Here is a 285000-nt window from a genome sequence, read left to right as displayed (position 1 = left end):
AATTACTGAGGAAATGATGTTCATGTTTAATAAACACGCTCAATATCTCTCAGTAAACTACTGTAACCCGTCCTGGGTTCAACTAACTGGGTTCACTTAATGAAACAATACACTGGACGGTAGACGATATAGCAGGTCCAGTAGCAACCGCTGCTCTTTTATGTTTGGCAAGCTACAACACAACAGCTCGAAAGCAGTGAAAGCGACCTTCGGACACCAGTAAAACGTTCGCCTACAAAGAGCCGTACAAAAATAAAACTATTTCTATTCTATTGTCATATTTAATGTCCGAAATGTCCTGTGTTGAACAATACAAAAATTATAAATATGCACACTATTATAACTGTTTACTTATTTGTTAAACTTTTTTTTGCCCAGCTGCTTCCCAGAGGAGCATAAAGTGAGCTATGGACATAAATGGAAGTTAGAAAAATCTTACTACTAGTAAGAATTTAAGTGTCTGTAGTACATCTACTACAGAGAGGTGAGCTGCCGTCTGTGTTACACCAGCCAAGCTTACCTGTTAGCGTCGTGTCTGAGTCGCTCCTCTCACAGAAAGGCAAAGAGGCAGCTTCAACCTGCAGCCTGCACACAAACACAGAGTGACGGCTGTTATTACACGCTGTTCATCAGCTCAATGTTACCTGGAATATTACGCTCATGTTGCGTCAGTATAGCAGTACAGGTGTTGTCATTGACATATCTGTCATTTACAGGGAACAAAATGCTAGCAGGCTAGAAAAGATTAACCGTATTTCCTGGGTTGTTAACATTTTATGACCCTTAATCAAATCCCATTTTTATAGTCCTGCCGGCAACAGCGTTGAAAGAGGACGTGACAGTGACGGCACTTAAAATGTCACTCTGAAACATGAATGACAGGATTTCAACTAGGGCTGTTAAACATTAAAATAGTTAATAAGAAATTAATCTCACATTTTTTATCTGTGCAAAATGTACCTTAAAGGGAGATTTGTCAAGTATTTAATACTCTTATCAACATGGGAGTGGACAAATATGCTGCTTTATGCAAATGTATGCATATATTTATTATTAACAACACAAAACAATGACAAATATTGTCCAGAAACCCTCACAGGTACTGCATTTAGCATAAAACAATATGCTCAAATCATAACATGGCAAACTGCAGCCCAAAAGGCAACAGCAGCTGTCAGTGTGTCATTGTGCTGACTTGACTATGACTTGCCCCAAACTGCATGTGGGAGACTCGTGGGTACCCATAGAACTCATTTACATTCACATATCTGGAGGTCAGAGGTCAAGGGACCCCTTGGCCATGCCAGTTTAGCGTAAATTCGTACCGTAATTTAGCCTCCTTCGTGACAAGCTAGCATGACATGGTTGGTACCGATGGATTCTTTAGGTTTTTCTAGTTTCATATGATAACAGTATCTTCACTCTAGCCTCAAAACTGAGCCTACTACAACCTAACAAATTGCCAGTTGTGTTAATGCAGCCCTAGTTAAAGTACATTCACATTAGTGAGGACAGGGCTTCTCTCCGTCTTTCTGCCTCTCTTAGCAGAAGGGGTCCACATGCCATCAGACAAACAAACAGTCTGCCGTCTCATAAGTGAGGAGGAAGCTGTTTGTGTGTTCACAGCGTGTTGGTGTCATCGGGGGCTCAGACGAGGATGAACAGGTGAAGGTTTGAGAGAGAGAGAGAGAAACAGGGAGGACAAACAGAAGGAGGGCAGGAGGAGGTGAGAGTGACAGCCCTGCAGCTGTCCACACATTTACACCTTACTGTGAGAAAACACACACACACACACACACACACACACACACACACACACACACACACACACACACACACACACACACACACACACACACACACACACGGTGTAATGCCAACAGCCATACGGGTAGTGCTAATGTAGCTCTAGATTATGGCTTATTAAAGTGTTGCTAAACTCTCATTAGTGCAGGCTAATGCGACATGTTGCCAGCTGTGTGTGTAGCTTTAGGTGGTGTAAGTGTTATTTCACCTGTGTTGCTTACACACACACACACACACACACACACACACTCACTCACACACACACAAACACACCTGTTCACAACTGGCATTAACATGCGTCTTGAGTGATCACAAGTGGACAGCTCTACAAATGCACTCAAGACGCACTGAGGTTCCGCAGTGCAATCCGATCGCTCAGACCACATTTAAAGGTTCTTTCAGCAGTGTGTATGCGATTGTAGGGCTGTGCAATTAATCAGATTTCAATTTCAATTACGATTTTGGCTTCCAACGATTATGAAAACAAGATAAATCGACATGAAACGATTATTGTGACACTTTCCGTTTTTCAATGACGCTCTCGTTTTGTCTTGTGTTATAAATCCAGCGCACCCCTTTCCTTATCACCGGTGCACTTTCTCCCTCCTCGGCGCATCAGGGGCGGCTGCTCCGTGTAGGAGTATCCCCTCGTGGGAATTCTCCCCGGCACTCTGACCGGCTCTAGGTCGGCTTGGAAATGCCCGGCCTCGCCGCTTAGTGCTCGCTGTGTTCTCTCTCCCTGCGGGGTGGGACGGAGCTCCCTGCTCCTGGCTCGACCCCCCACCGGGGCTGGACTGTGTGAGTGCAGTGATGTTGGCAAACCACCGTCTCGTTTATCATGCATTGCCGTCATCACCATTCATATCTATACAACCAATGTGTTCATGATTAAACTGTTTACTAGAGCAGAGAGTTCTTCATAGATCTAGCCTCTTAATTTTGCTCTCAAAGTGCACCAGATTGATGTATTTCACTTTTTAATGTAGGCTACAATAATTTCTTTCTAAATGCATCTTTCCAGAGTCAATGAGTAATCGTGTTGATATTGACCAAAATAATCGTGATTATGATTTTTGCCATAACCAAGCAGCCCTACGTGAATGTGTCCTAGGCCAGGTTCACATTGAAGGACCGCCTACTCAACTGGCGTCCTCTGCGTAAGAGGAAGTACGTACTCATTTGCGTGCCAATGGCGTCATGTTAAAGTGCGGCAACAGCGATGTCTGAAAAACTTTTGAAAGCTTCTCCTCCTCCTCCTCCACGGGAAGTTGCTGCAAACGGAAATGATGTACGTGTTTATAGAGCAGGGAAGTGAGATCCGATCACAAATCACCCCCGGGTCCAGACCTTTGAATCCGTCCACTTCACCGAGGGGCGGGACTAACGCCGTTGTTAAGCTGTAATGAAGCATTGTCAAACTGTGCACCGTAGACGGCAGGTCTTCTCAGTAGCACCCGATATTGTAGATTGTATTTACTTCACTACGCTCCTCTCCAGCAAAACCAGTGGATACGCATCAGTGTCGACTTAATGGCTGACAGATTCAGGCGGATACGTTGGTCTCTAGTGACTGGTTAAGAAATTCAGGTGTGATCTGACCTACTTAGAGGTGTCCACTTGTGATCGGATCACTAAGACGCAAGTCAATGCCAGGTGTGAACAGGCTCAGAGTGCGTTGCTAATCATAGATGTACATTCACTCACTAAAGCTACAGGTACAGGTGAGATGCAGGTCTCTCACACAGACATACAACTTATTATCTGATGGACTGATTTAGGCTCACTTACAGTATTCTCCCATCATGCAGTACAGTGGGGAAGTCAACTAAATGGACGCTAGAATCATTTAATTCTTCTTCTTTTGGGGACAAAAGTATTTCAAGTACAAATAAAACATTTGGTGTCTGAATTATACGTTGTTTTTTTTTAATCTCTGTTAAAATGGTTATTATTGAAGGAAAGAAGAAGAACATCAATATAACAGCTGATTACAAACTAATATATATTTCAACTCATCAATCATAAATGCCTGTGGTTCATAGGAAACTAAGGTTTCTGCGGGCAGCCATATTGAATCTCCTTAACCTCCTTCACAAGCCTGTTGGTAGTTGTATATGTAAACGTGTGGAACGATACCATGACAACATCACATCATCACAGAACATGACTCCACTGAAAGTTGATGAAGGATAATATTTAATTATTACTCAGCCCTAACATGTCATTAAAGTTGTTCCGGTAGTACCAGTATTGAAAATGTGTCCAATACTGCCCAAAATTCTGTATCGGCGAGTACGCCAGTCTATGCACCGATCCGATACCATCATTTATTAACCCAGAAGAAAATCAACTTCTTTGCGGCTCAAAAACTGTTTCACCGTGGATGTATCATGGTTGCCACTGGCAACTACTGATTTAGATAGGGAAGCACCGATACCGATACCAGTATCGTGTCCGATACTGTGCTCATGTACTCGTACTCACCACACGGCTCCAATACAACGGCACCGATACCACTTTAAGGCAGCTTGACGTTAACCTTTCGTCACCATCTTTCGGGTCCTATCGCATGCGCTAACGCTCCACCTCCCCAACAGTGCGAGCGAGACGGGCCAGTGGTGCGCCCGACCCCGCGGGGCCGGGATCCCACCTGAGCTGGCGCGCGCTGGCCCTCACTTTCATTGCGCCACGGGGTTTTGCTTGCACCCTCTGACTCTGACGCGTGCGTTAGACTCCTTGGTCCATGTGTCAAGACTGGTCGGGTGGGTTGCAGACATCGCCGCAGACCCTTGGCACCTTTTACTTGAGCCGAGCCCCACCCCGGGGGCACGACGCGGTTGGGGCAAGCACCTCGCCCCGAGCCTTTCCAAGCCGACCTAGAGCCGTAGAGTCGGATGCGGGACTCCCCAGCCTGCCGTGTGTCGCTCACACCCTCCAGCTGGCTGTTAACGAGGGTCTTTTGACACAGAGAAGTACTCGTATCGGTACTCGGTATCGGCGAGTACCCAAATGTAAGTACTTGTACTTTTACTCGGTCTGAAAAAAGTGGTATCGGTGCATCCCTAGTTTTAGAGCAGCGAAGAAGAACTGATTGCAGGTAGTTTGTCATATGATGATAGCAAAAAAACAGCAGTGAGGTGCTAGTGGAGAGTGTAACAGTAGTCAGAGCGAGGAAATGTCAGCCATCTGGCAATATTTCACAGTGGAAAATCCAACAAGCTGTTAAATAATAATAATAATAACAACCACTGCCATACATTCACCTTCACTGCCATCATTGGCAACCATTATATTATTAGAACACATCGGGGAGGTTTAACTCAAAATTAGCTTTGACTCTTCAAGTCAAGACTGAAACATCAACAACCACAACAACATGAAGATCAGCCTGAAAATCCAACATGTTGCTCTTTATGTTTCCCCCCGACCATCTTTATCTGTGAGGTGAAACACACACAAACAATAAGTCACACTACTTGTGCGTGTAATGTGCTTGGCAGACAAATGTGAGAGTAATTGTGTTTCATGGCTGCGAGCCTAATTATTCTTGCTGAGCACGCCGATATATCTGATGAACGCTGACAAGCAAGCTGGCGGAGACGCACACATGGAAGTATGTCGGATTCTTACACTAAAGGTCTTATATTTTTGAAGGTCTTGCGGCGACGATAGCTTATAATGTAGAGTAATATTTAGGAAGGTTATCAGTGTGAATTAGGGCTGCAACTAATTATTGTTTCCATTATCGATTAATCTGCCGAATGTTTTCTCAATGAATTGATTGTTTGGTCAATAAAATATCAGAAAATTGTGTAAAATGTTCATCACAGTTTCCCAGAGCCCACGTTAAAGTCTGAACATGAACTGCTTTTGTTCGTCCAACACTCCAATACCAAAAGATATTCAATCTTCAATCAGAGAGGACAAAAAACAACAACAAATGAATTCAACAATTGATCGATTATGGTTTGAATGCCTGATCTTTGGAAAATATACCAAACCCTAGCTCTTTGGTATCAATAATACAGTTGATTTCATGCTTTGTGACACATCAAAATGTATTAAAACCGGACACCGATTACTGTAACAAATATTTATTCATATGAGAACGCGAGTGCATGTAGAGGGCAAGCTGACGTGCTTGACTGGCCATATTTAAAATTTGCAGAGTGTGTTGGCGAGGGAGGAGGGTGTTGTTCTCGTCTCGCTGTTAAACCGGAGGTGAGAACGCAGCATGAAACACCCCCCTGGGGAAGGAACAAGATAGGAGAGAGAGACAGAGGGAATGAGAGGGATGGATTGTGGCCTGAGAGTGATAAAGCTGAGAAATAAAATCAGGACAGAGGCAGAGAGAGATTCTGGAAACAAATCTGACAAAATCAATCTCCAAGAGAGAGAGAAGAAGACACAGTGACACCAGTGACACAGAAAGAAGGAGAGAGGGAAAGAGATGAATTACAAAAAGGGTGACAGAAAATAAAATATAACATCCTTCCAGACGCAACTTTTTATTTATGATGGGATTTTTTTTTGTTAAAATTACAAACCTAAAAGTTTTTACACATATAAACATTTTTCAATTGTTTTTTATTATACGGCTGTATTGAATACTAAATTCTGATTGTTCAATCACGGCGTTCTGCGGTCTGTAATTTCTGTATAACAGACCGTTGCTATGTATAGCAGACCGTTGCTATGTATAGCAGACCGTTGCTATGTATAACAGACTGTTGCTATGTATAGCAGACCGTTGCTATGTATAACAGACCGTTGCTATATATAGCAGACTGTTGCTATGTATAACAGACTGTTGCTATGTTTAACAGACCGTTGCTATGTATAGCAGACCGTTGCTATGTATAACAGACCGTTGCTATGTTTAACAGACCGTTGCTATGTATAGCAGACTGTTGCTATGTATAACAGACCGTTGCTATGTTTAACAGACCGTTGCTATGTATAGCAGACCGTTGCTATGTATAACAGACCGTTGCGACGTCGGTGGGAAAACTAGGATCAACATCGACCGGACCTTCGATTCATGGAGGGACCTTCGTTTGGGTTTAGGTATCAAAACACCAAGCAGGCAAAATTTCCTATTGGATAGGTAAGCTAACATTACTGCCAAGCATGTTAAATATACAGTGATATTGTGGCTTTAGCTGCTAATGTTGCTAACGTTAATCAACATGATACCTGTCAATCACGTTCAGTCTCCCGTATGTCGCCTCACTGTTTTGACTAATGCTCGCTTGCGTCTACTTAGTGCGAGCACAAGCGCGAGCAACAGGACGCTGACTGTCGTTGACTTAACGGCCACAGGTGTCACTGTTAACAAGCAACTTCTGATTCTTACATAAAGCCCCTTTAAGATTCCCATGAAATCTAAACCCTGTTTTAGATGCTATTTATGGAGACTTTTTTTCTTCATATTTTACATTCTGTAATGCTCTTCTCTCTACATCATAGTTTTTATTGTTAGTGGCGGAGTCCAACATTCCCGTGCTGGATAGAGATTAACCTCATACCTAACCACACTAAGCCAACATTACCTGCTGCTGCTTCACATTAAAAGCATTCACCTAAACACCCGATACACTGTTTTAATGAAATAAGCCAACTTCATTCATTCTGAAATAGTTTCCTTGTGCTTTAAATGTGAGAAGAGATAGAAAGTGAGAGAATCCGTCTGGCTAAAATAGCAGAGAGAAGAAAATATAACTAGTAGAAGGAAGGAAGTGGATGAGAGAGGCTTCCTCTGTTTGACAGTGAGAGAAATGAAGGGGTATTTATAGATAATAATATTATAGTTGCTTCACTGGTTACGTCAGATAGAAGAGAGGAGTGAACATGGGATGAAGAGGTGAGGAATAGGATGAAAAAAGGGCCATGCAGACATGTGGGTCATGGAGGAAGGAAGGATTGAAGTATAAAAGAGAGGGATGGGGATGAAAAGGAGGAGGGAGAGAAGAGTGAAGAGGAGGAGGAGAAGGGAAGGGAGCCGGATGAAGAGTAGAAGGACAAGGAGTGACAGATGAAGAGGAGGATAGCAACAAGGAGAGAGAGAGAAGGTGCAAGGAAAGAGAGAGGGATGAAGAGGAGGCAGAAACACCAGGCTGATCTCAGGAGAGAGAGACAAAGTGTTTTGCAGTCGCTGCGTGATATCTGTAAAAATTATATCATGATGTTGGCATTTGGAAACATCGTGTGCATCATTACACCGTTGGAAGTCCCCTCCTTGCCACTGACAGAGAAATTAAACATTTATATATGTCACTGCAGAGCCAGATCATTCATCATTATTATTATTATTATTATGATTATTATTATCTGGGGCTGCAACTACTGACTATTTCCATTATTGATTAATCTGCTGATGTCAGACTATATTGCTCTGAGCAATTATGTTGTCTTCAAATTGCCAGTAGTCAAAATACAAATCATATAAAATCATGAATCATTAAATGAACTGAGACAGTTCAACAGAAAATCCTCCCGTCTGAGAAGCTTGGCTGTCATGTAACACTGTGGGGACGTCGACTAAATGGAAGTTTGTATCATTTCATTCTTTAAGGCAATTGATCTTTGTGAAGTTGTAGCGGGCTCAGTTTTAAAGCTAGAGTGAAGCATCATATTAAACTAAAAAAACCTGATGAATCCATCGGTACCAACCATGTCATACTAGCTTGTTGTGAAGGAGGTCAAATAACGCTCAAAACTTACGCTAAATATATTGATCCTGGCATTTAAAAGGAACTGTTTGTAAGAATCAGAAATGTCTTGTTAACAGCAACACCTGTGGCCGATAAGTCAACTAAAGTCAGTGTCCTGTTGCTCGGGCTCGCGCTTGTGCTCGCTCTACATAGACATGAACGAGCATCGCTCAACACAGTGAGGCGACACACGACAGCTAAAACCACAATATCACTCTATATTTCAGCTGCTTGGCAGTAATGTTAGCTGACCAGACCAAGGTCTCTCCATGAATCAATGCTGATCCTAGTGTTGGCTTTTCCTGCCTCAGCCTCCCGACCGCGGCCGGAGGGAACAGGGGAGACGCCAGAGTTTTGGTCGGAGACGATAACATTTCTCTCTGCAGAGCCCCGTCACTTCACAAGACACGGGAAACCTCTGTTGGTCTGGAGGAGCTGCAGCAGTTATTTCTGCACAAATGTCCACTGAACATTCACTAGATATTCTCAGAGCTACTAACTCTTCTGCAGTGTGTAGTGTGCGCGCATGCATGTGAGAGCGGAGCGAAAGAGCGAGAATGAGCGTGGTGTGTGAGTGAAGGCAAGCAGGCAGAGGAGCAGAGTACAGCAGAGACTGCGGCCCTGGAGACCAAAGCTATGGTCTCCACCGCGTCCTCCGACCGCGGCCAACACTGTTTTGTAAGACGGGCTTCACTAGATAGAACTTTGTGGTTTTGGTGCTTCCATTTAGTTTGTGTTGGAGTCTGAGTCTGAACAGCATAGCCACAGGCGAGCGCGTATGGGACACCAACCCACAATGATTTATACGCGTAAGAAGTTACAAACAGTCCCTTTAAAAAATCTATCTCAAAATTGTAAAAAAAATAAATAAATCGTGATACATAGTTCAACCGGTTTTTCCCCACCCCTAGTGTGAACCCATTCACCCTGACCACGTGTTTGTGTGTTGACCAAACACCGTTACGGGAGACAGGGTCACCTCTGTCATGTGGTAAAAACACACACTCGTGTGTTCATCTCCCAGCAGACACACACACTATCCAACAAAAGTATTATATCATGCACACACTATGCACGCAGTATCTCTCTATGGATGAAGGCTGCAGGGTGTGAATGCAATACTTCAACACTGAAATATTTACACACACACACACACACACACACACACACACACACACACACACGGTTGATCAGAGTATAGACTGCAGGACTGAGGTGTGACAGACAACCTTCCTCTTCCCTTCACTTCATTTATGATTCATTTTTATCTCTCACATATTCACAGTGAGTTTTAGCTGCTGGTGTGTGTGTGTGTGTGTGTGTGTGTGTGTGTGTGTGTGTGTGTGTGTGATACAGGGAAAGGGCAGATTAAAAGTAAAGAAGTGTATGTGTGTGTGTTACTGGAAGGTGTGGCTGGTCCCAATGAGTGGGTGGTTCCTCCACCATATGGTCTCTGGGCTCCACACACAAACACACACACACACACACGCACAAACACACGCACACACACGTATGATGTCAGCCCTCAAGAAGCTGAGATTTGGCTTCGACCATCTTCACCATCAGCCGACCTCACACATATTTTCATATTCAGGTTCTTTATTCAGGGCTCATCTAGGGACGCTCATTTTGAAAAATGTTCTTAGCCGATAATTGACCCTCGTTAACCGATTATTAACCGTTAACCAACAAGATTTGTGCCTCGTACCAGCTGCAGGAGTACAACAGATATTCGTTGATGGGAGTCACCAGTTCACCGTCCGGGAGCGTTAACTTAGCAGCTACGATGCTGCGTGTAGTGTCGCGGACATGCAGCCACTTTCCCAGTAAAAGTCTCCACCGCATATTTAGTTTAGTTTAGCAGGTCGTCAGCTGTGTGTCTGCCCGGCGGAACTTTAGCGAGTGGCCAACAAACAGTGTGTGTGTTTGTGCTACGTTAGCAGCTCTAGCATTACCGGATGCTTCGTGCTCGCCGCCGCACACGTAGTCTGAGTAACTTTAGTGAGTTTCCAACAGACCGTGTGTGTGTGTTGGTGGTGAGTGTGAGGTTGTTGGTGGCGTTCTAGCTGTGAACGTAGGTGTAGCAGTATGTGTACAGTTTATTTGTCGGTGAATAAATGCTAAGAAACTACAACTCCTCCGCTCCGCTCAAGCGAGCCAGAGACCGGAGCCGACTTCCTGTATCCTGCAACTCCGGCTCCGCTTCTTAAGATGGGCTGTTAAGGTGGACCAGCTTTTATATTCATATTCATATTCCAACGATGTAATCCACCAAATCACACTTCAGGATAATCTCTTACGAATTATGAAATTCGGATGACAAAAAACTGATTTATTAAAAACGGCGTATGCAAAAGTAGCCGACTGGGCTGCTGGAGAAGTAAAGAAGATATCGGATGATTAATCGACTTATCAACTTTTTCCTGCTCCAAACTATCGTTATTATTTCGGCCTTTAAAAATCCACTTTGGGTCGACCTGTATTTTGTGTGGTGTTTCTAATGTCTGTGAATGTCTGTGTTGAGCTAACCTGCAGTAAAAACGGACAGTAAACAGCTTCCGACTGCAGCAAACACACAGATCATCACTAACAATAAACAAATCAAATTACACTCATGTTATCCCTGAATGGAGCTCCACCTGTAAAAGCTTCTTCCTCTCCGGACTCCTAAATGAAACTGAAGCAGATCCAGTCAGGTGGAGTATTTTAATCCTCTCTCCAGGTCTGATTATCATAATTACACCAACAGTATTAGTGATCCTGAACCATGCTATTAACAGCTTAGAGATGCGCCTCCTTTCATCTGCCTTCACATCAATGAAGTGGATAAAATACTTAAAGAACTAGGCTCACAGCTTTCATCTGGATGTCGTCTGTTTGGTGGAGGGAAGAGGAGAGAACATGCAGTTGTGTGCTGTCGGGGTTCGTCTAGACGCCGCGTTCAGCAGCTCCAGCAGCCTTCCAGGCAGACAGACTATCCATTATTCAGCTGCTGGCAGGCTTCTGGCTGCTCCACAGCAAATATCGCTATTTCTGTTGATACTGTGGGTGAGTGTCTACACTGCAAAGAAAAATATACTAGCTACTAGCTAACTATCTAGGGCTGTCAATCAATTAAAATATTGAATCGCAAAGTATTTCTTATCTGTCTAAAATGTACCTTAAAGGGAGATTTGTCAAGTATTTATTACTCTTATCAACATGGGAGTGGGCAAATATGCTGCTTTATGCAAATGTATGGATGTATTTATTACTGCAAATCAATTAACAACACAAAACAATGACAGATATTGTCCAGAAACCCTCACAGGTACTGCATTTAGTATAAAAAATATGCTCAAATCATAACATGGCAAACTGCAGCCCAACAGGCAACAACAGCTGTCAGTGTGTCAGTGTGCTGACTTGACTATGACTTGCCCCAAACTGCATGTGATTATCATAAAGTGGGCATGTCTGTAAAGGGGAGACTCGTGGGTACCCATAGAACCCATTTACATTCACTGATCTGGAGGTCAGAGGTCAAGGGACCCCTTTGAAAATGGCTATGCCGGTTTTTCCTCGCCAGCTACAACCCAAAAACTCGTAAGTTACATTATTGCGTTAAAGAAATTAGAATGAGTCATTTACTTCATTGACTGTAGAAATCTGCCAGTGAATAGTTGCACCTGATATCTGCAGTTAATTATGTTACAGAAATCCTCCTCCTCACCACAACACTGCTGATTCTGCACAAATCTGCCAATAGTTTCCTGCTGAGGGTTAGATAGAAAGATTGAAACCACTCTTATGTCTGTTGTACCATATGAATATGAAGCTACAGTCAGCAGCCAGTTAGCTTAGCTTAGCACAAAGACTGGAAACAGGGGGAAACAGCTAGCCTGCCTCCGTCCATCTGCCTACCAACACCTCTAAAGATCATGAACAAGATATATGTTGTTTGTTTTAGAAACAAAACTACCTTCAGGTAACGTAAAAATGTGAAAGGCTCTCTTTAAAGCCAGTGTTTGGTTTGTCTGTAAAAGAACGTAAATTGCCAAGAAGTGAAAGTCAATTGTTCGTTCCACTGCGCCCAGCAGAAGAGCTACGCTTCCCCCATGTTGGACTGAAAGCGACTACCGGACGCCAGTAAAACAAAATTATTTCTATTCCATTGTAATTTCTACCGAAATGATAAAATATATATATATAATATTATAAATATAATGAACGTTTTCAGTCCAAAATGGCAACAAAAAAAAACACTGGAGTTTTGTCTCTTTGCTTCTATCCTCTGTGTGTCCGTTCTGGGCTGCATGGCGGTGCAACATGGCGGTGCAACATGGCGGACTCTATGAAGAGGAGCCGCTCCCAATGCAGGTATAAACGGCTCATTCCAAGCTAACGAAAACACAGATTCTCAGTTTCAGGTGATTATACACTAATGAAAACATAATTTGGAATATTATATTCCATTTCTACTAATAGATCCCCTGAAATGCTACACACTGGTCCTTTAACGGTGGGAAGAACGGTTTCACAAAACCACTCAAGCATGGGCTAAACACTGCAAAGGAAACAACTTTGTTCCCATCTCTTTTGCAGAATTATACAACTGGAACTAAAATAAATGACTGAATTAATATGGAAATTAGGCACCATTGTATCTTTCTCTCTGTGTGTGTGTGTGTGTGTGTGGCAGTAGCTCATATTGTAGGTCATCAGGTCAAAGTAAACTGTCTCGGGGTTAAAAATAACTTCAATGACAGGTGAGACAGAGCCCAAAGACTTGCCAAAAGGAACACATTCCCAGGATAACATACACACACACACACACACACACACACACACACACACACACACACACACACACACACACACACACACACACACACACACACACACACACACACACACACACACACACACACACACACACACACACACACACACACACACACACACACACACACACACACACACACACACACACACACACACACACACACACACACACACACACACACACACACACACACACACACACACACACACACACACACACACACACAGTCCTCTTTGCCAATCCCAAAGCCACAGGAGCCAAATGGGTCATTAACCCCTCCCGGCCTTCCTCTCCCTCCTTCATGCTGCTGAGGTGTCAAAGCGACAACTGGGTGGCCTGGTGCTTCACGTGGGGTCATAAAACACTCCTCTAGCCACGCCCAGATCTCCATGGCAACCGCTGTGCCCGCTCAGACAAACCAGGAAGTCCATTTTTGCTTTTGCAGAGTTTGAAACACTTCTGACACGAGCAGGTAATCACGTTCAGCTGTAACTGGGGTTTAATAAACAAGCAACGCTGGGGTATCAATTAGAATTGCACTATGGATCCACCGATACCGGATCAGATATCTGGCCGATACTGAGTCAAATAGCTGGATCGGGTATCGGTGACAATGGGGCCGATCTTTTCAATTCAATTCTATGTTTATATACTTTATACATTATATAATGGAATTTTAATTCCTATTTAAGTTTTGACCTATTTCTTGCTGCATTAAAAAGGTTTACACCTGAATTGTAATTGATGTAAATAATTCCTGTTTATTTTAGATTTTTGTTTTTACCAAGTTGCTGGTGTACGATTTATTATTAAATAATAACTAATAATTCAGTAAAATTATATCTATGTATTCATTTGTTACATTTAGTTTTACAAAGTTAAGAGAGCAATGTTTAAGTCCGGCCTGATGTTGCCTTACACATAACAGAATGATCCCAGTCACTTCCACACAACGAGGTATACTTATTGATTAAACCGTGGTATCGGATCGGTACTCGGTATCGGCCGATACCCAAAGCCCAGGTATCTCTATCGGTATCGGGACTGAAAAAGTCGGATCGGTGCATCCCAAAACTGCCCCAATGGATCCATCATCATTACAAAATGGAGATCCCGAAGATCCCAGTTTGTTAAAGGGACTGTTTGTAATTTCTTCCACGTATAAATCATTGCGGGTGGGTGTCCCGTTCGCGCTCGCGCGTGGCTATGCTGTTCAGACTCAGACTCCAACACAAACTACACGGAAGCACCAAAACTGCAAAGTGCTATCTAGTGAAGCCATTCTTGCAAAACAGTGTTGGCCGCGGTCGGAGGATGCGGTGGAGACCGTAGCTTTGGCCTCCAGGACCAGAGTCTCTGCTGTACTCTGCTCCTCTGCCTGCCTTCACTCACACACCGCGCTCGTTCTGGCTCTTTCGCTCCACTCTCACATGCATGCGCGCACACTACACACTGCAGAAGAGTTAGTTTAGCTCTGAGAATATGTAGTGAATGTACAGTGGACGTTTGTGCAGAAATAAATGCTGCAGCTCCTCCAGACCAACAGAGGTTTCCTGTGTCTTGTGAAGTGACGGGGCTCCGCAGAGAGAAACGTTATCGTCTCCTACCAAAACTCCGGTGTCTCCCCAGTTCCCTCCGGCCGCGGTCGGGAGGCTGAGGCAGGAAAAGCCAACAATAGGATCAGCATTGATTCATGGAGAGACCTTCGTCTGGTCAGCTAACATTACTGCCAAGCAGGTGAAATATAGAGTGATATTGTGGTTTTAGCTGACGTGTGTCGCATCACTGTTTTGATCGATGCTCGTTCATGTCTATGTAGAGCGAGCACAAGCGCGAGCAACAGGACGCTGACTTTCGTTGACTTAACGGCCACAAGTGTCGCTGTTAACAAGCAATTTCTGATTCTTACAAACAGTCCCTTTAAATGTGAAAAAAATAAATCATATTAACAATATTTACATATGATTTAATTGTGCTGTCATATAAAATGGGTTTGTGTAACTATCATAGAGCTTCAAAGTAGAGTTGGAGCCAGCAGTATAAAGACAATATACATGACATCGTTCTGTCTTTTCCTGTGACAGCAAGTTTCTTTCCCCCAAAAGGGAGTCGCCACCTCGGCGATGACGCCATGCTGGTCTGGTCTATAGCCTGGAGCCATAGAGCCCCTCTATTAGATCTGTTTTTTAAGGACACGGCAGGGGAACCGATGGAAGATCAGCGTTCCTGGATTGATTGTTGGTGCAACCAACTAGACAGCAACTCTTCAGCATAGCGTTATTACTATTACCGGTTGTAAGGTAGAAGTTTGGAGATATGTTTCACGCTGTCTATGAGGGACGTGTGGGATTGTTTTCCCCCCAAAAGGGGGCATGGTCATGCGAGCCTACTCTAGATGACGTATTGCGGGTCTGATGTACGTCACAGTCATTTAACCGACAGGCATTAATCCAGATTTAAGTGGCTGCTCACAGCTCCCCTCATACTTTTTTTACACACTTTTAACCAGCTTTCCACACTTACAGCTTTTCATTATCCAGGAAACTGGTCACTCAGATGAAGGGAGAACTCTTTTTATAACAGGGAGCAAAGGGCAACGTCAGCCCAACTCAGCCTTAGAAAGGCTGGACTGTATATGCACCGACAGAAATACAAAAAGACAAAAGAAATTGGTTTATTCATCTAGCTGTGTCAAAAAGAGGGCTGAAGGGTAAATAGGCAGTAATAGGCAGGGAACTAACTCCTAATGCTGATAAAATAAATGATATGAATAAATGAATAATGATAAATGAATATACTGGCACATGAATGAACTCTCCCAGATCAAGAGAAGTCTACAGCAATTAATGATACAGCAGGTGATGTGAATCTGCAGGAAAGCACAATGAGGTCACTGTAAAGTCACTACTGAGTACTGCAGACACGTCGGTAACCGCCCTATAGTAATATTGAGAGTAGTAGAAGAAGTATTCAGATAATTCACTCAAGTAAAAGTGGCAATACCACAGTGTAGAAATACTCTGTTATAAGAAACATCAACATCAAAATATACTTATAGTTCCAAAAATAAGAATGTCCCATTTCACAATAATGTATATTTTATTATTGGATTATAATTATGGATGCATTCATATGTTCATCACTTTAATGTTGCAGCTGGTAAAGGTGGAGCTCATTTTAATTACTTTATATAGTGCTGCTGGGTATAGTTAATTTCCTCTCCGGGATCAATAAAGTTTATATCTTACCCTATAATAAGACATTATAATTTATTTGTTGAGATTATTAATCTCAATCCACACTGAAGTCATCAAATAAATGTAGTAAAATTTTCAAAATGTATAATATTTCTCTGGGATTTAGTTGAGTAGAAGTATAAAATAGCAGAAAATGAGAATACTCAAGTAAAGCACAAATATCTCAAAATTGTACTTAAGTACAGTACTTGAGAGTTATGTACTTAGAATAGTTACTTTCCACCACTGAATATTACACAGATAATTTACAAGATATGAGTGGATTAAACACTATATATATATATATACAGTATATACTATATATAGTGTGTATATATATATATATATACACACTATATATAGTGTGTATATATATATATATATATATATACTATATATACACACACACACATACAGTATACATATACAGTATATACATATACTTTATATACATACTGTATATACTGGGTTTATATATTATTAAATTATATATTACTCTATAATAACACATCATAATTCATAATTTTGGCTATAAGAGCTTAAAAATAAACTTAAAATGAGAATAAAGTGAGAGGTCTGCAGTGCATCGGGCAGGGCATGGACTTTCTGATGAATCATGTCAGAGGAATCCTTGGAGGTGCATTTCAGAGATGGAAAAGTGGGATTTATTTCATCCATTTATTCACTCACTCATTCATGCATTCATGTGATACTGTCGTGTTATCAGTTGTCCATCAGCGGGAACTCCCATGTTATCACCAGCCAGCTGGTAAAACTGGGAGGAAACCGGTGTAATAAAATAATAATAATCATCATCATCATCCACCATGTGTAATAAACTCGTCGTGGCTGACTTCAGGTCCGCTCTGTGCGGGCTGGCGGGCCTGCGTGGACCCGGGGCGTTAATATCTGGATGCAGATAAAGAAGAAGAATAATAGTGTGGTCCTACAGGAACCGTTAACCCCTTCCTATTCAATGAGCCCCTGATCCACCACCAAACCAGCCCGGCTCAGAGCCGAGATGAACTGCTACATTAGAGGAGATGGAACGGACACATTTGGATACATTTGAGGGTTAGAAATAAGAGTCGGAATGTTCACTCACCACTTGCCTGGTTGTAAATCCCAGAAAGCAGAGTTATAATAACCGACACCGGGCTGTAACTGTGCTCTCCTCTCGGCTCAGCTCCTCTCGGCTCCGCTCTGTCGCCCTCTTGGCTGCTTTTCTTTTAACAGTAAAAAAACGTGCCGATTCCAGGCTGCTATTGTTAGAAAGCACGGAGGAAGCCTGCTGCACAGAAAACACCCGCCCACTTTAACACGGACACGCCGTTGGTTGATTTTATAGCTGCCCGTCGCTGATTGGCTGGTGCGCTCAAAGTCCGGGGTGGGTCGCAGAGAGAGAGAGAGAGAGAGAGAGAGAGCGAGAGAGAGAGAGAGAGAGAGAGAGAGAGAGAGAGAGAGAGAGAGAGAGAGAGAGAGAGAGAGAGAGAGAGAGAGAGAGAGAGAGAGAGAGAGAGAGAGAGAGAGAGAGAGAGAGAGAGAGAGAGAGAGAGAGAGAGAGAGAGAGAGAGAGAGAGAGAGAGAGAGAGCGAGAGAGAGAGAGAGAGAAAGAGAGAGAGAGCGAGAGAGAGAGAGAGAGAGCGAGAGCGCGGTGGTGCGTTCACTGCCGTTGGAGAAAAGTACAAAATTGTAGCTACCTCCAAGCTCCAGCTAAGGACGTTGCATTCAAGTGTACCTCTGCCAATGGATCATTCGTATCTTTTCCAGCTTGTATATTTAGAAATCAATACTTTATTTAACAAAAGAAAAAGTCAAATAAAGATAAGATTTAAAACAACATAAGAGTCAGTTCTCTGAGTCAGTTTTATAAGTTTAAAGATTAAGTGATTTTTTGAGACACAACCTCTGGTTAAAGGGACTATTTGTAACTTTCAGAAATGCTTGTTAACAGCGACACCTGTGGCCATTAAGTCAACGAAAGTCAGCGTCGGGCTCGCGCTTGCTCGCTCTACATAGACATGAACGAGCATCGGTCAAAACTGTGAGGAGACACACGTCAGCTAAAACCACAATATCACTCTACATTTCACCTGCTTGGCAGTAATGTTAGCTGACCAGACGAAGGTCTCTCCATGAATCAATGCTGATCCTAGTATTTGCTTTTCCTGCCAAAGCTCTGCTGCCTCAGCCTCCGGGGCTGAAGCAGCGGTGCTGAGGCAACGAATAACGTTATCGCCTCCCGACCGCAGCCGGAGTGAACAGGGAGACACCGTCACCCGGTTGGAGAAGGTAACGTAACTCGTTGCGGAGCCCCGTCACTTCACAAGACACGGGAAACCTCTGTTGGTCTGGAGGAGCTGCAGCAGTTATTTCTGCACAAACGTCCACTGTACATTCACTAGATATTCTCAGAGCTAAACTAACTCTTCTGCAGTGTGGAGTGTGCGCACATGAACGTGAGGTGGAGCGAGAACGCGCGCGTTGTGTGAGTGAAGGCAGGCAGAGGAGCGGTCTGAACAGCGTAGCCACATGCGAGCACGCATTGGATCCCGACCCTGTAGATTTATACCTGTAAAAAGTACCAAAAGTTAAAGAACTCATTATGAAGCAATCAGAATAATGTATATTATAATATTAATGGATTATAATCATTCATTAATTTATGTACGTAGCACATTAATGTTGCAGCTGATAAAGATGGAGAACATTTTAAATTAACTTTATATACTGCTATGTAGTTCAATCTATAATAATATATCATATTATATTTGTGTATAATATTTAAATAATCTGAATCAGAAAAGTAACTAGTAACCAAATTTAACAAATAAATGCAGTGGAGTGAAAAGTACAATGTTTCCCTCTTAAATGTAGTGGAGAAGAAGTATAAACTAACATCCATCCATTGTCTGTAACCGCTTATCCTATTCAGGGTCGTGGGGGGACTGGAGCCGAGAAAATGGAAATACCCAAGAACAGTAAAAGAACCTTTTACTATTTAAGTACTTGAGTACCACGGATCAAACACTAGAAATAAGTATATAAAGATTATAATTCATCAAGAGCACTATACATCACATGATGCATTCATAAGACACAGATGAAAAACATATTAAAAAACCTGGATATAAACAAGAAATTTGACAGCCTATGGAAGATCAATTTAGATATAATTTTGTTTTCCATTCAAACTAAACAATAACCAAATTAAGTTAAATCCTTGAAGACATCATGCATTGTTTCCTCAAAGCACACTGTGTATAATAATGTTCATGTTCATGATGAAGCTGCAGTACTAAATGAGGTGAAGAATAAGGAGACAGCAGCATCTAGTGGTGAGGGTGAAGAACTACATGGACTCTTCAGTGTAGGCCGAGCTGCCTCACACTGGCAGACAAAGCCAAGAAATACATAAAACACAGGTGATGGATCGTTGGACAACAAATGCAAGTACACTAATTCTCTTTAATATGTAACTGGATTTTTCCTTTTCTAAAAGGTGTAAGAAGGGTTCTCATACCCAGATCTATCAGACTGCTCCTTTAATTCAAGTTTTTAGCACAGAGGAATAAAATGCAGACATTTCAGCTCTGCCTTCTTCAGGGTGCAGAAGTCACACAGCTTCAAGATTGTGTCTTTTTTAAACTCGTCACCAACAGTTGCACCAAGTGACTACCTCTGGTAAGATAGGTGTGTTCAGAGGTGTGTTACTGCTAATTTCACAAGACCACATCCCAACATTAAAGGATAAGTTCACAGTCCATATAAACACAATACTCACATGCCTGTATGTACATTTAAAGTGTCACTGGTGGTCGTTGTAATTGTTCCTCACCTCCATACTGGCTGCCAAAATATCCCCTCTTAAAGACATTTCAATGAAAGTGATGGGGGACACAAATCATCGACCTTGTTTCATGCAAAAATTAACTCTAAAGTTAATCTGAAGCTAAAATGAGGCTTTAGTAGTTTGAGTTAGACAAATCAAGTGGGTATTCCAACTTAATTTATTTATTTATTCCAGTCTTTTTAGTACCAAATTGCCTCTTTGTGTTAGTATCTCTCTGCCACAGCTCTAAAGACATTCCCATCAGCCTCAGCTGTACTCTGTGTTAGTGCTAATGTTAACATGCTGGTGTTAGTATTTAGCTCAGAGCATCACAGTGCCTAAGTACAGCCTCACAGAGCTGCTAGCATGGCTGGAGACTCTTAGTCTTGTCTACTGGTTAACACCATAGACTGTATAAAAGGTTAACACACACTCACTGTGTATGAGAAAAACTTAAAGCTCCACTATTGTTTTATTGATTAAATAAGTACAAACAAACATGTGTCAGACGTGTCTGTTCACACGTTACAAGAAAATACTACAAACCTGCCAGTAAATGAGACTAGAGGATAATTCTTAGTGGCCATGGTGTAACAGAATGCAGCTTGTTTACGGACTTATTCAACCTCAACTCTATCCGTTAGATCACCCCCTCCTCCTCCTCTCTGTGTAGTGAACTAACTAAAGATAACACTTTGAAAGGTTAGACATATTTCGCAACAGAAATTAACTTTCATCTGAAGCTAATACGAAGATTTAGCAGTTTGAGTTGGACAAATAAAGTGTTTATTCCAAGTCAATTTATTTATTTATTCCAGTCTTTTTAGTACCAATTTCACACTTTGTGTTAGTATCTCTCTGCCACGGCTAAGACAGGAAACACTATCTGTGGAAGTGCAAAGAGGGAACTTAATACTAAAAAAATATATAACTTAATAAATACCAACTTGATATCTCAGACTGTTGATGCATCATATCAACTTAACAGTTGAACTTTGGATGTATTTTTGCACTGAACAAAGACAGTGGATTTGGTCCCCTGTCACTTACATTGGAATTGCACAGAGGTCAATTAACCAAAGCAAAAATACGTTCACAAAACTATATACAGATAATACTAGTAAACAGATATGTAAGGAATAATGTACAGCGAGCGGGTTGTTATTGTGAAATGAACCCCAACAGGGAAGCGAAGCGGAGGTCATGTTGTCATGTTGGTTGTTACAGGAAACGAGACAGGTGGACATTTTTCATTTAAGTTAACTTGAGACATGGCATTTAATACAAAAACCTAAAGAGCTTCACTCTAAAGTCGTAGTCTTTACTACCCCACTTTTTCATTTTTTAAATATTTATTATATTTATTTATGCTCTTCTCTCTCCCATCACACACACACCTCTTGCTGGTGGTTTCCCCATATCTCTCAATAATCAGTGTTTGAAGACACGACAGCCTCAGTGGTTTTAGTTACATCCAAAGGACATAGATTAGTTGATAGAGAGCCTGTTGCTTCAGAGTTTCCAATGATGATAAGATAAAGTGATGAAGAAGTCATGTTCATCCAATCACAAATAAGATGCTGCTGATGAGGGTTGACACAGAGTTTAAGAGGTGAGTTGTGTCGGTGTTTGCGCAACACTCACAAGCAGACCTCCGAGCAGAATGGCTGCAGTCACAGAGCTCTCCTTCCTGCTGTTTGCGCTCATCAACAACATTCATGCAGAGGAACTCATCATCATCCAAAAGGAAAGGGACTCTTACACCTTCAAGCTCCCCAAGGAGGCCAACTCCTCCTGCCTGATCTCCAGATTTGTTGGTGAGGAGAAGATTGTCCTGTGGAACACCTCTGACCTCTGGTCCCAGAACTCCACAGTACCTAAAGACTTGAAAGGACGACTTTCAGTTGGCAGCTGGGAGAATATTTCTAATTACACGATCTACAACCTGACCCACTCAGACTCCGGCACGTACCAAGAGGAGTGTTGTACCGAGGGCAAAGTGACATCAGAGAAAAACATCAGTACTATTATTTGTAGTTCAATAGATGTGGAAACACTTATTGAAGTGCATCCTGGAGGATCAGTGGAGCTGCCATGTGAGGGAGCGGATGACAATCTGGATATCCAGTGGCTCAAGCTTGAGTTTAGATATGAGCAAGAAATATGGACAAGAGTTTTTGGGGACAATACGACATCAGTGATGGACAATGTTAAAGGAAGATACCAAGTGGTGAGAAACACATCAACTCTTCGTGTATCTGACTTCAAAACAACAATCTACACAACGTACACCTGTCTGGTGATGAACCAACAGCAGTGTGTCAGCAGTCACCCTGTACGGTATAAATTATATTCTATAATCTACGGCTCAGTGGAGGAGACGGCTGTGCTGCCGTGCACTGCCACTGATTTCATTGATGACCAGCCCCCACATTGGGATACGAATAGTTTGTTCTTCATCACTGACAAAGGACGATTCAACTACAATTTGTCTTTAGTGGAACAACAGATGGACCAAAACTACTCACTGGTGTTTTCATCGTTAATGTTAAAATCACACAGGTTTGTACAGCTGTAAAACCTCTAAAAGAATACAAATGTATTTTCTGTTTGTGTGCCCCAAATTTGGCCCACCTGCTGTAGAGCTCTTCTCAGAGGGAGAAGAAATCACTCTCAGATGCGGAGATTTGGGAGAGAGTCTGGATCACATTTGGTTCATCAAGTCGAACCAAACAGACGGAAGAATCTTTAATACAGGAACTGATCGGAGCATGATGAGCAGAGTGAGCTGGTACCGTAATAACACATCTCTGGTTATCTCTAATGTCTCACTGGAAGACACAGGAGAGTATTGGTGTGCAGGTCTTGAGCGAGATTATCAGTGTGTGTTAACAACCAAAACTCTTCTAAAGTACAGAGAGCCCTCTGGGTTTCCCTCCACCTTCTACATAGTGAGATGCTCAGTGCTCAGTGTTCTGCTGGTGATGCTCTGTGTTGTTGTAGTCGCTGTGAACCAGAGGACCAGGAGAGGAGAGCAGCTTTCAGCTGAGACAGAGAGTTAATATGCAGATGTTCATTTCACTTCACTCATTTCTCATTGGCTTTAATACAGTGTGTTATATACTTGATTTAAAAATAATGGATGTTAGACATTCAGCCAAATAAAACATTTGAACTGGAACATAAAAAAAGAAAAAGACAGAGACAAAGAGAGATTACAGAAACAACAAACAAAAAACTACATAAACTCTGTATGTGATATTATTATTAGTATTATTATTATTATTAATTATTATTGCTAAGTGAAATAACAATAACAATGTAGTTAAAAAGTACAACATATCCCATAAAAGATGGGAAATAATATAAATAGCCAAAGATATAAATTCACCATGATAATAATAATAATAATAATAATAATAATAATAATTATTATAATAATAATAATAGTAATAATAATAACAATAGTAATTATAATAATAATAATAGTAATTATAACAATAGTAATTATAATAATAATAATAATAATAATAGTGATAATAGGAAATGTCTTTAAAAAGGTTTTGAAGATTAGAAGTCAACCATTGATCATGATCATGACAGGGTGCAGATGTTCCCTTAGTTTTTATAAAATATATAAAATATTATATATATTGTATATATAGTTATGTTTGCTTGTTTTTCTTGGTTTTGTTGTGGATACATGTGATTATAGGGATCACTGGTCTGTTTTGTGATATCATTTTTAACAGTTTGTTTAACATTTCAGTAATTAATCTGTTATTGTGCTTTCACCTGAGCTGTTTTTATTTCACTTATTTTGTATCTTGTTATTGCACTGATGTTTTATTTCAAATCAAATGATTATGTGATTTTTTACAATCATATGTCGAGGAATTTGAGTTGCCTTTTATGCATTTGTAATTTTTATATCTTGCAGTGTTGTCAGTGCTATATAATTGTTATTATACCTTGGTCTATATCAATCAATAATCAATTGTTTCTATAATAAAGGTTTCAAATAAACGATAAAACTTGGTTCCCAGTTTTTACTGTTTTGATATTGGTTTCAGATTTGAATTATTATCAGCAACATATCTCTGGTATGTGAAATGTTACTACTACTCTACTACTTTCATAGCTGCCAAAACGTAATGAAATATATAACTAAGAGTGACTGCTATCAAACGGTAATGATATTGTGTAAGGAGGATAAATGCCTGGAGAAGTAGGCCTATTCAGCCTCTCTCTCCGAGTCTCTGTGTGTCTGTGAGAGTTAGACACCGCCCCCATGTGTCTGTGTAAAAGTACCACATTTGATGATATCAACTGCATGACAACCGTTGCCAGGTGAAGACTGCGAGCATGTAAAGGCGGGGGAGCAGACCGCGAGGAGTACAGATATAGATATTCTGCAATGTCAGCAGTTGTCAACAAAGACAGATGTTGTGTTTGAGTATTTAAAGCTATTCATCTCACCCTAACTAGACGCAACTAGACCCAACAAGTTTTCTATTTGCCACAACAACAGTCAACATTAATATCCAATTGGTCAGGATCCCAAAACACAACGTAGGCCAACACACTTTAACTGTAGGTGCAACCCGGAGGAAGCAATCCACCGTTTTCCAACAGAGAACCATGGCCTCAGACTTAGAGGTACTGACTCTCATCCCGACCGCGTCACACTCGGCTGTAAAATGTCGCAGTGCGTGCTGAAGGTCACGAACTGATGGAGCCAACAGAACCACATCACCTACAAAGAGCAGAGACGCAATTCGGAGGTCCCCAAACCGGACACTCTCCTCCCAAGTATACAAACACAGCTCTCACTTTTGTTATTCAAGGACCAGATGGCTCGTAGCAACGATCCCGGTACCCCATATTCCCACATGACTCCCCTGAGAACTCCCTGACCTCCACGCGACACAGACAAGACGACCCAAAAATGTCCAGAGCCTTCAGCTTCTCAGGGTGAATCTCAACCACCACTGGCACCTTGCTGCCGAGGTTAGTAACTAAGAAAGTAGTGTGTGGAACATGGCTGGTTATAAATTGCAGGGCTGATGAGGGAAAGTGGAAACAGGTGTGTAGGTGGGAGGATGATCAGGTGACCAGGACTGGTAAGAGAGTCTGAGGGCATCTAGTGGATGGTTTGAGGATGGCAGGTCTAAGAAGTGAGAGGAGAGTACATGGACCTGTAGGGGGAAGTGAGTCTGGATGCAACTTGTGTTTATATTGAGGTTCTAATGTGAGGAGGTTTGTGGATATGATGGGGACAAATTATATTAATAACAAAATGTAAATAGACTTGAACATACACAAATATATACTCATACTTAAATAATTTTATTGCATGACAGCATCCACAGACCACTCAGTGTTTCACACACTAAGTTTCAGCTTGGACCAGTTTGAGCTGTTCTGACTTGTCTGCTGCTCAACAGTGACACTATTTAGCATTTTGGAACTATTTTTACATAATTTTGATTTCCATTCAACCTAAACAATACCCACATTAAGTTGAATCCTTGAAGACATCATGCATTGTTTCCTCAAAGCACACTGTGTATAATAATGTTCATGTTCATGATGAAGCTGCAGTACTAAATGAGGTGAAGAATAAGGAGACAGCAGCATCTAGTGGTGAGGGTGAAGAACTACATGGACTCTTCAGTGTAGGCCGAGCTGCCTCACACTGGAAGACAAAGCCAAGAAATACATAAAACACAGGTGATGTATCGTTGGACAACAAATGCAAGTACACTAATTCTCTTTAATATGTAACTGGATTTTTCCTTTTCTAAAAGGTGCAAGAAGGGTTCTCATACCCAGATCTATCAGACTGCTCCTTTAATTCAAGTTTTTAGCACAGAGGAATAAAATGCAGATATTTCAGCTCTGCCTTCTTCAGGGTGCAGAAGTCACACAGCTTCAAGATTGTGTCTTTTTAAACTCGTCACCAACAGTTGCACCAAGTGACTACCTCTGGTAAGATAGGTGTGTTCAGAGGTGTGTTACTGCTAATTTCACAAGACCACATCCCAACATTAAAGGATAAGTTCACAGTCCATATAAACACAATACTCACATGCCTGTATGTACATTTAAAGTGTCACTGGTGGTCGTTGTAATTGTTCCTCACCTCCATACTGGCTGCTAAAATATCCCCTCTTAAAGTCATTTCAATGAAAGTGATAGAGGACACAAATCATCGACCTTGTTTCATGCAAAAATTAACTCTAAAGTTAATCTGAAGCTAAAATGAGGCTTTAGCAGTTTAAGTTAGACATATGAAGTGGGTATTCCAAGTTAATTTATTTATTTATTCCAGTCATTTTAGTACCAAATTCCCTCTTTGTGTTAGTATCTCTCTGCCACAGCTCTAAAGACATTCCCATCAGCCTCAGCTGTACTCTGTGTTAGTGCTAATGTTAACATGCTGGTGTTAGTATTTAGCTCAGAGCATCACAGTGCCTAAGTACAGCCTCACAGAGCTGCTAGCATGGCTGGAGACTTAGTCTTGTCTACTGGTTAACACCATAGACTGTATAAAAGGTTAACACGCACTCACTGTGTATGAGAAAAACTTAAAGCTCCACTATTGTTTTATTGATTAATTACGTACAACAAACATGTGTCAGACGTGTCTGTTCACACGTTACAAGAAAATACTACAAACCTGCCAGTAAATGAGACTAGAGGATAATTCTTAGTGGCCATGGTGTAACAGAATGCAGCTTGTTTACGGACTTATTCAACCTCAACTCTATCCGTTAGATCACCCCCCCCTCCTCCCTGTGTAGTGAACTAACTAAAGATAACACTATAAATAGTTGAAACAAGAAAAGTCATAACACTAATATCCTTAAAGAGCTGAATATTTTGATAGTTGAACAGTTTCTCTAGCTGAAAGTATGCAGGAGTAGTTAAACTGCAAAAAACGTACGGAAGAAATAGTTGAAGTTGAATAAACCTTAGAAGAACAATACTGGGAATGCTGAATCAGCATTCCCATAATGAGAGTCAAAGTACTGCACATGGGGAACAACTGTCTCAGATAATTCAGCAACTAGGGCAGCAAATTGAGGAAACTATTGCTTCTCAGTTGATTGCTAATGGCTCCATTCAGAAAGTGAATAGCCCCACTCATGATAAAGCCCCCCAAACTCCCTCTCCTGGGTTCAGTAATGACACCACTGGTTCCAATGCACTTGATCTGTCCAAAGTGAATCTTATAGTAAAAACAAACATCAAAGAGCCTCCTACATTTAGAGGAGATCACACTGACAAATGCACAGTGTATGAGTGGATAGATGTCATGACAGCCTATCTTTGCAAGAGACATGTCGAAACGAAGCAATGTTTTGGGGAAATAATGGAAAGACTTGCAGGCAAAGCTAAGGAAATAGTCAAAGTGTCGGTGAGAAACAGTTCCTACAACCTTGAGAATAACCTATGCAATGTTCGATATTCTCAAACAGCACTTTGGTGAAGCCATCTCCTCATCAACTCCCCTAATGGACTTTTAGGCCACCTTGCCCATCCTGGTGAGAGTGCATTTGATTATTGGTTCCGGCTCAATAAAACTATGGAGCATGTTCTTGACTGTCTACATCGGAGTCGCCGCTCAGTTGATGAACTTGGACTTGAAGTTGCGATGCAGTTCATCCGTCATTGCCCTGATAAGCACCTAGCCACATTCTTCAGAAGCAAGCCTGTGGAAAAATGGTCTGTGGTGGAGGTGCAGGACATGCTTGAGAGCCGCCAGCGAGAGCTCAGAATTGCAAGTAGAAGAGAAAACACAATCCCACAGCATTGCTTGTCACAGCCAGAATATACTGTGAATAATCAGTCCATTGTGGAGGCAAGGCCTAGCCCTCAATGTGTTGACCACACCCAGCCTCAGTCCCTCTATCTAGTAGACCTGATGCCACATCACTGTCTCACTTGATAGACATGCTCTCCAAGCTCCTCCATGATCAACAGGCTCAGAGCAACACACCCAGTCCTCCCTTAAACTCTCCACTGCAGTACCCCAGGCCCCGCAACATGTGTCATGTCTGTGACAGTAGAGGTCACAGCACAAAAACACACTGTGTTCGTGACCGCCTGTGCTTCTCATGCTATTCAAAAGACCACAGTATCAAAGGTTGCCCCAGACGCCAGCACAATATCAGTGCCTCTCCCACTCCTGCACATGCCAGCCCTACTCAGACGGAAAACTAGCCAGTCCACATCCAGAGGGGGATAGTGTGGGCAATGATTATAACCCCAGCAGTTCAGATGCAGATGATCTTCAGTCAGTGTACCGTTACTTTTGTGAACAAGAAGGAGAGGAAAAAGGGATATTTCAAAGAACACAGCATTTAATGGACAGTTACAGTCTTTTTTATACAACAGTTGAGAAAGCAGGCAGACAGTTTTGTGGACTTTTAGACAGCGGCTCCATGGCCTGCATTATAAATGAGGAGACAGAGCGCATTCTCCTTGAGTGTGGTGGGTCAAACATCTCCAATACTAGAGACAACGCATTTATAGATTGTTTAAATATTTATTATACTTATTTATGCTCTTCTCTCTCCCATCACACAGAGTTTCCAATGATGAAGAAGTCAAGTTCATCCAATCACAAATAAGATGCTGCTGATGAGGGTTGACACGGAGCTTATGAGGGGAGTTGTGTCGGTGTTTGCTCAACAACACAATCTAAACAATACCCAAATTAAGTTGAATCCTTGAAGACATCATGCATTGTTTCCTCAAAGCACACTGTGTATAATAATCTCCATTTTCATGATGAAGCTGCAGTACTAAATGAGGTGAAGAATAAGGAGACAGCAGCATCTAGTGGTGAGGGTGAAGAACTACATGGACTCTTCAGTGTAGGTCGAGCTGCCTCACACTGGCAGACAAAGCCAAGAAATACATAAAACACAAGTGATGTATCGTTGGACAACAAATGCAAGTACACGAATTCTCTTTAAAATGTAACTGGATTTTTCCTTTTCTAAAAAGTGTAAGAAGGGTTCTCACACCCAGATCTATCAGACTGCTTCTTCATTTCAAGTTTTTAGCACAGAGGAATAAAATGCAGATATTTCAGCTCTGCCTTCTTCAGGGTGCAGAAGTCACACAGCTTCAAGATTGTGTCTTTTTAAACTCGTCACCAACAGTTGCACCAGGTGACTACCTCTGGTAAGATAGGTGTGTTCAGAGGTGTGTTACTGAAAATTTCACCAGGCCACTTCCCAGCATTAAAGGATAAGTTCACAGTCCATATAAACACAATACTCACATGCCTGCATGTACATTTAAAGTGTCACTGGTGGTCGTTGTAATTGTTCCTCACCTCCATACTGGCTGCTAAAATATCCCCTCTTAAAGTAATTTCAATGAAAGTGATGGGGGACACAAATCATCGACCTTGTTTCATGAAAAAATTAACTCTAAAGTTAATCTGAAGCTAAAATGAGGCTTTAGCAGTTTGAGTTAGACATATGAAGTGGGTATTCCAAGTTCATTTATTTATTTATTCCAGTCATTTTAGTACCAAATTCCCTCTTTGTGTTAGTATCTCTCTGCCACAGCTCTAAAGACATTCCCATCAGCCTCAGCTGTACTCTGTGTTAGTGCTAATGTTAACATGCTGGTGTTAGTATTTAGCTCAGAGCATCACAGTACCTAAGTACAGCCTCACAGAGCTGCTAGCATGGCTGGAGACTCTTAGTCTTGTCTACTGGTTAACACCATAGACTGTATCAAAGGTTAACACACGCTCACTGTGTATGAGAAAAACTTAAAGCTCCACTATTGTTTTATTGATTAATTACGTACAAACAAACATGTGTCAGACGTGTCTGTTCACACGTTACAAGAAAATACTACAAACCTGCCAGTAAATGAGACTAGAGGATAATTCTTAGTGGCCATGGTGTAACAGAATGCAGCTTGTTTACGGACTTATTCAACCTCAACTCTATCCGTTAGATCACCCCCCCTCCTCCCTGTGTAGTGAACTAACTAAAGATAACACTATAAATAGTTGAAACAAGAAAACTCATAGCACTAATATCCTTAAAGAGCTGAATATTTTGATAGTTGAACAGTTTCTCTAGCTGAAAGTATGCAGGAGTAGTTAAACTGCAAAAAACGTACGGAAGAAATAGTTGAAGTTGAATAAACCTTAGAAGAACAATACTGGGAATGCTGAATCAGCTGAATCAGCATTCCCATAATGAGAGTCAAAGTACTGCACATGGGGAACAACTGTCTCAGATAATTCAGCAACTAGGGCAGCAAATTGAGGAAACCATTGCTTCTCAGTTGATTGCTAATGGCTCCATTCAGAAAGTGAATAGCCCCACTCATGATAAAGCCCCCCAAACTCCCTCTCCTGGGTTCAGTAATGACACCACTGGTTCCAATGCACTTGATCTGTCCAAAGTGAATCTTATAGTAAAAACAAACATCAAAGAGCCTCCTACATTTAGAGGAGATCACACTGACAAATGCACAGTGTATGAGTGGATAGATGTCATGACAGCCTATCTTTGCAAGAGACATGTCGAAACAAAGCAATGTTTTGGGGAAATAATGGAAAGACTTGCAGGCAAAGCTAAGGAAATAGTCAAAGTGTCGGTGAGAAACAGTTCCTACAACCTTGAGAATAACCTATGCAATGTTCGATATTCTCAAACAGCACTTTGGTGAAGCCATCTCCTCATCAACTCCCCTAATGGACTTTTAGGCCACCTTGCCCAGCCTGGTGAGAGTGCATTTGATTATTGGTTCCGGCTCAATAAAACTATGGAGCATGTTCTTGACTGTCTACATCGGAGGAGTCGCTCAGTTGATGAACTTAGACTTGAAGTTGCAATGCAGTTCATCCGTCATTGCCCTGATAAGCACCTAGCCACATTCTTCAGAAGCAAGCCTGTGGAAAAATGGTCTGTGGTGGAGGTGCAGGACATGCTTGAGAGCCGCCAGCGAGAGCTCAGAATTGCAAGTAGAAGAGAAAACACAATCCCACAGCATTGCTTGTCACAGCCAGAATATACTGTGAATAATCAGTCCATTGTGGAGGCAAGGCCTAGCCCTCAATGTGTTGACTGCACCCAGCCTCAGTCCCTCTATCTAGTAGACCTGATGCCACATCACTGTCTCACTTGATAGACATGCTCTCCAGGCTCCTCCATGATCAACAGGCTCAGAGCAACAGACCCAGTCCTCCCTTAAACTCTCCACTGCAGTACCCCAGGCCCCGCAACATGTGTCATGTCTGTGACAGAAGAGGTCAAAGCACAAAAACACACTGTGTTCGTGACTGCCTGTGCTTCTCATGCTATTCAAAAGACCACAGTATCAAAGGTTGCCCCAGACGCCAGCACAATATCAGTGCCTCTCCCACTCCTGCACATGCCAGCCCTACTCAGACGGAAAACTAGCCAGTCCACATCCAGAGGGGGATAGTGTGGGCAATGATTATAACCCCAGCAGTTCAGATGCAGATGATCTTCAGTCAGTGTACCGTTACTTTTGTGAACAACGAGAGGAAAAAGGGATATTTCAAAGAACACAGCATTTAATGGACAGTTACAGTCTTTTTTATACAACAGTTGAGAAAGCAGGCAGACAGTTTTGTGGACTTTTAGACAGCGGCTCCATGGCCTGCATTATAAATGAGGAGACAGAGCGCATTCTCCTTGAGTGTGGTGAGTCAGACATCTCCAATACTAGAGACAACGCACTTATAGATTGTTTAAATATTTATTATACTTATTTATGCTCTTCTCTCTCCCATCACACAGAGTTTCCAATGATGAAGAAGTCAAGTTCATCCAATCACAAATAAGATGCTGCTGATGAGGGTTGACACGGAGCTTATGAGGGGAGTTGTGTCGGTGTTTGCTCAACACTCACAAGCAGACCTCCGAGCAGAATGGATGTATTCGCAGAGCTCTCCTTCCTGCTGTTTGCGCTCATCAACAACATTCATGCAGAGGAACTCATCATCATCGAAGAGGAAAGGGACTCTTACACCTCCGAGCTCCCCAAGGAGGCCAACTCCTCCTGCCTGATCTCCAGATTTGTTGGTGAGGAGAAGATTGTCCTGTGGAACACCTCTGACCTCTGGTCCCAGAACTCCACAGTACCTAAAGACCTGAAAGGACGACTTTCAGTTGGCAGCTGGGAGAATATTTCTAATTACACGATCTACAACCTGACCCACTCAGACTCCGGCACGTACCAAGAGGAGTGTTGGACCGAGGGCAACTTGACATATGAGAAAAACATCAGTATGATTATTTGTAGTTCAATAGATGAGGATACAAAGATTATAGAGCATCCTGGAGGATCAGTGGAGCTGCCATGTGAGGGAGCGGATGACAATCTGGATATCCAGTGGCTCAAGCATGAGTTTAGATATGAGCAAGAAATATGGACAAGAGTGTTTGGGGACAATACGACATCAGTGATGGACAATGTTAAAGGAAGATACCAAGTGGTGACAAACACATCAACTCTTCGTGTATCTGACTACAGAACAACAATCTACACAACGTACACCTGTCTGGTGATGAACCAACAGCAGTGTGTCAGCAGTCGCCCTGTACAGCATGGATCCTTTTCTATAATCTACGGCTCAGTGGAGGAGACGGCTGTGCTGCCGTGCACTGTCACTGGTTTCATTGATGACCAGCCCCCACATTGGGAGAAGGCTGATTTGTTCTTCAATGCTGACGGACAATTCAACCACAGGATAACTTTAGTGGAACAAGAGGTGGACCAAAACAACTCGCTGGTGTTTTCATCGTTAATGTTAAATCACACAGGTGTGTACTTCTTTGAAACCTCTGAAAGACAGCAAAGGTATATTCTGTTTGTGTGCCCCAAATTTGGCCCACCTGCTGTAGAGCTCTTCTCAGAGGGAGAAGAAATCACTCTCAGATGCGGAGATTTGGGAGAGAGTGTGGATCACATTTGGTTCATCAAGTCGAACCAAACAGATGGAAGAATCTTTAATACAGGAACTGATCAGATCATGATGAGCAGAGTGAGCTGGCATTCTGATAACACATCTCTGGTTATCTCTAATGTCTCACTGGAAGACACAGGAGAGTATTGGTGTGCAGGTTTTGACCGAGATTTTCAGTGTGTGTCAACAACCAAAACTCTTCTAAAGTACAGAGAGCCCTCTGGGTTTCCCTCCACCTTCTACATAGTGATATGCTCAGTGCTCAGTGTTCTGCTGGTGATGCTCTGTGTTGTTGTAGTCGCTGTGAACCAGAGGACCAGGAGAGGAGAGCAGCTTTCAGCTGAGACAGAGAGTTAATATGCAGATGTTCATTTCACTTCACTCATTTCTCATTGGCTTTAATACAGTGTGTTATATACTTGATTTTTAACACTTTTTTTTTAACATTTCAGTAATTAATCTGTTATCATTGCTTTCACCTGAGCTGTTTTGATTCACTTATTTTGTATCTTGTTATTGTACTGATGTTTTATTTTAAATCAAATGATTATGTGATTTTCAATCATATGTGAAGGAATTTGAGTTGCCTTTTATGCATTTATAATTGTTATATCTTGCAGTGTTGTCAGTGCCTTATAATTGTTATTATACCTTGGTCTATATCAATCAATAATCAATTGTCTCTATAATAAAGGTTTCAAATAAACAATAAAAGTTGGTTCCCAGTTTTTACTGTTTTGATTGTGATTTCACATTTTAATTATTATCAGCAACATGTCTCTGGTATGTGAAATGTTACTACTACTCTACTACTTTAATGCTACACTGGTTACAGAAAATGAGCCCAACAGCGGGCTGAGCACTGCCGCTGGCCACCAGCCCGCTGTTGGGCTCATTTTCTGTAACCAGTGTAGCATTAAAGTCAAGAAATTTTACATTTTAATTTCAAAGAGTTGAATTCAGAACAAATAAATTCAGATAAATGGTTTTCAAAGTTAAATAACATCAACGCTATGAATTCAGTTAAAATTCAAATACTTATGCCTCTTATTTGCTTCCATAGACAAATATAATCTGTTACTATATTTCATTACTCAGTATTACTCCATGCTGTCTTTATATTTATTTGTATACAGGATACTTGTGTAGGCTATAAGAAATACAGTTTTCTAATTTCACTAAATAAAGGTTACAGGAAAGTGTGTGCACACATACAATCCTAATATTCAGGCCAGGTGCAGATTCAGTAGAGGAAAGAGTAGAGGATATCAGTCAACTGGATTATAGCTCCCAAACTTTTATTTTATCTGAATAGTGTAATTTAATATCCATTTGGTCATGGAAACATGTTGTGGGCTTTGCATGGGCTAAATCTGCAGTGGGAGTCAAATGTAAACCAGGTGAAGATTTAGAGGACATGCAGAGAGAGATGAGACGACAAGGGAAGACAAGCGGTTTGGTAGAGAAGGACAAGAATTCAGAGAGTAGGAGGTGGGAGGAGGGGGTCTCTCTCTCTCTCTCTCTTTCTCTTTCTCTCTCTCTCTCCCTCTCTGTCTCTCTCTCTCCCTCTCTCTCTCCCTCTCTCTCTGATGTGAAAAGAGAAGAGGGTTAAAGGGAGAGGAGGAGGAAAACTGCTCACTTCCTCTCTTCCGCACCATGTGATCTACCGTGACTGCAGCTCATTTGCTCCCGGTTGAACAGCGCATCCTCCGGGATAGAGCAGCAGCAGCAGCAGCAGCAGAGGCTTCCATCGGCCAGAGGAAGAAAGATCCAGCAATAGAGAGAAAGACCAGAGACCAGAGACCAGAGACCAGAGACCAGAGACCAGAGACCAGAGACCAGAGACCAGAGATCCAGGGACCAGAGACCAGAGACCCAGAGACCAGAGACCAGAGATCCAGAGACCAGAGACCAGAAACCAGAAACCAGAAACCAGAAACCAGAAACCAGAAACCAGAGATCCAGAGACCAGAGACCAGAGACAAGAGATCCAGAGACCAGAGACCAGAGATCCAGAGACCAGAGACCAGAGATCCAGAGACCAGAGACCCAGAGACCAGAGATCCAGAGACCAGAGTCCAGAGACCAGAGACCACAGACACCAGAATCCAGAGACCAGAGTCCAGAGTCCAGAGACCAGAGACCAGAAACCAGAGTCCAGAGACCAGAGTCCAGAAACCAGAAACCAGAGTCCAGAGACCAGAGTCCAGAAACCAGAGTCCAGAAACCAGGAGCCAGAGTCCAGAAACCAGAAACCAGAGACCAGAGTCCAGAGACCAGAGACAGTCCCCGGACAGAGAGCGCAGACCAGCCGCCAACATGCCTGCAGACGTGTCGGTGTCTCTGTCGGTGCTCGCGGGGATCGTCTTGCTGAGCCACGCGACCCGCAGGGTGATGAGCAGGGCCCTCGCGGACACCGGGCTCTCTGTATACGCGGTGGAGCTCGTGTCCACCTTCCAGCTGTGCTGCTGCACGCACGAGCTCAAGCTGCTGTCCGAGGTGGGCGGGATCGAGCCTCGCCTCGCGCTCACCTTGACGTACCTGGCGTCCGTGGTGCACGCGCTCACCTTCAGCGGGGCCACCGGAAACCCCTCTTTTGCGCTCGAGCACGCGTACCACGCGAGGTTCACCTGCAGATGCGCCCTGCGGAGGATCGCGTGCCAGTTTGCTGCGGCCGCCGCTGCGCGAGCCGCGGTACAGGTAATCTGGGGTGTCGGGTTGTCGGGACTGCACGTGCGGCACAAGCTGCTCGGTTACCGGTGCATCAGCTCCATTCACGCTCCACTGCACGAGGCCGCTGCTGTGGAGCTCGCGTGCGCTTTTGCGGTTCAGACTGCTATAACGCACACGCGCTCGGTGGAGGAGAAATACCGCGTGCACCTGGTAGCTGCGGTCATCGCAACAGCTGTTTACTCAGGTATGACGCTGACTCTATTCTACTATAAAAAAAATTAGTATTATTATTTTTCCTCACCCTTTTTTTGCAACGCTACTCGTTCCACATTTTTCAACATAGAAACTCATTTCAAACATCAAAACGTGCAGCTCAATTATGAATGGTGCGCTATTACTTTTCTCATTGCTAACTTTCATATTTTCAGAATTATTAACCATAATTCATCAAAAATTCTCCATTGAAATGAATGGAAGAAAATGTAAACATTTTCAAGCATTTTCAACTCTTCACTGCTCATTCATACTTTCACCTAGAAACTCCATTCAAACTGTGAAATGTTCCACATCTTCTGTAGACTTTGGCTATTATTCAAGTTTTAATATCCCATTTGTACTTTTTTAAATATTTAACCTTGTTTGGAGCTTGGTAAAAGTGCCCTTCTCAGACTTTTACATTAGTGTGTATTGCGCTCCTTAGTGTGAGGCCATCAGAGTTAGAGTGTGGAGCAGCTTTAAAATCTCATTAAAAAAATATTTTAAACTCGCTACCATTTTCACAATTTTCTCTCTTCATACATAATTTCTTCACAGAAATGTTGGAAATGTGCTGGTCGCAGTCATGTAGCTATGGAATCAGTCGGACTTACACATTTAGCGATAAATGACTGGAAGTGACAGCAACTCCAGGCTACGCTCCCATAGGGGCCCATATTAAATTTGTCACATTTTTATGGAAGAGATTAAACGATACTGGTTTTAAGTATCTTTAAGAAACTGCCGCTGAGGCCACATTTTTAACACTACACACACAAATTTCGCACAATATCTTCATCTAAGGGTCCTTAGCCCTCTCTTAAAGAATCTAAGTTATAGGCCTCACGATTTTTGTTGGAGAGCCACTTGTTCGGTAGCTGTTTCTCTCTTTGAGTCCATGTAAAACTCTGTCTAACTGGAGATCATTTTAGCAGTAACATCAAAGCAGTTAAGAGCAAAGGTTTCCTTGGTAACCGTTGATTGCTGCTACTCAGGTGATATAGATGAAGTAATCCACACACACACACACACACACACACACACACACGTCTAGGTTTTGTAAAAGCATTAACATTGTAAGTGGTAAATTTACTGAACATGTGATTGCACATTTAGCCTTGAGTGTTTCCTACATTAATTAAGGTGATTTAGGCCTTTTGACAGACCTTTCAGTGTCCCACATCGCTGACATGACTGTCCCACATTAGAAAATCCAGATTTGTCTGAGAAAACTTGGCATTAGTGTACTGATATGTCCATCATTTCTTTTATGAGTGTGATTTCTGCATTTTATTTTTTTTTGTATTAGATTAGGACACATCCTGGGGATTTCGGAGTGGTGCTAAAATGTCCCATATTAGGATAATTCACCCTAACTCAGACAATTAAACAAAAATGACTGATAATAAATAAATGTATATGGGCACGTATAGGCCTATATGGACGGGCGCAACAAGCAATATTAAGCCACATGAATTAAATAACCTGACGCTTCTTATATAATCAACAGCAGAATTAAAGATCACCATGGCAAAAACATAGAGATGTAGACCTATAAAACAACAATATAAACTCCACAGATGATGCAGCCCACAAACACGCAAGCAAAGGAGAGACTGCAGGAAATGAGTTCAGTGAGTTTGTTGTTGTACTCACCTGTCTGCACCGCAGTCCTCCTCAATCTGCATTCTCAAAGCATAATATAACCAGTCCATTCAGCCTACTGAGTTAAGTTACAATAATGCTAACCTGTCCTTCATTTAGTTGCATTGTTGTTGATTTTTTGTTCTGACCCAGGTGCGATTCACTTCCGTCCTACTCTGCCTCTGATTGGCTTAAACCTAACCAATAAGGGAACGAGTAGGCTACTAGCCAATCAGAGGCAGAGTAGGGCGGGTCATGACCTGCACCTTCAGACAGACAGGTGAACAGACACACCAGCAGCATCTTCAAATAATACTTGTATTATTATTATTGGCATGTTTAATAATAAAACGCGATCACATATTAATAAAACTCCACTTCGGGGAACATTAACTAGGCATAGGTATGGCATATTAATTATTATTCAGCATAAAATCTTCGAAACATTAACCGGTTATCATTGTGGAAGATAGATCTGATAAACGTCGTATTTTTTCACTATAATCTATCTTTGGATAGTCTGAAATGACAATGTGTGTTTTTATGTAGACACCTGATAGTTTTACTGTAAATTCCAATATTGGCACGAGTCTGCAGAGGCAGGTATACATACAGCCTGTCTGATCTACATTTATTAATTCACAGCATTTAACTCTCTGCAGCGGCATATTCCGTTTTGTACCGACATAAGTATGATTGGCCCGAATCTCCCTGTGTCTCATAGAGGAGAGCCTGATGTGCAACACCTTGTAATGACACTGTTGAATCTCACAGATATCTATCTTCCCTCTCAGAACTCACCATCTGAAGACTAACTGATCGTTACATACAATAACTTAAACTGTATTAGATTCGTCGTATACATACAGGTACACATGACCTTTGCATTTCACCCATCTTTAGAGACGACCCGCTCTACCCACTGAGCTACAGCCGCACAAATATATAATACATAGGCCTACTAAGCATACACTTTGCACCTACTATACCATAAATTAATGTAATTTCCTGTTTTGCACTAACGGGAAACCAAATGTAGCAGCCTAAGCATGCTGACACCTTTGTGGCTTTTTCAAAGTGAACATACTTCATAAGGAAAAACCTGTACAGAATGACTATGATATTATTAATAGTAGTCTCATGTCCTCTTATTACATTTCACAGCTGTTTGAACTTGGTGAACATAAAACATTAATCTCCATCTACCAAGAATTTAAGAGCACGTTCAACTTGTTTGTTTAGGAGTTGTAAACAAATGAACAGTGGCTGCAGTTTTGGTAAAAACTCCTGAATGTGTGTTTGTGTGTGTCCAGGTGGCAGGGTGACTGGAGCAGTGTTTAACCCAGCGTTGGCCTTCTCCACACAGTTCCCCTGCAGTGGAAACTCCTTCCTGGAGTACTGCCTGGTCTACTGGCTGAGCCCGCTGCTGGGTAAGACCCACTGCCAAAATCCAAAATAAATAAATGACTCAATAAGTAAATAAATATGTCAATAAATGTATTAAAAATAAATTCAATTAATTGATAAAAATGTGACAAAAATTGATATTTCTGTTTTAATTTGCTTTTTTATTTATTTATCTTTGTCTCAATTCCCTTAGTTATTTACTCTTCTGTTTAATTTTCCCTTTTATTTATGTATTTATTTTTATTAATTTCTAAATTTGTTTATTTTTGCATTTATTTTTTATTTATCTTATAATTATTTTGCATTGTATATATGTATCTATGCATTTATTTATTTATTTATTCATGATCTTTTTTCCCTTTGCATTTCACCCATTATTTATTTCCCCAAACTTATTTATTTATGTTTTCTTTTTTTAAATACCCATTTATGTCACATTTTATCAATTAATTAATAGCTACATTTATTTTCAATATTATTTTTGCTACATTTAATGACATATTTATATATTTATCGAGTCATTTATTTATTTATTTTGGCAGATTACGTCCTCCATAACAGATATCAGGGTATCTGCAAGTCTTAAAAAGTCTTTAAAAATAATTGATTTCAGTTTCCTAAAAAAAGGCCTCTATGCTAAAAAACAATCTGATGATTTTGGAGGTAAAACACCAGAAGACAACTGACATGACATCGACTTTATGTAAGCTAATAGAAGGTTAAGCAAATGTTTAATAATGTTTAATAATACAAAACTCTAAGTTCAGACTATTCTCTTTTTAATTACATTTATAAATATAAATATTTCCCTATAATAATAAAAATAATATTTGTATTATTATTACACAAACCATGGTGTACGGTCTTAGACCTGCTCTCTATATAAAGTGTCTCGAGATAACTTCTGTTATGATTTGACGCTATATAAAAATAAATTGAATTGAATTGAATTGAACTGAATTATTTTAAGTAACATAATACTTAATACTCCACTACATATCAGAGCGACATACTGCGCGTTTTAAACCTATTTTATTGAGCAGTAAAGTTCATATACACATAACCAGTGGTGGAAGAAGTACGGACATCTTTTACTTGAGTAAAAGTAGCAATACTACAATGTAAGAACACTCTGTTACAAGTAATAGTCCTGGTTTACTTTAGCAAAAGTATAAAAGTATCAGCATCAAAATATACTTAAAGTACCAAAAGTACTCATTATGCAGAATGGCCCATTTCATAATAATATATTTTATATTATTGGATTACAATTATTGATGCATTAATGTGTTCATCACTTTATGTTGCAGCTGGGAAAGGTGGATCTCATTTTAATGACTTTATATACTGCTGGGTGGTTTAATATATAATAATACATCATAATGTATTAGGTGATTTATAGTTTGTATTAATATCTAAATCTGCAAAGTAACTAAAGCTGTGAACTAAATGTTGTGGAGTAAAAAGTGCAGTATTTCCCTCTGAGATGTAGTAGCATAAAAATGCTCAAGTACATTTCCAGTAAAGTTGGATTTAAGTACAGTACTTGAGTAAATGTACTTCCATGTATAACGTCACTCATTCACATTCTTTCACATTTATGATATCTAAAAATATTACAAATCTGAAAATTGTCTTGACTACAATGTTCTTTAAAATCTGCCAGTTTCTATAAAATCGAGTTTGTTCTTTAAAGCAAACTGAATCTTCTCTAAATATTAAAATGCACTTGTTGGTTTTCTTCATCACTTCTTTCTGTTGGTCTAGGTATGATGAGCTCAGTGCTGCTGTTTGATAAACTCGTCCCTCTGCTGTTGAGGAAATCACCGTCCCTTGATCTCCCCCTGGAGACCAAAAAGAGGACATGAGCATCGCCAGGCGGGCAGCGTTTCAGACCCAGAGCACACGTGGGGATGTCGTCACTGACAGACTGTTAACTGCTGATTTCAGTCACCACAAGTTAGAAAAAAGAAGAACAGTACTGATATGCACTTTTTTTTTTCTTTTTAAATACTTCAAGACCTCAAGAGCACATCTTAGAAGCTAAACAGGAAACTGATTTTAGTGTTTTTTCTAAGATAGATCTCATAAACAAGACAATGTGGGACCAAGTTTTTACTTTACGAGGTGGATGGTCAAGAATCATTGCTATGCTTGAGTTCCTTTCAGTTTACACTCATCTGATTTAAAACCTTTCAACACTTTAGTTGTTTTTAGAGCGAATATCACCTCTACAAACGATACATTGGAAACGTCAAATATCTGTCGCCAATGATTATAACTAACAAAAGAAGGTTTGCCTTGTACTTGCATGACTTTTAGAGCAGATGACAGCATGTCAATGTCAAGTCAAAACAAATATTGTAGTTGCAATAAGTTACCATGTTTTTTTTCTGTAATGGAACAATCTACTTAAGCTAATTCACTAATTAATCAACTGAAACATTTATAATGATGATAATAATATAATAATGACAATAAACTTTATTTGTCTAACACTTTTCTTAACAGAGAAATGATATCTGTATAATTCATGTTTCTATTTAATGTGAGATTCCAGAGCCAAGCACAGTGTAGGATTGTACTGTACACAGGTCTGTTAGTTTCTGCACAGATATAATTGGTGCCTTTGAATTCTCTGTAAAAAAAAAAACGGCAGATTAAACTGTGAAATTACTGTTTTGTTGGAGCCCATTTTAAAATAACATTGATTGGTTAACTTTTTTTTGTCTAAATGGTGCCCAGAAGGACTGAAATGATTATATATAGATAGATATATGGAGGACAGAACCTGCCAAAATCAAAAAACCATCAATAAACAAATAAATGACTCTATAAATAAATAAATAAATCTAGCAAAAATAATATTAAAATAAATCGAGCCATTAAGTAATTGATAAAATGAGACGTAAATTGATAATTCTGTATTAATTTGCTTCTTTATTTATTTATCTTTGTATTAATTCCCTTAGTTATTTACTTTTGTTTAATTTTCCATTTTATTTATGTATTTTTATTAATTTGAAAATGTATTTATTTATTTTTAATATTTATTTTTGAGTGTAATCTATTGATTTATTTTTGCATTTATATTTTATTATTTTATATTTATTTTTTAAATGTATATATGTATTTATGCATTTGTTTATATATTTATTTCTGCACAATTTTCCTTTTGCATTTTACCCCATATTTATTTCCCCAAACTTATTAAATTGTGTATTTGTTTTTTTAAAATATTAATTTACGTCACATTTTATCAATTAATTAATAGCTACATTTATTTTTAATATTATTTTTGCTACATTTAATGACACGCTTATTTATTTATTTGTGATTTTGGCAGGTTCCGTCCTCCATATTAAACCCAATACTCCTGCAGCATAAAACACCATAGAATCATAACGTGTTGAAATAAGATTTAACGCATTTGGAGCAACAAAAAAAAAGACACAAAAAACATGAAGAAGCTAAGGAGGACAAATAAAGGGGATATGTCAAACATAAGGAAATGATGGATATACATTTATTCTGTAAAAGTTTTTATAATTTTCACAGGTATTACTTCTATAAAGAAAAGGTAGTACCAAATAAAAACTGTTTTGATGATCGGGGACATGGTTTCCGACAAGAGATATTGAGTTTTTGTAATCTAATTTTTCAATACTGTGAGTGCCACAAACAAAATAGCAGTCACATTGTATTATAGTGGAGGCAGTAGTCTGAGAGGCAAACATTTGAAGACCCAGGCAAATAAAATCAAAACTATTTGCATGAAGAGTTACCATTAGAGGTGAAGAAATGTCTTCTTTGTGTGAGTTAAAATCTCCAGATGTCCTACCAGCTCACTGGTAAGGTTTTAAATGTGATTGCAGTTCAGTTTCAAAACATAAACAATGCGCTGTAAAACCAAAACTTTAGGTTTACGACCCCCCTCATATTATATTAAGATTACAAACAATGTGTAGGGGAGCTTTTAAACCTCAGTTTAATTATAAAAAAATGAAACAAAAACAAAAACTCATACAAAAACTATGCATTTATTGACAATTTCATACAAAGACATTAATTTTCGGCACCAGGAAAATCAGATATTAAATTGCTCGTTAGGTACAAAACAGAAACTTTTGTTTTTAGTCAACAATAGGATCTTGGACTGCATCTCAATAGTCTACAGTAGCTGACTTTATTCATATGACTTAAATGACAAAATTAGAAGAGATGAAGGTGAGCAGAAAAAACAACAACACAATGCAACAAGAGAACTTGTAGGAAGCTACGAAAGACTAGTGAGATGACTTACATGGGAAAAGCTTTGTTTGACAAGAGAGAGTACGAGTAAGAGCTTTGAGTCTTTAAACAAGTGCTGCTGTCCTCTCCTCCAATCCCATGATGCAACACTGGTGCTTTCATTGGCCGCTGAGATGACTTCCATCTACAGAAACAATCAGATAACACATGAATGAAACAGACTACTACTGGTCAATTTTGAGATTTTGGGCTATTTTGCTTCCATAACGTCGTCTTCTGTCAGACTAGTGGAAAGAAAACATCCAAAATACACATATAGGTGTTTATTTTACTACTTTGTCTATTTGCGTCTGTAGATTTCTCCTAAATTCACCATAAGTTACCATCAGATAAAGCCTCATTTGCATATTTAAACATAACATTTCTTAAAACGTGTAATACAAAAAATAACTGTCATAATGTAAGTAATTAACTGGGGAAGTTTCATGGTGTCAACTATAAGTTAAACTCTTTTACCCTATTCACCTGTAGTGGATTTTACAATCAATATCTTTAAAGGCCGTTTTCTCAAAATTCGTTTTTTTCTCATACTCTGAGCCAGAAATCTCCACTTCAGCAGCACTTCCATACACCAAAACTTCCAGTTTCATTCCTCTTTATATTCTGAAGGTTATTATAGAGGGGTTTGTTCATAAATCATTCATAGCCTGATTTATACAACATTTTATTCCTAAAAACATGGCGATTATTGTTTTTTTAATGGTTTTTGACATTATTTTCTGATTTATGGAGTGATAAAAAGAGATATCCTTTAACTAATACGTCAACAAAATTAAACAACAATTTGGAACCTGGCTTCATCCAATGTTCAGATTTCATTTCATAACTACAAAAAATAACTGTCCTAATGTAAGTAATGAACCGAGGAAGTTTCATGGTGATAACTACTAGTTTAAAAGTTTACCTTATTCACATGGGGTTTCTCCCCTTTATTGACAAAGATGTTTTTGAGGTTGTATCATCATTTTGAGTTTATTATGTTTCTGCTAATCAAATTGTTTTATTTCACGTTAAGTGTCACGGTTGTTGTTACCAGTGCTCGACGTCTGCGTCCTCAAACTGACCGGCCTCCATCGCTGCTGCATCCACCTCCATACCGTCTGTCAACAACGACAAACACACTCAACTTAACAACATCCCATAAACAGAACTAGAGATGCACCAATCTTTAGTTTACCAGCAGGTGATTGACTGGAGAGGAAGGATGATGCCCCCTTGTGGCTACTTATGGATATGAATATGTCTGAATAGCCCTCGTCTACATTGCTTGTAGTACAACTATCATAACTATAAGTTATAGTTTCAATGTGAGAAAATCCTTATTAATCTTCAAACTAATTAGAAATGCTCTGAGACTATATCTCTGGTAAACACAAGATTTAAAGTGGTGATTCTTTGTGGAGAAACTAAAATAAATCAACGAATTTCTTTGGTCGAGGACAGCCCTAATTATCAATATGATTTTATCTTTAGCTGCTGTGTGTGTGTGCGTGCGTGTGCGTGTTTGAATCAAACCTTCAAATTCGGGGTTGGTTTCTGCGGTTCGGACGCCGGCCATGTGGTACTGCTGAGCGACGGACTGGGCTAACATCCCCTCCAGCCTCTCCAGTGTGGCCTGGCCCTCCTGCGTGAGCGCCGACAGACCCTCATCACAGGTGTAGAAGGTCGGGATGTCAGCGTGGCCGTGCTCTGGGTGGTGGAGCAGAGAGACAGAACAGCTTTAACAGCAGCAATGTGCTTGGTATAGAAGAATACAGTGATTTAGCATTGATAAAGCACTATTATTAAGAGGCAGGTCCATTGTTTTTTTTAGGTTTTTATATCATTCTGTAGCTTCACCGTGGTGTTCCTTATGTAGTCAAATCCAAACATTCAAATTTTAGTCGACGTATGTATGTTTTAGTATCAAAATGCTATTTTCCCTTAAAGCCCTTCTAAAGGTTTTATCAATGTGAGACTGACGTAGGTTTCTGCATTACTATATTACCTCCATTATAATGTAGCATTTATTAAATGTTTATACACTGCTCATAAACATTAAATAGGCGGGTTAAAGTAAAGAGTTACAGAATATTCTATTTATATTCTACAATTTAAAATCACAGTATCAATAAAACAAAAGTAAAAAAAGCCAGATAAAGATTTTAAAAAATTAGTGATATACAGTAACTACATATAAAAGTAGACAAACTATTTTTGGGCTTTGCATCTGGCAAAATAGTAAAAGTATTTTTTTTCACCTAAAAACTAAGGATCTGAAAAAACATTCAGCGCCAACTTTCCACACTTTTGAGTGTTTTGATTCCCAACAGACACAATTTATTCTGTAAAGGTTCAACAGAAGGCGTTTAGTTGTCTATATGTGCAGTGATGAATGCTGGATGTCTTACCTGCTTCTGCAACCAAAGAATCCGGACAACCAGGGAGACAAACAAGAGACAGAAGGAAAACATTTTATATTAATTATATTCAGTCCACAGCGTGTTATATTATTCTGTCAGGTGAAAACCTGCTTCTCCAAAATGTAAAAGGGAAGAGAGAAAGAAGGAAAGAAGAGAGACACGACTCAAATATCTGTTCAGTGTTCATTTTGACAAGAATTTTAAATGTAGTTTTAGTTGCTTAGTTGGTTTAAAGTCACATTTTAGTCTTTTTATGTTTTGTTTTAATCACCATTTAGTCAGTGGAACTCAGTCTTAATAAATGTAGTCAATGTTTTAGTCATAACTTTATTATTTCTCCTGGCTGTAGAGAGAATTAAGCATACCTTGAACTATGCGTTTGGTCAGCTAGGCTGAGAATGTGTTACTGACTCAAAGATAGGGTCGACGATGTTGGAAAGCTAGCATGATTTGAAAGTAGCATCGCCTAAGGAGCTCCGTCTAAACCCCCCCCCTCCTCCCCTCGGGGCTCCTTCCAAGGCAACGCACCCCACACACACACACATGCACGAGCACCGCCGCATCGTAACTACTTCACAGACACAGAGCGGAGAGAGGACCTCAACGCAACAACGCTACCTCATGACAAGTAACCGCGGCAGTGCTACTGCAGGGCTGAGCTTTCTCTTCCATTCTCCAGGAAACGTGTGGCGGTGACGTGCTTTGAGTTCAGGCTGGTGCACGCCAAGGCTAGAGTACGAGCAGGGAGGCAGGCATCTGATTACCCGAGCCTTTCCAAGCCGTCCTAGAGCCGGTCGCGGCGCACCGCCTCGTATGCGGGACTCCCCAGCCTGCCGTGTGTCGCTCACACCCTCCAGCTGGCTGTTAACGAGGGTCTTTTGGCACAGAGAAGTACTCGTATCGATACTCGGTAACGGCGAGTACCCAAATGTAAGTACTTGTACTCGGTCTGAAAAAGGTGGTATCGGTGCATCCCTAATTTCTTTTAACACCGTTGACCAGTTGCTCGCTGTGTGTTTGTATTTGTGCTTCCTCACCGGCCTCCTCTACGTTGTACTCCTCTCCTTCGAAGTCGTTGTCGGAGTCGTCGTCCTCCGGGTCGGGGTGCAGCGCCTGGCACTCACACATCGCTGAGAACATGGAGTCCACTGCAGGAAAACACACACACACACACAAATGAGGCCTTCAGCATAAAAAATATGCACGCATCAAAGGAAACTAAAACACGTCTCATAGGTTTTGTAGTTTTTAAAGCAGAATAATATTTGTTTACTGTAAGAGAAACACTCCAGATATTTCATATTTCAGAAAGAAAAGTTAAGTTCTAACCTGGTGTCAATGTTGGACTTTAACTTTAACATTTATCTTTGTTAATATTTTAGGATCTGTGGTTTTGATAATAATGGTTAATGCTGTTTAAAATCTGTCTGACCACTCATGAGGTTTACTCGTTGAGCTGCGACCTCGTCGTTAAAATGTTATCAAAACTGATCTGATGAAAATACGACCCAGTAAAAGGACCAGAATCAGTCCGACCCTCATCCTCAGTGCGATCACTCACATGCCACCTTGTCGCTGGGAACAAACCGAATCTCTGTGATCGCTCCCTCTTCATCATCATCATCACCGCTGCCGTCACTGCTGGCGTCTTCGTCATCATCATCAGCGGCTTTCTCTGCCATTTCAGCCTCATTGTCGCCTGTGAGGATTGAGGGGGGAAAACATATGAGTGACACAAATGCAGTTAAGCATCTTTTTCGACCGCAGGAACTAGGAACCTTTTGAGGAACTCGTTGCGTTTCGACTGCATAGACCAGGGTCTCAATCAAAATCTGGGGGCATTTTATGGGGTCTTTTTTACCCCCCCAAAAAGCCCTGGTCAGGGGGTAATACTTTCTGAAAGTACAGGAACTTTTGGGGTGGAGTTTGCAGGGATGACCGTCACACAAACACACGGCGCCACTGCTTCAACTGTACCGCTTCATTCATAAACAAGGAAGTACTCTAGCATCGATTTAGCACCATTTTAGGACGAGGGGAGAGCATTTCCCTTTGTTTGATGACATTAAAAGTAGGGCTGTCAGTTCATTAAAATATATATTATCATTTATATTTATCATTTTTTATCTGTTCAAAATGTGCCGTAAAGGGAGATTTGTCAAGTATTTAATACTCTTATCAACATGGGAGTGGACAAATATGCTGCTTTATGCAAACGTATGTATATATTTATTATTGGAAATCAATTAACAACATAAAACTATGATAAATATTGTCCAGAAACCCTCACAGGTACTGCATTTAGCATAAAAAAATATGCTCAAATCATAACATGGCCAACTCAAGTCCAACACGACACAACACAATAAGATAAAAAAATAATCCAAAGTCAAGTATTCACATTCAATATAAAAACGGTCATAAATATTGGAACAAAATACGCTTGGAGTGTTGTTTTAGTAGCGTTAAGGCCTCATCTTTTAGAAACTATTTGGATAAAAGACCACCACAGCATGGTTAAAATATCTTCTTTTACTTTGCATCACGCTCACCCGAGAGTTTGCCGTTGACCATGACGTACAGGTGCTCCTGTGGGTAAGCGCTGACATCTCTGGAGATGGCGTGCAGGCCGATGGTGGGATACTCCAGACAGAAACCCATTCCCGAGCCGTCGAACCACGACAGGCGCCTGCGGAAAGAAAACACACACAAAGCTGATAGTTGTTGGTTCATAAAGGGTGCAAACACATAATGTAAGGTACGTTAGGATACATTTAGTGATCAATATTAAAATAAAGACTTCTTATTCAGTGGTGGAACAACACTCAAATGCTTCAGTGCAATTTTGAGGTACTTGTAATTGGCTAGAGTATTTTGTTTTCATGCAACTTTAAACTCCTACTCCACTACATCTCAGAGGGAAATACTGTACGTTTTACTGCACCACATTTATCTGGCAGCTTTAGTTACTTTACAAATTAATATTTTTACATACAAAACATACAAAGAGCTTGTAAAATAAGGTGAAGATTTGCTGCATTTCCTTTTAATTATTTGTAATAATTTTGAGTTTTTTTTGGGGGGAGTAGTTTACTTTTATGTTTACTTACTTTAGCCTCTTTTACCCGACTGACTCGGTACCGGGTTTGGCTGAGCTGTGTGTTAAAACACTGCCTAAAACTTAAAACTTCTCAAAATGCCGTGGTGGTCTTTTCTCCAAATAGTTTCTAAAAGACGAGGCCTTAAGGCTACTAAAAAACTCTCCAAGTGGATTTTGTCCAAACAATGTTTGTTTGGCAATGATTTCAATATTTTAGTTACAAAATCAACGCACGAGAAATTGTATTTTTTACTTTATAATATTTTTGACCGTCTTTATATTGAATGTACATACTTTACTTTTAATTCTTTTTTGTTATCATATTTACATAGTTATTGATCTTATTTGTTATTATCTAAGTTTTACTTGATAATATTTCATTATTATAATAAAATGTCTCCATTTGGAGTCAAAATTATACAATTTAGTTGTTTTTTATTGATTTTATACCGTGCACAATGGTAGTATGTGATGATGCACAATGGTAGAATGTGATGATGCACAATGGTAGTATGTGATGATGCACAATGGTAGAATGTGATGATGCACAATGGTAGAATGTGATGATGCACAATGGTAGAATGTGATGATGCACAATGGTAGTATGTGATGATGCACAATGGTAGTATGTGATGATGCACAATGGTAGAATGTGATGATGCACAATGGTAGTATGTGATGATGCACAATGGTAGTATGTGATGATGCACAATGGTAGAATGTGATGATGCACAGGGTAAATGTCATGGCCAAAGGCTCCATTGTGGTCACATAGCCTCCTGTAGTGGATATCAGTAGTATTTTAGAGCCAGATTCCCTTTCAAGAGGAAGAAACCCCATTTGGCACACTTTGGGTATCCAAGTGTGCCAAATGGAGAGTCCTCCTGGTCCTATCCTGACTAAAACCTTTGTAGAATCTATGTGCTTTGTGTTATTTATATCTGCTTTGGCACAGTTGTAGTCAATGAGTTGCTGAATGAATTCAGTGGCATCTCTGTGCAAAGCATCATTAATATAATGGTGTTATCCACTGTCTAATGTAGAAAACATTTTAAGGTGAGGATAAAAATGTACATTTTTCCTTTGGTTCATCACAATTTACTCAGGCATAGTAACAGTCACAATGTTACTGACACTGGGGATGAATTCTCTGAGGTCTTACCTATCCATAGAGACCAAAATCATGCATATAGACCCAGTAGTTGTGGAGCTATTCTTGATTTATTTTGGGTATGTCTGTCTAGGAGAACCACACCTTCCAGCGCCCTACAGGGGCTTAAGAGGTTAAGTACATTTTCCTGATTATACTTAATTAGTTTTATTGATATTTTCAGTGCAGGACTTTTACTTGTAACACAGTATTTTCTTTTACAGTACTATCTGACTATTTATTTGTTTTTCCAACCAAAAGAATGATTTTTATTTTGAAAGTGCCTGCTCCGGAAGTGGTTAGCACGAGGAGTGGTCGTGTTGTGGACGATCATGTTTTATAACACCTTCTATATATTAGTATTATTGAACACTATGTCTGTATTTAACATTAATATAACACAGGAGACAGGTGGTTTAAGGGATAATAACAGAGGCCACGTGGTTGACTCACGTCTCGGTGACGTAGAGCGTCCCGCAGCCGAGCTTCAGGCCGTCCAGCACCGCGGTGGTCTCGGCTTGTTCATGCCGGACTCCCTCGGTGGGAGGACGGAGGTCTTTCAGGAGAACCATCGGTAACGTCTGCTGACCCGCTGGATGAGAAGACGAGGAGCTGTGTGACCTGTTTGGAGCCACAGAAGCTTCCAAACAACACCAGTTATCAGGCTGTTGATGAAGCAGTGATGTGAACTCCTCCTCACGGTCGCTGTCGAGCTTTTTGCAGCTGAAATATCGCGAGAAGATGCATCGAAGCAACGCGTCAAAAAAAAAAAAAAAATCACGTGATCATTACGTACAGAGCGTGTCTACGTCACCGCGCATTACCGGAAATGTCTAACTTGACGCTGCTTGGTGCCCTCCAGTGGTCACATCGTGTAACTACACCCCCTGTCTGTTTTTAATGGGTTTACCTTAAAGTTTGACTTGCTATTATTGTGTTTACATGCATTTCCAACATTACATACATTAATAATGAAAATTAGTTTCCATTTTCCATTTTATCATTTAGTCGTGTATCACAGCTGTTACTCTGAACTATATTTACTTTTAACAGTTTTCTTCATCTCCTTGTATTTTTATATCTGGTAAATTTTTTTGTACTTTGCATTATTAACGTTTTTCCTGCCTTTTTCCCCTAACATGTTTTGCACTATGGAACTGTGATGCTGGAAACTTGAATTTCCCTCGGGATCAATAAAGTTACTATCTATCTATCTATCTATCTATCTATCTATCTATCTATCTATCTATCTATATATCTATCTATCTATCTATCTATCTATCTATCTATCTATCTATATATCTATCTATCTATCTATCTATCTATCTATCAGAAGTGTTGAATATTGTACTTTATTTAACCAGGAGTAAATAATAAACAATAAATATCTTAAATCTTGAAATACATTTTTAAAATCATTGTTTTTCTTCTTTATATGATTTATATTACATATTATAATTTAATATAATTTATATTACATTTTATATATTTTATTTAATTATATTACATATATTAAGTATTACACATTACATTATATTACATACAGGGAATGAAAATAGCACCTGCCACCTGTCAAATAAAGTAGTACAGTAAGGTATATAATAATATATATATATATATATATATACAGACGTAGGCAAAGTTGTTGGTAACGTTCCGTTAAAGAGAGAAAAACCCACAATGGTCACTGAAATAACTTGAAACTGACAAAAGTAATAATAAATAAAAATTCACTGAAAATTAACTAATGACAATCAGATATTGTTTTTGAATTATGGTTCAACAGAATCATTTAAAAAAACAAACTAATGAAACTGGCCTAGACAAAAATGATTGTTGATTGTGGGTTTTTCTCTCTTTAACGGAACGTTACCAACAACTTTGCCTACGTCTGTACATATATAGATATATTCTATATAATAATATATATATAATATATAATCTATAATATTATATATAGATTATATACATAATCTATATATAATAGATTATATATATGATTATATATAATATAATATATATATAATATAATATATATATATTATAAAATATATATATATATATAATATACATATATAATTATATATAATATATTAATAATATTATATTAATATATTATATAATATTTGAACTCACTCAAATAATATATAGAAACAAAAAGAGCCTACACAATTATAGTCGCATTTTTAAAAACATTTAGAATTTAATCTGCCTTTACTTAATCTTACTTTGGCTGCTCACCAATAATAATCATGAGTTTATGGTGGTCACACTGTGTAATGACACCCTCATGAAATGCAAGTGTAGTTGCACACTGTGGCCACAAGAGGGCAGCATATTCATGCTCTTGTTGTAGTTAAAAAAAAAGAAATTAAAACGGACAAAACTGTAACGTTTGGGGAAAGAGTACTTAAAGGAAAAATCTAAATAATAGTGACAGTTGAAATTAGGAAATTATTAAACACATGCAGATAATAAATAAGTGAACAATAACAAAAAAAATAATATAGCCAGATATATTTGATGTAATTTTAACAAGTTATAGTGAAAGACATTTAATTTATTCACATTTACATTTAAAAATTAAGATGATTAATATAAAAAAAAAATCTAATTGGACAAAAAAGTAATGTTAGGAGAAAGAGTATTTACAAGAAAAATCTAAATAATAGTGACAATTGAAATAAGGAAATTATAAAACATATGCAATACATAATACATAAATGAATAATAATAATAATAATAATAATAATAATATAGACAGATATATTTGATTTAATTTTAATTATTTATTAAGAAAAATTAATTGACAAAGACATTTAATTTATTAACATTTATATGTGAACATTAAGATGAAATTAAATGAATTGGCTAGTTTTTTTCCCTTATAGACCATGGTCAAAATGACAATATAAAACGGAGATGTATATATATAATATATAATAATATATACAATATATATATAACATAAAATCTCTAGTTTTGACTATTTTGGCAGAGGTTATGATCGGCTGGGATTCAGTTTCAGAATTTGAATAAATCCAATTCAATTCAATTCAATTTATTTTTATATAGCGTCAAATCATAACAAAAGTTATCTCGAGTCGCTTAAAAAATGAAAATGAAAATGATTTATCAACTCATCATTTCAGGAATAAAAATAAGTCAGACACAATGTTTTTTTTTGAGGAGATGCCTGGGATGTTGGTTTTTAATAACTTAGAAAACATTTATGTTACAGCAATACTACAGTAACAGTACAACAGAGAAATGGAAGGAGCCACATTCACATCCAGTGGTGCCTGTTTGAATGCAGATTAGTTGGACTGAACATTTTATAACCAACAGATTTCTGCCACAGTGCCGAACACAGATGCACACCAGGTTCAGTGGAATGATTTTAGGGCTGGTGGCGTAAACGCACATTAATCTCCCCTTACTGTTAAAAACAGGTAGGGTGGTTCATCTTGCCTTAAAGAGGTTGTAGTGGGTTTTTACTATTCTTGGTGTGTTGGATCCACCGTGATGAGAGAAAACAAATCTAGTATCCTAAAAGTATTGGTTCTGCTTCAGTAGAAAAACTTCAGCTTAATTCTTTGAGCACTGAGAGTCCAGTTGAGCCCATAAATGATATAAAATCACCGTGGTGATCAAGATGCTTCCTTTCTGCATTAAGGGGATTTTTTAAAAACAGCTTGTTTAAACAGATGTTATTAGAAGGTGAACCGGCTAATGAGTCCTTGTTTGAAGAGCATTATCTAATTGGAGTCCCACAACATCTGAACAATCGCAGGAAAGTACCTGAAAGAACATTTAATAATTTAACCGACAGTAAACTCCAGCCATCTGGAACCCATTTATGGGAGTGTGAGAGAGAGCAGGGCCAGTATGTACCAGTAATCCCAGTTATTTGATGCTTTTGGCAAAATGAGAAGTTCTTCTGCACAAATTCTGCATTTATGACCCCAAAACTAAAGCTTCTAAAAGCTGACATTTATAGGCAAAAATCAACAGATAATTTTCTCTCAATGTCTCCAAAGCTAAACGTAAATCTAATTTGAGGTACAGGCGTGATTAGTTATTTTAATCATTACGGTATGTTCTTCATAAAGTTATCATAAAGGATACAACATTTGTCATGACTAAAGTTTCAGACCGTGATCTAATAAGTTAGATGAAATGTCTCTATATGAGTTGTTGACCTTGTTACAGATTGCACATCAGCACTCGTTATAAGATCGGTACACACAGGCAACAGTAATAAAAGTGCCCGACTCACTAAAAAGTTCACGTCAATTATAAAATGGAACGAAAGTAGAAAAAATAAACTTCCATCTCATCTTTCTCTTTATGTGCATCTTCAGTTTCACGTCGACCTTTAAACATTTTTTTTTTTTTTATCCATTTTGTTTCTCTGACAAGTGACAGAAGCATTTTCCCCACATTATAATTACAGAATACACTTTTACTTGATGATTTTCTAACTGACATGTGACCATAAAACACTTCTTAAAAAGGGGAACACACCAAAATCGTCCTCCAACTCTTTACTGTATAAAAGTAGATGCTTTACAAATGAATTACTGGCTTCGTTCAGTGGTGTGTCATTACGTTGTTTTTTTTTTGACATCTTAATAGAAAGAAAGAAAAGAATCCGTGCTGGTTTAAGGAGCGTTGCCAGAATGATAACTGCATTTTGTTTTCTTAAAACGAATGTATTTCTTGCACCCGGAACAAAGTTGATAAGAAATTAAACTGTTTGTAACTTGGATGATGGTGAATTAAAAATATAATCACACTTGAAGTGTTTTTGGTGACTTCAGCTGCTTTTGTTCATTATAATAAATTCTCATGCTGTACGAGGCTGTCAAAAACAACAACGAGCGTCGGATGTGAACCTAAAGAAAGTTGGACTCTGGAGGATCTCCCGCCTCATCAGATCACAACCGGAGCTGCAGACTGATCTGAGCCCGTATTTATCAAACTGGTGAAAGTCACATTTTGGATTTCAAAGTAAAAATGCTTCACTTTTACTCATACTCACAGCCTTGAAGATAAAAAAAAAAACGTTATCACCTTTTTTTAGGACTTCTATTATTTGTATTTGATTTGTCAGGATGTTACACCACTTTGTATTTGATTATCAGGGCTTCAAATAAGGGATTATATGCATCGCTCTGTCAGGTTTATTTCACAACAATGACTGGCTCGCTGTAAATTATCTCGCTTATTACACGGCTACTTACTTAAGACATCAATTATTTCACACAAAATCAGAACTGCGCCATAGCAACGGTCTGTTATACATAGCAACCGTCTGTTATACATAGCAACCGTCTGCTATAAAGAAATAACAGACCGTAGAACACCGTGATTGACCAATCAGAATCGAGTATTCAACAAAGCCGTGTAATAAACAAGAATAAATCTCATTGTGTTTTTGTTGTCGTACCACTTTAATTTTATTGTCTGAGCGTGTCAACGTGGCACTTAATTCAACTTATCATACGTTTTCTCTGGTGTAACAACAGCAGAATGTCTTTCTTGCTTCAGTTTGGGTTTGATTTTTACTTCCATTTCAATCAATTTCAAACTATTTCATCCCTACCTACATTATATATTTATATCATAAATGTATCCCATTTTTGTTAATTGCTGGTGGAGATATTGAGGATTTCACATTTATATTTTTTTGCAGAAAAAGATATCACCAAGTAAAATGTGAGAATTTTTTTTTGGCAAACGTCGAGTAAAACGTGATTAATGATGCGATCACTTGAAATTTGCTCTTAAACTTTGCTGTAAGCAGGAGTAATGAAGTCATTTGATAAATGTGTTTTATTGCTCGCTTTGGAGCATTATGAAGTGTAAATCTTAGAAGTTTGACAAATACAGGCTCAAGAGTTTGGACGTCATCCAGTTCTGCTGCTTCTGAAAAGGAACTTTTTACTGACAGAAAGAAATAAAAGATATACAAGGCCATCAGTAACTTTAGAGTTTCTGCATTTAAAGGGGGGGAAATCATTAGAAATTCGTAGTTAGGGGGGAGTAACATGGTATCCAGGGTAAAACTCATTTAAAGCCTAAACAGTGTACGGAGTTAAAGGAATTCCACACAGTCAACCCTAAAATGAGCCTGATAAAACCGTGTAACTCACATGAGATGGTTGAGAAAGTTGTTTGAGTAGTGACCAGTAAATAAAGCTTTGTTCCTTCTTACAAACTCCTGGGCTTCCCTTCAAATGTTGTGAACCTCTAGCGATGTACGACACAGGGGTATTCGGATCTTTGTAACATTTCGGTGACATTTTCCTGGTGAACGGGCTCCACGCTGGTCTTATTTCACACAAATCAACGGCCGCAGAATCTCAAACAAAACAAGCGAAACCGCTATTGAACTCGTAGTTGAAACCACAGTTGAAACCGCAGTTGAAACCGCAGTTGAAACCGCAGTTGAAACCGCAGTTGAAACCGCAGTTGAAACCGCAGTTGAAACCGCAGTTGAAACTGTTATCGATCCACACATCACTCACAGCAGCATCTCTCCTCCTCTCCTTCATATAGAAAATATAACACTATATTTTACAAGAGGACTAAGAGAACAGAACATCTATTATCTTACAAGGAACAGCGTACAGGCACAGTATGTACAGCAAACATGGTCCCACCGAGCCAAGGTTGTGTGAACATATGGGACAAAAAGGAGTGACCAGTCTGAAACCTAACACTTTGGCTGTCAGAGAGAACGTCCCGGATGTCACTTGGATTCACAACGAGTGCCTCGTTCAGCTCTTCAAACAGATAGTTCAGGTGTTTTGAAGTGGGGGTTGTATGAGGTGCTTATTCGTAGTCAGTGTATTACCTACAGTAATAGACAGGAGTACCAGCACGGGAGCAAAGCAATGTACTGCTGTGGACGTGGGGCAGCAGCAAAACAGATTTTAGACACCTAAAAATCAGTTTAAGTGTACGCTATATTTAGAATATTTTCACCGCTTTCCCTGTTAGAAAGGGCTGTTTGACAGCGAGGTAAAGCGGTGAAAATATTCTAAATATAGCGTACACTTAAACTGATTTTTAGGTGTCTAAAATCTGTTTAGCTGCTGCCCCCGTCCACAGCAGTATAATGCTTTGCTCCCGTGCTGGTACTCCTGTCTGTTTCTCCAAACAGGGAGCGTGCTGACCGTCATCTACTGTAGGTTATACACTAACTATGGATAAATACCTCATACAACCCTACTTCAAAACACCCAAACTATCCCTTTAACATCAAATGAATAAAGATCATTCTATGTTTTTTCTTTAAATCTTTAGAACGTTTGATCTACATGGTTTACCCCAGTGTAGGAAACTGAGTTTAAATGACTGTCAAGTTTTCTAATATCCGTTCAGGTGATCCTCGTCAACTTGAATTAAGTAAAGTCACTGTATTTAGGATCCATTATTTACACCCTGCAAACTCCACCTTGTTCTGATTATTTTCTTTAATAATCGATTTATAGTTTTGTCTATAAAATGTTAGAAAACAGTGAAAAAAGCCTTTTTGGCAGACTAACACTTATATATATTCAGTTTATCATTTAAGTCAAACGTCACAATTGGTGCATGGAGTTTACCGCTGGTATTGAGCTCTTTGTCGGCTGTTTGAGAGCAAATTTTTGGACTTTACAAGTTGACAAGGGGCACCTGAACGCAGCGTTAGTGTTGCTGAACCATTTCATGTGGGGAGGAGGAGCTGGTTCAGTCTGACCCCCTTCTTGGGCCCAGTCCTTCAGTGGATCCTGCCCCTGAATTGGGACCCAACTACTGATTATTACAGTAGTTTGCATGTAAATAAGGCTGTTATTTGGGTCATGATCATGTCCAGGATTACTTACAAGAAGCGTCTCGCTGTGAGGATTGATTCGGATCTAACCGTGCAGATAGTTCTGGTTTTATATTTGCAGGTTATCTGTCTGAACATCTGTCTCAACAACATGGAGGTGAATCCTTATTTAGTTTGTGGTGCTCACTGTGCTGAAAAAAGAGCATTTAAAAAGTCTAGAGATTTACTGTTAACTAGATCACTTATCTTTTTTCAGTGTAGAGAGAGACAGGAAACATGGGGAGAGAGAGGGGGGTATGACATGCAACAAATGTCCCCCCACCCGTAAGGCTACTGGGTCATTTTTCAGTACAGCACCACGACATTTAAAACACCGTTGTGAGAACCACAAATACAACTCACTTCCATTGTTTTGGAGTGGAGGCAGATATCTGAAAACCTGGACAGATAAAACCAAAAACTCTCAGCATGGGTAGATACTCTGTGTGTCTGGTGTCTCTAACCATCAGGTCATATGATCCAAAGTGTTCGGTTTGACACTGACACTCTCCTTGGCGGCGAGCTATTAAGTGCTATGAGAATGATGAAGTGCTTTATGTTGAGGTACACTACAAACAGACTCCCAATTCAACCCTAACCCACATGGGGATGAATCCACATCACCCTGCCACTTGGATCCACCAGAGAGACGTCCGTAAATCAAGAGTTCAGAGATCACGAGAACCTCCGGCTGCGTGCGAGTGCGTCCACTGAAACAGGAAGTGCTGCCAGTCCTGGTGCGAGGATGCTTTTTGGTCCTGCTGGCTGGCGGGTTACCTTCCGCCAGAGGTGACGATGAGTGTAATCATACAGTATGTGATGGCGGAGAGCACTCTAACACAACACGACAGCGGGGAGGAAGAGCAAGACAGGAGAGTAAGAAGAGGAAGAGGCGGAGGTGGAGAGAGGTCCATTTGTGGGTGAAAGGCCTGACAGTTAAAAGAAAAAAAAACAAAGAAGCGAGCGTTATTCACACAAACACAGCCATCATGACTGCGGACTGTTCTGGACAGAGTTTAATGAGTCTGTCTGGCCCTCCTCCTCCTCCTCCTTTTCCTCCTCCTTTTCCTCCTCCTTTTCCTCCCCCTTTTCCTCCCCCTTTTCCTCCTCCTCCTCTGGATGTGAGGGGCCATTGTGCCTGCCTGACCCTTCACTGTCCCGGGGGACAGAGGGACTTCCAGCCCCGGGCTTCGCCGGGCCTCTGGAGGTCCGATGTCCGTTTGACGGAGACAGGCTGCGGCCTCTCCCCTTTTCCTGAGTGTCGCTGTCGGCCCTCCTCTCCACCGCTGAACACTTCTTCATCGTCACCTTTTGTCTTCCCTCCTCCTCATCGTCTTCCTCTTCTTCATCATCATCATCATCATTATTATCATCATCATCATCATCATCATCAGAGTCGATGCGGTTGAGTCTTTTGCGGATTGGACGATCCTCTTCCGACGACGAGTCTGATTCCTCTGAGTCTTCCTCGTCCTCGTCCTCGTCGTCCGTCGAAGGCCGCCTTTTTTTCAGCATCTGAGCGAGCCGTTTGCGCCGCTGCTGTGACAATATCTCTCTCCTCTTCCCCCTGCCCATCTTCTCCAGGTCCTCTTCTTCTCTTTCTGTCCTCTTTAACCTCCTCCGCTTGTCTTTGTCCGTCTTCTCCTTCTCTAATAGTTTCCTTTTCAGACGCCTTCCTCTCTCTCTGTCGTCATCCTCCTCTTCTTCATCGCGTTCGTACCTCCTCCGCTTTTCTCTCGTCCGGTTACTCCGGAGGTCTTCCTCCTTTCTTCTCCTCTTGTTCACTCTTCTTCTCTGGTCATCATCCTCTTGATCTTCATAATCCTCCTCCTCCTCAGAGTCTCTGGAAGAAGGCGTCACTAAAAGAAAAAGAAAGAGGAAGGATTTGTGGGGTGGAATAAATCTTTGCGATTCAGTAAAATTGCTGAGATGCACTTAAATTATTTTTCTGATCAAAGAAAACAGCAAGAAAATGTGCATAAGAAAGAAGAACTTTGATAAACAACACAAGTAGCCAGTTCTCCCGTCAGCTCCGTTCTCTTTATCCATCCAAGGTCAGCTCCATCGGGGCCGTTTGAATGCAGAGAACATAAATGTCAGTATCTGGGTGCTCTACAGTCGTAGCGTCGGCCCATTTTACCACGGAGACGAGAGCGACGGCTGGCTTGACTGCACGTTACCGCGATACGATAACGTTTCCTGTCCGTGACAGAGTTAGCATGCAGCTTTAGCTCTGCTCTGTCTAGCTCTGCTTTTCCTGTTAATGTGTGAAACCCAAAGTGTTTCCATCCTTTACTGGATGTGTAGTGTTTACCACGCTGGATTTAACATGTGAGGGTGCAGGTCGTATCCACGCGGACCCTCTGCTGGTTTCTACTTTTTTGTTTTGGCTCGCGGCGGCTGGCTGCTGTGTGTTTTGGTTGAAGGATACGGAACAGATATGACGTCACGTTACTCAGACTACAACAATAAAAGTGGTAACTTCCTCCTAGTAGGTGAATCGATTTTTTGCCCATCCCTAGCCGTTACCCTGGTCAGTTGTAAGATTTGTTTTCTTTATCCAATTCACACAAATAATCCTTGACTGGAGAGCCCGTTTCTATCTTAAACTGAATGTGTGTGAAGCAGCGTGAACTGGTACACATGCTCAGAGGGCGATCTGACTGACCATCGCTGTAGTCGCTCGAGAGGTGCTCCTTGCGTGGTCTGCCGCGGGGTCTAACTTTGACCTTCTTGGCAGAGGCCCGGGAGTTGTCTGACGACTCCGACGTCTCGCGGTAGTTGACCTGCTGGCGCTGGCCACGCCTCAGACCCCGCCTCTTTTTTTCAGCATCGCTGTCAGTCATGTCGCTGAACTGATCGGAGCCTGGAGAGGACATGGACAATTTACAGATAACTACGTTGATAATCAATTAGTTCCAGAATGGATATTCGCTGGTTCCCAAATGATTTGCTCTTTTCTCTGTTTTATATCATTGTGAACTGAATATCTTTATGTTTTAAAAAGATATTCAGTTTACAACAAGATATGACACATAAACGCAACAAATCCTCTCATTTGAGATGTTTGACATTTTTACTTATATAAAAACTGTAATATTAAAGTTGAATTACATTTTGTGTTTATGCCTAAACGCTGTTTCAGGGGATTTCCATCCTGATGAAATCAACTTACATCAGCTGCAACAACAGCAGGTCCCTTAATGAACGTGATTAAAACATCACAGCACTATTTATCTCCTCACACACAATCAATCAGCTCTGCAACTGTAACGCAAAACAATTCTATCTTGCAGCATGGCAGTTTCCCCTCACCCATTTCTTCATCAGTTTCTTCCTCCTCTTCCTCGGAGGAGCGTCTCCGCCGCCGTCTCAGCCGTTTCCGGCCCCGGCGTTGGGTCCTGCTGGGTCGGATTTTAGGTGCCCCTTTCGCCGCCCGTCTGGGGCGAGTCCCACTCTCCACGCTGCCCACGTCGCTGCCCGCATCGTCATCGTCCTCCTCGTCATCATCAGCACCTGACGCAGCAAAATCTTCATCCTCTGAGCTTTGTGGGGGAAGAGGAAGAAAAAATAAGACCGATGGAAGCAAACAAAAGACGAGGAAGAGAAATGCAGGTGTGTGTGTGTGTGTGTGTGTGTGTGTGTGTGTGTGTGTTTTACCTGTTGCTGAGCATGAACTCGTCTTCGCTCTCTGCTGCCGTGCTGTCACTCTCCAGGTCGTTCAGTCTCCGCTTCTTCCTGTTCCTGGCAGAGATAGCCTGGCTTCTGATTGGCCGCTGGCTCTCCTTCCCGTCCTCCGACAGGATAGCGGTGATGTCTCGGCCTTGCCCGGCTCCTACATACATCAGAACAGATAAGTGGGTTAAATCTATCGTTAGAGTTCGGCTTCTCAGTCGTCTTAATGTGGTGGAAACGTTAACAATATGATGCATCGCAACACGGGCAGAAACTGGGTACTCTTACTAACAAACTGCTGTTTCTGTAGCTGTGGAAGAAATGTGCAGAATGTTTGTCAGTGATTCAAAAATAATGGGGTGATTTTAAGAAGTTAATAGACACAAAGACCAGACACCATGAATTTAGAGGTGGGGAATCATAAATCTCTTTGCTGATTCAAATCATTTCATTCAGTTCAGTCCAAAGATTCACTGACTATGTAGTTCGTTCACTTTTCACCTCAAGTTAAACATCGCAGCACCGTTCATACGGCCCATATGAGCTGCCCCATCAGCCAATCCTCTAACTCTTCCTACATGGCGATATTGTTCGATTATAAACCCATTTATATATTTTGAAGAAACCTTTACAACTTCCGGTAATTGCTCTTTACCCACCTATGGCTCCTATAAGCCTTTAAGTTGGATTCACATCAAATCAGGCAAAAACGCCAGTCCTCCCATTCATTTCAATGTGCTAGTGCGTTTAGGCTGTGGCGGTAGGGACCGCAGGGGATGCCGAAAACAATAAAAAGGAAGCCGTGCGGCGAAAAGTTGAAACGCTGCAGTGGCCAATCGCGGCCATCAGACCTGAATACACCCACAGAAAGAAGAACTCTTCCAGTTGTGTCCTCGCTTGGTGTATTTCTTGTACCCAGCGTCAACGTCTGCATCTGGCTTTCAGTCTATGCTGCAAAATAGCGATACGAAGAAGCTTCCTTTGGTTTGGGTCCATTTGTTTGAGTTTGCGGACAGGAAATGGAGGAAAAGATCTGGGTCAGGGGTTAAAGTTCTTCTTCTTCTTCTCTTTTGTTCTTCAATGGGGATTGGCAAACTGCTTTTAGTAGCATTACCGCAACCCTTTAAGTGACACTCCCACACCACCGCGCAACTCTGTGCTAAACGTCGAAACACCCGATTGTGTGTGAATGCAGCCTTACTCCCAGCACATTGTGACATGCATCAGCAGGAAGTAATCTAACATGAACAATGGCTGCATTCCATTTAGGTGTGTCAGTCTCAGGGCCCTGGTATTATGCTGTCTTACTGGAGTAACTAATTAAAACTAAGCCATCATTAATGTTTTCTTTTCCTGCCAAGTCTTCTAAGGAAGGGATCTCTTTCATTGTCATCATGTTCGGAAGATATACACAATATAAACTGTGTTTCCTTCAAATACTGATATATTCATCAACCCCAACACTGAGCTGCAGACCTGCTCTGAATAGCTGCCGTCTAAGGGCAGAAATAAAATAAAGTAATGTGTAAAAAATTATATAAATAATGTATAAATGTCCGTTTCCAATGCTGTAGTTTATCACGTTATCAACAGCATGAATTCTGCTTTAACCTTTGCGTCGTTCACTCACCTCCACAGAGGTCCCTGATGTCCTCCTCTATAGCCTCGTCAATGGCATCGTCAAAGTCGTCAAACCTGCAACACAGATCAGATGCTGATAGCTCCTGTCTGGGATTTTATGTTTTTATTGCAAGACTTTTTGCAAAATTCAAATCTGTTTGCAAATATGACACAGCGTCGGGCCATTTTAACCATTTCCCCTCACATTCATGATCACTGCAGATGTACTGAAGCATATTAAGAGTCTCTCTAGCACTGTAAATGGTCAAATTGAAATATGGACCAGTACATCCATTCACGTGTTTCCATGTATCAACAGTTGGTGGCAGCAATGCACCCAGTAAAACACAAGAAAGAAGAAGCCTGCTAGATAATGTAAACATGAATGTAAACGATGGAGGTCGCACATTATTAAAAAAAAGCTAATTAGCTTTGCAAATGTTTGATCTACTTTTGTTACGCTTCAAGGATGCACACAATGTGTTTTGGTGAGAAACACTGAATGTAACATCACATACCTGTAGCTGATGTTCTTCCTGGTTCTGGTTGATCTCCTCCCCAGATTTTTGCTCTTTTTGGGATCCTTCTTCTTCGTCGACTTCTCCTCTTCCCCCTCATCGCCCTCCTAAAACAGTCAAGACAAATTATTCTAAATGTTGCACGGTAACATATGAGCATCTTTTACACCATGCTGTTTCATGCTGTGTTGCAACATTGGAAATTGCAGATTGACAACGACAAATATTGTCCAGAAACCCTCACAGGTACTGCATTTAGCATAGTGCTCCAATCATAACATGGCAAACTGCAGCCCAACAGGCAACAACAGCTGTCAGTGTGTCAGTGTGCTGACTTGACTATGACTTGCCCCAAACTGCATGTAATTATCATAAAGTGGGCATATCTGTAAAGGGGAGACTCGTGGGTACCCATAGAACCCATTTACATTCACTGATCTGGAGGTCAGAGGTCAAGGGACCCCTTTGAAAATGGCCATGACAGTTTTTTCCCCGCCAAAAAAGTTTGGAGAGTTATTTAGCCTCCTTTGCGACAAGCTAGTATGACATGGTTGGAATCAATGGATTATAAATATATCATAATGAATGGATAGCTTCATATGATATCAGTATCTTCACTCTAGCTTTAAAACTGAACCCGCTACAAACTCTGAAAGACCGATTGCGTTAAATAAATTAGTAGAGTTAAAACAAATTTGCGTTAACGTATTATCTTTGACAGGCCTAATAAAACCAGTATAGATATGCACTGTAGTAATCACATTATTCCCCATGTGTTTAAACTGACAGGGATTATTATGAAGCTGTGTGTTACAATGAAAAGACTTTTACTCACAGGGATGATGTTCTCCACACTGATTCCTACGTACACCAGCCGCTCCCTCCTGACAGACAGAGAGGAGGGTCAAAATACACATCATTTTGACCTTTAGAGTTTTTTTCAGAAAGTGGAACATAGTGTGTGTGTGTGTGTGTGTGTGTGTGTGTTTACCTCCTCTCTGCTCTCTCTTTTTTCTTCAGAGCGCTGTCCAGGTTCAGCAGTTGCTCCTCCAGTTTCTCACACAGCAGCTTCTGAAGGGAGGAAAACCAAGAAAAACACAAATCAAACGTTGGAAAACGTCTTTTAAAATGTCTTGTTTATTAAGGAACCTCAACGCTCTGCTAGTACCACTGAAATGTGTCCGAAGCTTTCAAGTACTGAAAGCTGACGTTAAATGTCTGGACAGAATTATTTGCTTATTCTTTGATCCAATAGTTCCTGATTTGTATCAAACTCTTGAACAACTTCTTGTTCAGCTGCTTGTGTTTGGGCGACATGAAACACTATCTTTTGTTAAAGTAAAGCTTCAGTAGGCAACAATAACCATAATAACCTTTCAGCATATTGTAATTCAAGTGTTCTGAGAGAAAACTAGACTTCTGCTCCTCCTCATGGCTCTGTTTTCAGGCTTTAAAAAAATCTAGCCTGTGACGGGAGACTTTGACCAATCACAGGTCATTTCATTGAGAGAACGTTCCTATTGGCTGGGCTCCAGTTGGTGGGCGGTGCTTGGTATTTCCTCAACAGATCTCAACATGGCTGCCGGGTCACAAACGTTCTCATTTTACAGCTAAACAGTACACTACAAGACGATTCTGAAAGCATCTAAGGCGAGAAATAGTCATAACAGAATACAGAATATTGATTCATATTTGATCAGCGCTGCCTAGTTTGACCGTTTGGTCGGAGTTTGCGAGTGATTGACAGCCGGCTCTCATAGACGGCAGCTGGACAGCAGACCTCAGATCAGCTCTGACTGGTTGTTTTCCTCCGGTCTGTGAAATCTTGCAGATGCCGTTAGGAGTACTGGAGGACACCGGAGGACAGAGTCACATGATTTTTTTCAGATTACCTGTCTCATGCACTACTCTCTGGATATAGCGAACGTTTTATAAAAATAACTTATTTTAAAATCATATTTGCTCCATTTCTACCTACTGCAGTTTTAAGACATTACTGACCAAATTATTTTAGAGTTTTTTTAGTTTTATATAATGACTATTTGACATCAGGTGGAGTTTTACCACCAAAACGTAAACAGGTTTACAGTTTGATAAAATGTGCTTTATATGCGTCGGTCTCTCTCTCTGTCACAAACATACAGCTTACATGTTGGCAGGGTGGACAGAACCACTCTCCATCTGGAATCAGCATGAGCGGTGGCCGCAGACAGGCAGTGTGGTATCCATTATCACAAGAGTCACACAGCAGGATCTGAAGGACACACACACACACACACATATATATATATATTTGTGCAGTAAAATAACTCTCACAGCGGCAACTCTTTGCAACAACCAAGCCTTTAAATGGCCTCAATATTTTCTATTTGCTAGTCTTCAACACCACTGCATGCTGTGGCATTAAAAATGTCCCTTAATTCAAACCATGGGGCCTTGCACAAATCATAAAAGAACAGCCCCAAACAAAAACTACCCAAATGTATGTGAACAGCCGGTGTCCAAATACTTTTCTATGTGTATAATAAAATGGAGAAACAGTGCCTCAAACAACCACACGCTCTTCTCTCTCACCAGTTCAGGGTGGTTGGGCAGGCCACAGTGACTGCAGGCATCCTCACTGGGAATCTCCTCTGATTTACAGGATTCTTCTGAGTCGCTCCCTCCTTCGCTCTCCCCCTCTCCTCGTTTCCTCCCTCTGTCCTCCACCTCTTCTCCCTCGTTCAGTTTGCGTTTCTTGGCACGAATGTTGGACCATCGGGCACGTCGATGCCTCCGTTTACCCTGAAAATGCAACAGAGAAATAGTCAAACGGACAAAAAAAAAATAGAGCAAAAGAAAACCCAAGTGTACGTGTTCACTCTCAGGACACACTTTTAGAAACTGATTACCCTCTGTTTCCTAATTTGCCCAACAGGTTCTGTTTTTATGTCTTTCTTTATAGTTGAGCTTTGCTCCTCTTCATCATCTTCCTCTTCTCCCTCCTCCTCCTCTTCTTCCCTCGTTCTGGTAGAAAGTGCCTGTTTTTTTTGCGGTTTCTTTTTCTGGCTCTCAGTCGCCTTTGAGCTCGGCCTGCAGGTTGGCAAAGCAGATCTTCAAGAAAAAAAGGTGTAGATGGGACTGAATTTATTGTCAGATTACAATGGACACACAAATACAAAATGTTTATTTTCTAAACCCCAATTTCATGAATTTTGTTATACATGTACCTGCAAATCCTTGCAGATCTCCTCAGCGTCCTCCCTTCCTCTTGCACCTCCTGCTCTTTCTCTTTCTCCTCCTCCTTTCCCCCTTTCCCCCTTAACTTGTTTCTCCGGTGAGGAGGAATCTTGATTTTCAACCTTATTCCTTCTTTCTGGAGCTCAGAGGAGGCCTCCTCCCGGGGACCCTGCTTCTCCACTGATCCAAGCCCAATGTCCTTCACCCTAACCTGGGCAGCCAACCCACCATTGACCCCATCTCCCTGGTGGTCCTTTTTATCCTGCTGGTCTACTTTTAGAGGTGGAGCGGTGCTCCCTGATTCTGCCTCCTTTCCTAAATTGCTTTCATTCTTTTCATGGTCATCTTTATTTCCTTCTTCTGCCAAAGGGCACCCAGACACCTCTCTTCTCCTCTCCTCCAGGTTCTCATCCTTCTCTTGACGACTGCTGTGTCCAGTTTTTGTCTCCCCTTCTGTGGTATTCTTATCCAGGTCTTCTGCCGTCTGTCTTTTGGGGTCCTCTGTGGGCTGAGACAGTGAGGAAAGACTAACAGAATCCACTTTTTCCTCTACAGCTTCAGGGAGTGGATCAGATTTTAAGGGTGACAACTGTAGTTTTCTGGCTGGTTGAGCTTCCATCGCGGCAGGAGGAGGAAGAGCGGCGGCGGCTGCTGCTGCTGCTGCTGCCGTCTCCCCTTCAACAGGTCCCTTCCTTACCAGCACTGACTGCCGGCTCACTTCCTTCTCTTCCTCTACAGCTCTGGATCCCCGGTGGTCTAAACTGGGCCCATTTTGTTCCTGCTGCTCAGCACCGGAGGGTCGGTGACGCTCAGATGGGCTACGAATGACCCCTACATGACCTATAACGCCGACTTGACCTATGACCCCTATGACTCCATTTTGTCCCTCTTTATGCGGCAAGGTAAGAGACGCTCTCCCGTTGCTCAGTTCTAGCCTCGATGCAGTGACCACTAGTTGCGGTTGTGAGGCAGCTGGACCACCAGGGGGCGCTAAGGAGCTCGGCAACTTCCCCTCTTTTCCATGACTCTCTTTGGTCTGGATCACAGAAGGGTTGCAAACAATAATACTGCTGCTGTTACTGTTGTTGAGGTGGTTGCTGTGATAGCTCTCAGCAATCTTAAGCTCCCTCTTCTTCAGTGGTATCTTGGCCTGCTGGTTGCTCCTGACAACAGCCCGTTCTGCTTCCTCTTCCTTGTTCATTTCCTGTTTTGCCACAGTCGCACCTGGTGCCATGACGACTGACACAGCGTTTTTGGGAGCGTCGGCGTCCCTGGATTCTGATTTGATGATGGTGGTGATCGTGCTCACGCGGTTGTCAAAAACAGGTGATGATTTGTGGTCCGTCTTCTCTTCTTTCACCTCAGCCTCAGTGTTTTCCTGCTTGGTGGGCTGCGTCTCCTCCAGCTTTACTGCAACTGCAACTGCAACTGCAAAACAAAAAAGACAAAACAGTTACACTCCTAGAAACAGCAAACAAGAGAGGGACAGAGTGCAAGGAGCACATCAGGTACAGAACTATCATTAAAACGCTGATAGTAGTGGAGACTTTGGCCAGTTACCTGTCCCCCTTTTTCAGTGATAGAAACAAAATTGAAGGGTGTCCTGGTGCTCTAGAGGTTTAAGACACTGACCATTTAAGCACAACACCCTTAGTTTGAGTCATCTCTCTACTGCACACTTTCCATTTAAGCAAAAAAAAAAGCCCCAAAATGGTGTCATTCATCTCAACACATCAAGGATGATCAGATCCATCCTTTAGATTCTACCACCTATACATCATCTTATAATATGCAACTTTTCCACATTAAAATGTCTAAAAAACAACTAGACCTGTGTGATATATTTTGTTTAATTGCGTTATCTCAACTGTTTCCAACAATTTTCAAACTAAAACTCAAAAGAGAAATTATAAATGTTTAATCAAGGTAACGGTCCGTTTCATTTGGTCGCCTGTCAATGGCGTCAAACCCCCTTGGAGTCGCATGCGTTGTGGTCGTCTGCCAGAAGCTGTTATAAATTCACCTTTTTATCCATTTTAAACCACGTTTTTAACTCTTTATTTTAACCGGATGAAGGATTTTAGTCACCGGACATATGGATCTGAAGTTATCAGAGAAACAAGCTGAGCAAACGTTAGCGGCAGCTCGGCTCGCAGCCCCGGCCTCCACTGATTTATATTTTAAAGATAATTTTTGGGGCTTTTGCCTTTATTTGACAGAGATAGTGATCGTCATGACAGGGGTAGAGGGCCCCCCCTCCAATGATTTTTCACCAAACTCTGTATTTTGTTATTGTTTTGATTAAGACACTCCTAGCGGCAGAAAATCACATATTGTGCGGTTAACAGACTTACTTAATTCAAGCGTGCCTTTCTCATGAAATAAAAGTGTAAACGTGAGATAACCTGTAGTTTCTTTGTTCTACGTACCTTGTGTTAGGGGTTCCTCTTCCTTTACAGGGTCAACCTCCTCTGTGATCTTGGAAGGTTGAGACTTGGTGCTTCCAATGGCCTCATCCCCTAAAATCGACATAACACAGACACACAAACAAACAGCGTTGTTGTGAATCTTTACTTTTGCAGTAAAAGGTGACCCCATTAACTAAACTCAGTCCTTCACAAACAATCTTGGCCTCTTGGGTATTTTAGTTTTTCACCCATTAGTATTACTACTGATGGGTGACTATCTGCACAATGTCGAATAAGTGAGAAAAAGATGTGTGATACTGGACTTTTCAATTGTTTAACTTGAGATCATTAGATCACTTTTGATATTTTGACTTTTTGTTTGGCCTGAAAAGAGAAAAATGGCTCTGAATACAGTTTGTGTAGCTTTTGATTTGATTAGATTATACTGCCTCTGATGTTTTTAGTAATTGTTTATTATGTTATTCTGTCATGTCTGATAACTTAGAGATTGCTTGGAGTGGCATCTATAGACATACAAATCTCAATAGTGTGTCGACTAACATGAAGGACAGAAGATGATGAGCTCTCAATCCAATGATGATTTTTCCATCCATAATATAACTCCTGTGTTCCAAAGCCACATCTACTCATTCGCCCAGCATACCTGCATCTTTTTCTGTAGGGCTGGCAGTCCTGGATCCAGCCTGGTTCTGGTCCTGGTTCTGGTCCTGGTCCTGGTCCTGGTCCTGGTCCGGATTCTGTTTGGGTTCAACCTGGGCCTTGAGCAGCTCCAGAGCCTCAGCCAAGTCGTTACGAGTCCTGAGAAGGCAGTTTGGATGAGTGGCTCAAACAAGATACAGAACAAGAAGGGAACAGAATATGAATAGATTTGGTGGTGAACTGACATGACACTGCAGGCTGTTCTCCAGCAGGGACACACAATTCATTTTTCAAAAGAAAATAAGTGACAAGACTACTTTAAGACAGACTTAACGGGATAGTTTGTATGTTTTGAAGTGGGGTTGTATGAGGTACTTATCCACTATATAAACCTACAGTAGATGATGGTCGGCGAGCCCACAGTTTGGAGAAACAGACAGCAGTACCAGCACAAGAGCAAAGCAATGTACTGCTGTGGTCGGGGGCAGCAGCTAAACGCATTTTAGACAGTCATTTTAAAGATACAGTATATTTAGAATATATTCACCACTTTACCTAACTGTTAGACAGCCCTTTCTGACTGGGAACTGAAGCCGTTATATCCATCTGTGTTCTCTTCAAAGCCACCAGACTCCATTGACAAAGGCATTAATTTTACCTTGCAGAACACGGGAGTTGCTGGTCTACTGCTGCCTCGATCGGTTAGTTGGTTTGCGTTATTGTGTGACTTTGATGAATCCGAACTAACCCTTTAAAATACCAAAGTCATACACTAACAAACAAACTAACCGATCGAGGCAGCGGTAGACCATCAACTCCTGAGTTCTGAGATGTAAAATAGCTGTTTTTGTCAATGGAGTCTGGTGGCTTTGAAGAGAGCATCGATAATGACTTCAGTTTCCCCTCGGAAAGGGCTTTCTGACAGCAAGGTAAAGCGGTGAAAATATTCTAAATATAGCGTACACTTAACCTGATATTGATTCTTTTAGGTGTCTAAAATCCGTTTTGCTGCTTCCCCCGTCCACAGCAGTACATTGCTTTGCTCCCGTGCTGGTACTCCTGTCTGTTTCTCCACACTGGGGGCGTGACGAACGTAATAATAGGTAATACACTGACTATCTAACTAACCCTTTAAGACAAGGTTGGCATTTTAATTTGCAATGTGAACCTAACCAAATAAAATGATGACAAACAACTTTTCTAATAAAATAAGATCCAGATTGTAAAGAACTATATATTTACAAACAATAACTATATATGTGATTGCGGCCTGAGACACTGGTGATGGAGGTGCATATCCACCAGAAGAGTAATACCTGACGATGCACTTCCAGGTGGATCCGTCCAGATCGTCCTGCTCCTCCGTGTACAGCCGGATGTTCTGCTCCTGGTCCAGCTGAAGCCAGTACATCAGGCCCTGCTTGTCCCGACCTATAGGCTGCATACGCATCTTCTCTGGTTCCTCCTCATTAATCGCCATCTTGAACTTCAGATTGTCATCGAACTGACACTCGCAGAGATACTGTAGGGTAAACAAAATAAAAGTGTGGCAAGAAAGAAAGAGGAGGGAGTTGAAGGGGGAAAGGATATGACAAAAAGATGAATGTAGTTGTCGCATTGACTGCAGATGTTTCAGTCTTTTAGATACACTTATTACATTATTAGTAAAAACAGGTCATACTTTGAGGATGCATGACTTGCACTCCATGGACATCTCCTGGTAGCCCTTCTGTTCCAGCTCCCATGCCCAGGTACTGTTCAACTCCTGGCAAACCTACAGGAAATAATGATTAGATATAGTCACTGCGTACAACTTCTCTGTCTGATGTGTGCTGATATGTCTGGTTTAATCTGTTGACCACAACAGCAGTAAGGCTCTACAGTTAGTGTTGGAAGTTCACTCTACTTAAAGCTCTACACGGTCAGAGTTTTCTTTATAAATACTACTTTGTTATCGTCCTACAGTAAATGACAAACAGGGGTCTGTAACTGCACCCCATCTCCACTAACGAACGCTTCCTGCACAATTAATTTTAGCAGCGGGGTGTGGTCACAGGTGAGAAACTTGAGATGCAGCATGCAAGCTCAGCTGGACTTATACTGATGGTTGAACCGCTTCAGCAAGCCATGTTTAACAATGTGCAGCCAAGTGGAATCTGAAGTCAAACACTTTACATGGGCTACCCCCTCTTAATCAATTAGTCTACTAATCGGTCCTTTTGGTCTTAGTCAACTGTGACGATTAGTCGTTTTTCTGCTTTTTTCATGCTGAATGACTTATTTCCAAGAAACTTATGAGCACATCTCTGATAAACACAAGATTTAAAGTGGTGCTTCTGTGTGATTCTTTGTGGAGAAACAGATCTGTCGATTAAATCAACTAATCGATTATTCAACAAAATCGTATGAATGTTAGTCAATTAAGAATTTCTTTGGTAGAGGACAGCCCTACACATTACAAACACACACATACAGGGCTCAACTATAAGGATTGCCCACTTAACCAGGGCAAGTAAAATGCCACGTCGGGCTAGTAAACCATTTTATGCTCTCAGTCTATTCTACGAGCAGAGCATTTTAAACTTCAATATATCGCATTCGATCATGTTTATTTAATTGTGGGAAGTCAAAATCGTGATCACGACTAATATTCGATTAATTGTGCAGCCCTAGCAAGTGGTAAAAGTAACACATCGTTATTTTTCTGGAGCTGATGATTGGAGTAGCTAAGGAGTGAGCTATCTCGCCTCCTTCTCATCTTTGTTGAGAGTTTCTCCTTTTGTTCCTCGTTGGGCAAGTGGGACAAATATCAACATTGAACCCTGACATAAACAGAGCCCTCACCTTAGCCAGGTATTTTTCCCAGCGGTCAGTAGTCACAGACCTCCCCAGTTTTCTGAGCAGCTTCACATGGAGCTCCACCAGGGGTTTAGGAACTGGAAAACACATGAAGATGATTAGAAACATAACACTGTTCATTTAAACTTTTCACAAGTCACTAGAAGTCCACAACAAATTCTGCTGAAGAGCACAACTTTAAAGCCAGGTGTTTAGGAGGCTAAAAGGGAAGCATTTCCCTTCTGGAGATCAATCATATCATAAAACACAGTCAACATTTCCATTATTAAGTGTTACAGTGTTAGATTGTTCTATTGGGTGATTTTTTTAAAACAACCAAGTTCATGACAATAGAGAAAGTAGAACCTCTACGATGTGATTACATCTTAAACTGGGTTCAAGACTTTACATAATACTTAATGTATAAACAAAAACAGAGGTGTTGATTAATGGCCCTTTTGTTTACCATGATAAACAGATGTGTAACAACAGATAAACAACACCTTGACAGCAACGCCTGTCAACCTAAACACTGGGATTTTTATTTCACATTTCTTCCAGCAGCTGTTGGAAAACGGCCAACCACTGGTGAGTGAATAAAAAGGAAAATTACATTTATGATTCCGGCCGTGAATGTAAAATGTGTTTGTACAGACTAAAACCGCTTGTGTAGCACTGCAATCTTTGGGGGCTTATGTTTATCACTGCAACTTAAATGCCTTGAGATAAGCAATAAAAACAATACTGCTTATAATATGCAATGTGCTTTCTGCACTGACAGTTACTTTTTTCACTATTTCTACATTGAAGGTATTATCAGATAACTGGTGATGTGCTAGCTTATGGATATTATGTTGTTTACTGAATACTGGGTAAACAGATGTTTACCATGTCAGTGGTTCTCAGAATTGAGTGCCAGCAACTTCCCGAGTGCTTGGGGTCTTACAGCAAAATATTTAATTCTCAGGAAAAACACTTTTTTCATTCTAATTTTGGCCCATTAGATCAGGAGTTCCCACTTATCTCCTATGTACAATGTAGATAGTTGTGTAAATGTAAACACATTTACACAAGTCAGGGTATCTTTGTGCTGTTTCAGAATAAAGGTTATAATGCCTTGCTTCATTGAGGTTGGTAAGTAAGCTAATGTCTTACTCTCTCTTACTTTACTAATATTTTTGGGATATTTTACCAATAAATTTGGGATATTTTATTTGTTCATCATTTTAATGTTGCAGCTGGTAAAGGTGGAGCACATTTTACACATTTTTATCTGATAATTTATATTAAAAAACATCTGACATTTTACTTGTATTTTAAGAATATTTAAAAAAAATTATATTTCACTAATAATTTGAGGGTATTTCTCTGATAGTTAAGGAATATTTCATAGGATATTTTACTGATATTATTTTGGATATTTAAAAAAATATATACTTTTATATTTTTTGAATATTTTCCTTTAATGTTGCAGCTGGTAAAGAAGGGGCTCATTTTAACTTTATTATAGACTGCATCAAAACCTTTATAATTGTCTCTACTATGTATTATTATCTTTTCATTCAAGATGTAAGACATAACTATTGTGTCAGGATTTATAATAAGACTGTTTTGCCTTCTAAACAAAATCCCATTGGCATTTTTAACTACTATGCTAATATCTAAAAAATACAACCTTGAACATAACTATACTCAAATAAACGTATAACAATGTGTGGTCTGATGTGAGACTGTTACGGAGCCCACAAATTTACAGGAAATTCCAGCCTTCTCTGCTGCCTGGCACAGTGAACTGAAATACGTTTTTTTATATCAACACAAACTCAGAATCTCAACAAAGAAAAACAAGTTAATCATGACTGAAATGTCAGAAAACTAATATAGCTAACGACAATATAAATATTAGCCTATTATGTCTAAGCTAATAAAAGCTTTGAGGGTGTTTGGCATTTTTAACTAGGCTAATAACTAAAAAATAGTCTATATATAAAAAAAATGTTTGGTCAGTGAACTGAAATGTATTTGTAGACGATTCATTGTAGACTGCATCAAAACCTTAATAATTGTCTCTATTATGTATTATTTTCTTTTTATCCAAGATGTAAGTCATAACTACTGTGTCTGGATTTATGTTAAGTCTGTCATGATACTGTTAAGACTGCAAAATAAAATCCCATTGGCATTTTTAACTACGCTAATAGATTCCAGATTCAAGAGTTTTATTTGCCATTTGCACCTAAGTACATTGGAATTCTGAGCAGTTTACAGTTTAATAACTAAATAATACATCATTAGATCATAAAAATACTCAAATAAACACATGAGTGGTCTGATGTGAGACTGTAACGGAGCCCATGAATTTACAGGAAATTCCAGCTTTCTCTGCTGCCTGGCACAGTGAACTGAAATATTTTTAATCAACACAATCTCAGAATCTCAACAAAGAAAAAACAGTTAAATCATGCCTGAAATGTCAGAAAACTTTGTCTTGTCTTTATTTTGGCAAACTCTTGTTGGCCAAACGTAAAATAAGCTTAATAAGCGTAGGTAAAAATGCCAATGGGATTTTATTTAGAAGGCAGAACAGTTTTAACATAAAATCCTGACAATAGTTATGTCTTACATCTTGAATGAAAAGATAATAATACATAGTAGAGACAATTATAAAGGTTTTGATGCAGTCTATAATGTCATTAAGTCACAATCCCCTATTCTGATAAATAGTTTTTCTGCTTGCAGAGTTTTTAACAGAGGTTTATGTTAATATCTGATATAAACACCCTCAAAGTAGGCTTTTCCTCGAGGTATCTCATCTTATTAATAAATATACAAGAGTAATGTAAAGATTTACAATTAAATCAATTTTGGCATTTTGAATAGAGACACTTCTAAAGGTTTTGATCAAGTCTATATATAAACCTGTGTGGTCTGAGGTGAGACTGTTAAGGAGCCCATACATTTACAGGAAATCCCAGCTTTCTCTGCTGCCTGGCACAGTCAACTGAAATACGATTAATTAATCAACACAAACTCAGAATCTTAACAAAGAAAAAACAAGTGCCTGAAATATCAGAAAACTAATATAGCTAACTACAACATAAACATGAGCTTATTATGTCTAAAGCGAAGAGGAGCTACAGAACTAACGGTTATTGAGAGCTAGCTAGCAAGCTAACAACACTAACGAGTCTCTACCGTCTCTTTCTGTTCAACAATAACCTTTAAAACAACAACAAGTGCACTTTATGACTCAAAAGTTGAAATGCATCGATGCTAACTAGTTAGCCAGAGTTTCTACTGCGCCTGTGCATAATATGTGACAACCAAAATAAATAACATCCTCTGTTTTTAGCAGCTAACATCAGCGGCTCAGTTTGAGATGTTGGATGGAAACAGGACACAAAGAGGGACACTGATGTCCTCTCCAGACCCGGCTCTCTGGGAGGCTAGGCCGGGGACAAATCACACCTGACGACCCTCTGGAGCTAGCTGGTAGCTGGCTGTGTGTGTGTGTGGTCACTGCTGCATCATGGCTCCAACACTACCAAGTTAACAGCATTTACAGATCAATACCAAACAGTGTTATTGACTCTAAATCAAACTAGTTTACTGCCTAACTTTAGTACAGCATGGTGCTGTGGTTTGGTGGAAGTGGACTGAGGTTTGGCTAGCTTTATGTTAGCATTTTCACTCAGAAACTTGGGACACAAAATGCTGCTTTCAGGGGCTCCAACCGGGGCCGAGATGTTGCCACTAAACTCCCCGATCTAACGCTGCTCTGCCGGGGCCATCACCATCACAATCACGGTGGTTATGGTGGTGATGGTGGTCCTTCTCCTTCAGTGTCGCAGCTTCTAACCACTTCTTCTCTACCAACCGCCACTAACCGCCACCATCGATCTCTCACCTGCCGTGGTGTCCCGCAGATACCTCTCCATCTGCGGGAAAGTCATCTCGGGCAGATCCAGCACGGCTCCGAACCGCTCCAGGAACGAGCAGACCTCGGCGAAGCTCGGGCAGAGCGGCGGCGACGGTACCGGGCCGGAGCCGGAGGGGCTGGAGGAGCCGGAGGAGCCGGAGCTCCTCACCACCACCACCACCGGAGCAGCAGCCATCTTTCTCCAGGCAGGCAGGCAGGCGGAGAGAAGCAGGAGGGAGGGCGGAGGGAGGAGGGCTGAAGGCGGAGAGCAGAGAGCTGCTGCTGCTGCTGCTGCTGAGAGGATGCGATGTAATGAATGGAGGCAGTGAAACATCTACCGGGGTCAAGGTACACGCTATGAGGAGCATTAAGCTTCCGGGTTGGAATTTCAAAATAAAACCCATGCGTTCTGTGTTCGTTGAACAAAACACTAAAGCAAAGGATGTAGAGCACCATTAAAGGTGAATTAGCCTAATCTGGGAATTATTTTTTGCATTTCAGATTAATATATATATATATATATATATGTTAATATATTAATATATATATTAATACATATTTATATTATATATTATATATATATGATATATATATCCGTATACATATATATAATAAAATATATAATATATATATAATAAAAAAAATATATATATATACTATACTATAGTATACTATATATTAATATATATATAAAGTCCAGAAATCTGAAATGCAAAAAAAAAGAAGTGATTTTGTGAAATCAGATTTCTGGACTATATTAATATACAGTATATATATAATACAATATATAATATATATATAATAAACAAATATATATATATACTATACTACTATACTATAGTATACTATATATATATATATATATATATATATATAGTATATATATATATAGTATATACATATAGTCCAGAAATCTGAAATGCAAAAAAAAATTGTGGATTGGACATTTGATATGTCATGTGATTTTGATCACTTGACACCACAGCTTGTGTTAACTAATCATTTTAATCATTTTATTGACTTGTATTTGTTTGAGGAAGACCTACACCCACTGGAGCTTAGGTATCCCACATTAGGGGAATACACCCTTTAGTTATCTATACCATCTCAAAATCATTGTATTACATTAGAGGGTGTAGTGTTGATATGTTTTCTTTTTTATTTCCCTTAAATACACATATTAGGCCTTTATTTTAGACATACAACCCTTCTGTTTCCTGTAACAGTGTGCATATTATAGGAACTTGACGCAGCTGTGAGAAGTTGGGAGGACCAGGGAGAAATGCCCAGAATTCAACGCGATAGAGCAACATAGAAAAAAACAAAAAAAACAAAAAAAACAAAAAAACATTTCAAAATGGTTTTGGTTTTTATTCCTCAAACGTTTAAAGCATAAACTAAATGGCTTCGTGTGTAATCACTTCTTCATCAAGCCTCCACAAACATTAGAAAAATAACGATTGAAACTGATGCTGCAATTTGTATTCTCGTGGTTTGTTTTTTGTACATCTTGTTTTTGCCTTTTAGAATAGATGGAGGATGAATCCGTCTCTAGTATATAACAGCTCAGCACCATGGAGGTGTATAAGAGCTCATCTACTGCATACTGCGTAGATAGTCACGCTGCACATGAGGATGCTGCCTTCATGGACTGTTGGAAATATCTCACCATCAGAGGAAGAAATCCCAATTTTCTCAAGTAAATTAAAAAGTAAAAAACAACAACCTGCAGAAATTAGAAAAAAATAACAACTCATAACTCAACTCAATTTTAACAGAGATGCAGCCACCCTCATTTATGGACTATAATTTGCACTTTACCTTAAATATCTTTAATAATGCATTAGAAGACTAAAACATCTATAAATAACCATTATTATTGCACAATTCATGCTGTCCCACATTAAGCAAATCATCTTGTTCCACTTTTCGGGAAAAACCATATTTCCTAAAGTGGAACAATGGAAAGTTTGATTGAAATAACAAATACAGAGTATATTTACACCATATTATAATATTTTTGATGAACAAACACACCATAAACAAATCCTGTTAAAAACTAGCAGGATTGTTTTATTCATAAAAAATGTATAGAAGACTAAAACAACTATAAATAACCATTATTATGGCCAGTTTACTCTAAAATTAACCAATTCAAACTAGGGTTGAGAGTTTTCACATCATGATTTTGACTGCACAAACATAAAAAACATTTATATCCATCTAAGTATAATTACAGCACTTAACATCAACTCAAGCAATCTTTCTTCTGCAGGTTCTTTTTTTTTTTTTTATCTTTAAGCCCTGATATGTACTCTGTTAATCAATTTTAAAGTCATCATCAAGACATACAGATCTCTCAACTACTGTTGAGAACATTTTCTGAAAGTATTTTTTGAGAAATATATGTGGAGTTTTACAACAACAGTGCTGAACATATGTATTTGCAACAGATGCAGAGCTCTTTGTAGGACTGTAATGATCCCTTGCAATTTAAACTAGTTGTGAGCAGTAAACAGTGTTTCCATAGATTTTTTTTTTAGATATATGAATATTCTAAAAGCCATATTAGCCTTGGCCATAGCATTTAACAATAAAGAAGTACAGATTTGAGAAAAGTCAGAAAAATAAGGTTTTGTTAAACAGAACTGCATTTTTCTTCTTCATTATTTTGTAAATCATCTTGCTGAACTTTTTTTTCTGAGCTTGGGTTTTGTTTGCATTTCACATATTTAGCTAATTTTCACATTTTGTGTCAATAATAATTTTGTGTTGCATTTATTGTTGGATGGTTTGCGATCCCACAGTTCTTTGCATTCATTCAAACAGAACTTGTTAGGTTGAATTTTAGACACTGGAAGTCGAGTGCACAATGTGTTTGCCATTAACGTAGTTTTAGTCTTACGAGCTCTGTTTTTATTGTAGCTGACATAAAAAAGATTGTGTTGCTTTGTTAATTTTTCCAAAATAGTGTTTTTTTGCATTTCAACAGTTCATGATTGGTAATGAGAAATGAGAGTAAAACAAAAGTAATAATCTTCCATGGGCAGTGGTAGAATCTAAGTACTCAAGTATTGTACTTAAGTACAATTTGGAGGTGCTTGTAGTTTTTCCATTTTATGCTACTTTATACTTATATTCCACTAAATCCAAGAGGCAAATGTACTTTAACTGCACTACATTTATTTTACAGCTTTAGCTACTAGTTACTTTGCAGTAGCCTATATAAAGTGATTAAAATGAGCTCCACCTTACCAGCTGCAACATTAAAGATATGAACACGTTAATGCATCACTAATTATAATCCAGTAATATAATATATATTATTCTAAAGTGGACCATTCTGCATCGTGACTACTTTTACTTTGGGTACTTTAAGTATATTTTGATGTTAATACTTTTGTAGATTTTAAATGCAGGAATTTTACAGCGTGATATTACTACTTGATATTGTGATATTACTACTTGCATCACTAATTATAATCCATTAATATATTATATATTACTCTAGAATGGACCATTCTGCATAGTGACTACTTTAAGTACATTTTGATGTTAATACTTTTGTAGATTTTAAATGCATGATTTGTACAGTGTGGTATTACTACTTTAACATATATAAAAGGTGAATATTTCATCCACCACAGCCCATGGGAAATAAACACAACCCTACCTAAAAAAAACTAAAAAAAACAAAACAATAGTGTGTTCTCGACTCTCCGAAACACAAATTCACGAGCTCCATTTGAAGGCAGCATTGCAACTGGAAAATCCGAGCTTTCGATGTGCACCTGAAGGCCTCCGTGTTTAAGAGGGAGGAAGAAGTTGTGTGTCTTTCAGGAAGAAGACTCAGACTCATGTCGAGCAGTTCCAGGGTGTTTCTTTATTGAATGTCTCGTCTGCAACATCATTTAAAACACATTTGCTGCAGCAGAAGTTGAGTACACTTGCAGCCATGACACTTTATTAATACGACTCATTAAAGTCTGCAGGAGCAGGTCGGTAAGTTCAAGTTCATTATCCTGTTTTTACTGTAAATTATAATGAGCTAAATCAGTGGTAATGTTATTTTATTGTGTTTTACTGAGAAGCTTTTAAAGTGAAGCTACTGAAAAGTGAAGTGTATTTATCATGCATGAGTTTTCTGATCGGTCATGCTTAAAGCTAGTTAAATAACATACTCGACCTAACTTCCACATCAAGTGATTTTATTGCTGTAAATATAATACAAAAGAGTATCAACTATAATGTTACAACTGCACGTCCAGCTGCAGCTGGTTTTTCCAGCCTGTTGATGTTGTTGGAAGAGTCACGAGGTGTTTCCATCCTCGGGTTTTATAAACACATGTTTCACCACTTTTTAAAGCAGCCACAGCTGCATCTAAGTAGTGATGACTAAAATGCTTATTCACGGTTGGAGAGCATCAGATAAGGCAAAGAACCATCAGTTTATTAAGTCTACAATTTACAGTTATTTCTGTTTTGAGCTGAGGTTACATTAGGTAAGATTCAAGCACTGTATTTTGATTTTATTTTATTATAATTGTGGTCATGCATTAATAATATGTCCAGCCCAAACAGGCTAGTTACAAGACACCATTATTTAGAAAATAAAGAAAAGACAAAGTAGCAGCATCAATTACAAATAATACTAAACAAATAAACCAATTTGTAAGCATTAAAACTAAATAACCGTATCATTTTGTCATCATCCGAGCACCAAAACATTTCTGGATTTGGAACAGACATTTCATATAAAACAGAAGTTCTTAACTCATCATAGTATGGACAATACAGAAGGAGATGGGATTCATTTCCCCCTAACTTGCATACTCTGCACATCCTGTTGTCTTCCTGGCTTCAAAGACCAGAGGAAGGATTCCTGTTCTTATCTGTGAAACTAAAGACCTTCGACTCCTCGATAAGTTTGCTAGAACATCAGATTCAGTGCCATAATTGTGCTTGATTTGAATATATGTTAGTAATTTTGGTTTTAACAATATATCTTTCAACCATTTTTTTTCTTCAAATCTAGCAAGTAACTTTCCTCTAATTGTGTTCATGCTGCACAAAAGATTATAACTATACATATATCTCAATTCAGCTTCCTCAAAAATAGCATGAAGTTCAAGATCTTTACATACTTTGAACTTCTTGACAAGTGTAGCTTCAGGTTTTACAGGAATAGGATGAAAGAAAGAAGCCGAACGAGGTTATACGAACAGACTCAACCAGATTTTCAAGAAATGTGCATCATAAATATGTCACATACATAAACATATATAATTATGGAAAAGAGATTATAAGGAAGGTATATGTCAAGTGAAAAATATAAATGTTTTCAGCAGCCTTGTTTGGACAATATACATGTTTTTATTTTGCGAGTTTTATGACATTTGAGTTGTTTTACCCTTTGGGGTGTTTATGTGTTTAGTTATTGTCTTTTAGTACATTTCTTTATCCTTGTGTTTTGTTTGTATTGTAAAGCTCTTTGTAACTGTGTTTTGAAAGGTGCTATATAAACACAGATTATTATTATTATTATTATTATTATAAGATAAATAATAAATAAGGAACAAAATTGCCCAATATGGAATTTCTAACATAACATCTTAACTATATGAATACAATCAAGATGTATTTATAGATGTCACTTTTATTTCAAGCTTATTAAGGTGGTCACAAAGTTTGAACATCATATCAGTCAAAATAATGCATTATTCATTTAGGAAGTTAGGAAGCAGAGCAAGAAAATTGGGGAAGTAACCAGCAGCCACCGGTCTGGTAGTCTTTGTCTGTGGTTGTCTGCTGTACTTTACCAGCCTCTTTGGCAAGTAACCACACACTGTTGACCTGATACCTTGCTTTGCATTCTACAAATTAAATTTGCCAGGCAAAAAGGAGCTCAAAACTGTGAGGAAGGACGAACATGTCAATATTCTACACAGAGAATTAATCTAAATGTCTGAAGTGTTTCTTGATTTTTGTGTCTTCAGGTTTTATTTATGTGCTGCAGGTAACAGACGAGCGCTAAGATGGCCATCGCCCACGTGGCTACAGAGTACGTGTTCAGCGATTTTCTGCTGAAGGACCCGAACCAGGCTCGATACCGCAACATCCGGACTGAGCTGGCTGTGGACAAGATGGTGACCTGTGTGGCAGTGGGCCTCCCCCTCCTCTTCATCTCTCTGGCCTTCGCTCAGGAAGTTTCAGTAGGTGAGTTTGGGGGGCCAGGGCTGGAGTCAAGACCACAAGAGACTAGATCCAGTCTAGTCCGGAGGGTTAACAGAAAGGCTAACTGAAGCCTAATCATGTTAGTCAGGTCAGCTGCACGCGCTCTAGATTAAACCACAGACCTGAGATGTCAAGCACAGATCACACCAAATCACTATGAGGTGGGGAATTAGAGAGAGATCTGCAATGTTAATGGAAACAGAGCAGCACACACTCAAGAGACATTATGAAGACATAAGGCCACATCCACACTAATACGTTTTCATTTTAAAATTCATAACTTTTGCTACGTTGAGCCCCTAACACGTAGACATTTGAAAACGCTGCTGACCCCGTTTTAGTTTTAAAACTCCGGGGTTGAGTTTTAGTCTGGACGGACAGAAACGGAGACCTTTTAAAAACGATGACGCAGATGTCCACGTTCACTTCTTGATTGGGTCGTATCAGTCATGACGTGTCCTTCTCGGATTCGTCATCACGTGAACCTTTTTCGGAAGACAACAAACAACATCAGCCTCGACCACCAGAGGTTAATTACAACATGGATAACCAGTTACAAGCGTTGCTGACCTTGTCGTCTCTGCTAGCAGCTGTTGTGCAGTTAAATTCTGCATTTTATTTTAATGCTACTACTGCCTACATGCGCAGGAAGGAAGCTATTATTCACGCGCTTTGCATCAATTCAAGCTGCTTCCTGTTTACATCAGCAAGCGCAAGCCCAGTGTACGTGAATGGTCATGTGATATGCGTTTTCAGGCGTGGTAGAACGGACAGAGATCAATTTTGAAATGGCCCTAAAACGCTTGTCGCAATGTCGTTTTTACTTTAAAATGCTGTTATAAAACAGAAACGTATTAGTGTGGATGTATCCTAAGATATACTGAAGAAAAAAAGCTAAATCCATCATTACATGAACTTTGAACCTTTTATATACTGTATGTGATGGAATTTCCCATCAATTCCTCTCTTATTGGTAGAAAGGTCAGAGTGTTTGTCAGAGTGTCCCTCTGTTGACATTCTTGGGTTGGAGTCCTGTCTAGAGGAGCCACCGTTATCTGTACAGCTGTGCCTGTAGTGGAGACCGTAGAGCCAGTCGCTAGGGCAACCAGGGTCAGAGATGCCAGAGGAACGAAGTAAGTCATAACATGATAAGGGGTAAGACACTGAGCACCGGGGAGGAAGGACAGAGTTGTGAGGCCTTCACGCAGAGAGCATCTATTGTGGAGACCTGACAATTCTCCTTGGCCAAGCTTCAATAAACCTTCTTTTGTAAGACATCATCAGCTCCGGACCTCTTCCTTCCAAAGATAACTTGTATATCAATTATTCCATCACACTGTATATTCAAAAGGTTCAAAAACTTCTTATAATCCTGCAGTGTCAAACCAATGAAAAGCCTGATCTGTTTTTCTTTAGAGAAGTCTGCAGATTAAAATAATAATTTCAACGTTTCACTCTTGTTCCAGTCACTTACTCTCATGTTTCTGTGTGTTGTTTTCTGCCTCTATGTTTCTCTCAGGTACTCAGATCAGCTGTTTTGCTCCTTCTAACTTCTCCTGGAGGCAAGCTGCTTACGTGGACTCGTTCTGCTGGGCGTCTGTACATACACACACTCTACCTCTGTGGCTGCACAAGGTACACACACACACACACACACACACACGCACACACATTAACACAGTTACTGAAACTATTTATATGAGTAATTGTTTATCTTTAGTTTGAGGATTAAAACATGTGCACACACGGTTTAAAACACACCTTCTACCAGAACAGTAAGACAGGTTTAGACAGACTCATTTCAATATAAGTCATCATGCCATACAGTAATAATATAGATATAATAAAAAGTGTCCCATGCTGCATGGAAATAATACAAGTTTGACAGTTTTTCTTAAAGATTAATAACAGGAATCACGTGGTTAAAATCTGAGAGTACAGGATTGTTGTTACATCATCATTAAATTGTTCTCTGTATGTTGTGGTGTTTCCTCGTATGGTGTATTTAATTGAAGGTAGTATAATAGTTAAAATTTAAATTCTGCACAGGCAGCACAGAATATTTATTATGACGATGTTGTAGGCTTAAAGGCGAAGCATAGAGTGCAATATTGGGCGTGTGACTCTTTACATTCCTAAATTGATCTTACTGTAGTGACTCTAGCAGCACCGGCGCTACAATAGCACAGCTAATAGTAGGCTACATGAAAATGTTCTGTAGTGACACACACGGTAAAGTGAAAGAGTATTTACAGCTTGATCTACTGTCCAGCTACACTGAACTTTGTCCTTTCACTTATGCTACTTTCAAATCATTGTTTCACACTCACAGATTGTTTTCTTAATAAATACACAGACGTTCAGTGCAGTTACAGAAACCTTATGAAAAACAGCTGATTTGTTCCTCTATTAACCTCCTAAACTTGATCAGACAAGTTCTGGTGGTTTGCTGCGGCACTTTATACTTTAAGTTCAACTTGGGTCATTGATAAGACACACCCACATTTGACACTGTTTAGTGAGTTTCTGTCTATACAATCGGCTTTATTGTGTTACTGAGGAGTTTGCAGTAGCTCCCATTTCTGTGCAAAATCCACTGGAGATAGCCCTAAAACAAACATATTACTGGTTTGAAAATACATCATACCTTCTCTGTTTCAGAAAGACACACAAGGACGTCATTGCTTCATCTGCTCTGCAGAACCACTACTGCACTGTTGATCAATATTATAACCAGTGAACCAAATAAAGCCTCCTAATTAACACACGCTGATAAAAATATATCTTCATACCTTTATGCAAATGAAATAGTGGTCAGTTGTCGTCAAGTGAATCATGTGTCAAGTTTTGGGCTTATTTGTAAAAACCTCCTCGCTGCAGGAATAATACTTGTGTGCATTTCAGCTAAAGATCGAACAGAGACTCCTGTGTTTTGGTGGAGAGAGAACAGCTGTTTGGTTGTTTTGTATGAGTAGGAATGTTAATGCCAATACTGATTTGTTACTTACCATCCTGCCTCTTCTCTCCAGTTCTTTCCCTACATTCTGTTGCTGGTGTCGGTGCTGATGTACACCCCGGCGTTGTTCTGGAGATTTTCTGCGGCACCCCTCCTGCAGTCGGACCTCAGCTTCATCCTGGAGGAGTTGGACCGGTGTTACAACCGTGCCGTCACCCTGGCGAAACGCATGGCCACCTCAGGACTGCTCACCCCAGACAGGTACAGGAGGAAACCTGAAATGAACTCATATATGCAGAGTAAATTGGTTGGGGTTAGGCTACGCTCGGGTTCAGGTTTGGCAGCGCAGAAGAAGACTGGTTGGTGTTTGTGCAGTGCGTGAAATATATGACAACTGGGGGTCCTTTGTTGTTGTTTAACTAATAATCACAAATTTTAAGCATCCTGGCTTTCTGCTTTCTTTTCACTGTTCTTTCTCTCTCTGCTCCTGTATTCTCCTACACCAGCGACCCCACCGAGGGCTGCTTCAACTACCCGCTGGTTGAGAAGTTTCTGATGACCAAGCGTTGCTCGCGATCGATGCTGTTTTATTACCTGCTGTGTCGCGGCCTGACTCTCGTCACCCTGCTGTGTGCCTGCGTCTACCTGGGCTACTACCTCCGCCTGGCCTCCGTCACGGACGAGTTTGGCTGCACGCTGCGTGTCGGCCTGCTCGCCGACGACCCGAGCGTCCCCGAAAAGGTGCAGTGTAAGCTCATCGCCGTGGGAGTCTTCTCTTTGCTGAGGTATTTGTCTGAGTAGTAGGCTGTTTGGTTATTTTTATTCTCTGGTTAGTTCTTGATCGCATTAATATCATAAGGTATCTGTTATTTTGTCTACCTCTATAATGGGTCATCGTCGGTAATGTCACTTTGCACAATTATCCAGAGAAGCTCCATATTTTTTATTCACTCTAAAAGTTGTGATTTAGTTTGAATCATTATGTGGATTTCTCGTCTCCTCTCTGCATGTCAAACTGTTTCTTTTACTCGGTTTCCAGCCTCGTCAACTTTGTGCTGTTCATTGCGCTGATTCCCGTGGTGATCTACGCCAGTGTCCGTCCCCTCTTCTGCCACGGATACGCCAGCTTCCTGGAAACCTACCAATCACTGCCCACCGTGAGCGTCCTGCCCACCCCCGGTAACCAATGGGACGATCTCTCTCTGTATCTGCTCTTCCTGGCGGAGAACATCAGCGAACTAAAGTCCTACAAATACATCAAGGTGTCGCTATCATGTACTGTGTGTTCGTCTGCCAGTGTCCAGGGTTGTGTCCAAAATCACTCCCGATTTCTGATGCGTGTCCAATTCCGTATGTTTTCTGACTGTAGGTGTTGGAGTTGTTAAGGAAACGAGACGAATGCCGCGGAGAAGACTTTGACTCCATGGGTCTGCTGCAGACTCTCTGCCTGGTGAAGATGGACACTGTGGATGCTAAGAAACCTACCGGTGTCGCAGGGAAACAGGATCGGGTGAAGATGAATGCAGCGGACTCTGCCGGCGACCACACAGCAGCTAAGAACAGCTGCAACCGTCCGAAGTCAGCTGCAGAAAACAACAGCAAGATGGAAACTGAGATGAAAGGTGAGTACAGAGAGTATTCTGGGAAAGGGCATGTATTCTCATTTGTCATTTCTCATTCTTCCCTCCACATTTCTTTAAAGAAAACAGTTTTAAAATTACAATGAGACACGTGATTAGTGCACGTCTCTATCTACAGTCCAACTCTAGTTATTGAAAGTGGCTCAGTTTAAAAAGGTAATAAACTAAAGATGGTAATAAACAGAATGCTGGACCATCACTCTGCACTGAGACTGATGACAGAACTATGCTGAACAACAGTAATGAATTTCTCAATTTAAAATGTGATTTTTTTTTAATTTATTTTTTTAATCCTTCGTAGAATACAAACAGTAATGTTTAACAGCACATCATATAATAAAATGAAGTTTTACTTTCAGTCTTTCACTTTGAGGTTTCAGTTCCGGTGGGGATCAGAGATGATTTGGAGATTTAGAAAAAGAAATGGGCATTATCTAATATCCTAAAAATAATTTGTTTGTTGTTGTCTTGTAAGACAATGAGCTTATTCGCTTTCTTACATGGTTAGACGAAAAGGTCAATATCACTCTCACGTTGTGCAAAATCTAAGTGTAAAAATGACTATTTGCCGTTTTATGCCAGGCTAGCTGTTTCCCTCTGTTTCCAGTCTTTATGCTAAGCTAACCGACTGTTGGCTGCAGCTACATATTTACCTAAAGATAGAGGCTACTGCTGTACAGATCGTAAAGCCCTCTGCGAAAATCTTAGCGATGAGAGAAGATTTCAGGCCACATAAATAAATTTGAATTGACACCTGTAGACAAAACCTCATAATAATTCAGCAACATGCTAAATTATTGATCTATTTTCAGAGGTCACTGCCTTGCTTCCGGAAAACAGAGATGTAACGGGCAGCAAAAGCAGCGAGGGAGAGACTCTCCGGCAGCGAGCGGTGTGATCGGCTGCCGGCGCGGCGATGGAAACCTGGACAAAGGGGTTTCTTGAGGGAAATAAATTCACCACTATCCCATGGTGCATTCACAACTCCTGACTTTCTCTCCTAAAAAAATGGGATGGGAGAGTGAAGCACCATCGCCATCAAAGTTCCACCTTCATCAAACTCAAATGTTTTTAGTCCCTTTCTTTGAATGATGTGCATGTCTTCTTTTGGTCTAACAGCGCAAAAAAAAAAGGAGTTAGTGAGCACAGGGTGATGCAAGACTAGACGCTGGAAGGTGACACTCATGTTGGTACAGATTTCAGATATCATTGACTACGTTTACATGCACACTAATATTCCACTATTATACGGGTTGTGTTATCAGCATATTCCATTTGGATATTCTGAATTAGGTCTTATTCTGAATGGAGCATGTTCCGATGTAAGACATGTGGGATAATGCAGATATTATTCAGCTTTTAGGAGCATTCCTTGGACATTCATGTATACAGCACATTCAGAATATGTGAGTTCTTTGTGAGTTATTTTACATGTTGATCACATGCCTGATGTATTTTCTGTGACTCTATAAAGTAAAAGCAGTACAGTGGCTATGCAGTAGTTGTTGCAGTACAACAGTTTGCCAGCAGTTTATTTAGGGCTTTTAAATTTGACAATATCACAATTTCAACCTTAAATTCAAGGTAGAGTTTGAAATTGTCAAAATTGCAGTTGTGTTTTTCTCTAAAAAGAAGAAGTGATGTATTTATTTTGTCATCATGGGAGAATATATATTTTATGAGATTGTCAATCGCATTTCAAGACAAAGTCAAGGTTGTTGAGGGGAACACGACAGACTTATTCTGTCTAGAAAGTGATATGACGAGGCAGCTAAAACATAAACCTGGTGTTTAGCTCTCGTCTATTTTAGAGGAGCATTCTTAGTTTTTGCATTATCCATATAAGGTGTTTTGTGGTACAGTTTAATTTAATGTGACCTCTATCTATGTTTCCAACAAAATGGTGCAAGATGTTAGCTTAATGTTTAACAAATTGCATGATTTCTCCAAAAATGTCATTAGTTTAAAAGGAAACAGCACATCACATGTAAAAACTCAAGTAATATCCAGTTCAGAGGCTTTAGGTTGAATCATTTTGTTAGTTTTATGTTTTTTTTCAGATGTTTGGATGCTTCAAACTGGAATTAATCTTGCTTGTTCGGGAATCTCAGGGATAAAAACATCTCACTACATCACATGTGATTGTCAGAGTTTACGTTTTGTATTTTTTAGTCTCTTTCACTGCCTTTTATATATGTACTGCACTACGTGGAACATTTTAACATATTGTTGTGAAATTGACGTGTAAAGTTCTCCTTTTTTACTATACATTAGTGTATGTTTAAGAACTTTTCTGCTGTTTTTTGTATTCATATGATAGCTAAATGTTATTACTGTGCAGTGGGGCACATTATTAATATAAAGTCTTGGATAGAAACTAATGCTTGTTGTTTTATTGTGATGTGAGAAAACCTTTCCAGTGTTCAATTTCATAATGTGTTGAAACTGCCGTTGATCATGTTTGAGATATAATGATGCTGTTAATTATTACACTTGTAGGATTGTCTTAGAAATAAATATAGTAGATGTTACTGTTGAGTTGGATGATTGGTCTGATTACTGTATGTGGGGTAAAGGTTGATAGTTTTACGGTGTAGGGACATGATTTTAAAAAAATCAGAGCCGAGTCCAGGCTTAGTTTGCGATGCAAGGCAACGACAGAAATTCTCAAGAACTATATTTTATGATGTTTAAAATGGAAAAGCGATATAAAAATGTGTTGTATGTGTAAATCAACGACTTAACGATATTATTAATTTGATTGCATATGGCATTTTGTTGTCACAAGTGTCTTTATTTCTCGTAATATTACGGCTTTTTTCTCGTAAAGTTATGACTTTATTCTCGTAATATTACGACTTTTTTTCCCCCTTAAATAGTATGACTTTATTCTCATTAAATTCAGACGTTTTTCTCGTAATATTATGACTTTATTCTTGAAATCTCTGATTTTTTTTCCCCCCTCAATGTGGCCCTAATACCTTTTCGTACCGTATGTAACTAACAGCACGGAGAAACAATTTAGATAATAAATTGTACACAAGTATTTGCCTTTCTTGAAAGCAGACTGGGAAACAACAAGCAGCAGAAATTATGCAAAGAGAATTCTCAATTTTAGGTAATGAGCCTAATAATCCTATAACCTATAGTGTAAAGAACTTAATCAACACCATCAAACAGGGGCAGTTTGAAGATCTACCAAGAAAAAAAAGCATGTTTTCACATTTTTCCCACTTTTCCCACATGTAGAAGGGACAGTGAACACAGCACATTTCCTTTTACAATTTCCTTGTTTCACTTCAGTCACTGGTTTGATTTATCACTGGCATATAACATGCCTCCACTATGCAGCCTCCTGCTCTTAAAACAACAACTATAGGCACTGTAGTAAAGTTTGAACACACCACATAACAAAAAAGATCATGCAATTATTGCTTAATGTAAAATGCACCCTGTTCAATAACTCTTAGAGAGTAATTCATATAATAAACTGATATTAATGCTGGAATTTATTATTTATATTAGACAGTATGAGGGGGTGCACCGTTCCTGGAGGTACTGCAATACCAGGTCGATGCGTGGAGTGGACGGAGCAAGCCCCTTTTCCATCTCCCTGATCCAAAAATCAATTTAATATATAGTCCCCGGGTAGGGGACGTATCAGATATTAAACTGATAAGAACAGATACTACACTTGATCTTAGCCAAAAGGCCGAGAAGCGATACTGTAAATGAGTCGGAGGTGAGGAACTGATCCGCTGCACAGTTACTCTCACTGACGGTGCTGCAGGGGAATGATGCGTTCAAGTGACTCTCGGGAAAACTGGAAACAAATCCACTAAACGTTCTTACCAGTGAATAAAATGCCATGCAAACGCAACAAAAATAAGTAAAATTATAAGAAATGAGGGATTTATAATAATAATCGCGTGGGAGTCGCCTTCGTCACGTGACAATATAAATCATCAGAAACTAATTTTACAGCCACATTATGAACACAGCTGCAGCGTTAAAAAGACCAACAGCACGCAAATGTTACATGAAGAAGAATATAATGTGTTTTAACGGTCCGGTGACAAACTACACAACAAAAGAGCTCCTAGAGGAGAAATAAACCCTCCAACTATGTTTAAGTCAATAATTCCATACTAACATGCTATTTAGTATGTCCTAAACTTTAGTATGACACCAATAAGTACGCGAATTACATACTATTTCCGGTGAAGTATTAAAGTATGCAACGCTGGACACTAAACGGCGGCGAAAATATCCCACAATGCATTGCGCTAGAGTGACAATAACAGACGTTGGCGGGCAGCTCAGTAACATCAATAAGGCTTCGATTTAACTGTTAAGTACGTAAGATTTCACTTTGCTTTGCGAAAAATATATATTTTAAAAATAATTCAGGAACTTTGATTCTCACAAACCGTCATTTTGGTCTCATTAAGTTAGCGGGTTACCATGGTTATCAGTCTCAAACCGGCAAGGGGGTTCACAGGAAGTGACGACATAAATGAATGCCTCCAGAAATAAATGCTAGTTTCCTAATGTTAACTCTGTACTACACAATGCATTGGTTCTTTTTTTTAACACCAGATTGTCGACCTTCAGAAGATTTCAAAACATGTTACATTACATAAATATGCAATTTAAAAAAGTGAACAATAGTCAGTTTATTCTCTGCTTCTTATTGTTCAATAGTACTGCAGCCATTATACATGTAATTCAACCACTCTCTCCAACAAGTTGTCAGCACATTTCCTTTTGCAATCTCCTTGTTTCACTTCAGTCACTGGTTTGATTCATTTTACACTGACATGCATATAACTATTGTTATCATGCATACTAATATTGTTTGCACACTGGCAATATTTGCACTATCTGTTTATATAATGTTTATTTTTGTTTATAGCTTATATTGTATATTGGTAGAATTTTTTATTTTTTTAATTCTTATTTTATTCTAACGTTTTTATCTATTCTTTGTTATTATACTGCTTATTTGCACCAACAAAACCAAAGCAAATTCCTAGTGTATACCTCTTCCACCTGGCAATAAACACCATTCTGATTCTTATTCTGATAACATGCCTCCACTATGCAGCCTCCTGCTCTTAAAACAACAACTATAGGCACTGTAGTAAAGTTTAAACATACCACAGTCCAGCCTTAGTTTGCGATGTGAGGCAACGAAAGAAATTCATGTTTAAAACAGAAAAACGATATCAAAATTTGTTGTATGTGTAAATCAACAACATAATATTATTAATTTGATTACATATGGCATTTTGTTGACAAAAGTATATTTTTTCTTGTAATATTACAACTTTTTTCTCATAAAGTTATGACTTTATTCTCGTAATATTACAACTTTGTTCTCGTAAAGTTCCACCATGCAGCCTCCTGCTCTTAAAACAACAACTATAGACACTGTGGTAAAGTTTAAACACACCACATAAAAAAGATCATGCAATTATTACTTAATGCAAAATGCACCCTGACTATTAACTCTTAGAGAGTAATCAATATAATAAACTGATATTAATGATGGAGATAATTATTTATATTAGACAGTGTGAGGGGGTGCACCGTTCCTGGAGGTACTGCAATACCAGGTCGATGCGTGGAGTGGACGGAGCAAGCCCCTTTTCCATCTCCCTGATCCAAAAATCAATTTAATATATAGTCCCCGGGTAGGGGACGTATCAGATATTAAACTGATAAGAACAGATACTACACTTGATCTTAGCCAAAAGGCCGAGAAGCGATACTGTGAATGGGTCGGAGGTGAAGAAGTGATCCGCCGAACAGTTACTCTCACTGACGGTTATGGAGGGGAATGATGCGTTCAAGTGACACTTGGGAAAACTGGAAACAATCCACTAAACGTTTTTACCAGTGAATAAAATGCCATGCAAACAAAACAAAATAAGTAAACTTATAAGAAATGAGGGATATATAATAATAATCGCGTGGGAGTCGCCTTCGTCACATGATAATATAAATCATTAGAAACTCATTTTATAGCCACATTATGAACACAGCTGCAGCGTTAAAAAGACCAACAGCACGCAAATGTTACAGTACACGAATTACATACTATTTCAGTGAAATGTTAAAAAGTATGCAACGCTGGACACGAAACGGCAGCATAAATATCCCACAATGCATTGCGCTATAGTGACATTAACAGACGTTGGCGGGCAGCTCTGTAACATCAATAAGGCTTCGATTTAACTGTTAATTTCGTAAGATTTCACTTTGCTATGTGTAGTATCTATATTTTAAAAATAATTCAGTAACTTTGATTCTCATAAACCGTCAATTTGGTCTCATTAGGTTAGTGGGTTACCATGGTTACACGACTCAAACCGGCAATGGGGGTTTCACAGGAAGTGACGACATAAATGAATGCGTCCGGAAATATAGATACTAGTTTCCTAATGTTAACTCTGTACTACACAATGATTTTTTTTACAGCAGATTTTCGACATTCAGAAGATTTCAAAATATGTATCATTATAAAACTATGCAATTTAAAAAAAGTGAACAAAAGTGTGTGAAGGAGCGCTATCGCAGGTCCTTCCTTCCTGCAGCTGTCAGACTCCACAACCAGCACTGCTCCCAGTAGACCACTTACACACCAAAAAACTGACAATAATATTTGATATTTTCAGGTGGAATTTCATTCATTCTCACTGTGCAATATCATTTTCCTCTTGTGCAATTTTGTTAATAGTCTGTTTATTATCAGTACTGTATATACTGCTCCTATTTTTATACTTCCTTCTATTTAAATGGTTCATATTTTGTTACACTTTGTTTGTTTGTTAGCTGATGCATCTTGTTTTTTGCACTATCCCCTTTGCTGCTGTAAACTGCACATTTCCCCACTGTAGGACTAATAAAGGAATATCTTATCTTATCTGATTATTCTCTGCTTCACTGAAAGTTTACTTTCACATCTGTATTAACTGGGTAGAGCTGCAGTGACTGTGATTTGGCATTCATTAAAGCATGGCTTTGAATTAACATCACGTTAATTAATTTTGCTTCGTAAATAGAGTACAATTAGTATTGTACTGCAGTTATTATCCATGTAATTCCAACCACTCTCTCCAACAACTGAGTAGTCCTGTCCCAGCTTTCTAGTTTATATTTCTTGAACATGTTTGTCGGGGGAGAGCGCGAACGCAGTCCCCCACTACCACAAATTATGCAGTCGAGATTCCCACATTTGGGGAATTCGCACGGGTCAGCAGAGACCGATTGTGCAATGGTCTAGCCTCGCCCTGGGTGAACCACCTTCATGATCATGGTATCTCCCCTGCCAGGTAAGTATGAGTTGTACAGATCAGAGACAGGCGAGTGATTCTGGGAGGAACTGATCTCTGTGACGGGTTTAACTTTAAATAAATCAGATCTAATCAGTGATCAGAAGTGAATGTGATTAAATATTAAATATCAAACAGTTTCCTCTTTTCGATGTGTTTGGTGTAAAAGCGCCGTAGAAACGTTTAAAACATTTAACGCGGGTTATAGACTGTCTTCCCGTCATGCACTGCGAATTAGATGCCTGTAGTTCTATTAAATGATAATTCAGTTAATAAAACACATCAGCAGTTGGTAGTAAACAAGTTAAACTAGCCAGAATAAAAATACAACTATCAGCGTCGTTACTGACCAGTAACCTCGTTTATACCGCAATCCGTGTTAACAAACATTAAACAAACATTAAACCAGAGAAACAACAAACATTTACAACTTCTGCATAGGAGACGGAAGTAATGAACTGCGCATGCGCCAAAAGTACAACGCTTCTGTCAGCCGAGAAAGTAAAAGATTTTTTATTTTTTTAAATCAGCTTTTATTTCCAATTTTTATTTATATGAAAACAAAATAATTATTTCCTACGTAACCATGTGTGTACTACTGTTATTTTCTTTTAGTATTATATATATATATATAATTTTTATTATAATTATATTTATTATCTTCTATTATTATTATTATTATTATTATTATTATTATTATTATTATCATCATTATCTATATCTATATCTGTTTTTCTCTGTAATGGCTGTATTAATACATCAGATGGTTATGTTCAGGTCCTTGTAGCCTGCTATACTGTAGCACCCTCTGCTGGGTAATTAACAACACAGCAGCCCTGTTAAAAAAAACTAAAAACTTTATTCAAGTTGACACAAACTAAGTTTTTCGTTGTTTTGGGCGATATATGAATTCAATTGTAACGTTTTTCTTAACAGACTAGTTCTCCATACATACATGGTTGAGGTGTAACTGGCTGGGCCCTAAACTGTGACCTACAAAACCACAGAAAACCTGGTGGGGCTTTATTGAGCCTTAATTACCGTTAAGTAGGCCAATTAAAATACAATTGAGCCAAAACACGTTAAAACGCACTGTAATAACCTGCATATTGTGGATGCGTCCAAACAGTCGATACAACTATTGAATTCCCTGAATTTGCGCAAACTTTTTTCACCCTGTTTGGTGAAAACCTCCCCAGAGACACACCTGAGGATGAAACTAGAATCATGAAGGTGACGCCATTAAGACCAAAACAAGTCAAACTTCTAAAAAAATAGACACTATTGGCATGAAGCGTCTGACATGTTAAAAAAAAGATATTAATTTGTAAACTTACTCACCAAAAGACGTCGTGAAGTAAAAAAAAAGTCTCTTTTCATGAAGATAAAACTCATCTCTGAGGGGCCCTCGATAATCCGTCGTGGTGATGGACTCAGTGGTCCTGATATGTAAATGAGCTCTACACCTCCACCTCTACCAATGGGAGCTCAGCTCGGAACTGTGTTATGCAACAGTTTATTTTTTATTTTTTATAATATGTTTATTGGGTTTTCTTATTTTCACAAACACAATAAGAATCAAAAAAATCAAAAAACAACAACAAACAAACAAACACTGATACAGCTCAGATCAAAAAATATATATAGGAGGTTATAGGAAATAGTCCATAGTGCAGGGAAGTCACAGGAAATGTGAGTTCATGTTCAAGAGACTCCTTGTGAGATAATTGAAGGGAGATCAGGTCCAATATAATTCAAATAGGGCTGCCAAATATGTGGAACTGATCTACTTTGGCATGTAGAATATTTGTGAGATATTCCAAAGGGACCATCTCAAATATGACTTTTCGCCAGCCTTGGACAGAGGGTTTCTTATCACTGATCCACTGTAGTAATAGATTTTTTCTAGCAGCAAATGTAAGAATGTTATATAACCTTTTCTTGGCTGCAGTAGTTATATTTGCACTTGGGATTCCTAAAATCAAAGGCATTGGATTCATTTCTAAATCCTTATCAAATATATTATATATATATTATAAATATATTATGCAACAGTTTACTGACTGTAAGTAAGTAACATTTATTTATATAGCACTTTTCCCAGACATACATCACAAAGTGCTTTACAAGATCATTATGCAAAACATACAATAATAACTCATAAAATGTGGTGGCTTAAGCCATGTGATTAATAAATGACTAAATAAAACACAATGCATAGAGAAAAGTACACAATAAATACATTACAAATACAAGCCTGGTACATACAAGCTACCAAAATGCCTGTCAAAACAAGTGAGTCTTTATCTGACCTTTGAAAGAAGGTCACAACATTATTATTAGACAAATTATTTTTATATATATTTTTTACTTTTTTTTAGTCTAATATCATTCATTTCTGATAACAATTTGGTCAGAACATTATTCTTCATTGTGATAAAAAAATATTGTGATATGTATCTCGATTTCCACCATTGTTGTGCTTATAACATTTGGCTAAAACTAAATGTTTTATTTCTTGTGTAAGAAATAATGAAAGATTTAAAAAAAAAAAAAAAAATGCAAAACACTTCACAAATATTAGCTGTTTTAATAGTGTTCAAGTTTTGGAGTGAAAATATTTCCCATAATATTGGAATAATAACCACAGTTGAATGGTTTCTAATTACCTATTATTTGTTTTCATATTAACAGATTAATTGTATCACAGCACTTATTGCCTGCCTTAATGCATAGACAGGACACAAAAGGTAAACAACAAAATCATTATTTAATAATTATATTATTAATATTTTTTGACCAAGACCAACATGGGATGGGATGGCAGAGAGGGGTGATCTTTTTTCTGTTTCTATTTCATGTCACGCACACTGAGTTATGTTCTACATTTGATAAGATGACCTTTGCCATGTCTGCAAAACAATAAAACAATAAAAAAAAAGTTTTGGAAGAAAAAAAAAAGAAGCCAACAAAAGCAGTAATATTCAGGTTGTATGTCAAAGTTAAAGTAGCAGAACAATATCAATATATTTCACTTTAAGTAAATTACTATAAGTAAAAGTTTAAAATTTAAAATTGTACTTGACTAAAAGTCCAGATGTAGAAATGTACTAGAATAAATTATATTATTTTATGTTTTATAAGAATATAACTTCTGATGCATCAAGGTGTAAGAATTTTAATATTGTTGCTGAACAAAGTGAAGCTCATTTTAACTACTTCGTTGGTTTTAGTAGACTGTAAACAACTGGGAGGCTTCAGAGGTTACACACATTAAGTAAATTAATTTAGGCGTGCAGAAGAATTTGGCAATGATCAAAATGAAAGCTTATAAGAGTTTGAGTTAGTTGTATTTTTTTTTTTAGCCACATGAAAAAGTGGTTTATTTTGGTTTATAGGACAGTAAAGAGGTGACACTCATTCTATTGATCAATCTAATGCTAATTATCTAAGCCACAGCAACTTGCAATGAATTAGCCTTTTATTTCCCTAGTTTCCATATATTTTAATATCAAAAACAAAGTAAACATATAGCTGAAAAAGACTTGGTGAAGTCTGTGTTTGTATGTGTGAGTGAAACTAAGCTGTGTTTCCCTTTAACTACAGCAGGAAGAAGGATTTCAGTGGGTGTGTCCAGTGTGTTGACATCCAGAAGGTAAGCAGCAGTCTGGACTTTGCTTCATTATTTCCTGTTATAGCTTCAGGAACTACTAACTTTCTTCTTGTTTTCAACCTGCTGAGGTTTGTTAATGCAACAACATGTTTTGACTCAGTTTGTTATTGGTTTGGTGGATAGACTGAGCCAGTCTGTGGCCAGTACAAAAATAGCTCCCAGTCAGCTCCTATCTCAGAACTGGCAGTGGATCATTTTGGCTTTAAAGCAGACGAAAGTTCATACTTGATTCTTGTAGAGTGGTATAGTTATGGCCAGAGCTGGTGTAGTTGTTTAATGTATCTATCTGACTCAGAATAAACAGGAATGACACAAAGCTACTTGACATTGATGAAACCAGCATCTCCCATAATGTGCTTGTGCAGTGGCCAAATTTAAGGATTATTTTTTTGTTTACTTTATTCAAAATGAATGCTATATTTTAAGTTAAAAATCCGGCCACTAAAAAAATCAAAAATAGATAAATAATAAATAAATGACTCAATGAATAAATAAATGTCATTAAATGTAGCAAAAGTAATTTAAAAAATAAATGTAGCCATTAATTAATTGATAAAATGTGACATAAATTGATATTTATGTTTTTATTTATCTATCTTTGTACTTATTCCCTTATTTATGTACTCTTGTTTAATTTTTCCTTTTATTTATTTATTTTTATTAATTTTAAAATGTATTTATTTTTGCATGTATTTTTTAGTTATTTTAAATTATTTATTTATATTTAAATGTATGTATTTATTTATGTATTTATTTCTGCATGATTTTCCCTTTGTATTTCACCCCTTATTTATTTCTGTATTCTGTTCTTTATACATTTCTTTTCACATTTCTTTATGCCTTTCTGCCTCATTATGCAACTGAGGGGACTGTCACTCAATGTTTGAAGAAATAAATGCATAAATACATTTAAAAATAATTATGAAACAAATAAATAATAAATCCAAAAAAAATAAAAATAAAAATAAATAAATAAATGCGGTTGCCCCCTCTTAGCTTAACTAATCGGTCGCTTTGGTCTTGGTTGACTATTTCTTTCGTCGATTGGTCATTTTTTATGCTTTTTTCATGCTGAATGAGTTATTTCCAAGAAACTCGTGAGCACATCTCTGGTAAACAGATTTAAAGATTTAAAGTGGTGTTTTGTGATTTTTTGTGAAGAAACTCAGTTTTAATCGATTAGTTGACAAAATCGTATGAGTGTTAGTCACTGAGAATTTCCTGGGTCGAGGAAAGCCCTAGGTGCACTTTTGATCTATACATTTTACCATTTTGTTAAGCCCATCTCACACAGCGTTAACATGCAAAGAACTAGTAAAATTTCTGTTTTTGCACTTTGGGGCCTTTAAAAGTATTGTTGGAACCCTGAAACTGTATTTACTGAGTCTTCATCGACTGTACCACTGTGTCTTCTATGTCTTCCAGCAGGTAGCCTCACATAATATGTCCTCTCCAGAGATCGCCTCTCTCTCCTGGGGCCACATGAAGGTGAAGGGATGCTCCTCCGGCTACAAGGACTGTAAGGTCTGGCCTGGAGGCAGCCGGGCCTGGGACTGGAGAGAGACTGGGACCGACGTGAGTGGAACCAGAATCAAAATACCCACAAAATACATACATACATGTATAGGACTGCATACTGACGGCAACACAATGTGAAAAAACACATTCTTCAAAAACAACTGTGGCATAGCAGGCTGGGGTTTTCCCTTCCAACAATGATGATCTTGCCTTTCCCACCCCCAGCATCACCCGGGAGTACAACCTGCGGATCTGGAGGAGGTGCTGAAGAAGGGAATAGACTTACTGGTCATCGGCAGAGGCATGAGTGAAGCTCTGCAGGTAAAACAGACCTACAAAAAGTCCACACACTTAAAAAGGATTACCAATCATCAATTTATGAATTCAAGCTCATTTTCCATTTATGGTTAGTGGAGTCAGACACGTTGGTACCAGTGCAGTTTAGAGGGGTTTATCGTCAACTTCCACCATCATCTAACTGGTTTCAGATGTTCCTTTTAATATGGATAGCCTACATGAACATGAACAATACCACAGTGTAGAAATACTTTGTTACAAGTAAAAGTTATGCATTCAAATCTTTACTTAAGTAAACGTACAAAAGTATTAAAAGTAGGGCTGTCAATCGATTAAGATAGTTAATCGTGATTAATCGCAAATTAATCACACATTTTTTCATCTATTCAAAATTGTCAAGTATTTAATACTCTTCAAATGCAAATGTATGTATATATTACTTTACTATCAATTAACAACACAAAACAATGACAGATATTGTTCAGAAACCATCACAGGTACTGCATTTAGCATACAAAATATGCTCCAATCAGAACATGGCAAACTGCAGCCCAACAGGCAACAACAGCTGTCAGTGTGTCAGTGTGCTGACTTGACTATGACTTGCCCCAAACTGCATGTGATTATCATAAAGTGTGCATGTCTGTAAAGGGGAGACTCGTGGGTACCCATAGAACCCATTTTCATTCACATCTCTTGAGGTCAGAGGTCAAGGGACCCCTGTGAAAATGGCCATGCCAGTTTTTTCTCACCAAAATTTAGCGCAAGTTTGGAGCGTTATTTAGCCTCCTTCACGACAAACTAGTATGCCCGCTACAAGCTAAAAATCTCAAGTTGTCTTAAAGATATTAGTGGTGTTAAATGAATTTGCCTTATTATTGCGTTAACTTTGACAGCCCTAATTAAAAGTAAAAGTACTCATTATGCAGAATGGCCCATTTCAGAATAATGTAATTATATTATTGGATTATAATTGATGATGCATTAATGTGTTCATCCCACAAATACAAGTACGTCAAAATTGTACATAAATACAGTGCTTGGGTTAATGTGTGAAATAGGAGCGTGTGTGTTCCCTCAAACACGCAGGACAGAAACAACTGAGGAAAAATTCTGTGGACACACGCCGTCAAGGAGTTTGTGCTGTCGTCTCTTCCCTCAGGTTCCGTCGGCCACGCTGGACTTTGTGAAGCAGAAAGGTGTCGACGTCAAAGTCTTGCAGACGGAGAAGGCTGTTGCTGAATATAACAAACTGGTTGGCCAGGGCGCCAAGGTGGGCGGGGTCTTCCACTCCACCTGCTGATGATGTCACCTTTGCCTCGCTGCACCAACTGAGATAACCTGCACAGGATGGAGGACAGCGCCATGTCCCACAGACTCTGTTTGGCCATACAGTATATATAGCTGGCCAGCTCTTCTAGCTCTCAGCTTTTCTCAGCATGATTTAGCGTTGAAACATCTCAATGTCCAACTTGTTATTATTTCAAACGTTACCTTTAGATCAAGTTGAAGATGCGATACAAGTACATTTAATTTTAGAGGCCAATTTTGTGTAACGTTAAAGTACAATGAGCAGTTTTTATTAGTCAGGTAAAAGGCAGGTCTTATTGTTGTTGGTAAAAGGTAATGAATGTATTGCTCAGTACTGCTTGTTTGCTACACAAAATAAAATTAGAAAATGAATCATCTCCATCGCATGGGTTTGTCTTTATCAGAAACTATTGTAATGTACAAAAATATTCCTCATACAAATGACACATCATGAGTAAAACACACTCTTGTGCTTCCTGCTACTTAACCATAAATTATTTTTATGCTTGCTCAAATTCTAAAGATTAATGTGTTTTAAAGAGAAAGCAAAGTGGTTTCACCTTTTCTGTACAGCTTTGAATTTAGAAGGTCAAGCAGCTAGCATCCTCTTTCAAAAAACAAGCCAAGAAACTCTTGCATGTGAAGCCTCGCCTCGCCAGCCTGCCCGTCCTTCATTCAGAGTTCTGTTAGCGTCGGGCAGGTTTGGGCATAATGTAGACTTTGACGGGCTTGCTGAACGGAATGGTTCCCTCTACGGCAGCCTCTGGCGGAGGAAGGCTGTCTATGCTGTCAGTCCATCCCAGCTTGGAAGCCAAAGAAGGGGAGGAGAGGGAGGTTGAGGAGGAACTGTAAGCCAGCAGGAGGCGCACCTCAATCTGAGACGGCTCTGAGAGAGAGGAAGACAGACAGGGTAGGAACTAAGTTAAACTGAATACACTGATGATGAAGGGAAAGTTGTCCAGAAACCCTCACATATCACTGAAATAGTGATCAAATGTGTGTGTATCATACTGACCTGTCCATGCGGTGTGTGAGAGGTAAACCTGTGTGATGAGTCTGTGTCTTTCAGGTCCAGGCTTTCTGAAGTCTCCAGGTTTAGGATGGATCACATGACTTTGGCCGTCAGGATATAGAACCTGCAGAGACAGAAGGCGTGCATGATATACAGGAAGCGGGTGATTCAGACAGTTCTTCATACCCAGGGCGAATGAGCAAGCATTTAAGGGTTTTAGAAAGGACATGTGGCTGTTAAGTAGAGGTCAGTCTCATTATTAACCTTCCTGAGCTACAGTTCAAGGTTTTCCTAATGTAGCAGGAACTACCACAGATGAAGGTTTTGTCTGTTGACAGATTTTGTCACCCCGGTAACAACCGTGCCAGAACCTGTCAAGCTCTGTTAGTTCTTAATTTCTTGCAACAAAAACAGCAGCAATGACCCATAACAACTGTTTCTGACCCAAAACTAATTATGAACAGCTAAAAATATTGAACAGCTTCTTCCTTCTACAAAGGACTGTTGAAGACTTTAATTATGAAGCTGACCAAAACCCAAAAGGTCAAGTGAGAAACTGAGGTTAGTTATTATTTGTACACCAAACTGACCTGTACTTTCACAGTGTTCTGGGGATCCTGGACGTGCTCGAGCGTTGCATCAATGTCTAGCGCCACCACCAGGCCGCTTGTGAACCTCAGCGGGTTGTCAGACTCCCCCGTCGGCTCTATGATGGTGGCTGTCGCCCGATGGATCTGTCGACCAGCGGGGAAATGTTAATGAAAACAAAACAGGACTTGGTTGATCAAACTGTACGTCACTGCTTGTTGATTACAAAAACACATTTTAACATATTCATGTGCAGAAATTCCTTCATCATACCTGTTCAGGCAGTCTGAGCTGCAGCAGGCCGCTCTGTCTCAGGGTCGTCTGGAGGATCTTCACCATCTCCACTGGTTTACAGGACGACAGCCGGGGCATCAGCTCCAAAAGCTTATCAACAAAACTGTCCTGCAGGTGGGGCAGCTCTGCCAGAAACAGCCTGAGGGTTGCAGAAAAAATGGAAATTGTGAGAGGAGAGCGTTCAAGCCTATGTATACCAACAAAAGGAGTAGGGGAATTCTACCATAAAAAAGTCTACTATGCAAATTATTCTTTAAACCCTACAGAGGGAGTGGAGAAGCACTTATGTTTTTAAGACAAGAGGCATTTTCAAGAATATACAGCACGTCATCAGGCAGCAAATTCAACCAATTTCATATTAGTTTTCCTCTTCAGTAAGACATGAATGACTATCATTCCTGAGGCTCACTGGGGGAATGAACAGGGACATTCATTCACAACCAATATGTCAAACAATTCCCAGAGAAAGATAAGTTGGAAGTGATGATTGAGGAGAAGGAAATACAATTTATCAAAGACAAAATGCAGCAGAAAAAGGACAGATATTGAAGACAGATCAATTGTGCTCAAATGTCCTGACAGAGTTTGAAAGACAGAAAGAAGACAGAAACAAACAGATAAAGATCTCACCTCTGAAACAACTCAATCTCCTGCAAAAACTTCTCACAGCTGCTGATGAGAGGATCCAACCTGAAGGGAAATGACAAACATCTGCATACAGATGTGGTCCACATGAAGTCTTAAATGAATATGGTGAATGTGTGTGTGTGTACTGACCCTTGCCTGGTGCGAGCAGTCAGGACGAGCTGCAGAGCTTTGGCCTGGAGGCGAACATGATGTATCGTGGCTACTTGTCTGCTTTCCAAACCGCTGTACAGAAACTCCAGCTTGTAGGTTTCCTCTAAGATCTACAAACACAACCACACACATTTAAAACAGACACCCCCTAAATGATCTCACAGGTGTGGTAATACCAACATGCGAGTGTGCGCTGACCTGTTGAGCTGCTGCTGTGGCCGTGACGTTTTGTTTGAGGCAGAGAGGGACAGCCATGTGCCACAGCTTCTCCTGCAGAGCCTGAGGAAACAAGGCAAAGGTAAGACATCGAGGTCTTCTCAATCAAATATTAGTCAAAGCCTAATATACAAACACACACACGCTCGTACCTTCATGAGCAGCAGCTGGCAGCGCAGGTATGTAGCACAGAATTCAGCAGCTCCAGCGAGCTCCGTCTGCAGCTCCCCGAGCCGCCGCAGGTCTCTGACAGACAGACAGGAGGAAAAACACATTAACAGTCAAAATCAATTCATGAGCTGCTCCATACATTTTTTTTACAAAGTGACATTTACTATTCAGGAAAAAAGTATGAATTAATTAATTAAAATAGCGCTTCCTGTGTGCTTGCCTACAGTATGTGTCACATTGTATGTATGTGTGTGTGTGTGTGTGTGTGTGCGTGCGTGTGCGTGTGCGTGTGTGTGTGTACCTTATGGTGAAGTTCAGCAGGTCCTGGGCTCCGGGTGCTTCCAGGTTCTGGATGGTGCTGACCCTGTTCAGACTCTGCTGAAGGAAAAGCTGAGCTGACTCCACAGAACCTGAACCACAACGCGAGTCCACCAAGTCCAGACCGTTGCCTGGCAACTAAAAGACAGGACAACAGTTACAGGAGGGTCAGTGACTGTTTCTTGTAAATATTGTGCGTGTCTCTGACCATTAGTCTGATAATACAATATATTATGAGTCGACCTTCAGTGACAATGGCCCTTTTCCACTGGAACTGTGATGTGTCAACAACAGGAACCTGGTTCCATATTTCGCCCCAAAAATCCTCAGCTCCTTAAAGGGTAACTTCTGTATTTTTTCAACCTGGACCCTATTTTCCCATATTTATTACAGTATTTCAGTTCTCACTCTTAGTGGCGGTACAAGGTGTGACAGACTGTCCCTCAGGTAGGCGTAGTGTCTGAAGGTGTGGTCGGAGAACAGCGCCGGCATGGTGGGACACGACTTGGCAGCGTTGAACACCAACACCAGCACCGCGATGTCTGAGATCAACAACCAGAGTCAAGAAAGAAAAACACAGTTCACAGGTCCAAGAGGTGAGGGATCAGTTTTCTACCTTGCATTGTTTTTAGGCCATGAGAAAATGTATGTCATGGTTTTGTTTTATTCATTTTCTGCATATTGAGATTTCCTGGCAGTTTTTGTACAGACAAAAGTCACATATCTGTACAATGACAGTTTATCTTGTGGAGAATGCAACATCTAGTGGCTGAATGTTATCAATAGCACCTTTAACTACGGGTTTAAACTAAAAATGTGGAATTAAGAAAGACCGCCCATGCAAATCACAACGGATGACTTGTGATGTTGGGCAGCTAATGTGGAGACGTTCACTGATAGTTCAGTTGCTGCAGAATGAGGTTGATGTGGCTGGCTAAGTGTGTTTTGAGGTTTTTTAGGTGTGTGTGAAGGATACAGGCTGGATCGTCCATGTCCGGCTCTGGTGTGTCGAAGTATGGGTGTGTGCTGAGCAGTTCAGGAACCAGCGGCAACACCAGCGTTGGGTGACGGGAACCCAGAAACTTCGCACACCTGATGGGAAAGAAGAAAATAAAAAAACAAAATCAGTTATCAGGTCATCGATGGACAGTTTCTATAAGAACAAAACATAACATATTCAGGGCTCTATTTTTCCTTCGTCGCTCTATCAAGTGTAGTACCACATTTTCATGACAATCTTAAACCAGCGGTTCCCTTTTAAAAAACTTCATAAAGATTTTTTCATGGCCTCCCCTCCTTTCCACTATAGGTGACTCACAAAGATGTCGATGTACTTGATTGTCAGTTTCATTATTTTGTAACTTTTGCATTCAATTTTGCACAGAAGTTCAGATGTGAAGCATCATTTCATAACGTTACAGAAGTGTCCTGTAGAATTATCAGAAGTACAGGATTCTAGGTATACAGTATATAGGCTACACACACAAACACATACACTTACTTCCAGACAGAGTTGCGGTCGGTGGGATACTTGTTGAGGTTCTTCAGCAGCTCCAGCAGAGCCAGCTGGATACACTCTTTAGTGGAGACGTTGGTGTAACAAATCAATTCATGGAGAGCTTCTCTGATGTCACGAGACGAGTCCTGGAGAGCGACAGTGACTTCATCAATGTGTGCGTATATCAGGCTTGAGTAATGAGTGTTGTGTAGAGACTTGCAGAGACAAAAACATATTTCAAGGCTTAGAGATTGATTGTTTGACCAGTATGTGTGTGTTTACCTCCAACACAGCCAGCACAGTCTCCAGCTGGTCCTCTCGCAGTGTTATATTGGTAGAGATTTCTCTCAGCACATGGATGGACTGCAGCCTCACTTCCTCGATCTCGTCGTTGAACATGTCAACCAGGAAGTCCAGACACTTTTCGGCGAAGCTGGAAGACGAGCGAGCCAGCTGGCACAAGGCCTCCACCGCTGCAATACGAACCTCTGAAATAATATTAAAGACGGATAAAACACCAGTGGAAAAAGCTCTCAAGTCAGAGAGCATTTAATATATAAAGCAACAGAGTAAAAAGAACAAAACTAATCCTGAGTAGAAGAAAGAGGGGAAGGTGAGTAAAGGCAGGAGAAGGAGAGAAAACATTCTCTGACTTTAAGATGCAACATTTTTATTTGTTATCATTTATATTTGCTGACACTGTAAAACCTGGAAGAAATAATGACAACATACCATGTGATAAAAAGCCATAAAAGCACTTTGTAAGTGGATGTAACAGATTCAGTGGGAATATTCCCTCAATTAGACAGCAAAAATAAGTTATACGGTCTCTGATACATCGATCTTGTGCTACTTATCGGACTATAAATCAACAAAATCCTTATTATGTATATCAAAATACAACACCAGTAACATCCTGAGGTTGTGTAGGCTGAACATCATTTGTACTCTTTGGGCTCTTTTTACATCTGGTTTACTGAGAAACAAAGACAAACTGCACCACGTTTCACGTACCAAACATCTCGTCCTCCAGGCCGTGAACGAAGGCACCGCAGGCCCCTGAGGCGATGAGGTAGACAGTGTTTGTGTCCAGTTTCTCCTTGGGGGCGTCGTCCGCCCACTTCCTGCCAGAGGAGAACTCTCCAGAAGCAAAGAGGTCCTTGGCTCGTTCATGGGCCGTACGCTTCCTCTGGATACAGAAAAAGGAACATGAGTGGAGGTATGCTGATTAACGTTATTAAAATATCTTATTTTGCTGACAGATTTTCTATAAAAAATCAGATATCTTGTGAACAAACTTCCATTACTCACCCTGAGATTAGACATCAGCTTCTTATCCAAAGTTTGCTCCAGAAAGTGAGGACTGACCTGCAGCATCGAACCCTGATACACAAGAAAAGATTCAACAAGTTTCACTTTTGAATGTTGTATATTGGTTTTGGTTCATTCGTAGTTTATTAAACAAATTTAGTTTTCTTTGTGCAAAGGAGACAAATAAGTTATACTGTTATAGAGTGCTCTTAAAAAGTCATGCTTTTAATATTTGTTTATGTATTTAGGTACTGCTGTAGCCTTTATGTTAATCTGATGGCATTCAATTCAGACTGGTGCCATGTTAGAAGTGTTAAATGTTACTATGTCCAACCTTGCCAGACTGCTGTAGTGACCTTTATGTTAAAGTGACTATTTACATAAAGAGGTACACGTCTTAAAGGGGCTCTAGTGACAAACTGCCTTAAAATGGATAGAAACATAGAAATGTTAGAATGTAACATACACTTTATTGTTTGTGTGTCAATTTGTATCTTTCCTATATTTTGACATGCTTCAATATGATCATAAATATATTTATAGAGATATTATGGTTACTTGTTGTCAGTGGGAGGAAGTGGACCTGCATCGTCCATCTATATATAAACAGTCTATGGTCTGATTCCTCACCAGTGTTTTGGCAGCCTGCACCCGGACCATCCAGGAGCCATCGCTGACCATGTGACTGATCTTCCCAAATGCGTCATCAACAAGTCGGATCTCCTCATTGGACGACGGGATGGGAACAATGCTGATTGGACAGATAGAACAGAGAACTACTAGTCAGGCAAGCCTACCACAAACTGGTGCAACCAATGAGTTAACGGAAATGGAAAACTAAAATGTAAAGTAACCCTTATTAATGGCTTCAACCGCGTTCAAGTAGCTGGCTAACCAAATCAAAATATCAGCAATCAACATAACAAATACTATCAAGATAATAAACTGTAGCATAAACTGAATATCAGCGTCTTCTCACCTTTCTGGGTACAGCTGGCTGAGCACCCAAACCATCTGCACCGCTGCAGAGCGGACCTGCTCATAATCATCCGACAGCAACCTGCAGGCCTGCAAACACACATAAATGCTCATGTAACACGTTAACAGCCACTGTAGCTGGGACGACTGCTGATGATTAACATCATGAACAGTACTCTGAATCCCTAAACACCTTTCTCATGGCAGACAGTCTGTTGTTATGATAATCATTTTATCATTATTCTCCCATGGGGAAATCTGTTTTGCAATAGCACAGGCAAAGGCATATATAATAACCCCAGTAAAACTCTACTTGTGAAGACACACGAGTCAAAATGTACACTGTAAGGAAGGTCTGTTTTGGCCGGTTTCAGTAAAGATAAACAGTGCTGTTACCTGGTCATAAATGATCTCATGAATCTTCATTCCTCTCTCATGCAGCTGCAACTGGAAAACAAACACACAGAACGAGCGGTTACATAAAAAGAATAATCACTGAAATAAGAGTGGACTGGATTTTCTTGCATCGTTTGTGGTCCCTAAATACATGAGTGTGGTGCTGGTTGATTTTTTTGGTGAGTGCAGGTGTTGGCGGTGTCCTACCATGGCTTTGATGGCTGCAGTGCGGACTCTGGGGTCCTGGTCTCCAAAGTAGTCGCTGATGATACTCTGGACGTCCCTCACTCCTCCTGGAGCACAGAGCAACATATAAAATGACACAATGTAACAGAACCATGATAAAACATCACACAACTCACACAAAGCACAATCATGACCCATAAATGTGAGTTTTCAAGAGATAATTTCAAAGAGAGTTAGTTTGACCTCTGACTGTTTAAAAATGACATTTTATAGCCTTTTAATATTCCATGAAAACTGATATTTACTTGTTCTTGAAGACTGTTTTTTACTGTCTGAATTTCCTCTCTATATTTCAAACATTTTAAGGCATCAAGGACACATGGTTCAGTTTAAGAGCATGCACACATCGTATCTTAAAGTAAGGAAAGTCACAGTTTAGCCATCGCAATATACTGAGCGATGGCACAAACCTAAAGACGTGCCCAGTCCCTCGTTGTCTTTGGTCAGTGGAGTGTCCACCATGCCGAGACATCCGAGGAGCTTCAGACACTTATTCCTCACCCCGAAATACGTATCGGACAGGTGCTGAGAGGAAGAAAGAGAAAAAAACACAGAAGAGGTTTGTTGCTTTGTGCAGAAAGTCCTGTTGAGTCTGTAAAGTCTGTAAACACTCAATGGTGAACACTGTGTACAAACTGTGTGTGTGTGTGTGTGTGTGTGTGTGTGTGTGTGTGTGTGTGTGTGTGTGTGTGTGTGTGTGTGTCACCTTGCAGGCCATCTCTATGAGCCTCTGTCTGACTGTAGGACTCTCAGGTAGTTGTGTACCAATGACCAGCAGAGTGTCCAGCAGCTGGGCGAGGACCTGATGGGACTCTGCAGACACAGGGAGAAACAGAACGGAGCAAACACAGACACTTTATTGTCTATTCAAAGTTGTGTTTTCTGGAGGGGGGGGGGGGGGGGGGGGGGGGGGGGGGGGGGTGATGAAATGTTTAATTCTATGTTAAAGTGCTTTGATCAGATTCTGCAAATCTTGTTAAAACTCTCTTAATAAAAAAATCCAAGGTTCAGACTGTGTTTAAATGTGTCTTACTCTCATTGTTGAGTGTGTTAATGGCGTCGTCTACGATGCAGTCGGGGCTGAATCCCTGCTTCTTGGACAGCAGACCCAGCAGAGAGGCGATCTTCAGCCTCACCGAGTTATCTGTCTCCTGGGAGAGAGGACATCATCAGCAGCAACATCAGATGTGTTTTGTCTGTGCAACTTAACTTAGACTGAACCAAGTGAACATAACTTTAAGACATTGTAAATTGTGCTTACAGCTACAGACTATGTATGAACATAGCAGAGCTATTTCTGTATTTCACATGTTGCTGGTTACGACCAATAGTTCTTTACCTTGTAGTAGTGCTCCAACAGGATCCTGATCACACCCTCCACGCTCTCCACCTCCACGGGCTTGCGTGCGAAATGCAGCAGGTACTGCAGGGCATCGGTGGAGTTGGTGGCCTTACAGAGGTCAATGTGCAGAGCCGCAGACTTACTGGGTTTGGACAGACGCAGCTTCTTGGCCGGAGCTTCCTCATGGGGAATCTGTCAGCGTAAAACAAAATTATTTCTACTGAGAGCAGACGGTATCTTCGTTTGACAAATCTCCAAATTTGGTGATTTTTTTTAATTTCAATGTTTCTGACAAACTATAAGGATGAAGAGTTTTTCTGAACAGTAATAGTTTAAATTTGCACAACCATAAGAAACTACAGCAGTAATATTAATTAAAAAAACATCATGTATGTTAGTAAAACCCTGACAGGGAACATTTTACTGCACAATGAATACTTTTACTTTTGATACTTCAATTTCATTTCGCAGATGATACTTCTATTTTTTTAAATGCATGACTTTTACTTTTTAAATGCATGACTTTTACTTTTTTAAATGCATGACTTTTACTTTTTTAAATGCATGACTTTTACTTTTTTAAATGCATGACTTTTACTTTTTAAATGCATGACTTTTACTTTTTTAAATGCATGACTTTTACTTTTTTAAATGCATGACTTTTACTTTTTAAATGCATGACTTTTACTTGTACTTAGTGGAGTATTTTCACACTATGGTATTATTACTTACTTCTTCCAGCACTGACAGTCAGTAAATAACACATGTATAGGCTTACAAGTGTGAAATGGGTCTGTAAATATATGGAAGTTTCTATTGAACTTTATTAGTAGTAACCCACAGAAGACATTCCACAAATGTGTATCATGATCTGCAAATATTTCACTATCTACAAACATGTATTTTTGTATTAGTGTTGTGTAAAGTCACATCCACAAAAATACAGGGTGATTTGCAAATACGCATAACTTACTCTGTAAATACGTATTTTAAGGTTTACATGTAACGTGATTTCTACACATTTGTGCATCTATTTCGCATTTGCAGATTGCTTCCTGTGGATTTATTGGCCATGTGACATCTGTAGCTTTCCTCCTGTTTGTTTACTGAATTTTGTCCGATTGGTACCACAGCAGATCTGTAGATAATAGTTGTTTATGCGTATTTGCAAATCGCCCTGTATTTTTGTGGATGTGACTTTACACTAATACATAAATACATAAATACATGTTTGTGGATAGTGAGATATTTGCAGATCATGATACACATTTGTGAAATGTCTTCCAATAGAAACTTCCATATAAATACAGACTGTGTAACTAGAAACCACTAACTAGAAACCACTGTCGTTATGAGCCACATCAACTAATGTCATTATTCAACTCATAAGTTATCAATAGTATTGATTCTGATTGAGTCTTGAGGTTGTTAGCTAGCTCACTGGAGTTCAGGCTCATTTAGTCACATGACCGACAGCCAGCTGTCTAACTTAGACTTATAGCTGTCAACACACACTAATATGATATTATATAATATAAATATAATGTGTATTTAGTATAAATATCACAGAGATGAGCTGCTGTTGTTGTTGCTAACGTTAGCATTAGCTATTTAGCATTGAGCTAACAGGCTAGTTAGCATTCATCCTGTTTATTATAACCTGCTTTATTATAACACTACAACGATTGGAGGGTTTCATGTGCTCACCTGTACGGTTTTGGAGAATTCCTCATAAACTCTCTTCTTCAGGTGAGCTGCCATGTTCAGGTAGAGAAGGTGAGCTAGCTTTATATCAGCTAGCAGGCAACATGAAGTGTCCCTGTACACTACCCGTAGCTAAGGCAAGAAAAGAAAAACGCGTTTTGTAAATTAACTGTAATAAACTATTTACTATATTAACATCGATAAACATAATCATGAACCTCAGGTATTTAAATAGAAGCAGCTGTATGATAAATGACCTGCCGTTAATTATATAGCAGTATATTAACCCCTTAAGCCCTATGGGGTGCTGGAAGGTGGGGTCAGCCACCTTTACCATCAATAGAGACATTTAAGGCAAAACAAATAAATAAAAACATTTGAGCATTGTGATGAAGGTAACACAGTTTATAGTCTAAGTATATAGTATAAAGTCTCATGCAGTGAGGGCCAAAGAGCAAATGTACTACGGAGTATTAGGGCCACATTGAGGGAAAAACATCTGAGATTTACAGAATAAAGTCGTAATTTAACGAGAAAAAAACCTGTAATATTACGAAAATAAAGTCATAATTTAACCAACATTTTTTTTTAATTTACGAGAAAAAAAGTCGGAATATTACGAGAATAAAATCATAACTTTACGAGAAAAATAACGGGTAAAATTACTACTCTATAATATTACAACTTTTCTTTCTCGTAATATTATGACTTTATTCTCGAAATCTCAGATTTATTTTTTTCCCTCAATGTGGTCCTAATACTCCGTCATACCGTCGTACCATAGACCTACAACAATGATAAATAAAAATGAACAACAAACAAAAAACAGTTATTCATTTCCGTTTTTATAAATCCACAGGGAGCCACTGGAGAGGAGCTGAAGAGCTGCAGGTTGCTGACCCCTGGGCTAGAGAGACATACCCAAAATAAATGAAGAATAGCTCCACAACTACCAGGTCTATCTGCATGATCTTAGTCTCTATGGATAGGTAAGACTAGATAATTCATCCCTAGTGGCAGTAACATTGTGACTGTTACTATGCCTGAGTAAATTGTGATGAACCAAAAATTTATATTTTTATCCTTGCCCAAATGTTTTCTAGATTAGTGGATAACACCATTATAGCAATGATGCCATGCACAGAGACGCCACTGAATTCATTCAGCAACTCCTTGACTACAACTGTGCCAAAGCAGATATAAATAACATAAAGCACATAGATTCTACAAAGGTTTTAGTCAGGATAGAACCAGGAGGACTCTCCATTTGGCACACTTGGATAGCCAAAGTGTACCAAAAGGGTTTTCTACTTCTTGAAAGTGAATCTTGCTATAAAATACTCCTGTTATCCACTATAGGAGGGGACTTGCACACAATGGAGCCTTTAACCATGACATTTACCCTGTGCATCATCACATTCTAGCATTGTGCACAGTATAACATCAATAAAAAACTACTACATTGTATAATTTTGACTCCAAATGGAGTAGTTTTATTATAATAATGAAATATGATCAAGTAGAAAATAACAAATAAGATCAATAACAATGTAAATAAGATAACCAAAAATAATCCAAAATAAAGTATGTACATTCAATATAAAAAATGGCCAAAAATATCATAAAGTAAAAATACAATTTATTGCGCGTTGATTTTTGTAACTAAAATATTGAAATCATTGCGAAACAAACATTTTTTGGATAAAACACACTTGGAGTGTTGTTTTAGTAACGTTAAGGCCTCGTCTGGGTTTGTCGGGTAAAAGAGGTTAAAGGAGAGGATCACATTTTTTCCTCAGTCTGTGTCATCACTTACACTGAAATTGCTTTATTTATATATTTAGCAGCCAGTATGCACATGGAGAACAATAACAGCAAATTTAATCCTTTCAATATACACATGGGCATGTTAGCATTGTTTTATTCAAGATAAAAAAAATATGAATCTATCCTTTAAATATAGCTATATAATGAGGACAGATCATAGTCAATTTTGAATATCTACCTATATTTATATATACCTGGGGTTCATAATCCTGAAATGTCGTAAAAAATTACTCTGGCGAGTACGTCAGTACAAACATCTGCTTGACTTACAATTATCTGCTAGACTCTAAAAAATGTGAACCTTATCCTTTAAATTAAGTATAAAATTACTTTTAAGATTTTGTAAAAGTGTTGAGTCAAATTATATATTTTTTTAATTCATAGTTTGAAATTTAAATAGTAGTTGGTTTCATTATTTATTGAACTAATAATTATTTTCCTAATTAACCGATTATTTATAATTTATATTTTGTTTTGACAAACAAGTTATTCACTTTGCAATGATGTAAAATCATTGCAAAGCAAATCCTCATATTGGAGAAGCTGCAACCAGAGCTCGGTTAGAAAAAAAATTCTTAAACAGTTAATCAATTATCAAAATAGTGGCTGATTGATTTTCTGTCAATAAACTAATCTTATAACTGCCTTATTATTTCAGCTCTGGTTACTTGTTAATTGTGTAACGTGGTGGATTAAGAACTTAATCTTAAACAACACAGATTTGTTATAAAAACTGATTTTACAGGTCAAATTAAAGCTGCTGTTTTAGAGAACACAGTCATTAAATGTTAATAAATATAAATGTTGCCACACATTGCATTCTGTAACTGGCTATATTTCAAAGTATAACACAAGAACAGATACAGTGATGAACAGTCAGTTAAATTTCCTTTAGCTCGATGCCAGTTGCAGATGTTTTGGCCCTCATCCGGTCTCCTCTCCATGTGAAGAATCCCACTATGAGCACCATGACGGGCAGGGCCACACAGAGCACGATGCGGCTGATGGGCAGCTGGACTGGACAATCTGTGGGGGCTGAAGGAACCACCTTCTGGGCAGTGGGCGTGTTTTGGAACAAAAAGGTAGAAGTGAAGTCCAGAAATAACCCTGTGCTGTTTTCTGTGGTGTCCACCTGACACCGCCACTTCCTGTTGTTGTCTTCCATCTGGAGTTTTATGACCAGAGTGATGTTGCAGCGAGCGCGGAAAATCTGCTCGTACCTGCGGAGAGGGGAGAAACTATTAAAAAACACATAAATGTGCCACACTGTTACACTGGGTGACATGTTTCCAACATACACCGTCCTGCTGCCACAAAAACTCACGAGAGCAACAAACGTGGATTAATCCGCTGCTGAAAATAGTCCCCAACAAATGCACTATTTTCACTTGCTTGTTTGATAAAAAAAAAACTACCAGCTTTTTTATGAAATTACTGAGTCCTTTTAGAAATTAAACTTTATATTTGTAAGTAATTCTTAAAGATTTGCGTCTTCAGTAGGAACCAGTGGACTCTGAGCTGAGAGCCACAGAAAGGTTACGTAGGAAACTATTGAGAGTCGGATCAACGCATTGTTGGTTTTGGGGTTTTCATCTGAATTGTTGACAATAAGAAAAATAAAGAATAATATCAGCCTTGTCCTTTAATGTTATGAAAACTGCTAATTAATACAGGTTTGTGCTGCCAGAAAAATAGTAGATGAATTGTAAAAATAAAAAATACTCATGACCTTTTAACTCAAAATTTTATTAATATTATTTTTTTTTAGTATTCCTAACTTTTCAGCTGTTTTTTTACACAGAAAGGATATTAATTACTTTTTAAACAAGTACATTTTTTGCTCTTTTGTTATGTTTTATTTCTCATTACTTTTTAAAATCGAAACATCTGTTACATCTATTGGAATTATTACAATTGTTCTGAAATGAAGAACAACTCACCCGTCACGATCCAGTTAAACATAAAACCTGAAAAAAAAATATGTGGGTATATTTATTTTATTTATTTTATTTATTTATTTTATTTATTTTATTTTATTTATTTTATTTATTTTATTTATTTTATTTATTTTATTTATTTTATTTATTTTATTTTATTTAATAATCATTTATTATTATTATTATTATTATTATTATTATTATTATTTACAACATTAGTTTATCAATTTTATTGTTAAAACTAGTAACCAATTTGGTTAATAAAAATTAATTTCCCTCAATAATGTATCACACAAAACAGTTGAGAGGTAGCAGTGAGAATTAACAGAACAGGAAACTGAAAACCTGGTGTCTCTGGGCAGCGTGGCACCATCCTCAGCAACCCAGCTGAGGTTGAAATTGCTGTAGTATGCCTTGCAGCTCCCGATATCATAGTAAGTGAAGAGGATGCAGCTCAAAGTGAGGTTTCCTCCAGGCTGCAGGTCAGTGATGGTGGAGATTGAAGTGATGGTGAGGAGAGAGAGGTAAACGTCAGTGATGGGTTTTCCGTGCTTCAGGCAGACGTAGGAGCCGGTGTCGGCTGCGATGAGGTCACGGAGGGTGATGGAGCAGTTGGGTTTGACGGACATGCGGCTGGACTTGTCTGAGTCCGCCCTCACCTGACCCTCGATGACCTCCTCGGTGTACCGCACCTGGCCACTTTTGTAGAAGGTCCAGGTGATTGAGGAGCAGTCTTGGGACTCCGGTTTGAAACATGGCAGGAGGGTTTCGCCTCCGAGTCTGCTGTACACAAACACGGCATCTTTTTCGCACCTCACATCTGGAAACACAAAAGTCACAAAAATGCTGACTTTACAAACTCATTTTTATTTTTCTAATATAAATAAATCCCCACTATTTTAACTAAAACGTTCAAATGCTCAGAAATGGAGGATTTAAAAGATGACCTTTAAGATTTTGTGACACTATAGCACTGGTTCCCAACCTTTTATTTAGCCTGTAACCCTTAATTCAAAGGTCAGTGTATGTCTATAACCGGCAAGCAGTTCAATAAAAGAGTGATTTTCCTTCTCAGATGGTTTTATTTGAATAACTTTGAGATGCCATAGAGGTAAAACTATTCATTGTTCCTGATTTGAGGCAGACAATTATGGCAAAAGAGAAGTAAAACTAAATGGAAGACAGCTAAATTCCGCATAACGAATGAGAAACTCATTTTGTAGATCACTTTAAGGTTAGCTTGAGTTTTTATTCCCAACTGGGTTTTATTCGTGGTTATATATTTGCCATTTTTCAACTAGAAAATCTCACTGAAGCTCTGAAATAACTAATAAGTACTATACTTAAATACAATTTTGAGGTACATTTTATGCTGCTTTATACTTCTACTCTACATTTCAGCTACAGTTGTGCTTTTCAGATTAATATTTTTACATTAAAAAACATACGATAAGATTATGACATACAATGCATTGTTAAAGATTAAACCAGTGGTTCCCAAAATGTCACAAAAAAGCACCTGGGGTCACTTATCACATGTTTTAGATGAGTTGTTTGCAGTCAAATTAACCAATATATCTCAAAAAAGGAAAGATTAGAGAAATATCCCAAAAATGAACACATATTTGTTTAGCAGAGCTTTGTTTTTTCTTCTTTCCTCTCCCATTTATCGCTTCGCGACCCCTCCGATTTATCCTCTGACCCCTTGGAGGGGATCTATATAAAAGAAAATGCTGCTTACACATTGATGCATCAGTATTATTCTGCAGAACAATTTATCTGAGTACTTCTTCCATCCCTGACCTAATCAAATCCAAAACAAACCGTACCTGTTAGGAGCAGACTGGCGAGCAGCAGAACTCTCATCAGGTTGTTTCTGTCCATCATGTTGGTGTCTTCACCTCAACAGCAGCTCTGTTTGTCTCTCTGCTGCTGCTGGTGGTGCTGCTGCTGCTCTTTGTCGACGAACGTCTTCGTTTCCTGTGTTACACAGAACTGAACAGGACACACACATCAGCTTATTGAACATCAATACCATGCTGATTTATTGATGCAAAAATATTACATTCATTAGAAAAATATATAATCAACACTTTTATACGTGACAGTTCATTCTTCTCCTTGGAAACTGGTAGTTTGACAGAATAATCTGAGCTCCATTTATCCAGCTTTCTCCAGAGCTTTCAACAGCATCTCATTGTGATAAAGGCAGATGGACGTCATCGTTAAATGAAGTTGAAAGTTTATAAGTGGACCTTGAGCTAAGATTATTTTGTCAAAGCACGGTTATCACTCCATTCAGTACAAGTGAATAGTAATGTACTGCTTTGTTTTACATTATATTACGAAACCTGCTGGGTAGTAATGACATTTTATCCATCTCGTGATTTGTGACTTGAAAAGTTTCTTTTGTCTTCTGTGTTGCTGTAACAACTTGTTTTCAAGATACTGACACTAATAATTTCTACAAAACCTTTTTGTGAGAATTAATCAATTAAGGGACAAGAAAGATAAAAGCGTCCACCTTTTCATGGTCTCTATCAGTATCACTTTTCTTTAAAGAAAAGTGACTCTGATTAGAGACCATGAAAAGGTGGATGCTTTTATCTTAGTGTGATCCAAGGTGTGAAATGCAAGTGTGCAACTTTTCTCCCCCCGGGGGTTTTTAAGAGGAAGTGTGATTGTGACACATTGTGGTGAAAACTACTCTTGGTTGCATGTCCATGTTCATGTTCATGTTCAATTCTCCGAACAAAGGAAGGAAACTCATTTTGGCCTGATTTTTTTTGGAGGAGAAACAAAATTATCTGTCAAATCTTCCCAAGTTGTTTGTGATGTTTTATTTTATTTTACCACACAGTTCTGTTTAAATTAGAACATTTACTTCAGGAGTCTTCACACGGACAAAAAAGTATAAAACAATGAAATGCAGGAGTCTACAGCGAGGCTAGCAGCTCTGTGAGGCTGAGATAAAGTGTGGCTAACATCGGCATGCAAACATTCTCACAATGACAATGCTGACATGCTGATTGTCAGCAGGTATGACCCCATGATACTATCATCACCAGCTTAGTTTAGCGGGTTAGCATCAGCTCAGTGGTGGACTGATTGAGATTGTCATCAAATGCCCCTGGAACGGCTAAAAAATCCTGCAACATTCAGTTTTCTCACATAAGCACTCTCAAGCTAAAGATATGAAAAGATTACACCAAACTAGAACCTTTTTTTTCTAAAGGAAAAACCAGTGAGCTCTTAATAAGACCCTCGGAAAGTTAAGCATCAAGGTTTAAAACAACCGTCGTCTACCTGGAAAGCCTACAATGTCTTTGTGCATTTTACCCGATCATTCAGATTAAATTCAACCTTTATTTAAAGGCTCTAATGTTTTCCGTCACATCGACTTGATGTGTCACTGCTGTGTTAACCTTGAAAAGCCGAGTGGTTACAGTGCATGCCGCGCAACCACAACGACTGGCGACCTTTATTGCACCTCATCTCTTGAACAACCTTGAAAATCAGTCGGGCTTTTAGTTGTCAGCTTCAGTGTCCCATGATGCTCTAAATGCAGCTCCGGAGGTTTTTAACATAAAAATATCAGCTGAAACCCATTAAAAACAAAACACGTCCAATGAATCTTTGAATTAAAGTCAGCATGTTCTTATTTCTTATCAGACACTGACTCTCATCCAAACACTCTACGAGCAGGTAGGACACACCAGCAGGACACTTCACGGCTTCTGATGGTCCACAGACTGCTCTAATCTGAGGCGTCTCTGCTACAGGACAGTATCTGTCTGTAACCACCGTTTGTTGTTTTTCACACTCTGATAACAACACAGGAAGTGGTCTGACATGAAGATACCCTGCCCTGCTCTGTGGTTGAACACCGAGGCCCTCTGCTCCGCTTTCTGCTGACGTGCCTGTTCAGCTTTTGTGTTTTCTGACCTTTTTGTTTCTTATAATCTGGGTCGTGGCTTGCCCAACGTTGTGACGCAGTATACCAACCAGACCAAATTTCCCCTCATACAACGGTATGTTAAAGAACGGTGAGGTATTTCACACTAAACGTATTTGCAAAGAGTAGCCTCAATATATGAACACCTGTTGTGGTGGATGAGTATTTCCATGTTATGCTGCTTAAACTTCAACTTCACTTCACCTCAGAGAGAAATAATGTACTTTTCACTTCACTTTTTAAGAGCTATATAGTCTAGTAACTTTTCAAATTAAGTGATATAAGTTAATAATTAGCTCCACCTTGACCAATTTGTATTATTGTATTATTTGCAGTGCAGTTGATTTGTATTGCATTACATTGTCCAGGTGTTCATGTTAATATGTCCATTCCCCTTAAGATGGTCAAGTGCACAAAAGGCAGCTGACTAAACAACCTACCTCTAAACTTTCTGAGTAAAAAACAAACAAACATATTTTGTAACTAGGTAGTTGTTTATTAAAATTTAGCAGCAGATTTCAATCTCATTACACAAAACAATATTCGTATTTATAAGCACCAATTAATAATAAGACAAAAGCCTTTGTTGTAACAAAATAAGGATAGAAAAATACTTCAGTGGGCCCATCACTCTATGTTAAACCACAGTACCTTTATATACACATGCTTTACTGACCTCTTGTGTCTGAAATGTTTAAAATCAAAACAGATTTTTTCACATGGGTGCATAGTGGGTGTACAGTATGTACAGTTCTGCTCTGAATAAAAAGGAGAAAAGCAGCCCTCTCCTCACCACCAGGTGAAAATGAGTTTGTGGAAGTAGTCGTAACTCCTGGACAGGAAGTTCTTCTCCACGACGTGAGGCTGGATGCTCACCTTGTAGCCCTGACTCTCGATGTCCATCTTTACACAGTCCAGCAGGTCTTTGACGGACAGGACGGCCTTCCAGGGTCCGAACGTCACCACGGACTCCTTATCCGCCGCCAGGCTGTTGATGGCGTTCTCGTAAAAACCCAACTCCTCCTCCGTCCGCAGTATGCAGATCATGATGGTGGAGTGGCGGGCGGCGATGGCCTCGGCTCTGGCGATACGAATCAGCACCTGGAAGAAACGTGAGAGATTACTGCGTTCGTCAGCAGCCAAAGAGATTTCTTGTGGATGAAAACAGGAGATGCATGGATCATTTAATCATATGATATTATGGTTACATTTTATCTTTGATCCAGACACTTTTTCTGTCATTTTGGCATTTTGAGTGGCTCTTAATAATAATAATAATAATAATAATAATAATAATAATAATAATACAAAATAATACCCACTACTACTACTACTTTGTCTCAGCAATTTCAGTAGGGTGTTGTGCTTATTAACTGCTGTTTTCCATCATTGTGGGTGAACCAACTGATCCACTCAGAGCTTTTGATAATACAAAATGTTTATAAAAATATTTAAATAATAAAAATGGCACAAAGCATGACTGACACCAACGTATCTGCGGATGTTGTTCTCACCCCTAAATCCTACAGACTGGACCTTCAAGTTACATGAGAATAATTTACTTTTGTAGTGTAACTTAGGGTAACAATCTCATGTATTTTTATACATATATCAACTTGAGCACTTTCCCAGAATAAAACCCTAATCCATCCAAGATTGTGGTTTGTCAGGAATAAACCAAAGAGGATTAAGCCTCATCTAATTTCTTTGTCTTTTACAGTTTCCACTCTTTTTTTCTACTCCTCACAGAAACAGAAAAGGGTGCCACCTGTAGAATCATACCTGTACATCAACACAAAAAAGGTTAAAAGATGTTGTGATGCTGGAAAACTGACATGACGTGACTTCATTCAACAGTAGAAACTACACCAGTGAGCGTAGCTGACCTCGATGTTTTCTTTGTAGTGCGGGATTCTGGAGAGAAACTGCTGCCTTCCCACCAGCTCTCCAAACAGCTGAGGAGTTTCCTCCAAACGTTTGACCAGTGGTTTGATGTTGTAGTACACCGCCTCCCCGTGGACCTGCACAGATACATTGGTTCATACAGTACACTGTGATAAACCCACATCTGTTTATAGATGAAACTACAGCATTCAAACCTCCTGGATGTTCTCTGTGGGCAGCAAGTCTGATCTCAGGAACTCCAGGACGGCTCCGAAGTGGGAACCGTCTCGGTCGATGAAGTAGCGTCCCTGAGCGTCGGTGCGTAGTTTGGGGGGTCTGCTGAACAGCTCGGCCAGCTTGGACTCGGGGTGTTTCCTGATCGTGCTCAGAGAGGTGCTGAACAGGTGACCCCCGACGTTCAACTGCACAACGGGAGAGGGCTGAGGGGAAACATTATGATTATTAGATCATTTCAACTTTGGTGTCAGTTGTTAGTGGTCATTTTTAAACATGTCCTGCAGGAGATCTTATCATCTTACCATACTACACAACACAAGTTTCATTTGTAGTTGCACATAAAGTAAATTAAATAGAGATGTAAATAACTCAGCAGTCCCTCAAGAAGGAGTCAACAACTGTTTTATTACAACTTTTATTCTCGTAAAGTTATGATCCCTCATCCCTCAATGTGGCCTTAATACTCCGTAGTACATTTGCTCTTTGGCCCTCACTGCATTAGAATGATATACTTTATACTTAGACTATAAACTGAGTTACCTTCATCACAATGATCAAATGTTTTGCGGCTCCAGACAGATTATTATTATTTATTTTTTGCCTAAAATGGCTCTTTTGATAGTAAAGGTTGCTGACCCCTGGTCTAGCTCATACGTCTGCTGCGCAGATGATTGTGGGTCAGAATAGCCAGAAAAGCATGCTGGCTTCCAAACTGCAAAATGCTCCGGATGTAGTAGGACATCCTGATATTTTTCAAGGCTTATTGAAAGAGGCTGGGACACGGTCTTGATCTATTGGGTATGACACATGGCCAGTGTAACTGGAGCTGTCGCTGTGCGTTGCTATTGGCTGAATTTTGTCGATTGCAGACCAGATTTTACGGCGCATGTGTTGTTCTGCAAAGATATGACGCTATGACAATGACGTGTGACATCTCCTCTTTTCACCCTCCTTGGTATTTTTGGCATACTGCATTTGACATACTATGTATTGGGACATACTAAATATTTTTCTGGCATACTAAATAGTATGGTAGTATGGGTATTGGAACGCACCCACAGTGTGTGTTCAGTGACTACAGGAAGGGCGTCAGCATGAGTCAACTACACAACTGATTTGCTCAGGTTGATAAGACCACATGCCTCCGCTGTCTGTCAGAAAATCAGTCATGCCTGTTGATCCTGAAAACACCCAGTGAGAGCAGGACTAATTCATTCATAGTCAACTCAGTCACAACTCTGAAAACACATAGACAGACTCCATTTGTGGATTACCATAGTAACAGTCTATAAAATAACACAACACTTGTATATCACTGATGTTGTAGTTTACGCATAGGATACAATAATACAACCTGTCTTATTATAGTGGCCCAGCACTGATTCTGTTAAAGTTATGAGTCTTAAATCTATTTGATCAAATTACAAAATAAATACTCAGAAATTAAACAACTTAAATTAACTTAAAGCAAACAAGCCTGCACGGCATCATAAACACACTTCATAAACTTTTAAAGGTCTCATATTCGTGTTAATTTTCAGGTTCATACTTGTATTTTGTGTTTCTACTAGAACATGTTTACATGCTGTAATGGTCAAAAAACACATTATTTTCCTCGTACTGTCAGCCTGAATATACCTGTATTCACCCTCTGTCTGAAACGCTCCGTTTTAGTGCATTTCAATGGAATTGCAACGGAATTGCGTTGCTAGGCAACAGTTTGGGTCCATGTTTACTTCCTGTCAGCTGATGTTATTTGCATACAATGCAACAGGAAATAAACTGGGACACATTTAGAATGTTTATGCTTAAAACTGTGTAATGGTCTAAATATTGTATATTTGTGACATCACAAATGGACAGAAATTCAGACGCGCAATTTCTGAATACGGGCTGTGTGTATTTCTCCGTATATTGAGCGTTTTGATAGTTTAACAGTATTTATAAAGCACTTAAACCTGCTTTATAATGTAAAAGACATGAAAATCTCACTTTTTACAATACGGAACCTTTAAGTTAAAACTCAAGACATACTTATTTTTCAGTGGCCTTCGGTTGCTCTTAGTGGTTTTAATGCTTTAATGTTTAAATATTTCATAAACTATTATTTTATAAATTGCTCTTACAAGTTTTATTCGGTTTTAGATTTGTGCACACATTGTGTTTCTTCATTGCAGCCTGTTTTTATATTTTGAATTATACCGTTTTGTTGATATTTTGCTCGCTGTTCACTTGAACTTGTACAAAACTTTGGTCAGCTCTAGTTGTTTTTAAAAGTGCTAAACAAATAAAACTTGACACGACAGACTTATTTGCATTCACAAACAGCATAATATTAACTCTATTCATCTTTTAAATTAGTTGGTTTTAAGCAGTGGTGGAAGGTAACCAGGTATATTTACTCAGTACAGCAGTAAAGTACAACTTTCAGGTATTTGAACTTTACTTATTTCCATTTTATGCTACTTTATATATTTCTACTCCACCATCATTTATAAGGAAATATTGTACTTTTAAGAGAAGTTCATTTCCCTCTGAGGTCCAATTAAGGAGTTAATAATCTTCCAGCATGAGCTTGTCCTTCTGTCTGGCAGATTAATTCGGGAGTTTCCTCGAAGTTAAATTCCTGTGGAACAGGACGACAGCTAAAACCGCCTTAAACAAACTCTTTTAGACTTTAATGTTGTCATAATAAGGAAATAAGACACTGTCAATATCTGCAGTGAATGATTATGCAGGCAAATGGAAAAAAAAGTTTCATATCCTCAGTGCTGTCTGTCCACCTGTTCAGAGTTAAACAGGTAGAAAGTTCAGTAAAACTCCACTAAATATCCAAAGTATGACATTAAAAGTCTGCTGATCTTACTGGATTTGTTGTTGAGGATTGTTTTTCAGATGATTTGTAGTCCGGCAGACTCATCTTGACTCGTCCAGGTGGTCAATAGCTGGGAGCTTATTATTTCTTTAAGACACTGTCCTGAACAGGTAGGAGTCAGGGGGCGTGGCCTAACCCGGACCTGATGCTCTAGTGCTGACAGGATGACTCACTCCGCAGTGAAATCTTTGACCATTTTTATGGCCTTCTTCTGAATCATATCATTTACTTATGCTAATTAGACAATGTGAATGCTAAAACATACATGTTCTGACTGATTAAATGTATTTACTCATAACTCCCATTGTGTTTGCATTTTTGTTTTAATTTAATTATTAATTAATTAATTAAATTTTTTATGTTTTGACCATTTTCTGTGACTGTAATGTACTTTATGGTATCAGATGCTAAAGATATATGATAGAAATTAGGGCTGCACAATTAATCAAAATTGTATTATATATATATATGAATATGGGCTACTACAATTTTCAAATCACAGGAGGCGCAGTATTTGTTAAACGCAAAATGTGTCCAAATATCATTTTTAAATTAAATATTGTCGTGCTGCAGAGATGTCATAATATAGTATGTCGAAAAAAATTATAAAGTCATACTATGGTATGTCAAAAAAAAAATTAAAAAAGGTCATATTATAGTATGTCGAAAAAATAATAAGTCAAAGTATAGTATGTAAAATTAAATATTAAAAAAGTCATAGTGTCAAAAAAGTCAATATAGTATGTCTAAAAAAGTAATAGCATAGTATGTGAATAAAATCAAAGTCATAGTATGTCGAAAAAAAATGATAAAAGTCATAGTATAGTATGTCAAAAGAATTATTAAAAAAAGTCATAGTATAATGTCAAGTCAGTGTAGTGTGTCATAAAAATATATAAAATATAATTCCCTCTAATATCGCAAATCATAAGAAAATCGTGCTGAATTGTACGGATTAACTAAGAAAAATGCCATAATACAATGGTGCATCGAGATTGAGCCAACACTAGAAATTAATTATGTATTGAATAAAAACATTTAAGTTGTTAAATGTTGTTAAATAAAGACTGTCATATAATACAAATTAAATGTATAAAAGAGAGGGAAGAGTGAGAAAGTACCTCATCTTCTAGTGTAGGTGTAGCTCCAAACGCAGTCTGGAGGTCTGTTGGAGTCGATGCTCCAGATACAGACATGGAACAATAGTGGCTGATTACAGGCATCAGCTGCTCTTCTTTCACAGCAGCTTTATGTCTTACTGATCTTGCATGAGACTCCAGAGACCTGACCCCCAGTGTTCCAAGTTTCAGAGTCTTCTTGCAGAGAGTGCAGCAAGCTCCATAAACATCTCCAGGCACCGGCTGCAACCACCCACTGAACCCACTGTTGTCCAGCCACAGAGAGTTAAACCTGCATTTACCCATTTTATTTTGTTTCCCTCCACACAACACTGTACTGCACCCATTGGACTGCACGTGAAATGGGTGTGCTCCAATGAAGTATGTCCGGAGAGCACACCTATCCCCTTTTTTTGGTTCCGTTTTATAGTTTTTGTTAAAAAACATTTAAAAGTTAGATAATGCATTTATTTTATTAACGTTTATGACTTTTTAAGACATGCAAAAAGAGGCATTAAGACATTTTAAGGCCTTAAATTCAGGTTATTGGATTTTAGAACTCTAATTTCTGGTAGCAGGAAATGGAGCAGAGATATATCTCACTTCCTCATCACTGATTGACTTTAGTCACTCTTTCTTTCTAACCAGATTATACTGAAGACTGAGTCACTTTATCCAAGTGTAAACAAAAAGGAAACAAAACCCTTCTAAAAGTTTCCCCAACACATTCTACCATCTGAAAACATTTCATGTAAACTGGTGTTAAAAAGAAGTTCATAAATGTAAGAACAGAAGGCAAAAACAAGAGCATGTTGGACAATGTACTCTGGTTACCACAATAACATGGATTCCTCTTCAAGAAAAATAAATCAGACCAGTTCAAATACGAGGATAACAGACATGTTCTGCACACAAAAAGCTAAAATCTCTACAGAACTTATGACGCTTTAACAGTAAAAGCTATCCAGTATGGTCAAATAATCTGTTCATCTTATCGGCTATTATAGACATGATTTTAGTGGTAATACCTTTATAGTGCTGTTCTGCCCAAGTATGAGATTTCATTTTTACTGTGCAAAAAAAACTTTTTTGAGGGGTTATTTTAAAGTATTGAAGCTCACATTTAAACACTGTAACAAAGTGACCACAACATAGTAAGTGTATTTTCCAGATTTTATTGTTTTTGTACACAAAAAACAGAGGGTCTTGCTTCCATTTGGTGAAACGCTTGAAACCTGTAAAAGACAAAAAAACAGAATTAAAAACCAGCTTCAAACACTGAAAGTAAATTTGAACCTGCTGACTAAAACAGGGTTATTACTTTAATGACATAAATAATTAATGGTTGTAGCTGAAGGCAAAAAATGCTGCAAATATTCATTTCCTCATGACTCTACAATGACTTTTTGAATTGGGCCTACAAAGTTATGATTCATTGTGAAACCTGTTCTTGTAGGTTTGTTTTATTTCAGGCTTAAACTATTTCGATATCCACGGTATAAACTCTGCATAATACAACTTATTCTAGAATTAAAAACAGTGTTTAGGTTAAGGCCCTGACACACCAAGCCGACGGTTGGACAGTTTGGTGCTGTCGGTGAGACTTTTTGGTCGATTCAGTGTGTTGAATTGGCGGCGGAGTTTGTCGGTGAGAGAAACCGCTCCGATTGGCCGAATCTAATCAGTGCTCGAGAAGAGAAACGGAAGTGAGGAAAGCAAGAAACCGAATAAAGTCATGAGGAAAAACACAGAAGGCTCTTCTCATTTTCATCTCATCTGATCATTCCAACACACGGATATTTTCACAGCGACATGGCCGTCTGGAATGAAACCAAGTGGTGAGTTTGAGTGGTATGAAAATGGGTGGCAAAGCTGCTTTGTTTCATGTACATATAATAATGGCTTGTATATCCGCTGTCCTCGGTCTTCCGGTTTTCCTTTTTGAATGACCAATACAGACTACCGCCACCTGCTGGTGTGGAGTTATTTCATCTCACGCAGGCGCAGAACGTACATGCTTACTGGTCATCAACTGTAGTCTTTGCAGTGTGTTTAAACTTGTCGGCAAGACAAAGGCGGCGCAAAAGTCGGCCTTCGTTGCAGCTAGTTCTCCGATGTCGGCTTGGTGTGTCTGCGCCTTTAAACTTACTGTCAATTTAAAGTGAATCCTGTGAAAGTATGTATTCATTTTAATCTTTATTTGGGTAGAATTTAACATTTAGTTGCTATTGAAGCAGATCCACCTTGCTCTCGTCTTTGGTTTGTGGGCATGTTATTGACCTTATTAAGAGTCAGATTCTCTACATTCACTTCTCTATTTTAAAACGAGTAACCGTTAAGTGTGCTGCTTCAACCCTTCTCAGACAAATGCCTCGATGTCTTCAACCAAAAGGACTCCCTGCTCTGAGGAGCTGGAGCAGAACCACAGAACGTGAACCTGCACCAGCAACCCCCAGAAACAGATTGAGTCCTGTTCCGACTCGTCATCGTTTCTTCATTGAAGGGACAAAAACAGACTATAAGTTGTCTTTAATTATTGTATATCCTCAAATAAGTGGAGAGATTAACCATAATTTGTTCACCTATAATCACTATAGAGGCCTTCAGTACGAAACAACTGAATCAAAGTTTCACACATTAAAAAGATCCAGTACAATCATGACAAAAACAACTATTATTAAACTGCTTCAACTCTTCACATCATAAACCCGGCCTGCTGGTGACGGGACCCTGCCTTCTCTTACCCTCTTATGCGGTGGGTACAGGTGTTCCCTGGGGCATGACGGGTGCCTCAGGCTTGGCCCCCTTCTGCTCAGACATGGGTGTGGTGGGATGTTGCTCCTCCTTGGGCTCCACAATGCTGACGTGATCGGGCAGGGGCTTCTTGGGGCCAATCTTACCGCTGGGGTCCCAGGGCAGCATGATCTTGACCTTAATGCCCAGCACACCTGAGGACAAACACATCAATAATCATGTATTAGCACCAATAAAAAACAAAACTATGAAGTACAGAGGCAAAATAATATATCCTCCAAAGTATCGTTTGGTTTCAGAAGCAATGATCATAGTGGCACAGGCATAAAATGATTTCCAATGAGACTTTGCAGAAAACTTTCCAAATGTCAAAGTAAATAGGTGTTTTGTTAGTGTCGCTGCCGTGTCCCCTGTTCGAGCTGTACTCACCCTGCCTTAGCAGGACGTGGCGGACTGCTGTGTCGACGTAGTAGTTGACGGGGTCTCCGCTGTGGATCATCAGGCCGTCCACAAACTTCATGGACTTGGCCCTCTGACCTCTCAGCTTGCCGGACACCACGACCTCGCAGCCCTTAGCGCCGCTCTCCATGATGAACCTCAGAACACCATAGCATGCCCTGAAAGAGAGGAGGGGTAAGAATCGTGTTAACATACGGCCATTTAGCAAGAATTACAGTCAGTGTTTTCCTGTTCTTTTGGTGAAAATTGACAACAAAGGTGTGTCAAGAATTATAACATTCACTGCACCAATGGAAGATGGCAGTGTAAGTTAGGTTTGAATGTAAGGAATTGAAAGTGGTGTAGATACAGAGTGTATATTTCTGTAATTAGAAGATTTCAAGTAAATCCTGTGAATGCAAGTATTAATTTTATGCTTTAGTTTGGGTATAATTTAGCTTTATCTTTACTTCAAAATGTAGTCAGGATCTCTCTGTTCACTTAAACACTACATATTCAGCAGGTAACCGTTAAGTGTGCTGCTTCAACCCTTCTCAGACAAATGCCTCGATGTCTTCAACCAAAAGGACTCCCTGCTCTGAGGAGCTGGAGCAGAACCACAGAACGTGAACCTGCACCAGCAACCCCCAGAAACAGAGTGAGTCCTGTTCCGACTCGTCATCGTCTCATCACTGAAGGGACACACTGAACAAACACTTCACCCTGAGAGCAAACACAAGGCTCCGTACAACAGATGCCAGTGTCTGTTGTAAACTCTACTTGATTATCAATAAATTGCTTCAGCAGAAATGTGTCATACGTGCAGCTTTCGATGTCCGGCTTATTATTATGAATATAACTGCTTTGTTTATTGCCTGCTTACTACAAGGATCTTCCAAAATTGTGGACAGAAACCACATTTCGTTTACATCACTACATAGTTATGTACTAAATTAATCAAATGTTCACACCTTAAACATCCAGGTCATAGCAAAAACAAGCTTTGACTCTTTCATTAACCTGCTTCATATCGCTTTCACCATCAAGCTCCATCAGAAACTTGTAGGAGACAACACTAGCAGTCCAAGCTGACCAATCACAGCCCATGCTATCACCTAAGCCCCGACGTGTAGTAGCATGGAGACTGCTTGCAAAAATCACATTTATGATATGATGCAAAGGAGTCCAAGATGATTAAAGTCAGATCCCTGCAGTGAAGAGCTATGGACAATCTTCTTGCTTGTGAAAATGCTATATGCTACCCATCTTAAAGATAAAGCACAGCTGCACCAATAAAGTCAGAGTAGGTGGATAGCATGCTGAATTAGTTGACAGTAAATCCTACCAATTTTTGTAGAGCACTGCTTACCTACGCACAGCCAGGCCTCCCAGCAGCTTGTAGCGCAGAGACTCTGCCTGAGCGATCGCACACAGACCACGGGTGGCAACCTTCTCAGCATACAGCTATTACAGAGGGGAATAAAAGGTCAAACATCCTGCATGTTTCCTCTGTAAAACTGCAGGTCAGGGCCAAAATGGCTCCAGTACACTTTCATTAAATTAAATGCAGGTACATGAACTAGCTCTCTAGACTTCACATGCACAAAATCTCAATACTACTGCTGCTTGCTTGATATGTTAATCTTTCTTTGCTCTGTTTCTGGTGATACATTTTCACTCCTGATGCTTCAACCCTTCTCAGACAAATGCCTCGGTGTCTTCATGAGAATGACTCCCTGATCTGAGGAACTGGAGCAGAACCACAGAACGTGGACCTGAACCAGTCACCCGCAGAACCAGATTGAGTCCTGTTCCGTCTCGTCATCGTATCATCACCGAAGGGAGGTCAGTAAAAATTCTTAAGCCTTTGCCACTGCATTAATTTTATCCCCAAAATAAGGCTTCTGTATTATAATATTTGAGTTAGCACTTTTACTTCATGTATTGCATCCTGGTTTCCTTACCTCCACGCTGCCCTCAGGGAAGCCAAACCTCTTCTGGACCACAGCGGTCAGCTCTCTGATCCGACGGCCCTTCTCTCCCAGAACATTCTGGGTCCTAAAAACAGTTAAACACACTTAGGATCACTGATGGAAAATTACAGTTTAAGGGTGGTTTAAACACAGAATTGACAGCCTTGTCGGTGTAGATACTGACGGTGTATTTATGTAATTAAATCATTTCAATTAAATCCTGTGAAAGCTTGAGTTTGGGTGTAATTTAGCCTCCTCTATACTTCAAAATTGTAGTCAAGTTATCTCCGTTAACTTTATCACTGCATTACATTCAGCAGGTAACGGTGTGTGCTGCTTCGACCCTTCTCAGACAAATGCCTCGATGTCTTCAACCAAAAGGACTCCCTGCTCTGAGGAACTGGAGCAGAACCACAAAACGTGGACCTGCAACAGTAACCCCCAGAACCAGAGTGAGTCCTATTCCGACTCGTCATCGTTTCTTCATCGAAGGGACAAAAGCTAAGGCACAAACACTTCACCCTGAGAGCAAACACAAGGCTCCGTACAACAGATGCCAATGTCTGTTGTAAACTCTATTTGATATCAATAAATTGCTTCCGCAGAAACACGCCATACTTGCAGCTTTTGATGTGCACGTGTGTGTTTTTCCTTAAAATTGTGTTAGCATGTATGTTTATCATAATAAAAGGCTGTCTGGACACTCACCTTGTGGCCAGGATGATGATTTCAGTCCTGGTTGGGGTCACACGCACCTCCACACCGGAGTAGCCATCCTCAGCAAGCTCACGAGTCAGGAACTCGTTCAGCTCGGCCTTGAAGATACCATCTGAGACGAACTACGGAGAGAGAGAGGACAGGGTCAGCTTAGCTTCGATTAAACAAACTGATCACCCAGAGGACAAAACATGCGACTTAATAAAGGGAATGTCTGTCCTCAGCTGAGGAATGAATGAGGTGCACTTTATAAAAAGGGAAAACTCAAACCTAAAACATTACACATGTCCCTTTTAAGTTATTGAGAGATAGTTTTAAGTTACAGTCAAACTCTAGAGATGCTCCACAGACAGTAAATTCTAGCATAATATAAACATATGGGCATATCACAAAGTTTAGAAGCCCATCAATTGGACTGCGATATGTCAACTGTGCAATTAACCGATTAAACACATGGACTCTGCCTGAGCGATGGCACACAAAGCACGGGTGGCAACCTTCTCAGCATACAGCTATCACAGAGGGGAATAAAAGGTCAAACATCCTGCATGTTTCCTCTGTAAAACTGCAGGTCAGGGCCAAAATGGCTCCAGTACACTTTCATTAAATTAAATGCAGGTACATGAACTAGCTCTCTAGACTTCACATGCACAAAATCTCAATACTACTGCTGCTTGCTTGATATGTTAATCTTTCTGTGCTCTGTTTCTGGTGATACATTTTCACTCCTGATGCTTTGACCCTTCTCAGACAAATGCCTCGGTGTCTTCATGTGAAGGGACTCCCTGATCTGAGGAACTGGAGCAGAACCACAGAACGTGGACCTGAACCAGTCACCCGCAGAACCAGATTGAGTCCTGTTCCGTCTCGTCATCGTATCATCACCGAAGGGAGGTCAATCAAGATTCTGAAGCCTTTAAAACTGCATTCATTTTATCCCCCAAATAATGCTTCTGTATTATAATATTTGAGTTAGCACTTTGCTTCATGTATTGCATCCTATCAGTCGTTAGCAGACATTTAAAATGAACTACACTGTCTTTTACAGTCACTACATGATTTAATCTAAACTACATATAAGATGTTTATAATTGATTAAACTTCCTAATATGTCAGGACCAACTTTCTATGAAGCTAACTCACCAGCTAACGTTAACTAAACCACATTATCTCTGAAGTTATTGAGTTTTAAGTTAGATTCAGTCAACACAGTAAAGAAACTCTAGAGATGCTCCACAGACAGTAAAAAGTCTAGCATGCAATAACAGCAGTAATTGTAATTAATATAAATATATGGGCACATCACAAAGTTTAGAAGCCCAGCAATTGGACTGTGATATGTCAACTGTGCAATTAACCGATTAAACACATTAAATAACCCAAACTACTGGAGCCACATGTCAGATCTGAGTCTAAGACACCCAGAGAGGAAGCTAACTCAGCAGCTAACGTTCACTAAACCACATTAACACACCTAAAACACACATTCAATGTAAGCAGACATATTTTACAAGGTTATAAGATTGTAAAGTTGTTTTGAACACAGCTCGACTGGGTTTTAAAGGAGTTTGGGGGTTAACCGGGTTACAACTCGGTGGAGGAGCCATGCTAGCTAAATGAGCCCAATGAGGAGGACGCAGCGCAGGAAGCAGCATCTGCATCAATCCCCTCCGGATCGGAGGTGTACCAGCTCCACTAACACCTTCGTGAACGCGTAACGATTGTATCTTAAATAATACGAAGCCATTTTGACGTAAACCGGGTGTCTGTGTGAGCAAAACGGGGATAAAACAGTGCTAACCTTCCTCTTCTTTGAGATTTGCACCGCCATCTTCGGTAAGGCCGTAGACAGGAAAGGACCCGCAGAGGATGCGGAAATGGCTTTATACCAATCTGACTGACTTCCGGTGACGTCAGGCTCAGGCTGCCGCTGGAACTTGTAGTTTTATATATAAATATTAAGAAATATAAACTGTTGCCACAACTCTTCTCAGCAATTAATGATTATTTTTATTACATAGAGACGGTTAATAATATATGTGCTAATAAAATACACATTTTTATTAAACACAGTGAAGGAAGAAGTAGTTAAAAGTAGCAATACCGTGTAAACATATGGGTAAACAATACATATAAAGGAAATTAAGGGATAAATAAAAACAAACAAACATAAAAATTAAATAAAAAAAAGTAACATAAAACACAAAACATGCCAGGGGTTAATATAAATATATAAATAAATCAATAAATCAATAAATAATAGTAACTGCGAGAGGATATTGTCTTAATATATAGTTCCATTTCTTTCTTGAAAACAAAGTAAGGTTTAACTTTTGCAAATTTGCATTTATGAATGTAAAACTTTGTGACAAGGAAAATGAGATTGATTAGAAAATACTCTCTGTCATATATTGTGTTGAACCTTAAAAAACAAAAAAACAAAAAATGCATTTTTCCAGTCGAGGTTTTAAATCACAGATTATATTTTCCAAGATAAATCTACAAATGTATGGTCTTATTTCTTGACAGAAACTGACAGATGACATGATATGCGGGTGTATTTAGGGACATGGTTGTTTACTGCCCTCCAGTGGTCACAATGGAGAACTGCAACACTACATTAAATATGTGGGTAACACTGCGCTTATGTGAGTAAAATCATTATTCATCTCAATAAGTATGAATCATTATTTGTGTAATTATTACAAATAACATCAATGTAATATAATTAAAACAAAAAAACAACAAAATTTAAAAAATTTAACAAAAAGAAGACAAAACAAAAAACTGAACAAAAAAACTAGATGAGCAAATTGAAACAATGAGAATGAATTAACAAGAATGATCATGAAATAATTTGTTAATTGTTATCCAGTGACCACAGTTAAAGACTTAAACTCGCCATCAATCAGTGGGAATAATACAGATATTATATTATATTATATTATATTATAATATAATATAATATAATATAATATAATATAATATAATATGATATAATATAATATAATATAATATCTGTATTATTCCCACTGATTATATAATATAATATAATATGATATAATATAATATAATATAATATAATATAATATAATATGATATAATATAATATAATATAATATAATATAATATCTGTATTATTCCCACTGATTATATAATATAATATAATATGATATAATATAATATAATATAATATAATATAATATAATATAATTAAAACAATTTTTTTTTTATTTTTTGTTTAAATTAAACAAAAAGAAGTATATATACATTTCATAACGCCAAAAATAATAGATAATTGTATAATATACAGCATGTTATTTAAAATGTTATCTTAACTAAAATATAGCATTACCTTAAACATATTTATTTCAACATTCATCTTAAGTTTCTTTTGTAGAAAGTTGGCTACATCCATCCAGGACACTCTTGTATGTAATAGATAGGAAATATTCTCTTTTTCAAGTCCACAGAAATCACATTTATAATCAATATCCAGCTTGAATCTTTCTAACACAAGTTTTACCCGGTAAATTCTATGTAATATCTTAAAAGTCACTTCCTTAAGTTTGTTATTGATATAGTATTTATCACACATTTTCCAAGCTTTCTCCTGCTGTATATCCTCAAATGAGGAAGACCAAAACATCGAGATGAGGGGACATAACTGAGTGTGTTCTCTTTCACTATATTAGTACCTCAAATATAAATATGTTCCACACAATCTTCTGAATAAGGAAACTTTCTGGTACACAGTGAGGAACTACATCAAGACAAGACGCAAAGTTACACATAATAACTTCCGGCCAATACTTTAAAAAATAAATCCAACTGAACAAACTGAAGCAATTAGAAAAAAATGAGGAGAAATATTGATGAAATGATTATATTTAAGCCTCTTTAACCACAAGTAATGTTAATATTAATGTTATAAGTATCTGTATGAACACCAGCTGAGGATGCATGCACAGCAGCTTTTAGTGTATTTCACTGAATCTTCCACTAGATGGAATCACCTCTCTACATCTCTTCTTGGCTCCAGGGTCTTTAAATCTCTTCATTTCTCATTAGTGGACATTAGTGCTCAAAGAAATGTATTATGCAATGAGAGAAGCGTTGTAATTATGAAGAAAACAAAAGTATTACTAGCATTAAAGTGGTCCTCCTGTAACACAAATTGTCATTTAAGACCTTGTGTTTCTGACAACTCATTCTCTCATATTATCAATGCTGAAATTACTTAATTTACTTCTTCAAATGAATAGTGTAGCAGTCGTTTTTTCTGCTGGTTAGGTGAGTTTACAGCACCTGACAGTTATAATTCAGTGTGTAATACTGTTTATTAATGTGCTTCCAATATAAGTGAAGTGCGACAATATCCACCGCCCGTCGTTCTGTATTCCAACGTTTATCTCAAGCTAATATGAGGCTTTAGCAGTTTTCTCTGTTCCACAACATCCTCTGTTTGGAATATGTTTTTACACAGACAGGAGACTGAGGAGGAGTATTTTATTGTTCTTATGGGTGCCCGACTATCGTTTTACAGACTTAAAAAACTGTGAAACTTTCCTTTAAATCAAAGATATGTCTTTTATGAAGTATACTTAAGTAAAGTTCAATTAAGTATACTTTATGTAGTAAGTACACTAATATCAATGTACTAGTTGTATACTTGTACGTTTACTACTTCAATACTTCTTGGGACTAATTGTCCCACTTTTTAGTTTATAAAAGTATACTTTTAAGTGTACTTTAAGTGTAAGAATAGTACACTTTGAGTACACAACTAGTTTATATCTAAGTCTTAATTTGTACTGCGACTATACTATAAGTATACTGATAGTTTACTAGTTTTATACTTGTAAGTGTACTATTTCAATACTTCTTAGGACTTAATAGGCCCACTTTTTAGTTTATAAAAGTATATTTTAAGTGTAAGTACTGATATAGATTACTAGTTTTATACTGATAGCCCACTTTTTAGTTTATGAAAGTGCACTTTAAAGTATATGCAGTAAACTACTAGTTAAATCGTTTTTATACTACAAGTATATTTACTTATACTTTTCTTAAGTATATCTTGATCAAAAGATCAAGTACAAGTATAAGCCAAGTATACTTAGACTTTTCTGTATACTTGTCAGTATGAGCCAAGTATACTTAAGTATAATTTTGTTAAGTACTGTGTATCTTTGATAATAAAAAGTAAACTGTAGGTAGACTCTCTTGTTTTAAATTTAAAAGAAGTATATTAATAACACACTTGAATAAACTTCTATTTGGTAAGGGGACGTGTGCTGCAGGTTGATGGCGACCATGTAAACTACTACTCCTCCAGATGACACATCTGTTGTTTAAAACAAATGCAGTTTTCTCCATTGATATACACACAAAAATGGAATTATGCACATAATTCTGAAAACAGCCAATCAGAGTGATTTCTCTCACCGACGAGCTCTGCCGCCGTTTTAACACGCTGAATCGTCCCAAAAAAACTTCAACACTGGCAGACTAGAGCCAATGGTGCAGGACACACCGCAAAAACTAGACTGACAGACGCTCACCGACGGCCTCAAACTGTCCGACTGTTGGCTTGGTGTGTCAGAAGCTTTAGACTCAGTGCTTCCTTTAAAGTCATTTTATGTCTGTTTGGATGCAGCAAATAACTGACTGTACTGTAAATGTCACGGCTACTTGAACTGGAGGCTTCCATGGGATTGATGATGCTGCTACAGCGCCACCTATTGGCCAATTGGCACCAATTTGCTGTGGTTCAGCTTCAGCTTCAACACAACTCTGCTGTTTGATTTGTGGACAATTTAGGATAATTCAGAGAGACCCCTCCTCGCACACACACACACACACACACACACACACACACACACACACACACACACACACACACACACACATACACGTATGCACAAACCCATCCGTTCCCTCCTGAGCTACCCGTTAATCAGTAATTCTTCATTTTCTCTCCTCTCTCTCTCTCTCTCTCTCTCTCTCTCTCTCTAAGCCCGACACAAACCCTTTCCTGCTGCTGAATTCTTCCAAATCACTTCATTCACCCATCTCTATCCACACACACACGCACCCACACACACACACACACACACACACACACACACATACACACGCACACACACACACACACACACACACACACACACGTACACACGCACACACACACACACAGGGAAGCCGCCCCTCACCCTCTCTCCCAGGACGATTCTAGTCCATTCCCATTGAGCTGCATTAGCATACAGATGTTCGACTGAAAAGGGAAAGCAGGGGAACACAAAGGGCCTGCATGACCAGGAGGGGAGGGAGGGGTCGAGGGGCTGCACAGGGATGGCCCTTGGCCTTTTTAAGGTCTTACACACACACACACACACACACATGCACACACCCACAGACATGCACACACCCACAGACACAACCACGGGTATTGAATGGTAAGTAGCCATGGGGGTTGTGGGAGTCTGCTCCTGCTTCACTCTACTGTTATTCATTCACCAGAGGGAAATCCTCAGCCTGCCCACGGCTGAATGCCAACACACACACACACACACACACACACACACACACACACAGGCCCCCAACTGCCTCCTTTGCCTGTGCATCGAGACATAATGCACACACACACATTTAGCCTTCAAAAGTCTTGCTGTCTGTTGCTTCTCAAATACAAATATTTTTGTTTCATGTCATTTTTAAGTGTAGGAGTTACACTATGTATATTTATTTATTTAGAGTTGGAATCACAGGAAAAAAATATATTTTTTTGTTTTAAAAGCACCATAAAACATGAATAACTTGGATTTAGTTGTTTAACGTTAGTATTTTAAGTCCGGTAAGGTGATTCGGGAGTGAGAGCAGTTTCAGTGCTTTGATTTGTTGTGGTAATGTAGGCAACTTACATTGGCAATCCTGATCATTTTCATTTAAATAAATGTTTGTTAAGTCACTATCTATAGTAATACAATGGTGATTGAGCAGATAAGATAAGATAAGATCAGAATATAACTTTATTAATCTCGAAATAAATTCTTGTGCCAGAGATTGCTCAATATTACAACAAGTTCAAGTGTATAAAATAAAAAGTACTATTTCTAGCACCAGTGCCTAATAGAATAACAATAAAGTAAGATACATTTAGTAAAATTGGTAAATAAGATAAGTAAAATAAAAAAGGTAAAGTAAGTAATATTGCACATGATGGACATTAATATTGCACTCAATAAACAGTGATATTGCACATGAGAATGGAATGGTGATGGTGATGAAAGCATTGCAATATTTATATGTTTGCAGTGTTACGAACTGGGTGTCTGTGGCGACATTCCTGGAAAAAAATTTTTTTTCTCCATTGATATACACACAAAAAAGGAACTATGCACATAATTCTGAAATTTTGAAACTCATTTATTAACAAAAAGACTTCAGACTAATAGGCTGCATCTGAAATTCCACACTAACATGCTATTACATCTTTTAGTACGTAAAACAGTATGTAAGATTTATTTTGTGTTTCCAAAACCTTAGTATGACACCAATTGTACGCAAATTGCATACTATACAGTGAAATGTCTGTCTGCAAGTCAGTAGACTTGTCCATGTTTGTGATTGGTCAGATGCTGTAAACACCTCCCCGTTCATGTGAACGCGCTCACAGCCAGATAGAGAAACCCTGGGTTGATAATCACCTTCGTAGGACTGCTCAGCGGGATCTCGGTTGTTAGGGTTAGTGAAGCCAGATAACGAGAAGATACCCTGGCTATGTTGAACTCGCTTCGTAGTACAGGCCTCAGGAATGAAATCTTAAAGATTACCACTTTAAGTAAAATTCAAACTAAATTTGATTTATTAAACGACCTCTTAGAGGGACATATAGTACTTTTTACTCAATTATATTAATCTGAGAGCTGTATTTACTTTGCAGATTAAGATCTGACATAAAAACATTATGATCAGTTTATAAAATGCAAAGTGTTGTTATAGATCAAACTGCCCAACACTATATCAAATTAACTCCACCTCCACCACACACACACACACACACACACACACACACACACACACACACACACACACACACACACACACAGAGGGGAGGACGTCAACTTCTGCTCCACTTTGTGTGAATAGATGGAAATCAGTCACAAGTATCTCTGTGCCCCATTGTGTGCCGGGAAGTCTTTGTTCGAGCATCTGTTGCCCAAACATTCTCCTCAGTGTCACTCACTCTAAATTGGTCTGTTCAGACGAGTTGCAACAAAACTCACTCCTCTTCCCACACGGCACACAACACAACACACACACATCACATAAACACACACACACACACACATAGAGGGGAGGGCTGGGAGATTCCCTCAACGCAAGTAACAGAAAGAGTTAATCTTTGTTCCTTTTGTGCGTCAATGAGACACAGATGATCGTAAAGGCCCCAGAAGCAGTGGCAAGCATTTTAAAGTGATGCTCGTGGGAACGCTTCGCCAAAATAAAAGAGGAACATTTGGTTTATTCCATCACGTTAACCACAAAGAGGTCCATATCTTTTACAGCACTTACAAGGAATCTGACTCCAGTAGCTCATATTGTAGCTCAAAGAAAAACAAAATCAATTCTGTGTTTATTGAAGTTACTTATAGAGGTGCAAGTTGAGCAGGCCAAATGACAAGTTAAATTTGCACTGAAATCAAGCGTAAGAGTTTCATTCATCACTAAAACCTACACCTCTAATGTTCACCTCATATTCTGGATGTTCTTCTATGTAATATAAAGATATTTTGTCAATAGTAGTTTTCTCTGCAGAAGGTATAACTGCCTTTAACTGCACTGCTTATCTAGCAAAGCTAATAGAGTCATGAGACACGATCTTGCAGAAAACGAAATAAAAATGTCAGAGCTAAGGAAAGTGTTTTTATAGAGTGAGCAGAGGGGGAGAGTGTTATATGCTTAAGCATGGACAGGGGATGTGAGGATACCACTGAAGACATAAAGCTTCAGTGTGGTTGATGTGGATTTAAATTAGAGCTGTTTATGTGGGAGAAGAGAGTGAAAGAGCTGACTGTCAGTCTTAAAGTGTTGGATTTCATTCTTTTCATTTATGTTGTATACTATTAATACCTTTATTTTATTGTTTTTTTTACTCATACTCCAGATAACAATGACCTAATTTATAGGAAAATATCTAAAAACATCGTTGATTTAATCAAATCACTACAGAAACAAAAGTGTAATGAGATTCAAGACAGCGCTCATTTTTTGCAAAGACTTTTATTTTGAAATAAAAGGGGGACAAATATATTAAGATAAAGAGCTAGGATATCAACATAACCCATGGAATGTAAACAATAAATGCACTTAAATTATGTAAAAAAAACAACAAAAAACAACACAGTATCAAACACCACAATATAGGTTTCACTTTGAAAAACAAAAGAAATAAATAAGACTTTTAAGTTAACAAAAGTTACAAAAAAACGGCTTGTTGCCAGGTTGGAGCTAACAATAAGCTACAGCAACAAGAAGCGTCTCTGGACTCTTCGGGCAGGTTGAGTTGATTTCACGACAAAAGCAAACAATCAAAACGTTGCCTGGTTTCATTTTGAACTCGCTTGATTTCACCCGCCGCTCAGAGAGGTAAGCTAGCGAGCTAGCGTGCAACAGAGGTCGACCTACAAACACATTGTCATCGAGGCAACTCTGATAGATAAAAATCAACTATAAACAAAGGTCACCTTTTCACCTGTTTGTTTACATCACAAGAGAAGAAGATAGCACACAGGATTTCTTTTAAAAGGTAGGGATTACCACACACACCACGACCACAATGCAGCAGAAACAGTAACACTCTTCTCTAACATTAACATTTTTCTTTCTTCTTAGTGTAACACACACTTTTATTGACCGCTGCTGACTCACACTGAGGCCGTGAGTGAGTGGTGAACCCCTCTTTCGCCACCGTTTTACTTTACAATTGGAAAAAAAAGGTTATTACAGTCAGAGGTGTGAGGCTGAATGGAGAGGAGAGTAGACTCACTGAATGCTCACACGAACAGCAGAAAGTAACGCTGATCGAGGACGTTGCAGATGCAGTATCCTCGGTAGCCGTGCTTTTAATGTGAAAAACCCAGTGAGTCTTGATTTCTACCAGGCCTTTTAGCCAGTAAGGCAACATACGTACATATAGAATGCCAAAATGTTTTTCTCTTCCTCCTTTTCCTCTCCTCTCCTTCGAGCCTTCTTAAAGCTACTGGATAGTGTAAACCAAGCAGATGGACATCATGAATGCATAAGTAAAGCATAATTTCTCTGGTATAATAAAAAAAAAATGCATAAACACAATCAAACAAATTATACAAAAAGCAATAAATAAGTCTACAAAAGTGTTAAGCTATAAAATCCTAACACTGTACCTGTGGTGGGTTAAAGGCTAGGCTAGGTGTTAACAGTACTAGGAGGTTAGGGGAACTCTAACATCAACTTTGGTAACTAGAGAGTCAGTGGGTTGCCTACTTGTGCTATTTTTTCTTGCTAAGGCAGTTTAGCTGAATCCTTGCCAGGCAGTTCAAATGACTGACAAATACAATCAAGCGGCCGCAGCCATACAACCAATCAATTAATCAATCAGTGACAGCGTACAGTTATTATTAACCCTCTTACTCGTGGACAAGAGGTTCAATATGCCCTAATATGACTGGAGAAGTGCTGCAGGCTGGCATCACTATAAACTGTTAAAGTAAGAAATAAAATCTGTAGAAAAACAACAGTGCTAATTAAAAAAAAAAATGGATAGCACACCAGTCATACAGGGCAAACAGCAAAAATCCGTCTTAAATCAAGGTTCAGGAAATTCTCACAGAACTTCCAGCATATGGGCAAAATGCCGAGCAAAGTGAAGTACCCTCCAAGTATTCTCTAAAAATGGGTATACAACAGTATACAGCAGTAACAATGGCATAAAAGAACAAATAACAATAAAACAAAAGTCAGCTAAAACTGGACGAACACTGAGCAGCGCTACAACTGCTTGGATGAGAAATGCAATATGCACAAAGTTAGGTACGTTTACCTGGCTGGATTTAGGGAGGAACGGAAAACCTAACGATTTAATCCTTTGTGACTTTAAAATGTTTAGTTGTGATAGTGGAGTTTCTGTTTCATTAACACCCTATGTTGTGCAGAGTTTACATGCGTCAAAGCTGCTATTTTGCTGGACACAAAACCCAGATTCTCGTCACATAAGTGTTAAACAATTAGACCATCTATCCCTGATTAAATTCAGCCCTACAGTAAAACCCTTCCCTACTCGTCTGTGACAGACAGCCGGCTAAAGATGGGCAGGCGCCGGCCCTCGAAGCTCGGCGACTCTGTGCCGCTGGAGGAAGAGCTGAGGGAGCAGGAGGAGGTGTAGCCTTCCTCAGAGAGGGAGTCGGCCGACGAGCAGCGCTGAAGGCCGGGGAGGCCGTTCAGGGAGACTGGCAGCTGCTGGGGGATGTGGTAAGGGAGGTTTGGCTTTTTGGAGGTGAAAGTGGAGGTGGGACACCTGGGGCTGAGAGAATCGGTCACGGCATAGAATCGTAGAGACGAATCGCCGCGGTCGCCTGCCAGGTCGGTGATGCCAGAGAAGGGGTAGGGACAATGCTTCAGCGCCCCTGGCTCAGGGAAGAGAGGGGAGAGGAGCTCTGGGCTCCCTGTGGAGGATGGAGGAGGGGAGACGGAGGAGGCCCGGGTGAAGAGGAGAGAGGAAGGCAGCGACTCCTCAACTGGTTGGAAAGTCTGAGGAGATGAGGAGAAGCCTGCAAAGCTGACGCTGTGACGCAGCAGAGGCCTCATCTTCTGTCTCGGAGGAGGTGCGCCGCCGTTGCCACCAAGGATCTCATCGGCGTTGTGGATGAAGTGGCAGCGGGCGCCGTACGGGCAGAAGCCTATCGTGTGGAACGTGCGGCATGGCTCCGTCTTGTACTTGGGGTGCCTGCTGAGGCCTCTCAGCTCGTCCATGCCGTGGGCGAACTGGCACTTGGCGCCGTACTTGCAGGTCCCGCTTTCCTCGTAGGTACGGCAGAGTTCGGTCTTGTACCGGGTGGAGATGTGAGGCGAGGGCGCCGAGTCTCTGGAGACAGGAGATAGGGAAGCTATGGAGGGGAGAGAGGTGTTGCTGAGGCAGAAGCCTGGTGGAGGGAGCAGCAGTTTTGGGGACAGGTTAGCCATTTTGTCCTCTCTGCCTCCCAAGCTGCTGACGTTTCCCTCGATCATGCTGATCGAGCGGTCAACTCTGAAGGGGATGTGGCTGAGCGAGGAGCGGGGAAGCTGACTTTCACCGCTCCACCCCTGGTTGGAGGCCACGTTGAGCCCCCAGCCGGCTGAGTCGGTCACCTCAGAGCTGCTGCTGTGGTTGAACTTGGAGTTGGGGAGGGTCACGGGGCACAGCGAATGGCGGCGCTGGAAACCCAGGACTCTTTGACTGTGCTGCTGCCGTTGCAGCTGCGAGCCGATAGGCGAGCCATCTGTCGCCTCCAGGCCGCGGAAATTCTGTCACACAAAAGGAGAAGAATAGATGTGAGCTTTCTGCATTCCTGGAGCGCTGGAGCGAGACTGGCAGGGCCAAGTCGAGCTGAAAGGAGATTTTTAAAGCTGCAGCTAAAGCAACAAATTTACTTAAGAAGTGGGACTATGTTTTGTCCGGAGAATGTACTAAATTAGGCCTTAAGAGTACAACAGGTTCATTTTCAGATTCATGGAATGAAAAATGAAAAATTTGAAATAGAAAAAGATGTGTTAAATCTGGGATTAACTGGATTGCAAAGTAAACGCATGCACGTGCAACATGAACAACACATGTTTTTTTTTAAACGCCAAAAACATGAAACTACCAAGACTTTTCTTTCAGTTTTTAATACTTTAAAGATGTTTTTTTAAACCAAACATTTGAGCCCTAGACCAAAAGCTGCAGTAGAAATGAAATTTACAGACTCTAGATTTTCCTCCAAAAACTGAAATGAATTATTGCATTATTAATGAGGCCATATTCCTAAATAAAGTTGAGATGTATTCAAAGAAAACCACTTCATCTGTTAGTTAATAAGGCATTAGTCTTACAACTTTTCCCACATGAAGAATAATACTAGCATTGCCTTAGCTGAGAGTCATCATGGTAGTACTAGACAGTTAGATGTTGGCAGATATGTATAACAGGTTTAAATTGTCTTTGGTTGCTCTCACCTTAAAGAACTCCTCATCCAGTTCCAGGAAAGGTGTTAGAAAGTCGGAGGGCATGGTTGGCTCCACCGTCCTCGCTGAGTGAAGCTGGATGTCTGATCCCACAGTGGAGGAAGGCTGGGGAGGACAAACAGTTTCTGGGTCCGAGGTGAAGGAAGAGTTGTCTTCTGGGAGCTGAGACGGTAGAGAAAAAGGTTTAAGGGCCTCGGGAAACCTCTGAAGGTTGTGTCAGGGGGAAGAGAAACTGCTTGTCCCAGGAGTTGAAAGAGTTTTTTGGGGAAGGGAAAGGGGAGAGAAGTAGTGAGGTCCGTTGAGAGGGAGACAGGAAGCTGGGAGGAACAGCAACGTGACCCTCGGAGGAAAGTTCCTCGACCATCTGTTGGAATCTGCTTAAATAGTTGGGGAAACCCACCCACCCACGCACACACCCACCCACTGCCTGTGTTCTTCAGGGGGCAGGGCAGGGAGTGTGTGTGTGCGTGTGTTAATGTGTGTTAATGTGTGTGTGTTGGGGGGTGGGAGTCCTGCATTGTAATGGTGTGCTGGGGGGCAGGGTGGGCACAGAAAGACGAGGAGGTAGCTGAATGAAGCTACTTTTCCACCCATTCATTACTGAATCCTTAAAGATGCATTCTTCTTTTTTTAAGCAGCCGTCCCCTCACTTTGTTCAGGATCGATACAGCTAAGCAGATAATGACAAGTGTTGCAAATACCAACACATTTGCTGTCATTAGTGCAGCTAAAATGCAGCAAAGTATAAGTTGACAAACAAGTTTTCTTATTTTACATGAAAGGTTTATTCTTCCAAATGAATTTCAATGAAAGTGAGGAAATAAACATGCTACATGGGAGAATAACTGTGCAACCTGATCTTTACTTTTTGATATATTATTTGACATTAGAAGCTTGGACTCATTACAAGACTGCTTCTGGAAACTGACAATACAGTTGCTATAAACACGTCCCAAATATCATTTCAACGATGGAATGTCTGTTTTCTCCACCATCCATTGAGTATTCATTAAAATAATATAATTATACCTTCCTTCAACTGGATTTATTATTACTTAGGGTAACAACAGATAAAGAAATCTCATAAAAAACTGATACAGGAAGGACCGATTCAGCTTTACAGTTTCTATCTCAACTTTGCTCCATTCTGTTTTTGCTCGTGTAATAATCTTGCACATGTTGAATTTTGCACATCTACATTTGCACATTTACTAACTCAATTCTTTTTTTTTTTTATTAAAGAACGAAACATAGTATCTTGCACACTTTGCTAATGTATATAGTGGGTTATTCTATGTTTATAATTTAGATTTTTTTATGCTAGTTGTAGTAGTCGTCTATATTTATAGTGTATTCCAATATTCTTTATATTTTATATTTTATGGATGGATATATTTCTCTAGTGCTGATATGTGCATTTTATTTACTGTTCCGTGCATTGTTTGGATAACCTGCTGCTGTAACACAATCATTTTCCAATTTGGGATCAATAAAGTACATCTATCTATCTATCTATCTATCTATCTATCTATCTATCTATCTATCTACCTACCTACCTACCTACCTACCTACCTATCTATCTATCTATCTATCTATCTATCTACCTACCTACCTACCTATCTATCTATCTATCTATCTATCTATCTATCTATCTACCTACCTACCTACCTACCTATCTATCTACCTACCTACCTATCTATCTATCTATCTATCTATCGATCTAACATCCTTTTCAGCCACGTTGTTCACACTTCAGTCAGTTACTACTAGATGTAAAAGTTTAATTCCAACACATGACATACTACTACTTTAATAACACACAACCTGGGATATTAAGAAGAGATCAATTATAGATGGATGGTCCTCAACCCCTTTAAGTAATAAAATGAATGAATGAAATAAGATTTGACGGTTGTCTAACTACAAACTAGCCTTTTTGTTTCTGTTTATTTAAAGTGCAAAATAAAGTACTGAGAATGGCGGTGTGGTGAAACAGCCCGGGTCTGAATCCACTTTTATTCTTTTTGTCTGGAGTTCCCAGTATCACAGCAGTTGTCTGCTCCATTTTCATCCCAGAGTAGTGTAGATTGGAAACTCCTAAATGCCCACAGGTGTAAATGGGGTGTGAATGTGTCAGACTGAAGGCCTGTTCGAGGCGTACCCCGCCCAGTTTTCTAAGTAGTTTTAGTTCTTGAACATTTCTAAGAGGCAGAAATAAAGACAATGTAGAAATTATACAATGACAAAGTGATTTATGTCTGTAAAATGTAAAATGTAGTGTAAATGCACATAAGTTGTCTGCATTAGCTAGCATGCTGACCTTCCAAGCACAATATAACCAGGTCTTTTATTGCAGTCTGCTGTACGTAAACTACACTTTTTACCTTTCAAGACTGTGAATGAATTACATTTTCACTGCTATCTCTATATATATATCTTAATATATTTTATATTTTACATTCATGGCCTCACATTTATGAGAGATAAGAACAAGTCCTGACATGTGGGTCAGCGGTGATCCATCCACTCCTTCAGCGGTGGTGTTTTCATCGTCCTTTCAAAGCTTGTTGTTGTGTTCAAATGCAAATAGAGGTCAGTGAGGATGGTTCAAAGCTAGTTAGGGTGGAAAAAAGTGTCAACTGCTCCACAGTAACACATGGGACAAAACAAAGATTGCCGCTGGTTTGAATGGGTTGCTCCAAACCCGAGTTTCACAGAAGTCAGCGATAACAACTCAAAGGTGTCACCTGTTGGAGACCTGTAGATCTGTCTAGAATGTATACTGTATACATAAAGTTTGAAGAGTAAAGATACGAAATGCTACGGGTGGGGATTTCTTAAATATACACCAAATCATCCTCAATGTCTGTCGTGTTGAATGTCCAACAACCCTTAAATGATGTCTAACTCTAAACCTGTCTAAACCTGGAACTTGTGCATGGTCACATTATGCACTGAATACATTACCAATACTTGTGAAAGGAATATAAATCTGCTCTGCTCTCCCAGTCACTTGTACAGGTGAACATTATCTCTATTAATGGTCTCTCTAGATGACCTTTGTCAATGTTTTCAGTCAGTCCTCTTAACTTGCAAACATATACATTCCTACATTTTTAAAAATAAAAATAAAGCATTGTGCGTCAGTGGTGGATGTGTGGTAACCAAAGCGTGTTTAGACTCAAATAATTAGAAATTCAAATGAAACCAGGAAGTGTATTTTCCTCAGAATGATTACCCCTGTCCAACGAGATAAGAGTCGTTTGCTTGTCTCCAACTCTCACTGAAACTCACTGACCTCATTGAGTACACAACAACAGTTTGAACTTGTGTATTGTACCATTTGAGACTTTTTACAGTGGGAACGATGCATTTCAAACATTACTGTGTGATCTGTTGTTTGTGTTGTGCATTGTGTCTCTGTTTGGACGCTGCAGGGACGTTTCAGACGGAGTTAATGTTGTGGTCGGGTGATGTGGGGTGTTGAGCCGTCAAGGAGCTACACAGAGGAAGTGTAAACACTGCAGTGTTTACTGTTTGTGGGATTCAGCTGGTAATACTGAAACAGTACTCTAATGAGAAAGTACCAATATGTGTCAAAGTGTGTGTGTGTGGGAGAGAACAAGTAAAGGCCCTGACACACCAAGCTGACGGTGTGTCCTGCACCTTTGGCTCTAGTCTGCCTGTCTCGGAGGCTTTTTGTCCAATTCAGAATGCTGATGATGTTGGTTTGATGTATCTGCGCCTTAAGATAGAGATTGTGTCCACACCAACCAAACTAAATCTGAAAACACACCTTCCTCTCTCCGTTTTGGACCGCCATCCACACTAACGACGAGTTCACACTACAGGATTTTAGCCCTGATTTTCAATTCGCAGACCAGCTTCCAGACAAAAGCCCCAGAACAGAGGCTAATTGGCCAGCTTTGGCTTGGCGCTCGCAAATCTGTGTCTCGCTATGTGTGAACTGTTCAAAGATGTGAGCCGAAAAATTCGCTGATGCCTCGCAGACACATTCCAGATATCCTGCTAAATATCTGGTCCTGTCGGGGAGTCTGTTTGTGAGCCAATGAGAGCGCAAGACACAGGCGGAGAGGAAGCCCGACGAAAGGGTCGTCTGTAACAACAGGAACTTCACTGTACGTGTTGCATTTGCAACACGGATCAAAGCTGTTGTTGCACCTATGGTGTTGGATGTTAACATGAATAAACGTAACACATGACTGATCTACATAGGGGAAATAGTAGACGCGTGGCGGTTTTGTGAACATGTGTACCAACGACAACATCAACATGTGACTACGTCCACGTCACTTCTCGTTCGTGTTTTCGTGACAAAACATAGTTTTGAGACCTCACCTGGGAGGTGAAAGATCTTGTAGTGTGTGACCTCCTGTCTCCGGTCAGTCATGTAGTGTTAAAACCACTAAAATGACTTAAAGACTCATGATTACAAGAACAGCAAGTTGTGTAGTGTGAACAGTACAGAGATCTGTGTGAACTTGGCATTAGCTGTCTGACAACTGCTGACCAGATGTTGGCTGAAAATGAACAGTTATTGTTTGCCGACTGAAATAGAGCGAGGAAGGACAGATTGTTTCCAAGCGTTTTGGCATTTATGAGTGGGAGGTGATCTTGTGGATGTGTGGATGCATGCTGTTTTCACATGCAAACTGAATTTGTAATGTGATCTTACTGGGGCAAATATTAACTTACGAGTTACGGGCAGCCGAGAGGTTTGATGTTTGGATTGTTTGTGGCTGTGAGAACTGAGTGACAGTTCGTTTTTAAGAGGCTGCAAAGACAAACTGTAAAATTTCTTATCACAACGCCTCACTGATACGTTACTGTGGTGTATGTGTGTGTGTGTGTGTGTTCAGGGTTAAATAACTGTAATGCAGTGTGGTTTCCTCCCTGTGGTCGGTTGGTTTGGTAACAGACTGACTGTCGTTATGTCTCTCTCTTTTCTCTCCTTCTTTCTACCTCTTTACTTTTTTTACCCTCTTCAACATTTTTCTTTATTTTTTTCTTTCTTTCCACTCTCTATATATTAATAGAGTAATTTATGAATGACAATCAATCATGCAAATGAATCAGTTACCTCCCTCATCCTCTCCCTTTACCTCTCTCTCTGTGTTGTTGTGTTGTTGTGGTCTGGTCTAGTGACACAGCAACTGAATCTTCTCTTACATAACCAACATAACTGTCTGTGGCTGTGGGAGTTGGTGGGTGACAGAGTATGTGGGTGTTTTCTTATAGTTCTTGCCGTTGCAAAGCTCAATATGAACAGTGTCACAATAACCCACAACATAATCATGTAAATAAATGTCTTTATTTACACTTATTGAATCCATAAAGTTCGACTGTGTCTGCACCCTTATTCCGAAAAAGACAATATTCCTACTAAACTGTTTACATGGCTAATGAAAATTAATATTCCACTAATATTCCCGTTTACATGCAGCTGTGAATGCTCCGATTGACGTAAAACGCCCTGGTGACGTACGTCCTACGGCTACGCACTTTAAATAACTTTACTTTTCCAACTGCAGTCATGTTGCTCCCGTGGTGTACCCTCATTGTCACCGAGAATATGAATCTTAATATGACCAAGCACTTAGTGCCTCCAGTTTTGGATACTCGGTTACAGTTACGGTCACAGTTCTGTCGGCTGTTTAAAAGCGTTGACTTTTGACATGTACAGTAGCTCTATATGGTACACAGGAAGTGCTGCATTTTATATTCCATGTTCGTCTGTGAAGTAGAAAGTTGTGCATTTGAATGATCTTTGGATACGTTCCACTAAATAAAGAGATGAGACGTGCTTTTCTGGCAAATTCTTTTCATTCCTTGTGCGTAGAGAAAAAAGCCCTAATTAAAAAGATATGTTAACTATACTGACACACTTCAGCTGAGCCAAACCTCCGACTGGATCATAAATCACCTTATCAACTGTGAAAGGAAGGCATCTGTAGTAGAGCTCGGTTCAGGTTAGGGACTGACATTAGGGGTGCATTCCACCACCACCACCACCGTCATTTTCTGCCTGCAGGATGGTGGTTTACTGAAACTTTGGCTGGGAAGTATCACGTGCCGTGTCAGTTAGCAGTGGTTTGGGTGGAGACGAGGGAGGAGCGTGCTTACAGAGGCTGGTACAACACAGTAACAGTGTTGGGTACGTTGTTGGGGTAAGTATTCTGGTTTGCAGACAAATATGAGATGTAATATCTGTCAGTTAATATGGCTGACACAGAAACACAAAATATTACAGTTACAGGATCAGAACCCGGACGCTGGAGTTTGTGCTGGTTGAATTTGAGCTAACTTCTAACTGAAGATCCGTCTCCCGGAGCTGCCACACACTCTCCTCCCGGCGGCAAGTCATTTTCTCGTTTCTGCCATTCTGGATTTAATCCAATAAACAAATTATCAAAACGTACACGGACCCCGTACCTTTCACGTGATTGACAGGCCCTCAGGGCAACTCTACTTCTTCGTCCTCTCGAACTGAGGACAGACTGGATGCTACAATAGCCCCTTTCACACAGAGATGCCGCCATACTGCCGTAAAGAAGATCCTCCGTTAGGCTGCCATTGCTTTTTCTCAATGAACGAAACAACTGCGGCGTTTGATTTTAGATAGCATGCAGGCATCGAGGGAGCAAAAGGGGCGTGACGTTAAACACAACAGCGTTGGCGTCTAGAGTGTGTATGCGTTTAGTCGTAGACCTTTTATACAGAACAGTGAGGCAGAATAACGGTGCAACAATCCCGCCTTGAACAGGCTGTTTGAAAGGAACCAGTGACTCACTATCGCCTCTCCAGGTATATAAGTGGTATTACAAGACAAGACGGGCCGGGGCTAGCTGGTTAGCATGCTCATTTCAGTAGATATCTCTTCAACACAGTACATAGACGTCTCTGACGTCAACGTCAACACTGTAACCTCTTCACATTCTGTTGATAATGTCAGTTCAATCTGGCCATATCTTGCACGTTGCACCTTTAATCATGCAATAGATAAGAATAAGCCACTTTTCTGAGGTAAACTGTCATTTTGTTTTTCCCCCAAATTATTGTCAATTGTCAATTTCCCCCAAATTATTAAGAAAAGAAAGGCCTGGAGGGGAAACGAAAACATAAACTAGATTAACTAACGACAAAACACACGTCGTAAGTATAAAGCTAAACTTATTTAGGTGGTAAAGTTAATAAAGTAATTACTGTGTAATATACTGTAGACTTCTTTCTTCTTTGTCACGCACACACAATCTCAAAAACACACACAATGTCTCTCTCTCTCTCTCATACACACACACACACACACACACACACACCCACACACACACACACACACACACACACACACACACACACACACACACACACCCCAGCATGGTTGTCGGCCCCCTGTCTGAGCCTGTCTTGGCCTCTTTGTTGAGGCCAGCATGACAAGAGCTCCATTGTCCAGAAGCTTCTCCATATGTCCCTGTATACACCACAGTGAAGCACTCTGGACAATACCAGCACACAGGATCTGATCGAACTGTCCTCTGTGGCTTCATCAAGGACAAGAGCTCGTCCTGAGTTGCCACTGCATCACCTCAGCATGTAAATGATTCATATTGATAGAATGTGATAATTTGATGAGTTTGAATTATTTCAACAAACAACTCGTCAGTGATGCAACAGAACCGTCTATGAGGCTACATCCACACTAATACGTCGTAAACCATCTCCGTCCAGACGAGTGCTTTAAGGCCGCTTCAGAATTAATCTATGGCCATACTACCACGCCTGAAAACGCATATCACATGACCATTCACGTACACTGGGCATGTGCGTGTCGGTTTAAAAAGGAAGCAGCATTGTTGGTTGTTCAGTTGCACAAAATACTACGAAGGAAGAACAGCAATGGCAAAAAGTATAAGACCAGAGATTTCTTTGCTTTGACTGACGACGAGGTGGAGCCGTTCAACGTAACAGATGTTGCTTGTTTTCTTCCGGAAAAGGTTCACGTGATAGGGGCGTGACGAATCAGGGAAGGACACATCATGAATGATGAATGAAGTTAATTAGTTAACCCAACCACACCTTATTACCCTGCCAAGCCTGCTTATACCACGGTCAACCTATCCGACGCTGTTTGTCTCAGATTTCTCGACCCACCCTCCCCTTCATCCATTCTCCTTCCTACGTCATCCTTATCCTCATCCTCTCTTCCCTTCTCCCCTCATCCTTTCCTCTCCATGTCTCATTCTAGGTACTGTCTGGGGGCCTGTGATCAGTTCAGGTGGAAAAGCGAGCGAGTCTCCTTCTGCCCGGACTTCATTACGACCTCCCAGACCAGCCTAACTGACGACATCCTTCTTCCTCCTTCACCTCCCCCTTTGTACATCCATCCATCAGTCCTGAACATTCAATACCTCCTGAATTTCCATTAAAACCTTTTAAACGACCTACCGTTGCAGCGTGGTCCTGGCTAGTGAAGACCCCAATCAAGAAGCGAACATGGGTGTCTGCGTCATCGTTTTTTTTTTTTTAAAGGTCTACGTTTCTGTCCGTCCAGACTAAAACTCAACCCTGGAGTTTTAAAACTAAAGCTAAAGCATTTTCAAACGTCTCTGTTATAGGGGTTCTAAAACTGCTGGAGTAGTGTGGACGCTAGGCAAAAACTTAGCAAAAGTTAAGCATTTTAAAACAAAAACATATTATTGTGGATGTAGCCTGAGAAAATAAGAATGGAGCTTTTACTTCTGGAACCGTGGACACCTAAAAAGACTTGACAAGACACAGTGAGACAATGTGCTTTAAAGAGGACATATTGTGCTCATGTTCAGGTTCATACTTGTATTTTGGGTTTCTATTAGAACATGTTTACATACTTTAATGTTTAAAAAAAACTTTATTTTCCTAATTTGGAGCTGCATGCAGCGCCTAACTCTGAACAAAATACAAACTTGTAATAAACAACATACAACAATTGTGTCGTCATTTTACCATGCAGATAGTTATAGTTTTATCTTGTGAGGTTTCCAGATGCACTGGGTGTGAGTGGTGTGAAAATGTTTTTTTTATGTCCACATGTTTTTTTATTCAGTCCACACCTAGCAGGAGTTTTCAGTAAGTGTTGGTTATCAATGAGCAAAGCAGGACCTTGTTTCTAGAGAGGCATGTGTTGCCAGAGAGTTCTTTAATTGCTGCGAGTGCATCCTCTTACAGGTAATGTTGCAGTTCCACATGTGGCCGACCATCTGTTTACTTAAAAACAATTCATGCTTTTAATATTCATCGTCATCTCCTCCCTGTGTCTGCCCATTGTTATGGATGTTGGCTTTTTTAGGTCATTTCCATTTCAGGGTTGGTCGTCAAGTGATCCTGTTTGCGAAGCCACAGTCTATTGTTGTAACCTGCTGGGTTTGTTTGTCGTGGTGGTGCTCCCACTTTAATGCCCACATTGATGTGTATGAGGGCCATAGCCATCAGATTGTCCATCGCCTCGTTTGCTCCACCTCATCTGTCCATTAACTGTGTGTATAGGGACACTTCAGTGTCAGTGTATTGCACTTCCACCATGACCACATACCATACAAAAATTAAGCTGTCTTGAAATTGTCGAATAATATTGTTATTAATAATATTATATTGTTATTGCACAAAAACTACTAATCATTTAAAGTTTTTAATAATCCAATGCTAATCAACCAACAGGCGATCAAAAATCATTTTTAAAACTGAAATTAGTAGCAAAAATAACAACCCTATCATGCGCTGCTTATATATGCTATTCATTCTGTAGTAGCAGTAGCAGTATTTTGCTCTTTTTGTACCCAGGGAATAAAACCTTCAACTCTAACAGCGTTTTGTTAGTGCCAATAAAGCACACAGTACCACAGCAGCTCTATCTGCTTTTAAGCTGGTGATTTATAGGTCTTTTTCTAAAGTGCCAGGAAATATTTCCAGCCCTGATAGGAGTTTTTTAAACGGCTGATTTAAGTGAAAAGTTATAAAGATTAATGGTGACTACAGTTGAGAAATGAACATGTCGTTGAAGCTGAGAGATGAATGGTGACCCCCAGGCAGTTATAGTGACTGTTATACAGAGGTGGATAAATCACAGAGCAGGGACCTGGCACTGGTGAGGTCGCACAAACAACCGTGTCACGACAAGCTGCAAGAAGGAGGATATTTCACTTTGTCTTCGGCCTCGTTCCATTCATCAAGCCAGCTTCCTCTCTTCTAATAGTACTTCTACCTCTTGGTCTTATTTCACAAAAACATGCTCTCCTGTGTGGTAAACTGAAATGATTATGTCTTCTCTAGTCTCCTTCACACACACACATATCCACACTATATCTGGATTTGTGTGTTGAGTAAAAATGAAGAAGAAGAGGATGACAATGAAATTGTGTTGAAATGTGTAAAAGGAGATAATACTAAATGAAGACACCCACCTCAGCTTTGATAACACAACGCTGCTGGGATTTCCTGTCTAAAAGATTAGAGAAGACACCCACCTCTAACCCAGACAATGAAAGCACAATTTAATGCACACATTTGTATTTTAAAATCCAGCTTGGGAATACTGTCTTTATACCGTCGATTTGGATAATAAAAACATCTGTCCGTCTCCCCGGACGGACAGATGTGCAATAAATGTTGTGTGTACAGAATAGACCAACATAATAAAATTAAAGGGACTGTATGTAAGTTTTTACACATATAAATGTTTTTTAATATTTTTTTATTGCCAGTGTGTGAACAGGTTGTAACCTAACCTAAAAAATGAGCCCTTTCTGGGTTTCCTCTATCAGCCTGTAGACTCTATCAGCCCATAGACTGCTTTTAATGTGAAGAATGTGGGCCTGTTTTTCCGGGAAAATCCAACGGATGTGACGTCATGCACGCTTGCGAGTGCCTTTATTTTTAGCTCCGCCACAGGGCTAACAGTGTGCAACGACAGCTAACATTCGGTTAAAAATCCTCTAACGGCAACAAACGACCAGCCTCCAACACAAACTCCACGTAAGCACAAAAATCAAAGTTATATCTCGTGAAGCCCGTCTTGCGAAGCAGGAATGAGACCGACGTCGGGGGGTAAAACTAGGATCAAGATTGTCCGGACCATCAATTCATGGAGGGACCTTCGTTTTGGTTTCGGCATCAAAACGGACACCGAGCTGTCAAAATTCCTATTGGACAGGTAAGCTAACATGACTGCTAAGCATGTGAAATATATCATGATATTGTGGTTTTTAGCTGCTAATGTTAATCAACCACATGCCTGTTAATCACAATCACGTGTGCCGCCTCGCTGTTTTGACCGATGCTCGCTCGCGTCTACGTAGTGCGAGCACAAGCGCAAGTCATTGACTTAACGGACACAGGTGTCACTGTCAACAACACATTTCTGATTCTTATATCTAGCCCCTTTAAAGTATACACAATCAGGATGACAAAAATATAGATTATAATCATATATGAAGAAGAACAAAGTGTGGGTGGTAGTAATGGAGAAGTGGAGAGGTGTTATAGGAGTGGTTTGGGAAATTTCTATTGACATTTTTTCTGTTTTATAGAATAATATACTGTTGAAATCCGTTGTAACTGATCGTTTCAAGAGGGGAAGAGTGTTTGATGTTCAAAAGATTTGAGGTTTTCCATGTACTCCTTATGACAGCGTTGTTGGACAGCCGTCCTGTTGCAGCACAACACAATGAATGTCCTCAACGACCATGTTTCTCTTTCTCCATACAGTCGTGGACATCAAGGTCTACAGCCACGGCCCCCTTTCTCTCCCTCTGATCCTCCATCAGGCCGTATGGCGGCTCCTTAAATCCTTTCAATTGACCAACTGGACTCGACCCCCACTCTGCACACACACACACACACACACACACACACACACACACACACTCACTCACGCACACACATACAGCTAACTGTTTCATCCCACTCTCTCTTTCTCCAACAACAAGGAATCCCTGACTTCCCTTCTTCAGTTCCCTCTTGAGGAGGAAAACAGCAGCCGGTCCCGCTTCCTGGAAGAATGTCTAAAGAAAGTGTGTGTGTGTGTGTGTGTGTGTGTGTGTGTGTGTTTGGGGGACGGAGGGTGGTGGATGAACAGAGTGTTAAGAGCGTCCACTGGATTATGTTTTGACAAAAGACTGGACCCCCCGCTGCTGTAATTTTCCCGCCAGTCAGTTTCCTGTTTCCTGGAATCTGGCAACGTGTCTCACACACACACACACACACGCACACACACACACACACACACACACACACACACACACACACACACACACACACACACACACACACACACACACACACACACATGGACGGGCCATTTGGTGCCAGCTGCTCGCTATGATGCAACAGCAGAGTGACCAGCAAGCCCTCAGGGCATCTGGTTAATAAAGACTTCCTTTCATCAAAATCCCTGGGAACATAATCCATACACACTATTTTATCACATCGCTGGGAAATCGCCTTAAAAAACAGGGGGGACGGAGAATCTGCAGAATCCTTTTCATCCTGTGACAACAATAAAAAGATTAGTTTCCACACTGAAGCTGACTGTCACTGTTTTTGATACTCAGCATGTTCAACATGTGGTTTATTATTTCAATAGTTGGCAGTTTTGGGAATAAAACTGAAACAGATTCAGATATTTTCTGTATTGTTTTTGTAACTGTTTTGACACTAACAGACAGATTAATCTTTCTCGCTCAGCCTTGTAGATCTCTCACACTACATGAAGCATAACAAAGTTACTCTATATTAATACACATTTCCATAATGTCAGATACACAACAATCTGAGCCTGTCAGTGGCAAAAACAAGCATGTTTAGAGGACGTAAATAGAGGGTGAGGAACTGCCCCGAGCGGTTATATTGGAGCCCATTTCGCAGCTGCCAGTTACAGCGTTATCCCTCAGTACTGGATCAAGTTCAATAAATGTTGTCCCCATTCAGGCTGGTCTCATACACTGTTCATACTGTAGCTATACCTACGGAAAGTAATGCACTGTAAATCGTGTATATCCCACAAAATCAATTCCAAAGACTGTATGCATGTAACGAGCGGAAGTTGACACGTGTTGTTGGACATTCAGACGAACAAAAAAGGAGGAATAACTTTCTCCTAAGATATCATACGCAGGTATAAGTGCAGGACACACTAACAGGATATGTGGGTCGAGTGAAAGTAAAACAATGTGTTTTATATTAAGCTATCGCTGCCTCTTCCAAATATTACAAGGAAAAATAAAAAACTCATCACCAGTGAGAAAACTAGGCTTGTTTCTTGTTTCACAACTAATTTGTCATTGCAGTCAGGTCATATGACCCGGGTCGATGCAGAAAGACTAAAGGCCCTAACACACACCAAGCCGTTTGGTCGGCCGTCGGACAGCTCCAGGCCCGTGTTGGAGGTATTTCCAACGGAGCTCATCGGTGAGAGAAATCACTCTGATTGGCGGTTCAGCTTCAGTGCACGAGAAGAGAAACGGAAGTGAGGAAAGCGAGCCAACGAGTGAAGTCAAGAGGAAAAACACCAAAGGCTCTTATAATTTTTCATCTTTATTTCACCTGATTTCTTCTGATTTCCCTTTTTGAATGACGATGAATACAGACTACTGCCGCCTGCTTGTGTTGAGAGATATTTCCTCTCACGCAGGCGCAGAATGTACGTGTTACCTGGCTGCCGGCTGTTGTCTTTGCGGTGTGTTCGAGTGCAACTTTTTGGCCAAGACAAAGGCGATGTGAGGTGACCTTTATCACCGCTATAGTTCTTTGATGTTGGCTTGGTGTGTCCCCAGCTTCAAATGTGCAAGAGCAAATACAGATGTATCCTGCGTCACAGCATCAGTGTGAAAGTCGGTACGAGTTCAAAAGTGGATTTACAAATGGTAGTGAAGTTCTCTAAAATAATCACCTCACCAAAAGCTCCTGCAGCTTTTAGGGCATCTACAAATTGTACACACATGTGTACGACACTGTGCAGAGCATGCTGAGGATGCTGCACAGACACTCAAATGTTCACTCCAAATGTCTGAGAGGACAAATGCCAGCCTCCCCGACACACTCACAAACCTCCAATGCCAAACTGTCAACTGCCACAACTGGTGGACGGTTGCTAAGGTGTGTGTGTGTGAGACAGACTGGACCTTGTTCACTTCAGACAGGCCCAGACTGCTGATACAGTGTGAAGTAACAGACACACACACACTCATTGGGTCTGGGTGTGAGTCTAAGAGGTGTTGTTTGGTGCTAAATGAGACCAGTCTCCTCAGCAGCTGCTACTATGTTATTTTAACAGGGGCTGTCATATGTGTGTGTGTGTGTATGTGCACCTCTTGCCCTCAGCTGTTAGTCGCCAACGCTCTTTTGTTTTTGAATTACGTCATATAGTCGGGAACAGACAGATACGATTTATTAGTGGTTTTGTTAATAGAGTTAAAAACATCAATACACCTGTGAACACTATGAAGACAAATTCAATTTACTGATGCTGAGAAAAAAATAAGGGTTTCAATGTCTTCAGCATTGAAATGCTGACAGCTACCGGTGTGTAAATTCATCAAATATAAAACGTTATGATACATATTCATGCATTTGTCAGAAATTGAATCGAGTCGTGTGTCAATGAACATTAAGAACAAAACGTTCAAACACATGCACCTGTGTTACACACATGTAGTAGAGTTTGTTCTGCCACTCCGGTTTGAGTTACAGAGAAAACATCTTGTGAATGCCACGCTGTTTAGACTTGGAAGTCCCCATGTGTTGGACTTTCCCTCCAGAATGAAAGAAAGTACATTTAATGTGATTTGATAGAAGGGGATGTACATGCTAAACTTAATAAACTTAATAAAACACATTTTTATATGTTTATATTTGGCTCCAGAACATGTAGATTATGGTCCCAGGAACTAAACTGTGGTCAAAAAGTTCCTAAAAACAGTAACATATTACAAAATGCAAATGACACGAGATAAATTGTTTTATTTGAATGTATCTCAACTTGTTTTTCTATGAAAAAGTAGTAAAGCTCTTGATTTACAAGAAGAACCTCGTTCATGAAGCAAAATGAGCCTCAGCTTTTCCCTCTGTGCATTATGCAGAACTTGCATTGTAGGAATTTTGGCTGTGGACCAGCAAAATATGAGGTCAGAGGGGTTAAAAGTCCTCATCCATTTATATTTTTGAACATAGCCTCATTGTCCCCCTCTGAAAATGTCTGATGTGACTTTAGAGAGTTACTGCGCTGAACTGAATCACCACTGTCACTGAACGAATGCAGCTTTTAGCATTAGAGTTCCTCTACTACACGTACGTTACTTCTTCGTTATAGAGAAACAATCCTAATCTAATAACTGTGGTAAATAAGCGTCAGCTGAGTTATTAACTTTATAAACAGCGCTTGTATAGGCTGGTTTTGTTCTGAACTGAACGAAACAGACTAAACCTGCTGAACTGAAGACATTCAGAATCAGCGTTGAATGTCACGGCCGTATTAATGGTGATGCGTTCACTTACTGTTGCACCTACTGAGGTGCATTTGGATATTGATGCGTCATTTCATCATTTCTAACTCTCCATACAGGCCTTTGCACATCACTGTCACTCTGTTATTGCCATCTGATCAAATGCCAGATGCTGAAAAATATAAAAATGTTTAGTTCATTATATTAACAACCCTGAAACCGTCATCTGTCATAAACGGTTTTGGAACAGTCTATCATATTGCCTGGAATCCCCCCCGGCTCTTTAAATGTAATTTCATAAATTTGCACAATGTATAAAACACGAGAAACACATCAGACCATAACAAGCTTTTCAAATTATGAATTAGAAGACAAAAAAAACCACATACATACACTTAACAGGAGAGTTTTGTTCCATGTTGTGTCACAACAAAGTCTTGTACCTATTTTCACTTGTTGTGATGAAGCTTAAGAAAAGCATCAACAGCATCATCAGCCACATGCCTGAGAAAGAAGTGTGTTTATGGCTGCAGCCATCCAGCCATATCTAACGGAGTCATTAACATAACAAACATTAATTCCCTTTGGAATTCCTGCCCTCTTTTTTGTACAATACAAACCAACAGAGTTAATGCAACAGTCCACTGAACTGTTCCCTTTCCACTGCTATTGTTCCCGGCTTGTTTTGCCGACGCCGGGCCTCCACCGACCCCATTAATCCACAACAAGTCCAGTTTGTGTCGCCGTGTTTTATTGTTATTGGGAAAAAATGTCTTGATTGTGGAGAGTGGAAAACACAGGAGGAGACTCAGGGAGAGAGGAGCTACCTGCAGCCTCTGGATGGCTATCTAACTATCTGATGTGTCAACCAATGCGTTTACATGCACTCAAGAAACCCCGCCATACAGGCGGGTAATCAGACATGTTCACATGATTTGCTTATTTTAACACATCAGTATATAATACATTGTAAGCCAAGTTTCCATCCGATTATAGCACAAATGTTAACCGAATGACGTATTCATTAAGTCTGTTTCCGTTGCACTTTGTTCCATTTTGTTTTCATCGATACAGCAACTATTCCCCCTCAGCCAAGCGTAGAAAAATGCACATAAAACAGGTGGATGAAAACAAACATTTATTTATTTTATTTATTTAGAATTAATTTAACCATGAAAAGCCTCTTTGAGATTAAAAATCTCCTTTTCAAGAGTGTCCTTGCCAAGACAGCACCAGCACCAACAAACCAACAAACAAACCAACAAACAAACAAACCAACAAACCAACGCCGGTGAAAACATAACCTCCTTCCGAGGCCTTCGGCCTTGGCGGAGGTAATGAGCTGTCTGTACATGGCAACAAACACGTCAAAGGAATCTGTCCAGTCAGCCGGATGCAGTCGTAAAATATGACGTGTCTGCTGAAATGGAAGCGTTACTGTTTGAGTTGGACAGTTCAGTTTGAACCATTTTTCTAAAAAGTGTTTCTCTCTCTGTTGCTAAAAGGCTGGATTCAATAGAGAAAACACACACACGTCTATACACACAGGGTAAAGAGAACGATACACAAGCAACAGTGCATTTATGTGTGTGTGTGTGTGTGTGTGTGTTCACAATTACACGTGTCTCCTGTCAACAGGTCTGCAGACCAAACACACCGTGACATAATTACTACAGGAAGAGAAACAGGGTCGACAGAGGTGTGTGTGTGTGTGTGTGTGTGTGTGAGAGTGTGTGTTATAGGGGTGGTCTGGTACAAATCTTGATGGCAGACATAAAAACAAATATACATACACACACGCACACGCACGCACACACACACACACACACGCACACACACACACACACACACACACACACACACACACACACACACACACACACACACACACACACATCCTGTGTTTTCATGTGTCTACCATTGACATGGACCAGTGGAACTAATTGAGCAATGTGTGTGTGTGTGTGTGTGTAGTCTCATGGTGTTGATAAGCAAGCGAGTCGCTTTGACCACATCCATTGCCTCGCATTGATAATCCGAGCAGTTAACGAGACACAACGGGTGTTACAAGGCTTCCTCTCTGCATATATGTGTGTGTGTGTGCGGTTAGCTGTGTGGTAATGTTTGAGCGACGAGGGGTTAACGAACACAGCTGCCGTCAGTTAGAGAGTGTACAGCCAGAACTCTGTATGGTGGTTTACAGTTGACTGTGTGTGTGTGAGTGTGAGTGTGTGTGTGTGTGTGTGTGTGTTCCTGTATGCAAATACAGAATCTAGATATCAACTTTACAAATCAGGGTTGTTTTTCAAATGTTATGACACTTGAAGCCTGCATTTGTAGTGTAATAATATATATATATTTTAAAGGGACTCTATGTAAGAATCAGAAATTGCTTGTTAACAGCGACACCTGTGGCTGTTAAGTCAACGAAAGTCAGCGTCCTGTTGCTCACGCTCGCACTTGTGCTCACTCTATACAGACATGAACGAGCATCGCTTAAAACAGTGAGGCGACACACGTCAGCTAAAACCACAATGTCACTCTATATTTCAGCTGCTTGGCAGTAATGTTAGCTGACCAGACCAAGGTCTCTCCATGAATCAATGCTGATACTGTGTTTTCCTGCTTCAGCCCCCCGACTGCGGTCAGAAGGAACAGGGGAGACACCGGAGTTTTGGTCGGAGACGATAACGTTACTCGCTCCGGAGCCCCGTCTATTCACTCAGCAGCAGGGGAAACGTCACAGGAAACCTCTGTTGGTCTGGAAGAGCTGCAGCATTTATTTCTGCACAAACGTCCACTGCTCATTCACTAGATATTCTCAGAGCTAAACTAGCTCTTCTGCAGTGTGTAGTGTGCCCGCACGCACTTGAGAGGTGGAGCAAGAGAGCGAGTGAGAATAAGCGCGGTGTGTGAGTGAAGGCAGGCAGGCAGAGGAGCAAAGTACAGCAGAGACTCCGGCCCTGGAGACCAAAGCTATACGATCTCCCCTGTGTCTTCTGGCCGCGGTCGGGAGGCTGAAGCAGGAAGAGTTGACACTGTTTAACAGACGGGCTTCACTAGATAGAACTTTGCGGTTTTGGTGCTTCTGTGTAGTTTGAGTTGGAACAGCATAGCCAAACGCGAGGATGCATGGGACACCGACCTGCAATGATTTATACATGTAAGAAGTTACAAACAGTACCTTTAAGAAGCATCTGGAACAATGAATGTGACAATCATGCTGATTGGCTGATGGTTGCTATGATTTTTGGGAGAAAACCTGAGAATATTTGGGCTTTTGTACAAATATGACCACTGATCATTTAAATTTAAGAAGTTGCTGTAAGTGTGTTTTCAGGATTTCTTGGAGTTGTGCAGCCGATTAGACTGTTGTCAGGCTATTAAATAAATAGGCGTTATCAGTCGCTATAAGCCCCATAGATGTGGGTCAGTAGGGGTCTACTACACCCACTAGTAGGTTTCATCATCTAGTCATGTGGTAGATCACCAAAAGGAGGTATAAAACAACATAACAGTGGCCTCTAGCGACCGTAGTAATTATGACAGGAGCAGAAGCGGAAGTCAGGCGCTGTAGTATAGACAGTGTGACAAAACACAGGGTTTTCATCCAGGAGACTGCAAGTTCGCTTCCTGTGTGAAACCAAAAATGCGTAGTTGTCTTTGTAGTTATTTTAACCCAAAACACAATGTTTTTCCCTAAACACGTACAACATTCTTGATGAATTAAAGTAAATTCATATCAAAATCACACACTTTAATAGGCTACTCTATCAAAAAGTCAGCACAACCACAAGCCAAGTATTCTTTTCTGTAGGTCTATAAGGCAACAAATACTTAATTATACTTTTATTAAGTATCAAAAGATTAAGTACAAGTATAAGCCAAGTATACTTAGACCTTTCTGTAAACTTAAGTATACTTTTTTTAAGTATATCTCTGATAAGTACATTAAAAGTAAACTGAAATTATACTCTCTTATTTTAAATGTAATAGAAGTATACTAATGGATAAACTTCTTTTTGGTAAGGGTAACATGACCACTAATTACAGGAAAACTGTACGGAACACGAAAAAAAAAAATCAATAACTTTTGTGGGCTTCTTTTTTGTTATTTGCCAAATTTGGAAAAGAAAAGAGTCACTTTTACGCCTTATAATTCAGATGGTAAGAGCCAACAAGTCATGAATTATGAAGAGCCCATGGTAGAGTTATGGAATATGTATACGCATTAAAAAATAATGTCCCAAGTCCCCAAATGATTAAGTCTGACATACCATGCTAACTAAGAGACAAACAAACACAACCAAAATCCCGATCCATCTCCATCCGCCTACCTTCACAAAATTCCTCTCGTGGACAAAAGTTTATGTTTGGGTTAAAACAGATCAAAGTAGAGGAAGAACTACGGCGTTAACGCGAGCCACCGTGGCTAAACCAACAAAGAAGAGAGTGACAGCTACGGAAATTCACACTTCAGCTCGACTTCAAAGGGAAAAAGGAAGACGACGTCACTGTAACACCGATAAGGTTTGAGTGACGGGTGTTCTCAGAAACACACAGGAAATGATTATGAGCAGAGATGGAGGACGAGATAGGATTACAGCTTTACCTTTAATGGTGTGCTAACAGAGAGGCTGTGACAGTGTGTTAACTCAATACTGATGTGTGTGTGTGTGTGTGTGTGTCTTTCCTGCAGTAGCAGAAGAGAGAGATCTTTTAATACGAGTGTCATGTTGCTTCCTGTCTGTGAAGTGTGTGTGTGAGAGAGAGACATAGAAGCTGACAGAGAGGAACTGCCTGTTACTTACACACACACACACACACACACACACACACACACACACACACACACACACACACACACACACGCTTCTCAGATACTTCTGGTTAGTATGGACAGCTGGTCTGTTGGCGGGAAAACGGAGGCCAGCTGTCACTGGAGAGAGAGAGAGAGAGAGAGAGCGAGCGAAGGTGGGGTTACATACACCAAGAGATGCAAAGAGAGGAAGAACAAGAAGAAAGGGAGTCATCTAGAGACTAAATACACATGTAGCCTCTATAGAGAGGGGGAAACATAACAAGATAAAAGAGGAAGTAAAGCACGGCACAGACAGGAAAAAAATGGAAACAGAGAGGAAGAAAGCTCCTGAGATACCAAGAGAGATGTAACCATACTATCTTTGCAGCTAATGTTTCTATATTAGCTTCACAATCAGCAGAGGAAAAACCTCAGCATCATTTAAATCAAAGCAAACTGTTCTGCCAGTAAAAACAGTTTCCTCCCTGTTGGATTTACTGGTTTAATTGGACAGTAATAACCTCAGCTGCAGAAAGGCAAAACACTTTCTCCCATTACATGTTTCACAGGCTCTGTAATGTGGTATAAGTTACAGAAAGTTGTTGATTGATTGCCGGAAGATTCGGGTACTTTTCCACTCGGAAATCTAGCCATTTTGGCATTTTGTGCAGACTCATTGGCATCACTTTTCGGCCGCAGTAAAAACACGTGATTAATGTTGTGAATTAAACAAAACCACTTAGTTAGGTTTAGGAAAAAACAACATGGTTGGGCTTAAAATTACTACATTTGTGCAGTGAAAATGTGACTTAACATTGTGAACAGCTGATTGCTACGTGAAAGTGAAACTTAACGTACGGGACACAAACAGCGGTCTACTGAATGAAAGCATTGTGTTGTTGATTGATCGACCGCAGTGTTTTCGCTGGAGTATGAAGATGCAAGAGTTCTGCGAGATATAGGTGGCGCCAGCCCATTTAAAACCTTAAAAACAAGCAAATAAAGTCTTAAAATCAATCCTGTAACGGACAGGGAGCCAGTGGAGGGAGGCCAGAACTGGTGTTAAGTGATCTTGTTTAATTTTTCCGGTGAGCAGACGAGCTGCTGCATTCAGTACTAACTGCAGACGATGAAGAGACGACTGCTCTACATCCACATATAAAGAAATACATCTCGAGATCTTTGGGAGAGAGATGGCCTTTACCATGGCTGAAAGTCGAAAAAGCTAGTTTGAACTAAACTAATTTGTTTATCAAATTTGAAAGAGCTGTCAATAATCACGGCAAGATTCTTAACAAAAGGTCGATTTTGAGAAGCTAAAGGGCCAAGAACACCAACAGAGTCATCCAATAAGTCAGGTCATTCAAACATAATGATCTCGGTCTTATTTTCATTAAGATCAAATCCAGTTTTGATATCTTGGAGGACACTACAAATAGTAAAGCTAAGAAGATGTTTTTTTAGAAATGTTCCCTTTTGATCAAAATCAAATATTACGTCATAAAACTAAATCGTTCCCACTAACTCCTGAGAATAATATTTAGCTTTTTAGCTGCTAAATGTTGAAGTAGTGTGCAGTTAATTGTTGAAAACAACTGCCTACTGCTGTTGGAGACTGACCCATACTTTAAGTGTGCCATAAAACCAAGATAAAAGAGGTTTAAAGCAACATAGAGTTGCAGAGTTAGGTGGATATCCCTGTAGTGGTACCTCCAAGTTGGACAAACATTGGTTGGCTGGGCAGGCTACATGGAAGATGGTGAAACTGGGGGGGATGGAGTGAACCGTGCTTGTCCTCCTGGTGAAGCTACAACAGCAGAGCTAGTGACAAAGACTGCAGTGCATAGAGGGACATTAATCTATAAAAAAATAGTTTTTTTTTGTGAAGGGAAAGTCCTGCATAAAATGAAATTTACTTCAAAACTCAAACAGGGAAATTAAATTTAATCTTGGAATGTTTCCTGCAGGGAAGAATAGTCTTTACTGTGGAAGAGAAAGGTTGCTTTACACACAGAGAGAGAGAGACTAATGATGATGGATTAATGTTAACACTACACGTTTAGTGTTTATGAATTGTTTTATCCATCCTCCACTCTTAGTTTATTATTCAATCACATAATAAACATCTCTCTTTCTGATTGAATAATCAGATCATGTTGAATACATTCTCAGTGTCCCTGTATTTTTATGAATAAAATATTTAGTAGGCCTACTTTTTAAACTTAATAGAAAATGTACTGAAAACTTTAACCTGCTGGTTCAAAGCCCTCCACAAAAATACCCAACATAATCTGTAGGAGGCAAAATTGCATGAAAATGTGCACATTTCTCTCTCTCTCTCTCCAATAAGGCCTTCTTTCAGCATCCAGTTTCAATGAGGTTAATTATCTGTCTCCTAATTGGCCTCAGGGTGCACACACACACACAAAATACACACGCACACACACACACACACACACACACACACACACACACACACACACACACACACACACACACCCCCAGGGAAAAGAGCAAAGGGATGAAGTGACTCCACATAAATCTTCAACCGATAGCAACAACAGTGTGCACACACACACACACACACACACACACACACACACACACACACACACACACACACACACACATATAGATGGATACACACACATACACACAGATGAATGCTCTCACACAAATGTTTTATTTTCATAAATGCAAAGTTAATGTAAAGTTATCGTAAAGTTAAGTTCACCTTAGTTTTCTTACCTATTTCTAGTTTAGCTTTTAGTTAAAAACTTTTTAAATTTTAGCTTTTATTCTCAGCCTTTAGCTTTATTTGACAACTTTTTAGTTCAGTTTTGGGAAAAGAGAGTAAAACATGACAGTAAATCTCGCTGGGCATTCAGAGTTTTTATATATATGTAAAGATTAATCATGTTTAATTCAATCATATTTGGTTTTGGATCTGATCAGGATTTCAGTTTTACTTCTAAAATGTCCGTGTTTTTATTGTGATCACCAAACAGATGTTTTATGTTGGTTTATTTCCAGTTATAATCTTCAACACACACTCTTGCAGACTCAACACTACGTGTTTTCAAATGCACACACATGCACACAGGCTGACAAACAAACACACACACACATGCACACACAGGCAGGAGTCAGGGAGCGTGGTAAAATAAGGGTGAATAGTGAAAAGCACCTATTTATTCCCGCTCCCTCAGGTCTCCTGGGACACACACTGGTAGGAACAATGACCGGTTTAACTCCATCCACAGACCTGCACACACACACACACACACACCAGTCTGTCTGAGACACGCATATAAACACGGTATCACACACACATCTGCTGCTGAACACAGACATACACTCTCACACTTTCTGTCAGCAGTGGAAGAAGTATTCAGATCCTTTACTTGTACTTTTCTTTACTTTTACTAGTAAAAGTACTAATACCACACTGTGAAAATACGCCGCTATAAGTAAAAGGACAAACCTATAAATAAAAGTACGTAAATATTATCAGCAAAATGTACTTAAAGTAAAAATATTCCCTATCAGTGTTTTACTATGATACTTGATGTTTCTGGATTAATGATGTTTGTGCTAAGTTTAACTGATACTGCTCAGAAAAACACAAACATTCAATTCAATCAATCAATTCAAAATCACCAAATTTGGAGATGCATGTACAATATTTACCTCTGAGATGTAGTGGAGTAGAAGTATAAAGTTGCATCAAATGGAAATACTCAAGTAGAGTACAAGTACCTTGAATACATACTTCCAGTAAATGTACTTTGTTACATTCCACCTCTGGTTTAAGACACTTGAGAACAAACTTTGAGACACTAGTAAAGCAGTATGTAACGGTTAGTTAACCTAAATATATGTGAATCTACATACTGACTAGTTGGTTAATTCATTTTTATTTGTCAGATGTTTAAGAGTCAGTTCTTCTTTCTTTCCTCCCTGATATGTTCTGAACACAGTCAGCATATTTAAAGATTGTAAGACTTCTTTAGTCCTCCAGAAACCGCCTGTTTCCATTCATTATTGTACAGCATGCATAGCCTTCACAATAAATAGAAAGTTTGCGCTTCATTTTTTGAGTTAAAACTAAAAGACGTTCTGTAATTCCTCCGTGTGTCTCCCCCTGTCTCTATCTCTTTAGAATATACGTAGCTTCATTTTCCCACCCTTCCTCTTGCTTTCTAACCCTCTCTTTGTTAATTTCTTTCTCTTCTCGTTCTTTATTTCTTCTCTTTCTCCGCGGTCCCTTCCCCCAGTTTTCCCACCTCCATGCTCCATCAGAAGCACCACAAAGCCTGCCCCTGCCCCTAGCAACCACTGCGCCGCCGCCTCTGCCCCGGCAACAGGACGTCGTCAGGGCTGCTGACCCCTGACCCCATCACAGCTGCTCAGCCATCGCATATCCCACAATCCCCTGCTCCCTGCTCGCTCCCGTGACCAGGGGGGTCACACACGGGAATCAGCGGTGAATAATCGCTTTCACTTTGTCCTCTGTCCATAATCTAAAATAGGAGGAGAGGAAGCGAGGAGAGGAAAGGAAAGAAGAGTAAATGAAAGGAAGGAAGGAGAGGAGATAAGAGGACAGGAAAGCGAACAAGGACAGAAGATGTGAGGAGAGCAGAGACAAATAGAGGATATGAAAAGAAAGCGAGTCGTCATGTTGAGCGCCGTGTGGAGGCAATAGATATGCTCTGAATATGGAATTTAGCACCTTTAATAAAAGAAGGTTGATTGCCGTTATGACTCTTCAGTCTTCCCCTGTCCAAGTGGATCAATGACCCAACACAGTGGCCAGATATTGCTTATCTGGACATCTATACATATGTGATTGAATCACCAGGTATCGTCAGGTTAATCCTGTAAATAACCAACCTGTTAATAGCCAACTGTTTGATCTATAGACTGAGATTTAGTTGGAGATGACAGTCTGATGCTGTTATAGTGCAGCAGCCTCCCATTCAAGCTAACTATCCATCAGTAGTAACTGTAACCAGCATCTTTTAGCAATCTACCACACTGACGGTGAATATTCACGCATCTTACGTGCCTCAAATCTCAGTGTGAAAACCTTGGTTAACCCGCTTTTCGGCCTTCTCTCCTTATGTGATTCTTTCCCCAAAAGGGGGCGTGGCCTGATTGATTGGCACCTGATGACGTGATGCCGGTCTGGTCTATATGTCAAGAAAAAGTTAGAAATGCGTCTGCATTAGTGTGGACCACAGACTGTATCTAAGAAGTGGACGCAGTCACCGTGATGTCACCCATTGGTTTGTGGACTACTGTTTTGAAGCCTTGAGTTCGGCATTTTGGCCATCGCCATCTTGGTATTTGGACGTTGCCATGTTGATTTTTTTGCAACCAGAAGTGACACGAGAGGGTGGAGCTAAGAACAACCGAACGCTGAATAAGACATTTTCAGGTGACTAAAAAAGTTTTCATGAAGTGAAAACACACTGTGAAAGGGTTAAAGTTCTAAGACGTCAGCATTGGCTTCACTTTTCAGAACCGGAGATCGCCCACTGATGTGGACGTGGCCTTGGTCAGGTTTGATTAATACTATATTTTATGCTCAATAACCAACATTTAAAGTTGCTGTCAGATGATAGTTTCTACCACAATCATTATCTGTAAATTACAGTGTTTTCCAGCATATTGTTTTATTAATGTCTGAGTGTCACAGCCTCCACAAGAGCATTTGAACCTTAATATCAGTAAATCAACAATAAAAGATGAATGACAGTTTAAATGGGTGAATATTCATTATGTGCGACTCAGCTGACTGACTCCAACTTCCACTGCTCTCTCTCTGCTCAGCTGACAGTTTAGGATAAACAGCTCCGTTAAACCATTAAAGTACAGTGATCGTATAATACCAACAGCAGGCTTCAACACAGAGCTGCGAGAACAACAACTCACCACTCATTACAGGAATAATCAGCCACATCCTTCGCCCGCAGGCAGATAAGTGCACTGTGTTTAAGTGGCTCTGTGTGCATCAGTGCTGTTGTGTGTATGTAGGCTCGAATGTGTGAAAGCTTTTGTGTGTATAGTTTATTCCTTTGAGCACCAAGTGTCCTCAGGAGGAGAGCAAAAGAAAACAGACAATTTGTCTCTTAGAAGGGGTTTAAGTGACATTAAGTGACATTTTCATAATATGATTTAACCATCACACAAATCAGAGGGTTTGAAAATGAAGACTTATTTTCTGTGACTGCTTTATATATTTCTATGAGTGCTGCTTTACTCTGTGCAGTGAGGAATGATTTCAGATATTTTGGGTGCGCTCACTTTAGTTTTACCTTCATGGAGTGTTTCAATCATCTGTTGGTTTGTTTACAACCAATCGGATCCCAGTCTGAACGTGATTCTTGCCTGTCTGACGTTTTATTAGATGTCGCTGTGTTGCCTGATCTCAGTTATTACTTTGATGAGTACAAAGTTATAAGCAATTGACATGATGACCAAAACTACAAAAATAAGACCCAAGTTGTAATATAATACGTATCATGATACATGGGGTTACGATTCAATATATTGCGAAACTGTAAGCAAGATGATATATTGCAATTTTTTAAAATAAAATTTTAGGAAAACTGTCATATTATAAAGAAGACACAGCAGGCAGACAAAGTTAGCGACTAGCTGGTGATGAACGTGGAACATCTAGCAGATTCAGGGCCCTATCATTTTAATAACAGTTGGTGGAGACCAAAACAGAGCTAAAAGTAAAGTGAATATTGGACTTCACCAGGTGGCCAGAAACATAACTGCAAATGAATGCTAGTGTAGCCAGTCCGTTCTCATTCCCAGGGCGTAAATTACTGACATTTTGTCATGCCCATGGCGTATGATACCAACGCACAAGGCACTCTTTAGCGACAAGAGGAAACGCACCAGGCTTTCAATTTACTACAATGTAAACCCCTCCACAGCAACAGTAAACGCTCAGAGAAAGTAACTGTAGTTTAAAGAGTGAAAAGACACACTAAGGGCGGGCGGGACAGGAGATGGACGGGTCCAACAAACACAAGTTTTTTTTGTCCAGGCGACCGCTGTTCGTGTCCTGTGCATTAGGTTGAACTTTCACTTTTACAATCAGCTGTTCATTCCTGTCCCGTGTTCACAACGTTGAGTCTCAAGCGTAGTCATTTTAAACCCAACTATGATGTTTTGTGGCCTAAAGCTAAGCAGGTGCTTTTGTTTAATTCACAACGTTAAGCACATGATCACTGCTTAAAGCGTGAGTATGTGGCAAGTTGGGATGAGAACGTGTTGATGTAGCTCTGTGTTTGCTGCTTGTGTAAATAAGACTCTATTATGATCAAATATAAGCTGATAATATTTCAGTCTTGTGTTTACAGTTTGTTGCTGTGATCAAAAGTAAATTTGATTAAATACATTTAAATATAAATATAAATATAAATATGAATGTATTGTAAACCATCTGTGATATCAGTGTCTCGACGATAGCAGCTGACATGCTGCTCTTGTGTTATTTGTAGTTTCACGGATGGTTCCAGTAGAACGACTTCCTGCTTGTTTGTTTTGAGGTTTCAGAGCTGCGGTCGGTCCGGTGACGTATTACGCACAGGAGACGCTCGTCAGTTTCTGATGATGTCGGTCAAGAACAGAGGCACAGCGTGGTGCAGCTCACCACTGAAACAATACATCAGAAATACCATCACCAAAATGAAAAGAGCAAATAAATGAGTTGAATGTGCAGTTTAGTTTAGAGGGTGATTGTATTCAATAGCGATGCAGTGTTTGTCTGTCTCTGTGAGCGTCTTGGTTCCAGGTGCTGTCCCCAGTGTAACCTGAGCTGGTCTTTATTAATAAATAATGCATCCGAACCAGTCAGCTCATCAGTCAGCCAGTAGCTCCGGCTTATTCTGCCTTTTGCCCTCCAAAGGACAGATACAGACACATACACACTTATAATCATACACACACACAGATATAGAACAACATCACAGTCTGAGATAATCTGACTGTTTCTATCTTCAGGATTCAATTTCAGGGATTCTTTATTTTGTCGTGTCACCTGGAGCCACCTCACCGATCATGAATCCTGAATAGTAAGTGTTGTTTCTTTCTGTATGCTGTGTGTTACTTCCTACAAAACACATATACTGTGAAGACACTGACATCTTCTCTCTAACAGTGACTGCTGACATGAAAAGTTAGGAGACAATATAAGAGCCTTGTTTCCGACCTGGATAAAGTGTTCATGGAGATATATTTGCAGCTTTGTGCTCATGTGTTAACTGAGATCCCTTATTTAAATATGTTGCTTTAATTCTATATGTATGTAAGTAAAATATGAAATACAACATAGGTGATCTTGTAGTTGTGAATTTTCTGCATAGACTATTGTAGGTAACTTGCAGTTAGGTCACTAGGCCCCTGTGGCTTATGGGTATTGTAGTCCGTCAGTTGCCACATCAAACTGACGAAGAAAGTGGGTCTTGTCCCACACAACTGTGCTCTGTTCTGTTACTTTCTTTGTTAATTTCTTTTGATCTGAGGATTATTTTTAGTTAGTAATAGGTTATTTTAAGAGGTAATGTGCCACAGTCTCTAATCACTATTAAACTATGTAGTTCAACGTATCCTCATACAACAGTACAGTACATAGTCTTTTTCAAAATAAACTTCCTTCTTCACAGGAAACAACTTGGCTAGGTTTAGGCAACAAAACTACTTGGTTAGGTTTAGGAAAAAGATTGTGGTTTGGATTAAAATAACTATACGGAAATTATGCAACTTCAGTATGGAAGTTATGTGACAAATAAATAATAAAATGTTGACTTCTGGTTTCACACGGGACATGAACAACGACCTCCTGGGCGAAAGTCTGGTGTTTTTGGACCCATCCATGACCCACCGCGACCTCCTCGCCTACGTGACGTTTGTCGTTCTTTATACTTACTGGTTTTACGATTACGTGGTTTACACACAAATTGATTCCGTGGGATATATGAGTATTACAGTGCATTACTTTTCGCATAGCTACAGACGGTGTATGAGAACAGCCTGTATAGCCCAATATGGACAATAGAGCTCAGGAGGCTTGTTTACATCCCAATAACTTTAACTTCACGTCTTCAATAGCTGTTTACAGAATATAACATCATGATTAATATCTACAAAACTTACTTAATGACAAACATGAACACCTTCCTGCATCCTAGTGGAACACACTGAATGTTTTTACGTGTGTGTACATCTATCCCCCTCCAGTGACTACCTGTTCAAACTTCTTCTGATCGGTGACTCTGGAGTCGGGAAGTCATGTCTGCTGCTGCGCTTCGCGGTAGGCCTCTAAACACACATACACACACACTTCATTTTAAACACTTGCACTGTGTGTTGTTGATCGTATGTCACACCCCCCCTCAGGATGACACCTACACCGAGAGCTACATCTCCACCATCGGAGTCGACTTCAAGATCAGAACCATCGACATGGACAGCAAGACAGTGAAACTGCAGATTGTAAGAGTTTGTCGGGGAAGTGGGTTCTCGTTGGGAAACACCATCTTGTTTGTTTGTTAAAGCAAAAAAGTGTCATGAAAACTCGGTGTATCTGAGTCGGGACTGACTTTCACACCATCTTCCTCTCTGCGTGTCTTCCTCAGTGGGACACAGCAGGTCAGGAGAGGTTTCGAACCATCACCTCCAGCTACTACAGAGGAGCTCACGGCATCATCATCGTCTACGACGTCACTGAGCAGGTCAGTGTGTGTTTCTGCCACATCATCAACACAATAATAGGAGAGAGTTTGAACATTAACTTCTCTTCTCCTCCTCCTCCACAGGAGTCCTTTAACAATGTGAAGCAGTGGCTGGACGAGATAGATCGTTACGCCTGTGAAAATGTCTCCAGGCTGCTGGTGGGGAACAAGTCTGACCTTGTTAGTAAGAAAGTGGTGGATGTCGCAACTGCTCAGGTAACAGGCTACACACCTCTAAATACTATTAAACTCCAACCATCACTGTAGCAGCTGTAATGCTCATTAAACGTCAGAAAACTAAATTTGATGCTTAAAAAATGGAAAGACAACATTGTTGTTGTAGATCCTCCTTGCAGGGCAAAATGCAATCTGGGAACCCGTTGGCTATCTGAACTGATGATGGATAAGGGGCTATATTTCTGGGGTTCTGGTGTAGACCTCTGTTTCCGTGTGCTGCTCATTGTTTACAGTCCGATTAGCAACTTGAGATGACGAGACCGGAGTTGGAGTTGAGAGACGACGTGTATGACTGGATTGTTTCACAAGCAGCCAGTTTACAAGCTAATTTTAATCCAATAAAAAAGCGAAATCATCGTCAGACGATAGCTGGTGGGTTCCCAGATTGCATTTTGCCCAATGAGTACCTCCTCTTTTGGCCTCTACACGGACTGTTTGGCTGCATTCAATCAACGCCGGCTCAAACGTGATTGGTCGATACTACTCGGAATACAAACGAAAACCAGAACGCTTCCGATACCAAAATGTTAAAGGCCCTGCGCCGTCGGCTCTAGTCTGCCCGTGTTGGAGGCTTTTCGGCCGATTCAGCATGTTGAATCTGCAGCGCAGCTCGCCTGTGAGAGAAATCACGCTGAGTGGCTGTTCAGATTAAGCGAATCAGTACACGAGAAGAGAAACGGACGGAGAAACGTTCATCTCTGATCATTTCAACACACGGGTATTTTCACAATGACATGGCCATCTGGAATGAAGCTAAGTGGTGAGCGAGAGTGAAAATGGTCGGCAAACGCCGCTTTGTTTCATGTACGTATCATAACAACGGCTTGCATATCCACCGTTTAGGTCTTCCGGTTTCCCTTTTTGAAAGACAAATACAGACTACCGCCACCTGCTGGTGTGGACAGTTATTTCCTCTCACGCAGGCGCAGAACGTACGTGGTCTTTGCGGTGTGTTCGAGTGCAACTTTTTGGCCAAGACAAAGGCGACGTAATGGCTGGCCTTTGTCGCTGCGAGTTCTTTAACGTCGTTTTGGTGTGTCTGGGCCTCAAAATGTAAAGTTTGTCCTGAGTTTGTTGTTAGTTGTGTCATATTTGAACTACAATGTTAACGTTTTACATGCTATATTTGCAATAATTTTTAAAGTACAACTGAGGTGGACAGTGATTCAGTGATTAGTTTAAGAGTTCCTGTCATGAACTTTGACCTGATGGTGCCGCTGGATGGAAATTCAAAGTAACTTTTAGCTTCGGGAGAATTTCCCCTTTTCCTCCGCTACATTTATCTGAAGGCTAGAGTTGCTTTGCAGATTTGTGTACCTGTCATACATAATGTAAACTCATAAATTATGATGGTGTAGTTTAAAGATACCCAACAGAATATAAAGCAGTTACACCACCTTCAATATTAAATGCTTACATGTCAACTCATCAATAATTTAAGACTCTGAGGGGATTCATTTTCACAGTGAGTACACTTTTCATCATGAGCACACCTGCTAATACTTTTATGCAGGACTTCATGGAGTACTTGTACACCGTGGTATTTGATGATTTTGCATATTTGTGATTATTTCTTACATTTCGTCTCCCTCCTTGATCCCTGGATCCTTTTCTCCCATCCCCCCTCTGTCTCCCTGCAGGACCTGGCCTCGTCTCTGAAGGTCCCCTTCCTGGAGACCAGTGCTAAGAGCTCTGATAACGTGGAGAGGGCTTTCCTCACCATGGCCTCTGAGATCCACAAGCGCGTGGCCAGTGAGGGAGGGGGGATGCAGGGCGAGTCGAAAGAGGCCAGGGCCCAGAGTGCCAAGATCAACAGCGCCCCTCTGTGGCTGGGAGGGGAAAAACAGACGCAGGAGGCGAGTAACTGCTGCTGAGCAGGAGACGACACCACGATGACATGACCACACTGTTCAAAAGAGAGTCATTTGAAACACTTGCAGGACTATGTGATTGCTTTGGACACACACATTGTCAGAAATTTTGACTTCTTTGCTATTGAACTAAAAACATCTATGAAAATATGACTTTTCAGAAAGAAAAGTGTTTTTAGCTTGACGACAATATATTTTGGAGCTTGGTATTTTTGAATTAAATATCTAATGACATATCTGCTTTATTAAGGAGCAGAGACAAACAGGACAGATGGTAGACATATTTGAAACTCAGCCAAATGAACAACCTGGACACAGTGAGTTTGGGAAGAGTTTTATAAATACATTAATGACTATTTACTGTATCACTCCTTCAACTCAATATGCTGCACCCAATTTGACTGCTATTAGGCCATTAAATACCATAGATGTGGGTCATTAGGGGCCTACTATGTTGTAAAAGTGAAAGTGAAACTTAAAAACAACATGTTATAACATGTAAAACTGAATGAAACGTCACGTTTTGAACACAAACAAAAGGGCTTCTTTGGGTTTAGGCAACAAAACTACAACTTCTTTAGATTTAAACTACAAAACTACAACTTTTTTAGAATTAAGCAACAAAACGACAACTTCTTTAGGTTTAGGCAATAAAACTACAACTTCTTTAGATTTAAGCAACAAAACTACAACTTTTTTAGATTTAACCAAAAAAACGACAACTTCTTTAGGTTTAGGCAATAAAACTACAACTTCTTTGGGTTTAGGCAACAAAACTACAACTTCTTTAGATTTAAACTACAAAACTACAACTTTTTTAGAATTAAGCAACAAAACGACAACTTCTTTAGGTTTAGGCAATAAAACGACAACTTCTTTAGGTTTAGGCAATAAAACTACAACTTCTTTAGATTTAAGCAACAAAACTACAACTTTTTTAGATTTAACCAAAAAAACGACAACTTCTTTAGGTTTAGGCAATAAAACTACAACTTCTTTAGGTTTGGGCAATAAAACTACAACTTATATAGGTTTAGGCAATACAATTACAACTTCTTTAGGTTTAGACAATAAAATTACAACTTCTTTAGGTTTAGGCAAAAAAACAAAACCCTTAGGTTTGGGCAATAAAACTACAACTTCTTTAGGTTTGGGCAATAAAACTACAACTTATTTAGGTTAAGGCAATAAAATTACAACTTCTTTAGGTTTAGACAATAAAACTACAACTTATATAGGTTTAGGCAATACAATTACAACTTCTTTAGGTTTAGACAATAAAATTACAACTTCTTTAGGTTTAGGCAAAAAAAAAAAACCCTTAGGTTTGGGCAATAAAACTACAACTTCTTTAGGTTTGGGCAATAAAACTACAACTTATTTAGGTTAAGGCAATAAAATTACAACTTCTTTAGGTTTAGACAATAAAACTACAACTTATATAGGTTTAGGCAATACAATTACAACTTCTTTAGGTTTAGACAATAAAATTACAACTTCTTTAGGTTTAGGCAAAAAAACAACAACCTTAGGTTTAGGCAACAAAACTACAACTTCTTTAGGTTTAGGCAAAAAAAACCCCCCACTAAGGTTTAGGCAATAAAACTACAACTTCTTTAGGATTAGGCAATAAAATTACAACTTCTTTAGGTTTAGGCAAAAAACAAACAAACTAAGGTTTAGGCAATAAAACTACAACTTCTTTAGGTTTAGGCAATAAAACAACAGTTAGGTTTAGGCAATAAAACTACAACTTCTTTAGGTTTAGGCAATACAATTACAACTTTTTTAGTTTTAGGTAAAAAAAACAAAACAGTTAAGTTTAGGGAAAAACATTGTGATTTGGGTTTAAATAACTACGAACACAAAGACGACTACACGTTGTTGGTTTCCCATGGGATGCGAACTCCAGTCTCCTGGGTGAAAACCCAACCTCAACCCCTTATTGAGTTTCACACTGTCTATATTACAGCGCCCGTCTTCTGCTTCTGCTCCTGTCATAATTACCACAGGTGCTAGAGGTCACTGTTGTGTTCTTTTATACCTTCTTTCGGTGATCTACCATGTGAAGAGACTATAAAACCTAGTGGGTGTAGTAGGCCATATTGACCCACATCTATGGGGCTTATAGCCACTGATAATGCCTATTTAATAGCCTGACAACAGTCTAATTGACTGGATAAAAGATGGAAGTAGCAAAAAGTGGAATTGCAAACATGTCACATGAAAACAGCAATATTTGAATAATAGTTGACACTCAACACAGAATGAGAGGAGTTGTATGATATTAGCAATTTGAGCCGCAGCTGTGATGGATGAATTTACTGTGTGATTTAAACTGTCAGTTACCGTCATTTCCCTCAGAGGTGATTTATCGTATTTATGAGTTTTTGTTGTGTTTCGCATGTTGTTCTTTTATGTCAATAAAGACACCTCACGAGTCTTGATGCTGACGTTTAAAAAATTAGAAATATATAAATGTAAGTGTAACTATGTATATGCAAGCGTTATCTGATCACCTCTCTGGTTAATCTTTGGTTAAGTTTAGGCTTCAACAAGTGGAAGATCACTGTCGTGGTTAAAAGAACCCAACTCGTTGTACGAGACAGGATACAACTAAATGTTATCATAGGTCATTTTTAGAGTTTGAATAAAATATATATGCTGTTATGCTATCGACTCACATTATTAAGCAAAGAATATAATCAGATTTTTGTACCTTGACTAATACTAGGGGCTAAAGTCAGGATATCGCAGCCTCTGCTGCTTTGACTTTGGTCATTCTTTTTTTTTTATTTGTCTCTAGCGTCCCCCACTTTATGGAAATGTCATATTCCATCACTGGAGTACCCCTTTAAAATGTAATTTAAAGGATCATAAATTGACCTCTCCAATGTAACACAGCCAGAACTGGAGTAATGTGCCCTCTGTGGTCAGTGTTGTTCCTAAGCCTTGCAGATGTATTCTGGACCACTCCAGATGTGCAGTTGCAGCGTTCAGACATGTAAACACAGAGCTGCAGTTATCAATGTAGGAGGAGGTGACATGGAGGATTTGCTCAGCTATATTTTTGCACAGCACTTATCTAATATTAATGATATTTCTAAAACCCCTTTCCCGCTGGACATAAAAACCACCACTAACATCTGGCTTTTGTCTTTAGTGGGAAAGGTTACAATCGCCATAGGACAAATGACTCTGCAGTAGTCACGGGTATTTATTGGCTCCTGCTCCGATCAGCAATGATGGACACGATAATTAGTCGGCACCGAGTTTGAAGAGAGACTGAATTAGTAACAGATCTCCATGCTGCTTTCTACTGTTTACCAACATTGGACGACACACCAGAAAAAAACAATACCAGAACGGCATACTCGTCTACTGGCAATGAGAAAGGAGTCTGTCGCCTATTTTTAGCGGGTTTTCCCGCGTTTTAAAAAACTGCATATGTGTGCTAATATTGGTGGAAAAGAAGGCATTCGTTTCAGGAAGCAGGACTTTAAATGTGCTAATTGGATCAGAAATAACTTCAACATTTCAAATTGAAGAAGGAGGTTATATCATCTGAAATCAGTTCAGATGAACCTCAGTCATAAAATGTTCAGTTGGAGGAAATAAGAAGACATCTTTAATAACAGCAGCAGCTGTTCAAGGCGTCCAGATTATTAATCCTTCAAAAGGTAAAAGGATTAAAATCACCATTCAATCTCTGTAATTATGACAAATTGCTGGACATCCTCAGGAGATATCAGCCTGACAAATATCAATCGGATGTGAAGTGATTTCTCATAATTGCCTGGCAACCCTGAATATGTTATACTATAGTCATTTTTCACACAAATCAATATTGTTGCTCTGGTCTGAGTGATGGATTCTTACAGTAACACAATGACTCACTGCAGATTGATCTCTATGTAATCAGCTGCACATTATTTCATCAGCCAGGGCCTGTATTTATCATGCATCCAGAATCCCTGGTATATGGAAGTTAAACTAGAAGCAAAAGGACTTTTTTTTGCATGTTAAGGAAGTTAACATGCAAAAATAAGATGCAAAAATGAATACAAAGCTTAAATCCCAATTATATCTGCCAACACACCATTAACATAGAACGTTGTAAGTAATCATTGGAACATACATAAATGAATATCGTGGGGAGTTTGACTGAAGTGCATGTAATGAATGTTGTCAGCCTTATCCAGTCACTTTGTTTTACAATGTCTAACTTCAGCTATGTATTGTGATGACAATTTTGGAAATATCTTCAGAAAACCAAACAGGAGGAAGACGTATGAGATAAACTCAGTCCGACGCTCAGCAGCCAAGATAAGAAAAAATGTACGGAGGGAAATCTCAGACAATCAACACTTCCTTTCAGTTTGCCAGTCGCTCCCCCGAGGAGTGTTATGTGAAGAACACTGGATATACAGTCTTCACGTATAGAGATGTAAGTGTTTGATGAAGAGTCTGAACAAACAGATGTGTCTATTCTCTAATTCCTAACGCTAATTTGATGGCTTAACGTTTTGGAGTTCCTCCCACAGCATGTGTTTCTGCCTGACCTCCATCTCCAGACAGGTTATAGGACACCTCTCCTCAATAAGCAGAGATAGCAGCCGTGTCCCAAGGTGAAGAGATGGAACACTGCAGTCAGGACTGATTTCCTGCACTACAACACTTGACAATATGAGCTCTTGAGCTGACTTGATAAGTAGGTTGTAGCTGATCAGATAATCGGATTCAGAAAAAGAACAGCTGCGACCTAGAGGTGTGGATTCGAGTCACATGACTTGGACTCGAGGCAGGCTCGTCACAAATTTGATGACTTCAGACTCGACTTGACAAAATCTAAAGGACTTGCAACTTGGACTTTAACACCAATGACTCGTGACTTCACTTGGACTTATTATTATTATTTGTACTCTTAGATGCCATTGGAACTATTTGTGTTTTAAAACGTTTCAACCTAAATACTTCAGACCTGTTAGATAGTGATAAACAGAAACACATTTCAATTTGAATCACGTTAACACCACTTTGTTTTGCCTACATGGTTTCGTTCGCGAGCACCTGAAGACACATTTTAGATGCATTTCAGTCTCCCGTCGCTGTCGCTCGATATAACTGTCTTCCTATTTAGCTAGTTTGGTCTTAGCGTCACTTCACGATGGGGACTGACTCAAATATTTCTCCATGCTCTCCAGCTCGCATACTAAGTGAAGTGACTCATGACAAATTGACGTGATGTGTCTCAATCATATCAGAGTTTCTATTGGCCCAAAGCTAACATTGGTGGGAGTAATGGACACAATATGCTTGTTTTATTGGCGCAAATGTTCCCCATCTGAAGATATGTACTTTCTAAAGTAACAGCACAGTTTTATAATTTATAGCAAATGATTTTGCAGACCCCACTTTGAGGATCACCAAGCTAAAGAAAGAAATGTGTCAAAAAACAAACAAACAAAAACTGCTTTTTAGTACAAATTTTAAAACACATTGATTTTTGTAAATTTTATATATTATTACTCTGTTATTAAAATGGCATTACATTTTGTGGAGAGCACATTATGATTTGTTTAGGACTCAACGCTCTAAGTTTAGGACATGGGACCTGACTTAGTTGTGACTTGCAAAACAATGACTTGGTCCCACCTCTTACTGTAAAGATGGCAAACACAAAACAGGATGAGGGAGAAAAACAAAATAGAGGTAAGCTGCTGTTAGTTTTCCTTCCACTAGATGTCAGTCTTGCTCCGATTTCAGCTCCGTTGCTGCTGCTGCTGCTAAACTGAGCACATCTGGACCTCTCATTCACACATCTTTTCCCCCCGGCTCTCCTTCCATCCTTCCCTCCACTTCCACTTACCTCTCTGTCTCACTTTCATCCTCCCCTTTAGGCATCACTTCCACCCCCCCTGTCTGACCTCTGCCTTTCCTTCTCTCTCTTACCACCTTTCCATTCATCTGGTCCCTTTCTGTTATCTCCTATTCTCCTCTCTCAACCTCCCCTCCATCTATCTCTTATCCTACATCCTTCTCCAACATCTCTTTTCCTCCGCGTTTACTTCAGATCTTTGCCTCTCTCCATATCTCGCCTCTTTCCTCATTTCTCTCTCTCTCTTTCTTCTTTGGTCTGACTGTGGCTGGCTGCTGCTGTGTTAGTTTGGCTGTTGCTGTTTGATTCAGTGACAACGTTAAGGTATGCTGATGTTCATGTAATAGCATCTGCCTCAAAACGGAGGGTCAAATCCAACAAGTGGATGCTATGAATGGATGTAGAGCTGCGATACCAGGAGGAAAACAAACAAATATCCTGAAAAAATAAAAACCAATAGATTAAAAAATGATCTGGAATATGTAGCAGCACTGGATGTCTTGGTGACCCAAAACAAAAGATTGTTTTGGTCCAGTGTTAGTGTTATTCTTTCTATTACCGTTGGGTCATTTGCCTAAACTAAAATATAGCATGGTTGCAAATTGTTATAATCTACTCCAGCTCTTTTCAACGCACATGTCACCAAGAGTTACTGGTGACTAATATCATGGGCATCCTCCATACACATCATTTTCCACAACTGTCAATACATTTGTGACCGTTTCAATGGGTCATAATAACTTATTTAACCCAATAACACCCATAACCCAACAGTACAAAAACAACAACAAACAACCCATTCGTACAAGCTGAAGTCAAGCATACTGCGATAGAGATCCAAACTGAGTCCATTTTGACCCAGTGATTTTAGTGCGTACATGCACACACACACACACACACACACACACACACACACACACACACAAGTGTGAAGCCTGAATACACAAAGACTGAAAAAACTGAACAAATATTATTGACATGAATCAAAAATACATGGCATGACATGGATGTCTCTTGTCCAACCAATACATGTCACCTTGCTTCCACTTTCTTGAAAACTGCTAACACAAATTTAGACACTACTGCCACCTAGTGGGCTCTATTAGTGTCACCATTCAAAACAGAGACATGCAGACTCAGCAGACAGTAGTAGTCGGATAAAGGAAGGCTTTAATTAGTCAGAATACAGTAGGGATACCGGTACTGGCACTTATACCGATCTTATTACGTAGAGAAGCCATAATGTGACGTCAATAAATACAATGTCACAGCAGGCTTTTGTTTCTACTGCCACAGCAATCCCTTTCAAATACAGATTCACATTTGGAAAAAGAGCGTTGGTACTGGATCGGTACTCGGCATCAACAGATATCCTGAGTTGAGGTGTTGTAACTGGTGCTGAGAGAGAAATCAGTGTTGGATCAGTGGTTCCCTAGTAGGCAGGGTGAGGGGCAGCAGCAAACAAAATCAAAAGGGAATCAAGCAGGCGGATTAAAATCAGCTTAAAAATGCTAGGAGACTGGAGTTACTGGGCAACTTTATATACTGAGGGAGTAAATGGGTTAATGAGGGGCAGGAGTGCACACAGGTGGAGGATCAGGGAAACTGGGAGGGGTGATGACACGCCGAGGACAGCAGGTGGACAGCAGGTGGACAGCAGGTGGATGGCGATTGTGCAGATAAAGCAGTAGTTGTGATAAGGTATCCTCTTTGTAATCCACCACACGAAACAGATGAAATGTATTTACGAATGACCTCCATGTTTCCAATATTTAACTATGTCAATAACTGTTCCTAAATATATAGCAAAGTAGCATCTTAAAGTTAAAGCTGCAGTGGGTAGAAATGGGGCAAATATTATTAAAAACAGTTATTTTTATAAAACGGTCATTATATCCTGACAGTAGTGCATGAGACAGGTCATCTGAAAAAAATCATGTTCCTCCGGTGCTCCTTACGGCATCTGCAAGATTTCACAGACCAGAGGAAAACAAGCAGTAAGAGCTGATCTGAGGTCTGCTGTCCAGCTGCCGTCTATGAGAGCCGGCTGTCAATCACTCGTGAACTCCGACCAAACGGTCAAACTAGGCAGCGCTGATCAAATATGAATCACTGTTACATTAATGCCTATTTCTCTCCTCAAATGTTTTCAGAATCATCTTGTAGTGCACGGTTTAGCTGTAAAATGAGAAAGTTTGTGACCTGGAAGCCATGTCGTGATCAGTTGAGGAAATACCAAGCATCGCCCACCAGCCTGGAGAAGCAAACAGAACAAAGACAGCAGAGCAGCGTAGGCAGGGTGGAGCACAGGTTTTCCTCGAGGTGGAGGAGATTATCTGAACGCCAGCCTGTGAAGCCACATCAGGAGTAAGAACAGATTGTTTGAGGAGCTCCGGTCCTAATTACAACACACTACATTACAATTCGAACTGTGCTCTTTCAACATTAGATTATTCTATATTCTATATTGTGTGTCGTCTTCACAGACTTCTCTGTTTAGAATGAGTTTGCTGCATATTTGTAGTCATGTTGAAAATATTCCGTCCTCTCTGGGCCCGGCGGTCAGTACTAGGAGTATCAGTGTTTGTGTATTAGATGAGCCGAAAAGTGCTTTAGTAGCAGATACCAGCAGTTAGACATGACTTTTCCTTGAAGAGGCACACAGCGGTCGAGATAACGAGGCTGATTGATGCGTGCGGTGAAGGGTCAGCATATCCTTCATCATGGGACCGATTTCTGTGCCGGGGGAAACTGTGGAGAGCAGAGCAGCTTTAGCCGAGGCTGAGATAGAGTGAAGGCTTTTTTTATTTCTTTAATATTTATACCTCTAATTTGGGAGGTTAGGAAACTTAAGGAGGTGTTTGTTTAGAATGATCAGAGGGAGTAATTGTGGTACGATTAAACTGGTGGTATGTTAGAGGTGCTATAGCGGTTCTGGGACCAAAAGTTTTACTTCAGTCAGCAAGTCCACGGCTTTTTAAAGACAGCGAGGAACCGTGAGATATATGCATGCCACTCCTGATTCTCTCTTAGCAATCCAGAGGCAGCAGGTGGTGCATCTCCACCTTCCCAGTACTGACCCAGTTGGACTGAAGGCCCATCTGGTAGATTTTTACACCTGCTGAGGTGTGACAAAGAACCACCACAGCTGTGCCGAGTAAAGCTTGTTTGGACAAAATACACTTGGAGTGTTGTTTCAGAAAACCCCCCTCCCCCCACAGCATTTTATGAAGTTTTTAAAGGAAGTGTTTTAACACACAGCTCAGCCGAACCCGGTACCGAGTTCATCCAGGGAAAAGAGGTTAAATTAATCGCAATAAATACCACGTCTCTGAGTAAATGCAAATTTGTGAGAACTGATGTCTAACATAATTGACAACCCCAATTGCTTTTTCATGCTATGTGTTCGGTTTCATGTGTGGGTGAGTATACACAAATATATCACAGATGTTCGTCCAGAAAATTAACACGGAAATTTATAAAAACAGATTTTGTGGGTTCATATGAATCCTTGCTCGCCCCTGCAGAACATTCGTGTGGGAAAAAATTATTCCTTGACCAATGAAATCCATTGTTCTGACGGATGTCATAAAACAAATCGCAGTCATTCTGCATAATAAGTAGCCCCGCGGTTCTGTTTGTTGCACGGAAAGTGTTTATTTTCGGAACTGTGGGCTTTTATTTTCAGGGTAACGGACTGTCCGACAAATGGGCTTTCAGTCCAATGAGACATTTTTCGGATTATTGGTGTTTCGGAATAACAATGGGCAGTCCCCTTCTCGACATCCAATAATATATGCCAAACACTACGACTGCAGCAACCAAATGAAGGACAATATATGGCTTGAGATCGCCCAGCAGCTGGGATACGTTGATGATGGTAATGTAGCAGATATACACTTGCTAACGTTATATGTTTGTCACGGAAAGGGGCTAGCCACAACAGCTAACGTTAGCGTATTAGTTTATGTATTGTGTAGTTAACGTTAGCCACTTAGACATTCTCTGTTCTCGGTTTTGTTGCGAGGAGTGGACACGGGCACTATTAAGATGGAAACTCATTGGGCTTCATTGACAGAGATGGAACCGGTGTGCATAGTTGTCATGTAGAAAAAAAAATTCATATGCAGATTTTACTTTATTCCTGCACCGCATTTTCACATTGCACTGGTGAGAAACGGCTTTTCAACAGACATCCAGTGCTATATGAAAGAATGCATAAAGGCCCTGAGGTTAAAAAAAACCAACTTGTATCTAAAGGATTTTAGGAGGAAAATTAGTTCAGGCACAAAATTTCTCTGATCAATGAATTCCAACGTGACACCAGAACACATCCTGTCTTCTCTAAGAGGGGACCTTTTTCCTTGAGGGATTTATTTTGTTCCCAATCACAAAACGATAATGAAACTGAATGATGATGACACTTCATCACTTGCTTTTAAGCCCTTTCTTTTTTGCTTTTTTATTTCTTGTGAATTTTTGACGTAAAGTGCCCTTTTGTCATGTACATGCATTCTTTCTTAATGTGACTGCTCGAGTGCGACCAGCTTTAATAAAGTGCTTTTAAAAATTCAAATCCTCTCCGTCTCCCCCAATCCTTCCTACCTCCCAACCTTCATTTTTAGAAACTGATAAAACCAACATCTTCCTTTTTTCTCTTTGTCTAAAAAATAAATAAAAATAGATAAATTCATTGTTATGTATTTTGAAGCACTGACAAACTTCCTTTATCTGAATCAGTGATAAACCTGTCTCTATCTTTCCACAGAAGTACTGATAATCAATCTCGCTACCTATTTCTCTGTCTTTAAATAGTGATAAGCAGTGATTCTCTCCCTCTCACAGTCTCTCTCTTCTCTTTCTCCTTTGAAATAGTGAAGAAAGCATCTTTCTCTTGAATTCTTCCACCCTGTTATTCCATCTCGCTGACACACTGGGTGTTTTAATAAGTCAAGGTCTTTTTCTTAATCTTCCTCCAGCCTCCGTTCGCTCCTTATTGTCTTCAACTTTCTATCTTTCTTTGGTTCTTCACACTGAACATGGTGCAGACTGAAAAAAAGCAATCCAGAGAGAAAAGATAAGTGTGTGTGTTTTAATCCATCATATCTGCTGCTAGTGAGACCCTCAACAAACGGCTGATAATGCAAAATGAAACTAAATTATGATGCTCCTTCAAGGATGGGAAGTAACTAATATCCTTTGTGAGTTTCTGATAACGTTTTAACGTACAATTCTCTATATTTTAGAGGATAATGAACTTAATTACTTTGGAATTGAACTCTGGAGTTGTAGCTTTAAAAGAGATGCTGATTAATTAATTAAATTTAATTTCCTGCCTCCAATGACAGCAGCTCATGTTCTGAACTAGGCTACTGCCATGTGTTTAAATCTACTTTTATTGACCTGTTATTTATTATTATTTACATTATTGCACTTCAGCTAATGGAAACCCAACACAGTCTCATGGCAAGGAGTATAAATACCACGACATTACACGGCCATTATGCGTGTCATGAGTACGCATTTTAGCCTTTTTGCGTGTAATTTGTACGCCACGCAAATGTCCGCAGTTGGGTTCAAGCAAGAAAACCGCTAACTGAGGTTCAGGCAACGAAACGACTTAGTTAGGTTTAGGAAAAACTTCATGGTTGGGCTTAAAATAAGTACGTAAACTAAAGATTTGTTTATTCTCACGCGAGACGTTAAATGGTGCGCGCAATACAAGCACGCACAGAGGCGTTTATGCTCAGTGCGTTGTTCGTTGCAGTATGCTCCGAAAAGCCAGGAGGCGTACAAACAAAATATTCTGTGGATAAGCAAGAAGTCAACGAGTGGCACCGGATATAAAAATAATCTTTATCCGGCAACAGTAGTAAACACTAAAAACTGACATACATACTGCCAAACATTGCATTTGTGTACTGTAATTATTGTCGCCTACCTCCAAGTCTACTACTATCTGTCTCTCGATGCTGTGCCTGAGGTCATGTGACTGTCCCTGTGGTCTCTCAATGAACAGTTGTAGAGATGTCTGTACAGGTGAACTAGCTCGGCCAGTCTTCCCTCAAAGGCGATCATATTGAAATGAAAGGCGCAGCGCACGCAGTCGGCGCGTAGTCACAAAAATTCAGAGGTGCACGACAAACCATCGCGACAACTAGCGGAGCTTTCGCGCACCACGCAAAAGCTGCGGGTTCTGTACGGCGATCATAAACCTAGCTTTAGTAAAATACGTAAGAAAACAATGTAACCCAACTAGGAAAACACGTCACAAACGTCGATAAAAAACGTGACTAACGTAACTTACAAAAAAACACCACCTGTCTCCTGGTCAAAAGTCCTGTGTTTGTTGGACCCATCCACCTCCCCAACCACCCACCAAGTTGTCTTTCTTGCTTTTTATACTACATCACTAACTCTTACTGTAGCACTTATACACAGATGTGTTTATATTGCAATCAGTGCAGGATACTTGGCATACAAATGACACGCGAAAATAAAAAAAAAGGCGTACTTATTGCATGCTTAACGCCTTGCACATTATCATGTCATTTATACGGGCTGGGAAAACAGATGTGCTGTGACAGACACAGAGAGGCCCTCGGCGTGTGTGAACATTAATGTCACCAAAGTCAAATTAATTAATCTAATTAAAGGATGGTTTCAGATTTTGTACGCTGAGTTACATGTATATCTTACAATATGTCCACTGGATCCGTCTGTGTGGCGTTCCTGTTGCGGTTTCAATGTCCACCAGAAATGCTTCAGAAGCGGAGCGTCTGTTCTTCAGCAGCAGTTTAGAATTGTTTTACCAACAATTTTTCATGTTTTGCAAGCATATTAAACACAGATTTGCAGCTCATCAAACGCTTTGCCGCCTCTAACTTTGTCTGTGATCCCTCATTGTAAATGTTGATACAGTCAATCATTCAGCACAGCTGTTGTCATTAACCTGCATTTACGTTTGCTTGAGCACGACCGCCGGTTATCATGTAGTATTTATGAGCTGTGATCATCATATCACTGTTTTCTCTCTAGTTCGGTCGTCACACAACAGAAACAGAAAAATATGTAGATGTGAACAATGAAATTGTAAATTGAGCTGTATTAAAACACAGTATAGGTGTTGGTCTTTTGCTTTTTACCTCCCCCCCCCTCTCTCTCTGGGTTGCTTTAGTAAAAACTAAAATTGGCTAAGTCAATCTGCTGAAGCCTCATATTAACCTCAGCTGAACTTTGTGCACAAAACAAGGATTTTGTCCGGTCTTTCTTACGGAGTAGTCGAAGTTTCACAGCTAGTATGGAGAGGAAGAATGACTTCCTCAAACAACTCTCAGTATGGTGTGTGAGTGTTGACCCTTAAGACCCTTCAGAACTGCTTCAATCAATAATGCACTGGACAGAACAGTGGTGTGAAATACTAGGAAGCATGACAAAATTAATCTGCCCGGGGGCGCTGGGAAAACATCACCTGCTGGGTCACTATTGACACGTGACCTCTATTGCTCGGTCGTGTCAATTTGCCCTGTACAACATCAGGAAGATCAGACCCTACCTCTCAGAGCATGCAACACAACTCCCGGTACAGGCTCTTGTAATATCACGCACTGACGACTGCAACTCCCTACTGGCAGGCCTCCCTGCATGCACACTCAGACCTCTGCAGATGAAATCTAATTCAAAACCCTGTTGATCGCTTTCAAAACAGCAACAAAAATGTCTCCCTCATCCGGGTTTACACTCCCTCCCTCTTACCTGAACTCCCTCATCCGGGTTTACACTCCCTCCCTCCTACCTGAACTCCCTCATCCAGGTCTACACTCCCTCATCCAGGTCTATACTCCCTCCCTCCTACCTGAACTCCCTCATCCGGGTCTATACTCCCTCCCTCCTACCTGAACTCCCTCATCCGGGTCTACACTCCCTCCTTCCTACCTGAACTCCCTCATCCGGGTCTATACTCCCTCCCTCCTACCTGAACTCCCTCATCCGGGTCTATACTCCCTCCCTCCTACCTGAACTCCCTCATCCAGGTCTATACTCCCTCCCTCCTACCTGAACTCCCTCATCCGGGTCTACACTCCCTCCTTCCTACCTGAACTCCCTCATCCGGGTCTACACTCCCTCATCCAGGTCTACACTCCCTCCCTCCAACCTGAACTCCCTCATCCGGGTCTACACTCCCTCATCCAGGTCTACACTCCCTCCCTCCATCCTGAACTCCCTCATCCGGGTCTACACTCCCTCATCCAGGTCTACACTCCCTCCCTCCAACCTGAACTCCCTCATCCGGGTCTACACTCCCTCATCCAGGTCTACACTCCCTCCCTCCATCCTGAACTCCCTCATCCGAGTCTACACTCCCTCCCGCCCACTAAGCTCGGCCAATGTAAGGCGCTTGGTACTCCCATCACAACAGGACCCTAAGTCTCTAGCTAGACTCGTCTCCTCCGTAGTCCCCGGTGGTGGAATGAGTTACCGAACTCCACTCGATCCACAGAGTCCCTTTCCGCCTTGAAGAAAAAGACCTAGCTCTTTCATGAACACCTCCACACCTAATGACACTGATGCTATTGATGATGTTGATTAGGATATTCATGATGATGATGATATTGATGACGTTGTTGATGATGCTAATGATGATGATGATGATGTCCGATCAGCCTTGAAGCTGATGTTCCCTCCTATCTAGATCCTTACTTGTATTGTACGAACTCTCAGATGTACGTTGCTTTGGACAAAAGCGTCTGCTAAATGAAATTGTAGACACACACACACACACACACACACACACACACACACACACACACACACACACACACACACACACACACACCATCCTCTCATCTGATTATGAAGATTATGGATTTTTATTCTATTCCTTTAGGCTGCATGTTTGAATATATACTATGTAGGTGTGTGTGTGTGTGTGTGTGTGAACAGGTTGCATTGTCATTGAACAAACAGCAACAAGCTACGCGCGGGTTCCTGCCTGGAGGCAGCTTGTTGTAAAGTCGATAACTGTGAAATTGATTATCATTATTTTGCTGCTGAAGTATTTTATCTCCATTGACTGAGAGAGAAAGAAAATGACTTCATAATGTGAGTACAAGGGCAATTCTCCAAGAAAACACACACACACACACACACATCCATACAGGTTTCCTGAACAACCAAACGTAATTTGTTATGTGTCCGCAGGTGATAAAGCTGTTGAATCATAAAGAGAGAGAGAGAGAGTTAATGTGATCATTTCCATTCACAAAGACCAAATGCGTTGTTGTTTTTAACCAGCGGGAGAGTAGTAATATCCTACATATTCGTGAATTCAGGTACATTTTATGAACCTAAAAACATACAGCCCATTCTGATTCCCAGGGCGTTATATACCGACAATCTATCACGGCCGTCGGCGTTAGATACCAATGCACAAGGCAACCATTAGCGTTGGTAAGAGATGCACCGAACTTTCCATTAACTACAATGTAAACCCATCTACGTCAAAATATCAACACGCAGGGAAAGTGCGCCGGGAGTGTGGTGACGTAGCTTTAAGAGCGAAAAGACGTGTCTCAGCTTCAAGAACTGACTTAAAGGTAAGAGCCTTTCTCATTTTATACCTCAAGAAATATTGCTCTACACTTCTACCTGATGTGTCCTCATTGAACTGCCTCACAGACTTTTAGAAGTGAACCAGTTGTATGCATCTGGCTCTAGGGAGGGAATGAGGTGAGAGAGACAAAAATAAAAGTGAGTTATTGACAGAAAGAGATGGAGAGGAGAGAGACTCAGAGGATGAATGGGCGCAAGCTGGCATAGAGAGAGAGAGAGAGAGAGAGAGAGAGAGAGAGAAAAACCTCAATCTGTAACCAGACACCATAGAAATCACAGTCTGAGCTGTGACTCAACATGAACCTCTGCTTTCCTTCCACATAATTGGCTTGTAAAACCAAAGAGAGGTCTGGAGGTCACTTAAAAAACATCAGAATAAAACCCCATCAGAAAAGAGGCAGAATGAGCTTCTATAGGATAACTGGTATCTGTTTGTGTGTGCTGCAGTCTTTTGGGGGGGCAGAGTTGTTGGATACATTATGCAAGAGGCAGGTGATGAACCCTCACAAGAGGGCGTCTGAGTTGAGATGAGACACTCTATGACCTGTTTTAGGAGAGCATGCATTATACAGCACCGGTCCTAAAACTTGTTCTTTTGTCTGAGCAACTGCAGGGTTTTTTACAGTTGAAAACATCTGAAAAATCAGACTGTTTCCCACTGGGGAATCAGTACAACTCTCATCTGTGCTTGCTGCAACTCCCCCACTTGTGTCCCAAAATACTTGCCTCAATCACAACAACTCATCCAGAAAGCTCCATCCTGCCTCCTAAATTCCCCTTCTCCTGGCTGACTGCAATGCCTCGTATCAAATTTGAAAAGCTAATGTTGGCTCTGGTTCAGTCCCACATGCCTGCTGATGCTCTGCAGTCACAAAGTTCACGTTTATTTATGTAGCATGTTTAATACAAATGCCAGACACACATTTGTATTTACATGTAGGCAGTTTAAAAAGTAAAGCTTGGTTTATGCTCACCGTAGTGAAGCCGGCGAGAGGTGCGCACGCCAGAAAGTTGCGTCATCACGGCTTTCACGTGGTGTGCGAAGGCTCCACAAGTTGTTGCGTACCCGTGAATTTTTGTATCTACGCGCCGACTGCGCGCGCTGAGCTTTTCAACATGGATGCTTTTGAGGGAAGATTGGCCAAACAGGTTGACCTGTACAGACGTCTCTACAACTGTTCATTGAGAGACCACAGGGACAGTCACATGACATTAAATACTTGGAGAGAAATAGGCAACACACTGGGGAAAGAAGAGGCTTTCTGCTGCAGGCTGTGAAAGAATATGAGAGATCGTTTTGTAAAGCTAAAAAAAAAAATGTCTCATGGAAAGAGTGGCGACCCGAGGGGAAGCCCCGAGAGACAGAAAGTCATTTAGACTTGGAGGTAAGCGACAGTAATAATGACAGTACACAGATGCAATGTTTGGCTGTACGTACGTCGGTGTTTAGTGTTTACTACGGTTGCCAGGCAGCCTACTTTCATTTCCGGTACCACTCGTTGACTTCTTGCTTATCCACGGAATATTTAGTTTCTATGCCCTCTGGCGTTTCAGGGCATACTGCAACGAACAACGTGCTGATCATAAACACCTCTGTGCATGCTCGTAGTGGGCGCGCCATCTACGGAGGCCCGCGCCACACTTTCTCGCACGGTCTTGCACAATATTTTGCATGGCTATAATGAAGTTGCACCTTTCATGACAGAAGACAGGTGAATCCACCTCTTAACATGTCCCCTTGCTTTGGGACAGCATAGGCCCTTATCAGCCACAAGACAGAAACCTGTATCTGCATTTTGATTGCAGTAATCTAGTTCCAGTTTTGGTTCCCGGGCCGTAATTCCTGTCACCCAATTAGTTCCTGCTCTGGAAGGATGACTTTCTGATGAACCAGGAACTATCTGTCAAAGTCTGACCATGCAGACTGGAGTGCTGAACATCATTTGTCAAACACAAACCTCCAGACTGCTACAACTTCTAGAATAGTTGTGACCAGAGATTTAGATGTTTGTTGTGTATGGACCCAGAACCCTGTTGATCAGAATGTAATCCAGCATTTCTTAGAGGTTTATGGTGGGTGTATATGCTTGAAATGATCTAGTTTGTGCAACATGTCAAAAGGCAAAAGTGTGTTACGAACAGCCACACTCAAAGGCGGAGTGACAACCCTGCCATCATAGAGACGTGGAAGCTGCGATAACAGCAACCGCTTTCTTTTCTGAAGGCATTCATAGTGTTGCACTCGGTCGTACAGAAGAAAAAATGACATGAAATTGTTGTGTAAAGAATGAAAAAGACAGCTTGAGAGCGAGTAGTGCCTACTTTCACTCTTATTAGACACCCCATCCTATCTAATATCGGAACATTTGTGGAGGGAGGGGTTTTCCAAAGATATTCAAACATCCAAAAAGCTGATGAAGTGGACATGATTGTTGGTTTTGGAAAAGTTACAGAAAGGGTTGGACACAGCCCCCCAGTTCCAAACTCGGATGGGGAGAGGGGCGACCATCCAACAAGCACTTAGGATGGAGCACCTTTAGAGCACCACCAACAACAGTCTAAAGACTTGATTCAAAGCTATATATTAAATATCTTTGTCACTTTTATTATGGTTCAATGGTTCAAAAAAGTTAGCACTGTCTTGAAGCACATGAGGGGGATGTGTTGACTTCTCAATATTTGATCAAAACCACCATCCTTATCTTACCTTAACTAAGATTTTTATGTGCCAGTGAATGTAACCCAGGCAGTATTATAAACACATTTTGTAGGTGACAGGTTTGCATGAATAAATGGCATCTAATGGCCTCCCCTGAAGGAAGAATGATATTTTTTAACAGAGCTGACAGCAGCATGACAACTGTAAAAGAGAGAGGCAACCTAGATCCTTCACACAGAATTAAAAAAACACACAGGTATAATCCTTTAAGAAATCCCTTCTACCTGCCTCCTTAGATTTATTTACCTTTATTTTCCTTATTTATTTTGCTCATTCCTCTCCGTGAGTTCACTCAGGGGTTACGCTCTGCTTCTGAACTTTACACACCTTACTGCTGCTTGCTTAAAATTATGATTGTCTAGAAATTGAATTTCTCCACTGATGTACTCATTGTAAGTCAACGGGGCCAAGAGCTTCAGTGAAAAATGAAATATAAATGTCTTTAGCCTTTACAGGAGGAGAAATGTCTTTGTGATTCTGAGGGTTCATCATTATCTCAACTCAGCCCAGTGACACATGACATGTGCAGTCTCTCTTTAGCATCACTCATGTGCCATTCCTCAAAATGCAACGTCAAGGAATACCGTTGGAAGGCAGTAGTAGTTAGGAATGATACTTTTTATTGCTTTTATCTGGTCGACAGCGGCCATGTGTTGCGGGGACAGGTTAACAGGATCAGTACGCTCCAAACTAAATGCTTGTCAGGTCGCCAGAAAGCATCTGAGATACCGACAATCCAACAATCACGCCCACTTTATGCAGAGTGCTCATCGTGCTGGCACGAGCCCCTGTGGTGTTAAAACTACTTAAAATAACAACGAATTTGACGTAAGTCTGAAAAATGTCCGAAAAAAAGGTCTGAAAGAAAAGATCTGAAAAATGTCGGACAAAAAAAGTCTGAAAAAATGTCCAAAACAAAAATGTCTGAAAAAAAATATCTGAAAAAAGTCTGAAAAAAAATATCTGAAAAATGTCTGAAAATCTTTTTTCTGAAAAAAATATCTAAAAAAATTTCCGAAAAAAAATATCTGAAAAACAGTCTGAAAAAAAAGTCTGAAAAAATGACAGAAACAAAAGGTCTGAAAAAATGTCTGGAAAAAAAAGTTTAGAAAAAGTCTGAAAAAAATATCTAAAAAATGTCTGAAAAAAAGTCTGAATAAATGTCCGAAACAAAAGGTCTGAAAAAATGTCTGAAAAAAAAGGTCTGAAAAAAAGTTTGAAAAAAAAGTATGAAAAAAAAGATCTAAAAAGAAATCTGAAAAAAAGGATGTAAAAAATGTCTGTAAAAAAGTCTGAAAAAATGTCCCAAAAAAAGTCTGAAAAAATGTCCAAAACAAAAAGTCTGAAAAAAAATGATCTGAAAAAAGATCTAAAAAAGAAGTCTGAAAAAAATGATCTGAAAAAAGATCTAAAAGAAAGTCTGAAAACAAAGATCTGAAAAATGTCTGGAAAAAAAAGTCTGAAAAAATGTCCAAAACAAAAAGTCTTCAAAAAAAGATCTGGAAAAAAGTCTGAAAAAAAAGATCTGAAAAATGTCTGAAAAAATGTTCGAAAAAAAAAAGATCTGAAAAATGTCTGAAAAAATGTCTGAAAAAAAAGTCTGAAAAAATGACAGAAATAAAAGGTCTGAAAAAATGTCTGAAAAAAAACTCAAAAAAAAGTCTGAAAAAAAAGATCTAAAAAATGTCTGAAAAAAAGTCTGAAAAAATGTCCAAAACAAAAAGTCTGAAAAAAATATCTGAAAAAAGTCTGAAAAAAATATCTGAAAAATGTATGAATAAAAAGATCTAAAGAATGTCTGTAAAAATGTCTGAAAAAATTTCCCAAAAAAAAGTCTGAAAAAATGTCCAAAACAAAAAGTCTGAAAAAAAGCCTGAAAAAAAAAGATTTAAAAAATGTCTTAAAAAAAAGTCGGAATAAATGTCCGAAACAAAAGGTCTGAAAAAAAGTCTGAAAAAAAAGTCTGAAAAAAAAGATCTAAAAAAAAGTCTGAAAAAAAAGATCTAAAAAAATGTCTGTAAAAAAAGTCTGAAAAAATATCTGAAAAATGTATGAATAAAAAGATCTAAAGAATGTCTGTAAAAAAGTCTGAAAAAATGTCCCAAAAAAAAGTCTGAAAAAATGTCCAAAACAAAAAGTCTGAAAAAAAGATCTGAAAAAGTCTGAAAAAAAAGATCTGAAAAAAGCCTGAAAAAAAAAGATTTAAAAAATGTCTTAAAAAAAAGTCGGAATAAATGTCCGAAACAAAAGGTCTGAAAAAATGTCTGAAAAAAAGTCTACAAAAAGTCTAAAAAAAATATCTAAAAAATGTCTGAAAAAAACCTCAAAAAAAAGTCTGAAAAAAAAGATCTAAAAAATGTCTGAAAAAAAGTCTGAAAAAATGTCCAAAACAAAAAGTCTGAAAAAAATATCTGAAAAATGTATGAATAAAAAGATCTAAAGAATGTCTGTAAAAATGTCTGAAAAAATGTTCCAAAAAAAAGTCTGAAAAAATGTCCAAAACAAAAAGTCTGAAAAAAAGATCTGAAAAAGTCTGAAAAAAAAGATCTGAAAAAAAGCCTGAAAAAAAAGATCTGAAAAAAAGCCTGAAAAAAAAAGATTTAAAAAATATCTTAAAAAAAAGTCGGAATAAATGTCCGAAACAAAAGGTCTGAAAAAAAGTCTGAAAAAAAAGTCTGAAAAAAAATATCTAAAAAAAAGTCTGAAAAAAAAGATCTAAAAAAATGTCTGTAAAAAAAGTCTGAAAAAATATCTGAAAAATTTATGAATAAAAAGATCTAAAGAATGTCTGTAAAAAAGTCTGAAAAAATGTCCCAAAAAAAAGTCTGAAAAAATGTCCAAAACAAAAAGTCTGAAAAAAAGATCTGAAAATGTCCGAAACAAAAGGTCTGAAAAAATGTCTGAAAAAAAGTCTACAAAAAGTCTAAAAAAAATATCTAAAAAATGTCTGAAAAAAAGTCTGAATAAATGTCCGAAACAAAAGGTCTAAAAAAATGTCTGTAAAAAAGTCTGAAAAAATGTCCCAAAAAAAATGTCTGAAAAAATGTCTGAAAAAAAGTCTACAAAAAGTCTGAAAAAAATATCTAAAAAATGTCTGAAAAAAAGTCTGAATAAATGTCCGAAACAAAAGGTCTGAAAAAATGTCTGAAAAAAAAGTCTGAAAAAAAATATCTAAAAAGAAATCTGAAAAAAAGGATCTAAAAAATGTCTGTAAAAAAGTCTGAAAAAATGTCCCAAAAAAAGTCTGAAAAAAATTATCTGAAAAAAGATCTAAAAAAGAAGTCTGAAAAAAAATCCATCCATCCATCCATCTTCAACCGCTTATCCGGGATCGGGTCGCGGGGGCAACAGCTCCAGCAGGGGACCCCAAACTTCCCTTTCCCGGGCCACATTAACCAGCTCTGACTGGGGGATCCCGAGGCGTTCCCAGGCCAGAGTAGAGATATAATCTCTCCATCTAGTCCTGGGTCTTCCCCGTGGTCTCCTCCCAGCTGAAAAAAAATGATCTGAAAAAAGATCTAAAAGAAAGTCTGAAAACAAAGATCTGAAAAATGTCTGGAAAAAAAAGTCCGAAAAAATGTCCAAAACAAAAAGTCTGAAAAAAAATATCTGAAAAATGTATGAATAAAAAGATCTAAAGAATGTCTGTAAAAAAGTCTGAAAAAATGTCCCAAAAAAAAGTCTGAAAAAATGTCCAAAACAAAAAGTCTGAAAAAAAGATCTGAAAAAGTCTGAAAAAAAGCCTGAAAAAAAAAGATTTAAAAAATGTCTGAAAAAAAAGAACTAACAACTCTCGATGTTTCAGAAGAATTGCAACCACAGTGGTGTATGAGAACAGCCTGAGTCAGAACACATGTTCACTCACTGTTCATCTCTCTACACTTCATCAATCCATTCACTGATTTCATTCCTGCCCACGGTCAAACATTGCACCCATTCAGACATTACAAGCCACACAGAAATCCAGGAATGAATAATTTTTTGCCTAAAATGTGGTTTCAATCTTTGGTTTGCAAAGACCCTGCCCGTGTGTTTCTGTCTTCACTCTACTGCCTCCACCCTCCTACTTGGATTCTCAGCCTCTCACCCTCCCTGAGGGCAGACATCACCATATCTACTTTCTGTAAAATGCCCATTATCCTGTTGACATTTCCACTGGCGTGCGGCACGTTAAACAGCAGAACTGCAGGATCACTTCATCTGATTTACGACACTTGTCACCCTGGTGTCAGGGAAAAAAATGTCATGGCGGTCATTTCACTCATGATAAATGTACTGGTTTGAAGATGCAGAACCTGCCGTCCGGGTAACACAGAGTTCATATGTTATAAATGTGCTGGGTTCTTATCCCTCAGATCAACATTTCAGCTTTTAAAATTCCTTTTCATCCGTAGATGGTTTGATTCTTCAGCTCTTATTTTCACGCATTCAGCTCAACAGTCATCTACAGTAACACAGCTGCTCCGGCTATAGGGGCATTGCACAGCGGCTCACCTTGCACCTTTAGTCAGTCTTTAGATTTGAAGCAAGACTCTTGTCTTCTATTCTTCTATTCTTCTCTATTCTCTCTCACTCTCTAATCCTGACCTAATATTTCATGTTAAGTGGATGAGTAACTTTTGCGTCTAGTTTTACAGTGTCACCCTGAGGCAAACTGATTTCAATTAGAAGAGGACAGTTTTACGGCAGGAATGTATCAGAGGCATCTCTATTATTTGGCATTAGTACTTAAAGGATAACTCTGGTTTATTAAAACTTATTTTATCAGATACATTAATGTCATACTAACCAAAATAATTGCCAAGAACATGGCAAGTCTCACAAACAAAACAAACACTAGCTGTCAGACTATCAACAGGTTGTAAACAAGCCAACAGTTTATAAAAACAAACACACATAAATATACCCAATAAAACATTTGAAAGGATTTCACAAGTGGAGACAACAACAGATTCCATGAAATACTTTCCAAACTCGACAGCAAGCTCTGTTTTTTTATCAGGTGTCCGATTCACTTATCTGAGGTATAAAGCGACAGATGTTAAATTGGCCACATTCGTCTGATTATCTGTTTCTCCCTTTCTTCTTCTTCTCTCTCTTCATTCTATTTGCCACGAGGCATCACCTAATGGGGCCTGCAATGAGGTCTCCACAACCTGTGAGACCACACACACACACACACACACACACACACACACACACACACACACACACACACACACACACACACACACACACACACACACACACACACACACACACACACACACACACACACACACACACACACACACACACACACATACAGTACATACATAGATCTGTAATAGATTTAGAGAGAAACCATACCTTCCTCTAACCAAGATAACTTCCTCCATCTATCTCTGTCTGGCAGGCCGCCTAAATTAATGATGCAGGACGTGTCCTAACGAGGTGCTCTAACGAGCTGACCTAACGAGGAGCCCGTCCCTGCCGTCTGATGGCCTCCGCTCCGCTCCACTGGCCCGACGTCAGTTTTTTATTTTTTGTCTTTGCACTGGACAGCAATGCAACAAGCAGTCCATTCCCCTCAATGCTCTATGGGCAGGGCCAGGCTAATGTCTGATGACTCTTTGTTTCACTGAAGATAGAGAGGTGTCCATGTGACTGATGAATCTGAGTAGTGTTACTGACTGAAAGTCATGTGTTTGTTGGCTATGAAGATTATGGGGAGGGATAATTTTTAGATGACTGAAAGCACTGCTATCCATAGAGGAGAATGATCTGTGCCATTTACAGGACATATGGTTTGTCATTGATAGCCGTTACAGAGCTGGAGAGAGACAATATGACATATGGCTTTAAATAGCTAGCTAATTAGCCAGCAAGGTTGTATTGTGACAGATGGTTTGGTTAGAACACAGTAGACCTGCGGCTTGTTGGCTAAAGGAAAGCGTCTAATTCAACTGTTGCTTTGTGGATTTACTGCAAGGATCATCTCCAGAGAAGTTATTCACATCTCACTTTCTTCTCACACTTCTTCTTTCTACTTTGTCTCTTTTCATTTCATCTCTTTCCTCCATGTTCCCTGCTTGTGCTCTCTTGTTATGTCTTCTCTTGCTGCCTCTCATCTTGTTTTCTCTTGTCTTTTCGATACTATGACACGCAGGATATTATGCTGTACATGGACATGCAGATTACCAGCAGGGCCCCGTCAGGCATGTAAACTAGTACAGCTCATCATAAAGACTCTCAATAAACATCATCTTACATTGAACTATATGATACAGTTTCTGTTGTAGCTGCGCTGTCTGTCAGTCAGTCAGTGTGATTTATGTCTATTTGTGCGTCATATGTCACTTTTGTCACTTTTTATCAACCGTGATGACTGCCTCCACGTCCCACTGCATTTTGGGGCGATAGTGTCCATCCAAACCAAAACCACACTTACTGTGATGCCAGCACACAGTTTTCCAGTGAAAACATATTCCAAAAGTTTATCCTTCACTTATGTTCATATGTGAAGCACTGTATGTTGAACTTTATGCATGTATTGTCGACCCGTTCTCATCCCAACTGGTCACATACCGATGTTTTTTCAGGACCCCTTGGCGTCATTTTCTAACGCACTGGGTCGGTACCCCCTTTAGCATCATTTTTCAACATGCAGGATATCCGATCGACTTCAACACATGGTTGTGAATTCAAACAAAACTACGTGGTTTGGTTTAGGAAGAGATGATGATTTGGGTTAAACTAAGTATGTTTGTTACGTAACATCAAGTATGTTTTGTCCGTGACGTAAGTTAGTTACATATGTTTACTTATTACTTTACGTTGGTTTCATACGGGACACAACCAGTGGTTTCCTGGGTGAAAGTCCTGTGTTAGTTTGGCAACAAAACTACTTGATTATTTTTAGGAAAAGATCATGATTTGGATTAAAATAAGTATGTTTGTAAGTTACGTAAGTTAGGTACACGTGGGTTTCACACAGGACACGAGCAGCGGTCTCCTGGGTGCAAGTCCTGTTTATTTGACCCATCCACCACCCAGACCTTCTCCCTACGCCGACGAAGTGAATGAATGGACGGAGCAGTTGCTCTGAGAATCTAATATTGCCGTGGATGGGTTTACATTAGAGTTAGTTGGTATTTGATGACCTGGGAATGAGAACGGTACTTTAAAATTGAAGTTTATTAGTAATAACTACAGAAATGTCTTGACATATTCAGGATGAGCTGATGTGCTGATAATGAGCTCTGCAAATACAGATAATAAGACATGAACATGGGATTTTGAAGTGAGTTCATTAACTGGATGGGGATCTCATTGTGTCATGAATGTACGTCTCAAATGTCCCCACGTGTGTCTCTAAAAGTCGCTTCGACTGTGCAGCATTTTGCATGATTAGCAGTTTGTGTGCGTCAGTGTTATGATTAAAAGTGGATTAGCCTGTCTTGATCTGACAGGAAGCAAGTTGTGTGTGAGGATCATTATTTTTTTCTTGCAGTGGAAGTCTCTGTCAGGAGATACTCCCTCAAAACAACGTCAAACTGTCACATTCCCATCTCCTAATTTAGGGAGGCGTTTTTAGTGAGGACAGCTTGTATTTAAACCTCAGTTTGATACAGTTAAATGTAATTAGAAGTGGCATGCATTGTAAAATGACTCGGGAAATAGAAGCGAGGTGTAGATGTAAATGTAAATGGGATATAGCAGCTGTAACAAATATTCTCCTTTAAGCACAAATTAAGCTTTTACAATATGACAAGTGTATATTGTATGTGTGGATATGAGCAGCTATAAATATACTGAGTGTGTGCCTCCTTTCGACAAAGAGTTTTACATGCAGGACATAAACCTTCATGACTGAGCCGTGTCATCTGTGTGTAGATGTCCACATGTGCGGTTGTCTGACAATGATGTCCATGTGAAGCCATGCATGTTTACAACATCTGGAGGACTGCCAGCAGTAAACATTTCTATTATGCAAATACCCACTTGAGTACATTATATTCATTTTTAATGCACGTGTAAAAGGTTAATGCAAACTGTTGTTGCAGCTCTTTGTGTATCTCATGTCATGGTTTATGTAGTGAATGAGAGCACGCATGCATGCATGCACTTGTACGTGTGCTGATTTTCAATTGCTCCGTGTAACAGGCTCTTATAAACGGTTCCCGCTGCTTCTCTGTGAGAGTGACGGTGTGAGACATAAAGGATTGGCACCAGAAGAAGCTGGCAGAAATGTTGTCACATGACAAATCTCTATCCAAGACTCTACTCATTAGTTGTTGGTGTATGAAGACGTTCTCCACATGTGAGGGTTTACCACATGCGACACACTGGCTGGCACACGAATGACAGAGAGTTCAACCCAATTATAGTTTTAATTACTTTCCCTTTTCGGGGTCATCTTCACTTTGTAAATCTCATTACATTTAGCTGGTGTTCATATCCAGCTGGACGGCTTAAAACAAGTGAACAGGCACTTTAGTTCTGCTGCACGCGGGTGAATAAACACCTATTCTGTGCCACTAAGACTGGTTTAACTTCTTTCCCAAAGAGACAACAGGCACCTCTGGCCCCAGTTTGTCCCTTTTGCACTCCTCCATTTCTTTTGTTTTTTTAATACCTCTGTGGTTGAGTTATTTTCTGTGTTGTTCAGCTCCGTGCTCTCCTGCTGGCTGCACGGTGCCAGCTGCTTCAGGCTGATGACTTATGATACTTGCAGTAAAAAAACTAAACTAGTAGTTTACTGAGAGTATTCTTTAAAGTGTACTTTCATAAAGTGGGCTACAAGTAGGGATGCACCAATACCACTTTTTTGGTAGCGCTCGGCCCACGTAAAAGGCGCCAGGGGTCTGCGGCGATGTCTGCAACCCACCTGACCCGTTTAAACACGGACCAAGGAGTCTAAAGATGGTGACAATAGGTTAATGTCACGCTGCCGTAAAGTGGTATCGGTGCCTTTGTATCAGAGCCGTTTTGCAAGTACGAGTACATGAGCACAGTATCGGACCCGATACCCGATACTGGTATCGGTATCGGTGCATCCCTAGCTACAAGTATATAACTAGTAGACTAACAGTATAGCTATAAGTTCATTTGTAGTATAGTTCATAATATAGTTGCAGTACAAAATACAACTTGGATGTAAACAAGTTGTATACTCAAAGTTTACGACTTTTACATTTAAAGTTGTAAACTAAAAAGTGGGCCAATTTAGTCCCAAGAAGTATTGAAGTAGTACACTTACAGGTATACTACTAGTACATTGATATTAGTATACTAATTACATAAAGTACACTTGGGATTATACTTGAACTATACTTAAGTTTACATCATAAAATACACTAAAAGTAGGATTGGGCTTTTCTCATTTCTTTCCCTAAACAAAGTAGTGGATCCGTTGTTCCCCTCCCGTCTTCCCCAGAAAGCAGTCCTCTACTTTCTACAACGGCCTTGTAATCATCCCAACCATTATTTTCCCGACATGTGACGTAAGTGCAATTGCTCTGTATAGCTTGTTGGACCTGCCGGGTCCTTTCCTGGTTTTATTAGAAGTATAATAACTGCATCTTTCCAACCGGTAGGTAATCTTCCCTCAGCTGTGGCTGTAGCTCTCCTCATTCCTCGTATAGTAAAAAAGGAACATCCATCGTACTCCGTGCACTCTGTAAAAACTCTGGATATGCTTCTCTGGTTTCTTCTCCCCCTCGTTTCCCTTCCTCTGTTCGACTATTAGAACTATAAATTTCAGTGAACGTCTTGGCTATTATTTCTGCTTTATATAGCGGTTTCCTCTCCAGCTTTTAATACTGCCATTCTCTTCGGACTTCCCTCATCTTTCTTTTATCATTCCCCATACATTACTCACAGGAGTTGATCTGCCTATTTTCTTACAGAATTCCCTCCAGCCCTTTTTTTACTTTGCTTTTCTCACAGCTTTCCCTACTTGTGCCTGTGCCCTTTTATATTCAATTAGCTTTTGAAAATTATGGGTTCTCTTTAATACTTTTAAAGCTCCATTCCTTTCTTTAATGGCTTTACTGCGTTCCTCTGTCCACCATGGGGCTGCTTTCCTATTCATTTTCCCGTTGCTTCTGGGAATTGAGAGCTTTGCTGCTTTTAGTGCTACTCCTCTAAACTTTTCATCAACCCTTTTCTATATATCTTGATTTAGTGCCAGCAATTATCAATGTGTTTAAATGCTCCCAACAGAAATTGCAGTTAAAGTGAGTGTAATCCAACAGAAGGGGGTGCAACAAAAGCTCAATTTTTTGTTTTAGTTCAAGGGAGCACAGATCAAAAGTTGGTGCAATAAATTACTTGACATCTGTGTGTCATAATGTGTGTCTGTCTCAGCCCTCCAACAAACAACATGTTGTCTCTGACTGTCAGATCTGTCTTGTTTGTCAGCGTCAGATCTCTGTTATCTTTTGTCTTTGACCCAGATTCAAGGTAGGAATGTGTTTTAACATGGATATGTTAACTCCCTGCATTATGGGGTCAGAAGGCATGACACAGTTTGAAGAAGGCCCTTCTTTAAAGTCATAATAGTGACATTAGAAACATATTCATAGAGACTTTGTGGGTGATGGCTGAAGCTCCTCTAGGGAACATTTAGGTGTTAAAGCAGCCTGAACCGAGAGGATCAAAACACTGGAAATGTAACTTGCTATGTTTCTAATCTCAACACAGCTACCACAAAACAACAATGAACCTTTCACAGTTTAATTTAATTTCAGAGGTGCTTGGAGTTGCTTATCCTCAGGGTGATGGCATCAGAGGACACTGTAGCTCTCTGATGTGTTAATTAAGACTCAAGAACAAAACAATTAAAACATAGAATAACTCAAAGCCTCAGAAGGGGAAGTGTTCCTAAAAAAACCCTGTTTACTCAGTGTTTTAATACAAACTATATATTATGTTTGTACTGTTTATACCTCTGGTCAATTGCTGTCAACACCTGTGTTATTACTTCGCCTTCCTTTTGACCCTTTGAATTGAAAGTAATTAAACCAGTGTAAAACAATTCATTTGATTTTGTGGCCTTTTGGAGATCGATTAGCAGAAATGGAAAATAATATATATATAAAATTATGTTTTTATTAGTGTATAATCACCTGAAACTAAGAATCGTTGTGTTTCGTTAGCTTTGAATGAGTCCTTCATATCTACATAGGGAGACAAACCAAACTCTCACGTTTTTACGTTACCTGAAGGCCACCGTAGTTCTCATGTTACCATAACGTGAGCCGCGGACTGTTGCTCCTTAAGTAGTGTTATTATGGTGAGGATTACCACGGTTTTGCACTCGGCGGCTTACCACAGTCTTGGAAAGGGAGGAGTGAGCGAAGGGGGTACTCAGTTGGTTGCAATCTTAGCTTGAAGTGAAAGCAGGTTTTGTCGCAATCATTTCACCAATCATAGATCTCTCCTCCACCTGGAACAATCTTGTAATCAGTAACTCATCTGTGATTGTGTAGTTTGTGCACCTTCACATTATCATAGCAACAGTTAGAATGGGATTGTCAGGGGAACGGGGAGAGGGACGCAATTGTGGACCAGGGGAATCTAAAGGTTAAAAGTTAAAAGGGAGAGGAAACGTTGGGAAACACCAAATGAAAACGGGCCTAAAAGGAAGGCTCCCTATACACTCAATATATCTTGAAAAGACCAAAACTAAAACAGTGCTGTCGAGCAGCTGACTAGAACACAAAATAAAACAAAAGAACCAGCGAAGGCAGGCCACACAGACCTAACCCGCTCCAAGAGACTCCAGAGAAGAGAAGAAGCTAACTGGTGAGTGAATCCCACAGACAGGTTCACGTGGTACTTCTGCAGATTCACACAACCCTATACAGATAGAGCAACAACAGGACAGCACTCTCACTACCTCTGACAAAGAGACATGAGTCAGCGTCCGAGCACTGAAACCAGGGGTAGATATAGGCTTCAACCAAGTGGCAACTAGTGACCCTCACAGTGACACAGTCACAGGCCCTTAGGACATTACACTTTACAGATGTGCTCGTAGTTGGAGCACCTCGGAGACGAGTCTGAGATGATTTGGAGGCAGCGACTGTGACTTTTCGCATGTGTTTGTTGAAAATGGTAATCTTTGTCTCAGTGATTACCTCCAACTGGAACAATCTTGTAATCAGCACCTCGTCTGTGATCAGTTGCCTAGTTTGTGCATCCCCATATCAACATGACAACAGTCTGGGACAAAAAGTCCTGTAGTGTGTGAGCAGTTCAGGAAGTATTTTGAAAGTTTTGTAGCCTGCACCAACTTCTAGAGAAGTGTGTGAAGCTGGCAACTTGGTGATGCGGACAGGACTTCTAAGGCGCTGTATGCAGTCACTTTGGCACACGAGTTACAAGTCAAGATTTCTTCACGATCAACAAGAGCATACGTGTAAATAAGAAAACGTTGGAAGGCACCTTTGACAGAACTAGGCAATACTTTCCTCCTGCTTCCAGTGCAACCTCTGTGTTGAATGTACAGATATAAAATGTATTCACATTTGACTCCTGGTTTATTTCATAACTTTCTCGCTTTTCAGGCAGATAACGTGAGCATTTCCTCCAGAAAACTGACTTTTCTAGTTGAGAGTTAAGATGATTACTGAGGTGCTGTGTGAGGATCATAAACATTTTCACCCTTAAACCAGCCCTCTTATGTATAATTTAAAACTATGTGGGCGTCATTGAGAAGACTAACAACTTTCATTCTTAAGAAACACACTTCTTGAAGATCTGATCTGTTCTTCGGGTGACAACAGTGCTGCACACTTGCTTGTTTGATTCCCTGTTTGAATCTGTGTGCAGTGTGTCATCTTGGGAATGAGTTTACACCAGTGGACTGCACTGCACACACACACACTCATGGAGGCTTTGAAATGCATGCTCAATGAGAAGCTTCACACTGCCTGAGGCACAGGAACTGTTAGATAAGGTGTGTGTTTACGTAAGCGTTGCTGTATAATGCTATTTCCTCAAGTACATGGAGACATGATGAGTGTGTGTTCGTATGTATGTTGCTGAAGATGAGAACAGAAGAACAGGTTGCTGCTTTAAACAGGTCAACCAGCTTTTTAAGGCAGAACGCTGATGACATCCTGTGGTTGAAGCCTTTGTTGTTGATGTGTTAATAAAACACATTTTGTGCAAATGTGTGGAGGTTTAAGGATTGGATACGGACCCTCGGCGTCAAACTATGACGCTCTAGATACCCCTCTACTTCACAGGAAGTTAGGTTTAGGTAACAAAACAGGCTGGTCTCATGCACTGTTCGTAGCTATACCTATGAATAGTAATGCACTGTTATTCGTGTATATCCCACAAAATCAATTAGTGTAATTTTGAACCATGAAATATAAAGAGCGGCGAACGCCACGCAGAGAGGAGGTCGGGGTGGATGGGTGGGTCTAAAAATACCAGACTTTCACCAGGAGACCGGCGTTCATGTCCCGTGTGAAACCAAAAGTCAACGTTGATTTATTTGTCACATGACTTACATATTTAAGTAACGCCACTTCCGGATTTATTTCAAGCCAAACCACAATCTTTCCCTAAGCATAACTAAGTAGTTTTGTTGTCAAAACCTAACCAAGTCGATCTTTTCCTATGCCTGACTAAGTAGTTTTGTTGCCTAATCCTAAGGAAGTTGTTTCCTGTGAAGACAGAAGTTTATTTTGAAAAGAATGAATGCATGTAACGAGCATAAAATGATGCTGGACATTCGTAGGAAAAGGAATGAAAAAGGAGCAATCATTTTTTCTTAAGATATCATACGAACAGTATGATATCTTACTCTAATTTTCCCAACAAATAAAATGATAAAATGCATTGGTATATTTGTGGTGTCCGTGCGTAGTGTTTTTTACTGGATGATGAATTTAAAAAAACACATACGAAAAGTGCAAAAACCGTAAGCGTTGGTATTTGATGAGGTTGAACTTTTAACAGATTTTGATTAGGGTGGTTATAAAATGTTCAACTATTACACATAGGTGTAAGGTTACAATATACTTCTGTGTATTTAATTACAAGTTATGCAAAGATTTTTCCAATTACAGACTGTCAAAGAGAAAGCCTTTCAAGAACTGTCTGTAAATTGAATCACAATATTATCATATCAACATCAATTGTTATATCAATTAGTCAAGCTAAAGAGGTTGATTTCCAGGTTAATTGATGGCTGCTCATGTTCAAGCAGCAGTGATGAGATCAGATGTGACTCATCGGCAGATAAAATAAGACCTTTTATTTCTGCTCTCTATTTTTAATCCTGGAGACGAAGCCTGTGTGAAGAGGAGGAGGGTGGGATAGAACGAGGTGAAGGTGAGACTTCCCTTCGTGAAAAGAAAGGAGAGAGGAGGTTAATTAAAAGACAGAACGGTGGAGAGGCGGAGGGATGAAGGAGGCACAGGGGGAGAGAGGGAGTAGAAGAGGAGGAGGAGGAGGAAGGGTGCTAATGAAGAGGGGGAGGAGAAAATAATTTTCTAATTAACACTCCTCCAGGTCGATCCCACAGGAGTTCTCTCTCCAGGCGTCCTGATGCCTCTCTCCATCCCTCCATTCATCCCTCCTTCATTTTGCTTCTTCACTTAACCCCATTTTTTCTTCTTCTTCTTCCTCTGCATCTATCCATCCTTCCCATTTTCCTTTTCCTCATTCATTCTTTCTGTCTCCCTCTTTCTTTTCTTCCAGCCCTCTATTCCTCCCCCGTCCTCTTTTCTCTCTCTGACCTTCCTAATTATCTGCTTTTCCCTCCTTCATTTCATTCTATTGTTCCTCCCTTCTTCTTCCCGTAATTTTTCCTTCTTGTCTTCTGTATTCTCTCTCTCTCTCTCTCTCTCTCTCTCTATCGCCTACCTTGCCCTCCGTCCCTTCCCCTTCTCCCCCAGGAGATGACAGGCTGAAGCAGGTTGTTATTAATCCAGTCTGTTCTCTCTGGGGTTTGAACAAGCACACTGACAGGAGAAGTCTCCAGGAGAACGCAAACACTCTCAGCGCTCACACACCGGGGAGGAGAGGCAGAGAGACACGGAGGGAGGGAACAGAGAAATGAGGGAAGGAAGTAAAGGTGGATAGGAGGAGTTAGAGGGGCAAGAAGGGAAGGAAGGGTTTAGGACCCAAAAGTGATTGAAAGGTGAGGAAGAAACAGAAAAAACAACCCTTCTGAGGGAACAACGCTGATACGTAACAGGACGATTCCCTGGATTACATTCAATTCAAAGTTAAAGTTAGTTTGTTTTGTACAGTATCTGCGCATGAGATCTGGTTTGATGAGGGGAAATCCTGGTTATGGCAAATAAACTATGGTTGAAGTATGGTTAGATTTAGTCAACTGAAACACTTCGTTAAAGTCAGAACTCTTCAACTTTCCCCCTTAGCATTCGAAGTGGTATTTTTGTTGCCACTGCTATCACAAAGACAAAACAAGTTGTGCAACAGAGACGGTGATAACATATCTTCTGTATGTTTATATTTTCATATGAACAAGAAGTTCGATCTACTTGTTCATATATCGTTAGCATCATATCTACCCCTAGCAGTTGTCCAAAGCAAGAATCACAACTTGAACTAGAAACCCTGATCGCAGTGCTATGATAAATGGAGCGATGAAACGGATGGAGCACACAGTTTATGGTAAGATGTCGATTCATATTGGCACATTCAGACATGTATCCCTCATAAATATTGACATAGGTAATGTTGGCAACAACGTCACCTAAAAGCAAGAAAGTTCTGGCTTAACACCCGTCGATCAGATTAGGCCTTTCTGTCTGGACTTGTTTTTCAATGATTTCTCTATTTGAATGTTCACGTGTCTACGTCCAAAGACATGCAGAGCAGTTTTATTGGAAACTCTGTTAAGGCTCACCTCTCAGCCACTATACGTGCAGGGATAGGAATCAGCCTCCCATGACCTTGAAGTGGAAGGAATCAATATTGGGGTTTGAATTCAGTATAGTATGTCACGGCTTCATTCTGTTGAAACTTTATATGCAACACATGTAATGCAATTTACACCAATCCAACTATTTTCAAAGCAAGGCACGCCTCCGAGACGTGACTTGGAGGTTTTAGCACTACTAATGTTAAGAGGGAGTCTGTTCCACAATCTAGGGACGACGGCAGCAAAGGAGTGATCCTCGTTGCACTTTGAACCGAGGAACAGACAACTTTTAGGGCACTTTTCACAAGCCAACACTCAATCAAACTCTGGTGCAGTTTGTTTGGGTAGTTGTGAACGCAGCAATCGTACTCTGGTGGGGACCAAAACAACCACTTCGAACCCGCATAATCTGACCCAATTGCAGGAAATTAACCAAAATTTGTTGAGATGGACACAGGTAAACGACAGGTTCACTTGAGCTTAACAACAACAGAGGACTGACCTGGACTTTGTTTGCTTGACATCTGGACATCAAAAAGCCCACAAAAATAGTGACGTTTATAAAGTCATTCAAGATAAACTGGAGGAGAAGGAATTTGTGAGTAGATCAGTGTCGAGTCAATGTGAAAAAACTTCAGTCCTGCTCTTTTGTACATACCCCTCAGCAAATTATTTATTTATTTGGGCCGCTTTAATTTGTGACTATACAGAAAACAAAAAGAAAAGCACCAATTTCACTCTGATTCAGGCTAGTCAAATGGATTATGACTTGTGAAAGCGCTCTTAGACATACATAAAACATCAGAGACAAGATTTAAGTGATTAAAAGGTCCAAGATGTAAGAAGGGAGATGTAAGGGGCATTACCGTAAAGATCGTAGACATCCATTTCTGGTCATGAAGCAGATATTAAAACCTCACCGTCGACGTCATTCGATGCTGTTTCCATCCTTCATGAGTTGAGTATCATGCACCTCTCAGTGCTGAAGCCTGTTTAAATCCCCTCTGAATAACTTCCAATATACAGTACAAAGGCCGCAACCCAAACAAAAACCCGTCCTGTTCTCTATTCATGCAGAAAGCCCGTTTATTTCTCTCAGCATCATCGCAGGATGACAGAAAAATGGAGCTCTGCCAGAGCTGAGTGTTGGTTGGACTGAGCTCAGTGGAAGGCTTTAGGGCTTTCAAATCCATCTTTCAAAAAGAACCACAGACCTGTTTTCACCTTGTCTAAATAAAAACGTCTGTGTTTATGTGGCATAACACGCAGCTGAAGCCTCTCCAGCTGAAAGGAGTGAGTGTAGCAAATATGCTTTTAAATGTCCCTGTTTTTGCTGTGACACCTGAATAAAGGCTTTTCAGTTTCGGATGAAAGAAGCAGAGTACCTTGGTTTTCTTTCAAAATCAATTTAGATCTGTTGCTCTCTGAAAACCCTTCAGATGAATATTGTAATATGTGTCAGAGCAGCAGTGTTATTTTACATCTTCACAAAATACATCCTGACAGCTTCTGCTCTGAATCATAATCTTCCTCGTCCTCCTCCTCCTCTCTTCGCTTTCATTTGCTTTCCAGAGATATTTTTAAAGCTTTTGATTTTTCTCAAATTTTTCTCTCAGGATTTTTTTATAAGACCACTTAGCAACCATGACCTTTGACCTCATTACTACTTGTTCCATGCTGCGTTAGTGCTGGAGCTGAACATTTGAGACTCAAGACAATTTTAAATTACAAAAATGAAGACTTTAGACTTGACTTGGACTTAGCCCCCAGGACTGGAAGACCAGACTTGTGACCTGAATTGACACACTTGACTTGGACTGTGCCCCAAAATACATCAAAACAGCTCTGGTTGCTGTTTGGTTTAGTTTGGAGGGCTATGATCTCAACTGTTAATGTCTACGTTATTACATTTGGTCTTCAGAAGATGATTCATAACAACATTTCCTTAGTCTCCACAGTCTCCAAAGAATGACAGTTTAAGGCACTTCAGCATTGGCTTCACTTTTCAGAAACGGAGGTAGCCATCTGGTTTTGTTTTAGTTTAATTTTGTCATTTGTTGTGTTTCTGTTGTGTTTTTCCTCCACAGTTTCATAATTATTTGCTTTGATTCAAACCAGCCAGCGGTCTCCTGGGAAAGTCCCATAAAAATATTATTTATGTAATGTCCAAATTTTCCTTTAACATACTCAGGGTGGCAAAATTCACCTGTAACAGTTTAAAAAAATGTGTTATAAATATCCTCCAATATCATACACGTCACTAAATGGGGTCTTTTGTGTTTTCGGTAGTACTTTTATTGAGGGCAGGTTCAACTGATGAAAGTCTAGATTTCCATTGTAATTTGTTCTCTCCTTGTTGAGTAAGAAGGTCTCTCAGCTCCTCTCCTCTTCTCTCCCAAGGCTCCTCTCTACTCACAAACAATAGGAAATATATAGGACAGGTTAATGGGGTTCAGGTATAGCTTGTTGCCTTATCAGGCTCCCCTGTCCAGCTGGACACGGAGGTCTTTGGTGTGAAGAGGAGACAATAAGGAAAGGAAGAGGTCAAAGAGAGAAAGAGCTAAATCACAGCTGCTTAGATGCTCTGTCAGTCTTTCAATATTTCTAGAGTCCATATTTAGCTTTTAGCGCAGCCACGGGTCACAGTAACTTTATGTTTTATTGCTAGAAAATGGCTCCACATCATCCTCTGCATTCACTTTTAAAGAATTTTCTGTTTTCTTTTGAAACATCCCAAACAATGAGCGTTTGAAGCCGAGCGAGCCGAGCGTGAGCCTTGAGGATGTTTCTTTGTACTGTAAATGTGGTGGGAAGGAGGGAAACGACGCAGCAAAGCAGCTCATTTGTAACTTCAAACTTTGTTGTAGAGAGCCAATTTGCGCCCTGCTATTATTCAGGATGGAGGACATTTAATAAGCTTTTTGTAGCTTCTTAGAGGTGCAAATGAGGAGGTCCGGATTCCAAAGTGAGAAATCCAGCGTTTGAAAAATGGAACATACAAGAATAACAAACAGCTTTTTGGTATGTAAATCAGATTCAATATCAGATATCACCTGAAGGCCCTGAAACTGTTAGCTATGTACAAATCAGTTTAAAACACTCGTATATAAATAGATGCAAACAGTCAGGCATTAACCCTCTGAGACCTGCCTACTTTACTGTCTTTCAGAGGCTGTAGCAGGTTCAGTTTTAGAGCTATAGAGTGAAGGTATCATGTAAATATCATATTAAACCAGAGGAATCCATCGGTACCAACCATGTCATACTAGCTTGTCGGGAAGGAGGCTTAATAACGCTCCAAAGTTGGGCTAAATTTTGGCGAGGAAGAACTGTCGTGGCCATTTTCAAAGGGGTCCCTTGACCTCTGACCTCAAGATATGTGAATGAAAATGGGTTCTATGGGTACCCACGAGTCTCCCCTTTACAGACATGCCCACTTTATGTTAATCACATGCAATTTTAGTAAAAACACATGCAGTGTTTTGCACGCAAAAACATCTAAATGTGTTATTTTCGCTTATTCTAAAATGGTATATTTAAATATTTCTGCATACTGGGGTCCCTAAACAGTCTTGAATTACATAAATTGTAGTACAGAAATTTCATTGTAGTGAGACCATTTATTGTAATTTGACCTCACTGTATAAAATGACCTGTGGTGACCTCTAGGATAATCACAGCCTCATGAAACGTTACAGCCACAAACTAGAGCTCTAGAGCATTCAGAGGAGGGATGGATCAAACTAGAGACCTAGAGCATTCAGAGGATGGATGGATCAAACTAGAGACCTAGAGCATTCAGAGGATGGATGGATCAAACTAGAGACCTAGAGCATTCAGAGGATGGATCAGACTAGAGACCTAGAGCATTCAGAGGATGGATGGATCAAACTAGAGATCTAGAGCATTCAGAGGATGGATGGATCAGACTAGAGACCTAGAGCATTCAGAGGATGGATGGATCAGACTAGAGACCTAGAGCATTCAGAGGATGGATGGATCAAACTAGAGACCTAGAGCATTCAGAGGATGGATGGATCAAACTAGAGACCTAGAGCATTCAGAGGATGGATGGATCAAACTAGAGACCTAGAGCATTCAGAGGATGGATGGATCAAACTAGAGACCTAGAGCATTCAGAGGATGGATGGATCAAACTAGAGACCTAGAGCATTCAGAGGATGGATGGATCAAACTAGAGACCTAGAGCATTCAGAGGATGGGTGGCTTTAGCTAGATTGACAATAAGGGGGTTTCTGAGCAGTTTACACAACAGAAGTGCTCACATGTGCATTCATCCATGCAATTCTTGCAGAGGAGAGGAAAACAGCAAAAAGAGAGAGAGAAGAGGAAGAAGAGAGAGACAGAGGTGGGAGGGAGAGGCTGAAAAAAAGTGAGACTGAGTAGGATGGAGAGAGACGGATAAGAGGCCAAAAAGAGATAAGAGGAATACAACTATAGGCCATGTAGGCGGAGAGCAAATGTTAATTTATGGCATGTTCAGTACCAGAGTATCTCTCACAAGAGGAGAGCAGGTGCAGATTAGTAGATATTCAGTAACAAAAGGAATATAAGCACTCCATGAAAAAAAGTTTTCATTCCAAACGGCAGTCTTTTGAAAAATGAGGACAATGTTTCAGGACCAGAGAAGCTTTTCATCCTCTTTTGTTTAAGCCCAATTTGTAGGTTTTCCGCCTCTGCATTTCTTAAAATAGCTCCTTTAACATTCACATTTGTTGAATTCTTTGCCTGGCTCAGTCTGAAGATGTTTGTGCACCTACATTCAAATCAGACTCACCTTATGTCACTGTTGTCTGATAGGGGGAGACATTTGCGTCAAGCATCAAACATTTGACATATTCAGGGATCATGAATTGATATTGGTAGTTTGATGGTAAATCAATGATCCATTCAGCAGGAAAGGTATCAAATCAAATCCCTTAAAACCTCCTTAATTGCAACAGGAGTTTTGATAGGTATAGGTTTGATAGTATTTGCTTTCTTTCTGAGAGGTGGAGTCAGGATGTGGTTAGCCTAACTAAAATCAATAAATAAAATCACAGCCTTTGTGGTGTACAAATTGCGCCATTTGAAATCACGGTTTTAATATTAAAGAGCTCAACTGTACAGCCCTTTTATCAAGAAGCGTTGTGAAGTAGAGGGCACGCTAATGCATTTACTATAATACTGTCCTCTTGTTAAGCAGTTTTGGTCGGATATTACTGAAAACTTGTCATGTTTTCTTCATGTAGATATCAAACCTTGTCCGGTTACTTGTTTACTAGATGTGAAAATGGACATTGAACAACCAAAAAAATGTACACAGTATTACAGCCCTGGCCTTCGCCAAGTGGATTACTTTAATCAACTGGAAACAACGTAAACCAAACTGTTTCAGCAGTTTATTTTGTAAAAGAAAAAGAAAAGTGAGCAACATGGACATCCTTCTGTTATCTGGAGAAAATAGAAAACGTGGTGTCTGACTTTTCTTTTCAACTTTACTGACAGATTCAGAGCATGAGAGAGCTGACAGGTTCTGCTGGTGGAGGAGGGCCACCTGCTGAGGAGGGCCACAGGGTCGGTGTGTGTGTGTGTGTGTTAGCTGCAAACACACACATGGATGCAGACACACACTCACTAATATATACACAACTCACAACGCATGCACACAGGGACACACACACGCACACGACACATGACACATAATGTGACATGCCTGAAGTTGAGCTAGGTGTTAGCCACGGACACTACAAGCCTTTCATCTTAATGTACACACACACGTACACACATGATCTCAGCTCGTCTGTTTCGGTCTCGCTTTCTAACTTTTTATCTTCCCGTGCCTTCTTCAGAACTAATTAATCTTTGTCTCTTCAGATGTGTGCGATAGTGCCGATTCCTCCTGCTCTGCCTATATTAGAAAAACTGCTCCTCATTAGCATATTAGCGTACAGCTAGCTGACAGTCAGCTCCAATACACGTCTGCTGCTCTGATGTCGCAGTTTCTTGCTGCGTTCTGCAGCGGGAGCAGAAATCCTTGACAGGTGCACGATGTGAGAAGGAAGGAAAAAAATCGCAACATGAAATATTGTAATTAAAGCGAGTGAGTGTGTGAAACGTACAAATCTCTGGGTGTCTTTTCATCCGTACGTTTCTGCTTACAGCAAAACTGTCAGAGGCAAAGATCAGTAGTACGAGTGAACGAAACTGAAAGAGAGTCATTAAGAGAAGAACAATAGCAGCTAAGTAGACAAAGAGATGAAAGAGAAATAAAATCAACACAGCAGCGTGTCGGCTCAGAGGAAGCTTCAGCAGCCGGCGTCTCACAGACTACACGGCGTGGAAGTGAAACCTCGTTGTGAATGTCTTTGGTGACGTAGAACAGAAAGTTTTAAGACTTCTGTGTTGGATCGCCGCAGAGTTCCTAGACTTTACAAACAAACTGATGTCTTCAGAGGCATCCGTAAGTTATTTGACATCTTTGGCTCTGGTGTTTTTACAGCATCCGATAAATCTTCTGACCTGCCTGTGTGGATTAGTACAGAGAGGCAAACAAACACTGAATAAATCTGACTGATCACGGATTGAACATTCATGAGTGTGTAGTCAATACTATAATGAGCCATCAACAGATTCTATTCAATTAAATATTCAAACAGTGGTAATAAAACTCCAACTGTGGACTGACTGACGGCGTAGCCCGCGGCATTGTGGGTTTCAGAGACTCCCTGATGGCTAGCCCCTCTGCTTGTGTCCGTGTTCCTTAATGTCTAAAACCTCCTCGTGTCAGACTCCTGAAAGCTGTGTTTCCTCGGTCCCAAAGCTCAGCCTGAAGGCTTCGGCAAATCAGGATGACACTTTGAGTACGAACGGTGTGGGCTCTCATCGTCTGGAGTTCACATTAATTCAAGCCCCCTCCAGCTTGTTCCTGTTGGACCTGCTGCTGACTAGTTTGATCTACATTTCTAATGATAGTCTGTGGTAGTCTGCGTAGGGAGGAGGTCGGGGTGGATGGCGGGAGGGTCAAACAAACACAGTACCTTCACCCAGGAGACTGCTGTTCGTGTCCCCTGTGAAACCAGAAGTCAGTGTTGACATTCTGTTATGACCCGGGCCGAGGGGGAAATCCTGGCGCAACATGAAACTGAGACTCCCCTCTTCCCAGCTCCCATTAACCACCAGCAACGAGGAATTTGCAACCCGTAGTAAAGGTTTATTTAATAACTTGAAATAGCTTCAATGAAAGTGAAATACCCTGAACTAACCTTTTCAAAATAAGTCAAACCAAAGACAAGTTACCAAGCTAAAACACCTAACCGGAAACAGGAGAAAACAGTTCAAACTAAAATGCTACCCAACCCTACCGGGCTAAATCTGGGCTGTTATTTATAAATTAACAAATCTCAACACATTCACATGGTGCGTTCTAGCTGGCAGTCTGGCTGGAAGTGGAGAGTGGAGAGCCTGCAGGGCCTGAGGGAAGCTGGCCTTTTAAACCAGTCGCTTGAAGGCTGCACCAATCAGCTCCATGGAACCACCTACACAATCACACACAGCCAATCAGCCAATCAGCCAATCAGCCAAGCTCACCTGAGAATGAAGTTTTGCTGTATGGGAACGTTATTTTTTAGGATACAAGGTTGCCTATAATTAGAGCTATTCCACTTTCCCTGGTTGACATCACCGGGCTATCCTGGAAAATGTTTAACAGACAGTCTGCATAACAACGTGGGGACTGTGAGGGTGAAACGAAAGACACTATTGAGTTGCATCATGGAAATTTAGGATCAAGTGTTGAGATGTCAGGTGACCAATACTGGGGACTAAAATCTATATATCTCGGCCTTTGCTGCTTTGATCTGTACCTTTAGGGAGGATTTTGCTCAGAGGGTAGAGCAGGTTGTCCACCAATCGGTAGGTCGGTGTTTCGATCCCCGGCTGCTCCGGGTCACATGTCGATGTGTCCTTGAGCAAGACACTTAACCCCAAATTGCTCCCGAAGGCATAGCCATCAGTGTATGAATGTGTGTGTGAATGGGTGAATACTGACATGTAGTGTAAAGCGCTTTGAGTGGTTGGAAGACTAGAAAAGCGCTTTATAAATGCAAGTCCATTACCATCCATTTACCTGCCTTGGTTTAGTCTGTCTCTTTTGAAGTGCAATACTCTGCTGCCATTGTTGGAGCACCAGAATCTGCATTTGAGTCCATGTGTGTCCCTGTTCACTCATTATGAGCCGGCTTGTTATGGAACCAAATCTCCGTGTTATTCTGCACAGATCAGACGCTACAGAGAAAGAGACGTGTTAAGACAGTAAACTGAGGTACATGGGGAGGGAGAGAGCTGAGAGAAGAGGGAGTTTTTAAATACGTCAGTTTTAAATTTCACTCAAGGCTCAATGACATCCATAAATGTAAAATCAAAGCACCAAGGACAGAATGATGGACAGAAGATTAAACGGTAGAAAGTCTGATACAAAACAGCTCAAAGTCTCATAGAAACCAGGCGAGACCCACTTAGAGACGCAGAAATTATCATGTTTTTCAGACCAACATTGCAACATCCAAGGATGAACAGGCCACTACGGAAGCCTTGAGGGGTTGGAGTGGGAAAAAAAAGAAAATGTTGAGAGCGAAATTCAACTGGAGCTCCATTTGCTTTTTCAAAGTGTTGTTGGTAAAATTCTGTGAGTTTTACATTTGCACAAAAGAGGATGTGGCCTCTGCAGACCAAAGACAAGGACAGTGAATGATTGTGATGCACATCCACTCGCTATCATCCCTGGAAACATCTGCTATTTTAATATTTTAATGATGATTGGCTTGGCGATCAATACAGTCATGAGAGTAGAATGACCCCGGAGTGCACAACCAAGGCTGAATTAAACTAATACATGCTCTATTTTCACACAAAAGGTTTACATGTTTTTCATATTCTACATCTGGATCTGCACAGAGAAAGACAATCCTGGGATGCATGCAGATCTTTTCCATTCAAGTAATCAAATAACTTGAGATAGGGAGAAGTTGTTTTAAAAATTCCTGGACTGAATCCCTTTTTCTTAACCAGCGGCCAAACTTTCCAACAATTTTTTTTTTAAATGATCTACCGTATTTTGTGATATTCTGCTAACAAACAAGCAGGACTGAAAACTATAAAAAAAAGCAGACATGTACACATCCAAACAAACCAGCCACCTAAAAATAATAATATTAATAGCTTACATTTTTATAGCACCTTTCAGGGGACCCAAGGATGCTTTACATATGGAAGCAGTAATATAAACTGGGAAAAAAAAGTTCGGAAACTTGTGTTTGGTGGATTATTTCTCTGTTGTTACAACGCTAATTGGCATTGTATTTTACATCGTTGGAAAGCCTGTTTATTTACCTTCGCAATGATGTCCAACTTGTAAGGATCATGCATTTGTGGGATGAGCAGCACAGCTGATTAAGTGGGTAGCGCCCAAGAAAAATTTGCCAAAATGCTCTCCCTCACTGGCAAAACAAGGCTTGTCATCATTGAAGGCCATCTCAATGCAGTGAGATATCGGGATGAGATTCTGCAGCCAGTGGGGATCCCATATCTCCACAATCTGGGACCTAACTTCATCCTCTAAGATGACAACGCTCGCCCCACAGAGCCAGGGTTATCACAGACTACCTCCACAATGTGGGAGTAGAGAGAATGGAACGGCCTGCCAAGAGTCCACACCTCAACCCAACTGAACACTTGTAGGATCAGGTTGGGCGTGCTGTACGTGTTAGAGTGAACAACACAACCACGTTGGCTGACCTGCAACGAATCCTGGTTGAGGAATGGAACGCCATCCCACAGCAACGTGTGACCAGGTTGGTGACCAGCATGAGGAGGAAGTGTCAGGCTGTTGTGGCTGCGTATGGATCTTCCACCGCTACTGAGGCTCCTGACGGTGGATTAAATTAATATAAGTGTAAAATTGCCAATACGTATTGTTTGTTCCTTGTTACTGATAAAGAGTTCAATCATCCAATCCACCAAACAACTCAAAACAAGAGTCAATACCAACAGGAGAATACACTGTTTACCATTGGCAGAGCATTTTGGTAAATTTTTCTTGGGCGTTACCCACATAATCAGCTGTGCTGCTCATCCCACAAATGCATGATCCTTACAAGTTAGACATCATTGCGAAGGTAAATAAACAGGCTTTCCAACGATGTAAAATACAATGCCAATTAGCATCGTAACAACAGAGAAATAATCCATCAAACACAAGTTTCTGAACTTTTTTTCCCCAGTATATTTAATGAAACACGTCACAAGTAGTTTGTGATAGATCATTAATGCCCTCTAAATCTGGTGATGGCTAAAACCAGTTTTACCGTTCTCACTCCAAACTCATCAAATACGGCAGCTTGGTCAGTGGCCCTACGCGTCAAACTATGGCGCTCCATGTGGCCGTAGTTATGGTGGGAGTAAAGGAGGAAGTCAGGTTACGTAGCATTAAGAGCAAGAAATTCTGCTTGTGGTGGTGGTCGGGGATGATGGATGGGTCAAACAAACACAGACCTTCACCCAGGAGACCGCTGTTTGAGTCCCGTGTGAACAAAAGTCAACGTTGACTTATTTTAAGTTACATTACAAAGTTTGTAACAGATATACATCTTGTATTATTTCTACATTCGATTATATTATTGTAAACACAAGGGATAATTTCCATTATGTTGGGCTCCAGGCATCGCTGCAGTATTTGCTGACAGTGTTGACTCAGTACAAGATATCAAACTCCAGAGTAAATGCACATGTTCTAGTTGTAATTACCACTTGGGAGCAAACATGAAAGTTTTGTTCCTCCACTTGCCAGCTCATATTCACCTGAACTCCAAATGACATGAACTGTCAAACTCTTTTCTCTGCAGCACAACTGTCACTGGCCCAGGATCAGTAGACTGTGCAGGACAGAGACGTCAGACATCAAACACAACACTGAGCAGCTTCACACGTTGTTATGTCCAAAATATAATTTGTCCCCTTGTGTGCGGCGCTCTATGAAGCACCACGGGAGAGTCATCGGCTTCAAACAGTGTCCCTCACCGTCTCTGCAACGGTAAATGTGGCAGCAGAACAAAGTGTAAAGGTGAGTGAGAGCAGCAGGAGGCTGACATTAAAAATTAGAAAGTTATTTCCCCCTGAAATGAACAGGAAACGCTGGCCTTTAATGTATTATAGATGCATTATTTGGTTATTCAGCACACAGAATAACAAGTCAAACTGCAGGTGTGAAGCGCCTTTGTAATATATTTTTTTTGTTTTGACAACATCTTTTAAGTCCATTACCAGCATTTTTAAAACTTGCTTTCTTTAGTATCTGTGCTTGGAGACTACGTTGTTGTTAAAGTGACTATTTGTAACTTTCAGAAATGCTTGTTAACAGCGACACCTGTGGCTGTGAAATCAACGAAAGTCAGCGTCGAGCTCGCGCTTGCTCGCTCTAAATATACCTGAACGAGCATCACTCAAAACAGTGAGGCGACACACGTCAGCTAAAACCACTATATCACTCTATATTTCACCTGCTTGGCAATAATGTTAGCTGACCAGACAGATCTCTCCATGAACATGATTTAGATCTGATCCTAGTGTTGGCTTTTCCTGCCTCGGTGCAGGCTGAGGCAGCGGGGCTCTGCAGCGGGTCTCCCTGCTCCCTCCGCCCGCAGCCGGAGAGAGCAGAGGAGACCCCGGCACCCGGTCGGTAACGAGACTACAACGTGTCTCTCTGCAGAGCTCCGTCACTTCACAAGACACGGGAAACCTCTGTTGGTCTGGAGGAGCTGCAGCAGTTATTTCTGACCAAACGTCCACTGAACATTCACTAGATATTCTCAGAGCTAAACTAACTCTTCTGCAGTGTGGAGTGAGCGCGCGTTCACGTCTAGAGGTGGAGCAAGCTGAGCGAGAACGCGCGCGCTCTCTGAGTGAAGACGAGCAGGCAGAGGAGGAGAGGCAGCGGCCAGGTGAGCATCGCATACTGTATCAGTCATGTGACCCTGTAAGCAATCATATAAATAAAGACACACAATTTATTTGTATATTTGTGTCCATATTGAATTCAGTTAGGATCATAACTTTTCACTTGTTGCTGTTCACCGTTGGTGCGTGCCTTAAATAGCAGGATGACGCTCATGTTTCCTCTCAGCAGGACTTCAAATTAAAGTTCAGCTCTGACGTTAAAGCTCATGGCTGTGTGTGTGTGTGTGTGTGTGTGTGTGTGTGTGTGTGTGGATAAAAGGACATTTTCAAAACGAGGTCCAACAGCATGAAAAGAACACACAAGCATTAACCACAGAGAGGGTTTGAAGTATATTTATTGGATGCTAGTGAACTGAAAACTTGGCCCACACCATCAGATATATTTTTTCTCTGCCGGCAGTGAACATGAGCAAAAAGCTGTTGTTGGTTTGGGCCTCTCCTCTCTGGGTCAATTACACCGCTGTCTGCTGTCGGGAAAAGGAAAGAAAAGGTCCTGAACTCCTCTAACCCTCCTCTCCACTTTTGATTAAAAAAACAAGATACGTGTGTGGGTGACACGCTGTCTGCAAACATAATGAACGTTTAATAGACCTCCTAAAATCCAACCTTGTGTGCAGCGTGACGAGTGGAAACCAGCCAAAACACAAACATCCAGAGACTAGACAGCCTTGGCGTCACAGAACCTTTTTATAGCAGGATCTAAATAAACTGATTGCACATTAAAAGGTGAATTATTTACTGAATAGAAAAAAAATATGGCTTAAATAAACATAATGAAAGAAACGAAAATAAACATGATGTGAAAGGAATAATGTTCCAAACGGCCGAGAACCAAAAGCTGACAAACAATGAATTCAAATTGTTGTGTGCAACTTTTTTGCTGTGTATCAGTACGTGTCCTCCTCCATCTGTGATGTTCCTACCTCAACACTCATCTTGATAAACTGTCACGAAGCCTGAGGCTGCATCTTCAAATCCTCCAAAGACGCTGATATAGACAGAGAATGCAGCCAGTTTGCAGTATTAAAAAGAAGCAGCCACTCTTTTTGAGTTAAGCTTCTGTGCTCTTTCTTCTCTTCTCACTACTGCTGCAAAAAAATGGACAAACAAAATCTTTTCTGATGATACTTTTTGGAGTTCGGTATGTACCAGGTCTGCACGGGTAAATGTTCTTTCCAGGAAATAGTCACAGTCGTGCACACTGACAAAAGCTCTCACCTTGTCCCTTCTCACAACATGTTGCTGTGACTATGCCTTGGGTGTCAGATTCCTTCCTGCATCAGTAGCTTGTGGATCTTATTCCTGACTGCTAGTGAGTTTGGTGAGACTGTTGCCACACCCAAGAGAAGAGCTTGAACGGTAACTTGCCACGGTAACTTCACCATATACCGTTCAAGTCATCCAGTCTGTTCAGCCCTGCGTAGTATCTCAATTCCCTTGTCGTGAATTACCACTGTTTGCAATTATCAATGTATAGCTAAACATATACTGAGATTCCGCTGTTTCATCAAGCACAATGTCAACACATATCACACAATGGATAAACAGGAAGGCACTTCAGACACTCCAAAATACCAAAACAAGTAAATACACACTGCAACCAGTTATCTCTCTTTCCACAAATCACACAATTTCCATATATATACACAGCAAATATACAAGTATTCACATCCGTGGCACCTATAACTCCAATCCTGTATGTTTTTTTACTATGTCAGAAGCCTCCGACTATCATTAATCATGTCTGTTTTAGAGTTATAAGAGTGTTCCTACTGTACTAACCCTATTTTATCAAAAAGAACTATGTATTTATAAATCCATTAGTCCTATCGCTTCTCTTATACGCCCTTGTCCTCTCGGGACCATAACCTTTTAGTAATCTTGTAGGATATATCCATAAACACACAACACCTTAACTCCCTGAAAAATTCCTTGTTTCTACCTTTGCTTTTATTATTACAGAAACTCCATACAGATTTCACAGACTTGAAACCTCACGCGTTCTCTATCACCAATCGGCTACAGCCCTCACTCTTTGTTCAAAGTTCCAGTACACACCGCGATACTACTACCACTTTAGATCTAAATAAGATATTTTTTATTTTAATAGTAAATGCCACAGAAGCTTACATTTACCAATAGATGCACCCTGAGTTCCTGCAAGGTTACACCGTGTCATCAAACACCACAGCAGCCTGGTCACTGTACCAAATTCACCGTTTGATTGACAGGTAATTTCTTGGAAAGCCAGTGCTGAAACTCCACAGCAATAAGCGCCGAGTAACAAAACCGGAGAAGTGTTAAAAACCTGGAGTTTCTGCTCGGGTGACAATTTGGCAAAAAAACATAATTTGCTCTGGAGACAAGTTGACTGATGACTTTCTGGAAGTGATTTTCTTCTTTCCAAATTGGATATATATCACTGGAGTGGAGGTTAAGTGGGTATAATAGTACTTTGTGTTCAGTGTTGCATGTGTGTGAGTGTGTGTGTGTGTGTGTGTGTGTGTGTGTGTGTGTGTGCAGCTGAGTACTGAGGAGGTGAAACAAAGAGCTGTCTTATCACCACGAAACACTCCTCTACTTTACTCTCTCTCTCTCTCTCTCTCTCTCCCTCACACATACACCCTGATATTTGTACATCGTCAGAATCCATCATACATGTACTATTCATAAAAATAATAACCTGAACTTACAGTGCACACATGCAGGTGTAGACACTGATACACTACATGTGAAAATATATACATGCACACTTAACACTTAAAGACTAATGTAGGAGAGTGAAAGTGTGTGTCAGTGTGCTGATTGGTTAATAATTGTCTTCTCTTGAAGTACAAAGTAAAAACAGGAACGATAAACTGCAGTTTGTGTGTTTGATTGCAACCTTTGCATGCATTTGTGTGTGGCTCAGGAGATAGAGCGGGTCTTCCACTAATCGGAAGATTGGTGGTTCGATCCCCAGCTCTGCATGTTGAAGTGTCCTTGGGTAAGGTACTGATCCCCAAATTGCTACCGAAGGCTGATCCTGAAGAGCAGGTGGCACCTTGTATGACAGCCGTTGCCATCGGTGTATGAATGTGTGTGTGCGTGAATGGGGTGAATGCTGGCATGCAGTGTAAAGCCTTTTGAGTGGTTGGAAGTGTGTGTGTGTGTGTGTGTGTGTGTGTGTGCTTTGTAAACAGCTGTGCTTTCTTTGAGTGTTAAAATGCAGCCCTCCATGTCAGCACCACGGACAGCAGCATGCCCATTGTGACTTCCCCTCCAGAGTCTCTCCTGCAGTGTTCTCACTTCAGCACCACGGACAGCACTCAGCTGCTTTATGCTCACATCTAACTGTTGAAGTCAAGTTGACACAGTATTTACTGTTGAACGATGACAGCGCTCTGAGCTCTTGTCCTCCCTGTTATCTTGTGTTACATCATCCCTGTTATTACACAACCACGTACTTCACCTAAAGGAACGTTCCAGTACCGTATTTTTCAACATGGATTTTATAGGTTAGACAGATTATAGGTCATGCTATCTTTGCCACCAAGACACTCTGGAAACACTGACTTGCATAGCATAACAATAGGTTTACTGCCACTTTTCTAACCAATAATCAAAACTTTGTTGGAGGAAAATTACAGCTTCTTACAACCGGGGTCTTATTTTTGTGATAAAATATTTGAGATGAAAAACACGATTGTATTTGCTGAGATCAGTCAAGATTATATGGAAGAGAAAATAAGGGTGAAATGGTAAAATGATTTCCAAACTAGAATGGTACTCGGAGAGCGCAGACATCCACAGAGGTGCCCCCCTCTCCGTTCAGCTTGCGCCATCATCCGCGTGTATTTTTGTTTATGTTGAGATCAGCTGTACGTAGCGGAGCATCATGAAACACTCAAACTGGACAGAAACAAAATAAAACTCACCGAAACCGTCGTCGTTACTCTTTCCAACAATCACCAAGTGTGCTTTGGTCGAATTCACCTGTAATTTCACTGAGTTTTATGTGAAAACATAACCTCCTTCCTAGGCCTTTGGCCTTGGCGGAGGTAATAATGAGTGAGGACTTTCTGTATAGGTGCTAGAGGGTGAATTACAGTACATCACCTGAGAGCTTCCTGTTCATTCTTTTATTGAGAGTGATGTTCATGGAGAGAGAGGCACCGCTGTGTTTATGGTAAATGTAACCTCAAACATACAGCTAAATCACTTTAATTGTTACTATAGGTCCTATAGTGTTTGACAGCAGCTCTTTCTCTCTGTGTCAGATGATGATATGGTCAATACTGAACCCTGGCAGCTGAGGAAAATCACAGGTTACTGACAAAAACACACACAATCCTTAAAAGCACAGTGAAGCAAAAGCCAAAGCGATGACAAAACCGTTAAGTATAGTTCTCTGCACTGACAGGTTTTACATATAAATACACAGATTTGAGTGCACCAACACACACACACACACACACACACACACACACACACACACACACACACACACACACACACACACACACACACACACACACACAGCATACAAAAAGATAAACACGCAGACACAGATTCAAAAGATTCAAGGGTGCAATTACACACAAAAAGTCAAAATGGCAGAGTGGAAAAGCTAAAAGAAAAAGCAACGTATCACTAACATCATTCATCACACATGCTTACAGATGTGTGCACACACACAAAGCGGTAACCTGGGTTAAATAAAAACATAGATTTTGCTTTGGAATAGCAACATAGATTGCTCTTTTCTAAGAAAGCCTGACATTGGGCCTCTCGGGATGGATGATTTATATTCTTTCTGCCTGCAGCGGTGAGGAAGCAGTACCGGAATGATGTTAATACAGAAGCCGGATCACGTGTCACACATACTTCTTCTGCCCAAACATGGTAATGGATGCGGTGGCGGTGACCGTTTCCTCCCCGGTGATCCGGGCGATGCAGGTTTCCAAGGCTCCTCTTGCTCCTGACATTAGAACTACGGGGTCTTGCAGGTCTTCTGGGATCAGCCGGATACAGCAAAGTCCTCCTCTGCAGAAGTGAGAACAGATCCTCCTCAGGCTTTTTCTAACTGGCCCCATAGATGAAGACTAACACCTTGACATCTGGAGATTTTCCCGGGAGAGTTGATAGATTATGTAATTAATAGGGATGTCCTGAGATAATATGTATTAACCTAAATGTTGACTAAATATGTATCTGACACATTTAAATAACAGGTGTAGCTATACTACATCCGGCCCACCTTATTTTGCACAAGCTACTTGATCCAAATACTGAAGGTCCTGGTTCAAATCTGTAAAGGTTCATCTTAAATTATTGATTTGATATGGATGGAAGTTTAACCGGGAGAATGTGAGACCTTGTTGTTCCTCCCAAGCAACAACCATCACAGCAGATCTCTGTTTTTTTGTGCCGTATGATGCAGTCCCCTGATGGCCTGAAATGAATGTAAAAAAACAAACAACTTCTCTATAAAGTCGCTAAATGTATTTGTCAACAAGTTAGGGAGAAAATAACAAATTTCATTCTGTGTGGGATTTTGAAAATGCCAAAAGAGAAATGTGTTTTGGTTTGTGTTTGCCATGATTGAAAGCACACTCAGCCACATTGTTTGCTTCTTATTTTCCCCTCCTAAGCTCTTCACAGGCTCCAACATATTGACCAAGCTTGCACTCATTGGCTCCAGTAACTAAGCAGTAAATATTCCCAGCTTTAACATACTTTTGTTTCACCCCAAGAAGGTTTCCTGACTTCCATTTGAATAAATAGCTCATTTTCTGCCCCTGCTTCCTCCCGCAGGTGGACAGAAAAGCAGACACGGTCATTACTGTGGCCATTCAGGGGCCCTGAAGACATAACACAGAGCCCACTCAGACCATTCTGTCAGACATTCCCAGTGGGCTGTGAAAATAATCCACTGGGCAGAAAAAAGTGGAAGTCAGGTGTGTGGACACATTCTGTTGGTGACATAATGGGTTCTGTTACAGAGACATCCCTCCCTCAGGGATGTCTGCACAGCCGCCACTTAGTCTTTCCTACAGTACCGACTGCTTTAATGTGGCAGCCAACAGCCTCTTTGTAGACTACATGCTTGTCACATTCTAGCCACTTAAAATACCCCAAAAGTGCATTTTTTAGAGGGATTTTGGCATAAAATCTATTGTTTTTATCACTTCTCAGACTGTTGAAATGTGTGTGGGAGTAAAAGAGAAAGAGAGAGTTTTTTTTTTGAGTTGGATCTTATCAGAAGAGTAAAGTCCCACACAGACAGACAAGAATGAGAAGCTGTGAGTTTCATCCAGTCCAGGATTATTATCGCTTTAGAAATCTTCCTGGTCCAGTGGATCTCAACGTAAGAAAAAGATACAATGGCACATTTTGAGACAACCCTCACAAACAATGACAGTTACATTCAAACTTCCTTTACCCGCCAACCACGTATTGTGGCTGTTTGAATTATGACTCTCGTCTCTAACGATTTCAATTCTAAATAGATAATCGATCGAAATAAGCTTTTGATTTTGACCTTCAAAGTCAAAAGCAGGATTGGCGATTCTCTTAGTATTTTCTCTCTCTCCACTCCGCCTACTTGTACGTGTCCGAAGAAAAAAAAAACAACACTTCAAAGATGACACAGCGTTTCTTATCGGTAGCCTGCGGCTGCAATTTGGAGACGGCATGACGGCACTGGAGTCGGAGAAGATGGAGAAACAACAGAACTGTAAAATAATTGTTGACAGAAAAACTGCAGTTTGTAGGCTGCAGTGGAGCGCCATGTGTCACCCCTGCTTGTCTCTCAGGTCCAAAGGAGGAAGTAGACGATGCTATCAGCGTCTTAAAATCTCACAGGGAGGAGGAAGGAGGAAGGAGGTGGGCCAGATGGACAGGTCAACGAAGCATGAAACTTGACACAGGAGACACTACATTCATTGTTTCCTGTCTCCTACAGTCAACCTTGGTTTCTTTTAACTATGACAAGGACTGTTCCCTAACCTTAACCAAGTAGTGTTTGTGCTTAAAATCAAACCAAACCTTAAACTTAGCAGATCAGAAAGCAGAATCATTTTTGTAACAGTCATTTTGGAAGGCAGCGACAAATGACGTCGTTCTGCAGATATCACCACTAGATCAGAAAACGTTCATATGGGCGTGGTTTAATTTGGATAACTTGAAATTTTAAACAATATGATTACTCATTTGATTTGTGAATAAATTGGGAAGTATTAAAAAATTCACAAAGCACTGAAAAGTCTGAAAGAAAAACAGGGCAGAGGAACGATTAGTTGATTCACCGTGAACTGAAAACGTTCAGGTGTCCACACAGGATGAGTGAGTTATATTGTCCAAACATCAAGAAATATTTTTGGTTGAACATCTAACAGCTGGACGTCATCATGATGAATCTTACAATCATCATTGTGGAGGTTTAGTAACTCTTCCAAACCATTGTGTGGTGACTGGTCACAGGTCTGCCATCATTATATTACAACTTTACTTCTTAAGAGGACTAAGATCTTAAAAAGCAGCCACTGCTGTGTCTTTTTCACTTTATTTTAATATCTTTTGTCAAGGTTTATATACAGTTTCTGTACTTTAAAGCTCATTCCGGAGCAAAGGAAGCAAGGCAGAGATAGTCCTCTTGCACACCACACACCACAAACACAACCACCTTATGTACAGATATACACAGCATCTTTACACTCACTGTACCAGATGTATTACTTTATGGAATTGTCCCTTAAAAACAGCCTAAGCACAGATTTATATGTGCAATAAAAGAAAATGCCCTGAAAGCAAATTGTCGCTACCTGAAAATAAAACGGAGCCAATTGTGGTGTCATCCTGCCAAACTCTGGCCGGCGACAGAGCGGACGGAGCCATCTGATAGGATGTAAATAATTCAAAGGAAATGATTATCAGTTTTATGACTAGAGCTGCAGAAACGACGCCAGCAGGCACAGAGATGTTGACTGATGCAATCATACACACACACACCCACACACACAGACACAGACACACACTCTACTGTGTCGTGACTGTACTGAATTTACAAGCAGCATAATGGAACAAATGAAAGTGGAAGAAGAAAAGAAGAGAATGACAGAGATGATATAAAAATACAACAAAAGCAGTTTAAGAAACAGTTACAAGGATAGAAGACAGAAGAGACTGTTTGGTGTCTCAACCAGTACTCCTTATCTTACCATGTGCATGTACTTGATGCAGTAGAGGCAACCCACTGAGAAAAGACATGTCCAAAAGACATCAATTTAATGTCTCTGTTGACGTCCAAAAACGTCCACTGAGGAGCCGGAATGAAAGTTTAACCGTCTTTTTTAACGTTCAGCTATTGATGTCAACCTGAGTTGCACGTCCAAAAGGGGTCCTTGTCAGACGTCTAGATATTGAACCCATTTTGCACGTCCGCAGACGTCCAAAAAGGCCCCGAACCAGACGTTCAAATATTGAACCCAACTTGCACGTCCACCAGACGTACAAAAGTGGGTCTGGACTGACGGATGTTATACAGACATGATCTAAACGTCTTCCTGACGTCATCTTTTTTGCTGGGAAATTACAGACAAATCACTTTGTAATTTTTATAATTTTGTTCCAAGATTTTGTCACAATGGAGTTTTTTTATTTTTTTTATCTAAGCGATCACAACACCTTTCACAACAGTGTGACGTTAGATCTGCCATCACTGTCACTCTGTCCTGGCTTACTGGACAGAACAGAGCCATTGATGCTATGACAAGTCAAATCGTTTGTAGTGAAAAAGTCAAATCCCTGAGAAGAGTGGAATGGCCTTCTGTAGCTCAGTCTAAATTAACAGAGATTCAGAGAGAAAAACATGGAGCAAGCACCGATATGGTCAAAAGAAAATTACGTTTCCCTACAAAAAGTAAAGCTACAGTGTATAACAACCCGTTCTTACTACCAACTCTCCTTTAGCGTCTCCATGAGACGCATCAAACTTTCACCTAGCTCCAACGTAAACCCATCTGTGCCATTATTAGACATTCAGAGCATTTGACGTAGTATTAAAGGGTGAGAAAGTCCATGTAGGATGGGCGGAAGGAGAGGATGGACGTGTCAAACGAACACAGGACTTTCACACAGGAGACCGCTGTTTGTGTCCCGTGTGAAACCAAGTCAACATTGACTTATTTTACCGTTGTTTTGCTACTTAACTAACGCCAGATGTCAAACATACTTATTTTACATAACAAAAGTACTTATTTTAACCTAAAAAACTATATTTTTCTAAACTTAACCAAGTAGTTTTGTTGCATAAGTAAACCTAAAAAATAGGTAAACCTACATTGGAAGTTTATTTTGAAAATATATGTATGCATGTAACTAACGGAAACTGTATGTTTCCTGTGAACCCGGAAGTTTATTTTGAAAAGACACTATGCATGTAACGAGCGGAAACTCGTATTATACGAGTTAGCAGTGAGAACGTGTTGTATATAAGCTTGATTTCTAAGACAGTGAGGGTAAACATATTTTCTGGAACAACAAGTATATCTAGACGAACACATGGAGCCCAGTTTCAGTCACCTACACGTCTTTTGACCTCCAAATCACCAAATAAATGCGTACTGGGTTCTCACAGGTATACAGCAGTCAGACAGATGAGCGACACAAAGAGGCAGCACTGGAATAAGTTAGTGTGAATATAGAGTTTTAATCCTGTGAGGCTTTTTTGATGTTAAGTCAATATGAGCCTCATAGAAAGATGAACAGCAGAGCTGTTAGTGCAGGCCTTGGCAGGAATGTGAATCAGGAAACATTCAACCTTCCTAGAAAGCAGTGCAGGGGAGAGGAAACATTTATTGGTCCAATGCTCAGAGCAGTTTGAGATAAGCTGATGTCTCAAGTGCCCAAAAGAAGCCACAGCGATCAATGCAGAGTGCTAATTTCTCCCCATTCAATACTGTTGTATTAGTTAGACAATATTGAAGGAATGTGGCCTTGCCAAGGATGCGCTTTTCTTTATTCCCTCACCTCCACTCAATTCAGCCTGTCAAGTCCACCTGAAGTCAGCGAGAAACAAAGCGGTAACACACAGAAAAGTTGTTATTGCTGAAAAGCAATGTTGAATTGTTGAAAAGCTTAAATGCAGATAATTACGATTGTGATTACAAAAAAATACTGTAAATCTAAGACCATTTACATATAAATCACAAATGAAACATGTAATTTTTAAATTTTTTTCTGTCCTTTTTGAAATACAGACAAAAAATGTAAAATTTCTTGAAAAAAAACTGTAAAAAAAACCTGTTTTTTTTATGACGCATGACGAATAAACAACACGAAAATGCCAAATACTTGCCTGCGAATATTATATGTCTAGGGCTTTTATTGTGAAAGATAAGAACGGATCTGATCTGCGCTGCCTTTGTTAAGGTTGAACGGTCTCAGGTTGGTTCGGACTACGGAGCCTCCGTGTTCGGCACAACTCAACCGGATCCAGCGTGATTGGTTGAATCTTTTATTCAAGGTGTGAAAAAGAAAGTTGACCTTGTTCTGAAAAGAAATGACGCTGCTTTTTCGCTGAGTAATATTCGCATTTTATTCATGACAAAAACAAGAGTTCGAAAAAATATATAATATATTGAAGTGCGAATTAATGCTTTTATCTGCTTTCAAATGAATAAAAACGTCGGTGTGTAAAGCCCTTTAGAGACACATTTAATTAATTGATAAATCACCTGCCACAGGTGTGGGTCATTTACCAGTCATCACTGCAGAGGTCCTCTTTTATATTTATTATGAGTGGTTTCATTCTAAACTGCTACACAACAGCGAGAGCAAAATGCCTAAAATGAACCATAGAACAGGGGAGTGTTTCCCTTTCAGGTACATAGATAGGAGCTGTGTGTGTTACGGAGGGCGTTCTGTATCTGTGTTTCCAGGCTGCTCTACTCTATTAGAGCTGCTTTCAAACTCTTCTCTCCTTTGTTCTTTATCTGCCTTCTTCGGTTTCTGACTCTCTCATTACTGGATCTCGTTCTCTTGTTAGTGCTGCTTACCCCCTTTTTGTGAAACTTTTTTTTTTGAAACTTTCTCCCCTCCCTCCCTCCCCTCCTCCCCCCTTTCCTTTTCCTTCCTTCAAGGTTCATAATAAAAACCAAAAACCTCACCAAGGCTTTTTAGTTGTAAAAGTTTTTTTTGTTCCTATTCAGGCATCCCACTGAGATTCCCGTGAACTAAGAGGACCCAGTTACACAAGGACTTGATTTAAGTTTTAAATAAAATATATGACAAGCTACACACACACACACACACACACACACACACACACACACACACACACACACACACACACACACACACACACACAGAGAAAAAGAAACAGGCTCAAAATGGAAATCTAAGGATAAACATGTAAGTACTGGGACACCAAAAAGTTTTCACAATTCAATACAGTTTGAAAAAACAACAGCAGCATATAGTCACCACTCTGCTCTGCTCTCATTCTCTCTACATCGCTCACAGATGAGCTGTTTTCACTCACTAATTATTCCCAGTCACTTCCATTTTGCAGATTTTCCTCCTCTCTGTAAATGAAACATCTGTGAAACACAGTGGCGTAGGCAGAAATAACAGTGTGTGTGTGTGAAAAAGAGAAAATCAGGTGGGCCTGTCCCGTCCAAGACCAAACATCTACTTATAAGACTCTGAAAGGCAGACGTAAACCACAATAGGCCATGCACCGCAGCTTAATCCTGCAAGCCTTATCGATCATCATCATCAGAGGGAATGTCACAGGCACCTGACATGTATATTTATCTTCTTTCCTCACTCTTGTTCAGATTTGTTAAGATTATTTTGCTTCTTGGTGTTGAACACTGAAATTACTTCATATTCCCTTTCAAAGGTGAGCAGGGACGAAGAGTTCAGTCTGATGTGATGTCCTGATGCCAGTTTTTATCTTCCACCAGTAGGCCCAACAGTGTGCAAAGCAATGCTTCAGTCCTGCTGACATTCTTCAGGCTGCACAGAACAAGAGACACATTTAACTCCGCGGGAGAAGTCCCACCGCTACACGCCGCCAAGTCCAACACACTGCACCTTTACTGAAGGTATAGGACTAATGCAGGGCAGTTATATTAGACTACTTAGCCTGCCTGGAGTGTTAACACAGAGACATTAAGAGGTGATAAGAGAGAGGGAGCCCAAAAAGAGATAAAAGTGAACAATGTTGAGATGAAGAAGAAGAGATGAAGTTGGTGGGAATCAAAATTAGCTCCATGTGGAGAAGGAGATGGACAGGGATAAAAGAGAAACAGTTTGAAAACAAGACAAGGTGAAGAAGAGAAAGGAGATGAGAAGGAGACAGGAGCAATAAAAAGAAAGAGAGGCAGAGAAAGACAAGAAATATAGATTGTGATTCCAGTGATTTATGAGAGAGAACTCAGGAGCGGCAGACTTTTTTTTTCATCCGGCCCATTCAGCCGAAGCCCAGAAACCCAATTATGTCTGGAAAGCCTTTAATGTCTCCTGTTACACCGCGGGCGTCGCTGTCATTCAACTCATTTCTCCAACACATTGTGAATATCAGCTGCGGCTCTGTAACACCGAGCGACTATCAATGTCCTTACAAGGCAGAAATGTTCCGTCGTCCGTCTGTTCTCAACACTTAGAGGGCCGAGAGTTTGATGAATGGGAGGCGATTATACAGTTATTCTAAATGTGGAGCCACACAGCAATGGACAAAAGAATGACAGTCAGCTATTTGTCAGACAGGGCCGATAAGCACGTCTGTCTGGACGGCTGCAGCCGGAACGGGGTCAGGACCCACTGAAACACATCATTATGTAAAAGGATTTATGGAATGCAAAATGTTTGTAAGGCCAGCAAGTTGAAATATTTACATCTGCAGTTGTTGAAGTGAGAAATAGGAACAACTTTTTATGTGGGTATTAAAGGAACAATCCTCCTCAGAATCAGTGTCTCATGGCAGCTGGCTGACTGATTGCAACGTGATCTCATCCCTACTCGCCATATTTTGCCGCTTGGGCAGAAGCCCCTGTTGCAAAGGATCTTGACGCAGGAGGTTCGTGCATGGTTAATGTTGTGAAACGGTCGTGGTCAGGCTTAGGCAACCCATTCTCACTCCCAACTCGTCAAATATCGCCATTCGGTGCATCGTGCATGGGGCATTTAGTGCCCCTTGGCATCGGAAACTGACGCATGGAGGCACCCTTTAGCGACAGTATGTGATGAACCGGGCTTTCCATTAACTCCAACGTAAACCCACCCGTGGCGTTATTCGGCGGTCGGAGCAAGTGACGTAGTATTAATAGCGTGAGTGTCCGTTCAGGGTGGGAGGGAGGATGGGTGGATGGGTCAAATTAACATAAAACTTTCAACCAGGAGACCGCTGTTCATGTCCTGTGTGAAACTTAAAGTAACGTTGACTTATTTTGTCACGTCAGTCTTAGTCACGTGACTCGACAGTATTGTCAGCCCTGTGAGTCGCTAGTCAGTGAAGTTTCCTAACCCTACCTAAGTAGTTGTTTCACCTAAACCTAACTTCAGAGTTTATTTATTTATTTTGAAAGGACACTATGCATGTAATGAGTGTATATCGACACGCCGTCCCCGGTCCCACCAAAAGTAACACAAGACAGGTCCCCCGTGCGTTGGTCTCCGATGCCAAGGGGCACTGACCAAGCGGCGGTATTTGACAAGTTGGGAGTGAGAATGTGTTGGTTTAGGCAACACAACTACTTAGTTAGGGTTAGAAAAAAGATCATGGTAGTAAGTATGTCTGTTACGTAACTTAAGCTACGGATGTCATGTGACTCAGTGACGTTAACGTCACATGACATAACGTCGTCAGTAAAAGTAACAGAACTTTCGGTTTCACACTGGAAACAAAAGCTGGGCCCCCTGAGTGAAAGTCCTACGTCCCATCCACCACCCCTCCATCCCGCCCTTAGAGGACATTCTCGCTCTTTATACTAATTCTGTTGTTTTATGAAGGTTCATGGTATCCGAGTAAGGGTTAAATCAGCAGCAACTAGACTTTGGTTTAGATTCTTGAAGACGTTTCACTTCTCATCCAAGAGGCTTCTTCAGATCAAGAATCTAAACCGAGTCCAGTTGCTGCTGATTTAACCCTTACTCGGATACTACGTCCGTTGCTCTGGATGGATTGAAAGGCCGATTTGTCTCACACAGATGCTAAAGGGTTTCTCGGTGCGTCGGTATCAGTATCAGTATTTGAAGCCTTGGTAGTGAGAGCAGGCTGCTGCACATGAGACCCAAATAGTAATAAAATGTAATTATCCTTTAACCTACTAAGTGTGGCTGCAGTTTCATAATTATCATGTGAAAGCAGTAATTTGTATTATTGTTACTGTGTGGCCATGAGATATAAGACAACAGTCTTTCCACAACTACCAAACATAAACTCCTGTAGCTGCTGCAGGACTTGAAGTTTGACCCAGAACAGCTTCAGTTTCTCTAAATAATCCGAGTTACAGCACGACTTAAGTCTTTTGTGTTGCCCTAAAACCATCATGTGCAACCAAAACCACACGATGTCTATTGTTAGTACTGTCGACTTCACTTGTGGTTTTGTGGGCTGAAACAATAATGGACCATTAACTTTGACAGGGGCAAACCAGACGTCTGTGTGTGGTTTCTCTCTGTTTAGACCGTCGTCAGAAAATCAAAGCCTGACCACACATAATAGAAACTCAGATTTTAGTCATCCATCTGCTCTTTTGTTCTTGTGGTTTTCAGAGACAGGAAACAGATAAAAGCAGACCACACGGTAACTGATCAGTCCAGAGGTCGAGGTGACACAACACCTTTTCTTGTTTTAAAGGTTCAGTTTGAAGTGAAATTAGCCAGAGAACTGCAACCCACTTTCAGCAGACTTTGGATGGGTTTCATTTAAAGTAGGTGGTTCTACAAGTGATCTCCTAGCAGCGGTTGTCAGGCTGGAAGTAAGATGAAGTGATGAAAACTACCCCAGTAAAAGTTCTAAATCATCTCTGAGGACTGAAAAGACTCTCCATTTCAGCGATGCTCTCTGAAGAGTTGACCGTCTTTTCTTTATCAAACAAACGAGAGAAAAGACTTTCAAAGGAAACAGAAAATCCTGCCGATTAGGCAACAACTGCAGAACTGAAAGCTGCTCTGTAATTCCTGTCTTTCCAAAAGTTGTCCTATAAATCTACTTTAATGATTATCATTAGTTACTACTATTATACCCCATTTACACAGCCACTTGCTTCTTGGGTGGATCACTTCTAGTTATCTGTTAGAAGCTAGGTGTAAATGCATCCCAGAGACATTCAAGACAGATTGAAATCTGATTGCTGGAGGTGGTTATTTGTTTCGTTAACAACACAATTGTTCCTGCAGATCATGTAACTGCAACAATTTCTCTAAGTCAGTCTGATCTGTAGTTATATGAAGCTGTGAAAGAAGTCTACTCTCTGTTTACTGCAGCTAAAGCTGGCTGCATGTCGTCCTTGTCTGAGGCAATATTGGAGGATGTGGTCAGCGTGCTGTCAGACAGTTTTTTATTACTTTTCCACAACGTCTTCTTCTGGGTCATAAAAGCATTGACCAGTCATGAGAAAGTGACTGATAGAATTTGATCGTGTTTTTTATTGGATAAAGAAAGCGAAGAAATACGTCTCTGTGGACTAAATAATCACAAAAAAACATCTTCTGCATTCTAGCAGAAACACGTTCTCTAACAACAGCGGGAAAAATACTGAAACGATGGAAGTCGACCAAGTTTGTTATGTTATTAGGTGCTTAGCTGTTACATGTAGCCAGTGGGGTTTGAATAATAAATCAGAGACTGAGATTTTGGTTTTTGTTTTTAGGTCAAAGCTCCTGAAGTTGTAATGCACAGTCCGTTGCCAGTTTTTTCATTTACATGTTAAGTGTGTGTCCGATCAGTTACCTTCCCAGTAGACTGAAGTATGTTTGATTGTGAGATGTGCATGGATTTATTCCATGACAACCGGGACCATCGAAAAGAGTTCAGTGGGGCTCCTTTACATGCTCGTCTGTCAGAACATGTAGCCAGAGACTTCTGGTGTCGTCTGGTCTGAGAGAGTGTATAACATCATCATCATACTTGCCAACCCTCCCGTTTTGTCATCGCCCTGTCCCGGTTTCCTCCCGGGGTCACAATTCTCCCGTAATTCTCCAGATTTATGACAAATTTTGTTTCCTTTTCGTTATCTTAGCCTGTTTCTGGAACTGAATAGCGTGTATAATCTCTACTGTTTCCACCCGGACAACAATAGAGCTACACGAGTGTAGGAAGAGAGCAGTCTATGCTCAAGACACAGCGCAGTTTGAGCTCATGTTTTAGCTGTGCTCGCCACAGCGTGCAGCGCCCAAAGTTGGGCTTTGCTCGATGTATCGAAAAAGCTGTCGTGGCGCGGCGCAGGTTTCAGAGCGCAGTGGCGCCGTTGTGGCGTTGTGTCTGAAAGGACCTTCAGTGAGTGAGAGAAGAGAGAGAAATGCAGAGTACTAAGAGAAAGAAATACTCAAGCAGGAGCAAAAATAAATAAAAACTGATGACTATTAGTTTATGCCAGAGATTCACACGCCAAGTTCACATCAGAGGGGTGAATTATTCAGTTTTCTTTCCTGGGAATAAAAGGTAAAATCAAAAGTTAAACATAAAAATGCTGTTGCAATGTACTTTTATTCTTTAAAAGTCACCAGAATGCAGGAAACTCTAATTCTTATTTTTCTGGGAGAGGACCACCAGACCCCCCACGCTGGTTTTGAAATCCTCCCTTTTTTAAGGTCTTAAGGTTGGCAAGTATGATTATCATGACATCACATTCATGACAGCTGTGGTGAACCGTCGTCACCAGACCTAGACCTTTGACCTGGGAAGGGGTCAGAGGTCATCGACCAGGCGTCAGTGGACGGTCAGAGAAAGATCAAGGAGGAAATTCACATCCAATATACAGAGACAGAGGCTACAACCACCTGCTATTATGCTATATTAAGGTCATTTGATGACACATGAGCCAACTCCATTCACTGAACACAGAGTATGAGATGTGGTTGAAAGCTCTAGATCATTAATAAGCCGACCTTTGAGTCTAGATTCTCTTATATTTGACTTTTGGAGACAAAATCTGAGGAAACAGTTTATATGTCTAAATTTGTATTCTCTTCTTGTTTGTACATATTTAAAAAGAAGCAGAACATCGATGATACAATTCAGTGCTGTGTAAAAAAACTGCATATTGTACGCATCTCTTTCTCTTTTGGGTTGCATCTTCTCCCAAAAGCAGCTCAACATATTATACAGGAGACATTGATGCCTACAGTTGTGTTCCATTTCAATATGTCCACACATACAGTGTTGAGAGTGGAGGGTTTAACCCCGGCTTGTTGTGTTTGGCTCTGCGGTCGTATCCAGCGAATGTTTCAGTGAATGAAGATGATTACACAGCAGCCAGGGAATGCTTTTCTCTCTGCAGTGCATGTGTGTGTATATGTGTTCATTGTGTGAGTGTGTAAGGTCTCTGCACTGTGCACACCCCATGTATGTACTCAAGGCTGTGTGTTTGTTTTTCAATGTGTGTGTGTGTGTGTGTGTCGTGCACAGTGGGGTCGCTGTCTGTGCTCCCGGGGGTGTAAGCCTTCCTAAGATAAGCTATCAACAGCACCCAGACACTGTAACACAGCGCCGACACTGGTTATCACTGCAACAGTAAACCCCAGGGAGAGAGAGAGAGAGAGAGATGCAAAGAACGAGAAAATAAGGACAGTGGGAAGGCCTTGGGGAGTGGAGGAGAAGAGAAATAGACGGCAGGAAGAGGTGGTGGTGTTAAGAAAAGAGCAGGAGAGGGGGATCGGGTGGTGAAAAGGAGAAAGAGAGAAATAAGACTCGGGATGCTCAGAAACCTCCAGCCTGCATCGTTTCTGTATCTTTCTGAAACTGACATTCACACCCACTTCTCACGTGATTGGTCAGCTGTGTGGTGGTGAGAAAGGAGGATGGGTTTGAACATCTCTTGACACGACTATTTCTGTTTTCTTTTCGTATGAGAGCAACATGATGAATGCCTTCCAGGAGAGACTGTCTGAAAATGTGCAGCATTATCCCCATATTTACCGATTACCGTGTTTCCATCCTCTCTATGACAGCTGGCTTTTCACTCCACCCTCACGTGCCGCTGTTCCCATACACCTATAAACTCATTTGATTTCCATCCTGGTTGGACAGCACGTCTTACAAACTAGTTCTGATCGAGCAGAAACCAACCTTTAAGATTGTTGAGAAGAAAAAGAGGGAAAGGGACGAGAACTGATGTTTTGAAAATCATTTTTAAAAAGTATAACAATTCAGCACCACAGATGATAAAAAAACAAAAGCAGTACAATTCAGAATCACAAAACTAGACCTCCATCATCTCACACTGCACACAGAACGCCTCCTGAAGCCCATTTAAAGCTGAATATATCCATATTGGCCACCGTTTGAAGGTTCCCTGTGGAGTTTCTGACCTCTAGCGCTATGGAGCTGTTTTGCTTGTCTCGTGCACGTGCATGAAGACATATGTACACGCACATGTGGGTGGCGCAGTATACATTGCCACCAATGGTTTCACTCTATTCCGATGATATACAGCTGGCCGTTACTGTACGTTTCAAGATATGCAGCAGTAAAGGCAGGAGAGAAGTCGGCTGCTAGCGAGTAAACATGGATGTAAACTATGCAGGATTCAAAATGTTCCTATTGACTTTACAAATATCTTATGAGGAGGGGAATACATTCAGCATGTCTGGTGGACCTCAAGATGTGTTTTGGTGAGTAACTCCAAACTTTAGTAAACATTACGGGGACTGGTGGAGAGGAACTTTACTCTTTTTTGTCCTCCATATGGCCAAGTTGGCGAAACCAGAATGTAAATTTACTAGAACGAAAATACGTCAATTTCTCTCCTCTAGTTGCTCGTAAAGGTAAAGCGTAAAGGTGCAAAAATGGCATCTTGTGAAGAAAAATGACACCCACCCCATGACTGAGATCCAGGGGGCCCATTTCACCACATTTGTGAAAATGTCGATTAAAGTAATTTTGACATTTCACTAATGAAAACAAACGGCACACTTGCAGCTCACGCATTAGCATTTGAGAGCTCTGTAGGAAAACGTATCTGCATTTGGGAGCATCAAACATTTGTGAATTGTGATGCTGTCACCGTTTGTGATGATTTCATCCCCGCCAGAAAGAACAAGTGAGAGACATTCACATAAACATAATATGTTCATTCACATGATCATCATTTTGTCAAAAAGGGGAGAGAAGTATTAAATATAGGTGAAAAGGAAAGAAGGCCTGGGAGAGCGAAGGAAAAGGGACAGAGAGAGATAGAAAGAGAGCAAATGAAACTAAAGAAAGCAAGAGAAGGAGGGAGAGATGGGTGAAGAGTAAGGGCCTGGGACTGTTGGTGACACGGAAAAAAGAGAGGAGAGAAGGGTGGCAATATTAAAGAAGAGAGAAAAAGAAGGGAGAGAGAAGGAGGTGAGATGACAGAGTGCTGTAAATAAAAAAAAAGTCGAGGAGAGGAGGGTGATGAAAAAAGGAGGAGAGACGAGGAAATGAAGGCAGAAGAGTTGAAGAGGGACTTTTGGGAATTGAAATGTAAAAAAGAGGAGAGGAGAGAGAGGGTGATGTAAGAAGATGAGAGAGGGACTAGAGGAGAGAAATAAAGAGAAGTGAAGGAGGAGGGGGTTCAAAGAGAGGTGGAGGGCTGACGTGAACGAGGTGAGGAACGGTAGAGAAAGAAAAGAGGGAATTAAAAAAGAGGAGAGGAAAGGGTGATAAAAGGAGGAGAGGGGTCATGACAGTATGTTGCTGATGAAAGAAGTTCAGAAATTACTGACATTGAAAGTTTTTTGTTAATTTCATTTAATCCCAAACGTTTTCATCATCTCTGTAGATAACGTCGGGATAAGAGTGTCTGAACCCCGTAGTTTGATCTTTTCATTTAAACTACTTAATTAAACACTAATATCCCCTCTGTATCTCCATGATGCTCTTCTAATGGAAACATAATTGATTAGTGAGGTACTGAACTCTTTTAGCAAAACTGGCTCCGTTGCATAATGCCAATAAAGCAGATTTTAAGAACCGAAGCGTTAACGTTAACTAACTGAATATACTTTTTCACCACTTTTCAAATCATCAGATTAAAGGTGGAAACTTCATTGCATTTACACATGAAGTACTGATTTTAAGTTTTTCTCACAGATTTCCAGACATCAAGATATGATGGGTGGTTGGATGGTTACTTTCAATTAGATGCAAATAAAATCAAGGCAACGATTGATATTAAAGATGATTGACCGACTGTAGATTTGTTGGTTGCTATGGCAATACACAAACAATGCACACGGTGCAAAAGCCACAGAGGTACGTATGCTTTACTGCCTGGAGACAAACTTGAAAATACTGGACGTTACGAGTTGTTCCAGAGTGCTCAAACAAACCACTCGCTTTGGTCTCTGTGAGGCTGAGCTGAGCAGTTCATCCAGATGCTCTCCACATAGTTTTAATGTTCATGTGGCTTATGAGGCGCGGCACAAAAATGCTGGCGCTGCGCCGTTATGAATCTCCCAAAGAACCTGATATGAAGAGGGTAGAGTACCGGCAGCTTGTTAGAAGTGCCGGTGTGCAAGAAAAGGTCACGGTGCACCAAGGAGTAAATGGAAGAAGTGCTGGTACTGCGTACCGGTGAGTACCGGCCCACTTCGACCACTGGTAGTTGATTAAATTAGAATGAGTGGAATCCCGAAATGGCTACATGGTCCAAAAAAACAGTCAACAACGCTGGTCCTGACAGTTCAATGTCAGACAAACCTTTCAGTGCTGAAGAAGAGTCGGTAGTCGAGCCGCCGAGGCGCGTCACTTCTAGCAAGAACATGAGAAGACGTTACATCAGTGTGGGATTTACCGTCACAGGGCCAGAGGAACAGCAAAGGCTGCATAACCGTGTATACTGTAGGCAAGGTGGCTCTTTCATCGTTGGTATCTGCAGTAGGAGGCGGTTCTTGGGAAATATGGTTCGGTACATAAGTAGTACATGGTCTGAAAAGTTGGGTGACATGACTGTAATCATAGTCTAGCCAATGTGTTGTCTCTCTATCCGCTCCGACTGGCAGAATAAAATAATTCTACGTCTGCTGGTGGAAACATTCTTCGTGTGTGCTTTGTCCAGTCTTTGGTATATAGCTAGTCATCAGATCTGTCCAAGGCTGCAACTCACCGTGAGCTTATTAGATCATTTTGAGATATGTTATGTAGATCCCAGGACACACTCTCTCCCTCTCCTCAAACCTCCCACCCTCACCTGTATCTCTCTCTCTCTCTCTCTCTCTCTCTCTCTCTGTCTCTCTCTCTCTCTCTTTCTGTCTCCATTTCATTTTTCATCTCTGCAGTATTTCCTCCCGTCTCCAATTATCCTGTCATCCACCTGGTGTGTGTGTGTGTGTGTGTGTGTGTGTGTGTGTGTGTGTGTGTGTGTGTGGGCGTCACAGGTTCTCTGACATCTCTATCCTTACAGATAATTGTATGTTGGGTCATGACATCAAACAGCTGCCAGGGGGAAGACAATGTGGAGAGAGAGAGAGAGAGAGAGAGAGAGAGAGAGAGAGATGAAGAGGGGTACAGAATAATTTAGAATTTCATACACTTTAATGCAGGAACTCACAACAAGAATAACTAAAAACACCTCAGAAACTCACCCACTACCACTCCCACACACACACACACACACATCAGCAAAAACAACGAAAATGAGTACACCCACTGAGTCAGACAGAGGGAGACACACACACACACACACACACACACACACACACACACACACACACACACACACACACACACACACACACACACATAAAAGTGGGAAATTTGAGAGAACCACACAGACAGTGAGAGACACAGAAGAGTGAGAGGTGAGGAGGGAAAGAGTGTGAGATAGAATAGAGGTGCGTTGAGTCAGTCCTGCTTATATAAGTAGCTAAGCTTTTTGCCCGATTTGTAAAAGTAATTGTAGTGTTTTAGGGAAAATCTGCTTTTAGAAATTCAATGTTATTCTGATGTTTTAAAGGAGAAATGTTCCACTGAATTTCTTTCTAAAGGGAGGCTGCATTTGTTTCTTTTCCCCAGGCTGTCCTGACACTCAACAGAGAGAGAGAGAGAGAGAGAGGAAACGATTTTCTGACTGTTTCCAGAATAATCTTTTTTGATAGTTACTGCTTTTGATATGTGCCACATTACATCTGAGTGCTGGTGTTTTTTTTGGATTTTACATTTAACTTATATCCACTGAAATTAGCACATACTGTATGGTCAGCATCCCCACAGCAATATGGGAACCATAAAGAATGTACAATGTCTATGGATGCAACATGAAGTCAGCCCAGCGGCCAGGAAACAAATGTTGGCATTGTACGTTTCAGTAAAACACGGATACGTTGAATGTCAATGTTTTTGCATTTGGTCAGTGCAAGTCAAGGAGTATATCGGGCGACCGTTATTGAAAGTTAGGTGGTCTATTAACGAGTATAACAAATGAGAAAGTCCACTAACGACGGGTGGGAGGGGTCAAACAAACACAGGACTTTCACCCAGGAAGCTGCTGTTTGTGTTCCGTGTGAAACCAAAAGTAAAGCTTTTTACGTAATGTAGTGTAAGAAAGTCCGCTAAAGGCTGTTGGCATTTATTCTACATTGTCACGGTTGTTACCTTACATTCTGGTTATTATGTTATTTTATTAATACAAACCATGACCTTTTTTTAGTAGTTTTGTTGCCGAAACCTAACCAATCATTTCACGACGTTAACTACATGTGTGTCGTTTTATTTTGAAAAGACTGGAGCGGTAATTGACATGTGAGTCACATGTTACTCGACATTTGTAGGCGAGTAACGCAAAATACGTTGTCGACAGTCATGTTGAGCCTCACAAAAAAAGGGAAATGTGTGTCTATGTACACAAATCAAATAGATTCAATTTTGTGACTATTTCACGAACTGCCGTGAGACGGTGTTGACATATCCTGCAGATCGCAGGAAGGTATAATGCCAACAATATTTATGGCGACTGGGTTGATGAAGTATACGCTAGAGAGCAACTTAAAACCCCCGGAAAATCATGGTTGTGCTGAACTCCGGTGCGGTGATGAACAGGTGTACTCCAGGACCTTCAGGACCCTGTGACATCACTGTTAGGAGTGCTTACAGGTCAAACAAATCACACTTCTGACCACACCCATCAATGATGTTGTATGTGGTCGCAGGTGAAACAGGTTTTAAACATTCAACCACAGAGGCCAGTGAAACACTGACTTTCAGCCTGCTGTTAAGTTATTCTTTAAGTAGGGAGCGTAATATTACTGACATTCAGATATCTACAGATCCACATATTTTATTAATGCAAAGCTGTGAAACATATCTAAAGAATTAAATCACGGCAATGTAGCATTTCACTCAACCTGCTTGTATAACGATGTATGTGACAAATGTTAAGTTATTTGTGTATGCAAAGATCAAAACCCTTGAACTTCTTCTCCTTGAAGCCAATGAACCCACAGTCGACAGTCATGCTCCCACTGCTCCCAATAAAAAGAAAAATCATTGCCATTATTAGGATATGATTTTTGTGAATGATATGATATGGCACAACCCTAGTTTGCAGTGTACACACCTTTAACACAGCCACTTTGTGTTCTATATAAAGTTAAGTTGAAATGATAAAACACACCAGAGGTGTTTTCTACGTGAGCCAGCACACTGGTGGATAACGCATGTTCTCAACGATTGACACTGTTCCATTTCTCAGTGTCAGTGCATGAGTACTCCCCAGAAAAGGCAACCGTTTCATTACACTCCCTCCCGGGATAGGCAAATCCCAGCCATTGTTCTTTAACTGCTTATTGTGTGCGTGTGACTCGTCCAGCGTGTCCTATGGGCCTTAAATGACGCATTTCACATGACACGTTATTTGAAATGTGCTGGTGTCTGTTGCCCTCAAGAGTCAGATATAAATAAATAAAAAGAGAGATGGAAATAGAGAGAGACAGACAGAGAAGTGAGAAAGACAAAATGTTCATGTTGTGTGAGTCAGCAGAGAGACTGTGGTCCACACAGAAGCGCCTCAGAGCTGCTCCAACATGGTCCTAATGACCCCCATAGTAATAGAGCCCTGAACACCAGCAGCACTGAGCCTACACAGACATGGTTTCCCCATTAGTTCACTAACCAGCAGACATGTTGAACTTGACCGACACAGACTGGGGCGAAGCTTAATGCATTACAGTCCTGTCGAGGCTGGCGGTGTTTCACAGTACGTCATGCTAAGCCATATTTCTGACACAAATAGGCAAACATCAGACCACTGATCCCGTAGATTCAGCTCCTGAGATGCTTAATGTTGAATTATTGAAACACAGTTTCACTTTTATTATGCATGCATGGCATGAGACCCTGGAAAGACTTTCTTCATTGCTCTGATGTAACACTGTCCTTCCAAACTTAGTAAAAGTAAAGGGGCCTTTTATAAACGTCGAGGGGCTCCTCAGATTGCAGCTGCAGGGAGACTCCAGATTGTTCTTTGATGATGGTGACGTCTTTAGTCCATCAACCTGTTTGGTACGGCAAACCCTGAAGTATTACGGCCAAGACAGCCGGAGAGTTTGCAATTTAACAGACGCAAATGACAAATACAGATTCAACAATTTGACAACTTGTGGACTACATTTCAAATGTGCTGCAAATACATAAAATGCAAACCCACAATGCTGCTGTACATTAAGATGTGCATGTACATTAAGATGTGCATGTACATTAAGATGTGATCCGTCAAAGTCTCCTGTCACAGACTATAATTTTTAAAGCCTGAAAACAGAGCCATGAGGAGGTGCAGAAGTCTAGTTATCTCTCAGAACACTTGAATTACAACATGCTGAAAGGTTATTATGGAATTTTTGCCCAATGATGCCAAAAATATACTGCCTACTGCCACTTTAAGCAATCTATAGCATATGTGCATTTAGGGCGTGGTTTAAGGCATGAAGGTCAAAGGCATGGTATTGAGCCTCTTAATATAATCATGAATTAAGTGTCATCTCCCATTCCCATTAAAAGCCAGGTGTGCCTGTACCTGGTGCATTGCTACTTAAATGGCAGATTCAGCAAAGTGGAGAAGCGGCTGGTTTACTGCAGTGAAAATGTTGTTTTTGAAAGGCTAAACGCCAACAAATATGGATTGAAGCAGAATATTTCATTAGATAAAAACATGTGAATTTTGGAAATTATTACATCTGTCTTTTGGACTCTACAATACTCTGGAGTTATGGGAAATGTTTGGATCGCATGAGTCAGAAACAATCCTACGCAGCTACTACTGGATTCTAATTCTACAACAGTATAATACTAACAATATTAGTGTAGCCTGATCTTTATCTGCAACTATAGAAATACCGGCCTTAAACACAATTAATAGACATTGAAAAAAGAAGAAGATGGGCAGCATGAATGTTAATTTAGAACAACTCTCCGATACACCCCTAGAAATGTCTCATATTGGTGAGTTTCCTATTCTGTTTACTGATAAGGAGGGAACTCCGTTTACCATTTCTCGCTGTCCATTGATGGAGGGGTGCTGAATCCGGAGGCTGCATTAAAGCGTGGAGACATCTGCCTCAGCACGCTACCGTTTAGGAGGAGATGGGCCCACAGACTTTGAAGTAGCCAACATCTACACTCACACACACACACAGAGGGATGATGGGAGGAGACGCTGAGCGCAGACAGAGGTGTGTGTGCACCGTCCACATGAGGTGTAAATAGGGAAAATGACAACTGTGTCGGTCTGAAAATAGCAATGACTGTTGTGCTGCTTTGTGCCGGGTGTAAGATAGGGCCCTAAGTGTTTTATGTGTGCCTGTTGAAGCTCAGGAATGTAATGGCAAGAAGAAGAAGAAGACAGGGCTTTTGGTTGGAACCTCTAACTGGACGTCTTATTCTTGTACTGGCTCAGAATATACAGCTCACTTCTTGAGTAACGCATGCAACGTGTTTTCTGCACATTCACAATGTACCTGTGTTGTTTTTAAGCTGCAGTGTATTGGGTTCTGTCTCTGCAACATATTGTAAATAAGGACCAATATAAGGTCCTTTCTTTGTCTTTAGAGTGACTAAAAATAATAAACACATGTTCCTAGTTGGACTGTGAGAGAAGAAACTTGGCATGCAGCACTCAAAAACAACATCCAGACTCACTCATTGTGGATATTTTTTCCCTCAATTAGTTCTTCCATCAATTCAGAATATATTCAATAAATGCAAACTCTCCCTGAGCAGGCTTATTGCAAGCTGTCAAACCTGCTATTTTTTTTTGTACAGTCATATAACCAGTTCTAGTTAGTAACATGTATGTGACGTCAGAACAAATTTACCAATAATTCTTCCTCAAGGGTTATGGCTTTTATTTGACAGCCATCAATATGTGCGTCCTGACTTTCCTCGGGGTAGTGAACATGAATAATAAACAGCAGGAGAGAGTAAGAAAAACTGCTAATTAGCTCGTTACGTTGCACAAGATGAAACATAAAAACCAATAACCTTAGCTGTGAATGCTTAAGAGGGGTTATCAGCAGGGTCGGAATGAGTCTTTGACCAATTAGATTGCTTCGCTCAGACCACTTGATGTGTAAATCAGTTTAACAGCTGACATAAATATATGAAAGAGAGGGAACCATGTGGTTTTTAAATGGGTTTTGAACAGCTTGTGCACATGAATGAATGGCTGTGGGAACCTGGGGAGCATGTGGTTTTTAAACAGGTTCAGCATATGAAAAAAAAAAATAACGCTGTGGTTTTAAATGGGTTTAGGTGTTAAAAGGTCTAAATGTGGTTTGTTGAGGTGAGTGGTTTATTGTGCTGAGGGGCCCTGTGGTCTGAGGTCTCACAGTCAAACATGCCTTTAATGGTTTCCATCAAGCTAAAAGAAGGTGATAGCAACATTTCTGCAAAGTGGGAGGATTAATACACAAATATTACCAGGTTGAGCTCAATGGGAGGGGAGGTTGATAATTTATCCTGGCTGACCGTGGAGAGGCTTTTCACAATGGATGGCAGCTGGTCTGACATATCCCAACAACTATTAGATGGATTGACATGGAATTTGGTACAGACATTCACAGTTCCCAAACAATCCTAACGATCCTAATGACTTTTAGTATCACCGCAAGGTTGACATTTATTGTTCTGTGTGAAATGTCTCAACAACTATTGGATGGGAAGGCAGGACATTTGGTACAGACTTTGCAGACTTTGTATCAAATATTGCACAGTCAAAAGTTTCCATTTGTGTAATACTTAATACTATAATGGCTTATGGATTAACACTTGATTAACTAATGACATTCCCATAAGACACTAAACTATGATGGTGAACTTGGTAAACATTATATCTGCTTAACATTTAGTTCAAAGCACCACTGTGCCTAAATAGAGCCTCACAGACTACTGTAGCTAGCATGGCTGTAGACTCTTGTGTTTTGTTATGGTAATATTTAGGCAGCTCAAAAAACTTAAGGTTAATATAAAGGTTTAAGAAACTCCAGAAAAATACCAACCCTGTCTCCTACAAAGTTACGTTCCCAGACAACTATCAGCATTCTCAATTATGTTTCAAGGGAAATGTATTTTCTCCTGGGTTAAGGCATGGTGAGGCTTGCATTGTTAATTTGTATGTGTGACCAGTTGCAGCTTTTAACAGTTTTTAACACGCGGTTAATGTTGTAAATTGAAACAAAAAATGCAATAAAATGACTTGGTTGGGTTTAGTAAAATCATCATGGTTTGGCTTTGGTTTGTTATATTATTAAGCTACAGATGTGAAATAAAATAAGTGAATGTTGACTTTTAGTTTCACATGGGACACAGAGTGAAAGTCCTGTGTTTGTTAACCCATCCATCCCGACCTCCTCCTTCTGTGGACTATCATTACAAATGTATTTGTGAGACGTCGAAAACAAACGGAATCCATGACAATTGTAGTTGTATGGGAACCTAATTTTTAGGAGTCAGGACTAGAAATACACAGCCCGTTCTCGTCACATTGTTTACTGCGACCGGAAAAAGTGACGCAGAGGGGTCTGACAAAAGCGTCAGTATGAGACGAGTCGAGATGAGAACGTGTTGAAATACACATCCACATCATATACACACTTATAGAGCAGTTTCCTACGTACACATCCAACAAACACAGAGCAAATATCAGAATAGCATTATCATCCCACTGAAGTTTGTTTTCATTCACCTTTTGAGTCTAATATTCACCGTCCAACTCACGTCTGGTCTCCAACTCTACCACCAGCTGGTCTGTTGACTGTGTGTGTCAGCTGTTTGCCGCTGAGCAGGCAGTGTACAGCGATTTTATCAGAGCTGCTGCTGCTGATGCTGGAGACACTGAGACTGAAGCAGACAGTATAAGTGCTGCAAACCAAAACAAAGAAAGATAAAAAGCCCTGTAGAGTTGGCGATAATGTGACTGATAACGTAACTTAATTTACCAGCCCACAAAGCAAAGATAAAAGATCCTGAGGTGCCACGATCGGAGCAATCAGTAGAGTTGCTGCCATGTTTAGCTCTGTGTTCACATCGAATGATGCCACCTGGGTCAGAAAAAAAAATCTATACCCACCCAAGTTCTGCAGGATGATGTTATTATTCACCAGGGTTTAGGATAAATCTGATTAGCATGATTTAAGACAGACTTTCAAAAGTGAAACTTGAAATGCAGAACTTCTTCTTAAGAATCAGAGAATAGCAGCTGCACAGTGAGCCGACAGAGCACCAGACATGTCCCTTTCCTTTCCCAAGGGGGCCTAGAAAAATGTAAAAAACACAGAGGAAAGAAACTTATCAAAAGCGCTCTGGGCTTCCTCAGTAAAGGATAATCTCCCTACTGTGCAGCGCTGTACTCTTATCCCCTGCAGAGTACAGCAGTAATCACTCACCTCCTGAACACAGAGCAGATCCTAATGTATCATACCTTAATCTCCTTCAACAAAGAGCCCTTTGGAGAGGAGCTTTCTGCCGTTCCTCCGGTAGTGTAAGACCCTCATCAGTCACTCCCTGTGTGGTCTGGCCCTAACTTCCCAGTCCCTGCGGTGTACACCAAGTCTCTTTAACTCCCTGCGGTCTAACGTCCTATTCTCTCTGTGCCCTGTGCAGTAATACTTAAACACATTTATGAGCCTAATTCCCACTTTCATAGTTGGCTATTCTTGACAAATTGGCTCATTTTAGCTTTTTGTCTGTGTGCACACAGAGTCCTCGAAAGAGACGTGAGCTTGCCTGATCTCAAAGGCAACATTCACATAGCTCAATGTTTCCCAGTGGAGTTTTTAACCTCACATGAGACACATCTTTTCTTCTTCATGCTGAACTTTTCTAGTCCCATTTTATATATCTATCTCTGCACAGTTGCAAAGGAGCCGGCACGCACACCTTAGGAGGTTTATCACTATGATTAGTAACCATACAGACGAGTCCATCTACTGTATTTGAGACTGAAAGGCTGTCAAGTCGATCCCCAGACCGGCAGGATGAATCTGGGTGGGGAAGTGAGAGGACAACATTTGCTACACCCTTGTTATCACTGTTCAGTTGCCCTTGAGCAAGCAGCTAAATGTGATTCATGTTGAAGACCTGCAGAGATAGCAGACAATTATCAGACGCTTGAATATGTTGATCATACCATGACACCTGTATCCCCGTTTCTGTCGAAGTATTCCTGCTAACATATTTGGGTTTCTCAAACCCAGGCATCAGAATGTGAGGCTTACATGTACAGAGACATAAACAGGACAATGGACATACATTAAAAGGTCCTTAAAGGTGCTAAATGTGAGATTGGGAGCATTTCTATTGTCTCCGACAGGCATCTCCCCAATGCTGCCAATCTGCAGTGTATATTTTCCTGTTCTGTTGAATATGATCATGAAAATGAGTTGAAACAAACACGGAAACGTGTAATATACTGCTGCTATTAACATTTCCTTGTTGCTGTACACGTCCTTGTAGAAAACAAAGTTTAAAACAATGTTTAAATGACCAGCGTTGGCATTGATTTGGGGTCCTGTTTCCAGCCACCAGTGAAGTGTTAAGTCCAACATTCACTCTGCTTTTAGTCCTCCTCTCTTTCTTCGGACACTGCATTTGAGGTGAATCGCTCTTTTATTGAATCCTTGCTTAAGCTCAGTGATATTGGCATTAAGCCTGTATTCTATTTACCACCTCAGTAATAAAGTTTATTAATTTCTAATTCCCGGGGAGAGCGGAGGTTTAAACAGGGATTTGAGTAAAGCCCACAGCGTGTACACAGCCACATCAGGAGATTTTGGGAAGCTTAGCGTTGTGTTATTTCAGCTCTGACCAGTGTGTGTGTGTGTGTGTGTGTGTGTGTGTGTGTGTGAGTCACTAAGCTGTCGTCCATGTAATGAGAAATTGATTTTGTCATTCTGTTATTTATGCTCGTCACTCTCTTTTTTTTTCCTGTTTGTTGATATGTGAGTGTCATAAAAAGATGGATGGAAAAGAAGTCCGTACCTGTTTTAACTGTTAGTTTCACTCTGAACTGTCTGAGAAAGGAAATAAATCACTGTGCTTGTGTTCTATCTGTTTGGAGTTTGAATAAACACAAAGCCCATCACGGTGTCGCAGCGAGGCAGACGAAGTCTCTTCCAGCTGTTTAAGCTCGCACTCAATTTCAATCAGTGTAGCTTAGCGGCTCGCCCTTTCCTCGCCTTTTAAACATATAACAGCGGCCAGCATCTTTTTATTCTTCCAAGTCAATTTTTGTCTAACTTTCACATTAAATTACAGTGATTACAGTTCACTTTAGTGCAACACATCCAGTGTAACACTGACAGAGAACTGCAGCTGCTGTGTCCATGGTCACTGAGAGAATAACTAAGACAGTTTGATATTGAAATACTGCCTTCGGGCTTTGGGCCAGGTTTGCTGTTGATATTTTTGCTTCTTGATTTTTTTGTGAATGGAACAAATGCCATGCCAAGTGGAGCTGATTAACTATTGCCCCGCTAGTTGGCAGACATTAGTATTTCTTTTAAAGAAGATAGTAACATTCTCACTCCCAACTCAAATACAGCCGCTTGGTCAGTTCCCCCTCGGCATCGGAGACCGACCCACGGGGTACCGCTCTTTACATGCATAGTGTCCTTTCAAAATAAACTTCCGTTTTCACAGAAAGTTAGGTTTAAGCAACACAACAACTTATGTAGGGTTGGGAAACGGTTATGGTTGACGGTAACTTCACTGACTAGTGACTCACATTACTCACAAGGCTGACCATACTAAACAACTCACGTGTCTAATCACTCACGTGCCTCATGGTACGTCTCCACAGGCTACGTCCTTTCCACACTTCCCATTCTTCGCCTACGTAAGCAGCCGTGCAATGCATTCTGGTAGCGTGGTGGTGCGATTCGAGAGACGGACCGTCACGTCGTTCGCTCCTCATTTGCACGAAGTTGAGGTCTTTAGGCTACTTTATGCAAATCACAGGCGTCCGACGCCGCCTCTGGAAACTTTTAAACTAAGTGTTGTCGATCCAAAATAAAGACAGATTCAGAAACTGCTTATTTCTCCCATCAAATGTTTTCAGAAACACACTTTGGTGAACTATATTCATAATATAAAGAGAAGAAAGTTTTCAAACGAGCCGCAATGTTGTTCCTATTTGAAAGCTGGGAGCGGCAGCACACGAGGGAAAGCTTTCGTCCAATCATCGTCTCCTGGTTGAAAGTCTCGTGTTTGTTTGACCCATCCAACACCCTGAACAGACTTTAGTTAGTTAGTTAGTTAGTTGAAAGCCCGGTTTGTCACACACTGTTGCTAAAAGGTGCCTTTATGTGCCAGCTTCCCATGCCGAGTGGCGTTATTCGGAGGGGATGGTACCTGGTCAAGGACAGGCTTTGAGGATCTAAAGGTTCTTTCTGGAGGATTAACAAAACCACCAACACATGAACAAATGGGCTGCATTTGCATTTTTGTGTGTGAGGCTGTGTATGTTTGTGTAGAAGTGTGTAGAGGAGATGTTTGCTGTTTCTTCCTCTGATCTGTGAAGTTTTTCTGAATTGACCTTATTGAGAGCCCCCCTGCTAAGAGAGAGAGAGAGAGAGAGAGAGAGAGAAAGAAAGAGAGAGAGAGAGAGAGAGAGAGAGAGAGAGAGAGAGAGAGAGAGAGAGAGAGAGAGAGAGAGAGATGTTTTACTTTGAGATGTGAGAGAGGAAGAGAGAGAGAGAGGCAAGGAAGGAAGTGCAGTTGCAGATAATGTCGGCAGGAGAGATGAGAGATTAACAGAGAGGGGAAGAAAAGAAAGACAAATGAGAGAAAAAGAAGGAAAGTAAAGAAATAGAAAGAACGAGTGTGAAATAGAGCAGAGTCTGCAGGCTTCATGAGTTCTTTAATGGACCAAATGCTGATGACTGACACATTTATTACACAAGGACTCGTCTTCATACTGCACTGCTGAGAGGGATGGAGTGATGAAGAGAGAGACACACAGAGTAATAAAAGAGACAAAAGGAAGAAAAGAAGACGTGTAGAGACAGTTTTCTAAAGGACAGGCAACTATTGCTGCATTTTTCTTCTGCTAGAAGACAGAGAGACGGAGCCACGGACCGATAAACATGATTGACGTTGTTCAATAATGAAATATCTCACAAAAACACAACAGTCGATAGAATAGCAACAACAGGTGGTGAGTTTGTAATGTTATAATCAGTGTATTTAAGTTTCTGTACTTCTTCATGATGGACTGTAAAACTTGCAGAGGTCAGTGAGGATTAGCAGGGTGAGGATGGACATCATTCCACTATCAGGTAAATCAATCACAACATCAGAGAGCAGCGTGATCAGCTACTTTTAATGCTTTGTTTCTGCAAAACCCCCGATATGTTCAATGACAACGATTTTTAATGTCCACTCCCACATTATTTATCTCTACAATATCTGCATATGGGACCTATACCGAGTGAAGATAAGGATATGGCTATGGTTAAAGGTCCAGTGTGTAGCATCTGGCGGGAACCAACTGAAGCCTCTCCTGTGTGTTTCTGTTTGCACAATAACCACGGATGTACAGACTGCAAGCTACTTTTAAAACAAAAGAAAAAGTCTACATGGATGATTGTAAGGTAATTTCTAAGTGGATTTATCAATGTTGATCCTCAAAAATGACTGCAGTATCAGCATAATGCGTCATTCAATGTAAATATTCCAGCTAAAGTAATAATATAGCTTTAAACAACAAATCAGACATCAGAACTGTGTGCAGCAATGCCTCATTTACTCTTTGCATGTTACATCGGTGTTTGCCTCATAAGAAGAAATTGAGCAGAAAAGCATAGAAGCAGCCCATTATTTCCTCTGATAAGGCAGCGGTGACATTTCATTGTTATCCGATCTGCAGGATTCCTCGGCCGGTGTTCATGGAGCTCCAGGAGAGGCAGCTATAGAGAAAATATTTTCCCCTCTGCAGGCTGCCGGCTGACTCTTCAGATTACTGCAACTTCTTCTGGGAGCTCATTGATATTCTGCTCCTTCCACAGCTGTGGAAGTGGGGACAAATATAATGAAACTTCTGGTTGTTTGCAGGCATAATGAATGAAGCCGAGGGAAGAGAAGAAGAGATGGGCGAGGGAGAGAAAAGAGCTGGTGGAGGCGAAAAACAGAGGAAACGAATGGAGGCTGAGGAAATGAATTAAAAACTAAAGATGGAGGAACAGGAAGATTGGGTGGAGGGGGGGCGTGAAGGTCATCTCTTTACCCTCACTCCTCATGGAGGAGAAAGAGAAGGAAGCAAGGAGGGCTGAATAAATGAGAGAATAAATGAAGAAAGAGAGGAAAAGGATGATTTAAAAAACAAACAGAGAGTGGATAAAGAAGAGAACGGAAGGATGTGGTGAAAACGGTGAATGTGGACAACGGAAGGAGGGAGTAAAAGATGGAGGAAATAGGGATGGAGGGAGAGATGGAGCATGGTATGAAATATGGAAAGAGGATGGAAAAAGAGGGAAAGTGAATGGAGGGGTGGAAAGGTAAAAGAAGAAGAGATAAGGAAAGAGTAATGAGTAAGAGAGGGAACGAATGTGAGAGAGAGTTGAAATAAAAAGATGAAAAAGAGCGAGGCTGAAAGAGAGAGAGAGAGAGAGAGAGAGAGAGAGAGAGAGAGAGAGAGAGAGAGAGAGGAGGAAGAAAATGGTGAAATGTAAGAACCAAGGAGAAAGGGAAGGGATGGCAGGTGTGGAGGAAGGGAAGGTGAGAGTGAAAAATGAAAAACAAGAGATGCAGGTGAGAGAGAGATGGATGCAGAGGAGGAGGAGGAGGAGGAGGAGGAGATGGCCTTGGTTTGTGTCCTTGTTTTCAGGCTTCTTTCCTGTGGTTGAATAATTAATGGCAGGTTTAGCTTCCCATTACCTGCTGCTACAAACACACAAACACACAAACACACAAACACAAACTGAAACGTAAACACACAAGCAAAGGCAGTGTGTAGACTCACGATCAGCCAACACGTTCTCATCCCAACTCGTCACATTGGGGTGAGTTGAGACAGTTTTTACTTGACGCGTCTTTAAATTGAAGGAATGACGGTAATGTCTCCAACTAGTTAAAGAGAGGAGAAGAAGAAGAAAGAGGGGTAACGTGAGGAGGGCAGAGGTTGAGGGGAAAAGTGATAAATGAGAGTCAAGGAGACGAAGAGATGAGGTGAGCAGAGGTAGAGAGGAGTGAGAAACGGGAGAAAACGAATACATATGATTAAAGATGGGAGGAAAGCTGGAAGGGAGCAGAGGAAGAGGAAGAGGAAAAGAGAAGGGAAAACAGGCATATACTGTAGAGGTAGAGAGCCAGACAGACAACAACAGAAAGTTAGAGGTCACATTAAAACTTCACTTATAAGAACGAGACAGAGAGAAATAAACATTAAAAGTGCATTTACATACCTCAAGAGTAGAGAGAGAGACAACTTGACATTAAAATACCACTTATGTTTCATAAACAAAATGAAAGATGGAGAGAGAGTAAGAAAGGGCTCTCGACATTAAAAGAACATTAACGTGTTCATGCACAAAGAAAGGAAAGAGAGGGAAAATACATGAAACTAGAATGGCACTCGGAGAGCGCAGACCTCCGCCAAGCTCCGTTCAGCTTGCGTCATCATCCACGTGTATTTCTGTTTACATTGAGATCAGCTGTACGTAGCGGAGCATCGTAAAACACTTCATTCAAACTGGACAGAAACAAAATAAAACTCACCTAAACCGTCGTCGTTACTCTTTCCAACAATCACCAAGTGTGCTTTGGTTGAATTCAACTGTAATTTCACTGAGTTTAATGTGAAAAAACGCCAAATCCACAGGTGTTGAAACCAACGCACAGAGGCACCATTTAGCAACAAATGTATGTGACGAACCGGCTTTGAACTAACTCCAATGTAAACCCACCCGCGGAGCCACAGAAGCCGTTATCCAACATGCCAAGTAGTACCTCTCATGACACGTAAACTGATGTTGACGTGTGAACCGGCGATCAACCCAAACAGAGTTCAGAGGGGTTCAGTGATGTGAAGTGTTTAATCCACCCACTGCTGAATATCCTGAAACACTTCCATCTTTAGTAGGAATGAGAATCACACCTGTTGGCATTAACTGCTGATTGAAGTCACTTCTCACTTCATCTGAATTTAACCGGAACCACAAAGCTGCCAACTCGCTGCATCACATTTCCCTGCCTCACTAACATAAACTGCAGCTGTAATTCATATATTCCAACAGGCTCCATTCATCAAACTATCAATGGAAGCACTCTGGACATGATGCTGACACTAATGTCAGTACCATGGCCATGTCTGATTCATACTCTAAAATGTGAGCGAGCCTATACTCATAAATTAGAGGCATGAAACCCACTGCTTCACTTTATCAAAGACAATTTGGTTTCTTCATGCTGAACTGATGCATCTTCAGTAGTGATGATTTTTATACATTTGAGACAAAAAACACAGTTTGATCCATGGATGTAAAAAGAGAACTGGATACAGCGTCGGAGGCAAGGCCTCGTTCATTCCTATGAGAGTTGGAAAAATACCCGGATCTTCCGGCGATCTCCTGCATCCATTGGGCCCATGGAGCAGGCGCAGTAGCGTCCGCTCGGTCACATAACTCGCTCACGGGGTCACGGCCGTCACGCTCTCGTCACGGCTTGCTAACTTCACCTCCCAGCCCTCGCTCCAGCCTCGGTCTGGGTCTCATTCACATGAACGGAGGAAGGGAAATAACTCTGGATTCAGCTATTAGAGCATTTTACAACTTTTAGGACTTAGTGATTTAAATAAGGGATATTCAAGTGTTCATACTGGGAAGTTGATTCACCTCAAAAAAAAAATTATCCGCTGAGGTACAGACGTCTCTTTCCCAATGTAAGTATATAGGAAAAAATCTTTTTGGGCCCAATGGCATCACGTGACGGACACATAAGTTGTAGTACCACCGTTTGGCCACTTCGGAAATTGGGATCAACGACCGGCGCTCTTCCTGGGGGGCTTGGTTTCATCCTGCTGTGAGACTGTTCTGGACATGCATAGGATGAGAGCGTGCCTTTCTAAAGTGTACTGGGCCAATAGAAAAGAGGCATCACTCAACATAGGAAAAAGAAAAATAACTTTTCGCTGACGCCGTATAAACTTTATTTCTCTTAAAGAGAAACTGAGTCATGATGCAGCAGAATAACATCACAGCTGTGTGTTTTAAGTAGCTGCTGCTGCTGCTGCTGCTGCTGCTGCACATTGCTGGGTCGTCCCAGTGCTGTCAGACTGAATCCCGGTTCCTGTGTGCTTCTTCGAACCCTGCTGTGGTTTAAAGCCAGATCTCTGAGGCCTTCGGGGGATGTTATAAACAGTCTGTGATGAGTCTAAAAGCTCCTGCGAGGCTTCCTCTTTGCTGAAGGCATCCCTGAATGTCCCTGTACTGTCAGGCTGCATTTACACATCTCGTCGGTTCTCTGCACCCACATCTTACGTTTACATATTTGGAAAAGTCTTCCTGTTTTCCTTCTATTTCCTTGTTTTCTTTCAGTTCTCTCACATGGCGAATCAAGGAACGCATTAATCTTCTCCTTGATTTTAGTTGTAATTGTAATCCAGGATCCCTTAATGGAAACTCTGCCTTTGATTTTTTAATGTGGGTGGGCGCTGTTAACATAGAGGGAGAGTTTTGAGTCTTGATCAGGGTGGTGCTGAGTACAACTGAACGCTGAATAAGACATTTTTAGGCAACCAAAATGTTGCAATTAAGTTTTATAAACTGAAAACGCACAGGTTAACGTTCTAACACGAAAACACGGACAACTCCCAGACAGGACAACGCCGTGGTAGCGACCTGTCAATCACGAGGTAGCCCCGCCCTAAAGCATCCCCTGCTTTATGGTCTATCTGACTCTAAATGGGACCATCATTTACTAAATGAACAGCATGCTGTATTGAAGAAGATTTGAAACTAGTGATTGAGATCATAAACTCATGTTTCCTGATCTTACTTCCTAAACTTCCTGTGAAAACAGAAGTTTATTTTGAAAGGACACTATGCTTGTAACGAGCAGATATTGACACGCCGCCCGGGGCCTTTTAAAATGAACCTTTATTTCATTTTAATGACAACATTTACGACATGTAACCGGTTCTGCAGGATTTACTGGACATATTTTTGACAAAAGTTATGCAAAATCAGTTAAATAAATGGTAAAAACATTTCACAGGTTCCAGTGTTATTGCACAGACTCCCAAGTGATTGGAATTGGACTGGATTGGATTGGGCTGCTGGCTCTGACCAACTGAACAACCGTATTCACATAAAGCTGGAAGTGTAACTCCTGCAGCTCCAGTGTCTGCTTCATCTTTTTTTAATAAGACAACCCCACAGAGATTAAAGTGATATGGCAGTGTCCTCTTAATTAAAAATGTGACCGGCATAGGGATGCACACTCTCTGCATAAGGAACAGTCCAGTCACACTCTTATACATTCACTGGCATTGACAGGTGTTGGCTGTGCATTGTGCTCATTATCAGATTTTTCAACTCAACACAGTTCAGGTGTGTGAGGGATGAGAGCAGCTGTACAGACAGACGTAAAGCAAGCTTCAATTTTATTTCTAAATTAAATGTTGAGATAAAATTTAATATATTTCCAAGCATTAACACAGATTTCTTTTGTTAAGCTGTTGCTTGAACCATCACACCTGTCCATTTAGTTTTGGCACTTGTTGCAGCTGTGAGTAGTGTTTTTTGAATTTGCAAAGGGGACATGTTCAAACTAAAATGAAGTGTTGAGTTGCACTTAAACTAACTGCATTCATTGATTTCTGGGGCAGTAGAACACTACTGCAAGCTGACAGACACACACACCATCATCTTATAAAGTTTTTATGGCTATATGGAAACATATCTGGCTCTTTAGCTACTAAATGCTCCACTTTCTTCACCAGGTAGCCGCTAACTTCGTCTGTGCTGTTTGGTGCTGAGCACGTAGTATACAGTGGGTTTATCAGAGCTTGTTAAAGATAGGGTCGATGATGTCGGAAAGAGAGGACCTCAACTCAACAACGCTACCTCATGACAAGTAACCGCATCAGTGCTACTGCAGGGCTGAGTCTTCTCTTCCATTCTCCAGGAAACGTGCGGCAGCGACAAGGGGAGAGTACAAGCAGGGAGGCAGGGAGGCATCTGATTGGTTCTCTCCAAGCGGACCGCGAGGCAGTGATTGGTAGATGTTTTTACAGGATTACAGCAGCTACAGATGACGGCTCTTTTCCGGTCCTTTTTCAGAGCTCATCAGTAATGGATCGCTGTCGGGGTGTAAAGACCATTTCAACCAATAAAACAAATAGTGCATACTGGAGAACATTGTAAACCCTGCCTTTAAATGAAAACAGCTGCCCGCTGCTGGAAGACTGAACCAGACAGGAAATGTGCCGTAAAAACCAACACTTTTGAGCTAAAAGAGGCTAAAAAGCTGCAGAGTTGGCTATAATCCTCGGTGGGTTTGTCACTACGTGTGACCTCTATCACATTACACAGTTTAATTGCTTTTATGATTAATGCAGCTGAAGATTTTTCACTTTTCCTTTCTCATTTTTATCCTTTAACACTGGGTTGGGTGGTATATTAGTATGTAGCGTACAACTGGGACTCAGGTCTGTGTCTCATTTCCATAATTCGTGCTGCATTAACTCACACATTGTGTTGAAGTGATTTCCTGATCCAGATGAGATATCTAATTAAAATAAGGTAAAACATTTTAATATCAGGTGGAGTAATATCTGGCCCAGTGATATAATATATATATTTTTTTCTGATAGTGACTCATGATGTTCCTCTCTATGGGAATCTTTAATAAATGCATTCACACAGCAAGTGTGAGTATGAGGAGAAAATCTAAATCTGTAGCCAACATAAACAATATCGCTGCTGTGTGCTTTGTGTAATGACAGTTTTCACTCTCTTTACATAGCGATTACATTGATGGATTTTGTTATTAAAGCATATTTTGTAAAGCCCTAATGAGATTTGTAATCAAATGAGCACTGGCCTTATTTAACAGGCTCCACATCAATAATTTATCGCAGCATCTGAACATCAAACAGCTCTTTGAGCTGGTGTTAGTAATTCCAGCCTCCAGTCCTCCCTGCCTCCCTCCTCTTGCAGCCTTGTCATGACCAGTTATTTCCTTCTCAGAAGATGGAAAATAGCATCAGCAATATTTTCCAGGGCTGTGATCAAGCAGCGAGCGCCCATCCACAAAATTTCCCCGCCCTGGCGTTTTTCTCTGGCTCTCAGGCTAAAGTGTTTGTCCGTTTTCCTGCTCGTTATAAGTACATTAACAGACGTCGGGGTCTGTGGAGTTCACAGCACTCAGATGCTTCTGATGGGCCTCGTCTCCTCCTCCGCCAATCTTCGCTCATCCAGACAGTTTGAGTACTTGGAGAGAAAGATGAAGAACAGCATCACTAGAAGTCTACACGCTCACTAGCGGCACTGTGAGCCGGTAATGCTCATTATGCACTGTTCATGTCATGCTACTAGCACTACTAGCTACTGGCCGATAGCCGGTTGTTTGGGAACAGAGACGTTAATACATCCACCAAGGTACAGGCTTATACCATACTGCCCATGGGTGTATTAGAAGATAATAAAAGTGATGAATTACAGCCAATATATCCATAAGCTGGCAGAGCCGGATATGTCATGTGAGCGTGCAGGGCGGTGCGGTCCCGTGGGTCTGATGCACGTTCATTATGCCGAGGAAAATAATTCTGGATTCAGCTATTAGTGAATTTTACATTAGGACATAATGGTTTAAATGAGGGCTATTTAAGTGTTCGTGATGGGAAGTTGAAGTAAATGATCCTCTGACTTACAGACGTCTCTTTATACATCCATGGCCACAGACTTGTTGGTGTTTTCAGTCCAAAATGGCGGCAGGGCTGTTGTCAAAAAAGCATCGGAGTTTCATCTCTTTGCTTCTTCAGTCTGTACCACTTGACTCCAAAACACAAATACAGTAAATATATTCAAGTCAGGTTTTCTGGATATGAAGCAGCTGCTTTGTTATGTAAGGGGACATTTACAATCAAAATATCTTTTCAATTTAATATTAATATTGTTTTCATCTCAGAGGTTATGTGAAGAGAAAGCAGATACACACATACACGAGTAGAATCTGAAGTGCAAGCATCGTTTCTGAGATACGATTAATAAAGTACAAGTTGATGATGTTTATACTGCGAGTTTTATCAAACACAAGACTGAATCTCAAGACACCATGGTAACGTTTGTGCAATAGACCACCCAAACAACTACTGCAACAGTAAACCTTGATGTTTTTCCTCCTAACAAACTCAGCTCACTTTATCCCATGTAGTGTGTCAAAGTGGAAGATAACTGACACAGTATATCTGATTTTTATTTGGGCCTCTCTTACCTGGTTAGACAACTTCTGTGATGTGTCATTAAGTCATTAAACACGGCAAACTATGATAGGTCTGGGTCCAACGAGTAGTTTTCCATGTCTCAAGAATTCTGACTTTATGATCGGCTTCTCTGACTGACAGAAATCTTGAAAGACAAAAATACAGACAGAGGCTGGTACCATCCTCATGACCAACTACGTTATTTCAACGCATTCTCATCCCAACTCAACATATACTTCTGGCACTTTAAAGGCAGATGTTTTACTGGCGTCCGGTAGTCGCTTTCAGTCCAAAATGGCGGAAGCATAACTCAGCTGCTGGGTGCTGATGTTGCAATGGAACGATCAATCGCTTCTTATCAATATACATTCTTTGGACATTTCTGCTCTTCTGGAGAGGTGACACACAGCTATGATGAGAAATAAGAGAGTGGTGTATCAATCACACATGTGTGTGTGTGAGACACTTAAGGTCCAGCCAGCACAATTGGCAAGTCCTTGTGGGCCAGAGGCCAGTGAGGGATAATGTTCTGGTCGTACTCCCACTGGTTGGTCGAGAGGTTGAACGTCCTCCTGGTGAAGCGCTTCACTAACTGGTAAAAAGACCAAACTGAAACCAAATGTATCAGAGGGACGTTTCCCGGACTAACAGTTGATTAAGCAGTGACAGGAACTGCAGGACAATAACTCGATGTTCCATGTGGGGCAGAAAAATATGAACAAGTGTTTCTTCTTGGTGACGTATTCATGTCCTTGTCGATGGTCCTCAGTTGGACTTACTGTATGTCAGCTCAGTTGAAACCCATGGTGACCCCAGCATGACCATGTAAGACCAACATTAATGACAGAAACGCAAACTACGGCTCGTGACCTCAGACCTAAAGTACGAGTAAAGAGTTAAATTATTGAGTCTGACAGTACGGGGACATTCAGGGATGATTTCAGTGGGAGGAAACCTCGCTGGAGCTTTTAGACTGTTTATAACATCCCCTCTGCATTAAGGACTCAGATTTGGCTTTAAACCACAGCGGGATTCAGAGAAGCACACGGGAACCAGAATTCAGCCTGACAGCACTGGGACAACACAGTAATGCACGGCAGCAGATACTTAAAACACTCCAGCTGTGATGCTTTCTGCTGCGTCAGGACTTTTGTTCAAGGTTTGGTGAATCTGCAGGGTTGGTTGGTATTCTGATATTTATTTTTAGTTCCAAAATTAGACATTCAATCGAAGAATTACATTATTTTTGTAATGGATTTTCGTTATAATGACACTGAACACATCAAGTTAACTAGTGAGATCCAGTGGCATAGCCAGGAAATCATTTCTGTGTTTGCCTTTTATTATTGCTGTTAAGCTATAATCAATAAAATTCAACACCTCCTGCACAAATGTGTCACATTAAAAGCCATCAGCTATATCAAAGGGCGAGCTCTCCTGTTACCAGCAGCTTTTTAATTAGAAAATTTGTCCCCAACCTCTCACACTGTAGTCCTGCAAAGAAGGCTTCACAGCCTGTATGGAAGGGAGGAATAACTATTAACAATAACGTTCAACACAGACATGAGAGTCATTTAGTAGTATCTTTTAGTAGTATTTTAGATTTTTCAAGAAGGACAAGGTAAACATTGCAAATAAAATGTAACATGACATAAAAGATGTAAAAAAGGAATAACTGAAAAACCTTATAACTGAAGCTGTCCTTTTTTTCCTTGTGTGTATTAATTAATGACCAAAGACGCACACACTGAAAATCTAACGTTATAATTACACTGCTGCCACGACTTCATTATTGTATGGACCTTTAATTTTAGGCTGTGAGTCTGAAATTAAGGGTCAAGTAATGTGACTCCTGTCAACTTGTGTTGTAGATGAGTTGGAAGTCTCCTCTCATATTCACACACTTACATATTCTCATTATCCAAAAAGACCTCAGTAATACCCAATAACAGGGCTGGGTGCTATGATTTATCTTTATCAATATTTAGCAAAAATGTTTCCCTAAAACTGATTCATATCGTGACATGAACAATTAATGTTATACATTAATGAGACAAAACAAAAACTCAGTATATCTTTGTTTATAACTGGCTTAGATCAACTGATTTGAAGAGCAGAAAACAACAACACAACATGATTCTATTAGCACAATTCCAATTTAAAGTTGCTTAATGATGCTGTTGATTCATCAAAGCCTAGACGGTGGATAGTGTGCACATTAGACCTCAGTTAGATACAGGTGCACAAACAAAAACAGCACACAAAGAGAAAAAAAGAGGGAGTAAGCACAGTGGATTTTGCAAGCTCCCAAAAATGTAATGATGCACCAATTATCTCACAACTGTTTATTATGCAAAAAGAAAAAAATAACAAATGTCCTAAAAAAGGATTGTAGCATGTAGAGAACATACAGAATGTTATACACATTTCCACACTTGCACATGTTTGCAATACTCATTTCAAAAGAAAAAGATTAAAACAAATGATCTGTACAACGTTGTAGGCTAATTGTCAACGAGAAGAAACAAATTCGCTTACTTTGGCACCCTGGAGACAAACCATCAGGGAGGGGGTACATTTTTGTGTTTATTATTTTTATGAGGGGTTTATTTCAAATTCCTCATTTCAAAATGGCACAGTATTCCAACAGTATTTCTCATTCCCAACTCGTCACATACTGATGCTTGTTCAGGAACATTGCCGTAGCTCAGTGCGCCAAAAATGATGCTCCACTACGGTCGCAGAAACATTGTGAATTCAAACACTTCAGGTTTAGGAAAAAAGATTGTGGTTTGGGTAAATATTACTACATTTGTAAAGTGAAGCTTAACTTAACACAAAGATACCAACACATTGTTAGTTTCACACTGGACATGAACAGTGGTTTCCTGGGTGAAAGTCCTGTTTTTGTTGGATTTAAGGTCCAGTTTGTGGCTAAAAAAACATAAACTAGCATGAATTAAGGCTTTAAATTCTGCCAACAACAGCACCAGCCACAGCAGCAGAGCTCTGGTGTCGTAATGCTGAATTCTGGTGAGAACACTGGAGAGGGAAATTCAGGAACTTTGGTTTGTGTTTCAGTGCGGGGCTTCTGGGATTCAGACAACCTTGTAGGTACATTGGAGGACATGTTACAGTGGGTTGGCTCTCGTCTCAACCTGTGCGGTCCTTTAAGATTGCATGAGAGGTTTTATATCAGGTATCCCCCTCTTTGGGATTCAGAGGCCGTTGTAGAAACAGGACGGTACATGTCCTAATGGGAGGGCAGACTTCTGGAAAAAAAATGTCTTTACCTTTAACCAGTCTAGTCTTTCAAAACAACAGCAGCAGCATTACATACTCACTACTGAATCACAACCAAACAGCAGGAACAGAGTGAGTGTGAACAGATATGAGCAACGTACTGTAGCTCATATCCCATCATCTTCTCTTCCTTTTCTTCCTCTAAAACCATCACTTTTATTGTCTCTGCTTCCTGGGAATAAACCATAAAAAAGGCATGATTGTGTACATACATGCACAGAAACACTATCTACTGCTATGAAATCCGCTGTCATACTGTATAAGTGGACATTCGGGAATACAGAGGGAGTTAAATGAGTCCCCGGAGACACACATGTCCATGTTTAATAATCCAGAACCTTTCTGCAGGTAGACATACAGTACATTTACAATATTACCATATATAACACTAAATGCACACCTACTTTGAAGCACTATGCATGCAGAGTAATACACATCAATATATACACATCTAATAAATAACAGAAATAAAGGAAAATCAGCTTTTTTGATCCAGTTATTAACTCGTGTTTATGCAGATCTTTTCATCTTCATCTTGTAGATATTTAATTTACTATGATATAAAACAGGGAAAAGCAGCAAACCCTCACAAAAAATATCATTACATTGGAGTTATTTGAAAGCCAGGTGTGTCTCAAGGGTGCCGCAGCGCGTCGGTAGAACTAGTGTAGTAATACAATAGTAGTTCCTCTATTGACACTTTCTGCACACTCTGTACTTTCTATTCAGTTTAAAAAACTGCGTCACATACAGCAACATAACAGCTCCTTTCATGCAGCCTATTTCAAACCTTATTTCACACTTTACATCCACTTCCGTGTTTATCCTTCACTGAGTGCTTGGCGTCTGTAGAAAAGAGGCATCTTCTGCTTTAGTTCACTCGCTGCAGTATATCTGCCGGAATCAGCACAAAGAGCCTTGATTAAACCGTCGTGTCTATGCAGCGCACAGTGTGAGTGAATGCTTATGATCGTGTGTGTATGTGTGTGCAGCAGGTCTTTGCTTGTTTATCCTGCAGGAAGTGAGAGTTTGTTCCAGTGAGTCAGTCAGTTATATAGTTCATGTTCATTTTATGTATGTGTGTAGGTCAGGGTTGTAAACTCTCACGTCACAAACAAATTTTACTTTCAAAATGTCCCTGTCAAATAAGAGTAGGCCGTTTCTTGATGAGAACTAGCTGAATAGGCAACCCCGTACCCCAAATGATAACGTTCATATTGGAATTCCTGGTTTACGTCCAGTGCCAACGTTCAGCATGTATCAAGGAGGTCTGCATGGTGGATGGGTGTGTAGCATATCTCACACTTCAGATTCATTCATTTATTATATTAGCGGGTCGTTGTTGTAAATAATCCCCTTCTTTCCCCTATTGGGGATTCTTTCACAACAATGACCCGCTCGCTGTACTTAGTTGCCATAATCACAACCATTCCCAACCTTAACTCTGCCAGTTGGAATGCCATTTCACGTAGAAATAAAGAATTACAAAACTATACATTTCAATCTGCTTTAAGTTACTGTAGTTGTTGCCTTATTGCACCGATAAGCCTAAACAATGTGCATAGTGCACTGTGGGTATTTCAGGGGGCCTGGGAGATTATAGCATTCAAAAGGAAAACAGAGCTGCGGATCATTCTGTTCAAGGAGATATAAATTCACCTGATTCATCTGCTGATTTCCCCGTCATGTCACAGTACAAGATGCCTGGTGTCTCCGGCTGTCCATCATTATTCCATTGAAGCTTCCCAGCATCAAAGCTGCAGGAAAAGAAAACCCTCCCTTCATCAAAAGCTGTGTGATAATATAGAGATTAATAAACTGAAGGTTATTAATTTCATGCAGCACAATCAGGATCTCCATTTCACCCTCTTCACCCTGCTCGGAGGAGGCTGTGTGTATATATGTGTGTGTGTGTGTGTGTGTGTGTTTGCGTGTCCTTCTGCCTTATTGCATTCAAATACATAATTGAGTAATGCACATTTTTATGTTAATGCGGGCATTTGTTTTGAATGTGTCCCTTATTTATAGCAGCAGCTTTCATAACCACTGATAAGCAGAAACATGACAAAGCATCAGTGCATTTGTGCATTACGTGTGTCCTTTTGTCGGTGCCATACTAATCATTATAATGGCTTTTACAGCTCCTCATATAAGGAAGGGAAAAAAAGTTTGTTTCATTAAGTGTGTGTGTGCAGACCTTTATGTGTGTCCTTCCTACAACATTTGATTTTTCATTGCCCATGATAAGCATAATAAAATGTCAACTTGTCCATAAATCCTGCTCGTGTTGCCTGTGTGTCTGCTGAGATAGCAGCACAGCTCACATGGACTATGCAGTAAACAAGGTGGAGAGGCTTGGGGCTTGGAAGCTGTGCTACTGTATCGGGCTTTTTCTGTAATAATACAGTAATATTAATTGTGGTGAATGGAGAGCCGACTAACATATGCAGGGGCATCTCAAACGTAAGACACAACATTTTCTCGTATCATGTTTAGTGTGACATATTGAGGAGACTTGTCATGTCTTGAAACACCCAAATCTCATGCTCTCAAAGACTTTGGGCCTTTGTTGAATATATATTTTGGAGGAGCAACATAGGTTTCTTTATCCGTAAGGATATTGCTGGATATTTGGGGTTTCCCCATCCAGTTTTTGAGGACTTAACAAGGCTTATGATGTGTCTCCAGGGGTTTCTGGTGGTAGGCACTCTAAGGGTTTGGGATGCTCGGGCCTTTACAAGCCATTAGGTTCTTGTACTGTATAACTGGAGTGAGGGTTGTATCCACGCTCTCAGCAGGAAGTCAAGCATGTTTTCAGCGGATTTTGGACTTTGTCAGGGTTGTGCAGGTGCAGCCGAGGATTGGAGAAAAGTCTGCTTTTTGCAGGTAGTACTGGTAAAATGATTTGTTGAATCAGTCAATGGGTGCTTTTTTATGCTACTTACAGGCTTCGGGATGTCACAAGAACCGATACTTTGGTACCAAGTCGATGCCAAAATTCTTAAAACGTGACAGTACTTTTCCACAGGTATGGTAGGTACTGGGGATTGAGACTTGAGACTAATGGCGTCCCGTCGTCCCAGGGACAATAGAAAATTTCCCTGATAATGCTACATTGTGAACAACAAATCCGTGTTGAAATTGGCAGGAACAGAGCTAGTTAACGTTAGCTGTTAGCAGCCGGTGGGAAACACAGTCCTGCACGGAGTGAACAGCTCAGCTAACATTATGGTGTGTTCAAGCTCTATTCTAGTAAAAATGAGTATTGGGCGAAGGTAAATTATAACGTTATCATGATGAGTTCTTGGGAATCTTGAGGCGGATAATATATTCTCAAAAACCAGTATACAAACAGTAAAAAAGGAATGTATGTTGAAGTACAGAGGATTTATTGTTTTACGTACGTTACTGTTTTTTACCTTGGTATCGAATTGGGTATTGAGAATCGTGGACTTTCACTGGTATTGGTATCGACTTCCAAATTTCTGGTATTGTGACGTCCCTAAACAGGCTAAATACACCGAATGCCTTATTTGGTTGCCACCGACAAGAAAAAGGATGCAGGCATTACCTGGAGGCCCGGTGAGCTCAACTCTCGCACTAGTTGCATGATTGGGCTGATCCTGCATCATCAACCACAACCATGGACTGAGCTCTGCGTTGGTTTTATTCATTAAGGTTATAGATACATGCAGACAGAAATTAAACCAAAACTATATCAGGGATCAGGGCTATCAGTCTTTGTCTTCTACTTCTGTTCTCTTTCTTCTGCCAACTGCCAGGCTCATATTAGATAGCCTTCTTGACGGTTGACAACCAATCAAAACACAAATGACCCCAATGATCCCCCAGGAAGAGGTGGAGGATGTGCCTAGGTCAGACGTTTGGGCTAGCCTGCTTAACCTGCTGTCACCATGACAAAATCAAATTCTCAAAATCAAGTTTGCAGCAAGGACAGTCCAGCGACAGGTGCGTATGTCCAGTCAGCTGTGGACAGGGTTTATTTTGATGTCTGAATGGAGGAGAGATTTATCCTTCATCTATTGTGCAGCGTACTTGAAAGGATGTTTTGTCTCTGCTCTTGCCTCGGGAGCCTTGTCAGATCACAATGAGAGAAGGGAAAATTGTGTGTAATCTTCTCACAATTCACTCCAAAATCTTCCATCTGTCCTACTCGCTTCTTAAACGATGTGCATTCAGATTTCCTCGCGCTCACTAATCCTCACTCTAAAATTAGGCTGCTGTGAGGGAAGTGAAGATGCACACATCTTTCCAGTTTTTGTTTTTGAAGAAAAATCACTTTAACGTCTGTGTCCACTCACTCTTCTCCTTCATATCATTCTCTTTTTCCTCTTTTTTCCTCCATCCGTACCTTTCTACTGTTCTCCTTCCATACTTCCTTTCCCCGTCCGTCCACTCCTCTCTCTCTATCCTTCTCTTTTCCTCTCCTGTTCTTCAATTTGCTTTCCCTTTCTCTACTTGCTTCCCTCTTATTCCTTCCTTTCCTCATTTCCATTTCCCCTCTTCTTCTATTCTTATCTCTTGGGTTTAGGCCTGTGTGTGGGGCTGTGGGGGAGATCTGTGTTTCGGGTCAAACGTTAGCATGCTGAGGTGAAAGGCATTCTGGGATTTGAGACCATATTATTCAAATTGCTGCTTCAGAACACACACACGAGATGAGGAGGGAATATCAAGAGGTACCCAGTGGAACGCTTTCACATTACAACTTCATGAAATATTAAAAGCATCATATATACAGGTTAGTGGCCCCATATGGAGTCATTTCTAAAGGTACGGCTCAGACATGGAGGCAACAGGGAGGAAGTAATGGCATTGACATTCTTTTTAAAGACCTTCTCAAACCAACGGCTGCTCTCATCAAATATTTAAAAAGAAAATGACAAACAAACCATGAAAAAAAAGTGTACGTCTTCAGTCACGCTAGCGGCTCTGTGAGGCTGAACGGGCACATGGTGCTTCGTAAAGCGTGATAGCATGCTAACATTTTCTAAGCTGCACAGGGAGGAAGTCGGGGTGGGTGGGAAGGTCAAAAAATACCAGACTTTTGCATAGGAGAGCAGAATTTGTGTCCCGTGTGAAACCAGAATTATTATTATCTGTCACGTAACTTGCGTCCTTAAGTAATGCCACTTCCGGAGTTATTTTAAGCCAATCGCTGATCTTTTCCTAAACCTAACGAAGGCAAGAAAACTTGCCTAAACCTGAGGAAGTTGTTTCCTGTGAAGACGGAAGTTTATTTTGAAAAGACTGTATGCATGTAAGGAGCGGAAACTGACACGTGTTGCTGGACATTCGTAGGAAAACGAACGAAAAATGAGGAATAACTTTTTTATAAGATATCATACGAACCGCTGTATGAGAGTTTGTTGCATCCCCAACATCTTTTCTCTTTTTCTTTCCGTTCATCCTTCCTGCCTCTCTCTTCATTCCACAGCTGCCAGCAGCTGCTTTGTGTTTTTTTCGTGTTGAATGCTCGCGTGTCGCAGCAAGTGGCATCATGGGAGATGAGACCAGGGCATTAGACACACACACACACACACACACACACACACACACCGTACACTGCTATCTTTGTGAGGACACTTATTGACATAAAGCGTTTCGTAGTCCCTTACCCTAACCTTACCCATCACAACTAAATGCCTGACACCAACCCTCACCCTAACCTTAACCTAATTTTAACCTGAACCTGTCCCAAAGGGAGGACTGGCCAAAATGTCCTCACTTTCCAAAAATGTCCTCCACACTCAAATTGGTCCTCTCAAAGATAGCTCTACAAATACACACACACACACAAGTCATCAGAGAGGCTTCAATGCTTCAGCGCTCCTCATCTCTGAAATATTCATGTTGGTTTTACAGGTAAAGGGAGAGAAGACGGGGGGAGGAGATCACAGGAGACAAAGAACAAAGGAGGAGGAATAAAGAGCAGAGAAGAAAGAGGGAAGGAGGAAAGCTGGTGTCATGTAAATGTAAGAGGCTTGGAAATAAAGGAGGATAAAAGCGAAGCTTGGAGAAAAGAAGTTGCACAATGAAATCAGAAATGTAATTACTGACTTCTTTATTACAACAGCATGAGTTTGTTTAGTTGCTCTGTAAACGTATTCTCATACAACGGTTCGTAGGATATCTTACGAAAAGTTATTCCTCATTTTTCGTGCGTTTTCCTACAAATGTCCAGCATCAATTTCTGCTCCAGACTTTTCACAATAATCTTCCGTCTTCACAGGAAACAACTTGGTTAGGTTAAGGCAACAAAGCTATTTAGTTAGGTCCAGGGGTGAAATAGATTGAAGACTACTAGGCTACCCAAACTGTCATCATTTGTTCTCCCCCCAGCTTCATGCATCCCTGAACACACCATTCAATGCCTGTATGGTGTAGTAAGATCATGTATAGCAAATTATTGATTTAAATGATGAAAGTGCTTTAGAATACTTTGTACATGTATCTTTTCAAGTTTTGAGTTGTTCCAACTTAAGGGGGTATTCATGTGAATTTTACCAATCGGGAACTCGTATTTTCCGATTATTCCAACACCACATGAATGCAGCACAAATGCCTCATCTCGCAATGTTAATGAAAGTGAAACAGCATTGCCACGTGTCAACAAAGTGAGCTGTGATAAGAGATATTTGATTCACCACACAGGTGTACCGGCAGGGATGCACAGCCTACAGTAGTGCACAGATGCCGTTTCCATGGTTGCCATGATAGCGCCTGGCGTTTACTCGCAGAATGCTTGTCTGCATGAGGAGCGCAGTCAGACCCCACGGATCTAAGCGAGTTTGCAGGCGGAGTGTCGCCCACGGTCTGAAAAAACCTTAATGCGTGTACAAACAAACAGACAAACCGAACTGAAAACAACCTCCTTGGTGGAGGTAACTAACCGTATGATGACCTGATGTTAGCAGATGTGTTTTCTTGGTGGAAATGCGATCGTGAGCTTTGTTTTGGAAGGCGGCTGCTGTCCCCTCTTATCTTCCCGGTACTGCATACCGACGCTGAATCTTTTAGTGGTACGGGACCGTACCGGCCTACTTTCACCCCTGGTTAGGTTTAAGAAAAGATCGCAGTTAAGTTACGCCACACCAGAAGTGACATAACTTACGTACGGAATCAACGAATAAATCAACATTGACTTCTGGTTTCCCACAGGACACAAACATCGGTGACCTGGGTGAAAGTTTGGTGTTTTTTGACCCACTCATCCACCCGACCTCCTCCCTACGCGGCATTTGCCGCTCTTTATATTTGTTCACAATTACATGGATTACATTTTCATTGAATTTGTGGGATATAAACTAATTTACTTTTCGTGAGTATAGCGAGTACTGCTCAGCGAGTGTCGGCTGTAGCATCAAACTGAAAGATTACAACTTTAAGCTTTGTAAAATGTTTATCATCTAATCTTTTTAATATTTTTTATCGATCCAATTTGATGCGTATATACTAAACTCCTAATCCCATACACGCTTGATGCCAGTCAGAGATCCTCCTATGACTCAGTAATAGAGGACACTCGGCCATCATCTCATCATCTTTCCCCTTTGGAATGACTTGCCAGAGGAGATCTATTGCAAACATGTTTTAAACTCATTTATATTATCCATGTTTTGTGTTTATCTGTTAATATTGCGTCTTATGGGCATGGTCAGCTGTGACCTATTTTGTTTCTGTTAAGGTGAAGCCTTAACAGATGGCATGGCAACAACAACACCGTTTGAGCTCTCTGAAAAAAAGCACAGGAAAGCTGAATGTGTGGCAAACAAACAATCCTGTTAAAGAAAACACAATCACCGTCAAGAGTTGACAATCCTGGCTGGTGCAATCTTGAGAAGAAAGGGTTGGCTGAGCAGTGACAGAGGAGCTGACTGTGTATTGCCGCACGACTCAGACGCTCGCCAATTTGCCGTGTTTTTCTACAGAGCACGCTAACGGCGCCAGATGATCTCACAGAGGCAGCGCATGAAGATAAGTGACAAGTGTTGTTACAGAACACGAGGAGGAGGAGGAGGAGGGCAGGACTAACAATACACTTAGCTGCCTAAAGATCAAAAGTTGCATTTTGTAGCTGTGAAGACTTACATCACTGACATTGTAAACAACCCAAAGAGGACAGAGGGAGGAATCAGATGAATGCAAGAAGAGATGAAAGAGTGATGAAGACGTTGCCGACTGACGACGAGCGGCAGCAGAGATCAGAATAAAGCAATAGAGAGCTCAGTCGAAGTCTTTAGATCCACTGAAGTGACGCTCTTGACAGAACATACACACATATTCTGCAGCACTGTCCTGTGTTACTTGATGTGTTTGTGAAGCAGTGAGACTTTGTGTTGTGACTGAGCAGAGAGTCTTTGTTGACCTGAGGGGCTGTGAAGCTCCACCTGACCTGCTCTCAAATGTTCTGTTGTCGGCTGAGTCACTTCTTCACTGCTGAGCAAAGACGAGCGCAGGCAGCCAGGAGGGATTTAGCTCATCCCCAGCCAGTAGATACCCCCCTCCCACACACGGAACAATGAGTCATACTTCTATGACTGAAGAAATACATGTTTTATACTTATTTATTGTATTTTATTTTAACTTATGCCACCTCTCAGGCACCAAGATGACTATATCTGAGCTTTCAGGACATAGTTTCCCAGCTTTAATCACAATTTTGATGTTGACGTGAACTATTACAAGATGGAAACCGATTAAGCAGTAATTGCATGCGTTCACAGAAAAGGCAGGATTCTCAGTCTGGTTACAGCTACTCTTTAAAGCTACTATGAGGAACCTTCATTTTGTGTTGATTTCGGCGGCCCCTTTAAATAAAGCGGTATTGTTTCGGAGTCTCTTGAGAAAACCTCTCATTTTACCGTGCAGTGTCTGCCCCGTGCAGTGTCTGCCTCGCGCAGTCCTGACTCCCAGCGTGGACCGGCATAGCAGCTCTGCTCTGCTCTGCTCTTGACCGGAGGTGGAGCCTCTGCTGCCGGGCGTGGAGCGAAGCCGGATCTGGGTCTGTGAAAATATGCCGTTTCTACACTCTGTTCCTCCCCACCCCCCAGCTGTCTGTCTCTCTGACCGCTGAGCGGCTCTCGTTCTTCAGAGGCAGACCATTAAATCAGCCCGACCCCATGGCCTACTATTGTCTAGATTTTAAGGAACATCTCGCCTGCCTTCCTGCTGTATCAATAGTGCAGTTCAGAGGATGAGATCGGCGTATGCTGCACGCAGATACAGACATAGATATGAAACAGCTTTATATGTATACAGATTTAAACGTTGAAAAAGCCTGTCCTTTCAAAACTACGCTGACTGCTAACGTTACTCGCGATAAATAGCGGTCCACTTCCGTGTTTTGGTACAGTTGGCTTTCACACCTGATGCGAACCGTACCTGAGTACACATGAACCGTACTCCAGACCACCTTTTCAAGTGGATCGACAAACTGTGCCCGGGTACGGTACGGAGCGTTGTACGGAGCGTTCATGCTAATAAGACAAACTGGACTTTGGGGTCAACTGTACTCGGATTTGGGCCCCTGATGTGAGAACACCCTAAGGTTGATAGTTGCAGATGAAACACACACGCACACACACACACACACACACACACACACACAATTGTGCTTGAAGCAAAGTATTGCAGTATAAAAGGAGTAAAAATAGACAGAGAAATGAAAGGGAATGTTTTATCTTGGATTAAATCTGGAAAACACAAAAGGTGTTTTATCTTCTGAAGGCTTCTTATTCACTTGTGAAACTCAAAGCTGAGCCTTGGATTTAGGACAGCGCTCCTCCGTCCCCTGTGTTCAGTCACTAAGTGACGTGAATGTACTGTAGTTTGTCAAAGTGACAGCGGTGCAGAAAGTGAAACGGGGGCAGCTGATGAGCAGATACTGGCAAACCCGGTAACGGCAAGTAATACTCAGAGCAGCAGGAGAAATGCATATAAGTCATCATAAAGGTGTTTTGATTATTAATGTGAAGTTATTGGTGATATATGGATGTTATTACTTCTATTATGACTTCCCTAGGAAGCCAAAAACATTTATTAATCTATCATGCTGATCTGAATCTGGCTGGCCTCGCCTTTATTGGTCCAAAATTAATCTAATTCATGAACCTTTTAGACATCTTGGCTGTATTTGAAACCACCAACTACTGACGAACGTAGTACGCAGTATACTATACATACTGCGTTTCTCAGTAGTATGCAGTATTAAACAGTTAAAGTGATATATTTAGCAGTATGCTAGACCAGGCTTTAGCCTTTAAACCAGCTCTTAAAGCACACAAAAAAACAAACTCGTACCACTCTTGCAATATTATCGAAAAACAACTCTTTTTTGTTTATGACCAATGTTTGTTTACTTTATAAGATACTGCCTGGTTTAGCTCCACCTCCTCTTAAAATATTTATCACGGTGAAGTAAGACAAACAGGATCATCGAGGGGAGACTCAAACTGCTTTTTCAGTTACAGCAACTAAACGGCAGTTTGTGGAGCTTCTAAACTCCCAAAAAGTTGGAGCAAATGTTCGATTTGCCATCTAATATCGCAAGACTGTTAAAATTCAAAATCTACACGGTTGATTTCTCACCTCAAAAATGTTCAGAAGTGAATTTAGTGATGAAATAGGTACGAAAAATGTAAAAAATGAGCTGTTTTTGGCTTTTGTTGTTGTGTTGTGTTTTTGGCATACTGTAGATTTTGCTTTTGTTTGCATACTGCATACTACATGCTACATGTTGACCAAATCAGTACCTCCTGCTAGTATAGTAGGCGGTTTGGAATACAGCCTTTGACTAGTCCCAGCAGGACTAATAACATTAACGATGGCTCTGTTCCAGCAATGCACTGCAGCAGTTGGTGATATTAGTCACACCTGTGATTGATGGTTGAAGGGTCTGCTCCACATGGTTCCCCCTTGTCATGTGTGCCTCCTGCCCAGTTTGGGAACCACTGGTGTTAATAAGTGCTTGTTAAAGCACTATTGAAAAGCCCCGTTGGTGACTGACCTTTTCAACGATTAGCAGACAAAACTCATTAATTGCCAAGATCCTTTGAACAAAAGCTAAAATAGTTTTGGAAACTAAAGTCTCTGTAGTATATTTTAGGCTGTGCAGATTTAGGTTATTACTATACTTTCAAGTAAGTAAGTATTAAGCTTTGTTTCAGACTACATGATTTAATGTTGTTTCTTGTAGTTTCTCTCTCCTAATGAACCACGCCACACTTCTCCTGGAAGAGTGCCTCAGTTATCTGGTGCACAACTGATTTGGATGGCTGTTGTTGTCATCTGACTAACCATACAGCCAAATAACCCACTAAATGTTCCAGACTTTGATTTGAGCTAAACATGTTGTGCATGTGAGAGCTCAGAGTTTAGCTGCTGCTCTCCAGTCCTGCGCTGTCAAACTGTTTGCAGAGTTTCATGAAAAACCAAACACCGCGGCAGCTGATTTCACTAATTATCTTCAATCAAAGAGGGCCGCTGCTAATTAGTGAACTCAGCTGCTGAAGCGCTTGGTTGGAACAACAACCTGCAGACTGTTCCATGGTGGAGGACCGGACACTGCAGGGAACAGGGATCTGCTCTGACGGCTCTTTGTTGCTTCAGATTCAGAATCGATCGCTTTCACAAAGTCAAACTTGTGCAATAGAAACTCTGCTTTACTTGGCTGAACCTTTCAAAGTGCACCCTCATCTCTGACCTCAAAGTGACCCTTAATTCACATAAATATATACCTTCCTACTTCCCTAAAATAAGCATAATTAAGCCATTCTTCCTCTTTGTAACATAAACACACAAGCATGCATCTTCACACACAACTTCCTGCCTCCACACACACACGCACACGCACGCACGCACGCGCGCGCGCGCACACACACACACACACACACACACTAAAACAAAACAACCCAATTCACAGTTACTGGTGGCACATCTCCCTGTTTGGAGCGCCTTGGCTTTGGGAGGCGTCGGCAGCCGGTAAGCCTCCGCTGTGAGGACGGTTCCGTCAGCGAGGATGGGAGGAAACGCCTTTTCAATGCAGAAACAAAAAAAAGCCCGTCTTGGAAGCGGCGTTCTTATCCGCTACCTCAGAAAGCTTAATCTCATTTCCACACTTGACTGTGTATGCGGCTAACTAGTCTGTACTGTTCCTGCTGTTCTGCCTCTTCAGAAGAACAGGGAGAAGTTTATGAAGAGGCCAAACAGGAGGAGGAGGAGGAGTGGGGAAGCAAAAAGAGACGCAAGGAGTTTAAACTGCACTGTGCTACTTTTCTAATAACAAATACACTGTATATTTTTATTTTTCATATTCCCTACGAGTCTTTTAAGGCCAGCAACACATTCTAATCTCACCTCTTCACGTACTTTGTCGGACCCCTTGGTGTCACTTTTCGGTCGCAGTAAGCACATGCTCAGTGTTGTGATTTAAACAAAAACACTTGCTTAGGTTTAGGTAACTAAACCACTTATTTAGGTTGAGGAAAAAACAACATGGATGGGCTTAAAATTACTAAGTTTTTACAGTGAAAATGTCTCTTGACGTTGTGAACACGGGACACGAATGAACAGCTAATTGTAAAGTGAAACGGACACAAACAGCGGTCTCCTGGATGAAAGACTTGTGTTTGTTGGCTCTTTAAACTACGTTACCACAGTCACTCCCGGCACACTTTCTCGGTGCATTTACTATTGCCACGGATGGGTTTACATTATGGTTATTGGAAAGACCGGTGCATCTCATGCTGACGTGAAAAGGTGCCTTGTGCAGCAGTATCAAATGGCGACGGCCGAGACAAAGCGTCGGTTTTTGACGCCCTGGGAATGAAAACGGGCTGGACACACTACATTTTGTTTTCCATCGTTCTCCATTTCTTCTACTGGGGATAGTAACTGCTAAGTCCTTACATTGATACTCTTATAGCACACTTCCTTTGTGGCATAAATGGAGCCTCTGTGTCATGCAGCAGCCCCAGTTAAATATGGAGGGGAAGTGCTACACAGGAGAAAACATAAACCAAAATATCCATAGAAAAAAAAGGACACAACATAATTATGAGAGTGATACTCAGACTGAATGTGTTATCTGAACATCCCCGGGGCACTCTGGTCTCTGGGCTGCCTGGCACCTTTTCTTCTTATCTTGTTGAAACTGAAGTGTCCTAATGCGGTCCGACTTGTGTAAGGAGAAAAAAAGAAATGCTCTGCTCAAAGAAAAACACTTGCGGGTGCTGATCCTGAGGGCATGAGACAGACAGGATGAACATTTGAAACATGACATGTTGGATGAAGCAGGTATGTAGCAGTGATCTATTTAAGATGTCCCGTTGTGTTAGATCTTTACTCAGCAGCTGAGATTTAAATATCTTCCATCTTATCGATCATATTTATCCTCCACTGCAGTAATCACATCCATGGAAACCATTACGTTTTGGAAAATGTGATCCTACATTTCTCTGAGCCGACTCTGGTACTCTGCTGGTGTGCAGCGAGGGGGGAGGCGTCAGCAACAGCAACTAATAAAATAAACATTATTCAGATCTCCAGCTGCACTGGGACATTTAAAGCTCTTTTCTCAATAAAAACTAAATGCTTAATTAGGAAAATACTAAATGTTAAAGTTTATCGATCGTGAGCATATAGAGGTATGAGTCTCTCTCTCCACAGCTACGTCTGGTGATCATGCTGTAGGAAACATTTATCATCACACAGACCATTAAAGTCTATTAAAGCAGAAATACTCTCCAAGTGAAAGTTCTAACTCACACAGGCTCTGCCCTCTCCTGGACTCTATGGGTAGAACTCTCCTCCAATCACACGCACGCGTTCGCCCACTGAGATTTGCATAAACGTAGCCGGCCAATCAGGACGTGCCTATCAAATAAGTGCGTCACCAGCGCTGCCTGGCATCCATTTCTCTTAAGCGATTGGCAATTGCCCACTGACTACCACATCTCCATCGCTGTTACAAGAACCTCGCCAGTGGCCATTGTGCCCTGGCCAACGCCATCGCCGTAGTGGATCATCACAACGTCTGCTTCCTATCGGAATCGGCCTGCCGGTCGATTCCCAGATTCAACGCCAACAGAGATGGGAACATTTTCGACGCTGCCCTAGATACCCGCTCCAACCTCCGACTCTCCGCCACTGCCTCTGGCCATTCCTGCCGAGACACCGGCTTCATCGGTGTCTGTTTGTTCTATGGTCCGTGGAAGCCCATCGTCGATTTTGATTGGCCGGGACTTCCCACTGATGATGCGTTGGGCTGCAGCTGCACGCTAACATAGACAGACAGAGCCGGGGAAATAAGGATGGGCCCATTCATGGGTGCTACATCCGATGTTAGGCTGTCAGAAAACACACCCGGTGTAGTAACGAGGCGTTTAAGTACCTCAATGTCAGTTCAATGTGTTTCACTTGTCACTCCTCGTTTTGGCTGTCGTTGCAGTGACTTCACTGATCGACATGCACAAATCGTTCCCCGGGTTGTCTGTGAGAGGTTGTCTGTCGGTATCACCTAGAGGAGGAATACTGCACAGCCCAGTTTGACCCAGGGGAGAGACAGTACTGCCGTGTCTGTTTTTCCCTCATCTACCCATAGACAGTGTGGGTAAATAGGGAGCTGCACGATGCCGCTTCTTCCACGCCCGAGCCAGAGATGATGCGTTCGCAGACCTCATCCCTGGCTTGGTCATTTCAGTGTACTTCCTTCCTTGTCTCCACAGGAGAGAGGGGAGGAATGGGACACAGTGACGTGACATCTGTCATCACGGGCGAACTGGTGGCGCGTTCAAAGGCCCCATTACAGGCGTAGCCTTTTCCATGTGGGGCCAGTCTTCCGTTTATGGGGAGCCTGGCGGTGGAGAGGGCCAAGATTGGACATCACAGCTTTTTAATGGCTGCATCACAGATGGCTCGCACTCTCACACAGTTTCACGTCGAGTGGTGGCGCACCTGTGTGTTAACGGAGTGGATGGACCGGATGCTGAGACGGGGATATTCTCTCCTGTGTTCATGGGGGTCAAAGAACTGTAACATTAAACCTATTATCTACATTATCTACAGCGTAATCTAATGTTTTCAAATAAATATGTTGTCTTGAAGGTTTTATTTTTTAAAAAGCACTTCTCTCTTAGAAACTGGTCTGGGAACTGACAAATATTCTACTGTTGAACTCTTGCTGTCAGCTGAGTGTAACTAACTCTCTCTTAAACACTTGTATTTTGTCTCTTCTGTCTTAGTAACTGATGATTATGTGCTGTTATACTCACTGTAAACACTGTAAGTTGCTTGCAGATAAGAAAATCATTTAAAAACCTCAAATGTAAAATGCAAATGAGCGACTTGAAGCTCATCCTAGTGTTGCGCTCACTGTAAGTCGCTCTGGATAACAGCATCAGCTAAAATCCTAAAATTTAAATGAACATAAAAGCCCCTTTGCGCTCTCCTGAGAAACATGCTGCTTATCTGTGCTCATGGAAGCCACAGTGACTTATAAAATAAACATTAGTCACAGCTACATGAAGATATATTGTAAATATGAATGCACTTTCCTCCCAGGCACGAATATTTATTCCTTTTTAAAAGTTTTGGAAAAACGGAAGGGGGTGCACACACAGGCAAATGTATTCACTTTTTGTCTTCCTAACCCAGTTCTTAACCGCTCCTTCTCCGTACCATATTATTGAAATTACACTTACACATATTTCCTATTTATTTTCCTTAATATTTGCTTGTTTCATACTTTATTCCTCAGGGTGAGGATATAATTCACAACTTCACAAATCCCACCAAATGAGCCCTGCTTTTCAAAGAATCAAGCCCACTCTCAAACTGTCAGTGAGGCTGGTATCCCCAGTGAGCCGCACTTGATCTGAGGAGCAGCGGCGCAGTGTGGAGCTTCGCGCAAAACAGCCGACTCAAAATGCTTCCTCTCTGAACCCCCGAATCAAACGCATTCAAATCTGAGAGATAAAGTGGAAGCAAACTTCCGGGACGCCACTTTAACGCAGCGGGAGCCCCAAAACCCTCCACCTCTGCTCGTTCCAACAAAGCAGATCTGACACATGAAGGGGGCAGGTCGCTCATTTAATGATCAGACACATCAGAATTGAATGATCGGGCAGATTATGTGCTAATGAGGGCTGCTGATGGTAATGGAGGAGGATATTTTAGAGGCTTCTAATGAGGTTTTCCCCCTAATGACAGTTTACTGGGAGTTTCCCTTCCTCGGTCTGAAGATTAGGGTGCATTTGAGTGATGCTCCTCCCAAAATCGGTCTTAAATGGGCTCTATGTAAGAATCAGAAATTGCTTGTTAACAGTGACACCTGTGGTCATTAAGTCAATGGCAGTCAGAGTCCTGTTGCTCGCGCTTACACTACGTAGACACGAGTCATCAGTCAAAGCAGTTGTGGACTCCATTTCTAACTGAGTAGATTAGCTATGGTTGCACACTGTTAGCCCTGTAGC

The 285000-nt window shown here is 40.4% G+C and overlaps 12 protein-coding genes, 1 long non-coding RNA gene and 8 other non-coding genes across 32 annotated transcripts in view; 4 read left to right on the top strand and 17 right to left on the bottom strand.

The window, feature by feature from the left end:
• pak1 (p21 protein (Cdc42/Rac)-activated kinase 1) overlaps positions 1-17863 on the bottom strand; it is a 64750-nt gene extending 46887 nt beyond the window's left edge. The window contains exons 1-2 of one of the 2 annotated variants that reach the window (XM_074641047.1): positions 17686-17863; positions 521-585 (exon numbers count right to left, since the gene is read on the bottom strand). The gene's annotated coding sequence lies outside the window, so the exon portion shown is untranslated. The remainder of the gene's footprint in view (positions 1-520; positions 586-17685) is intronic. The other variant, XM_074641048.1, reaches the window with a different exon arrangement.
• Positions 17864-35509: 17646 nt separating this feature from the next.
• Positions 35510-41868, top strand: aqp11 (aquaporin 11). The gene is made up of 3 exons (XM_074641035.1): positions 35510-36308; positions 39277-39393; positions 41138-41868. Exons 1-3 carry the CDS (start codon positions 35711-35713, stop codon positions 41236-41238), a joined length of 816 nt encoding a protein of 271 aa, XP_074497136.1. The 5' UTR covers positions 35510-35710; the 3' UTR covers positions 41239-41868.
• A 1523-nt stretch (positions 41869-43391) lies between these two features.
• Positions 43392-51068, bottom strand: clns1a (chloride channel, nucleotide-sensitive, 1A). The gene is made up of 8 exons (XM_074641036.1): positions 50787-51068; positions 48636-48772; positions 47645-47782; positions 47121-47231; positions 46191-46196; positions 45197-45370; positions 44715-44781; positions 43392-43805 (listed from the first exon to the last, which is right to left on the bottom strand). Coding segments are annotated over exons 1-8 (753 nt in total). The 5' UTR covers positions 50906-51068; the 3' UTR covers positions 43392-43804.
• Positions 51069-56088: 5020 nt separating this feature from the next.
• On the bottom strand, positions 56089-77377 carry rsf1a (remodeling and spacing factor 1a). Of its 4 annotated transcripts, none has more exons than XM_074641033.1 (18): positions 77043-77377; positions 73142-73233; positions 71979-72071; positions 71614-71819; positions 70302-70456; positions 69659-69748; positions 67220-68657; positions 66902-67082; positions 66585-66794; positions 66160-66264; positions 65002-65081; positions 64846-64894; positions 64011-64117; positions 63503-63567; positions 61858-62032; positions 61513-61742; positions 60866-61063; positions 56089-60056 (listed from the first exon to the last, which is right to left on the bottom strand). In XM_074641033.1, exons 1-18 carry the CDS (start codon positions 77248-77250, stop codon positions 59185-59187), a joined length of 4554 nt encoding a protein of 1517 aa, XP_074497134.1. In that variant the 5' UTR covers positions 77251-77377; the 3' UTR covers positions 56089-59184. The 4 variants fall into 4 exon arrangements, with proteins under 4 accessions (XP_074497134.1, XP_074497131.1, XP_074497132.1 ...); XM_074641030.1 differs by having other exon boundaries at positions 66902-67103; positions 77043-77376; XM_074641031.1 differs by having other exon boundaries at positions 66902-67103; positions 67220-68651; positions 77043-77376.
• A 3527-nt stretch (positions 77378-80904) lies between these two features.
• Positions 80905-90422, top strand: LOC141771109 (pannexin-1-like). 3 transcript variants are annotated; one of them, XR_012594673.1, is made up of 9 exons: positions 80905-81056; positions 83071-83270; positions 84808-84923; positions 86318-86505; positions 86751-87029; positions 87284-87506; positions 87614-87866; positions 88697-89893; positions 89996-90422. XR_012594673.1 is itself a non-coding variant. In XM_074641038.1 (8 exons), the coding sequence occupies exons 2-8, from the start codon at positions 83090-83092 to the stop codon at positions 88780-88782; spliced, it is 1326 nt and encodes a 441-aa protein (XP_074497139.1). In that variant the 5' UTR covers positions 80906-81056; positions 83051-83089; the 3' UTR covers positions 88783-90422. The 3 variants fall into 3 exon arrangements, 1 of the variants encoding a protein (XP_074497139.1); XR_012594672.1 differs by having other exon boundaries at positions 80906-81056; positions 83051-83270; XM_074641038.1 differs by having other exon boundaries at positions 80906-81056; positions 83051-83270; positions 88697-90422.
• A 995-nt stretch (positions 90423-91417) lies between these two features.
• On the bottom strand, positions 91418-91608 carry LOC141771782 (U2 spliceosomal RNA). The gene has a single exon (XR_012594777.1). It is a non-coding gene; the product is annotated as a U2 spliceosomal RNA (small nuclear RNA).
• A 1857-nt stretch (positions 91609-93465) lies between these two features.
• Positions 93466-93656, bottom strand: LOC141771781 (U2 spliceosomal RNA). Its single transcript, XR_012594776.1, has one exon. It is a non-coding gene; the product is annotated as a U2 spliceosomal RNA (small nuclear RNA).
• Positions 93657-95063: 1407 nt separating this feature from the next.
• LOC141771777 (U1 spliceosomal RNA) lies at positions 95064-95229 on the bottom strand. The gene has a single exon (XR_012594772.1). It is a non-coding gene; the product is annotated as a U1 spliceosomal RNA (small nuclear RNA).
• A 3598-nt stretch (positions 95230-98827) lies between these two features.
• aamdc (adipogenesis associated, Mth938 domain containing) lies at positions 98828-102397 on the top strand. Of its 4 annotated transcripts, none has more exons than XM_074641040.1 (4): positions 98828-98876; positions 100320-100469; positions 100638-100733; positions 101872-102397. In XM_074641040.1, the coding sequence occupies exons 2-4, from the start codon at positions 100338-100340 to the stop codon at positions 102010-102012; spliced, it is 369 nt and encodes a 122-aa protein (XP_074497141.1). In that variant the 5' UTR covers positions 98828-98876; positions 100320-100337; the 3' UTR covers positions 102013-102397. The 4 variants fall into 4 exon arrangements, with proteins under 4 accessions (XP_074497141.1, XP_074497143.1, XP_074497142.1 ...); XM_074641042.1 differs by having other exon boundaries at positions 98852-98876; positions 100351-100469; XM_074641041.1 differs by having other exon boundaries at positions 98854-98876; positions 100323-100469.
• Positions 102398-102399: 2 nt separating this feature from the next.
• On the bottom strand, positions 102400-113191 carry ints4 (integrator complex subunit 4). The gene is made up of 24 exons (XM_074641037.1): positions 112896-113191; positions 111186-111380; positions 110880-110997; positions 110553-110659; positions 110257-110371; positions 109808-109893; positions 109601-109651; positions 109206-109294; positions 108857-108977; positions 108227-108298; positions 107930-108104; positions 107198-107403; positions 106919-107061; positions 106394-106509; positions 105826-105959; positions 105401-105555; positions 105081-105174; positions 104911-104991; positions 104692-104822; positions 104545-104604; positions 103894-104053; positions 103623-103766; positions 103036-103156; positions 102400-102906 (listed from the first exon to the last, which is right to left on the bottom strand). Exons 1-24 carry the CDS (start codon positions 112947-112949, stop codon positions 102707-102709), a joined length of 2928 nt encoding a protein of 975 aa, XP_074497138.1. The 5' UTR covers positions 112950-113191; the 3' UTR covers positions 102400-102706.
• A 2274-nt stretch (positions 113192-115465) lies between these two features.
• LOC141771110 (uncharacterized) lies at positions 115466-118663 on the bottom strand. Its single transcript, XM_074641039.1, has 3 exons — positions 118486-118663; positions 117002-117476; positions 115466-115939 (listed from the first exon to the last, which is right to left on the bottom strand). Exons 1-3 carry the CDS (start codon positions 118541-118543, stop codon positions 115600-115602), a joined length of 873 nt encoding a protein of 290 aa, XP_074497140.1. The 5' UTR covers positions 118544-118663; the 3' UTR covers positions 115466-115599.
• A 2429-nt stretch (positions 118664-121092) lies between these two features.
• Positions 121093-127115, bottom strand: kctd14 (potassium channel tetramerization domain containing 14). 2 transcript variants are annotated; one of them, XM_074641050.1, is made up of 4 exons: positions 126729-127115; positions 122711-122935; positions 122498-122632; positions 121093-121712 (listed from the first exon to the last, which is right to left on the bottom strand). In XM_074641050.1, the coding sequence occupies exons 1-4, from the start codon at positions 127029-127031 to the stop codon at positions 121401-121403; spliced, it is 975 nt and encodes a 324-aa protein (XP_074497151.1). In that variant the 5' UTR covers positions 127032-127115; the 3' UTR covers positions 121093-121400. The 2 variants fall into 2 exon arrangements, with proteins under 2 accessions (XP_074497151.1, XP_074497152.1); XM_074641051.1 differs by lacking the exon at positions 126729-127115 and adding an exon at positions 125599-125768.
• A 769-nt stretch (positions 127116-127884) lies between these two features.
• rps3 (ribosomal protein S3) lies at positions 127885-134541 on the bottom strand. Its single transcript, XM_074641052.1, has 7 exons — positions 134409-134541; positions 132599-132729; positions 131882-131975; positions 131287-131381; positions 129909-130096; positions 129470-129673; positions 127885-127960 (listed from the first exon to the last, which is right to left on the bottom strand). The coding sequence occupies exons 1-6, from the start codon at positions 134436-134438 to the stop codon at positions 129474-129476; spliced, it is 738 nt and encodes a 245-aa protein (XP_074497153.1). The 5' UTR covers positions 134439-134541; the 3' UTR covers positions 127885-127960; positions 129470-129473.
• LOC141771790 (small nucleolar RNA SNORD15) lies at positions 129080-129228 on the bottom strand. The gene has a single exon (XR_012594785.1). It is a non-coding gene; the product is annotated as a small nucleolar RNA SNORD15 (small nucleolar RNA).
• Positions 130467-130615, bottom strand: LOC141771786 (small nucleolar RNA SNORD15). Its single transcript, XR_012594781.1, has one exon. It is a non-coding gene; the product is annotated as a small nucleolar RNA SNORD15 (small nucleolar RNA).
• LOC141771789 (small nucleolar RNA SNORD15) lies at positions 131611-131758 on the bottom strand. The gene has a single exon (XR_012594784.1). It is a non-coding gene; the product is annotated as a small nucleolar RNA SNORD15 (small nucleolar RNA).
• Positions 132234-132382, bottom strand: LOC141771791 (small nucleolar RNA SNORD15). Its single transcript, XR_012594786.1, has one exon. It is a non-coding gene; the product is annotated as a small nucleolar RNA SNORD15 (small nucleolar RNA).
• On the bottom strand, positions 133349-133497 carry LOC141771788 (small nucleolar RNA SNORD15). The gene has a single exon (XR_012594783.1). It is a non-coding gene; the product is annotated as a small nucleolar RNA SNORD15 (small nucleolar RNA).
• Positions 134542-142018: 7477 nt separating the features above from the next.
• Positions 142019-146205, bottom strand: LOC141771104 (mRNA decay activator protein ZFP36L1). Its single transcript, XM_074641029.1, has 2 exons — positions 145841-146205; positions 142019-145150 (listed from the first exon to the last, which is right to left on the bottom strand). Exons 1-2 carry the CDS (start codon positions 145892-145894, stop codon positions 143924-143926), a joined length of 1281 nt encoding a protein of 426 aa, XP_074497130.1. The 5' UTR covers positions 145895-146205; the 3' UTR covers positions 142019-143923.
• Positions 146206-163699: 17494 nt separating this feature from the next.
• On the bottom strand, positions 163700-165957 carry LOC141771118 (uncharacterized). Its single transcript, XR_012594676.1, has 2 exons — positions 165678-165957; positions 163700-164485 (listed from the first exon to the last, which is right to left on the bottom strand). It is a non-coding gene; the product is annotated as an uncharacterized LOC141771118 (long non-coding RNA).
• A 7213-nt stretch (positions 165958-173170) lies between these two features.
• LOC141771101 (ras-related protein Rab-1B-like) lies at positions 173171-179958 on the top strand. Of its 2 annotated transcripts, XR_012594671.1 has the most exons (7): positions 173171-174237; positions 175403-175475; positions 175562-175657; positions 175801-175896; positions 175981-176112; positions 177774-178555; positions 178676-179958. XR_012594671.1 is itself a non-coding variant. In XM_074641028.1 (6 exons), the coding sequence occupies exons 1-6, from the start codon at positions 174224-174226 to the stop codon at positions 178005-178007; spliced, it is 645 nt and encodes a 214-aa protein (XP_074497129.1). In that variant the 5' UTR covers positions 173171-174223; the 3' UTR covers positions 178008-179958. The 2 variants fall into 2 exon arrangements, 1 of the variants encoding a protein (XP_074497129.1); XM_074641028.1 differs by having other exon boundaries at positions 177774-179958.
• Positions 179959-285000: the final 105042 nt, after the last annotated feature.

Source organism: Sebastes fasciatus, chromosome 7 (genome assembly GCF_043250625.1).
Source record: "Sebastes fasciatus isolate fSebFas1 chromosome 7, fSebFas1.pri, whole genome shotgun sequence".
NCBI classification, from domain to species: Eukaryota; Metazoa; Chordata; class Actinopteri; order Perciformes; family Sebastidae; genus Sebastes; species Sebastes fasciatus.
Note: the sequence above shows the minus strand (reverse complement) of the source record. Positions and strands in the feature narration are given on the sequence as shown.

Excerpts from the sequence above, each read along its gene's own strand:
- aqp11 (XM_074641035.1), top strand. The coding sequence starts at position 35,711 with ATGCCTGCAGACGTGTCGGTGTCTCTGTCGGTGCTCGCGGGGATCGTC. Across the intron at positions 36,309-39,276 it reads CGCAACAGCTGTTTACTCAG|GTGGCAGGGTGACTGGAGCA; the intron begins GTATGACGCTGA and ends GTGTGTGTCCAG. Across the intron at positions 39,394-41,137 it reads CTGGCTGAGCCCGCTGCTGG|GTATGATGAGCTCAGTGCTG; the intron begins GTAAGACCCACT and ends CTGTTGGTCTAG.
- clns1a (XM_074641036.1), bottom strand. The coding sequence starts at position 50,905 with ATGGTTCTCCTGAAAGACCTCCGTCCTCCCACCGAGGGAGTCCGGCAT. Across the intron at positions 48,773-50,786 it reads ACGCTCTACGTCACCGAGAC|GCGCCTGTCGTGGTTCGACG; the intron begins GTGAGTCAACCA and ends TTCTTTCCGCAG. Across the intron at positions 47,232-47,644 it reads TCCCAGCGACAAGGTGGCAT|TGGACTCCATGTTCTCAGCG; the intron begins GTGAGTGATCGC and ends GTTTTCCTGCAG.
- rsf1a (XM_074641030.1), bottom strand. The coding sequence starts at position 77,250 with ATGGCTGCTGCTCCGGTGGTGGTGGTGGTGAGGAGCTCCGGCTCCTCC. Across the intron at positions 71,820-71,978 it reads GCAAGTCATGCATCCTCAAA|TATCTCTGCGAGTGTCAGTT; the intron begins GTATGACCTGTT and ends TTTACCCTACAG. Across the intron at positions 62,033-63,502 it reads CATCAGGGACCTCTGTGGAG|GAGCCGGGCAAGGCCGAGAC; the intron begins GTGAGTGAACGA and ends TGATGTATGTAG.
- LOC141771109 (XM_074641038.1), top strand. The coding sequence starts at position 83,090 with ATGGCCATCGCCCACGTGGCTACAGAGTACGTGTTCAGCGATTTTCTG. Across the intron at positions 83,271-84,807 it reads CGCTCAGGAAGTTTCAGTAG|GTACTCAGATCAGCTGTTTT; the intron begins GTGAGTTTGGGG and ends TGTTTCTCTCAG. Across the intron at positions 86,506-86,750 it reads GGACTGCTCACCCCAGACAG|CGACCCCACCGAGGGCTGCT; the intron begins GTACAGGAGGAA and ends CTCCTACACCAG.
- aamdc (XM_074641040.1), top strand. The coding sequence starts at position 100,338 with ATGTCCTCTCCAGAGATCGCCTCTCTCTCCTGGGGCCACATGAAGGTG. Across the intron at positions 100,470-100,637 it reads GGAGAGAGACTGGGACCGAC|CATCACCCGGGAGTACAACC; the intron begins GTGAGTGGAACC and ends TCCCACCCCCAG. Across the intron at positions 100,734-101,871 it reads GCATGAGTGAAGCTCTGCAG|GTTCCGTCGGCCACGCTGGA; the intron begins GTAAAACAGACC and ends CTCTTCCCTCAG.
- ints4 (XM_074641037.1), bottom strand. The coding sequence starts at position 112,949 with ATGGCAGCTCACCTGAAGAAGAGAGTTTATGAGGAATTCTCCAAAACC. Across the intron at positions 110,998-111,185 it reads TGTTGGAGCACTACTACAAG|GAGACAGATAACTCGGTGAG; the intron begins GTAAAGAACTAT and ends CCTCTCTCCCAG. Across the intron at positions 104,054-104,544 it reads GAGATTGAGTTGTTTCAGAG|GCTGTTTCTGGCAGAGCTGC; the intron begins GTGAGATCTTTA and ends TGCAACCCTCAG.
- LOC141771110 (XM_074641039.1), bottom strand. The coding sequence starts at position 118,543 with ATGATGGACAGAAACAACCTGATGAGAGTTCTGCTGCTCGCCAGTCTG. Across the intron at positions 117,477-118,485 it reads CGCCAGTCTGCTCCTAACAG|ATGTGAGGTGCGAAAAAGAT; the intron begins GTACGGTTTGTT and ends TTGTGTTTCCAG. Across the intron at positions 115,940-117,001 it reads ACGCTGCCCAGAGACACCAG|GTACGAGCAGATTTTCCGCG; the intron begins GTTTTCAGTTTC and ends CCCTCTCCGCAG.
- kctd14 (XM_074641050.1), bottom strand. The coding sequence starts at position 127,031 with ATGGGTAAATGCAGGTTTAACTCTCTGTGGCTGGACAACAGTGGGTTC. Across the intron at positions 122,936-126,728 it reads CACCTACACTAGAAGATGAG|CCCTCTCCCGTTGTGCAGTT; the intron begins GTACTTTCTCAC and ends GTTTCCCCTCAG. Across the intron at positions 122,633-122,710 it reads CCACAGAGAACATCCAGGAG|GTCCACGGGGAGGCGGTGTA; the intron begins GTTTGAATGCTG and ends GTATCTGTGCAG.
- rps3 (XM_074641052.1), bottom strand. The coding sequence starts at position 134,438 with ATGGCGGTGCAAATCTCAAAGAAGAGGAAG. Across the intron at positions 130,097-131,286 it reads GGAGGCCTGGCTGTGCGTAG|GGCATGCTATGGTGTTCTGA; the intron begins GTAAGCAGTGCT and ends CCTCTCTTTCAG. Across the intron at positions 129,674-129,908 it reads CCACGTCCTGCTAAGGCAGG|GTGTGCTGGGCATTAAGGTC; the intron begins GTGAGTACAGCT and ends GTTTGTCCTCAG.
- LOC141771104 (XM_074641029.1), bottom strand. The coding sequence starts at position 145,894 with ATGCCCTCCGACTTTCTAACACCTTTCCTGGAACTGGATGAGGAGTTC. Across the intron at positions 145,151-145,840 it reads TGGATGAGGAGTTCTTTAAG|AATTTCCGCGGCCTGGAGGC; the intron begins GTGAGAGCAACC and ends TTTGTGTGACAG.
- LOC141771101 (XM_074641028.1), top strand. Across the intron at positions 175,476-175,561 it reads GTCTGCTGCTGCGCTTCGCG|GATGACACCTACACCGAGAG; the intron begins GTAGGCCTCTAA and ends ACCCCCCCTCAG. Across the intron at positions 176,113-177,773 it reads TGGATGTCGCAACTGCTCAG|GACCTGGCCTCGTCTCTGAA; the intron begins GTAACAGGCTAC and ends GTCTCCCTGCAG.